Source organism: Cibotium barometz, chromosome 25 (genome assembly GCF_041138505.1).
Source record: "Cibotium barometz isolate CiBa-2024 chromosome 25, ASM4113850v1, whole genome shotgun sequence".
NCBI lineage: Eukaryota > Viridiplantae > Streptophyta > Polypodiopsida > Cyatheales > Cibotiaceae > Cibotium > Cibotium barometz.
This window is the reverse complement of record NC_141070.1, coordinates 31,673,479-31,961,836: the sequence shown is the minus strand read 5'-3', so window position 1 is coordinate 31,961,836 and position 288,358 is coordinate 31,673,479. Positions and strand designations below refer to the sequence as shown.

The window sequence follows — 288,358 nt, the reverse complement described above, 5'->3', positions numbered from 1 at the left end:
TCAATATTGATTTTTATGCATAAGATGATGCATAAAAGAATTTTCTTTAATTATAAAAGTGTTACTTTCACCAATATTGATTTTTATGCATAAAATGATGCATAAAAGAATTTTTTTAGTTATAAAAGTGTTACTTTCACCAATATTGATTTTTATGCATGAAATGATGCATAAAAGAATTTTTTTATTATAAAAGTGTTACTTTCATCAAAATTGATTTTTTCTGCATAAAAGGATTTTCTTTTATATAAAAGTGTTATTTTCATAGAAGTTGGATTTTATTCATAAATAGATGTATACAAAATTTTTATATCAAAATAAGAGTTCTCTTTAATCCTATGTTTAAATCCCATGAATATTGGTAAATGAATAAGTAAATACTCTGTGAGAGAAAATTCTATCGTTTCATATTCTCTAGGATGGTAATGAGAAAATTCAGAAAAACTATCGAAGTCAAAATTTTAGATAAATGATTAATTTATTCCTCATAGGAATTCGAGATTAGTTTTGAATTCAGTTAAGCAAAATACTCAATGAATGAAATTCAGTAAAATTCAGTAAAGTAGTAATTGAAATATTATCCTTCGAGAAAGATAGTTCAGGGAGAACCTTTCCAAACTCAAACCTTGAATCAAACTATGACCAAGACATAACTCCTTCGTCAGTTTCTCCTTCGTCAGTTTCAAGAAAAGACCATGTGACCAGTTCAGGAAAATTCACTCAAATCACCACCGAATCTGAAATCAAGTTAAGACCCTTGATTCTGATCTGAGGATCAAGGTTACACAATTCAGGGAATTCTGTTGGAATTTTAGACCTCCGATTTAGAAGTATTGGGATACGGATTTAAGATATACCCATTGTATTCAAAAGAAAATCAAAACTGAAAACTTGCATAGAAACCCTGTTTTCTTAAAGGACTGTCTTACGCCAGGCTAGAATGCTAGAGGGAGCATTTGGTATATGTGTTTTTCTAAGGGAAGTTCGGTTGCAATAGCTAGCGAGGAGTGTTCAAAGAACGGCTCACACGGTAAAACCTACCCAGGTCTTGACCAGCCTGGGTATGGTGAAAAATGGTGTGCTTCTGGTACAATGGGCGAGGGCCAACGAAGCGGTCCCTGAGTGAAGTGCCAGGACACCTAAAGAGGATCCTGGAGGGTTCTGACCAGGCGATGCACGGGCTCGCGGTGCTAAGGACACCCATGCGTATGTCGTGGAAGATATATATATGTATGATAACGAGAAAATTATTGTAATTTGTTACTGGATCTTGTTGCTAACCTGCTGGTCTCAACGAAGAGTCCAGAGTGATACTGTTTTGTGAGAAACAAGGACTGAATGGAAATTTTAAGTTTAAAGAGGAGTGTGTGCGTATTTGTATTCTACAAAAGCAAAAGTTAAGAAAGGCATTCAATTATAGGTGGGTGAGTACTTGTCTGGTTCTACCAATTCCAGTGGTTGGGCGGTGGATAACGGATGGGGTTAGGCTGGAATCAGTAGAGTTTTAATAATAAAATTGATTAATAGGAATACGCTTAGAACTCGAGTAGTTAAATAAAAGCTTGAAGACTTCTCTAATGAATAGATCAATGGCTGTGCCTGATTCAATTAGGAAAAAAGCATTGATTCTTTCAAGTTAAGTTTGTAATAGTTTCCCTTCTATCTGATTTAATCAGATGAAGGTTAGTTCAGTATCTTGACCTCGTTTGAGAATTTCGTTAAGAAAATAAAAATGGTGGAATCGTCTCCGTTTTTCGGGCATGGGAAATTTTCTCGGATCAAGAAGTGTATCTTGCTAGGGTATAATTAAGAGTCTTATCAACTCTAGGATCCAGAGGTGAAGAAGATAATCATGAAGTCTTTATGCATACGGCTTAAGCATAAAGCCTCTATGCATAAGGCCTCTATGTATTATGCATAAAGGCTTCATGCAATAAGCCCTTATGAATAAAGCCCTTATGATAAACCCTTTATGCATAAAGGCTTCATGAAAAGAGCCATAATTCATAAAGGCTTCATGAAAAGAGCCATAATTCATAAAGGCTTCATGAATGTATGTATAAAAACAAATGCTCCCAAGCACCCGGGAGTTTACCATGAAGAAGTAAAGAAAGGGTTTGTGGAAAATAAGTGCTCTCACCTTAATTTAGAGGAGCTAAGTGTTTATTGATAAGTACAATACTCACTAGCTAGTTACATCTTGTGGTACATTTGGTTGATGAAGTGGCACTTTGTGGTGTTATTCATGTTTGATGGTGGATGTTTTTCCTTGTAAGGTTCATGAAAACCTTAAAGGACTTTGTGAGACAAAGAACAAGTCCAGAAGTAAGCATAGCGGAGGGATTGTTGATGCAAGAGTCTCTTGTGTATCTCAGAATATCTCTCTCAAATAGATCCTTCCATGCCACGATTGTGGAGTAATGAGGAGGATGATTGTGACTTATCACTAACGTGCCACAAGGAAAAGGAAGACAACAAATAATGAATGAATCATTACACCAAAAGGTGAATACATTATGCATTCTAAATATTTCTTTCATGGAGAAGTGGATTAAGAGATACAAGGATGCAATCAATAGATTGAAGGATGAGAGAAGAGATTTTAGAAGAGAAAATAGATTCTTGCCATTTCCACCCAGCTTAGAACCTCTCCCAAGTGTGATTATAGAATGGCTTCATAAGGTAATATTAAAGGCATAAAAAAAAAGAAGAGATAGTCATAAGAGAAGAGCAAGAGTATGTATGAGGATGTGATCCTCAACTAAGTATATCCTTGATCTCTTTCTCATGCTTCGATTGTTATATACCTTATTTAATGCACTATATTGAATACCATGATTTTGCTTAATATTAGTACAAATTATATAATGAAATATAGTCAGAGGAAAGGTACTTTGATGGAGCATGTGGATTCTAAAAGAAACACATTTGATTGTGGTGTCATCATGGCAACTTTTGAGCAAGAAAGTCGAGCTAGTAGACATGATACCAATGTTGTAGAGGGAAATCTTGAGTATTATGGAACTATTCAAGATATCCTTGAGGTTGGGATTAGAGTATTCAATCTATTTATCTCTGATGTTAAATGGTTCAAGGTGATATATAGAGGTACTTAAGCAACTTTGAAAAAACATCCAAATGGCTTTTTCTAAATTGGTTCCACCAAGTTTTGGAATGATGAAAAAGATACTTTTGTATTACCTCAACATTGTCAAACAGGTTGGTACCCAAACCAATCACTTTTAACCCACTCCAATCACAAGGGAAGGAACCAGAATTTGTTAAGGGAAGAAGTGAGGGAGAAATTCCAAACTTGGAACCCTTAAACGAGGAATCCAGAGCGGAGTTGACTCTCTATTGAGACCAGTAGGTCAACAACGAGATCTAGTAACAGATTACAATAAGTTTCTTGTTAACCCATGGCGGACGCACTATGTTTTACGTCATTAATTTAAATATTCTGAGTCATGGGCCGGGCTTGTCGGCACCATATGTTAAGGATAAAGGGATTGGGTGATCGCCGATGAGAGGCGCACCTTGGATATCAGTAGGATAAGGGTTAGGGTCGGCCGGCCATGTATGGGCGCCCAAGTGTGAACGGCCAAGTCACCTATAAGAGTCAAATGTAACCCTAAAATCCTCATTCTCATGTGTTGTGAATACAAGAGTGCTCTTGCCTTATCTCTTTGGTTTCCTTCTCCTGCGAGTGTGAGAGAGAGAGAGAGAGTGAGAGAGCGATCGAGCACTGTGTAGCGGCACAGCGGCGGAGAGGCGATAGAGCGGCGACGGCGGCTCCTCCTTCACGGCTGCGACGCGGGAATCCTTCAAGGCAGCGGTTGAGCGGTGAGTGACACACCCTTTGGCATTCTGTTTGAGCTTCCTTCCCTGGTTGTATGCTTGCAGCCACTCGTGGCTCGCATACGGTGTCCGGCAAGTCCCCAACTACGACCTGTGCAGCAAAAGCGCACATTTTTGGCGCCGCCGGGGAGTTGCCCTGCACCAAGCTCCAGTTTACAGCTCGGCTGTTGCGTGAAGTTTAATCTGCACTGTAGGAAAGCGACTGTGTGTTTGTTGTTGAGGTGTTTCTGTGTTTTGCAATCCCTGTTTCTGCAATTTGTCTTCTGCATTTCTGTTTCTTTTGTTATATTTTCGCTCCGCGTGTGGGCGTGCGTTCTGTTATCTGGTTTCTGCGTGTGAGAGGGATTTCTGAATCCCCAGATCTGCGTTGTGTGTGCGAACTGCACCGCGGCCAAGGCCGAACCCTAAGGAAACCCTAGAAAACTTATCTCACAAAAAAAAACAGAAAATAAAAAATAAAAAAATTATAAAAAAGAAAAAAGAAAAAATTAAATTTTATTTTCAAAGAAAGAACCAAACATGTGGAGAGGAAAGATTTTCTAATTGGAGAAAAAATTTTTGAAAAGAAAGAACCCCAATCGACCCACGACCCACGACCCCGACCCCGGCCCCGGTCTCGGTCTTTTGATATATATATATAGGAGAGTGAGCCTCCATAGCTTTCTCTCAAGTGAGAGCTTATGGGAAGTCGTGCCCTATATGTAGCCCACTCCCCAAGGAGTAAAGTGAGCATGTGGGATAAAGCCCTCACCCTTTCCTCCACAAGCAAATAGGCTTTTGCCCCTTCCCCCCAAAGGAAACGGACTATTTTGAGGACTACAGGAGCTCTAGATAGGCGAACACGGTGCTGTAAAGCACACTAGGACCCTTTAAACGATACGCTCGTTTCGAGCTATCACACGCCCTAGTCCAAGTTCGACCGTAAGTAAGGGGGTCAAAAACGAGTTAAAAACAATCTAAAAACAAGTAAAAACGAGGTGCAAAATACCCAAGAAACCACTTGTGTGGGCTTCAAGGGTAGTTACCAACGCACGTAGGGTACCCACGTCACATGCATCTACGTTCTGGTCGGGTGCTAGAGCCTGAACCACTAGAAAGCGTTTCAGTCTACGCAGGCTCACACCATCCCTCCACGTTGGCATCTTGGCCTTCGGCTGGAACCCAAGGGAGTGCAACCCAAGATCCACGAATAGTGGATAGTGACTCGTCCTCTGACTCAGAAGCCATGGAAGGACACCCTACCAAGAACCCTGAGGAGACAAGCCAAAACATGCCAGTGTGGGCCCCACAACCCGGATCTAGCATGTTTAGTCGTCTAATAGAGACTTTAGTAGAGCTACACGCTCTGAACATGCGACAAGCGAAGTAAATGAGGAAGGAGGGGTAGTAGATTCGCCATTCACATCTTATGTAGACCCTACCCTCCCAAAGAGTGTCCATGTGGATATTCTACCCACTTCGTTTAATGAGGGCCCTACTGAGCTACCACATTCCGATGCTCTTCCTAAAGTAGAGGTCCCTAGAAGCCAATCCATAAGAAGTGACATTGCGTCCACTTCAAGAGAACCGTTTGGCACACCAAGTCTAGATGGGATATTTCTCAATGAAAATTGGGAATATGATCTACACACAAAGACTCTAACGGACCTATACACGGGTTACACATACCATGTAGGTTGGTTAGAAGTCCTACGATCTACATCTAGCGCCACTAATCTAGAGGAGCAACAACACATGATATGTGAGGTGATTCATAGAATTATCCAAATTGAGAGGCAAAATAGGGGAGTGGACCTAGTTTCCACTGGCCCTATGAGGTTTTTGGATACGGGCAAGGCCAAACAACCAACCCTATCACAATTGGAGACTCCCTCGGTGAGTCCCATAGACCCTTCGTATGTTGTTTCGCCTGGAGTCTCAATGCAGGTTGAGCCCACGAGCAGTAACTTTAGTTTTCCAACCTTGGCTCAACTTTCCATTAAGGAATCCGCAATGCCTACCCCAATGATGAGCATAGCTGAAAGTGCACCTGTTACCGCTGTAGTTAGTACGACACCGCTACCTAGTGGAACAGTACCTACAACAGTGCGTGCCAGTGCCTATCGACCCTATGTACCTATCGCTACTCATGCTCATGTAGCTCCTACGCCTCTTAGTATGCCAATGGCGTATGCTCCACGACCGCCTTATCATAACCATTATCCAAGGGGAGCTAGGCCTAGTCACATATCATATCCTACGTCATTTGCCAACTTACTCAGACCAACGCCAACTCCTATCAGCCAGGCTATCCCAGAAGTGCCTCCACCAACTATGCCTGCTCACTTAGGTGATCTCGCAGCATTTGCTCAGACGATCGGACGATCCATTGCAGAAAACATGCGGGGTATGCCTGAGAGAGAACCTAGAAGCAAGGCAGTACAAGTGGCTAAGCTCACTCAAAACTTCAGTGGTAACGAGGATGTTAGGAAGCACATTGAAGTCTTTGAACACGTGTGTGATTCCTTGGAAGAGCACAATGAGCTGCACAAGTGTAAAGCCTTAGGCTTAACCTTGAGTGGGAAGGCCGGAGATTGGTATCGAACCTTAAGGGTTGAAGAGCGCACTCACTACCCCACTCTCAAGAGATTGTTCTTGAAAGAATACATACGCGAGGGTGTGCTTTGGGGGGTAGCATCTCAACTCCAAAAAGCTGAACGCGAGGAAGGGGAGTCAGTGAGAGACTTTATAAGTCGATTGAAGCATCTAAATTCTCGCTGCACTCCCGATGAACGCTTCAATAACAACCAACTCCTCGATAGATTCATCCGAGGATTGCGCCACGAGGACATTTACAATGGCCTAGTCATTAGAGGTCTTACAACGTGGGAAGCAGTCACTACCAATGCAATCCAGTTAGAAGACAACTTGATGATTGCAGGTAAAAAGGTGTCTTCAGAAACAAAATCCGTTAGTTCGCAAGTATCTGGGCACGAGCCAATGACGGTAAAACCAATTGCCAAGGAGCCCAAGATATCTGAAATGTCTGTGACCGACCTTACTAAGGCTCTCCAAGAATACTTTAGGGGTAATCGAGCTCCTCAGAATAGCCATATGTACCCAAGAAGAGAGCAACAATGGTGTTCGGTGTGCTTAGGACCACATAGCACGAGTGAATGTCCCACATTTAGAGTCAAATTCAATGGGAATTGCAGTGCATGTGGTAAGTATGGCCATCAATCTAAAGATTGCCTAACACTTAAGCGAATGTTGGCAAACCAGGCACCACTAGCTTGGTCAAACACACCTCAAGTACCCGCGCTAATGCCTGCACAACCTATCGAGCAACCGTCACAGCACATAGTTCCAAGGAATCCGAATGTAGTCCAGTCTGTGCCGTTACCACCGCCAGTGCTAGGACCACAACCTCCACATCCAAGGATTACCCCAATAAACCAGATGGGTTGTGAGTCACATAGTGCATGTGGGGATTATGAAGAGGAGATAGACCCTACTGCTCCATACGGGATTGATACGTTTGAAATGATTCCCCAGTACTACATGGAGGATCATTTCGGGCAAGTTAAGCCTGTATATCAAGCGGCTGCTCTCGCCACAAGAGGGCAAAACCTTAATACCTTGGCGAGGAGACCACCTCTTCAATGCTATGAGTGTGGTGGACCGCATCGTGTAGCGGAGTGCCCTAATAGGCTACAGAAGATCGCTACTCAAATGCAACCAAATCAAGGGAGCACATCGAGAATGCCGGTACTTACATGTAATCGTTGTGGCATAGATCATTTGATCGCTCAATGTCCACATAATCCTAATGCACCCAAGATTATGCCATTGAATTTGGTTGAGGTCACCAACCAAGCACGAGGAACCACACCCATTGTACCCACGAATGTAGTTACACGGTCAATGCTTCAAAATCAAAACTACATTCTTGAAGAGAGGGATACTGCATCAATCGCTCAGGCAAAGAAAAAGAAAACACGACGAAAGAGATCGCTTAATGCCACGAGCTCCAAGCCCAGTTCAAAGACCAACATAGGGACAGGAGACGACCCCGTGTATATGAATGATCCTGAAGATGATTCTGATTCAATAGAAACCATGGGGACCAAAGCCACTACCTTAAGGGAGGAACCCACTCGGGAGCTCAATGAAGGAGAATCAAGCGAGTACAAAAATAAGGGAAAACAGAAGGAAACTTCCTCGGCCCCACAACCAAGTCAGTTAATGCCCTCTCGACCACCCAAACTGACTGAGACTCCCCAAGACAAGCCACGTGGGCCAAAAACCCTCAAGAAAAAGATTGGAACTTACCCAAACCCAGTTGAGGAGATTGAACAAGTGCAACACTTAAGGGGTTTGGTGGAAGAAACACAAAGGGAACTGGAGCCCAACCCGAGAAAAATCAAAATTCCAGACACAGTGTTTCCTACGCAAGTTCAGCCTCACCGGAACCATAAACCGTTAGCTATACCTAGTATCATTCGGGAAGAAAGTGAGGATAGGACATCCGGAAGTGGGCAAACACCCTTCTTGCTGGAAAGAATGTTTAGTGAGGGAATGCCTGACCCCATCGAAGAGGAAGTGATTCCATCTTCACCAGTCCCTAGTCAAGGGGCGATGTCTCGAAAAGTACCGTTGAATGTGTCTAAGCTAATGGATTTCATGTCCTCTGAGATCAGAACCACGATCATATCCAAATTATACGGAGATCCTGAGCTATTCTTAGCTCTTCGGGCATTTCTCAATGGAGAACTAAAGGCGGGGCTACCACAATTTGCAAATATGGATAGACCCGACACGCTTCAAGATGAAGGGGAGCATTGGGATCTACAACCCAACTTTGATGAAGATTCGGTCGTGGAAATACCTGTGAACAAGTTGGGACAGTACTTTGAAGGTGACGAATCTAATGCCACCCTCCCCATTACTACCAAGGGATTAACTCTAAAGGGAATCCTTGATGGTGGTGCTGGAGTGAGCATTGTGAGAACCACCACAGGGGAACGTAAAGTAGTCTACACAAAAGCCCAACGAACGCCTACCAATGGGAGTAGCGGTGTCTACGATGGCCCTGCGGTAGTTAAGGAGATAGACTTAGCAGATCCAGGTGAGGAGTCTAAACCAGTTTATATTGCTCAAGACCTCACCAAGGCGGAAGAAGCTGCACTTACGAAGCTTCTTAAAGAATTCAAGGACATATTTGCTTGGACATATCATGATATGAAGGGTGTTCCACCCTCGGTGGTGCAACACACGATTCCAATGATTAGCACTGCTAAACCAGTCCAGCAACGTCCCTACCCAATGAATCCTAAGTACGCAAAGATTGTACAAGAGGAAATTGAAAAGCTGGTAAAATGTGGATTCATATACCCAATTGAGCACTCAGAATGGGTTTCTCCGATAGTCATCGTGCCAAAGAAGAATGGGAAACTCAGAGTGTGCGTTGATCTCAAAAAGGTTAATGCAGCCACCAGAAGGGATCATTACCCCTTGCCATATTCTGAACATGTGCTTGAAAGAGTGGCAGGCAAGGAGGCATATAGCTTTTTAGATGGGTACTCGGGTTACAATTAGATCACAATTGCAGACGAGGACCAAGCTAAAACAGCATTTATCACGGAGTTTGGAGTGTTTGCCTTTCGCGTCATGGCTTTTGGCCTGACCAATGCACCTGCAACATTCCAACGATTGATAAACACGGCCTTTAAGGAATATCTAAGGGACTTCTGTGAAGCTTTCTTAGATGATCTTTGTGTTCATTCCTCTTGGGACGAGCACTTGATGTGTTTACGAAAAATATTTGAAAGGTGTAGATTATATCGCATCTCCTTGAATCCTTTCAAATGCCAATTCTGGGTTAAACACGGAGTTATCTTAGGGCATATAGTGTCCAAAAATGGGATTTCCACTGACGAGAGTAAAATCAAGGTCATTCTGGAATTACCCCCACCCACCAACTACAAGGGAGTCCAACGCTTTATGGGCCACGTTGGTTATTATCGAAGGTTTATTCTATTCTTCGCCGAGATAGCTCGACCATTGTATAAGCTTCTCATTGAGTTTATTTGGACCGAAGAATGTGACCGTGCCTATGAGCTATTAAAGAAGGCCTTGGCGAGTGCTCCAATCTTGAGAATGCCTAACTGGGATTTACTCTTCCATGTGCATATTGATGCATCAAACTTTGCTATTGGGTGTGTGTTAACTCAACCTGGAGAACATAAGCTAGACTACCCCATTAGCTTTGCTAGTCGCCAGTTGAACGATGCTGAGATGAACTACACCACTACGGAGCGAGAAGGGTTGGCAATGATATATGCAGTAAGGAAATTTCGTTATTACCTCCTTGCCACCAAGTTTGTTTTCTATGTGGATCATCAAGCATTATTGTATCTGGTAAACAAACCATGCTCCACAGGAAGAATCACACGATGGCTATTGATTCTCCTTGAGTTTGATTTCACGGTTGTTGTGAGACCTGGCAAGAAACATGTTATGGCTGATCATTTGTCTCGCATACCTAATGGTGAGGCTCCTACGGGGGTTGATGATGACTTACCTGACACTTCCCTGTTCATGGTGGAGACAATGCCTGAATGGAGTGAGAAAATTGTTAACTTTTTGGTTAATGGCTTTCCACCCAAGGAGCTTCGTAAAGATCTAGCTTGGAAGCTGATCAAAGAATGCGAACCCTATTGCCTGATAGCCGGGACTCTTTATAAAAGAGGAAAGGATGACGTTCTTAGGCGTTGTGCCCGAGAGGATGAGTATCTATACATTTTGCAAGAGGCACATATGGGCGTAGCCGGTGGTCACTTCTCTGGAGACATAACTGCGCGAAAGATCTTACAATCAGGGTATTGGTGGCCCACTATGTTCCAAGATGCATCACTCTTTGTGAAGGGTTGCGATGAATGCCAACGATACAAGAAACCCCAGAGGAAAGACCAGATGCCCCTACATCCGATCAAAGTAAACCAACCATTTGAAAAGTGGGGTTTAGACTTTGTAGGTCCAATTAGTCCAGCGGCCCGAAACACACAATCTCGCTATATTATTGTGGCCACTGACTATATGACCAAATGGGCTGAAGCGAAAGCGACACGTAAGGCAGATGCAAGGACAACAGCCAAGTTCCTCTTTGAAAATATAATCACACGATTCGGTTGTCCTTTTGAACTTGTGAGCGACAATGGTACGCATTTTATAAATGAAGTGATTAAGGAGCTCACAACAAATTTCATGATATCCCATCATAAATCTACTCCTTACTATCCGCAAGCGAATGGCCAAGCCGAGAGTACCAACAAGACTTTAATCTCTGTTTTGACAAAGACAGTTGAAGCTCATCGCACGGATTGGGATCTAAAGCTTACGACAGCTTTATGGGCCTATCGTACTGCGTACAAAGTGGCTATTAATTGTACACCATTCAAAATGGTATATGGCCAAGAAGCAGTCATGCCGTGGGAATTTTTCATTCCAAGTCTTCGTGTTGCTACTCAAGAGGGTTGGGATGGTAATCCCTTAGCAGAACGTCTGTATATCCTTGAGCGGCTAAATGAAGAAAGACAATTGGCTGTATACAATGCCCTTGTGGAGAAGGATAGGAGGAAAAAATGGTTTGATCGCCATCTAAAGGACAAGGACATCAAGGTTGGGGATAAAGTCCTGATGTATGGAGTGCGAAACGAAAAGAAGAAGCTCAAATATGCTGGTAAGGGACCATATAGAGTATGTGAAATTACCCCGCAAGGTACCATTAGAGTAGAGACTCTCGACGGAGTTGAAACCATTGGATTCCTTAATGGGAGTAAATTCAAAAGATACTATGACCCCCTGGGCCAGGAGGAGTTACATGCAATCCATCAAAAGAAGGCAGCTAAAGAACAAGCTGAGCTTAGAAAGATACAAGCGAGAGTTGAAGCCAAAGAACGTCAACAGCGTGCTAGGCGACAACGAGAAGCCAACTTGGGAATTACGCAAGTATTTTTCGAGGAAGCAGAGGAGGATGCATTGGAATCTGACCCACCTCTAAGATACCCAATTGAGTTACAGAGTCCTTACGGGGAGGTGCTGTATAATGCATTATTGGATACAGGAGCTCAACACAATTTGCTATCATATGGCGTGTGGTGTCAACTGGGAAAACCACCTTTATCCAAGAGTTCTATCCAAGTTCAAGGAATCAACAAGAAGAAAACCCAGGCTGTCTCAGGAATTCTGCACACTCCGGTTGCTTATGACAAGGGAACCATAATTCAAAGCTTTTTGGTTATGCCTGCTGGTACCATGGAAGGGACTGTAATCTTAGGGCGCAAATGGATGATGGCCACCAAGTGCAATATCGATTGGGCAACCAGACAAGTCACAACGCAAGAACCAACACTAGGTCTGACCGCTCAAAATCCCGCACCTAAGTCATCCACTCAAATATTAGATAACGAAAAATCACAAAGTCCAGTGGCAAAACCATCTTCGATTGTTGGCCACCCCTCTAACGCTTCAACGCCAAGAGTGGAAACAGGCAAGGTGGTCCCTAAAGCTTTGCTTACTATGCCAAAGAGTACATACAAATGGGTCCCCAAAGCTTCGTTAACAGCTACTTCCCTTGCTCAATCTCGTTCAGCCACCAAGAAGCCTCGTAAAAGGAAAGTAGCTACCCACCCGAGAAAGGGCAATGTAACATCGCGATGGATCCCTAAAAAATTATTAGTAGCCCAAGGGTACTACGAGGGGAATGACCAGATTTGGGTCCCTAAACATAAGGTGAATCCCTCTACATCACCTATAAAACCTTGCAAACCAATTGTTGCCACCCCAATGACAATTCAAGACCGTGGTAAGGGAAAGGTAACAGAGTGCTCCGCACCACTTCCAGAGTTAGTTTGGATTCCCAAACGATATCGATCATTACCACCTAGCTCAGGAAGGGGGGAGCCACATGAAGCTTCTAGCTCCTCATGCCAGGTACACAATCATATAGAAGTTTCTACATGCTCTACACCTACTCTTGTCAACACCCAACAAAAAACCGATGAGTCTACGTCTCCCCTTGTAATAGTATCGTCGGAAACCATTTCTTTCATTCGTCAATGGGAACGTACACTACCATCTCTACAATTGGATGTGGCCACAAGGGTCATAAAAAGCTATCTGCCCACATCACAACCTATGACCCGCTGGACAAATTGGTTCCAAGAGGCTGCAACATCATTGCAAATAATATGATCTACCCAAGGAAAGGGGGAGCATGTACTCACGCTCGACATTCTAATGCTTCCTCCTTAACCTTCTCCCCTGACCATGTAATTGCCAAATTCAAGGGGATGTATATATATAGCTTCATACATAAACAAAACAAAGAAAACAAAATTAAAAAAATAGTAAAAAGAGCAAGAGCACGTTAAGAGCAGAGATATCCGTATACAATCAAGAACTAGATTGACCTGTCACAAACCTACTGATGCTATATCTGTGTTTGCAGATATGGCAGATGCACGATCATCATACACTTCATCCACTCCTACCTTTGGTGAGAGGTATCATCTGTACCTTTCTCAGATATTCCACATGTGCTATCCTGTAATTGAAACTGAATGGGATCATATAGATGTACTAGCCAATGAGGAAAATGTTGAGGAATTAGAATGGCTAATTCGCCTATTGACCATGACTGACCCCTACTCTGTAGAGGACATATCCCCGATAGCCCAATGCTTTCCTTTTCCACAAGACGACTATCCTCGCATGGTTACATTCTTGATGAGTCTATGTGGATGGGAAAATGAAAAGGAAATATCTGACAATGATGAATGGACGGATGAAACTCATGGCACTACTGAGGTTGATTTTATTTATTTGGATGATGCGGATAGAGGCTTAGCCTTAGGGCTAGAGCCAGATCCTCTTACCGTATCCTCAGTAGTAGTGTGGTGACTGGTAGGTAGGTTAGTGTTTTCAAGTTTTTTCTAGTTTAGATTCCTTAAACGAGTCTTGAAATTTTCCACACTGATGTGCCTCTCGAGGTATAGTGCTTGTTAGTTGATTGTACAGGTTAAAAGGTTTGAGGTGGGTTCGCTTTCAAGTCCTGAGACTGCCGCAACGTTCATCAAAATATATCTACATCAAATTGCAAGCTGTCTCGTCAAATCAAGGAGATCTCCAATAACAGGTGTAATTCTTCCATACCCACTCTCTTTCGTTTTTACTGTTCAATTAATTTCATAAACTATAAGGCATGACCACATGGAAATTGTCAATGTACTACTTAGTTTTTGAAGTTGCTTGCATGCTAGTGTAAATCATTAATGAGCTTAACTTTATTGGAAATATTCCTAGGCAGCATGACGTCTTTAGTTAACCTTGGAATACGATTGTCTTAGGTCTAAGGTCAAACCATCTTAATGTTTGAACACCTGGCTGTGTGTGTGTTGAAATCTAGGACATAGCTTTTACCCCTTGTCCAAAGGATGTAAGAACACATTTTAGTTCAGGAGCGAAGATCAAAAGAAACTTTATAAAATAAAAAAAAAACAAGCCTACAATAAATGGCAATACAAGTCTATGATGTGCTTTAATGTTGGCCTATCGCCTTATTGATACTTGGTAGGCGAGGAGTATTCTACTCCAGACGGATGCCTTGGTTGTTAGGGGGTAGCCTTGCCTAAAGTGAGCTAATAGATTCCTGGATAATGCCTTGTGTTAAACATGGTACCAGGATCGATGTTAGTTTTGCCTTAGGAAGGTCGCCATTGTGTATAAAAATTGTCACGTGCGTGAAGAAATAAAGGCAAAAGGCTCCTGTAACTCTAATGTTTCTTGTGTCCCTAGGCTCGTAGTATAAACTTGTTCTTAGAGTAAACACAGTGTGGTCATCTGTTTATTTATTAAGCTTGGTTCTTTTCCTTGACTTAGGCCAGTTATAAACCTTGATTAACCTTTGACACCTTGCTAACTCTTGATTTACTTTCAATAATTTTAAACTCCTGTTAATTTACTACACTAGCTCATTCATGTAACCCTTAAACTAAGTTCTCATCATCCATTGTGGTCTAGCATGCTTGAATTTCTACACTTTATATCTTTTGAATTCTAGCATACTTTCACTCTACTTCCCTATTTTGCAGACGGTCTACCACAACAACCCTCTCGAGCTTACCATACCATAGCTTCCGAGGACGGAATCTACATCAGGAAGGGGGGCATGTGGCGGACGCACTATGTTTTACGTCATTAATTTAAATATTCTGAGTCATGGGCCGGGCTTGTCGGCACCATATGTTAAGGATAAAGGGATTGGGTGATCGCCGATGAGAGGCGCACCTTGGATATCAGTAGGATAAGGGTTAGGGTCGGCCGGCCATGTATGGGCGCCCAAGTGTGAACGGCCAAGTCACCTATAAGAGTCAAATGTAACCCTAAAATCCTCATTCTCATGTGTTGTGAATACAAGAGTGCTCTTGCCTTATCTCTTTGGTTTCCTTCTCCTGCGAGTGTGAGAGAGAGAGAGAGAGTGAGAGAGAGCGATCGAGCACTGTGTAGCGGCACAGCGGCGGAGAGGCGGTAGAGCGGCGACGGCGGCTCCTCCTTCACGGCTGCGACGTGGGAATCCTTCAAGGCAGCGGTTGAGCGGTGAGTGACACACCCTTTGGCATTCTGTTTGAGCTTCCTTCCCTGGTTGTATGCTTGCAGCCATTCGTGGCTCGCATACGGTGTCCGGCAAGTCCCCAGCTACCTGTGCGGCAAAAGCGCACATTTCTCATCATCATACATATTGTCCTGGCACTTCACTCAGGGACCGCTTTGTCGGCCCTCGTCCATCGTACCGAAAGCACACCATTTTAACCATACCAAGGCTGGTCAGGCTTTGCCGTCGCCGCAGGCTTTGCCGCGTGAGCCGTCCTTTGAACACTCCCCGCCAGCTGTTGCAACCGAACCTCCCTTAGAACACACATATACCAAATGCTCCCTCCATCATTCTGGCATAAGACAATCCTTTAAGAAAATAGGGTTTCTATGCAAGTTTTCAGTTTTGATTTTCTTTTGAATACAATGAGTATATCTTAATTCCGTATCCCAAGACTTCTAGATCACAGGTCTGGATTCCCAAGTAGAATTCCTTGAATTCTGAATTCTTGATCCTCCTCAGATCAAAATCAAAGGTCTCAACTTAGTTTCAAATTCGGTCGGTGATTTGAGTGTAGATTACTGAACTGGTCACATTGTCATTTCTTGAAATTGACGAAGGAGTTACGTCTTGGTCATAGTCTGATTCAGGGTTTGAGTCTGGAAAGGTTCTCTCTGAACTATCTTTCTCAAAGGTAATATTTCAATTACTACTTTGCTGAATTCAAAACTAAACATGAATTCCTATGAGGAATAAATTAATCATTTATCTAAATTCTGACTTTGATAGTTTTTTTTAATTTTATCATAACCATCCTAGAGAATATAAAACGGTATAATTTTCCTTCACTGAATATTTACTTATTCATTTTTCCAATATTCATGGGATTTAAACATAGGATTAAAGTGAACTCTTATTTTGATTAAAAAAATTCTTTTACGCATCATTTTATGTATAAAAATCAATATTGGTGAAAGCAACACTTTTGTAATAAAAAAAATTCTTTTATGCATCATTTTATGCATAAAAATCAATATTAGTGAAAGTAACACTTTTACAAAAAAAAAGTCTTTTATACATCTATTTATGCATAAAAATCCATTTTAATGAAAGTAACACTTTTCTAATAAAAATATTCTTTTATACATCTATCTATGCATAAAAATCCATTTTGATGGAAGTAACACTTTTATAATTTAAAAAAATATTCTTTTATGCATCTATCTATGCATAAAAATCCATTTTGATGAAAGTAACACTTTTATACTAAAAAAATATTCTTTTTTGCATCTATTTATGCATAAAATCCATTTTGATGAAAATAACAATTTTATAATTAAAAATTATTCTTTTATGCATCTATTTATGCATAAAATCTATTTTGATAAAAATAACACTTTTATAATTAAAAAATATTCTTTTATGCATCTATTTATGCATAAAATCCATTTTGATGAAAATAACACTTTTATAATTAAAGAAAATCTTTTATGCATCTATTTATGCATAAAATCCATTTTGATGAAAATAACACTTTTATAATAAAAAATTTATTCTTTTATGCATCTATCTATACATAAAAATCCATTTTGATGAAAGTAACACTTTTATAATAAAAATAATAATCAATATGCATCTTTCTGTGCATAGAATTTAATTCTATTAAAAATCACTCTTTTATAATTAAAAAAATAATCAATATGCATCTTTCTATGCATAGAATTTAATTCTATTGAAAATCATTCTTTTATAAAAAAATAATAATCAATATGCATCTTTCTATACATAGAATTTAATTCTATTAAAAATCACTCTTTTATAAGAAAAAAATAATCAATATGCATCTTTCTATGCATAGAATTTAATTCTATTAAAAATCACTCTTTTATAATAAAAATAATAATAATCAATATGCATCTTTCTATGCATAGAACTTAATCTATTGAAAATCACTCTTTTATAATAAAAATAATCAATATGCATCTTTCTATGCATAGAACTTAATTCTATTGAAAATCACTCTTTTATAATAAAAATAATCAATATGCATCTTTCCATGCATGAATGAAAATGACACTTTTAGAATACACAACGATGGGGATTACTCTTTTTTATTAATAAAAGATGAAATTTATTTCACAAATTTGTAGAAAATTTGTCATAGCCTCCTTTGTATGGCTGACCATTTTTCAATTTTCTAACCTTAATCTACTTAGAAATTATCCCCAATTGGTTTAAAGCATTCTAAACTAATCAATTTTCATTTTAAGAGAGAAACAATATGAAAAGTTTAATTCCAACAATTAGATCACTTAACTAGGATAAAGAAGGGATGATTTTAAGAATCGATGACATCGAAGTATTCTTCCATTGATTTGATCCACTTCTCCACAGCCTCGCCCAAGTTTATCCCTTCTCCCTTGGAAGGTCCACGCTGCGAACTATGAAGAGTTTTACGATGAACATCGAGGTGGTCAAGCTCTTCTTCATCGATTTGGGGGTTATTTAGAAAACCATTAAAAGAATAAAGAAAAATATAAGATTTCTAACTTACATGAATTCTGGGAGCTTTCCTTTGGCTTGTTGGTTTGAGGGTTCTACTCTTGTTTGCAACAAGAGTGGCCACCAATTCTTTAGAAGAGGGAATGGTGAAAAACTAGTGAATTATTAAGAAATTCACAGTTCTTGGCTCTTGGGAGGAGTAGAGTAACAATGCATAAAACACTATTAAGCTTCAACAAAGGGGGAGGCTTGTATTTGTAGGAAAAAGTGAGCTCCTAACCAAGCAAACTGATTCTAGAATTTTCTAGATCAGTTTGGTTAATTTTTGACCATTTTTAGGTCACTTTAGCTTACTTTTTAGAACTAGACTTGAATTAGGAGAGAGGAGAGATGAAATATCTCAATTTTTGATGATTTAAAACTCCACCACACATGTGAAGTAGGCGTCTCATTCATGAGAGGGGAATCCCTATTGTGAGGTGTCAAAATTCTATTTTTTTAGTAATTCCTTTGGTCCTTAGTCCACTCTTCATCTTATGTGAGTATTTACTCATTTTTGGGGGGAATTTCTTTATTTCTTCTATTTATCTTCTCCACACATTTGGATGAATCTGATTGGCCTCTCAAAACCTTAATTTAAAATTTTTCGAAAATCTGGACCACTAGGGTAAGGTCTCTTGAACAGATTATACTTGATTTCTAATGCACCTTCTGAAAATCTTTTTGAACTTCTATTTTAGGGGAACTTATTTTAATAAGAAGAGATATTTTTCCATCCAAAAATATTCAAAATCTGAATAATCTCTCTCTAGAATATTTTCTCTCTCTAGGCCAAAACAGGTAGAAACAAGATCTTTTATATTTTTGAAGTGGAATTTGATTACAAGGGAAGATGCTGGACATCTTGAGAGGCTGGGGAGGAATCTTACATTCTCTCCCACTTGAAAAATGCAAGATGTCCTCATCTCACAAACTGGGGGTAGTCCCGCAACAGTTCGGCTTCTTTCTCCCAGGTGGTATCTTCAAAAGGATAGAACTTTTGTTTGACCAATAATTCTCTCTGAATTTTGTTCTTGAGAACCTTTTCTCGAACATCAAGGATTTCTTCAGGTTGGAGTTCCATCTGCCCTTGGGTTGAAGAAGTTAAGATTTCATCATCAAGCACATGATTCGAGCTTGGTACATACTTTTTAAGAAGGCTGACATGAAATACATTATGTACTTTGAGATGAGGAGGCAGAAGAAGCTTGTAGGCTAAGTCACCTACTTTCTTTGTAATCAGATATGGCCCACAATATCTGGGGGATAACTTCTTGTACTTCCCAAGAGATAGAGAACTTCTTTTGGGCCGTACTGAATGAAGACTATATCTGCTTCTTCGAATTCTCTATCTATCCTCTTCTTATCTGCATATTGCTTCTGTCTATCCTGGGCAGCTTTTATATCTTTGTGAATTGATTGCATCTGCTGCTCCATGTCATCAAACATCTATCTGGACATCTTGACCCTAATCAATGGATCGGACCAAGTTAATGGAGTTAGGCAATCTTGTCCATACAAAGCTTTGAAAGGGCTCATCCTAATACTTCGGGAGAAGAAGCATTGTAGGAAAACTCGACTAGCTGCTGCAGATAGCTTAGCCACTTCTTGGGTTCCCTGCCACACAGCATGACCGAAGTATATCTTCAATTACTTGGTTCACCCTTTCCGTTTGACCATCGGTCTCAGGGTGGTAAGCTGTGCTGAGATCCAAGAAAGTTCCTACTGCTTCAAAAAATGCAGTCCAGAATCTTGACGTGAATTTGGGATCTTGATTACTTACTATTCTTCTGGGTAGGCCATGCAGTCCGAAGATTTCCTTGAGGAACACTCTGGCCACATCCACCACTGCAGTTTCTTTTATTGGAATCAGATGGGCAACTTTGGTTAGTCTATCAACTACCACGAAGATGAAGTTGTAACCTGATTACACTGAAGGTAATCCAGTAATAAAATCTATACTGATGCATTCCCACTTCATCTGGGGGATGTCTAATGGATGTAATTTCCCAGGATTCTTACTCTCTTGGCCTTGACTTTCTGAGAGGTCAGACATTGATGTACATGATTAAGCACATCCATTTTTAGACCAGGCCAAAAGAAGCTTTTCTTCACAGACATGTAGGTTTTAATGAAATTTGGATGTCCTGCAATAAGGCTGTCATGGGGTGCTTCATTCAGAATTTGACCCTTAGTTCCCTCATCATTGTTGGGAATGCATAGCCTGCGACGATTATAATACATAATTCCATCATCCAGGCTGTACCAACTCCTCTAGAGTTTTGCTTTCCTGCATAAGTAGAAATAGGGCCAAAGAATCTATCCTGCATGATCTTCTCTCTTGCTTCAATAATCAAAGGATTTGACACTACAGTAATTGCAAGCGAGGAGGCTTTTCTGCTGAGGGCATCTGCTACCACATTTTCTTTGCCTGGGTGGTACTTGATTTTAAAATCAAATTCCTGCAGGGTCTGCATCCACCTCTCTCGTGCATGTTGAGATCCTTCTGAGTGAAGATCCACTTTAAGCTCTAATGATCTGTCATCAAAGTGAATCTTTGACCCAGTAGGGAATGCCTCCACAACTTTAGGGCATATACTACTGAAAGTAGTTCCAGGTCATGGACAACATAATTCCTCTCATGCGTTCTGAGTTTTCGGGATTCATAGGCCACTGCATGACCTTCTTGCATGAGTGTATCTCCTAGGGCAAAACCACTGGCATCAGTTATTACTACCTCAAAGGGTAGAGAGAAATCTGGCAGCTTAAGAACGGGATTGGTTACCAAGACGGTCTTCAGCTTATCAAAAGCACTCTGGCACTTGGCAGACCATTGAAACGGGATATTCTTCTTGAGAAGATTAGTCAGGGGGGAAGCTATGAGAGCATACTTTGGTATAAAAATTCTATACCAACCAGTCAATTCCAAGAATCCTCTGACTTCTTTCACTGTCTTTGGTTCAGGCCAATCTATGACTGCTTGGACTTTTGCAAAGTCTGGAGAAATTCCATCTTTGGATACCAGAAAGCCCAAGTATTCAACATGGTCAGCAGAGAAAGTGCGTTTACTCTTTTTTTGTAAAGAGTTGGTGTTTCCTTAGAATCTCAAGAACTTTTCTGACATGAGCTTCATGGTTAGCTGCATTCTTTGAGTAGATCAGAATATCATCAAAGAAAACAAGAACGAAATCATCCAAGTATTCTCTGAGAATGTCTTGCATTAAGTGATTAAATGTAGCTGGGGCATTTGTCAATCCAAACGGCATGACAGTGAATTCATAATGCCCATACCGAGTATTGATGGCTGTTTTTGGGATATCTTGCTCATTAATCCTAATCTGATAATACCCTGATTTGAGATCTATCTTTGTGAAGATCTGGGCTTCACTGAGCTTGTTCAGAAGCTCATCAATTCCGGGGCTAGGATACTTATTCTTAACTCTCAGCTGATTGAGACCTCTGTAGTCCACACAGAGTCTTAGCGTTCCATCTTTCTTTTTCTGAAAGAGAACTGGCACACCCTAAGGTGAAACACTGGGTCTTACAAACCCTTATTCCAACAATTGTCTAAGCTGTTCCTTGAGTTTGATGGCTTCAAGAACTGGCATTTTGTACGTGCACAAGGCTATTGGAGCTCTAGGGGTCAATTCTATGACATGATCTACTTCCCAAATTGGGGGCATCTCTGTTAATTCTACTAGGAATAAATCATCATATTCACTTAACCATTCAGGTTCTTTAGCTTTTAACTTTGAGTCTATCGGATTCATTTTGACAAGATAAATGTGCTGCTTCTTTCTAAGTCCTTTTAGTAACTTAGAAGCTTTTACTTATTACAGACTAGGGGATCCTGAAATTTTGGTTCCTTGAACTTTGTTTCCGTGAAGGTCACGGAAGGAGATGGTTCCATTATGACAGTGAATGTCAGCTTGATTTTTGTGGAGCCAATCCATTCCAAGGATCCCGTTAAAAACTCCCAAAGGTATAACTCTGAACTGACAGCCAGTTAAATTCCCACGATCTGTCTCAAGGTGAGTGAAAAGAATCTTCCCACTTGCCAATTCAACTTGCATAGGTTTCCCTGATTTCTGATCTAAGACTAGCTTACGCAAGCATCTAGGGGAAAAGAAAGAATGAGTACTGCCTGAATCAATCAAAAGCTTAAAAGACTTACCCTGATACTCAGCTGGAGTATGAATGACAGAGAATTGACGGTTTGGCCCTTGGTTTTCAATTGTAGCATAAATCTGTCCTCTTTCCTCTTCCACTACTTCTGCAATTGTGCTGCTCTAGAGCTGCTGCAGTCTGAGGTTGAACTCTTTCTCTTTGGTTGCCCCGGTTCTGGGAAGGAGTTCTGAGGCTACTCTGGACATAGAGGCAAACGGCTAAGCTGGAGTTCTTTTGGGATTTCCCCGATTTGGGCGAGATGGACCTTGATTTGGCTGATAGGAAGGGGTTGGTCTTTGCATTCTCAGTCCTTGACTTCCCTGTCCCCTTGACATGGCAGGAGTCGGGCAGTCTTTCAGCTAGTGACCAAAACCCTAGCATCCAAAACACCGGTTCTCACTTCTTTTGAGCTCATCCCTCTGAATCCTTGAAATAGGTGTGGCTCCTGAGAAAGTGTTCTAGGGGGGGAAGGGTCTTCCTTCACTTCTGAATCTTCCCACATTCTGATTTTGAATTGGGCCTTGCTGCCTCTTTGGGGGAGGAAAGTTTGAAGTACTTCCCAGGGTTTGGAATCTTTTAAAGTTAGAGGGTGTAGGCTTTGATGGGACCTTAACAACAAAGGATTTGGCAAAGTCCTTTGCCATTCTTATTGCTTCGGCCATTGAGACGACAGGTTTGGCATTCTTTACTAAGGTGTCCAATGGCTCGTTCATTCCTTTGCCATTCTTATTGCTTCGGCCATTGAGACGATAGGTTTGGCATGCTTTACTAAGGTGTCCAATGGCTTGTTCATTCCTCGAATGAACCTGGCCATCAGCTACTCTTCATCCAACTGAGGGGAATATTTGAGAAGAAGGGCAAAAGCTTGATGGTACTCTTTAATTGTCCGGCTATCCTACTTTAATTCCAAGAATTCATTCATTTTAGTTTCAAGGAAGCCCGGAGCACAAAACCTCTTTCTGAGGTAAGCTTTAAGATCGGTCCAGGTCTGGGTATTCCAGTCGCGATGGTTAGTCTTGCAGTGATTCCTCCAAGCGACCCTGGCCGTTTCCATAATCTTTAACTTGGCGAGAGCCATCTTGCTTCTCTCATTGTAGCCAGTTACATCAAAGTTTTCCTCCATTGCCTCAATCCACTTTTCCACTACTTCACCTAACTGTTCCCCTTCACCCTTGAAGGGACCAGGTTGGGATCTGTGCAAGGCTTTTCGAACATCCGGATCTAACTCTTCATCTCATCGGTTAGAGGATCCGGCTGCCTTACACGGGCCGTGCGCCTCATGATTCTGACAAAACGAGATTTTTGTCAACTTAACTATGACAACAGATTTATGATTATTTATTTTTTACGAGTTATTATTTAAACAGATAATTATTTCATCATACTTCATGAAACAAGATTAACCACATTCACAATCATGAAAACAATTTGGAATTTTTTTACAAAACATCATTTATTATCAAAAGTTTTCGATATATACATAGCATCACGGCTCCCAAAAATCACTGCCTCAATCGTATTCGCATAAAGAAGCGAAACTGCGAAGGAGACATACCATGGTACACACAATTCATTACAGAAAGAGGTGCTGTAATTCTATCTCTAGGGATAAAGCGGCTAAGAATCCTAAAAACTCGGCATGAAGTTGTGAAGTTCCTGGGTGAATGATCAAAGAGTTGCACATGCTGAACAAGCCCTAGCCTTATCAGAATCATGGCTAAGGAAATATTTTGCCTGAGCCTCTGACGCTGACTCGTACTGACATTAATACATCATCCTCCACACAGAACCACATATACCGACGTCACTCAAGAGGATCAGGAAAGTAAAGACTCTCAAAATGACGTGCGAGTCTCACTCTGCTTACTCGGGTCGTAGCAGAGTTAATGAGGTGCTCGAATGCAAAGGCTATCATATCCTGACTCTGGGAGAGTTCAGGAATGCCAGAAAGATTCGGGGTATCCATCTATAAATTCCAATTCAATTTATGAGTTTTCAATTTTTGAAGTTCCTTCAACATAATATTAACAAGCGAAAACATTAATTTCCAGATTTACTTTAAAAATTTTAAGCAATTTCTGCTGCCTGTTACGTAAATTTACAATAGCGCTCTAATACCAACTGTGAGATCCCACTGCCCCCTCCGTGCACCAGATTCCCGATTGCTAGCAGAAGCAACTTGCTCTTGCATGAGGTAGGGTTTCCCACTCGAGGCCTCGCCCTCGAATGTTTGCGCACGAGACTAAGCTAGTGGTCATTCCGAAAACGGAAACCGAGAAAATTTCCCATGCCCAAAAAATGGAGACGATTCCACCATTTATATTTTCTTAACAAATTTTCTAACGAGGTCAAGATACTGAACTAACCTTCATCTGAATAAACCAGATAGAAGGGAAACTATTATAGACTTAACTTGAAGGGATCAACGCATTTTTCCTAATTGAATCAGGCACAGCCGTTGATCTATTCATTTGAGAAGTCTTCAAGCTTTTAATTAACTACTCGAGTTCTAAGCGTAATCCTATGAATCAATTCATTTGAGAAGTCTTCAAGCTTTTAATTAACTACTCGAGTTCTAAGCGTAATCCTATGAATCAATTTATTATTAAAACTCTACTGATTCCAGCCACCGCCCAACCACCACTGGAATAGTAGAACCAAACAAGTACTCACCCACCCATAATTGAAAGCCTTTCTTAACTTTTGCTTTAGAATACAGATACTCACACACTCCTCTTTAAACTTTAATTTATAAAACAATCCATTGACAAACAATTACTGGGTATAGATGTCACAACTCAAAATTTCCATTCAATCCTTGTTTCTTACAAAACAGTATCACTTTGGACTCTCCATTGAGACCAGAGGTCAACAACGAGATCCAATAATTAACAGATTACAATAAGTTTCTCGTCATATGTATATCTTCCACAACATACGCATGGGTGTCCTCGGCACCGCGAGCCCGTGCATCGCCTGCTCAGAACCCTCCAGGATCCTCCTTAGGTGTCCTGGCACTTCACTTAGGGACCGCTTCGTCGGCCCTCGTCCATCGTACCGAAAGCGCACCATTTTAACCATACCAAGGCTGGTCAACAAGACCTAGGCAGGCTTTGCTACGTGAGCACTGTTGCAACAACCGAACTTCCCTTAGAACACACATATACTAAATGCTCCCTCTCTAGCATTCTGGCGTAAGACAATCCTTTAAGAAAACAGGGTTTCTATGCAAGTTTTTAGTTTTGATTTTCTTTTGAATACAATGAGTATATCTTAATTCCGTATCCCAAGACTTCTAGATCACAGGTCTGGATTCCCAAGTAGAATTCCTTGAATTCTAAATTCTTGATCCTCAGATCAAAATCAAAGGTCTCAACTTAGTTTCAAATTCGATGGGGGTGATTTGAGTGTAGATTACTGAACTGGTCACATCGTCATTACTTGAAACTGACGAAGGAGTTACGTCTTGGTCTTATTCAGGGTTTGAGTCTAGAAAGATTCTCCCTGAACTATCTTTCTTGAAGGTAATATTTCAATTACTACTTTACTGAATTCAAAACTAAACACGAATTCCTATGAGGAATAAATTAGTCATTTATCTAAATTTGGACTTCGATAGTTTTTTTGAATTTTCTCATTACCATCCTAGAGAATATAAAATGGTATAATTTTCCTTCACTGAATATTTACTTATTCATTTTTCCAATATTCATGGGATTTAAACATAAGATTAAAGTGAACTCTTATTTTGATTAAAAAAATTTCTTTTATTTATAAAAATCAATATTGGTGAAAGCAACACTTTTGTAATAAAAAATATCTTTTATGCATAAAAATCAATATTAGTGAAAGTAACACTTTTACAAAAAAGAAAAATTCTTTTATACATCTATTTATGGATAAAAATCCATTTTAATGAAAGTAACACTTTTATAATAAAAATATTCTTTTATACATCTATCTATGCATAAAAATCCATTTTGATTAAAGTGACACTTTTATAATTTAAAAAAATATTCTTTTATGCATAAATATCCATTTTGATGAAAGTAACACTTTTATAATAAAAAAATATTCTTTTATGCATCTATTTATGCATAAAATCCATTTTGATGAAAATAACACTTTTATAATAAAAAATATTCTTTTATGCATCTATTTATACATAGAATTTAATTCTATTGAAAATCATTCTTTTATAATTAAAAATAATAATCAATATGCATCTTTTTATGCATAGAATTTAATTCTATTAAAAACCACTCTTTTATAATAATAAAAATAATCAATATGCATCTTTCTATGCATAGAATTTGATTCTATTAAAAATCACTCTTTTATAATAAAATAATAATAATCAATATGCATCTTTCTATGCATAGAACTTAATTCTATTGAAAATCATTCTTTTATAATAAAAATAATCAATTTGCATCTTTCTATGCATAGAATTTAATTCTATTGAAAATCACTCTTTTATAATATAAACTATATCCATGCACATATGTAGATGGAGGACCATACATATAGCTCGGAAATTACCCCTAGCATTACCTCCCAACCAATTGTCCCACCTTACTCCATGTGTCATCAGCCCTGACCAATTTTTTACTTTCATTGCACAAGCCACTCTCAACAAGAAAGCAGCCATGGCTAAAGCCTATTTTACCCATGGCGATCTGAAGCATGCCCATTCTCAACCACCACCATGGTCACACCTACACCCATATCATCCCCTACTCAAACCCCCCCACCCTTGGGTCATTCCTCCAACCACAGTTGCGGTACGCGTCGTAGGGGTGGTGGTGGTTGTTGTGGTAGTGGTAGTTCCACAGATGCATTTACCCCTCCATGAGAGCATCCACCCATACAAAGTGTGGCTGACACCCCCATCTCATCGTGTCAATCTAGTGGACATTTTGGTAGTATCCCCACCCTAATGCAGATCAGCATCTTTACATGGCATCTTTACACGGTGCAGGAAGGGAAGGTCATTCTTGATGATGTTGGTCAAGAGATGCACAATCGTTGAGGGAACTATGTAAAATGGTATTTTCCCATGACACTTTAACCAAATTCCTCCACCTTCCATCAGAGAAGAAAACAAGGATTTGCAATCAACTCAAGAGCCAGTTCAAGCCTGCCCCAAGTAGCGAGGAAGTACCTAACAAGTGGAGATCTACAATCTCTCATGAGATTGTATGAAACACAAAAGGTCCGATGTCACCCAAGTGGGGGAGAAAAGCCTTGGTTCATTGAGATGGGATGAGAAGGTGAGGAAGCATGCCGAAAATCCTCAACGATACTCACAGCAAGAGGGAGCAACAACAAAGCCACTAGAGAGTGTGGGGAGCTCGCACCTGGGGAGCGGTGGATGGGACTCATTTTACGAGTATCTTGTAAGTATCCATGCTTTTTGTAGCCTCTCGTTTGTATGTCAACTAGTGTATAGTAGATTGTTTTTATTTATGTTTTGTTTTCATGTATGCAGGAGAGGGTGGTTAGACGCCAGGCTACTGAGCTGGAGGAGCGTTATGCATTCAAGCATGGCACTTATGCCTTGCTTAAACGCATTGAGCATGATGATGAAAATATAGATTGGACAGCTAAGGTTTCGGTAAGTACATCATACCATATGCCAATTTGAGGTTTTTGGTAAGTTTGTATATACTAATTTGTGGGTATTGCATTGTTTTTACAAAGAGCAATACTTGAGCCTCCCCATTAACACTAGCTCGCAGATTGGACACCTTTTAGCTAGCTTAGTTTTAGAATTGTATAGACCTTTTTGGTTTTGGAATTGTACAAATCTTTTTTGCACCCCTTTTGGGCATGTATAGGTCGCTCGCATATGTAGTGATTTTTTTGTATAAACATTTATCATATAAGTATGCATATCATACAATTGGTATCAATGTCTCATTGTGGTTTGACACCAAGTAATGCATTTAGATGCTCAACTTGATTTTGTACATCAATGTATCTTTGTTTGTGGTGATAACTTAAGTGTAAAATTTCAGTTGAATCTAGCATTTTCTTCAAATCTTTACCATAATGGTGTATTCAGGTGTATCCAAGTATAAAATTGTATCTGCATGCACCATAATACTAAATTTTTTTTGCATGCATCTATCAGTAAAAGCGTCAATATCAATGTCGAAAAATGTCTACGTTCATCGGTATAAGCATCAAAAAATGCCTGTGTCTGTTGGTATTTGTGTGGGTATAAGCATCGGAATAAACATGGAAACAGTTTTTTTTTTGGGATGGAGGTAGCTACGCATATATTGATGATAGGGATATCATCGTATGTATAGACTAAGATTTAGACATGGATATCGACGCTTATAAAGACATTTTTTGAGACGACGTTATCGATGTTTTTGTAGTGATGTTTTTTTCGACACGAGTATAGACGCATGTGGGTTTTATAATGCAATTGTTTTACGTCTATATTTTATTGTCTTGCAATAGTGTGGGATGAAAATATATGAAATTTCAAATGAGATGAGGTTGGAATTTGAACCCATGACCCATCCTTTAAAATTTTAGGTCCCATGACATAAATCACTCTACTCAAATGTCTATGTGGCATGTTGGGATCTTCTAAAACTTTTTTAATATAAAACACCCTTTTGTATATTAAATTTTGGGCCTTAATTTACTTCCTTATGTATATACAAGTCTATAACTAATGGAATTAATAAAAACCCATATGTTGAACTCACGTGATAGGGTTACATATTGATGACCGACCCCCCGAGAAACACGCTCTAAAAGTGCATTAATGAGAGCACATTTATCTATAGATACATATTGCGCCTTTATTCCTTCAATATTTATTATGCACCCATAGGATGATGGTATATTCTTGAGTATTTAAGAAGGTCTAGACCACTGTGTTGATTATCTCTCTCTACAAAAATACACAAAAGGGTCAAAAATCCTTCCTTTTTTTAATTTTTATCGCATAAAAATAGGGTGACATGGATTATCTTACAGGGCCCCAAAATGAGTCCCGATTTCCCCTAATGTCATTTCATCCACACACATATAGACTAATAAAGTCTACGATTGTTTTGTTTTCCTTCAAGACACATAGCCTACATTTCCATACACACTCATGCAAGCTCAAACTGAATTAAGTTTGAGTCCCATGTAACTTTCCAACCATGAGTTGCAATAATGAAAATAGCCCTAAAGAGGCTAAAAGTCATAGTCATTTCATCCACACACATATAGACTAATGAAGTCTCCAATTTTTTTGTTTTCCTTCAAGACACATAACCTACACTTTCATACACATCCATGCTGGCTCAAACAGAGAGCACCATGCCACTTTTTCTTTATCCAAACCATGAGTAGAAATAACTCAAATAGCCCTAAAGAGGCTAGAAGTCATAGTCATTTCATCGACGAAAAGGGAGCCAAACTGATCCAAATCTTGTCTGAATTCCAAATCTTCTCTGAATTGGGTCAAACTGAAGCTGAAAGGCTCTAGAACCTAGTTGGACTTGGTTAGTGGCCTCCCTCACCTATAAATAGACCCTCATTCCTTTGTATTTTCATATGGGAGCAATACCATGCCAATATTATCTCTAAATTAACATATTTCTATTATTCCTCTAAATTGCCTCTTCTCTTGAGAGCTTTGGAGCTTCTCTCTTCTCCAACCTCTCTTGGAGATTACCCTCTCTCTCTCTTGGTGGCCAAGGACTTGCTTGGGGGCTTCACTTCTAGCCAAAGAATCAAGCCCAAATCAAAGGTAAACCTTATTTTAATGGTTTTTTTTCAATTCTCTCAATGATTTCCTTCTTCTCAACCGCTCTAAAGCTTGAGAAGCCTTCTAAGCAATGGTTTTTCTTCAAATCAAGCTCTCCCAAAGATTCATAATTTCTATTTAGATTAATGTTAATTTTTATGCTTAATCTTAATGTTTTTCTTTAAGAAAATCTCTCTCTTGAAAAGATTAGTCATTCCTATGGCTAAATCCTTGGTAGAAGGATGATTCTTATTCATAATCTCTTTATCTTAAGCCAAACTCTATGCTTGACAAGCTAGAGAAAGAGATTAGTTATTTTCATGATTTTTAATCTAGGAAAAAGAAAGATTAATTCTTTTAATCTTGTTTATGGTATGGAAAAATCATATAAATTCATCCTAAATTGAAAGGAGGTTATGCTAAATTTTTTTGAAATAAGGAATGATTATTTTAGTCTAATCTAGAGAGAATTAATCATAATTATAATTATGCTATGTATGCATAAATCTAATTTTAGTTTAAAAGAGAAGTTTCTATCATATTTTCATTACAAGTTTTCAATTCAATTTAGAAAATTGAACATTTCCAGTAATTATAGCAAAGCTTTCGCAAAATTTTCCAAAAAAGAGATAAATCTTATGCATAATTTTAATAAAGTAAAAAGAGGAATTCCTATCATATTCTAGGCATAGATATTTTTATGCTAAAAGTGGAGTTTTGAGCATTATTCAATAGTCAAAAAAATAAAGAAGGTTATGCATAAATTTTATAGAATCATTGAATGGATGTGAAATGATGTGAATGGATGTGATGGATGTGAAATGATGTGAATGGATGTGAAATGATGTGAAAGGATGTGAATGGATGTGAATGGATATGAAAGGATGTGAATGGATGTGAATGGATGTGAAATGATGTGAATGGATGTGAATGGATGTGAATGGATGTGAATGGACGTGAAATGATGTGAATGGATGTGAAATGATGTGAATGGATGTGAATTGATATGGGATGATGTGATTGGATGTGAGCTGATGTGGGAATGATGTGATTGGATGTGAGTTGATGTGGAAATAATGTGATTGGATGTGAGTTGATGTGGAAATAATGTGATTGGATGTTAGTTGATGTGGGAATGATGTGATGTGATATGGATTGATGTAGAAAACTGTGGGAAGATAAGAAATGATGAGGAATAATGTGAAAAGATGTGAAAAGATGTGGGAATGATGTGATGTGATATGGATTGATGTAGAAAACTGTGGGAAGATAAGAAATGATGAGGAATAATGTGAAAAGATGTGGAATGATGAGAAAAGATGAGGAATAATGTGAAAGGATGTGGAGTGAGGAAAGATGGGAATTTTGTTTGGAACTGTATTTGTATGTAAAACCTATTTTTTAAAGATTGTTTTATGTCGTCAAGAATGCTGGGGAAGCATTTTGACCATCTTGTGAATGAGGTCGTGAGGACCTAAGTGAAAAAGTTGCAACAGCTGACAGAGAGTCAATGAAGGACATCTCGCATGGCAAGGTCGACCGAGGTCTTGACCAGCCTCGGTTCGATTAAAATGGTGAGCTTCCGATATGGTGGATGAGGAAACAAGGCAACGGCCTATGAATGAAGCACTAGGTCACCTGCTAAGGAACCTAGAGGGTGCTGACCATACGGTGCCCCGGTTCTAAGTCGCCGCGGAAGATACCCATGCGTGCGTCGGGGAAGAAAATGAGTTGGAGTTTGTTTTCTAAACACGAGCATGGATCTGGTTGATTGACCTTGTTGGTCTTCAACGGATGAGTTCATGGCTCTTTTACATGGATCTTGTTGGTTGATCTTGCTAATCTTCAACTGAGAGTCCATATGATTTTTATGTGATAATATTCCTAGGTACTATGGGCAAGGAACTATTGAAAAGGCCTCTGAGTGAGTAGGAGGTGAAGCATTCTGGTTGCTAATGATGCCATAGGTACGCTGAGGAAGGGATGAATGGAATACTTGATTATATTCATGGGTAGTATGGGCTAGGAACTATAGAAAAGGCCCCTGAGTGAGCAGAGGGTGACCGTTCTGGTTGTTGCCAATGATGCCATAGGTACGTCAAGGAAGGAATGACCGAAATTGGATTTTTTTGATTGGAAAGTGAAAAAATTGGAAATTGGATTTGGATATTTTGGAGGATTATGATCAGTAATACTATGGTTTCATTTCAAGTTTGCTTTAAAGACACCTGAATCTGTAAAAGGCAATTTCATATTGGGTGCGTAAGTGGTGTGTCTAAATTGTATTTTGCATGAGTGCCAGCTAGGGGGCTTGGGAACTCTTTTCCCTGGTACCCGGGACAAATAATAACCAAATTTCTAAATGGATCCTATCAATACAGTCATTGGGCGGTTGACTAACCCATGGGACTGGATGGGGTTAGGCTGGACTGATGGATCCCTATAATTAAAATTCAATTCTGTTCACGTTACGATAGTTGAAGTAAATCACGGATAATCCTTGTTCTATAGAAAAGAATCAATGGCTGTGCCTCTTTAAAGAGGAAAAAAGCATTGGTCTCTATGATCCAAGTGCAAATTCCTCCCTTGATTCGGCCATGTGACTGTAGGTTCGGTCGAAATGAAAAAGGGTAAGTTAAGGCCTTTGACTACATTAGAATAATTCTCCTGGAGGAATCGCATATGCTTTCTGGGCGAGGGAAGTTTTTTTGGGTTCTCGGTTTTGGGAGAACCAAGGGATTAGTCTCTTGTCTGGACATTCGTGGTGGGCGGCAAGACCCCGAGGGGGAAACCTTGCCCCGCACGTGAGGTTGCTACTTCCGCTACTAGCTTTCGGATTCCGGTGCACGGAGGGAGCAAGGGTCTCATAGGATGGGTGGACCCGATGAGTTGGGTAACTTTCCAACATAATTATTATTTACGATCCGTAATAGAATAGCACCCAAAGAAGTCGATTTTAGGAGAACGAGCTGGCCATGCCTCATAAAGAAAAGAGGGAAAAGGTGTTAGCTTCCTTGAACCAAGTGTGAACTTGTTGCATTCTCGATCACTCACATTGATCGGAGGAATAGATTCCTATTAGAATAATTACATTTTCCCTATGAGATAGAGTTAGGTCCCTTTGTTTGCTCATATCCTCGTATTTCCAAGAGGTCGAGGTGTCATCAATCGAAGGCAAAGGGGACTTAGCCACCTATCAAAAGGTTCCCCTTGAGCCAGCTAGTGTAGGGACCTTACATCCACACACGTATAGACTAATGAAGTCTCCAAGTTTTTGTTTTCCTTCGAGACACATAGCCTACACTTTTATACACACTCATGCAGGCTCAAACTCAAGTCTGAGGCCCATGTCACTTTCCCTTTATCCAAACCATGAGTAGAAATAAATCAAATAGCCCTAAACAGGCTAGAAGTCATATTCATTTAATCCATACACATATAGACGAGTGAAGTCTCCAATGTTTTGTTTTCGTTCTCAAGGCACATAACCTACACTTCCATACACACTCATGTAGGCTCAAACAGAATTTTGAGCCCATGCCACTTTCCATTTATCCAAACCATGAATGGAAATAACTCAAATAGCCCTAAAGACCCTAGAAATATAGTGATTTCATCCACACACATATAGACTAATGAAGTCTCCAATGTTTTGTTTTCCTTCAAGACACATAGCTTGCACTTCCATACACACTCATCCAAGCTCAAACTGAAGTTTTCCCCATGCCTTTTTCCCTTTATCCAAACCATGAGTAGCAATAACTCAGATAGCCCTAAAGAGGCTAGAAGTCATAGTCATTTCATCCACACACATATAGACTAATGAAGTCTACAATTGTTTTGTTTGCCTTCAAGACACATAGCCTACAATTCCACACACTCATGCAGGCTCAAATTGAGGTTTGAGCCCCACTTTCCAACCATGAGTTGGAATAACTCAAATAGCGCTAAAGAGGCTAAAAGACATAGTCATTTCATCCACACACATATAGACTAATTAAGTCTCCAATTTTGATTTTCCTTCAAGACATATAACCTACACCTTCATACAAACCCATGCAGGCTCAAATTGAATTTTAAGCCCCATGCCACTTTCCATTCATCCAAACCATGAGTAGTAATAACTCAAGTAGCCCTAAGGAGGCTAGAAGGCATAGTCATTTCATCCACACACAGATGAAGTCTCCAATGTTTTGTTTTCCTACAAGACACATAGCCTACACTTCCATACACGCTCATGGAGGCTCAAAAAAAAGTTTAAGCCCCATGTCACTTTCCCTTTATCCCAACCTTTAGTAGCAATAAATCAAATATCCCTAAAGAGGCTAGAAGTCATAGTCATTTCATCCACATGCATATAGACTAATGAAGCCCCATGTCACTTTCCCTTTATCCCAACCTTTAGTAGCAATAAATCAAATATCCCTAAAGAGGCTAGAAGTCATAGTCATTTCATCCACACACATATAGACTAATGAAGTCTCCAATTTTTTGTTTCCCTTCAAGACACATTGCCTACACTAATATACACACTCATGCAATCTCACACTGAAGTTTGAGCCTCATGCCACTTTCCCTTTATCCAAACCATGCGTAGCAATAACTCAAATAGCCCTAAAGAGGCTAGAAGTCATAGTCATTTCATCCACACACAGTCATTTCATCCATTCACATATAGACTAATCAAGTCTCCAATTTTTTGTTTTCCTTCAAGACACATAACCTACACTTCCATACACACTCATGTAGGCTCAAACTAAAGTTTGAGACCCATTCCACTTTTCATTTATCCAAACCATGAGTAGCACTAACTCAAATATCCCTAACGAGGATAGAAGTCATAGAGTCATTTCATCCACACATATATAGAGTATTGAAGTCTCCAATTATTTCTTTTCCTTCAAGACACATAGCCTGCACTTCCATACACACTCATGCAAGTTCAAACAACTGAACTTTGAGCACCATGCCATGTTCCCTTTATCCAAACCATGAGAAGCAATAACTCAAATAGACCTAAAGAGGCTAGAAGTCATAGTCATTTCATCCACACACATATAGACTAATGAAGTCTAATAACTCAAATAGACCTAAAGAGGCTAGAAGTCATAGTCATTTCATCCACACACATATAGACTAATGAAGTCATAGTCATTTCATCCACACACATATAGACTAATGAAGTCTACAATGTCTTTGTTTTCCTTCCTAACACAGAGCCTACACTTCCATACATACTCATGCAGACTCAAACTAAAGTTTGAGCCCCATGCCACTTTTCCTTTACCTGAAGCATGAGTAGCCATAACACAAATAGCCCTAAAGAGGCTAGAAGTCATAGTCATTTCATCCACACACATATAAACTGATGAAGTTTACAATTATTTTGTTTTCCTTCAAGATACATTGCCTACAATTTTGCACACACTCATGCAGGCTCAAATTGAATTTAGTTAGAGCCGCATGGCACTTTCCAAACATGAGTAGAAGTAACACAAATAGCCCTAAAGAGGCTAGAAATCATAGTCATTTCATCCACACACATATAGACTAATGAAGTCTCCAATTTTTTGTTTTCCTTCAAGACACATTACCTACACTTCCATACACACTCATGTAGGCTCAAATTGAAGTTTGAGCTCCATGCCATTTTCCTTTTATCCAAACTATGAGTATCAATAACTAAAATAGCCCTAAAGAGCCTAGAAGTCATAGTCATTTCATCCACACACATATAGACTTATGAAGTCTCCAATTAATTTGTTTTCCTTCAAGACACATAGCGTACCCTTCATGCACACGCATGCATGCTCAAACTCAACTTTGAGCCCCATGCCAATTTCCCTTTATCCCAACCATGACTAGCAATAACTCAAATACCCTAAAGAGGCTAGAAGTCATAGTAATTTCATCCACACATATATAGACTAATGAAGTCTCCAATTTTTTGTTTTCCTTCAAGACACATAGCCTATGCTTTTATACACACTCATGCAAGCTCAAGCTAAAGTTTGAGCCTCATGCAACTCTCCCTTTATCCAAACCATGAGTAGAACTAACTCAAATAGTCCTAAAAAGGCTCAAAGTCATAGTCATTTCATCCACACACATATAGACTAACAAAGTCTCCAATTTTTTGTTTTCCTTCGAGACACATAACCTACACTTCCATACACATTCATGTAGGCTCAAACTGAAGTTTCAGCCCCATGCCACTTTCCCTTTATCTAAACCATGAGTAGCAATAACTCAAATATCCCTAAAGAGGCTAGAAGTCATAGTCATTTCATCCACACACATATAGACTAATTAAGTCTACAATTTCTTTGTTTTCCTTCAAGACACATGACCTACACTTCCATACACACTCATGCAGACTCAAATTAAAGTTTGAGCCCCATGCCACTTTCCCATTATCCCAACCATGAGTTGCAATAACTCAAATATCCCTAAAGAGGCTAAAAGTCATAGTCATTTCATCCCCACACATATAGACTAATGAAGTCTTCAATTTTTTATTTTCCTTCAAGACACATAGCCTACAATTCTATACACATAGCCTACAATTCTATACACAAACTAAAGTTTGAGCCCCATGCCACTTTTCCTTTATCCAAACCTTGAGTAGAAATAACTCAGATAATCCTAAAGAGGCTAGAAGTCATAGTCATTTCATCCACACACATATAGACTAATGAAGTCTCCAATTTTTTGTGTTCCTTCAAGACACATAGCCTACACTTCCATACACACACCTGTAGGCTCAAACGTAATTTTGATCCCCATGCCACTTTCTAATTATCCCAACCATGAGTAGCAAAATCTCAAATAGCCCTAAAGAGACTAGAAGTCATAGTCATTTCATCCACACACATATAGACTAATGAAGTCTACAATTGTTTTGTTTCCCTTCAAGACACATAGCCTACACTTTGATACAGACTGATGTAGGCACAGACTGAAGTTTGAGTCCTATGCCACTTTCCAACCATGAGTTGGAATAACTCAAATAGCCCTAAAGAGGCTAAGTTATTTCAGCCACACACATATAGACTAATGAAGTCTCCAATTTTTTTTTCTTTCAAGACACATAGCCTACGCTTCTATACACACTCATGCAGGCTCAAACTAAAGTTTGAGCCTCTTTCCAAATTCCCTTTATCCAAACCATGAGTAGCAATAACGCAAATAGCCCTAAAGAGGCTAAATGTCATAGTCATTTCTTCCACACACACACACATATAGACTAATGAAGTCTCCAATTTTTTGTTTTCCTTCAAGACACATAGCCTACACTTCCATACACACTCATGCAGGATCAAACTAAAGTTTGAGGTTCATGCCACTTTCTTTTTATCCAAACCATGAGTAGGAATAACTCGAATATCCCTAAAGAGGCTAGAAGTCATAGTCATTTCATCCACACACATATAGACTAATGAAGTCTACAATTGTTTTCCTTTAAGAAACATAGCCTACACTTCCATACACACTCATATAGGCTCTCAAAACTGAATTCTTTTTTAGCCCCATGCCACTTCCCAACCATGAGTTGAAATAACTCAAATAGCCCTAAGAGGATAAAAGTCATATTCATTTCATCCACACACAAATAGACTAATGAAGTCTCCAATTGGGTGTTTTCCTTCAAGACACATCGCCTACACTTCCATACACACCCATGGAGGCCCAAACTGAATTTTGAGCCTCATGCCATTTTCCCTTTATCCCAACCATGCATAGCAATAACTCAAATAACCCTAAAGAGGCTAGAATAGTCATTTCATCCACAAACATATAGACTAATGAAGTCTCTAATTTTTTGTTTTCCTTCAAGACACATAGCCTACACTTCTATACACACTCATGCAGGCTCAAACTGAAGTTTAAGCCCCATGCCACTTCCCTTTATCCAAACCATGAGTAGAAACAACTTAAATAGCCCTAAAGAGGCTAGAAGTCAGTCATTTCATCCACACACACATAGACTAATGAAGTCTCCAATAGTTTGTTTTCCTTCAAGACACATTACCTACACTTCCAAACACACTCATGTAGGCTCAAACTGAAGTTTGAGCCCCATGCCACTTTCCATTTATCCAAACCACGAGTAGAAATAACTAAAATAGCCCTAAAGAGGCTAGAAGTCATAGTTATTTCATCCACACACATATAGACTAATGAAGTCTCCAATTTGTTATTTTCCTTCAAGACACATAGCCTGCACTCCCATACACACACATGCAGGCTCAAACTCAAGCTTGATCCCCATTCCACTTTTCCTTTATTCAAACCATGAGTAGGAATAACGCAAATAATCCTAAAGAGACTAGAAGTCATAGTCATTTCATCCACACACACATATAGACTAATGAAGTCTCCAATTTTTTGTTTTCCTTCAAGACACATAGCGTACACTTTCATACACACTCATGTACGCTCAAACTGAAGTTTGAGCCCAATGCCACTTTCCATTTATCCCAATGATGTGTAGCAATGGCTCAAATATCCCTAAAGAGGCTAGAAGTCATAGTCATTTCATCCACACACATATAAACTAATGAATTCTCCATTTTTTTGTTTTTGTTCAAGACACGTAGCCTACACTTCTATGGACACTCGTGGAGGCTCAAACTGATGTTTGAGCGCCATACCACTTTCCCTTTACCCAAACATGAGAACAAACATCTGAGATAGCCTTAGAGAGAGTCAAAACCAAATTAGAGCCTCCATAGCCATTTCACCCACACACATATCGACAAATCAAGCTCCAAATTCCTTCTTTTTTCAAGTCACATAGCCTACATCTCCATACACATTCATGTAGACTCAAACTTGAGTTTGAGGCCCATGTCACTTCTCCTCCATTTTAACCATAACCACCTACAAACTCAAATAGCCCTACATACACTTAAAATCAAGTTTGAGCCTCCATGGTAATCTTTTCTTTGAAACTCATAGCCTACACTTCCATACATAGTCATGATTCTTTTCTTAGACTTGGGTCTAGCATAATTCTTGTAATTGATGACAAATATACATAAAGTTCAAGTTCATACATGCTCTATTTTCATAAGGTTATTTTCTTTTCAATTAAACATTCACTATTCATGGTTTTTACATCCTTGTTTTATTTGATTTTAAAAAAAATTATATAGGCCCACGTGGAGCCACCAAAGATGACCTTCTACTCAGAGAGTACTCCACTTATAAACAAGCCCAAATACAATCCTCCAAACTTGAAGATAACAAAGAGGTATGACATGGTGGAAAATCAAGAAGGTCTCAAGTGGTTCTTTAATACATACAATCATGCGGCAATATAAAAAGGTGACATTCATCTATATTTAACAAAAAAAAAACATGAAGAATATGGAGACATGGGGATTGTTATAAATGTAGTGAATGCTAGTGAGATGAAGGTGTCCCTTATTTCACCTTCACTGAGATTCCAAATGCTACAAAGAAGATAGCGAATGAGATCTTTCTTCCATTCAATGGATTGCATCTTTCTGATATAAAAGGTAGCAAAGATGGATTAGAGAATAGTATTGGGAAGATTGCCCTCAAAATCAGTTTTGCTATGAGGATCTTGATTCATCACAACTTGAGAATTTCACACCCAGTGAAAGGCTTCATAAAGGCAAAGGCTCACTTATTATCATGCACTCCATCAATAGCCACTACTAAGAGGGGAATTGGGAAGACTCGTTAAGGATCAGAATGTGTCCACTACATCACATCAACCTACCAAGAAAGGCACACAATATTCAAAATCAGTTCAAGATACTACTATAGAGAAGTCACTCACCCAAAGCATGAGCAAGTCTTGGCCATTTTGATGCCATGTGATCCAAATACAAACAAGCCACTGCAAGATTTGACCCTCAAAGATGTCTATAATTCTTGTTACTAGATCATCTGAGGTCAACATTCAATTAGTGTAGCAAAGGGATTACAAAAGCCAGACAATCAAAAGCTAGAGGTTGTGAAGCTAAAGTTTCAGCATAGAAAGGCAAACATCATAGTTAATTGCCCCCCAAAAATAACAACTTTAATCTCCAAGGATGCCAACATTTTGCCAAGTCCATGAAAAAGGAGCCATTCTTAGATCAACTCACTCAAGAAAGGGGCCAATGGTTAGCATGTGGTCGACCACAAAGGCCTAAACCTAGTGTAAATGTTACGAAGATAGACCACCATGATTGGATTGTAAGTATTTCTCACAATATTCCAAAAAATTTCTAGTCTTTCAATAATTTTTAGTCTCAAAATTATCTTGCTAACCACATTTTTATATTATTGATGCAGAATTTTGTGGAGACAATCAAGCACACACTTCAAAATGGTTGTTACAAGACAGATGGTCACCTTCTTTTATTGTGAGGATGATATTTTCAAACATTGGCAATTTATTTTGGATGAATATGCACACGCGAATCTCCTAAACACAAAGGGAGAACTTAGGGCTACTATCTCTATGATAGAGATAGTATCTCTATCAATATGCACACGCGAATCTCCTAAACACAAAGGGAGAACTTAGGGCTACTATCTCTATTGATAGAGTAAAGAGAGAGAGTAGTCTCAAGGAGGGTGACCAACTTAAGCAAGCTCCAGGCACTACGACACTAGGACCAACCTTATTTAGATGTATTTTAGGCCTTTTTCCAGATGAGACCATTTGACTCCAAGATGATATAATGAAAGGAAAAGTTCTATTAAAAAAAGGAAAAAATATGAGTGACTTCAAAGACATGGAGGAAGTTGCAAAGAAAATGAAAATAGATCGTGTCCTCTGGGAGGAAATCATAGCATTCTCCCATGACCTTACAACAACGCAGAAAGGTTGGGATGAAATTTGCAACACATACGAGATAGGGGAGAAGGAGTGTAATAAATTATGCTCTTGGTCTATGGATTAGGTAAAAGATAGGCTCAATTGTACAAAAGTCACCCCATCCCTGCCAAAGACAGTAATATCTTACTTGCTTTACTTGTTCAAAAAAGCAGCTAGCCAAGTTTGTAAAGAGCAAGCACTTCCATGGAGAATTACAACAATTGGAATGGACATCCAGAAGATCAAAGAGGTGAACAAAAAAATCCATCCTGTTGCTTTTGGTCTAGTAGTACTGGATGTCCACATTCGAAGCAAGGGACCAACTTTGTGGACTATGGATTGTTTTAAAGTTCTCATTGAAGGTTTGAATGACCTCAACACAAAACTTGAATATGTTATTGTTGTGTTTATAGACTTTACAAATATTGGAACAGTTTTAGTCTCAAAGTTCCATTATGAGATAGGAAGCTATGACATGGGTGGCTCCAAAAGTTGGACAAGTGGCACCCTCGGAGTTGCAGTTGTGGTTCTTTTCATAAGTAAGGTGGACGTGTTTGAGACCATCGATAAGGTTTGTAACCAATCCCAAAAGGTGCACATTTCATGGAGTTTATCTTTAAGCCAGGAAGAGGAAAAGAAGGTCAAATTTAGTTCTCATACCAAAAATTGTGAGTTTATTAGATCTCTCATATCATGGGATTTTGCACAAAGCTTAAATATGTCATTGATGTATTGACTGGAGGGGTTGCACTTATGGAATGCCTCCTTAACAAAAGAAAATGTATTGCCATGACTATGGATAATGCTGAGGTAGGATCATTGGAGGTCACATGCTCCAACCTGGTGGAGCAAGATGCATCTCTGACTAAGTGGTGTGAAAAAGTTAGAAAAATTTAGGAGAGAATAGAGGCTCCTAACCTTAATGACGACGATATTGCAAACATAGATGCACTAGAAGATGATGATGCAATGTCAAATGAGCAACAAAAATATGTGGATGAGGGTGATAATGAATTCCAAGATGAATATAAAGCCGAATTATTACAAAGAGTAGATGTTAAAACCAAAGGTAGAGCTAGTCATATGTGCATTTTTAACAAGGTTTTTTATCTATATTGGTACCCAAGTTAAAGTCTTTTTTATTGCCTTGCACGTGGAGATCAAGAGATAGATTAGGTACATTCAACTCTCAAATCTAAGAAGCAAGTGGATCAAAGAAGTCATAATCACCAAGAAGGCAAAGAAAATGATGAAACAACATCAACACCAATAGGTATTGAGCCTATTCTGCATGCAATGTGTTTTTATGAAGGGCACATCTATGGAGGGAAGAATCAAAAACTATTTAAATTAAACTAAATGTTGAATCAGATTTCTTGAGGGATTTGTATTGTAATCAAGCTCATTTTGCTAAGTGTCGTCATAGTCAATAGAAAAATTGATGTGTGCAAACTCAATCATGTTTCTTTGTGAAGTTTTACTATTGATTGACCTTGGTGCCTTAATAGTATAAATTTTGCTTTTATTTTTGTGAGCAAAGTATGTATTCTAGTTTTAATGAGGATGACTATCTTTTAGTCACCTAGTTGAATTCTTTGTAGGATGATTGAATTATAGTTTTTAGAATGTATCTTATATCATATTTATCAACACTAAGTGGTAGTGACTTTGTAAATAAACAACTTGCTCTCTTTGCCAGATGATGGAATTGAAGTATCTCAATTGAAAAGTGTTGATATGGAGAGAGATAAAATGCCTAAACTACAAGTTTTGCAAGGTATGTTTTTGTTCTTATCCTCCATCAATTTCAAGAAATCTATAGAGAATGATTGATGGGATCTAGTAAATAAATATTTGCAGATGTACCAGCAACTCACCCCTTATTACAAATAGAAGGAATTTGCAATCCAAAGGATGGTGGAGGAGAGCAAAGTGAAGAACAAGGTTTGCATATTCGAGCCTTGCTTTGTGAAGCTATAGACAATGCAAACCATTAGGAAGCATATATTATTTTGAAAGAGCTGTTAGGGGGGATTTTTTTGGCGAGCAATTATGGACAAGCATAAAACCAAATATGGCGAGCAGGTTTTTAATTATGGGAGGCTCTCAGTCTATAGCTCTATCTCTCTCTCTTTCAACATTTATTTATATATCTACATCTCTTTCTCTTTCTCTCTCTCTCTCTCTCTCTCTCTCTCTCTCTCTCTTATCTATCTCTCTTAATAGAAAAATAAGATTTGTCTAATAAAATGATACAAGCTTAAATAAAATTACTACATGGAAATTGTTCCAATAAAATGATACCCCCAAACATTTTTGCACATCTCATACATTTCTAAAGTTAAATTAGGAACATGAGTTGTCCACTAAACCAATTCAAGGTAGGTTTGTTCTCTATGTAGACATTCAATTACCTCCCTTTTGTCAAAATTGGTTGGTGAATAAACATATTTTCATTTTGGCTCGATCCCATGACTCTCAAGTACACAAAGTACAAGTGCTTACATGCTAAGTAGGGTTTTTGCTTACTGACCCTTCCCAAAAAATATGGACATGAGCATGATGGATGCATTTTGATATGCACATCATAACTTCCCACATGAGAACCTTCTCCAAATGTCTCAATGGTGAAAGCCTCATGTTTGGAGGATTGAAACACCTACACATGTGTAACTTGTGCATTTATATCTAGTGCTTTCTTGATCCTTTTTGCAGCTTCTTCTTGCAGCTTCTTCTGAAATGCATGTTCTGTATCTTGTGCGATGACCATCTCGTGACATATCATTTTTTAATGTGTTTGTCTCTCCTCTTAGCACTTCCATTTGATTTGAGCTCAAATCAATGGAGTTTCTTGCTCCCTTCCCAATGACTTGCTATGTAAGTTGTAGCTTGCAAAAGCACTAATGCGTCTACCTCCTCAACTATTAGATTTGTGCCTTTAGCCCGTTGGCAATATAGTAGGCACATTGTGTGGGGGATGGTCAATGTTCTTGTCCATAGCCCATGTATGCATGATGTCATTATTGCAAAACCACATCATTTGACTAGTCTTCCCAACGGCATGGGACCTTGTTGAAAAAAATGATGGTGCAAGTACTCCTTTTGCACATCCTACAATTATGCGACCACACTTACTACTACCTATATAACCCAAACACTTATATGTTTCCCTTTGGAGTTCTCCTAATTTTCCATAATGTCTTGTGTATGGGTGCTTCCATTATGATTTTGTCACTTGATTCATTTCTTATGTCCACATCTTCATCCATGAATTGTATTTTCCTGTGACGTCCAATAGACTTCCTATCTCTCACATGCACGTTGTACTCAGGTCTATGACCGGGATCATCATTCACATCAATTACATTACATTGTCGTTTCTTGTGTCGGGCTAATTCCTGATCACCCACCAAAGGAGTTGGGGCCTTGTACATGGGTGTAATTGAAGTGGTACTCTTTGTTGTCCTTAGAACCTATGTTGGGCTTGGAGTATGCACATTTGCCCTCTCAATTAGCTTTTCAAGACTTGGACCTTCTCCAATATGCATGCCCATCATGTATGAATTTTGCTTTGCACTCTGTAATAAAGCATTAGCCATGTCTGATACACATGCATTGTAGAGGGTTATTTTCTGTTTGAGACCCTCCACAGGTAACCAGCTTCCATGTTTAGACTTTGACAAGTTTGTTCATGGTGTACATGACTCATCACACCACTCTTCTCCACCTATGCAATAGTTATAGATATATTAGAAACATCATTAAAGACACTTTTTTTAAAGACAATTGTTCTTTTACATACCAAAATCATTACATTTCCCCAATGTGCAATGCACACTTCCCACCAGCTCAGCTAAAGGTCCATGGCAAGTATATCTTAATCTTTTACATTTCCACTACACCATCATTATCGGATAAGTCGCCCTTGAGCTAGTGTAGCCTTTTTTGTTGACTCCGTCTGCCACTTCTCGTACATGCTCTTATGCACACCTTGAAAGGCCTTTAAAACGTACTTTGTGGTATGTATATTTGTCTTTGTGCCCAATGAAATAAACATGAGCGTTCCCGACCTTTCATTTCTTGTCCTTCATTGTAGACTTCTCTAATGGCATTCCAATTTTCCTAGGCTTTATTTGCCATGAAACCAAATAAGTTTTTCCTTTCAAATCCATGTGTCACCATGGCATTATTTATGCACTCCCAAAACAATACTTGGGAGGTCTTGTCCTCCTCTTTCATCTCGCAAGTTGCAATAGTTAGAAGCTCCTGTAGGTTGCACCTAAAGGTCAATATGCGAAAAGAGGTAATAACAAAGAACTACATTTTTTCAATTATTACTTGCGACAAGCCATTGTTACTACCTTGGATCATAAACGTGATAAGCCATTGTTACCCAATCCATGATGCGTCTAGTGTGGTCAAATTGTTACCCAATCCATGATGCGTCTAGTGTGGTCAAATTGGATCCAAGCTCTTCTTAGATCACCGGTCCTTGAACGCCTCATTCTATTGACAATTTTGACACATGAGGCTGGTCCTTTAGTAGACATCTTGAAAACAAAACAATGTTCAGTTTCATTACCTTGACCTGGAAATCAACTTCTATGGAAAAAGTCATAATTGCAATCCCTCTTCAAATGTAGCAAGTCATCATAGCCAAATGATGACTTAGGTGGTCCTTGGCATGCATGAGCTAGTGACCTTCGAAACAAGAAAGAAAATTTTAATCACTTTGTATATATGGCCTTAATAAATGCTTCTCTAATTTAACTCACCACTTATTCTCAACTAGTGGGCCAAGATCTTCTAACATATTATCAAATTCTTTATCTCTAAGCTCATGTCCTTGATCTCCTTCTCGGACTAATGAAGTTAGCACTAACTCCTTGCCAATACACATCTGCACCTTCCTTGGACCAGCACCTGCATCAACTTTAATATCTCTTTTAACCATTGCTTTAGTCTTATCAAATCAATGCCTTCGATGCTTGGATACCATGTGAGTGAATTCCATTGTGTATTAGAAGCCATGTTAGTCTGTCATCACTAGGCATGACATAATACACATAACACGCACAAGATGCCTTGCAAGTAGTTGGCTTTTTTCAATACTGACAATTAAGCTTTCCATCATTAATGGCTAGGACCCCAATTGTACAAGTTTTCTTTATGCACCCTTTGAAACTAATGTCATTGTGTTTAAATACCAAGGGCATGTGGTGTGTAAACAATGCATTTCACCAATGTAATGGCTTATCCTACACATCCCTAGAAAGTTGACATTCGATGTGGCTTCCTTTGTCCACATGTGACCATCATAATTATGATCCATGTCATCCATTCCTGCTCCAGCACCCATGGTGGCAGGAAACTCAAATATTACATCCCCGTCATAGAATCTAGGAAGCTCATTCACGTGAAACACCCGTGGTATACATCTCACTAGCTTTGTCAAAGTGTTCTCCTTCCTCATGTTCAACAAGAACTCTATATTGCTTTTTGATTTCAAGGGTAAAAGTACTTCATGGTTGGGTAATTGGGTGTATAGAGGCACTACATTTAATATAGATGTCTTCTAGCAGACTCTCATCAGAATTGGTTGAACTTTCAATATTCACATAATTAGAGGTATAGCTCCAACAAGTTTCTAATATTAACTTGGATCCTAGGCATTACAATAGGCTGGCAAAGTTTGTTGGGGGCTTGAACAAGTCTGAAAATATTGGAAGAATGGTGTGGGTAGATTTTCCAACAGGGTTGCCTATAGATAAGGACACTCCGCTAGTCCCTCGTTGGAACATTTGGAAGAAAGAGTTTGTCGTGGGTGGCTGCATGTGTTTTTGCCAAGAGAGGATGGAACCTTTGTAACCACTTGCATTGGTGATCATTTTGGTGACGTAGTGGAGACCCTCAGAGCGCATAATCTTGCTCTACAACGCACTTTATTTCTTGAGTTGCAAGAGAGCTCCCATCACTTTGACAATATAGATTTTGAAGAGGTATGAACCACCACTTTCTTTTCTTCTAGTATTGGGAAATTAAAAGAGAACTCTAAATCATTATTCAAAAAAATGAGGTGTATGTCATGAGGTGTGTAGGTAATAACGTTGATTGTTGGGGTGTTTGTTTGACACCCAACAATTCTAACCTCCAACATATATGAGCGTGAATGGTAAGGATGCATCTACTATGACCTTTGGGTTTACACACTACACTGACCTTTTGAGTGAGTCACTTTGCCGAAAAGGAATGCGTGCCACTTATATTAGGGGGACAAATAATCAACCACTACGACGTTCAGGTGAGCGACCCATTGAGACTGCAAGGTATAGAATACACACCGCGCTTTTTATTGGTAATGATTCAATACAATGTAAGACATTGATATTAAGGTTTTCATGATTTTGGCAGGTGGCTCCTTGTTGGTACTTTCACAATGGAGGGGAAACTAGTACTTGTTTGCTTTGCAGGGATTGGTATCATGGCTAAGGCTTGTTAAGGAGCTTCGTCGACATTGTATAAGCATAGAAAATGATTGGATATGCTATAGTGAGGAGTTGGCTCATTTGCAAGATGTGCCCATAGAGCTGGGTTCCACGTGGTTTCAAGGCAAAGAATCCAAGAAAATTATTCAAGAAAGTACGTAACCTCAAATTTCATTAAAGGAACCTTGGAGTGGACAATCCCAATGGTTGCCAGGGCATGCTTCATATGTACCACATGGTGCTACTTCTACAGCTCAACAACTTTCTTACTATCCACCACCACCTAGAGCTACCAATATATCCCGACAACTTGTTTATTATCCACCACCACGAGGAGTAGAAATGACACCAGCAATGATGCCATACCCTTATGGTATACCACAACCTAACATGACCAACCCATTTCAGTATCCAAATTGGGGAGGGGACCTCCACGACCTAACACAAACTAGCAAATCATGCAACTTCAAGTAGTGTTGGTGCCTCACATGGAATATAATTCATGGAGATGACCATGTTATTGGTTTCCACACACATTTATTGTTGTTTTAAAAGGATTTTGTATTCACTATCTAATGTATGGAAGCGACTTTTATCAATATCTTGCAAAAGTGTGAAATATGTTGGTGTGTACATGTGTCAATATTGAGAGAGAGAGAGAGAGAGAGAGAGAGAGAGAGAGAGAGAGAGAGAGAGAGAGAGAGAGAGAGAGATGTCCCGTGTTACATGTGAAATATCTTGCAAAAGTGTTAAATGTGTTGGTGTGTACATGGGTCAATATCGAGAGAGAGAGAGAGTGAGATAAAATGTCATGTGTGCTACGATTTCAACCAAGCATACTTATTAGTGTTTTCCATGAATTGTGTGTGAGAGAGGGAGAGAGTGAAAGAGAGAGTGTTATGATTTCAACCGCTTGCCAGTTTTGCAAAACTGCTCGCCCGTAATTTCTCGCCAAAAAAAGCACCTATTAGTTAGTAGTTGAATCATATATGACAAACACAAAGATGAAATCCACATTGGGAAGCATAGCGATAGACGAGTATGGGTGTATGAAGACAAGAAAGGATGGCTAAATTATGTGGATCCTAATGAACATCATTTTGTGTCAAAAGTAGAGATTCTAACTTCACAACATATCTTTGCATATGTGGTTCAATGATATATAACACCTTTAGCTTCATGTATGAAAACCTCTTTTATGTATCATCCTTAATGTGTCTATTGAGGTTTTAAATGTCTATTGACTTTTCAAAATATAGTTTTACTTATGTCCAATGAACTTGATTACCTTGAATGTAAATTTGTATCATATCATATGGCAATCAATACACATATTGAGCCTTCAAATATCCTTTTTTTTTCATAATCTAGATTTATTTATGTCCATGAACTTGATTACATTGAATGTAAATTTGTATCATTATAATGAAAGCTTCCAAATAATTATCTTGTATTCTTTGCCTACCTTTAATAGATATTAAAGATGTCATAGTAGGATGAGACTCAAACTTAAGTTTGGGAATATCTCTTAGTATGAGATTCAGATCAATTCATAGTAGGATGAGACTCAAACTTAATTTTGAGCATGTTTCTTGTTTTAAATCAGTAATTCAAATAATTTCATGGTGGGACACAAACTATTCCTTCATATACAAAGGCTAGCTCAAATTTTAGTTTAGTGCAAGAAGACACATCTAGAAAAGCTCAAATACCTTGGTTTGAGTAATTCAAATCAATTCATAGTAGGATGAGGCCCAAACTTAAGTTTGAGCATATTTCTTGGTTTGAGTATTTAGATTATTTCATGGTAAGACACAAACCAATTTCTTGATATTCAAAGGTTAGCTCAAATTTTAGTTCAGTTTAATGAGATACATCTAGAAAAGCATAACACAAGTTCAAGCACAAGTTTGTGACCTCCCTACATATAAAACGTTGTAACAAAGCCTCGAGAAAAAGTTTGAGTCCTAAGATAAAGATTTATAGTAACATTGTCATAAATAATTTCCCCAATAATAATGTCTTTTTTTATGATTGGTCTTGCTATGATTGTTTTAAGTTCTCATGTCATGGTTTGTATGCATGAGCTATCACCCTTTGTTATATTCATTGAGTGATATCAACCTTAACTTTAAGCTTCATTATGATTGTAATCAAATTTATTTTTGTAGGTCACAAAGATTATGTCTTAGAAAGTTTTTAAGAACATAAAATGGAGGCTCTAAATTATGATGGAAGTGATTTGCAACAAACTCCACAAGGATTGTCTAAACTTAATGTCCAAGGAAAAATAACATGTGGAAATTAGCCAAAAATAGATATTTATATAACAAGGTCAGGATTTTAACTTATTGCCATGTTAATGTTGATTTTTTTAAAATAGGCGGAGACAATCTACACTCACCACATCATATTGATCTACAAGAAGATCAAACAGAATCGACTTGCAATTGAGTCGATTCAAATGTGGATGCATCTACTAGTTTTCTTGAAAAGTGTGAAGGCAAGGAGATGCAACAAGATGAAATTAATTATGATATTCAAGGAGACAATGACTTTCTTGAAAATTGCAAAGACAATATCATCCAAGGAGACAAAGAGACTGATGACGAAAGGTACTGGACATGCTCAAAACCATATGGATAGGAGATTTATGAATATAAATGAATATAAGAATTTTGATAATCAAGATCAATGAGGGTTATATAGTAGAGAGAGTGGCCTTGAGGCCATAACATATAGCACGTATGACCAACTTCTTGTCCTTTTGCTTTAAGTTACTAGTCTAGATCCATAGATACTAACATTTTTAGCAGGTAAATAGATTAATGTGAGTACCAAGAATTATATAAATGAATAAATTCATAAGTACTAGTAATAATAAGTAATAGAAATTGACAAAACATTCTTAATGTTTAATTGTACAGAATATAACAAAGAGTGCAAAGACGTGAATACAATAGCAAGCTTCATAAAAAATCCACCACTAGGCAATCAAAAGGAGTCAATTGCAAGCAATACCAATGATCTACTTTTTTGGTGTCTTTGGAGAAGCCCAAGTTAACAATAATATTGGGTTTAAATGGATTTTTCTTAAAGCGATGCATAAATACAAACATCACTCCAATGTGGAAATATGTTCATGGTTCTTTGACTAGGATGCATAGAATTTTTGAAGGCCTTGTTGGAGAGGTTCAATGTAGGCATTTGGTCAACTGCCATGCAACATAATGTATTGTCTATGGTGAAAGGTTTACAAAATTAGTAGGAGAAAGCCTCTCTTTCTTTGTGACTTGGAGTCAAGAGGGATGTTACACCTACAGAAAGAGAAAACTCTATCGACCAGATATTCCAGGTGTTGAGGCCATGTTTAAACCTTTGGCAAAAATTGCAAAGGTATTTGGATGTGATGCAAGAAGAACAGTTCTCATAAATAACTCACCATACAAGGGTTATGTTAGCCCATCATCAAATTGTATTTTCCCTGATTCATTTAACATTGACAATGGTGATGATATTCTAATGAATGAGTTGCTACCTTACTTTGCAACAGCTTGGTGAGGTCAGTGATGTACGCACAATGTGATAGACTCTAATCGGTATGGAAAATTACCAGTGTGTGAGGGTCATGATTTGTACCATTTTGTTGAGGAAGTGGTGTATGAATGGAAGGATAAAAATGAAAAATGGTCAAGTACGACATTTAACACAAGCACTCTTCCTATAGCAAGCCCCTTAATGGACATTAATGAAGCTGAGAGGAGGGAGGCACAAGGTGTGAGCTCTTACACAAGAAATGTCCATATGGTAGCATTGTCCTTCACAATAAAAGTGTTAAGGTTGAAATATCCATACATTGCTAAGATGAAGGGCATGGAAGCTATGCTACTTGCTCAAGAACTAGGATACAAAGGTACCACAATCAAGCCACATGTCGCTAAGGGCTTTCTAAAGCAACTTCAAAATACATATGGTTTCTTCTGATTTGATGAAGGTGCGAATACAAAGATATATTGATGTAAATGGTAGAAATGTTTTCATGTAATTTCACCTTTGTTAATTCAAGCCTAATATTTATTTTATATTTTCATGCAGATATGGAGAAGTACAAATCATTTCTTGAAACATGCTTGACTAGATACATGATGGAAGATGATCCTCTTTGTACTCCAAAGTTCCCTATCCCAATTCATCAACCTTTTGTGATTGGAAATGTGACTTTTGAAGTGAAGAAATCAACCATCCTATGAGTTGGCTAAGGACTATTTGTGCATAGTCATATATGGAGAAATGCAACTATCTTGCATTATGGAGGTAGCACAAGTACTCATACAAAGATTGGAAACAACTATATAGGTCTTCTCCACGACTGAAAAAGTACTCAATCCAAGAGGACCCAAAAGTGTCATGTAATGAAGATATGGTGTACATTGTGGGTGATGTACGAGATGGCAATGTGGCAGGATATATCAATAGCTCTAGAAAAACAAACATCAGACCAAATGTTTGCTACACTCTTGCCCCTGATTTACCTCCTTGGTCTAAAACAAGAGACATTATAAATAGTGCTGAATATGGCTACATATGTATTAAGACTATAGAAGATATTTGCATAGGTGATGAGTTGTTTACAGACTATGAGTTTGATTAAACACACTGTACTAGGGGATTTTATAGTGCAATATTATTTCAACTTGTATTGCCTATGTTTCATTGAGCTATGTTTGTTACAACTTGTAAAGTCCATTCGAGAGTTTGATTTGATAATGTTTAGTTCCTAACATTGTAGTATCATTCATGTAGTTGAATTAATCGTATAAGAAAGAACATTCAAATGCATACAACATGCAGATTCCAAGTATTTGGGTCATGGAAATTTATGTATTCATTAGCTTATCTAAGATACATTTGATTTGGTATTGTGTTTATACATACTTGCAATGCGTATTAGTTTTTAAGGCCCTCTTCAAATCCTTCTAGTCCATAGTTATAAATCTCGAGTCAATTGCTATACTATAACCCATATGTTATAAATTTATTATCATTGACCAAGGCGTGACCACAAGCTTATGTTATGTTGAGCACCTTGGAGACTACCTCTTGCCACACAAGCCATGCCTTGCTTCCTCTCTCACAAAGGTATGTCCGTGAATATAGGAATAATCTTCTTGGGAGGCTTGTCAGATTGTGTAATCAGCCTAGCATATGGGAATGGCAACAATTACTGCATGTGTCTATGAGGCTCAACATGAGGAAGAGAGACACTTCACCTTGAGCTTTAGAGGTGGTTGTGTTCTTGAAAAAGTGTATGCTTCAAGGTAGAGGATCATGTTTCTATGTTAGGGTGTTGTGCTTTTGATGTACCTTTCTTTTAATGAATTGTATGCTATAATGAACATAATTTATGAATGATAACTCATTAGTTGTGCCATGTATAGTGCTCAGGTTTTCTATGTCTTGGTTTACTTTTCTGTAATAACTTTCTCAATGCCTAATGAAAACTTATGAATCTCATTAGTTGTACCATGTATAATGCTCAGGTTTCCCGTGTCCTAGTTTACTTTTCTGTAATGACTTTCTCAATGCCTAATGAAAATTTACGAACTCATTAGCTATGCCATGTATAGAGCTCAGGTTTTGTGTGTCTTTCTTTACTTTTCTGTAATGACTTTCTTGGTGCCTCCTGAAAATTTATGAAAACTCATTAGCTATGCCATGTATAGTGCTCAAGTTTTCTGTGTCTTGATTTACTTTTTGTAATGACTTTCTCAGTGCCTAATGAAAATTTATAAACTCATTAGCTATGCCATTTATAGTGCTCAGGTTTTTGTGTCCTAGTTTACTTTTCTATAATGACTTTATAGTGCCTAATGAAAATTTAGGAAAACTCATTAGTTGTGCCATGTATAGTGCAGGTTTTCTGTGTCTTGGTTTACTTTTCTGTAAAGACTTTCTCAGTGCCTAGGTTATCAGTAATGTGGATTGATGACACTGAGGATTAACTAGCGTACGAGCCTTGCCTTATATAGGATTGATGACACTGAGGATTAACTAGCGTACGAGCCTTGCCTTATATAGGATTGATGAGAATATCTAAAGGTAACCACCCTTGCACATGTACCAACTTGACAATATTGTTTATATGCTTGTAGATATAAAGGATTTAATATATCTTTAAAGAAACAAAAGGATAGTTCCACACAAGATTGATTTCATTTGTCACATGTTCTGAATTTTAAACCTGACTTTATTGGCTATGTTGTACCATCACATGTTTTGAATTTTACCTTGCTTTGTGGCTATGTTGTACCATTAAGCGTGGACTTCAAAAACCATGTGCTCTGTCAATGTTACGTTGTATAGGACTGATGATAATACTGTATTTGCAAACCACCCCTTGTGCTTGCCAAGTATGACAATATCGTTTATTTTCTAGCCACTCCTTTAGATATCTTGATGTATCAATCACACATCATCGGATCTAAATATAGAGCTCTTCAACCTAGTTTACTTCATAGGAACCTTTAGTGTCCTAGTTAACTGGAATAGGCTTAGAGCATTTTTTTCAATATGATGGCTATAGATTTAAGCACTTCTAAGAGAACCTCATGTCAATATAAAGGTTATAATATACCTTGTAACCAAAGAGTGTCTCAACTCCAATGGCGTAAGGTTCGAGAATTAGTGCCCCCAGCTAGGGTACTCACTTTCCTCACCCATTAAAAGGTACGGGACCATGCTATTGCCACTTATAATTACTAGCAAATTGACAAATTGGGCAAAGGCATTTACCAATGAACCCCAGGCCTTTCTTTACCCACCAAAGGCTAGGGATTTTGTGCCTCTTATGATTTTAGCTACATATAGCAATGACAAATTAGGTAGAGGTATTTACCAGTGAGCCCCAAGGCTCATGATGCAAGGATCTCGCACGAGTGGGAAAGTCATAGCCACCACCTCTAGTGCCTCACCCCAGCATCAATCACCTCAAAAGTCTAGCCTCTCCAACAAACCCAACATTAATCTTCCCCTCAAGGACACAACCTACAACCATTCAAGGCCCTCACCTCAAGTAGCCATGGAAAAACCAACTTCATCCCAAATTGTGGCTCCAATTCAGATGGCTAAACAAGTATGGTTCCCCCACTATAACCAACTTAAAAAGGTGAGGATATGTTTGAGTATAGTTCCCCCACTATAACCCACTTAATAAGGTGACAATATGTTTGAGGAACATGAATTCTTCACACAAGAAGCACCACAAGGAGAACTTCATAAAGGTCAAGAACATGTTTCGGCATATGGAAGCTCTAGCCTTGAACAATGATACCACCCCACATTACATACAGTGTTAGATTATTCCAAGATAGCACTACAAAATAACTCTACTGAAAATCGGCTTCTTAGGTGAGGGGTACACCAAACTCCATGATGTACCCATGAAGACAATAATCGCTCACAACATAATGCTGAATAGTACACATACTCCTACATAGCACAAATAGTACTATGCTATATAAGCACACATATTGCTATATAGGCACAAATAATACTATTCTTAGATATAAGCACACATATTGCTATATAAGCACAAAATGGTATTGAGCAAATATGCTATATAACACATAAATTTGTATTGCACAAATACTTTGTGCTATATAGTATATTTGCACACTCTGCGTGTTGTATAGCAAACATTGTACCATGTGTGCTTTATAGTAGACACTGTGCTTTATACCATAGAGTACTTGTGCTATATAGACAAATTTCAGTGCTATATATTAGAGTATAATTTTTTCAATTTTATAACAATCTCTCTTGTGCTACATAGCAGAGCTTGTGCAATATGACCTCATATAGCACAAGCTCTACTCTTTGTGCTATATAGCAAAACTTGTGATATATATATGAGCTTATATAATATAGCACATATAGTAGAGCATGTGCTATATAGCACATATAACACATGCTATGTTGTATGGCATATATGGCACATGCTATGTATGGCATACACATATAATACAGACTGTGCTATATAACACAAACAACACAATCTGTGATCATCCCATATAGCAGAGCTTGTGCTATATAGAACATCACAGCCTATGTTTTATAGCACATATACATATGCTATAGCATAGGATGTGCTGTGTTTTATAGCACAAGCTGTGCTATATATGTGCTATAAAACATAGTCTATGCTATAAAACATAGGATGTGCTATGTTTTATAGCACAAGCTGTGCTATATAATGCATCACATCCTATGATATAGCACATGTTCTGCTATAAGTTTCATATAGCACATATAACACAACACTCATAACTTAAATGTCTAGTTGCAATTTCTGTTATGGAAATTTACAACGCCTGTTGTTGCAACTATTGTGCTGAGAGAGAGAGAGAGAGAGAGAGAGAGAGAGAGAGAGAGAGAGAGAGAGAGAGAGAGAGAGAGAGAGAGAGAGAGAGAGAGAGAGAGAGAGAGATGCACTTCTCATAACTGCCCCGATTCAAACCACCACCATTTTTTTAAGTTTCTTCAAGGTCCCACATTTACCAGTTTTAATTTTGGTTTTGAAAGTTCCACCTCCCACCAAAAGGGGGGTTTTATTGCTTTAAAGCACATTGTCTAGGACACTGCTATATTAGCCACTGCTTTCACATGTAGGAGGTTGGTGCGAGGAGGGAGGGGAAGTGAGCGGGAAGGGGCAAGAGAGATCTTGGAAGAAATGAAGGTGAAGCTATGGGTGAAAGGGATGAAGATCTAGCTTTGGCTATACAGATGGTGGTAACCTCTCGTGGATCTGGGGAGGGTGACTTGAGGTCTTTCCTTCATGTCTGTGGCTATGGGGGGAGGTGAAAATGAATTCCAAGTAAGTTAGGAATTATTGTGACCATAAGTGAAGAAAGCTCTTCTTTTTGAATCTCACAATTATGATAACTTATTAGGTCTTTGAAGTGGCCAGGCCAGGCCAAGCGATGGGCGCCCGACCTAGTATGAACCCATTTAAGGCGTGTGCAAATAACGTGAGAGATCAAGCATGCACGTCACACGTGTATAAAGCTCTCAAGTTGATGTGGGCTATTCTCTCTCTTTTTCTTTACTCCAACCAGCTTCTACTGCCTACTCATGGCATCCCGTCTTCCCACACGTGCTCTGGGCTCTCAAGGCCTGCAGGTAATTAAACTTTCTTCTCAAACCTCTCAAATGTACAACTTGAATTTCTGTGTCACAATTTATGGGTTTATCTCACACTTTGATCATATAACCCACAATCTTGAGTGTATCTGATAGCTTGGATTTATATCCCAATTTATCAACCCTAATAAACATGAATATATATTGGGTATTAACATGCATCTCCTATGAGTTAACCATCATCATGAGTATTATATAGCTTGAATTTCTACCATAATAGCTCACTTTATAGCTTGCAACTGTAAGGATTAGCAGATCCTTTTCTGGACTATGGATTAACTTAGTTTGTGGATTTTGTGAGTGTATTATTATTTTCTTTCAGTTGGGTTTTTCTTTTTAGTTTTGTGTCTGAATATGTCCAAATAATAGATGGCTCAAGAACTTGTATGGATTAGCTTAATGTATGCACATGGAAGCGTCAAATACATCCTGGATTAGCTTAGTTTGTGGATTTCATGCGTGTTATATCCTTGTCTCTCATTTGGGCGGCTAATTTTGTTTGTTTGTTATTTTTTTGTCTCTGAATATGTTAAAGGTTCCAGCTCTTGGCCTGGGATGCATGGGGCTATCGGCAATGTACGGCAAGCCAGTGCAAGAAGAAGAGGGGATTGACCTCATAAAGCATGCCATTGAGAGTGGAGTCACATTCCTCGACACAGCTGATGCGTACGGCCCATTCACAAATGAGATTCTAGTTGGAAAGGTGCTAAATTCTGATTGTGAAGATTGTTCATAATGACCCTTTTGCGCTCGATTCTGATTGTGAAAATTGTTAGGTTATCACAATGACCCAGTTGATGTGACTTTATGTGGAGAAGAGTGTGTCATTGCCTACTTGATACTTCTATGACCACTTTAAAAAGTGTTATTTGCATCATGAGGTGCTAAATTTTGAATCAGCAAGTTTAATTGTGAAAAATGAGAGCCTATAATCAGCTGTTTGATGTGAAAAAGGTGCTTACAGTTCCACAATTATATGAGGAGAAGAGTGCTTAGGATTGCTAAATTAATGTTGCTATGACCGCTCCAAGATTGTCAAAAGCATCAGCATTACTTGGGAAAGTGCTTACAATGTGCCCCAATCAGACCTTGTTTCGAAATGAGGGTTTCTATAATCCACACTTTAATCTTGCCAACACATCATGTAAAATGAAAGATGAGGGTTTCTATAATCCCCACTTTAGTCTTGCCAACACATCATGTAAAATGGAAGATAAGGGTTTTTATCATGTGTACAGGCCATCAAACTTTTTCCCAGAGAGAAAGTGCAAATTGCTACCAAGTTCGCACATACTTTGGAGAATGGGAAAGTGGTGGTGAAGGGAAACCCAGAGTATGTGCGGCAAGCCTGTGAGGACAGCTTGAAACGATTGGATGTGGAGTACATAGACCTCTACTACCAGCACAGAGTAGACCGGACGGTTCCAATTGAAAAAACAGTATGCAACATTTTCTCTTGTCAATGAAAGAGATGTTGAGTAATGTATTGACATATACATTTCCGGCATGATTGTCATATACAGTTTCCTGCGTAGACATCTTATGCCATTTGCAAGTGTAGGTTTGCGTTACATGTGCAGACGAGTGTATGCTTATGCTACATGTGCATGTGTTCATGGGAATGTGACTGAGTTCAATATGTTGTCTTTGAAATGTTAATACATTAATATACTTGTATTGGATCTATAAATAGATGGGAGAGTTGAAGAAACTGGTGGAGGAAGGAAAAATCAAGTATGTGGGTCTATCAGAAGCGAGTGTCAACACCATAAGAAGAGCTCATGCAGTTCATCCAGTAACTGCTGTGCAGATTGAATGGTCACTATGGACACGAGATGTTGAAGAGGACATCATTCCAGTATGCAGGTATAATCCAACAATGCACTTGTCAGATACATTGTGCTTCATATTTTCCCTGATATGTATGCGGATTGAAAAATTATACTTTTCACTGTGTGATCTTAGAGAGTTGGGCATTGGAGTTGTCGTCTACAGCCCTCTGGGACGGGGTTTCTTCTCTGGAAAAGCCATCTTGGAAAACCTCACGGAAAAAGACAGCCGGCTGGTAAACCCTCTCACTTGATTATTAATGCTCTGTTAATAATGCTATTAATGCTATTATGCCTATATGAATCAAGGCATGACAGCAATGCTGTCAATTTACACACAAAGAGGTTAATTTGTGATTTTTCAGAATCGTCCAAGATTTCAAGGAGAAAATCTACAAAAAAACAAGGTCTTTTATGAACGAATCGCCAGCCTTGCGAAAAAACATGGGTGCACACCTGGCCAACTGGCTTTGGCATGGGTTTTGCATCAAGGAGAGGACGTTGTACCCATTCCAGGTGATTAAGCTTAATCCATGTTCTCACTCTTAATCTGCACACTAACCATTGACTCTAATCACTCTCTTAAACGAACTGGGCTAATTGCATTTGTTCTTTGACACATTGTGCTCTTAAGAATGCAAACTTTAAGTACATTAAGTGCACAGACTCACACTCAAATCCTTTTCCATATTCACTTCACATGCACTTGGCTTGAAAAGAGTGCTTTACACTTTTGAACCTTTTTTGCAGAATATCATGGTTTTGAGTTAGCTTTGCAAGTCAATTTCACTTAAGGATTGGTGATTGGTGTGTGCCTGGTCATGTCCAATGTGCCAAGTTGGGTTGGGGTGTGTGTGTGTGTAAGCCCAGCGGGGCATGCCATGAACAGACTCAACCACGTGTCCCAAGAGAGAAAGATATGGAGAGAGGGGGTGTGTGTGTGTGTGTAAGCCCAGCGGGGCATGCCATGAACAGACTCAACCACGTGTCCAAGAGATAAAGATATGGAGAGAGGGGGGAGAGAAGGGAATAGAGATCTTGCACAATACACCACACTGAGTGGGGAACAAGCCCTGCTTCCTTTCTTGAATTTATTCAGGAACAATCCACAGGCATGCTGGCCAGGATCAATACAATCAATGAATACAAAACAAACAGATATGTCGATGTAGGATATCCAAGTCGATGTTGATGTCCAGGCACGAGATCTCTGATGCTGCTGAGCACACCATAAGGATGACCCACAAGTATCTCTCACCAGGCTAGTACCAGATCTAATATCTAAATCCAAATCCAATGAATCCAAGTCCAATGAATCCAAATTCAATGAATCCAAGTCCAAGTCCAAGTTCTAGTTCTAGTTCCAATCCAAGTTTTAGTTCAAATCCAAATCCAAGTCCAAGTTCCAATCCAAGTTCTCATCCAAGTTCCTTGCCCAAGTTCCATGTCCAAGTTCCAATCCAAATCCAAGTCCAAGTTCGAATCCAAGTTCTTGTTTCAATCCAAATCCAAGTCCAAGCTCCATGCCCAAGTTCCATGCCCCCAGGCTCCATGCTGCCCAAGTTCCATGCCCAAGCTCCATGTCCAAGTTCCCAAGGTCACATACGAGGAACACATGTGGAGTATGCGTAAAGGGCAAAGTTCTAAATGCCCGAAACAACGTTGTTTCGGTTGTCGAAGGCGGCGCACAAGTGGCGGTAGCGATCCAATGCTAGCGAGAGAAGCGGTGCCAGAAGCTGTAATAGTACAGTTGGCAATGATGGCAGCGCTTGCAGGAGGTGGCGGTGTTGTAGGAGGTAGCAAGTGGTGTAGCGCTCAGGGGCGGCAAGCGGCGTAGCACTCAGGAGAAGTAAGAGGGCAGAATAGATGTTGTTGGGCGGCTGAGGTGGGCGTAAGCGGCAATGTCTCAGAAGTGGTGGGAGGTGGCGGAGGGGGCGTTTCACCTGGCGGAGGCGGCGGCGGAAGTGGCATCTCAGCAAGTGGAGTTGAAGTGGCGGCACTGCCTCTCAAGCGGTGGTTGAATAGTGAAGGAGGAAGATGGTGGCCGCGTAGAGGCACAAGGTGGTGGAGAAGATAATGAAGATGATCATGATGCTCTCTTGCTCTTCCCAAGAGAGCTCTCCATGAGTTCTTCTCCCAATCTTCAAGACGATACAAGCTTCTTATATACTTGAAAGGGGTCCCTGCTTTTGTCTTTTCGCTTTGCTTTTTGCTTTTCCTCTTTTTAAGAGTCAAATATGGCCAAAGTTCTTGATTTATGCTTTTGTAGCTTTACGGCCTTGCTTTTTGGTCTTGGAGTTGCTTTTTGAAAAAGCGTCTTTTAGCTTTTTCGTTTTGCTAAGTCTCCTCTGGTGTCTGGGCATGGGTTTCATCATGTGAAATAGAGCTAGGAGGCCAAATAGTTACATTCCCTCTCTCTTATATCGCAGTTGTTCTCAATTGTGGACTTCAAGTGTTCCAATCACATCCATATTTTCCCAAGTACATCCATATGTTTCAAGTATATCCATATGTTCCAAGTATATACATATGTTCCTGGTACATCATGTACCTCCATATGTTTCAAGGTACTAGCCCCATCTGGTGAGCTTGTGCATCTGGTCTTTCTCCATATATGTGGTGTCATTTGCTCATCTGGCAACATCTCCGTGTCTTAAAAAAAAAAAACCGATGTCCTTGTTCTTGATGGTACATCTTCAGGGCCTGGGTATCCTAGGTACTAGCCAAGTTGTCATGTGCACAGTGTGTATCTACCGTGTGCTACACGCACGCAAGACTAGCTTCGAGGTTTGGGGAAGCTTGGAGCTAGGCAGGCTGGTTGGCGAGCTGAGTTACGGATAGACTAACGGGCAGGCACCCAAGTATGGACGGGCGGGCCCCCAAGTGTGGACGCCCGATGACCGGCCAAGAGCCTATAAAAGGGTGGCCAAGGTTAGTCATTAGTCATATTGAGTCTCGCATGTTTTGTGAGAGCTCTATGGTCTGGAGCCTGGATCTAGTGCAGACGTGCACACGCTTCATGCAATCGAGGCCGGCAACAGTCTCGAGGCCTGCGAGGGTAGCTTCGTGGCGGTATGAGACGTCGCGAGGTAGAGATTGGTCGGTACGTCCATCTAGTTAGCTCAGCTCGTGGCTCGGTGGGGACAGCCAAGTCTGTGGGCTTGCCTACGGCTGTCGTGGTTGGGAGGTGAGTCAGGCCTGCAACCCTCCTTTTTGTTTGTTTGTTTGTTTGTAGGTTTCGAGTCTCATACCAGGAGCGTTCTACAAGGAGATCCATTGGGGATTTGATAGTGGTATTAGAGCGTGCCTTGTGAACGAGCAAGTCGGTAGGTAGAGAAGATGAGGTCGAAGATAGGTATGTGTTCAAGAAGCTTGTTGTTTTGTTTATGTATACTGCTGTTTTTTCAGATTAGTATCTTGCTTTTTCATCAAAGAAACCCGTGATGAGGGAGTAGGTGGTTTAGCAGGGTTGTTTTGCTTAGCAAGAAGGTTGGATGCGTTCTTGCAGTCGCATGAACAGTTGAGAGAGAGAGAGAAAAAAAAGAATGTCAGCTTTTGTTCGTAAGAGAGAGAGAGAGAGACAGAGAGAGAGAGAGAGAAGGCCGCCGGCTATTTGTAGAGAGAGAGAGAAAAAAAAGCATGTCAGCTTTTGTTCGTAAGAGAGAGAGAGAGAGAGAGAGAGAGAGAGAGAGAGAGAGAAGGCCGCCGACTGCCAGTAGGGTGCTACAGGCAGTCGGGCTTGCACGCGTGTTGTAGCGTAGGTGTACAGGCGGCGCAAGCATATGGCTGTCGACGTGGACAGCGCAGGCGGGTGGCTTAGCGCTTGTCGTAGGCGCACACGGCTTGCAGCCTGGCTGTTTGCGAAGGCGCCGGTGTAGCACGTCGAATTAACCAGCAGCAGTCGGGCAAGCACGTCAGCGGCATGTTCACACAGGCGGGCGTTGATCGTAGGCGGTGTTCGCAAGCGAGCGCAAGGCTGTCCGTCAGGTGGCAGAAAATCGGGCGCAGCAGAAAAGCGAAAAGCAAACGTGTGGGGTGGATTTTTTTTTTTTTTTGTTAAAAAAAAAAAAACACCCACGCTTGACGTTGCTTTTGTTTTTCTTGAACCTTATTAAAGGGTTTAAAGACCCATTTTAAGCTTAAAGGTGCTTTTTTTAAAAGAAAACAGAATATATATATATATCCATATATATACATACATACATACATACATATATATAAACACAAAAGCAAAAGCTCAAGTTGCTTTTGGGAAAGATTATATAAACCCCTTAAGTGGGCTTCTTGCCACACATCTCTCAAGTTTTCAAGCTCTCAAGCTCTCTAGCTCTCAAGTTCTCTAGCGCTTTTCTTGTGCAAGATCGACTTTTCTCTCCACTTACCCTCTTCAAGATGTCGACCCAAGAATCCGAGTTGGAGCCCCTTGTTGAACGCGAAGGCTTGCCGGCTACGGAAGATACTGATGCCGATCTTTTTGACGATTATGTGTCCAAATTTGATTTCCAAGAGTTCAAGGTAGCTCTCGAAGCTTCTTCTTCGGAACGTCAGGCACAAATCGCAGCCCAAATGCAAGCTTTGTAGAACTCCATCTCTCTCTTGACCAACACAAAAGCAAAAGCTCAAGTTGCTTTTGGGGAAGATTATATAAACCCCTTAAGTGGGCTTCTTGCCACACATCTCTCAAGTTTTCAACCTCTCAAGCTCTCAAGCTCTCAAGTTCTCTAGCGCTTTTCTTGTGCAAGATCGACTTTTCTCTCCACTTACCCTCTTCAAGATGTCGACCCAAGAATCCGAGTTGGAGCCCCTTGTTGAACGCGAAGGCTTGCCGGCTACAGAAGATACTGATGCCGATCTTTTTGACGATTATGTGTCCAAATTTGATTTCCAAGAGTTCAAGGTAGCTCTCGAAGCTTCTTCTTCGGAACGTCAGGCACAAATCGCAGCCCAAATGCAAGCTTTGTAGAACTCCATCTCTCTCTTGACCACTACCCTATCTACCTTTTCGGGTATGGATACCTTGGCCTCTGCTTTACGCCCCAACATTACTCCGGAACAGTTTGGGGGCGAGCAAAAGCAGCGTACCAAGGAGATCGTGGACACTTGGCTACATAAGTGGCAAGTCCATTTTCCGTTTCATCCATATGATGATGGAAAAAAGATCCAGTTAGCAGTAGGTTTCCTCTCAGACAAAGCTTTGCTTTGGTGGAAGGAACTCAACCCTAAGCCAACGACTTGGGCACAATTTGAAGACGTCTTCAAGAAGGAATTCCTCAAGAAAGAGGATGATTATGATGTTGTTGCCCGGTTTGCAGCTTTGACCATGACCTTGCAGCACCTCACTTATGAGATCTACCTCCAGAAGTTTAGGGACTTGCAGATGAAACCTACAAAGATGGATCCCACTACTCTTTTGGGGTTCTTCGTAGCCAGTTTACCAGACTCATACCGTTTATAGGTTAAAAATAACAAATGCAAAACTTTGGACGAAGCCATTCATTCAGCTCGTATCTATGATGATACAATGGTCTCTTCCAAGTCTAAACCCGCTATCGAGCAGGGGAACAAGCACAAAAGAAAGTTCTCCGCACCAATGGCTAACACGTCTGACGGACCAACCTTCGAAGAATTCAAGTTCGACACCGCATCAGGCAATGCTCCATACCCATGTTCTGCTGAACCTGAATGAGCCGTAGCAAGAGTCGGCTCCAACTCAAAGGCATCAAGATAAAGCTGCAATACCTTGGGTGAATTTGCTAAGTCACCGTCCTCCAACCACTTTGCATCCATCGTTGAACTTCACAAGATAGCGACGGGAAACTTTACCTTGTACCTTTCTTTCCTTGTGTGCCAGTATCTGCTCGGGAATAAGAACCTCATCAAGTTCCTTTGCTTCTGTCTGAGCCTCATCTGATACATCCACAGGCATCCAAAACCTGCTTGCACTCCACCCAAGTGGTAAGCACAAGTCCCTGATGAAGCATAGTAGATCACCACTGCTAAACATAGAAAGAAGCTGCCTTCCGAACCCCATGAAGCCTCCGTGAAGATACCACCGGTTACAAAGTGTCCAAAGCCATAGCCTTCAACCCATGTTTTGCACCATAACACTTCAACTGCTTCTTGTTCCTGGCTGACTACTTCCTGTCCTTGGTGTCTTTTCTCCTGAGCTTCATCTTCAGCTTTTGCTCTTCACCTCATACAGGCAAAGACACATAATCCTGCACTGTCTCCTGTACTTCCTTTTCACTTTCCACATGTAGAAGCTTTTGATGTGACAACCACGGGCTCACCTCCTTGAGAAAGTCGACGATATCCCGGCGATGGAACCATGTGAACCGGCCCGTTGGCTTCGGACGAAACCAACGGGCGGTGCAAAAACAAACTTGCACACAAAACACTTCAACACCTTTGAGGACCAAGAAAAGGAAAACAAACAGGGGGAGCTAGAGTGCTCCTGCAAATAGTACAAGGACATAGATTGGTCCTAAAACGCAGTGGCGCCCCTTGCGGTATTTCTTTACTTGATCAAAATTTGAGTACAAAGTACAACTCGTTGAATCCTCTACCAATAGGATCCCTTATAGTTTCACCCAGGACTTCCAAATAAGAACTCTCGTTATCACAGCACAACATTCCATAGAGAAGGCACACTTGTACAACATTTCCCTGCTTGAAAAGGTCTTCTCCATCTCTATCATGGATCCCCCAAACCCTTTCCTAAACAGCAGTAGGGCTGTACCAAACCATATGTCCTTCCCTATAGTCACAGCTTGCATGTAACCTCGAGAAAACTTGACGGAGGTGTCGATGATTTGACAGACGGCGAGAGCGATCATGGAGGTCTTGTTGGTGCTGAACTGGGCTTGGACGATAACGTCATGGTTCTAGATGGTGGAACGGTTAGCACGCTACTGAATGGCCGAGGGCCTCTCGAAGCCGTAGGCGTAGATGCCCCACATGAGCTCATCCCGGACAGCCATCGCAGCAGAGCTGCTGTACGTCTTCACGCCCGGACTTGTCTCATAGGCCATGCCATCCTTGTCCACCTGCACCCTGCCTCTACCACCACCTGAGACCGTTGCTCCGCCTGCACCACCACCACAGACCATCGCCCTGCCTGGCTACTTTCACACAGGTAGCCGCCATGTGCATGTGGACTGCTCCACTCTGCCGAAGGTCGCACACCTGACTGCTTCCACATACGCAGCCCGCCTGGCTGTTTCCTTAGGTGCAGCCCCCTGGCGCCGGTTGCTGGCTGTAGCCCGCCTCGCACCGGTTGCTGGCTGTTTCGCTGCTGAGCCCTCATCTCTTGCACTGCCTTCCCCAACCCGTGGGCATCGCCTTCTTGAACGTGCTCCTTGGCAACTGGCTGCTGCCGTGCATCCTCACCCGCACTGCCTTGCCTACAGTGGTGCTTCAGATGCCGTGCGCCAACGACCAGCCAACCGAAGAGGAGAAGAAGCGCCTTACACCACCCACGATTTTGCAATCATGATCGCTAAGGTGATGCGCCGCGCACCACATGCCATACGATTATTTAAAATCTGCCACCCTTCGCCTTTTTATAACCAAAGATGCGATTCCAAACGCTTTTCTCCAAAACACCGAAAGCAAAATTAGCAAAACGCATCCTTAAAAATAATAATATTATTTTAAGCCTTCAAAGGTTTAAAAACCATATAAACTTTAAAATCCCTTTTGTCCCCTTTCACACTTGGGCTGGCCACATATGGGTTTTCTTTTCATATCCAAGCTGATGCCGTTCACACTGTCCATCATCCTGTGCCCGTGCCCGTGCCCACCTGCTTGTAGTCCAAAGAAAAACACAGGGTCGCAACAGAAGTAATGATCCACTCGTTTATGGATTGTCTTGTTTGGTTTCTTCGGAAATCGTATTGAGCCATCTGGTTCTCGAAGGAAACCGCTCAAACTGTTGCTCAAGGCCATCTGGTCACAAGAGATTTGGTCATGAGGACCGCCCAAGAATTCTTGCATAGTCATCTGGTCGCATTGACCGCCCGACTATGAAATCCAATACAGTTATCTGGGCCATCTGGTCGCAATGGCCGCCCAACTGCTAAATCCAATACAGTCATGTGGGCCATCTGGTCGCAATGATCTCCTGATTGCAGAGTCCAATACAGTCATGTGGGCCATCTGGTCGCAATGACCGCCCGATTGTGAAGTCCAATACAACCATCTGGGCCATCTGGTCGCAATGACTGCCCGATCGCGAAGTCCAATACAGTCATCTGGGCCATCTTGTCGCAATGACCGCCCGACTACGAAGTCCAAGATATCTGGCATCATTGCCATCAATGGGTCATTTGGCATCGTTGCCTCCCATATAGAAAAATTCTGGCATTTTTGCCATCCAATGGGTCATCTGGCATCGTTGCCACCTAAATACAAATCTTGTTCGGGCATCATTGCCATCCAATGGGTCATCTGCTTCCTTCTTGTCTTTGACATTTATAGGCCAGAACATGGCGTGCTTGGTTCAAGATTGCTCCAATGTAATCTCACCATGTTCAACCCCACAAAAGGTCTAGAATAACAACACCGGTTCTTTGCTAGCATAAAGTCTCAATGCTTCAAAAGAGTTTGTTTCAACTTTGGTCCTCAAAGATCCCACGGCTTTATTTTGTCAAAACTTGCAATGGTCTAGCATCCACTACAAACCACTTGATGAACTCCATGGCAGGATGTCAATCTAATGATCTTCCGGTCTCTTTGGAGATAGCTCTCTTGGAAGAGTATCTGCAAAACAATCTTTATACATTCGAGCCCTTCTTTGGCCATGTTCCTTCTTAGCTTTGCTAGCTAGGAATTCATCATCTTGGAGAAACTGTCTAAATTGCTGAAAATCTCGGTATTCTACTGATGTCATGGCCACAGTCTCATGAGAAATCGATTGACGGCCTTAGAAGTTTTGTATTGGCCTCATAGTTGTTCCCTTCATGAGGACTTTGGTCTCCCTTTGCTCTCGACATGGCTCTATCACCCCTTCAAGAGAAATCCTGCTCTAATACCACTGTAAGCCCAACGGGGCATGCCGTGATAGACTCAACCACGTGTCCAAGAGATAAAGATATGGAGAGAGAGGGGAGAGAGAGAAGGGAATAGGCATCTTCCACAACACACCACACTGAGTGGGGAACAGGCCCCGCTTCCTTTCAAGAATGTATTCAGGAACAATCCACGGGCACACTAGCTAGGATCAATACAATCAATGAACACAAAACAAACAGATATGCCGGTATAGGATATCTAAGTGTCGATGTTGAGGCACGAGATCTTTGATGCTGAGCACACCATGGGGATGACCCACAAGTATGTCTCATCGGGCTAGTGCCAAATCTAATATCCAAATCCAAATCCAATGAATCCAAATTCAAGTCCTAGTCCAAGTTCTAGTTCCAATCCAAATACAAGTCCAAGTTCCAATCCAAATCCAAGTCCAAGTTCCATGCCCAAGTTCCAATCCAAATCCAGGTCCAAGTTCCAATCCAAGTTCTATGCCCAAGTTCCAATCCAAATCCAAGTCCAAGTTCCATGTCCAAGCTCCATGCCCAAGCTCCATGTCAAAGTTCCCAAGGTCGCATACGAGGAACATAGGTGAAGTATGCGTAAAGGGAGAAGTTCTAAATGCCCAAAACAGCGATGTTCCGGTTATCAAAGGCGGCGCACAAGTGGTGGTGGCGATCTAATGCTAGTGATAGAAGCGGTGCCAGAAGCTGCAACAGTACAGCCGGCAATGATGGCGGCGCTTACAGAAGGCCGCGGTGCTGTAGGAGGCAGCAGGTGGTGCAGTGCTCAGGGGCAGCAAGCGGAGCAGTGCTTAGGAGCAGTAAGAGGGTGGAACAGATGTTGCTGGGCGGCTGAGGTGGGCGGAGGTGGCAGCAGCGGCAGTGTCTCAGAAGCGGTGGCAGAGGTGGCATTTCCGCCGGCGGAGGTGGCTTTGGGCGGTGGAGGTGGCGTCTCAGCCGGCGGAGCTGGCTCTAGGGCGGCGGAGGCGGCTCTGAAGCGGTGGCTGAACAGTGGAGGAGGAAGATGATGGCTGTGTAGAGGCACAAGGTGGTGGTGGAGAAGTTAATGAAGATGATCATGATGCTCTCTTGCTCTTCCCAAGAAGGCTCTCCACGAGTTCTCCCAATCTTCAAGAGGGTACAAGCTTCTTATAGACTTGAAAGGGGTCCCTACTTTATGCCATGCCTTGCTTTGCTTTTTGCTTTTTGCTTTTCTTCTTTTAAATAGTCAAATATGGCCAAAGTTCTTGATTTATGCTTTTGTAGCTTAAGGGCCTTGCTTTTTGGCCTTGGAGCTGCTTTTTGAAAAAGCGGCTTTTAGCTTTTTCGTTCGGCTCAGTCTCCTCTTGCCAGTGGTGCCCTCAGCCCGCGGTCAACACAGTTTGACTTTTTGCTTTTCTCTGCTTTTTGACCAAGACTGGCGCTTTTACATCTGAAAACTTCATGGTCCTTGTTCCCATGCTTTCTTCCACCTATTTGGTGTCCAGGCATGGGTTTCATCATGTGAAATAGAGCTAGGAGGGCCAAATAGTTACAATGTGTGTGTGTGTGTTGCTCTATCAACTCTGGTTAGTTGCAATACTCTAGAGTCTAATCATGCACTAATTGCAGCAGTTTGCACTAATCACTCTTTAACCACAAAATTAGTTGCAGATATATAGAGTCTAACCATACACTTTTAAGTAAAATGTAATGCAGCTGCACTTGAGGCATATTTTAAGCTGTCTGTGGGTATGCGTGTGCAGGTACAACCAAAGTGAAGAACTTCGAGGAAAATTTGGGCTCACTAAATGTGAAGCTCTCAAGTGCAGATTTGGAAGAAATTATTGCTGCAGTGCCCCTCCATGAAGTGGCAGGATTGCGCTATAATGAGAGCATGATGGCTTCCACCTATAAGTTTTCTGATACTCCACCCTTAAATGAATGAATTATTGATATGACTCCATGAATAAATTATTGATATGACTCCCAATCAAGTTCACAGATACTTCTTACCAGGGAAATTAGCTTGGATTCACTTTTATAACCAAGCAAAGGAGGATGGGAATTGCTATTCATGGACTTCTAAGTTTAATTATAACCATCCAATCTGTTGCAGGCTTATTATGTATAGTTGATAGATAGCTATATCAATAACATGTGTAGCAGCTTTTGTCGCAGGTCCTTGCCTGAGTGGCTATTGTACTACAGCTAGGGGCATGAGTTGGAACCCCAACACCTAACATAGATTTCCCATGGCCAAGTTAGTGGGCCAGGAATCTGTCAGCTAACTTGGCCACACACTTTTGGCACTGTGCCAAAATCACCACGGTTGGAAGTTTGTAAAGAGTCTTGTCTGGAAAGGTCTCTCTGGGCAAGACAAGTATCATGGAGTGTGAGAAAAGTGTGCATTTAATTCAATCAAGTCTCCACTGTCTAATGTTCTGGACTGCGAGAAAAGGGTTTGTTACCTGAGTTTGCACCCAAGGCATAATCTCTTTCAAAAAAAAGAACATATGTAGATGCTTTTATGACCACACACCTTGTTTTCCTTTTTCAGTTTTATGAAGAGGCAGCGAGAGGGCATTTTAAGGGTTGCCCCTTAAATAAACACTATAAACTAACACAATGCAGGCAATTCTCATTTGAAATGGAAATATATAATAAGTCCTAATCAAATAGGTAAAGTATGTCAAGAGACAACTGCTTAAAAGTTTAGGGCCGCCTTCAAAGATATCATGGTCTCTAGCCATATGCCAGGGAAACTTTTAGAGGGACTTATTCATCTAATTCCCAATGAGGGAGGTGATCGCTTGGAGGTATGCCAGTGGCACTCTGTCACCCTCCTCGGCGGCTCCCTTACCCCATCTTCTTGACTTAATCCATGGCATAGGCTGGGTTTACTGAAGATAGGAGCATCTTTACCTTTTGGGAGGCGATTGCCCAAAGCTCAAGCTCGCCTTCAATGTGGCAGTTTTGCTTCTGAAAAGCTTCAATGACATAGTAGATTAGGCTTTTCTTGAGGGCACCATGCTTTGGATAGGATTTTTAGCCAGTTCGATTAGAGGAGTCTTTGTGCTTCATTCCACAGCCACGATGAAGTCCTCATCCAAAGGGCCAAAGGGGACAGGTGTCCAATTTCCAGATGAGTTGGACAGGATGCCCCCTCACCCCTTTCCTCTTCCTCTTTGTCACGGAGGTGATGAGAAACTATCTATCTACTTAGGGATATTTGAGACCTCACGCAGAGATTGATATCTCACCAAAGCAACAACTTGCTCCTCTTCTTACGAGCATTCAGAAGAAGCTTTGTCCTCTTCTTATGAGCATTCAAGAGAAGCTCCTTTATTGAAGCATTGTGCGACTCTACCTCGCTAGCTTTGTGGTGGTGTCCAGTGAGGTGCTCATGACTATGATGTGGAACATTACTTCATGATGGGGGGCTCTTTGCACATGCCTTGAACAGGTCCAATAGGGCTGGTCTAGAATTTTCTTTGGACAGCTTGCCTCCAACCACGTGGAGAGACTTTGCCAGCCTTTGATTTGAAACCCCTTTTTTAAGATGCCACGTGGCCATCCCTTGGGCACTTGCTCTCACATTGCCTTGTGTCCCTTCAACATTGGTCCCACTAAATCTTTGGGAGAGTGGACAACATCGAGAGAGTTCCCCGGGGGATGCAAGAGAGTCGCTTTGTTGGGATTCGAAGTAAAGATCATATTACCTTCACCATCAACTAAGCCATCCTCCTCGATTAGCAAACCCCTCTACAGGATTCTTCCCCCCCACAGTGGCATAGCACCTTCACCCACCATGATATCCTCCTAGTAGTCCTCGGTCCATGTAATGAAAGAACGGAGTGGTTGGGCTCTCTAGGCTAAATGGGTCTTTCCACCCCCACTCATCTAGATGAGTCACAATATCCAGATGCATGTGATAGATGGCACCTCGAAATCAACTGATCATTGGGCCTCACATTGCATTTCTTCCTACTTTCTCAAAGATATTTGGAAGCATTACTGAGGCAGCTATCGGCCAAGGAAGGTCACACTCTTCCTTTGGTAGTTAGCCCACCACCACCTCATTGTCGGCACTTTGGAGTGTTGGAGCCATCACTTGGAGTCATAGAGACATTCCCTTGGGATTGTCCCAAAGCGCAACATGTATGGCAAAGCCTTCTTCACCTCTACACGGCGACGGAGTCCGTGCCATGTATTACCACTTGGGGTGCAATAGCGTGGGTGACCAAGGCTGGCCTCGCTCCTTTCTACAAGAAGCTAGTAGGAGGGCAAGCTCTACTCTTGCAAGATTGAACACCATACATAGTCGAGAAATTCATACTAAAAATGGGGTTATGTGAGCATTGAAATTTCAGCTTACAAATTTTCAAGTTCATCTTCTACAAGACCTATGGTTCCAAAAATATCTATCCCTTCCGCAAAACAAAGTTGTTTTAGCATTGTCATCATCTTCATCACCATTACCACCGTTGTCCACAAATTCATGATCATGATGTTGCTAATCTTGATCTTGGCGGTGTACTCTTGGGAAGACCTACATGCGTTCAAAGGGTATTAAAAAAGTCATTTTTGTGAATTTTGATTAATAAAATGATATTTTTTTTCTTTATAAGCTTACAAGTTTTTGTTCAAAATGCCATTTAAAACTCCCTTATGTAAGTAGATTTTTGTAAAATTTTCTCAAAATCTTTGTTTTTAAAAAATCTTTTCTAAATCATTGCACATAGTAGACTTACATATTTTTTAATGAACCCCTCGAGATCTTGATTTCCATGATTATTGTTGTGATCTTGTGCACCCTAGTTTCTATCTTCAGTGTGTAGGTTTGATGAACTTGTCGGAATTGAGCCATCTCCTAAGTCTTTGATCTCTTTTTTATTATACATTTGTTTTCTTCAAGGAGCGACCTGGATAACATACCACTAGATTCTATACGAAGGATCTGATTGGCATATAACCTTATAGTGAAAACACATAAAATGGTGTGTGAAAAACATAAATTGATTATTACAAAATATATGCATATTGTACCTTCTCACATTGTGTTGGTAGGATAAATGTGTAGGTAATATCTATCCATAATTTAGTGGAGTCAAACACTATAAACCCACGTCGATCTCTTTAATTGTGGCCCTAGGTCCATCCATCATCACCACTTTCAACCACTCCATGTTGAAAATGAACATGTTGAAGTCTCTAAAATCTACTCGAATAATCTCTTTAATTTTTCCATAATATTTCATTTAATCTTGAATCATGTTATTGTCACATTGTTGGAGTGCTACTTTGTTGCTTAAACATAGCCATTACTCTTGAATCACATGTCTATATGCTCCACATAAAAATGATAGCCTCTCGACCATAGAGCTCCAAGTGATCGATACTACAAAAGAGTTAAAAAAGGAAGGGTTAGAGTCACACATAATTAGGTATACATATGTTTAGGACAATTATATTACTTTCATCCCATGTCCTCTAGCTTCTCTTCGATAATCATTATCTCCTCCCCTTCCTCTCTTGCCCTAGTAATAGCCTCATCCAACCACCAAGAAGGCATGAAGGTGGGAAGTTCTTGAAGATTAGGTGGATATTGGGAGTCTTCTAGTTCTCCTTGTAGTCCTAAAAGCTTTGTGCGAGCATTTCTTCTCTCTATTTGAGCAAGATCATACCTTTGGATCCATTTGTCCATCTCGGAAGAATTGAGCGTACAAAATTTCATGATCTTTTGCCACAATGTATGATCCATAGTACACTCCCCACCCTTGCCATGTGGCACTTCCCCTAACAAGCATTGTTGAGATACGTGGTGCCAAAGAGCACAAGGAAAGTATGGAGTGAGTGTGAGAAGGTACATCACCAACTGAGAATTATTCCACATGCAAGAGAAAAGCTAAGTTGTAATCTCCTCGTATAAAACGAGGACTTTTCAAGCAGTGGAGTACAAGCACAACATCTCAAGTCTTTTTATGAGTACAAGTTTCCATCTTTGTAACCTAACTGAACTTGAGTCTAAACTTAAACGGCACACACTCATCACAATGAGTCTCCTTCATTTCTATCCACCTTAGATTATCAATATCATTAAAGTAGATTAGTATAAGATTAGTTTATCATTAGGTAGACGGTTTGTCATTAGGAGAGTTTGATCCATGTTTTCTTAGCTTAGTTATTTTCTCCACTTCATTAGGGTTCACTTAGTGAACAAGTTAGGGCAAATTAAGCTTCTCTTTTAGTGATTAGGGTTTTCTGATTTCTTGCATCAAGGATAAAAGAGAGTGAGAACACAAGGGGCGGCCTGTGAGGAGGGAGAGAAATAAAGAAATATAGCAACAGCTGATTAGCTTTGTCTATAGTGGAGGCAGCAGCAGCTCTTGTCTCAACTGTAACAAGGTAAGGGCCTGTAACAAGGTAAGGGCCAAGAGCAGCAAAGGCATCAGAAGGAAACGGAGAGAAGAAAGGCAAGCAGATGGCAAAGAACTAAGAAGACCCGCGTGCACTTGTGTGTCCATCATTGAAGTGAAGGGCCATTTTGACCTCCGCGCACAACAGGCAAACTCAACTCCTCCCAAAAGCTCGTCGGATCATGCTTTGGCTGTCTCTGCTACACGAGATAGACCACAGAGGCTGCGTGCCATTTTCCCAGCAATGCAGGTCGAGAAGCGGCCAGTGTCGAAAAGCTGAAGGTGAGCGTGGAGGCAACGTTGAGCATAGCAGAAGCGGGCAGATGTGGCCAGCTCCCATCGTGCGGAGGCAGACGTCAGTCTGATAAGGTGTAAAAAAACACCTTATCAGACGTCAGTCTGATAAGGTTGTTTTTTTAAAGAAAAAAAAATAGAATGGTAAAGGGTGTGTTCACACCAAAGGTGTTTTTCAAGCAAGTATAATTGGCCTATCTTTATGAGCTTATAAAAAATTTCCACCATGCGCATCTACACCCAAATTTCCACCAACAATGAGATCACCAAACGACATCATAAAATTATGTATTAACAAGGTTTTCAATCAACAAAGTTGGAAAAATATTGTAAGTGGCCAAATGAGCATGCAACAAAAAATCCTCTCACTACCCATCTCTTAAACAAAAATGTGTCGGTAAAAAATCCTACTTCCTACAAAAAGTGCTTGTAACTAGCCTCTGGGGCCAATGGTGTACCCAAGCTAGAAATTCATCCTTCACCTTAGAGTCAAAGTAGCATTAAGGGGGGGAATTGCCAAAGTAGCACTTGGGCCAAAGTTGCTCATAGCACATAGGGGAATGTAGAAAGGAAAAATGTTTGCTAGATGATGAATAGTTGCCTTGTTGCAACTTTCCACTTTTAATGTCATTCTGCTTTTTATAACAGTCCTTTGCCATGTGTCTTGGTTTGCTACAGTAATAGCACTCTATGCTATTTGCATTTTGATTTCTTTGCCAACCACCTCGGCCTCTTTGACTCCCTCTGCCTCTAGACTGGCCTCTTCCACACCTGTGTATGATTGTTGCTGTGAATCATTGGACTGTTGTTGTCCAGAATTCTAATTTCCTTGTCGGCCACCACCTTGGCCTCACCACGGCCTCTACCTCTCTCTACCTGAATTAGAGTAGAAGGCTTGTTCCGATGTGTTCTTGCTTTTTGTGAAGAAGAATCCTCACCTAAAGCCTTTTCTTCTATGATCAGCATAAATATAAAGTCTCGAAAGTTGGGATATTCTCCCTAATTGCAATGGAGGTCTTGAATGGCTTGTACTCTTTGCCAAGCCCATTTAGACAGACACGCTTTGCAACTTGCACCGCTAACCCCTCTCTCTCTATGGTACTATAATTGCATTCAACATCATTGAGTTTTTGACTAGCAAAGGCCATAGGGAAGTCCATGTTACACTCCGCTAGCTATGCTAACACACATCCAATAGCAGTGTTGTTGCATCAATATGCACATGGAAAAAAAATCCACTTAGGGTATGATTGCTAATGTCTTCTGCAATTATTTTATGCCCATTGGATTCCAGTCAAAAACAATGTCAAAGATAATTTTTAAGACAATTAGCCAGCATGTACAAAGGATTGAAATATATGGCATACAAGAAGATGAATCTCTATACCACTTGACATGTTCTGAATGGAAATCTATGCTTAGTGCTTAAGTTGGAGAAAAGCAATCCAAAATTATTACAAAGTCTCTGTCTGAAAAAATTATTGCAAAGTCTCTAAAATAATGTTTTATGAAAACATGATGCCCAAAGATTTGCTTAATATGCATGTGTTTGTTGCAGCTTGTTGTTTGCTGAGAAGACAAAGCCTTCTTTTAAGGTAAGAAATAGGCTTGCTTACTCAAACGGGCCACTATAGTCCAAAAATCATATTGTTATGATCGGATGTAGTAGGCAAACCCATAATAAAATCCATAGGTATCTATTCCCAAGTATCAGTAGGATTGGTAGAGGTGTGAGAACTGCTTGAGTCTTACCTTTATAGCTTTTTATTTACTGACAAATAGGACATTCAAACACAAACTTTGCTACATCTTTTGAAACTATGTGCAAGGTAGGAGAAACACCTCTATGACCCATGTATGACACTTGATGCATTTTCTCCAAAACAAACTGTTTGAAGGGATGAGTGACGTGTAACCTCTTTTGAAAGAAGAGGTAACCATCATGACATGAGTAATCACAAAATGGGTTCTAATAATTGTATTTAAGATTGATCCAAACTTTAGAGAAGTTAGGGTCTTGCTCATAAGACTCTCTCGTAAGGTTCAAAGGTTCACTCTCAATTATAGAGAGGTAACCAAATAAATTGTTTGAAGGATCAGTGACATGCAACCTCTTTTGAAAGAAGAGGTAACCATCATGACATGAGTAATCACCAATGGGGTTCCAATAATTGATCCAAACTTTTAAAAAGTTAGGGTCTTGCTCGTAAGACTCTCTCATAGGGTTCAAAGGTTCACTCTCAATTACAGAGAGGTAAAACCAAACAAACTATTTGAAGGGATAAGTGACATGCAACCTCTTTTGAAAGAAGAGGTAACCATCATAACATGAGTAATTATCAATGGGATTCTAATCATTGTACTCATGTTATGATGGTTTCCTCCAAAACAAACTGTTTGACAGGATGAGCGACATGCAACCTCTTTTGATGAAAGAAGAGGTAACCATCATGACATGAGTAAGCACTAATGGGGTTCCAATCATTATATTTAAGATTGATCCAAATTTTAGAGACGTTAGGGTCTTGCTCACAAGATTCTCTCATAGGGTTCAAAGGCTCACTCTCAATTGACATTGTGGACATAAGGATATCTACTTAAATCATGTGCAACAACATTTCCCTTCCCTGCTGGTTCATAGGGTTCAAAGGTTCACTCTCAATTACAAAGATGTTGTGTACATAAGGATGTCTACTTAAAGCATGCACCATAACATTTTCCTTCCCTGGTTAATGTTGGAGCAAGGCTTAGAAACTCTGGACAAACAAAGCCCATTCAATGTGTTAATCAAAAATCAATTGTTAGGTCAATAAATGTCTAATGCCCCGTTGGTCTATTTTGATTAAGAATTCAAATATCATCAAGTAATGTTTCCAAATTCTCAAATCATCTATAATAGTATATGTACTATAATTTCTCTATGTTGGTTTAAATGTATGACTCTCATAGGCAATGGTGTGAACATCCTACATGAGAACATCACTAAAACCTTGCCCACTTGCATCACAATAACTCTACCACAAAGAATGATTGTTGCTAAAAATATGGTAATCTAAGGACTAATGCATGAGTCAAGGCTTTTGTAAGTTCAGAAAAGTAATGGTCCTATCTACTAGTCTAGTCAAAGTGTCTAGCTTTCTTAAGAAGTTTGGTTAATGGATCTGCAATATATGTAAAGTTTCTAACAAACTTCTTATAGTAGCTACACAAGCCAAGAAAAGATCAAAGTTTGTGAATATCACCTGGTTTGGGCAAAGTAACAATGCTTTGGATATTTTTAGGGATACCATCACAGCAAATACAAGATGTTCTAAGTATTTAATTTCTTCTTGAAAGAAATTAAGTATTTAATTTCTTCTTGAAAGAAATGGCTCTTATCAGGCTTGACATAGAGTTAATTCTCTCAAAGAAATGAGAACACTTGTTCTAAATGATAGTTCTAAATGATGTTTGTGCTCACAATGTTTCTTACTAAAAACTAAGATAGTATCAAAAAACCCCATAATAAAATTTTGATACTTTAAGAACATTATATTCACCATTCTGATGAAAGTAGCCATATCATGAGTCAAACGAAATGGCATAATTAAAAACTAATAGTGGGACCAGTTTGGATTCTAAAGGCCGTCTTGAAAATGTATCCTTCATCCATATGGATCTAATTCAGATCAATTTTTCTAAAGACTTACGTTGGAGTGGAGATCAATGTAGCAACACACACATGGATGTAGCAAGCAAGGAGGGATATATGGAAGCACAACACTCAAAGTATATTAATGAGAAATGAGTTAAGTACAAGTGAAGTGACATGATGAGTTCACTTACACACACTCATAAGAGTGCATACATATTCTCGAGAGAAAAAACCTCCTAAAGAGGGAAAAAGGTCTCGGGCCCATTATTAGCCTACGTCCACACATCAATACCATATAAATGGCTACAAATGTCCCTTGTAATGATGATGAAAACATGTACATAGATCCTGAAAGATCCCTGCCCCCTTTGCGCAACGAATTCGGGGGTGCTAGCAACGGAAGTAACACTTCTTGCACAGGGCGCAGAGCCTCTCACTCGCGGCCTCGCCCATGAATATCTGGACAAGAGACCAATCCCTCGGTTCTTCCAAAACCGAACCCAGAAAAACTTCCCTCGCCCACAAAGCACGGGCGATTCCTCCAGGATATTTTTATTCTAACGTAGTCAAGAGCCTTAACTAACCAAACTGATCTGACCGAACCAGTAAGTCACATGGTTAGATCAAGGAAAAGACTTGCACTTGGATCATAGAGACCAACATTTTTTTCCTCATCGAGAGGCACAGCCGTTGATTCTTTTCCATAGAACAAGAACTATCCGGGATTTACTTCATTTATTGTACTATAACAGAATTGAGTCTCATTTTAGGAATCCATTAGTCCAGCCTAACCCCATCCAGTCCCATGGGTTAGCCAACCGCCCACCAACCACTGTAGTGATAGAATCCATTTAGGAATTTGGTTATGTTTTGTCTCGGGTACCAGGGAAAAGAGTTCCCAGGCCCCCTAGCCACCGACACTTCAACCAAACTTCAAGATATTCACACCACTTACACACCCAATATGAAATTGCGTGTTTCACGGATTCAGCTGACTTTAAAAATGAAACCATAGTATCACAGACCATAATCCTCCAAAATATTCGGTTGAATTCTAATTTCCAGTCATTCTTTCATCGGTGTACCTATGGCATCATTGGCAACCAAAATGCTCACCACCTGTCCACTCAGGGGTCTTTTCAATAGTTCCTAGCTCATAGTACCCGAAAATATATTCACTTATAAAAATGCAGATGGACTCTCTGTTGAAGATCAGCAAGATCAACCAACAGATCCATATAAAAGAGCCATGGACTCATCCGTTGTGAGGACCAACAAGGTCAATCAACCAGATCCATGCCCGAGTTCAGAAAACAACTCTGACACCTTGTTCCATTTTCTTCCTTCATGCACGCGTGGGTATCTTCGGCGACCCAGAGCCCGAGCACTGTATAGTCAGCACCCTCTAGGATCCTTCGCAAGTCACCTAGCACTTCACTCATAGGCCGCTTCCTTGGTCCCTCATCCACCGTACCGGAAGCTCACCATTTAAATCAAACCGAGGCTGGTCGGCCAACCTTGCTACTACACGAGACGTCCTCCGTTGACTCTTCGTCAGTTATTGCAACTTTATCACCCACTTAGGTCTTAACGACATCATTCACAAGATGGTCAAAATGCTTCCCCAACATTCTTGACATAAAACAATCATTTAAAAACAGGTCATAAATACAGTTTCTAACAAACTCTCATCTTTTCACATCGTTCCACATCATTTCCCGTTATTCCTCATTCTTCTAAATCAATTCACTTTGCTTTATCCACATCCAATCATATGTATTCCACATCTTTTCACATCGTTCCACATCATTTCTCGTTATTCCTCATTCTTCTAAATCAATTCACTTTGCTTAATCCACATCCAATCATATGTATTCCCATCGTCCTTCATCCATTATCATTTAATCGCATCATATTACATCTCATCACATCTCATCACATCTATCCTCATCATATTACAGCTCATCACATCTATCCACATCTATCCTCATCACATCTCATCCATTCTCATCTACCCATATCCACATCACATCACATCACATCCATTCATATCTACCCCGGTCCACATCACCACATCAAATCACATCCATTCACATCACATCTCATCCATTCACATCTATCCTGATTCACATCTATCTTGATTCACATCTATCCTGATTCACATCACATCACATTACATCCATTCACATCACATCTCATCTATTCACATCTATCCCGATTCACATCACATCCATTCTCATCACATCTCATCTATTCACATCTATCCAGAATCACATCACATCACATCACATCAAATCCATTCTCATCACATCTCATCTATTTACATCTATCCAGATTCACATCACATCCATTCTCATCACATCTCATCCATTCACATCTACCTTGATTTACATCACACCACATCACATTCACATCTATTTACATCACGTCAAATTGACATCCATTCACATCTCTGAAAAGATGCAGGGGAGAAGAGAGCTTGAGCTCTTGCAAGCACACACACACTCACAAAACCCTAATAGAGAACACACAAGGTGAGAGGCTAAAAATCTTCTCCTTCTTCACTCAACACTCAACACACCATATACAAGATAAGAGTACACACGATATGAAAGGTGCTCAACCAAATACATACAAGGGTTCTCTATAGTGTGAACCCAACTAAATGAGCTGGCGCTATAACTATGCCAGTCTCTAGAATGGCTGTCACACAGCCTGTCATCCCACTGGCCGCATATCAAACAAGACCTCACCAACCATGCTAGTGGTGTAAGTGTAGGGCCTATCCCCCACCACCTTACTAGATGAGCTCGATATCTCAACACTGCCCCTCGAGCTCAACTCCATCTCATGTACACCAAGCGAAGCCCTGAATCTGCGGAGCTTCTCTGTACCCAATGCTTTGGTGAAGATGTCAGTTACCTGATCCTGTGTGCTGACATAAACAAGGTCAAGGTCTCCTGCCAAGACCTTCTCTCTGACAAAATGGTAGTGGACCTCTATATGCTTCGTGCGAGCATGAAAAACTGGGTTCCTGGCCAACTGTATACGGCTAATGTTGTCACAAAAAATGACAACTTGTCTATCCACTGATAGACCCAAATCTGCAAGTAGCTTTCTCAACCAAGCTACCTGACATGCTGCCATAGCAGCTCCTCTGTACTCGGCCTGCGTACTGGATAGAGCAACCGTAGGTGCTTCTTCCTGCTCCAAGTCACAGCAGCACTCCCCAAAGAAAACATGAAGCCACTGGTAGATCTTCTATCTGAGATACTACCATCTCAATCAGCATCTGCGTATCCATGTACACATATCTCTATCCTAGTTTCATAAAACAGTCCACAATGCAAAGTAGACCTCACATACCTCAGTATGCGTCTCAATGCATCCAAAGGCGGTTTCCGTGGAACCTGCATAAACTGACTCACCAACAGCATAGCTCAAATCTGGTCTGGTGATCGTCATGTAGATCAAACTTCCTACTATGTGCCTATACATAGTAGGATCCTCCAAAATCTCTCCTGAATCTGCACTCAACTTGCCATTCTGATCCAATGGCACGGAAATAGGCTTACAGCCTGTCATACCATACTTGGACAACATGTCCAAGCCATACTGTCTCTGCAGTAATCCAATACCATGTGGTGACCTAATCACCTCAATGTCCAAGAAATATTTGAGCTCACCCAGATCCTTCATCTCAAACTTCTGTCTAAGCAAGATCTTTACATCAAAGATCTCTACATCATGATCCCCCGTAATGATCAAGTCATCTACATAGATGACAACAAGCACAACCGCTCTATCACCGTGTCTCACATACAGCGAGAAATCTACATTGGCTACATGAAAGCCAATAGTGACAAGATATTCTGAAATCTTGTCAGACCATGCTCTTGGTGCTTGTTTTAAGCCATACAAGGCTTTCTTTAACTTGCAAACATGCTCGGGGTGACTCACATCCTCATAACCAAGTGGCTGTTCTGTAACATATACACCTCTTCTTGCAAATCTCCATGCAAGAATGCATTCTTTACATCCATCTGATGTAAAGACCATTGCTTTAACGCGGCCACTGCTATCACAACTCTCACTATTGCCATCTTGGCAACTGGGCTGAAAGTTTCCTCATAATCAATGCCATATGTCTGCGCATATCCTTTGGGGCTACCAACCTAGCCTTATACCTGTTTATGCTTCCATCACTGTTATGTTTTACTTTGTACACCCACTTGCATCCCAATGGCTTTCTTGCCTTCAGGCAATTGCACTAAATCCCAAGTCTCATTTCCATATAGTGCATCCATCTCCTCATCCATAGCTTTCTCCCAACACACATTTCCAACAGCCTCATCAATGCATGTGGGCTCTACAACTTGCACAACCTTTGCCATATATGCATAGTGATGTGCCACATAACCATCATATGTAAATCTCTGCACAGGGTTTTTCACTCTCCCAGATCTTCGCAGCTTTTCATTCATGGCTTCCATAGCCTTCTTTACACCAGGTGTTCTCATAGCTGCTGGGATCCCAAGCTCCTCATCAAGGCTCATATCTGAGCCACTAGACTCTCCATCAACATGAGAATGCCCTGCAGAAATGTCAGGCATACCAAGGGGCTCAACCACTTTCTCTTTTCCTTTACGTGATGTACTAATCACATTTGTAGGACTGGTATTATGACGTAGCCTGCCACTCCATGGTCTATCAACAGACCCACTAGATGAGGACTCTCTTGGTCCACTCAAAGACTGTGATTGTTGACCTGCATTCTGTGCAACCACACTTCCACACATCAGCCCCAACAGCTTCTTTTTCAGCAGCATACCAGCTGCTCATCTCATCAAAGACAACATCCCTGCTTACCCTCAACTCACGTGTAGCAGGGTTATAACACCTGTATCCCTTTTGCTCAAGGGAATATCCAATAAGCACACATTTTTCAGCTTTTGGATCCAGCTTAGTTCTCAGCTCATCTGGCACATGCACATATTTCAGATGAGACAAATCAGGTTTTCTGCGAGTAAACCTCTCCTCTAGAGTTACATCATGTATGGCTGCATTTGGAGTCCTGTTCATGATGTATACTGCTATAGAAACAGCCTCAGCCCAATAGCTATGCGGCATATTCTTCTCTTCCATCATCAATGCTCGCGCAATCTCAGCAATGTGCCTATTTTTCCGCTCAGCAACTCCATTTTGCTGCGGAGTGTGTCTGCATGTAAACTGTCTCCGAATACCATTCTTCTTAAAAAATTCAGAGAACTCATTGGAGAAGTACTCTCCTCCTCCATCTGACCTTAGGCACTTTACATATTTCCCTGTTTGCTTTTTAACCAAAACTCTGAAATTCTGAAAGTGAGTGAACACCTCACTCTTCTCCTTCATGAAATATACCCACACTTTCCTTGTGTGGTCATCAATGAATGTCACATAATACCTGCATCCTCCCATAGACATGGTCTTCGTAGGACCCCATACATCTGAATGCCCAACATCTAGTGCATTTTTGCTCACATATGTGTTACGTGGAAATACATGCTTTGTTTGCTTTCCAAATTGGCATGCTTCACATATTCTCTACATACCTTCCACTTTAAACTTTGGTAGCCCTGTCACAATTCCTTTAGTCTGCACAGACTTCATTCTCTGCACATTCACATGTCCAATTCTTTTATGCCAAATGTCTGTGTTTGCAACAATTCCTGAACCATTTGCAAACATCGTAGCACTCATTTCAGGCATGTCTACATTCAACGTAAACATTCTGCCCACTTTGTTGCCTTTTGCAACCAACCCTTTGAAGTCTTCAACATAATAACCATCAGGGTTAAACCGAACCTGCAAACCCTGCTCAATCATCTGGCCAACTGAAACCAGATTCTTTGTTATGTTCGAAACGTGAAGTACATCTGCAAGGTACTTCACTTTGCCATCCTGCATAGACAATGGCACATCTCCAACATGGGCAATTGGATGAGCAGTGTCATCCCCTGTTTCCACAAAACCTGGTCTTTCAAGGTTTTTCATCTCCTTGAACCACTCCCTATGACTTGTCATGTGGTTCAAAGCACCTGAATCCACATACCATACATCATCTTTTTGTGCTGCTTCAACATTTTCAGACATGGCATTCACGACATGCTGCATAACAAACAACCTTTCATTATCCTCATTGTTCTTGCTTGAGGATGCATAGTTGTTCTACTGCACTTTCCCATTTTGTACGTCAGCCTGCTTCTTATAACATTCTGCTTGCACATGTCCAGGCTTACCACAATAAAAGCATTCACGTGCATCATTATATTGTCTTTGCCAATTTCCACGTCCTCTTTGACTCCCCCTGCCTCTGAATTTGCCTCTTCCACCTGTGTGTTGTTGATGTTGTTGTTGTGTATTCTGGGACTGTTGTTGTTGCTGCTGTTGGCCATAATTCTGATTACCTGTTCGGCCACCTCCTTGATCGCGTCCACGGCCTCCTCTACCTCGTCCTCTTCCTGAACTTGTGTAGAAGGCCTGTTGCTCTGAACTATTTTTGTTTTGTGAAGATTGTTGGTCTTCACCCAAGCTCCTCTCTTCTATAATCAGCATAGACACCAAATTTGTAAAGTTGGGAATGTTTTTCCGAGTCTGAATAGACGTCTTGAATGCCTTGTATTGTGGCCCTAGACCACGTAGACAGACTTCCACCTTATCATCATCATCTACTGACACCAATAGATGCAAGGGATTCCACAATACCCTTTATCTTCAATGCATAGTCATTCACAGACATGCTGTTTTTCTCCACAGTATGAAGTTCATTTTTTAATTGTATCTTACGTGCCTTGGTATTTGTTTCATAGAGTTTTACCAAGGTGTCCCACGCCTCCTTGGGGGACTTGGCATCCTGAATGTGCCCAATCATGGTGTCCTGTATACTAACGGAGAGCCAATACATAACTTTCCTGGCTCCTTGGTTCCAGTCTTTAAACTCTTTCACATTTGCAGTAGTCGGCGGATTTATGTCCGGTATCTCCGGTGCCTCTTCATGCTCACCTTCTATGCCAGTCCCCAATAGCCCTTTCCCATCAAGAAATTCGTCAACCTGAACCTCCAAGCATGGAAGTTGTTCTTATCAAGCTTCTCAGCCACAATCTGGGTTATGCCATCATTTGACATCTTGCTAGACACACAATTTTACCAAAAATAGCACTCTGGTTTGTCCTGCACAAACTACTATATTTTCTGCAGTAGCAGCGGTACTGTAGTACTCTCAAATGTCACAACCAGTGACTTCAATATGCATACATACACCCAATGGCAACTGTTGACCTCTTTGCAGCACACACTGTGTCTGCACAGCCAATCTGTCTTCCTGCAGTTCTTAAAACAGAGTTCTGCAAAGAATCGATGACTTACCCGCCCGCAGTGCTCGAAATTGCCTGCTTTCTAAAAAACGGAGGTCCAGACGCGCCCGAAACGCGTGTTTGGCCCGAAAAATGATGTCTGATAGGACAAGTTGCCCTATAGCTTTACTCCCGCGAAGAAAGCTCCTCAATTAGAGATCGTTTGTCGGTGCCTCTCGTAGAGCTCCCGACAAGGGTGTAGTCACCAACACAAATAGGGAAGAGTAGTTGAAGCTCTTACCCTCATACCGCTTCCTGTGGTTATCTTGCTTGCAGCTCAGCCCTTAGCACAAACCAGGCTCTGATACCATGAAAAGATGCAGGGGGAAGAGAGCTTGAGCTCTTGCAAGCACACACACACTCACAAAACCCTAATAGAGAACACACAAGGTGAGAGGCTGAAAATCTTCTCCTTCTTCACTCAACACTCAACACACCATATACAAGATAAGAGTACACACGATATGAAAGGTACTCAACCAAATACATACAAGGGTTCTCTATAGTGTGAACCCAACTAAATGAGCTGGCACTATAACTATGCCAGTCTCTAGAATGGCTGTCACACAGCCTTTCATCCCACTGGCCGCATATCACCCAAGATCTCACCAACCATGCCAGTGGTGTAAGTGTGGGGCTATCCCCCAGGCGGGTCATCAGTGTCCACCGCCTCACTAGATGAGCTCGATATCTCAACAATCTCATCGCATCTATTCACATCCATCACATTCATTGCATTCCCATCCCATCACATACATTCTATCCACATTACATCACATCCATATCCATCCATATCTCATCACATCCATACACATTCCATCTCATTTATCCACATCCATCCAGTCATCCACATACACGTCTATCCACATCCCTCCATACATTCACATTCACATTCACATCCACATATATTCACATCACATCACATTTCATCCTCATCTCATCACATTCACATCCACATCCACATCCCTTTACATCACATCACATCTCATCCACATCCATTTACATCACATCCTCATCCACATTCATTTACATCACACACATCCTTTTAAATTCACATCCACGTCCATTTACATCACATCACATCCTATCACATCCACATCACATCACATCACATCCTATCATATCCACATCCACATCCATTTACATCACATCACATCTTATCACACCCACATCCACATCCATTTACATCACATCACATCCTTTCACATCCACATCCACATCCATTTACATCACATCACATCCTATCACATCCACATCCACATCCACATCTATTTATATCACACCCTTTCACATATTCTCACATCTCATTCTCATCTCTTCATTCATATCCACATCCATTTATATCACATCCTTTCACATATCCTCACATCTCATTCTCATCTCTTCATTCACATCCACATTCATTCTCATCTCTTCATTCACATTTACATTCATTTATATCATATCCTTTCACCTCAAAATTCTACTTTTGATAAATATTCATAAATTGAATTATACTAAAAATTCATCTTTTTCCATTCAATTTCTTGGATCTCAAATATCATGGAAATTCCTCTTTTTGCATTTAATTAATTGCATTCCAAATGTCATGGGAATTTCTCTTTTATCATAAAATAAATTTATCTAAAATAAAATATCCATTAATTCCAATATGCTAAGAATTCCACTTTTTCCATTTAAATGATTTAATTCCAAATGTCATGGAAATTCCTCTTTTATCATTTAAATAAAATTACCATAATTTTCTCTTTTCTTAATTATTTAATCATGCATAAACCTTAAAAAATAGTTTTCCATCGAAACAACCAACATTTGAATTCATCCTCTGGATAGCATTTTTGCTTATAACTTCAAGGTCTTAGATTTACTCGTATATATTGTAAAGAGCTGCAGTTATACCCATGGTATATTCGGGTAGTCACGGTCCTTGGAATTATTAGGTAAATACCATCATATCTAGGCCTTAAGTCAGGGATTCCACACAATTGTGGTACTTCCATCTGAAGACCCAATTACCAATTTATGAATTTTTTTATTTTGAATATCAATTTGTATGAATTTCATCACACAATTACAATCTTTTACTGGTACATAAATTTTTGACATTTTTGGCTTCTCGGTTGTTCCACTTTAGCCAATTCGCTCTGATACCAGCTAAAAGATCCCTGCTCCCTTTGCACAACGAATTGGGGGGGGGGGGGCTAGCAACGGAAGTAGCACTTCTTGCGCAGGGCAGAGCCTCTCACTCGTGGCCTCGCCCATGGATATTTGAACAAGAGACTAGTCCCTCAGTTCTTCCAAAATCGACGAACCCGGAAAAACTTCCCTCACCCCCAGAAAGCACGGGCCTCCAAGATATTTTTATTTTAACATAGTCAAGAGCCTTAACTAACCAAACTGATCCGACCAAACCAATAAGTCATATGGTCAGATCAAGGGAAAGACTTGCACTTGGATCATAGAGACTAACGCTTTTTTTCCTCATCGAGAGGCACAGCCATTGATTCTTTTTCATAGAACAAGGACTATCTGGGATTTACTTCATCTATCGTACCATAACAGAATTGAGTCTCATTTTAGGGATCCATCAGTCCAGCCTAACCCATGGGTTAGCTAACCGCCCAACCAATGTAGTGATAGAATCCATTTAGGAATTTGGTTATGTTTTGTCCCGGGTACCAAGGAAAAGAGTTCCCAGGCCCCCTAGCTGGCGCTTCAAGCAAAAGATAGTCACACCACTTACACAGCCAATATGAAATTGCCTGTTTCACAGACTCGGCTGACTTTAAAACAATCTTTTAATGAAACCATAGTATCACTGATCATAATCCTCCAAAATATCCGGTTGAATTCTAATTTCCAATCATTCTTTCATCGGTGTACCTATGGCATCATTGGCAGAACGCTCACCACCTGTCCACTCAGGGGCATTTTCAATAGTTCTTAGCTCATAGTACTCAGAAATATACTCACTTATAAAAATGCAGATGGACTCTCCGTTGAAGATCAGAAAGATCAACCAACAGATCCATATAAAAGAGCCATAGACTCATCCGTTGAGGACCAGCAAGGTCAATCAACCAAATCCATGCCTCAGTTCACAAAACAACTCTAACACCTTTTTCCATTTTCTTCCTCGTCGCATGCGTGGGTATCTTTGGCGACCCAGAGCACGAGCACCGTATGGTCAGCACTCTCTAGTATCCTTTTTTGCAAGTCACCTAGCGCTCATAGGCCGCTTCCTTGGTCCCTCATCCACCGTACTAAAAGCTCACCATTTAAATCGAACTGAGGCTGTTCATCACAAGACCTCAGCCGACCTTGCTACGCGAGATGCTCTCCGTTGACTCTCCATTAGCCGTTGACGCGAGACGCCCTCCGTTTATCACTTAGGTCTTCATGACCTCATTCAGAAGATGGTCAAAATGCTTCCCCAGTATTCTAGACATAAAACAGTCATTTAAAAACAGGTCATAAATACAGTTTCTAACGAACTCTCATCATTTAAAAACAGGTCATAAATACACTTTCTAACGAACTCTCATCTTTTCACATCGTTCCACATCATTTCTAGTTATTCCTCATTCTTCTAAATCAATTCACTTTGCTTAATCCACATCCAATCATATGTATTCCCATCGTCCTTCATCCATTCTCATCCAATCGCATCATATTACATCTCATCACATCTATCCTCATCACATCTCATCCATTCTCATCTACCTATATCCATATCACATCACATCACATCCATTCACATCTCATCTCATCCATTCACATCTACCCCGATCCACATCACCACATCACATCACATCCATTCACATCACATCTCATCCATTCACATGTATCCCGATTCACATCACATCACATTATATCCACTCACATCACATCTCATCTATTCACATCTATCTCGATTCACATCACATCACATTATATCCACTCACATCACATCTCATCTATTCACATCTATCTCCACTCACATCACATCACATTATATCCACTCACATCACATCTCATCTATTCACATCTATCTCGATTCACATCACATCCATTCTCATCACATCTCATCTATTTACATCCATCCCGATTCACATCACATCCATTCTCATCACATCTCATCTATTCACTTCTATCCCGATTCACATCATATCCATTTTGATCATATCTCATCCATTCACATCTACCCTGATGCACATCACATCACATCACATCACATTCACATCTATTCACATCACGTCACATTGACATCCATTCACATCTCATCGCATCTATTCACATCCATCACATTTATTGCATTGCCATCCCATCACATACATTCTATCCTTATTACATCATATCCATATCCATCCATATCTCATCACATCCATACATATTCCATCTCATTCTTCCACATCCATCTCGTCATCCACATACACGTCTATCCACATCCCTCCATACATTCACATTCACATCCACATATATTCACATCATATCACATTTCATCCTCATCTCATCACATTCACATCCACATCCCTTTACATCACATCACATCTCATCAACATCCACATCCACATCCATTTACATCAGATCACATCCTCATCCACATTCATTTACATCATATCACATCCTTTCACATCCACATCCACATCCATTTACATCACATCACATCCTATCACATCCACATCCACATCCACATCCATTTACATTGCATCACATCCTATCACATCCACATCCATATCCATTTACATCACATCACATCCTTTCACATTCACATCCAAATCCACATCCATTTACATCACATCACATCCTATCACATCCACATCCACATCTATTTATATCACATCCTTTCACATATTTTCACATCTCATTCTCATCTCTTCATTCATATCCACATCCATTTATATCACATCCTTTCACATATCCTCACATCTCATTCTCATCTCTTCATTCACATCCACATTCATTTATATCACATCCTTTCACATATCCTCACATCTCATTCTCATTTCTTCATTCACATCCACATCCATTTCACATTTAGTAACATTTTCTTTTTTTGATATCAATGGGACTTTTCTAATATTTCTGCCAATTGCTTGGCCTAGGTAAAGGTTCTTTTTCTCAACAGATATTTTCATATTCTTTCTCAATTTTCTTAAGTGAAATATATTAAATATTTTTTTTAAATAAAAGATTCATGGGATTTACAAAAATCATATCTACCCATACTCCCCAATAATGCTCAAAATTCTACTTTTGATAAATATTCATAAATTGAATAATACTAAAAATTTCTCTTTTTGCATTTAATTTATTGGATCTCAAATATCATGGAAATTTCTCTTTTTGCATTTAATTAATTGCATTTCAAATGTCATGAGAATTTCTCTTTTATCATAAAATAAATTTATCTAAAATAAAATATCCATTAATTTCAATATACTAAGAATTTCACTTTTTCCATTTAAATGATTGAATTCCAAATGTCATGAGAATTCACCTTTTATCATTTAGTTAAAATTACCACAATTTTCTCTTTTCTTAATTATTTAATTATGCATAAACCTTAAAAATTAGTTTTCCATTGAATGTGATAAAAATCATTCTTTTAGCATAGGATGACCAATCCTAGAATATGGTAGGAAGTCCTCTTTTCACATTATGCATAAGAACGAATTATGTATCAATTTCTTAAAAATTTTGCCATAGCTCCGCTGCTATTACTAATAATTTTTAATATTTTTGAAAATAATAAACTTTGTAATACAATTATGATAGTATAACTATCTTCCAAACTTAAATCCAATTTATGGATTTAAATCATAAGATTATCATAATTTTAGAAGCATAAAAGTATAAAAAGCAACTTTCTTAGCCTCTAGTTTCACAAGCCTAGAGTTTGATTTGTGAATTGAGAATTTATCAATGAGAAGCATCATTTGAATAGAGAATTGGTTATACGAATGACCATTCTTTTGGGGAGAGAGAGATAAACATAAAAATCATCCTAATGAAGCATAAATGTAAAATTTTCTTAATTATTCATTACAACTCTTAAGAAAAGCTTGATTTTGATTATAAACACTTAATTTAGAAACTTCTCAAGCTTGAGAGGGGTTGAGAAGTGAAAACATTGAGAATAGTAGAGAAAAACCATGAAATTACACCTTACCTCTTGATTTTGCTTGCTTCTCTATCTTAGAAGAAGCCCCCAACCAATCAATTGGTTAGTGTGTTGAGAGGAAAGCTCCAAGGATGGTTGATGAGAGAGAGAAGCTCCCTTCTCTCCAAAAGTAGAGGATTTTTAAGGGATAATAAAAAATATCATTATTTTAATGTAATACTGACATGGTATAGCTCAAAGATGAGAATACAAAAGAATGAGGATCTATTTATAGGTGAGGGAGGCCACTAACTGAGTCCAACTAAGTTCTAGAATTTTCTAGCCTCAGTTTGGCTCCCTTTTTTATTTGGTTTGATCCAAGAGAGATAAAGATATCACAATTTTTTTGAGTTGAAAACTCATTCACATGTGTGAAAATAGGTGCCTACCTCAAAGTCTCCCCCCTCCTTACCAAGGTGTCAAAAATGTATCATTATTTCAAAATATCTCATTTTTTTAGTAATATCTCATAGTTTTTAACTAATAAACCTTATACTCAATCAACTCTTCATCTTATGTGAGAATTTACTCTTTTTTGGTATTTTCTTTTATTCTTTGGATTTATCTCATCATTAATCTTATTGGTCCATAGGAACCTTAATTGGACCATAGTCCAAAATTTTCAAAAAATCTTGACCCTTAGGCTAAGGTCCTTTATACATATTTTCATTTAATTCCAAATGCACATTGTAAAGTTATTTTTGAATTTCTATTTCAGGGGAAACCATTTTAAAAACTAGGAGGATTTTTATATCCAAAAATATCTCAATTTTGGATTACCTCTCTCTAGACATTTTCTCTCTCTAAGCCAAAACAGGGTAAAACAAGATCTTTCTTCTATTTCAAAGAGTGGAATAATTACAAGAACAAAAGGGGATGTTCTTACACCTTTACACCTTAAAAGCTGGAGGGAGGAATCTTACATCCTACCCCACTTAAAAACGCAAGATGTCAGAGGTGGAGTATAATCTCTTTCATCTTCTTCTTCTTCAATCACTTCCAGCGTTACTACTTTGGAAGTGGACGGCCGATTTGGAAACATCTCTCTTTGACTTTCCCTATTCTGAGGCAGAGGTCTTGCATTACTTTGGATTGAAACTGAGGGGTTGTTAGAGGGTCTACCTCTGGGATTTCCCTGATTTTGACAGAAAGGAACTTGATTACTCTAGAAGGAAGGAGCTGGAGTCTGGAATCTTGGTCCCTGATTTCCCCGCCCCGAAAAACTTGATCCAAAAGGAGTTGGTCAATTCATACTATGATGCCCAAATCCTTGACAGTTATAGCATTTCACTTCCTTGTTCAGGGGTAGAACTTCTGAAGTTGAATTCCAGTGGATTGAGTTCCGGGAAAAGGACCTTTCTTCCATTCTGGAACTTTCCATATTGTGAACTTGACCTTGTTGTCTCTTAGGCGGTGGAAGGTTGGAATCACCTTCTGGAGCTAGAAATCTTTTGAAAGATGATGGTGCTGGCTTTGGTAGGGCCTTAACATCAAAGGAGGGCTTGGCGAAATCCTTCACCATTCATACTGCTTTGGCCATGGAAACTGGCTTGGCATTCATTACTAGGATATTCAAAGGTTTGTTCAGTCCCCTGAATGAACCTGGCCATCAGTTGTTCTTCATCCAGTGGTGGCGAGTGTTTGAGGAGGAGAGCGAACGCTTTGTGAGACACTTCAATAGTTCTGCTCCCTTGGGTTAACTCTAAGAATTCGTTCATCTTGGTTTCCAAAAAGCCGAGAGGACAGAATCTCTTCCTTAGGTAAATTTTGAGATCATTCCATGTCTGGGTGTTCCGATCCAAACGGTTTGTCTCGCAGTGGTTTCTCATGCCACTCTGGCTGTTTCTACTATCTTTAGTCTTGCAAGAGACATTTTACTTTTCTCGTTGTACCTGGTGACATCGAAGTATTCTTCCATTGATTCGATCCATTTCTCCACAGCCTCGCCCAAGTTTTCCCCTTCACCCTTGAAAGGTCCACGCTGTGATCTATGAAGAGTTTTGCGAACATCCAAGTCGACGAGCTCTTCCTCATCGAGTTGGGGGTTATCATTCCTACCATGACGACCTTGATACATGATCCTATCAATACGAAAATTCTGCAGTATATATACCAGTAGTCACGATCCTTGGAATTATTAGGTAAATAGCATCATATTTAGGCCTTAAGCAAGTCAGGGATTCCACACAATTGTGGTACCAATTACCAATTTATGAATTGATAATTGGTATATAAGAGTAGTCACGATCCTTGGAATTATTAGGTAAATAGCATCATATCTAGGCCTTAAGCAAGTCAGGGATTCCACACAATTGTGGTACCAATTACCAATTTATGAATTTTTTTATTTTGAATATCAAATTGTATGAATTTCATCATATCTCATCTATTCACATCTATCCCGATTCACATCACATCCATTCTCATCACATCTCATCCATTCACATTTACCCTGATTCACATCACATCACATCACATTCACATCTATTTACATCATGTCACATTGACATCCATTCACATCTCATCGCATCTATTCACATCATCATATTCATTGCACTCCCATCCCATCACATAAATTCTATCCACATTACATCACATCCATATCCATCCATATCTCATCACATCCATACACATTCCATCGCATTCATCCACATATACGTCTATCCACATCCCTCCATACATTCACATTCACATCCACATATATTCACATCACATCACATTTCATCCTCATCTCATCACATTCACATCTACATCCCTTTATATCACATCACATCTCATCCACATCCACATCCACATCCATTTACATCACATCACATCCTCATCCACATTCATTTACATCACATCACATCCTTTCACATCCACATCCACATCCACATCCACATCCACATCCACATCCACATCCATTTACATTGCATCACATCCTATCACATCCACATCCACATCCATTTACATCATATCACATCACATCACATCCACATCCACATCCATTTACATCACATCACATCCTTTCACATCCACATCCATTTACATCACATCACATCCTATCACATCCACATCCACATCCACATCCATTTACATCACATCACATCCTTTCACATCCACATCCACATCCACATCCATTTACATCACATCACATCCAATCACATACATCCACATCCACATCTATTTATATCACATCCTTTCACATATTCCCACATCTCATTCTCATCTCTTCATTTATATCCACATCCATTTATATCACATCCTTTCACATATCCTCACATCTCATTCTCATCTCTTCATTCACATCCACATTCATTTATATCACATCCTTTCACATATCCTCACATCTCATTCTCATCTCTTCATTCACATCCACATCCATTTCACATTTAGTAATATTTTCTATTTTTGATATCGATGGGACTTTTCTAATATTTCTACCAATTGCTTGGCCTAAGTAAAGGTTCTTTTTCTCAACGGATATTTTCATATTCTTTCTCAATTTTTCTAAGTGAAATATATTCAATATGCTTTTTTTTAGTAAAAGATTCATGGGATTTACAAAAATCAATTCTACCCATATTTCCCAATAATGCTCAAAATTCTACTTTTGATAAATATTCATAAATTGAATTATACTGAAAATTCCACTTTTTCCATTTAATTTCTTGGATCTCAAATATCATGGGAATTCCTCTTTTTGTATTTAATTAATTGCATTCCAAATGTCATGGGAATTCCTCTTTTATAATAAAATAAATTTATCTAAAATAAAATATCTGTTATTTCCAATATGCTAAGAATTTTACTTTTTTCATTTAAATGATTGAATTCCAAATGTCATGGGAATTCCTCTTTTATCGTTTAAATAAATTTACCATAATTTTCTCTTTTTTAATTATTTAATTACGCATAAATCTTAAAAATTAGTTTTCCATTGAATGTGATAAAAATCATTCTTTTAGCATAGGATGACCAATCCTAGAATATGGTAGGAAGTCCTCTTTTCATGTTATGCATAAGAACGAATTATGTATCAATTTCTTAAAAATTTTGCCATATTTCTGCTGTTATTACTGATAATTTTTAATATTTTGAAAAGAATAAACTAAGTAATACAATTATGATAGTATAACTATCTTCTAAACTTAAATCTAATTTATGGATTTAAATCATAAGATTATCATAATTTTAGAAGCATAAAAGTATAAAAAGCCACTTTCTTAACCTCCTTCACAAGCCTAGAGTTTGATTTGTGAATTGAGAATTTAAGCATCATTTGAATAGAGAATTGGTCATAGGAATGACCATTATTTTGAGGAGAGAGAGATAAACATAAAAAGCATCCTAATTAAGCATAAATGTAAACTTTTCTTAATTATTCATTACAACTCTTCAAAAAAGCTTAATTTGCATTATAAACACTTAATTTAGAAACTTCTCAAGCTTGAGAGGGGTTGAGAAGTGAAAACATTGAGAATAGTAGAGAAAAACCATGAAATTATACCTTACCTCTTGATTTTGCTTGCTTCTCTATCTAAAAAGAAGCCCCCAACCAATCAATTGGTTAGTGTGTTGAGAGGAAAGCTCCAAGGATGGTTGAAGAGAGAGAGAAGCTCCACTCTCTCCAAAAGTAGATGATTTTTAAGGGATAATAAAAAATATCATTATTTTAATGTAATACTGGCATGGCATAGCTCAAAGATGAGAATACAAAAGAATGAGGATCTATTTATAGGTGAGGGAGGCCACTAACTGTGTCCAACTAAGTTCTAGAATTTTCCAGCTTTAGTTTGGATTTGGAGAAGATTTGGATCAGTTTGGCTCCCTTTTTGATTTGGCTTGATCCAGGAGAGAGGAGAGATTAAGATATCATAATATTTTTGAGTTAAAAACTCATTCACATGTGTGAAATAGGCACCTACCTCAGATCTCCCCCCTCCTTACCAAGGTGTCAAAAATGTATCATTATTCCAAAATATCTCATTTTTTTAGTAATATCTCATAGTTTTTAACTAATAAACCTTGTACTCAGTCAACTCTTCATCTTATGTGAGCATTTACTCTTTATTGGGTATTTTCTTTTATTCTTTGGATTTATCTCATCTCAAAACTTGGATTAATCCTATTGGTCCATAAGAACCTTAATTGGACCAAAAACTTGACCCTTAGGCTAAGGTCCTTTATACATATTTTCAATTAATTCCAAATGCACATTGGAAAGTTCTTTTTGAATTTCTATTTCAAGGGAAACCATTTTAGACACTAGGAGGATTTTTATATCCAAAAATATCTCAATTTTAGATTATCTCTCTCTAGACATTTTCTCTCTCTAGGCCAAAACAAGGTAAAACAAGATCTTTCTTCTATTTTAGAGAGGGAGATAATTACAAGAATAGAAGGGGAGGCTCTTACACCTTTACACCTTAAAAGCTGGAGGGAGGAATCTTACATCCTACCCCACTTAAAAAATGTGAGATGTCCTCATCTCGTAGGTGGAGTATAATCTCTTTCATCTTCTTCTTCTTCAATCACTTCCAGTGTTACTGCTTTGGAAGTGGACAGTCGATTTGGGAACATCTCTCTTTGACTTCCCCTATTTTGAGGCAAAGATCTTGCATTACTTTGGATTGAAACTGAGGGTTGGTTAGAGGGTCTACCTCTGGGATTTTCGTGATTTTGATGGAAAGGAACCTGATTACTCTAGAAGGAAGGAGCTAGAGTCTGGAATCTTGGTCCTTGATTTTCCCGCCCCGAAAACCTTGATCTAAAAGGAGTTGGGCAATCCATACTGCATGCCCAAATCCTTGACAGTTATAGCATTTCACTTCCTTGCTCAAGGGTAGAACTTCTGAAGTTGAATTCCAGGAGGGGATTGAGTTCCGAGAAAAGGACCTTTCTTCTATACTGGAACTTTCGATATTCTGAGCTTGACCTTGTTGTCTCTTAGACCGTGGAAGGTTGGAATCGCCCTTGAAAGATGATGGTGTTGGCTTCGGTGGGACCTTAACATCAAAGGCCTTGGCGAAATCCTTTGCCATCCGTACTGCTTCGGCCATGGAAACTGGCTTGGCATTCTTCACTATGATATTCAAAGGTTCATTCACTCCCCGCATGATCCTAGCCATCAACTATTCTTCATCCAGTGGTGGCGAGTATTTGAGGAGGAGAGCGAACGCTTGGTGATACACTTCAATAGTTCTACTTCCCTCGGTTAACTCTAAGAATTCGTTCATCTTGGTTTCCAAAAAGCTGGGAGGACAGAATCTCTTCATTAGGTAAATTTTGAGATCATTCCATGTCTGGGTGTTCCGATCCAGACGGTTTGTCTCGCAGTGGTTTCTCCATGCCACTCTGGCTGTTTCTACTATCTTCAGTCTTGCAAGAGCCATTTTACTTTTCTTGTTGTACCGGGTGACATCCAAGTATTCTTCCATTGCTTCGATCCATTTCTCCACAGCCTCGCTCAAGTTTTCCCCTTCACCCTTGAAAGGTCTAGGGCTACGATCTATGAAGAGTTTTATGAACATCCAAGTCGAGCTCTTCCGCATTGAGTTGGGGGTTATCATTCCTACCACGACGACCTCGATCCATGATCCTATCAATACAAAAATTCTTGTTAAGTCCCTTTATTTATAATTCAATCCAACTTTAGATCCAACTGTTTTTGGGGTTCTTTAGATTGGTCAGCCCCCCCACAGAATCATGGGATAAAGATCACTTCTATAACAGAAGAACATATAGAACTCATTATCAGAGAATAATTAATTCATATTCTTAACACAGTAATGGTCCATCAGACCGAAAATTCATATTCTTAACATAGTAATGGTCCATCAGACCGAAAATTCAATCTGAACATTCCTCCATGAGAATTTTAGTTATTCAGGTTCTCAATTTTTCATCCCTTAATTAGAGTCACTAGGTCAAGGTCAATAGTAGCAATCTGTCTCATCAGCACAATCCACTAATCTCATAGTGATTTGCTGAAGTCACAATCATCATTCCACTTACTATCATCATCACACTGGGATTCGTCCCATTCATCCTCATTGTGGCTTTGTTAAACTTATCTTCTTTCAACATCCATTTACATCACATCACATCCTATCACATCCACATCCACATCTATTTATATCACATCCTTTCACATATTTTCACATCTCATTCTCATCTGTTCATTCATATCCACATCTGTTTATATCCACATCTCATTCTCATCTCTTCATTCATATCCACATCTGTTTATATCACATCCTTTCACATATCCTTACATCTTATTCTCATTTCTTCATTCACATCCACATTCATGTATATCACATCCTTTCACATATCCTCATATCTCATTCTCATCTCTTCATTCACATCCACATCCATTTCGTATTTAGTAACATTTTCTATTTTTGATACCGATGGGACTTTTCTAATATTTCTGCCAATTGCTTGGCCTAGGTAAAGGTCCTTTTTCACAACAGATATTTTCATATTCTTTCTCAATTTTCTTGAGTAAAATATATTCAATATTCTTTTTTTAGTAAAAGATTCATGGGATTTACAAAAATCAATTCTACCCATATTTCCCAATAATGCTCAAAATTCTTCTTTTGATAAATATTCATAAATTGAATTATACTAAAAAATTTACTTTTTCCATTTAATTTCTTGGATCTTAAATATCATGGGAATTCCTCTTTTTGCATTTGCTTAATTGCGTTCCAAATGTCATGGGAATTCCTCTTTTATCATAAAATAAATTTATCTAAAATAAAATATCCATTAATTCCAATATGAATTCCACTTTTTCCATTTAAATGATTGAATTCCAAATGTCATAGAAATTCCTCTATTATCATTTAAATAAAATTATGATAATTTTCTTTTTTCTTAATTATTTAATTATGTATAAACCTTAAAAGTTAGTTTTCCATTCAATGTGATGAAAATCATTTTTTTAGCATAGGATGACTAATCCTAGAAAATGGTAGGAAGTCTTCTTTTAAGGTTATGCATAAGAACGAATTATGTATCAATTTCCTAAAAATTTTGCCATAGCTTTGCTGCTATTACTGATAATTTTTAATATTTTTGAAAAGAATAAACTTAGTAATACAATTATGATAGTATAACTATCTTCTAAACTTAAATCCAATTTATGGATTTAAATAATAAGATTATCATAATTTTAGAAGCATAAAAGTATAAAAAGCCACTTTCTTAACCTCTAGCTTCACAAGCTAAGAGTTTGATTTGTGAATTGAGAATTTATCAATGAGAAGCATCATTTAAATAGAGAATTGGTCATAGGAATGACCATTCTTTTGGGGGAGAGAGATAAGCATAAAAGCATTCTAATGAAGCATAAATGTAAAATTTTCTTAATTATTCATTACAACTCTTAAGAAAAGCTTGATTTAAATTATAAACACTTAATTTAGAAACTTCTCAAGCTTGAGAGGGGTTGAGAAGTGAAAACATTGAGAATAGTAGAGAAAAACCATGAAATTACACCTTACCTCTTGATTTTGCTTGCTTCTCTATCTTAGAAGAAGCCCCCAACCAATCAATTGGTTAGTGTGTTGAGAGGAAAGCTCCAAGGATGGTTGAGGAGAGAGAGAAGCTCCACTCTCTCCAAAAGTAGAGGATTTTTAAGGGATAGTAAAAAATATCATTATTTTAATGTAATATTGGCATGGTATAGCTCAAAGATGAGAATATAAAAGAATGAGGGTCTATTTATAGGTGAGGGAGGCCACTAACTGAGTCCAACTAAGTTCTAGAATTTTCCAGCTTTAGTTTGGCTGAATGTGGAGAAGATTTGGATCAGTTTGGCTCCCTTTTTGATTTGGTTTGATCCAGGAGAGAGGAGAGATAAAGATATCACAATTTTTTTGAGTTAAAAACTCATTCACATGTGTGAAATAGGCACCTACCTCAGATCTCCCCCCTCCTTACCAAGGTGTCAAAAACGTACCATTATTCCAAAATATCTCATTTTTTTAGTAATATCTCATAGTTTTTAACTAATAAACCTTGTACTCAGTCAACTCTTCATCTTATGTGAGAATTTACTGTTTTTTTTGGGTATTTTCTTTTATTCTTTGGATTTATCTCATCCCAAAACTTGGATTAATCCTATTGGTCCATAGGAACCTTAATTGGACCATAATCTAATTGGACCATAATTGGACCATAATCTAAAATTTTCAAAAAAACTTGACCCTTAGGCTAAGGTCCTTTATACGTATTTTCAATTAATTCCAAATGCACATTGGAAAGTTCTTTTTGAATTTTTGTTTTAGGGGAAACCATTTTAGACACTAGGAGGATTTTTATATCCAAAAATATCTCAATTTTGGATTACCTCTCTCTAGACATTTTCTCTCTCTAGGCCAAAACAAGGTAAAACAAGATCTTTCTTCTATTTTAGACAGGGGAATAATTACAAGAATAGAAGGGGAGGTTCTTACACCTTTACACCTTAAAAGCTGGAGGGAGGAATCTTACATCCTACCCCACTTTAAAAACGTGAGATGTCCACATCACGCAGGTGGAGTATAATCTCTTTCATCTTCTTCTTCTTCAATCACTTCCAGCGTTACTGCTTTGGAAGTGGATGACTGATTTGGGAACATCTCTCTTGGACTTCCCCTATTCTGAGGTGAAGGTCTTGCAAAACTTTGGATTGAAACTGAGGGTTGGTTAGAGGGTCTACCTCTGGGATTTCCCTGATTTTGATGGAAAGGAACCTGATTGATTACTCTAAAAGGAAGGAGCTGGAGTCTGGAATCTTGGTCCCTGATTTCCCTGCCCCGAAAACCTTGATCCAAAAGGAGTTGGGCAATCCATACTGTGATGCCCAAATCCTTGACAGTTATAGCATTTCACTTCCTTGTTCAAGGGTAGAACTTCTGAAGTTGAATTCCAGGGGATTGAGTTTCGGGAAAAGGACCTTTCTTCCATACTGGAACTTTCCATATTCTGAGCTTGACCTTGTTGTCTCTTAGGCGGTGGAAGGTTGGAATCGCCCTCTAGAGCTAGAAATCTTTTGAAAGATGATGGTGGTGGGACCTTGACATCAAAGGCCTTGGCGAAATCCTTCGCCATCCATACTGCTTCGGCCATGGAAACTAGCTTGGCATTCTTCACTAGGATATTCAAAGGTTCGTTCAGTCCCCGAATGAACCTGGCCATCAACTATTCTTCATCCAGCGGTGGCGAGTATTTGAGGAGGAGAGCGAACTCTTGGTGATATACTTCAATAGTTCTGCTCCCCTGGGTCAACTCTAAGATTTCGTTCATCTTGGTTTCCAAAAAACTGGGAGGACAGAATCTCTTCCTTAGGTAAATTTTGAGATCATTCTATGTCTGGGTGTTCCGATCCAGGTAGTTTGTCTCGCAGTGGTTTCTCCATGCCACTCTGGCTTTTTCTACTATCTTCAGTCTTGCAAGAGCCATTTTACTTTTCTCGTTGTACCCGGTGACATCCAAGTATTCTTCCATTGCTTCGATCCACTTCTCCACAGCCTCGCCCAAGTTTTTCCCTTCACCCTTGAACCAGGGCTACGATCTATGAAGAGTTTTACAAACATCCAAGTCGAGCTCTTCCTCATCGAGTTGGGGGTTATCATTCCTACCACGAGACGACCTCGATCCATGATCCTATCAACACAAAAATTCTTGTTAAGTCCCTTTATTTATAATTCAAATCCGACTTTAGATCCAACTGATTCTGGGGTTCTTTAGATTGGTCAGCCCCCCACAGAATCATGGGATAAAGATCCCTTCTATAACATAAGAATATACAAAACTCATTATCAGAGAATAATTAATTTATATTCTTAACACAATAATGGTCCATCAGACTGAAAATTCAATCTGAACATTCCTCCACGAGAATTTTAGTTATGCAGGTTCTCAATTTGTCATCCCTTAATTAGAGTCACTGGGTTAAGGTCAATAGTAGCAATCTGTCAGCACAATCCACTAATCTCATAGTGATTTGCTGAAGTCACAATCATCATTCCAGTTACTATCATCATCACACTAGGATTCGTCCCATTCATCCTCATTGTGGCTTTGTTAAACTTATCTTCTTCCATTTACATCACATCACATCCTATCACATCCACATCTACATCTATTTATATCACATCCTTTCACATATTCTCACATCTCATTCTCATCTCTTCATTCATATCTACATCTATTTATATCACATCCTTTCACATATCCTCACATCTTATTCTCATCTCTTCATTCACATCCACATTCATGTATATCACATCCTTTCACATATCCTCACATCTTATTCTCATCTCTTCATTCACATCCACATTCATGTATATCACATCATTTCACATATCCTCATATCTCATTCTCATCTCTTCATTCACATCCACATCCATTTTGCATTTAGTAACATTTTTTATTTTTGATACCAATGGGACTTTTCTAATATTTCTACCAATTGCTTGGCCTAGGTAAAGGTTCTTTTTCTCAACGGATATTTTCATATTCTTTCTCAATTTTCTTAAGTAAAATATATTCAATATTCTTTTTTTGAGTAAAAGATTCATGGGATTTACAAAAATCAATTCTACCCATATTTTCCAATAATGCTCAAAATTCTTCTTTTGATAAATATTCATAAATTGAATTATAGTAAAAAATTTACTTTTTTCATTTAATTTCTTGGATCTCAAATATCATGGGAATTCCTCTTTTTGCATTTTCTTAATTGCATTCCAAATGTAATGGGAATTTCTCTTTTATCATAAAATAAATTTATCTAAAATAAAATATTCATTAATTCCAATATGCTAAGAATTCTACTTTTTCCATTTAAATGATTGAATTCCAAATGTCATTGGAATTTCTCTTTTATCATTTAAAAAAAATTACCATAATTTTCTCTTTTTTTAATTATTTAATTATGTATAACCCTTAAAAATTAGTTTTCCATTGAATGCGATGAGAATCATTTTTTTAGCATAGGATGACCAATCCTAGAAAATGGTAGGAAGCCTTGTTTTCAGGTTATGCATAAGAATGAATTATGTATCAATTTCTTAAAAATTTTACCATAGCTCCGCTGCTATTACTGATAATTTTTAATATTTTTGAAAAGAATAAACTTAGTAATACAATTATGCTAGTATAACTATCTTCTAAACTTAAATCCAATTTATGGATTTAAATCATAAGATTATCATAATTTTAGAAGCATAAAAGTACAAAAAGCCACTTTCTTAACCTCTAGCTTCACAAACTTAGAGTTTGATGTGTGAATTGAGAATTTATCAATGAGAAGCATCATTTGAATAGAGAATTGGTCATAGGAATGACCATTCTTTTGGGGAGAGAGAGATAAACATAAAAAGCATCCATAAATGTAAACTTTTCTTAATTATTCATTACAACTCTTCAGAAAAGCTTGATTTGCATTATAAACACTTAATTTGGAAACTTCTCAAGCTTGAGAGGGGTTGAGAAGTGAAAACATTGAGAATAGTTGAGAAAAACCATGAAATTACACCTTACCTCTTGATTTTGCTTGCTTCTCTATCTTAGAAGAAGCCCCCAACCAATCAATTGGTTAGTATGTTGTTTGAGAGGAAAGCTCCAAGGATGGTTGAAGAGAGAGAGAAGCTCCACTCTCTCCAAAAGTAGAATATTTTTAAGGGATAATAAAAAATATCATTATTTTAATGTAATACTAGCATGGTATAGCTCAAAGATGAGAATACAAAAGAATAAGGGTCTATTTATAGGTGAGGGAGGCCACTAACTGAGTCCAACTAAGTTTAGAATTTTCCAGCTTCAGTTTGGCTGAATTTGGACAAGATTTGGATCAATTTGGCTCCCTTTTTTATTTGGTTTGATCCAAGAGAGAGGAGAGATAAAAACATCACAATTTTTTTGAGTTAAAAACTCATTCACATGTGTGAAATAGGCACCTACCTCAAAGTCTCCCCACTCCTTACCAAGGTGTCAAAAATGTATCATTATTCCAAAATATCTCATTTTTAGTAATATCTCATAGTTTTTAACTAGTAAACCTTGTACTCAGTCAACTCTTTATCTTATGTAAGGTTCCCCCCTTCCAAAATAGGGAAAACACTTAAGATAGTCCACTAAGTCTTATCTTGGAGAAATTTTCCTACTTATCAACACCTTGACCATGCAGAGATTCAAGGATATGATTCATAGGTAAGACCTAGTTCTATCCCGCAGCAGGGGGAGCGTGGTCTTCTAAAAATCAAATCACCCATAGGGTAATTGATCATAATTTGGACAACTACTAGTCTTGATTCCTAGAGACAACGTTTTTTTCCTCATCCATGCAAGGCACAGCTGCTGGCCTAGTCTTCTAGAATAGAATTACCCGAGAACCTATTTATCTAGCATAGGGTTTTCACTTAATCTGTTGGAAAGCTACCCGACTAATCGAGTCCACCCGTCCATAGGATGGTGCTGTCGAGGCATTCCATCCTCCCACTTTTCACCCTACTCACGCGTCAATTTGTTTTCTAATTAATCCTACCACACTGTTTGACATAAATAAACATGTTCCTTAATTAAGGCCCTTTTCATCACAAGGTTTGTTAAAATAGTCTTTTTCCACAATACAATAATGCCAAAGACGATGTATAAAAAAAGTTTATACTGAATCAACTCCATACAAGCCAAACCGGCTCTCTTATTCTTTTCCTTTATACTGCCAATGATCTAGAATTCGGCCTTCCAGCCTCTACATGCTGGCAAAACCCTATGGGACCATACACCTCATCGTCGGCCCCGCTGGCGAGAACTCAAGTCGGCCTGTCACCCTCTCAGGCTCCGTCGCTCGATCCTCCCGCCCCTCAGAGGGATGTCTACGCACTAGGGTGGGCGAATTCACCACACTAGCCTGGGCCCTTAGAACTAGGCAGCATCACAATCACTCGCCTTAATCGGCGAACCTCATTCTCCCAATGGTATGAGGGATACCATGGGCCAACTCCGGGCCTTACTAACCTCTCCGCCATTCGGCTACACAAGCACAAGAACGGGGCAGCGTCAAGGCAGGGAGAAGTTGTACTACCTGTATCTTAATTTAACCAAGATAACAATCCATTTACTCAACTAAGCCATAGGACTAGAATCCATGTTACCTTCTTAAGAAAACATGTTACCTTCTTACTCAACTAAGCCATAGGACTAGAATTCATGTTACCTTCTTACTCAACTAAGCCATAGGACTAGAATCCATTTACTCAACCAAGCCATAGGACTAGAATCCATGTTACCTTCTTAAGAAAACAATCCTTTTCACAAAGATTTTAGCATTTCAACTTAAGATTGCGATAAGACATTCTTTATTAAGGCATATACTGTTGTTTAAAAGAATACAAACTTTAACTAGTAAATTAATCAAATAGATCACTATTAACAATTAATAGAGAAGCCGGGGCCATACCTCGACCCCTAAGAATGATATATAATTGAAAAATAAAATATGTATATACCTTATAGAAATTTGTCGTTTATCGTTACCTTTGCTTGATAACAAGAGCTTTAGAACTTGACATATGAGAATAGAGTCTTCTAATACCTTCTCTTACGATTGAAATCATCCGATCATCCCCAAGCTTTATCTCCTCTTACTCGTACTGTGACTTTTCTTCTAATACCTTCTCTTACGATTGAAATCATCCGATCATCCCCAAGCTTTATCTCCTCGTACTCATATTGTGACTTTTCTCTCTTTTGAAGGTCTATGGCAAAATAGCCTTCTCTTGTAGGGCTACGGCATACTATTCTTTCTCTAAAAGAAAATCTATGGAGTCTTGGTCTCCTCCTTCGAAAGACCATAGCAATATAACCTTCTTTTCTAAGATATTAGATAAGAATGAAGGGATATATACATCTCAACACTTTTCTAATGTTTCTAGCCTTATTGTCTCACTCTTGTCTAAGTGCACTCTCTTTCTTTCTTGAAATCTATATTAAAAGAGACACATACATGGCTTGGGAGGGACCTTAAATCTTATGTGAGCATTTACTCTTTTTTGGGTATTTTCTTTTATTCTTTGGATTTATCGCATCCCAATACTTGGATTAATCCTATTGGTCCATAGGAACCTTAATTGGACCATAATCTAAAATTTTCAAAAAATCTTGACCCTTAGGCTAAGGTTCTTTATACATATTTTCAATTAATTCCAAATGCACATTGGAAAGTTCTTTTTGAATTTCTATTTCAAGGGAAACCATTTTAGACACTAGGAGGATTTTTATATCCAAAAATATCTCAATTTTGGATTATCTCCATCTAAATATTTTCTCTCTCTAGGCCAAAACAGGGTACAGTAAGATCTTTCTTCTATTTCAGAGAGGGGAATAATTGCAAGAACAGAAGGGGAGGTTCTTACACCTTTACACCTTAAAAGCTGGAGGGAGCAATCTTACATCCTATCCCACTTTAAAAACGCAAGATGTCCTTATCTTTCGCAGGTGGAGTATAATCTCTTTCATCTTCTTCTTCTTCTTCAATCACTTCCAGCGTTACTGCTTTGGAAGTGGACGGCCGATTTGGAACTATCTCTCTTTGACTTCCCCTATTCTAAAGTGGAGGTCTTGCATTACTTTGGATTGAAACTGAGGGTTGGTTACAGGGTCTACCTCTGGGATTTCCCTAATTTTGATGGAAAGGAACCTGATTACTTTGGAAGGAAGGAGCCAGAGTTTGGAATCTTGGTCCCTGATTTCCCCGCCCCAAAAACCTTGATCCAAAAAGAGTTGGGCAATCCATACTGTGATGCCCAAGTCCTTGATAGTTATAGCATTTTACTTCCTTGTTCAAGGGTAGAACTTCTGAAGTTGAATTCCAGGGGATTGAGTTCTAGGAAAAGGACCTTTCTTCCATTCTAGAACTTTCCATATTCTAAGCTTGACCTTGTTGTCTCTTAGGCGGTGGAAGGTTGGAATCACCTTTTGGAGCTAGAAATCTTTTGAGAGATGATGGTGTTGGCTTCGGCGGGACCTTGACATCAAAGGCCTTGGCGAAATCCTTCGCCATCCGTATTGCTTCAGCCATAGAAACCGGCTTGGCATTCTTCACTAGGATATTCACTGGTTCGTTCCTGGCCACCATCAGCTATTCTTCATCCACCCGGTGGCAAGTATTTGAGGAGGAGAGCAAACGCTTGGTGATACACTTCAATAGTTCTGCTCGACTGGGTTAACTCTAAGATTTCGTTCAGCTTGGTTTCCAAAAAACCAGAATGACAGAATCTCTTCCTTAGGTAAATTTTGAGATCATTCCATGTCTGGGTGTTCCAATCTAGATGGTTTATCTTGCAGTGGTTTCTCCATGCCACTCTGGCTGTTTCTATTATCTTCAGTCTTGCAAGAGCCATTTTACTTTTCTCGTTGTACCCGGTGACATCCAAGTATTCTTCCATTACTTCGATCCACTTCTCCACAGCCTCGCCCAAATTTTTCCCTTCACCCTTGAAAGGTCCAGGCTGCGATCTATGAAGAGTTTTACGAACATCCAAGTCGAAATCTTCCTCATCGAGTTGGGGGTTATCATTCCTACCACGACAACCTCGATTTATAATCCTATCTCAATATGAAAATTCTTGTTAAGTCCCTTTATTTATAATTCAAATCCAACTTTAGATCCAACTAATTTTGAGGTTCTTTAGATTGGTCAGTCCCCCCACAGAATGATGGGATAAAGATCCCTTCTAACAGAAGAACATACAGAACTCATTATCAGAGAATAATTATTTAAATTCTTAACACAGTAATGGTCCATCAGACTGAAAATTCCATCTGAACATTCCTCCACGAGAATTTTAGTTATGCAGGTTCTCAATTTTTCATCCCTTAATTAGAGTCACTGGGCCAAGGTCGACAGTAGCAATTTGTCAGCACAAATCACTAATCTCATAGTGATTTGCTGAAGTCACAATCATCATTCTAGTTACTATCATCGTCATTGGGATTCGTTCCATTCATCCTCATTGTGGCTTTGTTAAAATTATCTTCTTTCAGCTAGAATTCAGGAATCATTATCTTTCAATCAGAATCCAAATCAACTCATCATTCTCAACCAGGATTCTAAAATCATATGAACCAGCATTTGAATTTATCCTCTGGATAGCATTTTTGCTTATAGCTTCAAGGTCTTAGATTTACTCGTATATATTGTCAGTAAAGAGCTGCAGTTATACCCACGATATATACGGGTAGTCACGGTCCTTGGAATTATAAGGTAAATACCATCATATCTAGGCCTCAAGCAAGTCAGGGATTCCACACAATTGTGGTACTTCCATCTAAAGACCCAATTACCAATTTATAAATTTTTTTATTTTGAATATCAAATTGTATGAATTTCATCACATAATTACAATCCTTTACTGGTACTTCATAAATTTTTGACATTTCTGGCTTCTCGGTTGTTCCACTTTAGCCAATTTGCTTTGATACCAGCTAAAAGATCCCTGCCCCCTTCCCGCAATGAATTCAAGGGTGCTAGCAGCGGAAGTAGCACTTCTTGCTGCGTAGGGCAGAGCCTCTCACTCATGGCCTCACCCACGGATATCTGGACAAGAGACTAATCCCTCGGTTCTTTTAAAACCAAACCCTAAAAAACTTGCCTCACCTAGAAAGCACGGGTGATTCCTCCATGATATTTTTATTCTAACGTAATCAAGAGCCTTAACTAACCAAACTGATTTGACCGAACCAATAAGTCACATGGTCAAATCAAAGAAAAGACTTGCACTTGGATCATAGAAACCAATGCTTTTTTTTTCTCATCGAGAGGCACAGCTGTTGCATAAAACAAGGACTATCCGGGATTTACTTCATGTATCGTACCATAACAAAATTGAGTCTCATTCTAGGGATCCATCAGTCCAACCTAACCCATGGGTTAGCTAACCGCCCAACCATTGTAGTGATAGAATCCATTTAGGAATTTTGTTATGTTTTGTCCCGGGTACGAGGGAAAAGAGTTCCCAGGCCCCCTAGCTGCCGACGCTTCAAGCAAACTTAAAGATTGTCACACCACTTACATACCCAATATGAAATTGCCTGTTTCACAGACTCAGCTGACTTTAAAACAATCTTTTAATGAAACCATAGTATCACTGATCATAATCCTCCAAAATATCTGGTTGAATTCTAATTTTTTAATCTTTCTTTCATCAGTGTACCTATGGCATCATTGGCAACCAGAACGCTCACCACCTGTCCACTTAGGAGCATTTTCAGTAGTTCCTAGCTCATAGTACTTGAAAATATTCTCACTTATAAAAATGCAGATGGACTCTCCGTTGAAGATCAGAAAGATCAACCAACAGATCCATATAAAAGAGCCATAGACTCATCTGTTGAGGACCAGCAAGGTCAATCAACCAGATCCATGCCCGAGTTCACTCTAACACCTTGTTCCATTTTCTTCCTCGACGCATGCGTGGGTATCTTTGGCAACCCAGAACACGAGCACCGTATGGTCAGCACCCTCTAGGATCCTTCGCAGGTCACCTAGCGCTTCACTCATAGGCCGCTTCCTTGGTCCCTCATCCACCGTACCGATAGTTCACCATTGAAATCGAACCGAAGCTAGTCAAGACCTCGGTTGACCTTGCTACGTGAGACGTCCTCCTTTGACTCTCCGTCAGCTGTTGCAACTTTATTACTTAGGTCTTCATCCACGACCTCATTCACAAGATGGTCAAAATGCTTCCCCAGCATTCTTGACATAAAATAGTCATTTAAAAACAGGTCATAAATACAGTTTCTAACGAACTCTCACCTTTTCACATCATTTCTCGTTATTCCTCATTCTTCTAAATCAATTCACTTTGCTTAATCCACATCTAATCATATGTATTCCCATCGTCCTTCCTCCATTCTCATCCAATCGCATCATATTACATCTCATCACATCTATCCACATCTATCCTCATCACATCTCATCCATTATCATCTACCCATATCCACATTACATCACATCACATCCATTCACATCTCATCTCATCCATTCATATCTACCCCGATCCACATCTCATCCATTCACATCTACCCCAATCCACATCACCACATCACATCACATCTCATCCATTGACATCTATCCCGACTCACATCACATCACAATACATCCATTCACATGACATCTCATCTATTCACATCTATCCCCATTCACATCACATCACATCACATCCATTTTCATCACATCTCATCTATTCACATCTATCCCGATTCACATCACATCCATTCTCATCACATCTCATCTATTCACATCTCTCCCGATTCACATCATATCACATCACATCCATTCTCATCACATCTCATCTATTCGCATCTATCCCGATTCACATCACATCCATTCTCATCACATCTCATCCATTCACATCTAACCTGATTCACATCACATCACATCACATTCACATCTATTTACATCATGTCACATTGACATCCATTCACATCTCATCGCATCTATTCACATCCATCACATTCATTGCATTCCCATCCCATCACATACATTCTATCTGCATTACATCACATCCATATCCATCCATATCACATCACATCCATACACATTCCATTGCATTCATTCACATCCATCCAATCATCCACATACACGTCTATCCACATCCATCCATACATTCACATTCACATCCACATATATTCACATCACATCACATTTCATCCTCATCTCATCACATTCACATCCACATCCCTTTACATCACATCCACATCCCTTTACATCACATCACATCTCATCCACATCCACATCCATTTACCTCACCTCACATCCTCATCCACATTCATTTACGTCACATCACATCCTTTCACATCCACATCCACATCCATTTACATCACATCACATCCACATCATATCATATCCACATCCACATCCATTTACATCACATCACATCGCATCCTATCATATCCACATCCACATCTATTTATATCACATCCTTTCATATATTCTCACATCTCATTCTCATCTCTTCATTCATATCCACATCCATTTATATCACATTCTTTCACATATCCTCACATCTCATTCTCATCTCTTAATTCACATCCACATTCATTTATATCACATCCACCTTCATTTATATCACATCCTTTCACATATCCTCACATCTCATTCTCATCTCTTTATTCACATCCACATCCATTTCACATTTAGTAACATTTTCTATTTTTGATATATCGATGGGACTTTTCTAATATTTCTGCCAATTGCTTGGCCTAGGTAAAGGTTCTTTTTCTCAACAAACATTTTCATATTCTTTCTCAATTTTCTTAAGTGAAATATATTCAATATTTTGTTTTTTTTTGTAAAAGATTCATGGGATTTACAAAAGTCAATTCTGCCCATATTTCCCAATAATGCTCAAAATTCTACTTTTGATAAATATTCATAAATTGAATTATACTAAAAATTCCTCTTTTTGCATTTAATTTCTTGGATCTTAAATATCATGGCAATTCCTCTTTTTGCATTTAATTAATTACATTCCAAATGTCATGGGAATTCCTCTTTTATCATAAGATAAATTTATCTAAAATAAAATATCCATTAATTCCAATATGCTAAGAATCTCACTTTTTCCATTTAAATGATTGAATTCCAAAGTCATGGGAATTCACCTTTTATCATTTAAATAAAATTACCATAATTTTCTCTTTTCTTAGTTATTTAATTATGCATAAACCTTAAAAATTAGTTTTCCATTGAATGTGATGAAAATCATTGTTTTAGCATAGGATGACCAATCCTAGAATCATTCTTTTAGCATAGGAAGACCAATCCTAGAATATGGTAGGAAGCCCTCTTTATGTTTTAGCATAGGATGACCAATCCTAGAATCATTCTTTTAGCATAGGAAGACCAATCCTACAATATGGTAGGAAGCCCTCTTTTCACGTTATGCATAAGAACGAATTATGTATCAATTTGTTAAAATTTTTGCTATACCTCCGCTGCTATTACTAATAATTTTTAATATTTTTGAAAAGAATTAACTTAGTAATACAGTTATGATAGTATAACTATCTTCTAAGCTTAAATCCAATTTATGGATTTAAATCATAAGATTATCATAATTTTAGAAGCATAAAAGTATAAAATGCCACTTTCTTAACCTCTAGCTTCACAAGCCTAGAGTTTGATTTGTGAATTGAGAATTTATCAATGAGAAGCATCATTTGAATAGAGAATTGTCATAGGAATGACCATTCTTTTGGGGAGAGAGAGATAAACATAAAAAGCATCCTAATTAAGCATAAATGTAAACTTTTCTTAATTATTCTTTACAACTCTTAAGAAAAGCTTGATTTGCATTATAAACACTTAATTTAGAAACTTCTCAAGCTTGAGAGGGATTGATAAGTGAAAACATTGAGAATAGTTGAGAAAAACCATGAAATTACACCTTACCTCTTGATTTTGCTTGCTCTCTATCTTAGAAGAAACCCCCAACCAATCAAAAGGGATAATAAAAAATATCATTATTTTAATGTAATACTAGCATGGTATAGCTCAAAGATGAGAATACAAAAGAATGAGGGTTTATTTATAGGTGAGGGAGGCCACTAACTGAGTCCAACTAAGTTCTAGAATTTTCCAGCTTCAGTTTGGCTGAATTTGGACAAGATTTGGATCAGTTTGGCTCCCTTTTTGATTTGGTTTGATCCAGGAGAGAGGAGAAATAAAGATATCACAATTTTTTTGAGTTAAAAACTCATTCACATGTGTGAAATAGGCGCCTACCTCAAAGTCTCCCGCCTCGTTACCAAGGTGTCAAAAATGTATCATGATTGCAAATTATCTTATTTTTTTAGTAATATCTCATAGTTTTTAACTAATAAACCTTGTACTCAGTCAACTCTTCATCTTATGTGCGCATTTACTCTTTTTTGGGTATTTTCTTTTATTCTTTAGATTTATCTCATCCCAAAACTTGGATTGATCCTATTGGTCCCCATAGGAACCTTAATTGGACCATAATCTAAAATTTTCAGAAAAACTTGACCCTTAGGCTAAGGTCCTTTATACATATTTTCAATTAATTCCAAATGCACATTGGAAAGTTCTTTTTGAATTTCTGTTTCAGGGGAAACCATTTTAGACACTGAGAGGATTTTTATATCCAGAAATATCTTAATTTTGGATTCTCTCTAGACATTTTCTCTCTCTAGGCCAAAACAACGTAAAACAAGATCTTTCTTCTATTTCAGAGAGGGGAATGATTACAAGAACAGAAGGGGAGGTTCTTACACCTTTACACCTTAAAAGCTGGAGGGAGCAATCTTACATCCTACCCCACTTAAAAAACTCGAGATGTCCTTATCTTTCGCAGGTGGAGTATAATCTCTTTCATCTTCTTCTTCTTCAATCACTTCTAGCGTTACTTCTTTGGAAGTGGATAGTCAATTTGGGAACATCTCTCTTTGACTTCCCCTATTCTAAGGCGGAGGTCTTGCATTACTTTGGATTGAAATTGAGGGTTGGTTAGAGAGTCTACCTCTGGGATTTCCCTGATTTTGATGGAAAGGAACCTGATTACTCTGGAAGGAAGGAGCTAGAGTCTAGAATCTTGGTCCCTGATTTCTCCACCCGGAAAACCTTGATCCAAAAGGAGTTGGGCAATCCATACTGCGATGCCCAAATCCTTGACAGTTATAGCATTTCACTTCCTTGTTCAAGGGTATAACTTCTAAAGTTGAATTCCAGGGATTGAGTTATGGGAAAAGGACCTTTCTTCCATTCTGGAACTTCTTGACCTTGTTAAATTGGAATCACCTTCTGGAGCTAGAAATCTTTTGAAAGATGATGGTGCTGGCTTCGACAAGACCTTGACATTAAAGGCCTTGGCGAAATCCTTCGCCCATCCATACTGCTTCGGCCATAGATACTGGCTTGGCATTCTTTACTAGGATATTCAAAGGTTCGTTCAGTCCCCGAATAAACCTAGCCATCAACTGTTCTTTATCCAGTGGTGGCAAGTATTTGAGGAGGAGAGCGAATGCTTGGTGATACACTTCAATAGTTCTGCTCGACTGGATTAACTCTAAGATTTTGTTCATCTTGGTTTCCAAAAAGCTGAGAGGATAGAATCTCTTCCTTAGGTAAATTTTGAGATCATTCCATGTCTGGGTGTTCCGATCCAAATGGTTTGTCTCGCAATGGTTTCTCCATGCCACTGGCTTTTTCTACTATCTTTAGTCTTGCAAGAGCCATTTTACTTTTCTCGTTGTTCCTGGTGACATCCAAGTATTCTTCCATTGCTTCGATCCACTTCTCCACAGCCTCATCCAAGTTTTTCCCTTCACCCTTGAAAGGTCAAAGCTGCGATCTACGAAGAGTTTTATGAAGATCCAAGTTGAGCTCTTCCTCATCGAGTTGAGGATTGTCATTCCTACCACGACGACCTCGATCCATGATCCTATCAATACGAAAATTCTTGTTAAGTCCCTTTATTTATAATTCAAATCCAACTTTAGATCCAACTGATTCTGGGGTTCTTTAGATTGGTCAACCCCCCCACAAAATCATAGGATAAAGATCCCTTCTAACATAAGAACATACATAACTCATTATCAGAAAAATAATTAATTCATATTCTTAACACAGGAATGGTCCATCACACCAAAAATTCCATCTGAACATTCCTCCACCAGAATTTTAGTTATGCAGGTTCTCAATTTGTCATCCCTTAATTAGAGTCACTGGGGGCCGACAGTAGCAATCTATCAGCACAATCCACTAATCTCATAGTGATTTGCTGAAGTCACAACAATCATCATTCCAGTTACTATCATCATCACTGGGATTCGTCCCATTCATCCTCATTGTGGCTTTAATAAAATTATCTTCTTTCAACTAGAATTCAGGAATCATTATCTTTCAATCAGAATCCAAATCATTATCTTTCAATCATTATCTTCTTTCAACTAGAATTCAGGAATCATTAACTTTCAATCAGAATCCAAATCATTATCTTTCAATCATTATCTTCTTTCAACTAGAATTCAGGAATCATTATCTTTCAATCAGAATCCAAATCAACTCATCAATTCTCAACCAGGATTCTAAAATCATATCAACCAGCATTCAAATTCATCCTTTGGATAGCATTTTTGCTTATAACTTCAAGGTCTTAGATTAAGAAGTATATATTGTTAGTAAAAGAGTTGCAGTTATATCCACGGTATATACGGGTAGTCAGGGTCCTTGGAATTATAAGGTGAATACCATCATATCTAGGCCTCAAGCAAGTCAGGGATTCCACACAATTGCGGTACTTCCATCTGAAGACCCAATTACCAATTTAATGAGATTTTTTATTTTGAATATCAAATTGTATGAATTTTATCACATAATTACAATCTTTTACTGGTACTTCATAAATTTTTGACATTTCTGGCTTCCTGGTTGTTTCACTTTAGCCAATTCGCTCTGATACTAGCACAAAGATCCCTGTCCCCTCCACACAACGAATTTGGGGTTGCTAGCAGCGGAAGTAGCACTTCTTGCGCAGGTCAGAGCCTCTCACTTGCGGCCTCGCCCACACGGATATCCGGACAAGAGAATAGTCCCTCGGTTCCTCTTAGTAATACAATTATGATAGTATAACTATCTTCTAAACTTAAATCCAATTTATGGATTTAAATCATAAGATTATCAGAATTTCAGAAGCATAAAAGTATAAAAAGCCACTTTCTTAACCTCTTGCTTCACAAGCCTAGAGTTTGATTTGTGAATTGAGAATTTATCAATGAGAAGCATCATTTGAATAGAGAATTGGTCATAGGAATAAACATTCTTTTGGGGAGAGACAGATAAACATAAAAAGCATCTTAATTAAGCATAAATGTAAACTTTTCTTAATTATTCTTTACAACTCTTAAGAAAAGCTTGATTTGCATTATAAACACTTAATTTAGAAACTTCTCAAGCTTGAGAGGGGTTGAGAAGTGAAAACATTGAGAATAGTAGAGAAAAAGCATAAAATTACACCTTACCTCTTGATTTTTCTTGCTTCTCTATCTTAGAAGAAGCCCCCAACCAATCAATTGGTTAGTGTGTTGAGAGGAAAGCTCCAAGGATGGTTGAAGAGAGAGAGAAGCTCCACTCTCTCAAAAAGTAGAGGATTTTTAAGGGATAATAAAAAATATCATTATTTTAATGTAATACAGGCATGGTATAGCTCAAAGATGAGAATATAAAAGAATGAGGGTCTATTTATAGGTGAGGGAGGCCACTAATTGAGTCCAACTAAGTTCTAGAATTTTCCAACTTCAGTTTGGCTAAATTTGGACAAGATTTGGATCAGTTTGGCTCCCTTTTTTATTTGGTTTGATCTAGGAGAGAGGAGAGATAAAAATATCATAATTTTTTTAAGTTAAAAACTCATTCACATGTGTGAAATAGGTGCCTACCTCAAAGTCTCCCCCTTCCTTACCAAGGGGTCAAAAATGTATCATTATTCTAAAATATCTCAGTTTTTTAGTAATATCTCATAGTTTTTAACTAATAAACCTTGTACTCAATCAACTCTTCATCTTATGTGAGCATTTACTCTTTTTTGGGTATTTTCTATTATTCTTTGGATTTATCTAATCCCAACACTTGCATTAATCCTATTGGTCCATAGGAACCTTAATTGGACCATAATCCAAAATTTTCAGAAAATCTTGACCCTTAGGGTAAGGTCCTTTATACATATTTTCAATTAATTCCAAATGCACATTGGAAAGTTCTTTTTGAATTTCTATTTCAGGGAAACCATTTTAGACACTAGGAAGATTTTTATATCCAAAAATATCTCAATTTTGGATTATCTCTCTCTAGACATTTTCTCTCTCTAGGCCAAAACAGGGTAAAACAAGATGTTTCTTCTATTTCGGAGAGGGAAATAATTACAAGAATAGAAGGGAAGGTTCTTACATCTTTACACCTTAAAAGCTGGAGGGAGGAATCTTACAGATCCTATGGATGATTAATCCCCGAATGGATATAAGCCCAAAGCTTCAAACTTCTCTAATGAGAGAGCCTTCGAACATATCTACCACATTGTCATGTTTAGAGATATAAGCTAAGCTAATCTCTCCTATAATGAGCCTCTCCTTGACATAATGATAATGCTCCTCAATGTGCTTTGTGTGCGAGGAGCCTCTCCCTAACATAATGATAATGCACCTCAACGTTCTTTGTGTAAGCATAAAGTACTAGCAATGTCTAATACACTCTGGTTATTAGTGAAGATGGATGTAGGGGACTGCTATGTCCGATACCAAGATCTTGTAAAAGGTGTCTGAGCCATATACACTCCATAATTGTTGTAAAAGCTACCTTGTATTAGCTTCACCAACTCAAAGTGGCCCTCAGCCACCATGATATACATGAATCACCAAAGCCACTAGTGGATACTTGCATGTCATAACATCTAGCTCAATCGAAATCACTAAAAGAATGCAGTTAAACATCACCCCCCTTAGCATAAAATAAGCCAAAGGATTGAGTGCCTTATATCTGATCACTTTCTTAGCATCCTGCCAATGCATACTTCAAGGATTGTGCATAAACCTATTCAAGTGTTGGGAGAATGTTTGGACTTGTATTACATAGATAAATGAGTCATCCAACATCCTATAGATAAAGTGATGCATCAAATGGTTCACTTGCATCCTAGAGACTAAGCCTAGCACTGTCTCTACACTGGCATAGCAACATGCATACAATCTTCAAGACCAAACTATACGGCGTACGTATGTACTTTGAATACAACATCATCACAATACCATCATCACGCTACATAAACTATATACCCAAATAATACTACAACTTTCGTCGCAAATGAAACATATGATTCAACCTTAAAGGCTGAAATCTTCAAGACCAAACTATGCAGTGTATGTATGTACTTTTACTACAACATCACAATACCATCATCACGCTACATAAACTATATGCCCAAATAATACTGTAACTTTCATCGCAAATGAGACATATGATTCAACGTTAAAGGCTAAAATCTTCTCCTTATTAGGACTTGTGAGTAGCATGTCATCAACGTATAAAACCATGACCAAAAAATCAATCTTTACTCCTCTTTACATAGAGAGCACTCTTAGTTAGACTGTTGCACAAAAAGCATTTGCAACCAAGGATGTTTTTATCTTCTCCTAGAGCATGTAGATGCAAAACTCTAGTATGAATGCGATAGAGATGATTTTACCTTTGGCTGCCTTGAGAAAAGGCTCTGCCTTTATCTTTTCAAATGGCAGAGCAAATGCCTAATCTCCCATATGCATACTAGTTTGGTTTTGTCAAGATTGCTCTTTTTTGCAAGAGCACTGTAACCAACTCATCAAAAGTAAGGGCATTAGGGTTACCCTTCATTATGAGCCAAAGTGTAGATATAAAATCTTGTTATGAATGTGGTAGAGCTATGAGAACACTAGACACCAAAGAATTGTATGGATAAGCCTCATCAATACATGCTAGTTGTTCCCCCTAAGATCTTTAATCCTTGTGAGGAACTCATCCATTAAAACTCCCTCATTCATATGATCGGACTCTAACTTCTTACACAAGTAGGCCACTCGTGTCTTGTTACACCTGGTAAAGTGCAGCAAGCACATCCCAAGATGCTTCATAATTTTACATGAGTGAATACAGGGTATAACCCTCTTTTTCATTGAAAGTGCCACAAATGCATGTGCTTATGTATCCCTACCATCCCACCTTGATTCTTCCACTGTTGAAGGTGCAAAGGCAGATGCCATAGTTACATCAAAACTCGTATCACCACCTTTGTACTATGCTATTGTGCCGACAAGATAGGTTGTGCCTCAATGCCAATAACAACATTCCAAAGCTTGCATAGCACATCATATAGGACCACAATAAGTACCTAATCTCAATGCCAATAACAACATTTTAGATCCCTTTTTAGTGACCAATAACAACATTCCAAAGCCCTTTGGTGACCAATACATAGCGCATCATCATATAGGACCACAATGAGTAGTTAGTCTTGTCAAGCTTATCCTCAGCGAAAAGAATACCAAATACATCATTGCCTACCATTCAGCTTGTAAATAGCTAATCTCTAATATAGAATGTAAATATCCCAAATACCTACATGTATTGTTAATGTACACTAAAATGCAAAAAAACGATAATAATATTGACGATGTTGTTGAGCTCTTGAAGATGAGACATCGAAGAAAATAACGACTATGTTTGCACACCAAATGTTGAAGAATACCCGAAATCAAACAAAACAGTGTGAATTGACACTCCCTCAGGATACTTGGCATTAAAGTATGCACCCCAAAATGTGCCCAAAACGCTCTAAAATGTGCAAAAATGTTGTTAATATCAGTTTAACAATATTGTGTTATTAACATAGTTAATAGCACACTATAGGGTATACCTTCTCCACATACGAGGATATCTCAATCTGAGACAATCAAAAGAGAAACTCCAAGAGAAGATGACAAGGGGGTGAGAGCCAACAAAACAATAGTGTACTATTAACATAGTTAACAATTCACTATAGGGTATACCTTCTTCACCTAAGAGGATAGCTCAATCTGAGATAATCAAAAGAACAACTCCAGGAGAAGATGATAAGGGGGTGAGAGCCAACAAAACCTACTCTAATACCAATTGTTGGAGTGGAGATCAAAGATGCAGCAAATAAGGAGATATAGATGGAAGGACAACATTCAAAGTAGATTAATGAGAATGAATGAAGTACAAGTGAAATGACATGTTAAGGTCACTTACACACACTCATAAGAGCACGAACATACACTCAGAGAAAAACCCTCCTAAAGAGGAAAAAAGTGCCGCAGTCCATTATTAGCCTATGCCCACACACATTACCATATAAATGGCTACAACTTGTGCTCCCTTGAGTTTGTCTAGCATATCATCCACTTGACATATCTTATTTAAAGCATGATATTTGATACACATTTGATATGACCCATTATTCTTTTTAATGAGAAGAACTGAAGCGAACGAAGAACTATTGGATTTGATCAATTCTTTCTCTAGAAACTCCTCTAATCTCCATCTCAAGCATGTTAACTTGATAAGGAGATTTAGATAGCGAAGAGCTTCTAGGGATTATCTCAAATTTAAGTTCTAGATAAGCCAAGAGGTAGGCTGTCCATAAAGAACTTTGAAATAAAATTATCACAAGACAGATTTTGTTTAAAGTCAGCCTTAGTACTAAGTTGAATTGACAAGAGTAAAAAATGTTTTTATTTTGTGAGCTAGGGTATACATGGCATAAAAACATGTCCTGTAAACTCATAAGGAGAACACTTTTCATCCCTCTGCTCACACTAGGAAGACTATCTACTTCCTTCTAGGGCACCAAACCAAAAATGTATTCTCCTTCTTTCTTATAGCTTTCTTAGCTTGGGTATGAGTTAAAAGAGGACCTAGTTTGCCCTTTGACACTTAAGATATATTTCCTTATCATCTTTCATCAACCACATTATATGAGTGTCATAGTTAATTTGAGGGTTATGTTCATGTGTCCATGACATTCCTAAAATAATATCAACACTTTGCAAAGGAGCAACCAGAAGTGTTCTCTTTTCCCTTATGAATTCATTTCTAATTCTAGATCCTTAACCTCTTTTAGTGCAACTGTACCTAGTTCGTGGAATGCAGCCTTGACTTTATAACTAGATTGCAATGTATCAATGTATCTAGGTTAAGATGCCTTTTCGGAATGAAATCATGTGAACTACTATCATCATGAAAAATAGAGATTATTTACCTTTTATCTTTCCTTAAATTCTCAACAAAGTATGAATGAGGTACTTACCTTTATCTGAATAGTTAAGATTGGTGCTTCCCTCTTGTTTGAGTAAATCATTGTCACAACCATATTGAAACAAGATAAAGGTGCAAGGTTCTTCTCATTTTCTGGATAATTTGGTGCAATGTTCCCTTCCTTATAACATCTGAAATACTTGATAAGATTCTTGGGCTTACCATTTGAGGGTTTGTTGTTTACATTTTGACCATCTCCTTCAACCACTTCTTTACTTTTGTACATCCTAGATTTATCAAAATTTCTCGAAGGAAAAAAGGGTTTAATAAAAGATTTCGCATAAGTACTATCCTACATACTAAAATCTTTAGAAGTAGAATTTTTGCATTCAAAATTTAGAGCAAGATCCATAGCAAAGCTAAGATAACAAGATGAAACATAGTATTAACATCTGCCTAATGTAAGGCTTAAGATGGGCAATGAATTTCCTTCTATGTTCTTTGACTTTCTTGAGCACTTGAATCTACAATAAGTTATCCTAGAATTTATCGATGTATGCCTTCACATTTTCTTTATCCACTTGGTGTACAGAATCCAATCATTGATGAGCTTTAGCTAAAGAAAATGTTTCTTCAAAAGCTTCTAAAATTCTTTTCATGTACTAGATCAATGCTCTCCCTGCTTAATCGCATTCCACCATACCGCCATAAAGCTAGTGAGAAATGTGGTGTCATTGAGCATGTAGGGAGTGAGTTGAGTAAGCCAAAAAAGACATTGTCCCAGCAAGAAGCCACATGAGCAAAGCTGAATTATCCCACATGGACTAGCAAAACCAATGTTTTACTCACCCATAAAAAGGGGTCATTTCAAAAAATGGAAGCACACATGCATCTTAAGCTTCTACATGAGTGCACGTTAATCCATCTTGTAACCTAATTAGCTTAAGTCCAATTCTTAGTTAGTATACATACACACACACCATGTGTTCATCTAGGCATCACCCACCACCATAGAGTAGGTTAACTGTGTCATATTCATTGATGGACATGCTTTTCTTTTTCACAGTATGCAACTTTTGCTTTAACTGCGACTTCCTTGCCTTTGTGTTAGTCTGGAACATCTGAATCAGATTCTACCATGCAACTACTGGAGTGTTTGCATCCTGTACGTGTCCTATCATAGTGTCTGTGACACTAATTGAAAACCAGTACGTGACTTTTCTTGCACCTTGATTCCAATCCTTGAATGCCTTTATATCTGCAGGAGTAGCATTCTCCTCAGATAACTCTGGAGGCTCCTCATTGTCTCCTTCTACATATTCCCAAAGTCATTTACCCATTGGGTGAAAGCATGAATAGGTGGAATAGTATTTGAGTTATATAGCTCCATCTCATAGCATACCTGTGAGAATTGAAAAGAATCTTTTATTTTAAAATAATCTTTTAAGACTTAAAATGTATTCAAATTTGGGACTGGTAAATTATTTCTAGGAGTGGTGTCTTTTGCGCACGAATGACTATCCCCTTTCCCTTGCCAGAGTTTCCCTCTCTTTTGCCTCATTCTCCCTGTCTTCCATAGCCAAGCTTCCATTTCTCAACAGCATTATAATTCCCTATCTTGCTCGGCTTCACACTTAACGTCCATGGCTCCAAGTTGTCATGCATGTCCACAGAGGGCACTTTCATGGGCAGAGAGAGAGAGAGAGAGAGAGAGAGAGAGAGAGAGAGAGAGAGAGAGAGAGAGAGAGAGAGAGCCAAGCTGCCATTCCTTCTCAACAGTGTTGTAATTCCCTATCCTGCTTGGCTTCACGCTTGACGTCGAGGACTCCAAGTTGTCAGGTAACTTACATGCATGTCCACAGAGGGCACTTTCATGGGCAGAGAGAGAGAGAGAGAGAGAGAGAGAGAGAGAGAGAGAGAGAGAGAGAGAGAGAGAGCTTGAAACTGCTTCAATGTGGAGGTCATGGTTGCTTTGTGTAGGATGGTGAAAGCTTCTTCATCAAGGCTGGTGTCTAACAACTCCATCATCAAGAAAGTGGTAAACAAACAAAGTTTTGTCGCTATGCTGACGAGTTCCATCAGGAGCGCGGGCTGTCACTCAGCGGTATGCTGTGCTATATAGCACAGATGTGTGCTATATTGTAGTCCTGTCTAACAACCATGTCAAACATCTAAGTGATGACTACACCTATGTCGGCACTTGTGACAAAGACATGTGTGCCATAAAGCACCTGGTGTCCCAACACAAGAAGGCAAAATAGGGTAGAATGCCATACTAGCATATGTCCACAAGAGTCACAAGGAGTAGCAATACCATAAAAACCTGCAGGATCAAGTCAGTACATGGTAGAAAGGATAGGGAATTAAAAATTCAATTAACTCCATTCAATAGAAAAGAGACAACCAGACCTCTTACTTCAAAAAGAGATCAATGTAGTAAGGTACAACATCCAACAACATGCTGTACATCAGGGAGCAAATCCAAATAGACGATAGGGGTTCTATAAGACTAAGCAAAAATTTGCACACCACCACCACTATACTAATCCAGTTATAGAATGGATAATGAAAAGGTAACCAGTAACCAATGATGACCAACTTAACTTTATAATGAAAACTTTACAAAAACAAAACAAGTAAGCTGTAAAGATTAGTATTTTCAAAGATACCAAGCCTGCATACAACATTTGGCCTATACCTCATAAGGCATGGCATGGTATATAGTCTCATGGATTGATGGGGACAAGTAGTAAGTCTTAGAGATAGCATCCACCAAAGGCATGTCAAACTTGATCGCTCTAACAAGACGGGAGTACATGTGGCTGACACCCATGTTGGCAAGCAAGGTATAGTGTTGGGGATCGTCTTTGTTTATCTGTTTCCCCATGCATCTTTGAGAGATTTCTCAGTCAAATACCTTGTCTTAACACATTTAAGAATATAGAAGTCCACGCCTTCATCATTCTGCTCCTTTACATTCACAACAGCATAATTGTCTCCCTTAAGGATGAGTTGACTGAGCATATCCTGTCCTCCTTCGAACATAGCATAATCAGCCAAAGCTTCATCTGTTGGTATCTCATTTCCCAACTGTGGTTTAAGTGTAATGTGTTCCCATTTTTTAACATAGGCCTTGTTGTAGCAAGACCTCCACTTCCTTCTGATGCAAGCATTGAAAAAACATGACAACGGCCTGGTCTTCAATTGAGTAACATCATGACACGAAAACCCGCAAATGCTATGCAAGGATCGAGACCCATTAACAGTCTCACATCCCTACGCTTTTGACCTGTCTACATCTTCGAGCTTTATCAGCCAAAAAGTCCTATTTATATTAGGGCCTGCTTTTGTTGACTGAGCATAGGAGCTAGATGCACCATGTGACATTGTTTTTGTCAAAAAATCAACAACATATGTAGCTTGCCTAAGAATCACACCGTCTGTCTTAAGCTGCTTATGTGTTAGGGCCCTCTTCACCACCATAGCGCAGCGCCATCATGTTCCCCCTTTCCATGACTTAATCCAAAAAAGTTCCATGTCATCTCTATCCCTGTCAGATTGTAAAATTTGCCAACAAAGTAGAATGGCTTTGAAGCTTTGAATTGCGAAGCTGCACCATCAGACCACACCAGTGCTGCTCAAAAAACAAACCTTGATCTTTGAGCCACCTGTTGTGCATAAGGAAGCAATGTTGGACAAAGAGGGTATCATGCAGCTTGTCATCGGAAATGTAAAAGTGCATTTCCTTAATTATGTTGTCATCTTTGTCGCTTCGATGATAAGAAATGTGAACTAAGATTGTACATTGGTCTATGTGCCAATGCATTGTGACTGAATCTCATTCCGCTCTTGTAATGAGTAGTTCTCAGTGAAGTCCACCACAGAGACTATGGTATCTGCACATGAAACACCTTCAAGCACTCTCTATATTGATTAGCATGCCATCTGTATGTAAAGTTGAGCTTGATGAAGGACCTGGTTCTTTCTTGAAGAAGCTTTGTGAATTCTCCTGACAACAACCAGATGCTTGATGGACAACACCTTTCGTTTCCTTGTTTCACCATTCTTGTTTTGAACAAACCTAAACATCTTCAAAGACTTGAACTGCAACTGTTTTTGTTGTCTCTTGATGCTCACATGGACAAAAGGGAATATTCTTCACACTGCATTTATCACATTTGCCCATAAGACATTCATACCTGTCAAATGTTGAATCCTGATTCTTTGCACATACACATTATTCCCATAGTTTTGTTATCCCAGACAACGAGTGCTATGAAGCCGCACATTTGCCACCAAGCACAACTTTTTTGCAAATGTCACAGGTACATGAACATGACCTCCCATGAAAACCAACAGCATCGGCGGAACGTAGTTGATTGTATGCATCTTTCAAGAACAGCAGTTGTATGTGGTACACATAGCATCATGTGTTCTGATCTTTTAGCTTTCTTACAAACCATGGTTTGAGCTTATTCTCACAAGACCTCTACCCAATCTTCACTATTGGGTGGGTCTCTCTGAACTTTAGGAAATACTCTGTCTGTAAATAACACAAATGCATTAGTTGTCAATGTCCTAAAGTAACTCAAAACTATAAGCTATATAGCACACTAGCATATGATAATACTATGTGATATGCATTGTATAGCGCATAGCAGTAGCAAAGAAATGCTTTTGCTATGCATTATATAGCACATAGTAGAGACATGTGCAAGTGCTATGGGCTATGTATCACATACTAGCAGACAATAGTAGATATATTCTAGGCTACTATATAGCACACAATAGAAGACAATGACAAACATAGTGCATGGGAGTAGTGTAATACTTGACAATCATACAATACTTAACAATCAATCCCACATGGAATGTGTAATATAGCTCATAATAGCACATTTATGTCAATGCATCTTACACAAGTACAACAAGCATTCAATGTGCTATGCAGTATATAGCGCATAATAGGTAGCTGACCAAAAACACACATTCTAGTACAACAAGCACTCAATGTGCTATGCAATATATAGCACACAATAGCTGACCAAAAACACACATTCTAGTGCAATGCATTACATAGCACACGTATGAAGATAACAACACATGTGCAAGTGCTATGGCTTATGTAACACATACTAGTAGACAATAGCAGATGTATTCTTGGCTGCTATATAACACTTAATAGCAGTCAATGCCACACATGCTAGTACAAAAGTTGATAATAGCACATATGCTTTTGATTTCTATATAGCATAGAATAGCAAGCAATAGCACAGATGCAAGTGCTATGTATACTCTTGGATGCTATACAATAGCAGTCAATACCAAACATTCGAGTGCAATGCATTATATAGCACACAATAGTGGATAATAGCATAGATGCTCTTGGTTGCTACATAGCACATAATGCAAGCAATAGCATAGATGCAACTACTAATAACCTGGTATACACCATAGCACAGATGCATGTGGACTGCAGCAAAGAATAGCACCCCATAGCACCCCATAGCACACCATAGCACAGATGCATCACCTTGTGAATCTCCTGACTACTATATAGCACACAATAGCAATCAATAACACACATGCCAATGCACATCATTAGATAGCACATGCTAGTGGACAATAGAAAACATGCTTACTATGCTATATAGAATAGGATAGCACTTAATAGCACATACTAGTATGCTATGCAATAAATAGTATGATTTTCTATGCTATATAGCACCATAATAGCAGACAATAGCAAACATGCTAGTACAATGCTTGTGAATAATCTGTTATTATAGAATGCTGGTTCACACACAATAGCAGATAGTTACCCCATTCTACTAAAATGTCGTATATAGCACACATTAAGGACTAAAGCACACATACAAGCGCTATACATTAGTTAACACAAACAAGTAGAAAAAAGAAAATAGAAGCCTAGTGCTATATAGCACAAAATAGCACATATGCTTTTGATTGCAATTTTGCATGCAATAGCACATATGAAAGTGGGATGCATTACATAACACATAGTAACAGACAATAGTAACGGAAGTTAAGACTGTGACTCCTTATTACCTGAGATTCATCTAGCAAGTGTACTGGATGCTCAATGTATTGCTTGCGGCCAGTACGTCATCAAACGATGTCTTTTTGTTTGGAGAAACCCCGATCTGCTCTATCCAAAACTTGACAACTATCTCTTGCACCTCATACTCTAACTTGCCATTCATAGATTGTCTCTTACATAAGTCCAATGGTAGCATGTTTGAAGCACCAACATCATTATCAACTTTGGGCATAACAGCATAGAGGTTCCGTGGATGAATACCAAGTAGATTGGATACTTTGATAAGACTGATACCTTTGTTTTTGCTGTCATTAAGTTGCATTAACCCATTCACAAGCATGGTTAAAGCACTATGTTTCAAGAAAAGCTCATCATTAGACTTTGGATTCTTCAATGCCTGTAGGGAGATCCTAAATGCAGAGAGAATATCAAGGGAGTGATCATGAACTTTCTCTGTTTGTTATTTAGAACTAACTGGATTACTTCCTTCTGGTCTTCTCTTCCATAAACACTCAACTCGGAGATAATGTGGTGAACAATGGTCTCAAAAGACCTCCTTTGCTTGAATGTCCTCTTCAATAATAGGTTCCTCCCTATTTCTTGCACCTTCAGGCATCTTTTTCGATACTCCCTCTTCATCATGGCCTCATATTTCCATACTGAAATGATCTCAGCCTCACCAAGCTGTTGCACATGCATTTGGAATTCGTTTGTACCTTACGTACTGGTGCCTCCGAAACCTATGCTTTCAAAAGTGACTCCCCATCTAGCTCAGAATAACCCTGTAAAGTGATTACGCTCTGCACCTGTTCTGGGTAAAAATTACCCTCAGTAGTAGTACTTCCAAACACCTGTAATTCCTGGACAGTTGTAGCAAGCTCCATTTGACAAGTCTCAATTGCTTATTGTGGACCTTCCATAGAGAGAGAGAGAGAGAGAGAGAGAGAGAGAGAGAGAGATGGAAGCTTGTGCAGAGCTCTGTGCATGCTCAAGGTAGAGAGATAGAGAGAGATAGAGTTCTAAGTGTAAGATTCCTCCTTAGCCTGTATAATGAATAAGCTTTTACCTCAATCTCCTATAATCATTCCCTATTTCAGAATATAAGAAAATATTATTTTTTCTTGTTTTTGCCTAGAGAGAAGAAAAATTCTAAAGAGAGTCAGTTTGCTTAAGAAATATGTACCCAACCCGAGTCACGTCCTTGATGATGAACAATTGATTTCTGCAACTCAAGGCCAGATGGTACTCTAACACCTGAAGAAATCCTTGATGTTCGGGAGAAGGTTCTCAGGAGCAAAGTCCTCAGAGAGTTTTTAGTCAAGTGGAAGTTCTTCCCTCTAGAAGACGCCACCTGGGAGAAAGAAGAAGAGTTGGCAAAAGATTACCCCCACTTTGCGAGATGAGGACATCTCGCATTTTTCAAGTGGGAGAGGATGTAAGATTCCTCCTTAGCCTGTATAATGAATAAGATTTTACCTCAATCCCTTGTAATCATTCCCTATTCAAAATACAAGAAAATATTATTTTTCCTTGTTTTTGCCTAGAGAGAAGAAAAATTCTAGAGAGAGATAATTTAATATTAAGATAGTTTTGGATATAAAAATTCTCCTAATATCTAATATATATTTCCCTGAAACAGAAGTCCAAAATAAATTCTCCAATGTGCATTAGGAATCAATTAAAAATTATATAAGGGACCTTAGCCTAAGGGTCTAGATTTTCAGAAATTTCTAGATTATGGTCCAATTAAGGTTCCTATGGGCCAATAGGATTAATCCAAGTGTTGAGATGAGATAAATCTAAAGAATTAAAAAAAACCCAAAAATAAGTAAATGCTCACATAAGATGAAGAGTTGACTGAGTACAAGGTTTATTAGTTAAAAATTAAGAGATATTACTAAAACAATGAGATATTTTGGAGAAATGATGAATTTTTGACACCTTGGTAAGGAAGGGGAGACCTTTGAGGTAGGCGCCTCCTTCACATGTGTGGGAAGGTTTTTTAATTCAAAAAAAATATGATATTTTTATCTCTCCTCTCTCTTGGATCAAACTAGATCAAAAGCGGACCCAAACTGGTCCAAATCTTGTCCAAATTCAGTCTAACTGAAGCTGGAAAATTCTAGAACCCAGTTGGACTTAGTTGGTGGCCTCCCTCACCTATAAATAGACCTCATTCTTTTGTATTCTCATCTTTGAGCTATACCATGCGAGTATTACATTAAAATAATCATATTTTCTATTATCCCTTAAAAATCCTCTACTTTTGGGGAGCTTGGAGCTTCTCTCTCTCTTCAACAACTCTTGGAGCTCTCTTCTTCACTTGCTAAACCAATTGATTGGTTGGGGGCTTTACTTCTAGATAAAGAAGCAAGCTAATCCTTGAGGTAAGAATGAATTTTATGGTTTTTTGTTAATATTCTCAAATGACTCGTCTTCTCAACCCCTCTCAAGCTTGAGAAGTTTCTAATTGTTTGTTTTAAATTCAAATCAAGCTTTCCCTAAGAATTTTAATGTGTAATCAAGAAAAAGTTAATCTTTATGCTTATTTAGAATGCTTTCTTATGTATATCTCTCTCTCCAAAAAGAATAGTCATTCCTATGGCTAATTCTTTAGTAAAAGAATGCTTCTCATTGATAAATTCTTATTTCAATACCAAACTCTAAGCTTGTTAATCTAGAGGATAAGAAAATGGTATTTTGTGCTTTTATGTTAACAAAATAATGGTAAATTCTTTTAGAATATTTATAAGTAGTTAAAAACTACTTTTATTGATTCTAAATGGGAAAGTGATAATCCTATCAAATTGGAAAAAGAGAAATAATGAAAATAGCTTAGTTTATTAGAATAATCATAATTAAGTTTATGATTATGGTTAAAATTATGATTTAAATTCATAGTTTGGATTTAAGCTTAAGAATAGATCTTCTATCATAATTGCATTACAATGTTTTATTCTTTTAAAAAAATTACAAATTATCAGTAATAGCAACAAAGCTATGGCAGAATTTTTAAAAAATAATATATATCTTATTTTTATGCATAATGCTAAAAGAGGACTTCCTACCATATTCTAGGATTGGACATTCTATGCAAAAAGAATGATTTTCATCATATTCATGTGAAATAATTTTAGTATTTATGCATAAATATTTAATTAAAAGAAAAGAGAAATTTTTGGTAAATTTATTTTTATGCAAAAAGAGGAATTCCCATGATAATTGAGATCCAAGTAATTAAATAGTAAAAGAGAAATTTTTGTAATATTTAAAATAATGGATATTTTTATTTAATTTAAAAAAGAGAAATTTTAGATAAATTTATTTTATGCATAAGAAATTTTTAAATGATAAAAGAGGATTTCCCATGACATTTGGAATTCAATCATTTAAATAGAAAAAGAGGATTTTTTGGCATATTTGAAATAATGGGTATTTTATTTAATTAAAAAAGGAGAAATTTTAGATAAATTTATTTTATGTATAAGAATTTTTAAATGATAAAAGAGGAATTCCCATGACATTTGGAATTCAATCATTTAAATGCAAAAAGAGGAATTTTAAGCATATTTAAAAAAATGGAGATTTATATTTAAATAAAAGAAGAAATTTTATGGTATTTTAAGTAGAGAAAGGTTTAAATAAAATTTTGGTGACAAAATAGGAATTTTCAGCATAATTCCACCTAGAAAACTAGGGTTGATAATTACATTGGTAGAAAGAATATTCTTAGATATTTTATGTGGATAAATTACCAAATTGATATTTACCCAAAATTAGATTATGAAAGAAGAGTATTTTTATAAAAAAAATTGATATTCTCGTATAGAACCATTTCTTAATCTATTATGGTTTAGAAAGGAATGAAATTCATAAAGTTAGAATTTTCCTTTACGGTTAGAAGTTCAGTAGATGTTTATCTGAAGAAAATCCTTGGAATCAAATTTAGAAGTAAACTGAATAATTTTGGTTAGACCACGTCTTTAAGAATGGTGACCAGTAAATTACTTGCCCATCTCTCGATCTGAATCAAGCAAAAACTCCGTGACCAATTCCAATTCTTGACATAAATAATAGAATACCGTTGAATTAGCATAGTTTTCTATTAACGGAAATCACCAAGAATCTAGTTGGAAATTTAGTCAAATGATGGGTAGATTACCCTGATGAGAGATCATTGATTAAGGGAAAAGGGTTTTGAGGAACCAATCTTGAACTGAGAATTTTACTTGCATAGAACCTCTGTTTTCTTTTAAAGGTCTGTTTTACGCTAGAATGATCGAGGAAGCATTTGGTATGTGTTTAACTAAGGAGAGACTCATTGCAACAGCTGGCGGGGAGTCATCGCTTGCGGCAAAGCCTGCCGAGGTCTTGACCAGCCTCGGCATGGTTAAAATGGTGCACTTCCGGTACGATGGGCAAGGACCAACGAAGCGGTCCCTGAGTGAAGTGCTAGGACACTTAAGTAGGATCCTAGAGGGTTCTCACCAGGCGATGTACGGGCTTACGGTTGCTAGGACACCATGCATACATCAAGGAAGATACGGATGAATTGAAAAGAATGACTTTTGTGAACTGAATTTTGATATTGGATCTCGTTGGTTGACCAGCTGGTCTTCACGGGAGAGTCCGGATGATATATTTTGTAAAACAATGGACTCAATATTTTGGAGGATTATGATGAGTAATACTATGACTTCATTAAAAGATTGTTTTAAAGACAGCCGAATCTGTTAAAATGGTAATTTCATATTGGGTGTGTAAGTGGTATGACTACCTTGAATTTTGCTTGAAACGCCGGCTAGGGGGCCTGGGAACTCTTTTCCTTGGTACTCGGGCAAAACACAACCAAATTTTTATAAAAGAATCCCACCAATACAGTGATGGGCAGTTGGCTAACCCATGGGCTAGGCTGGATTGGGGGATTCTTGCAATACAAATAGTTATGAATCAGTTACGTTAGTTAGATTAAGTCCTAGGAAGACCCTTGTTCTGTGGGTGGGAGGGAATCAACGGCTGTGCCTCGCTCTAAAGGAGAAAAAAGCGGTGATTCTATGGACCAAGTGCAAGTCTCTTCCGTGATCTGACCATGTGACTTTTGGGTTTGGTCGGATCAGTTTAGTTAGTTAAGACTTTGACTCATTAGATCAATTCTCCCATTAGATGATTTTCCGTGCTCCGCGCGAGAGGCTGACGTTGCTTTTGCTGCCAGTGCCCTCGGAGGGGGCACCGCGGAGGGGGCGGGGGTCTCACACAGAGAGAGAGTATCTCACAAGACCACTACTCTCAGAGGAGTGGAGTCATGAGTGAAGACGTTTCAGTTGGCTTCACTTTTTAAAAAATGTTTCTTTAAAGTCTTTTTTTAAGATTGAGGCACCCTCTAAATTACCAGTATGAAGTGCCAAATAGCTCTATACCTGGGTGTCCATGGACACAAACTATTGATCCAGCTATTCATGCATGCTTCCCCATTAGGAAATTGGTCATTCTAAACTTCCAGGCATGGAAGTTATTCTTATCTAGCTTCTCACTAAAAATTTGATTAATTCCGTCAGACATGTTTTCCTACAGCAATCAAATAACCTGCAAACAGACAACTTCTGTATGCAACCTGTAACACAGTAGTTTCTCCTATATAATTGCTACAGCAGCGGTACTTTAGCACAGACTGTGTGTCACCAAATGTGACCAGAGTACATGTACATACACCCAGTATCAACAATACATGTGCAAACCCTGTCTGCAATTCCAAAATACACTGTTGCACTACAATAATCAGATTTTGAGCAGAAACAGTTCTCTACCAGAACTTCCAACCTTGCACGACTGATTCTTGAGTCTTTCTTAGAATTTTGAACATGCAATGTAGCTTTAATAGTGCATCTAACATGATCACTTTCCTCCTCATTTGATTCGGAAGAATTAGAAGCATCATGTTTGCATTTGGTACTCTTGACTTGACGCTCTAATTTGCGTTGGAGTTCTTGTTCATTAGCAATTTGTTCTTGAAGCCCTAAGATTTGTTCTTATACCATGGGCGGAATGGGTAAAGCAGCCATTGTAACTAAGTTAAGACGGAGAGTTCAACTTATCACATGAAATAATGGGTAAAGCAGCCATTGTAACTAAGTTAAGACGGAGAGTTCAACTTATCATGAAATAATGAGTTCAATTTTGTCATCGAAAAGATTGAGAATTTTTTTTTTGAATTGTCGCCTTTTGTGGGAAGTGATGAGTTCTCTCAAAAATTTCTCTTTTGAAGTGATGAGGACAGGCTTTATAAAATTTTAAAGCCTTTAGCAAGTTTGATAACAAAAACTTGCTTTAAAAGAAACTATGGAGTTTCTCTCTTCTTTAAGAGAAACTATGGAGTTTCTCTCTTGAATTTTGGTCACAAGGATGTGCTAAAAAGAGAGAGAGATATATGGGATAAAGTATAAAGATATATATTATATATATTTAAAGCTTGTTATATAAAGCTTATCGATATATATATTTAAAGCTTTATTATTAAAAGCTTAACAAGGATTTTGTTTGTTTAACCTAGTCAGCTTTATTATTAAAAGCTTAACAAAGCTTTCGTGGAGTAATCGGCACAAATCAGCCCACTCTTCCTCCCTAAATATGCATAGCGTCGCTCGTGGGGGTGATTAGAGAAAGCAATTTTTCCCTTGGAGGTAATAATCGGGTCGCCTTGGATAGGAAAGGGAAGAAAGAAAGAAAAAATTTCTAATTAATTAATTTCCTATTTTGTGAAAATTTTCCAGACTGTATATACTCTCATAAATTAACTCATGGAGATACACACACCGTTCATTATAGACTTCTATCTCCAGAAGTGGTTTAGCAACTTCTATCTCTAGAAGTGGTTTGACAATCCAAAAGCTAAGCCGGATTTGCTCTCAATTTTAGATTTCATCCATACAAACGGATCAAAATTAAGAATCTAGCAAAATCGCTTTTCTAATATAGAGTGGTTTCATGGTTTTCTAAAAGTGGTTTACCACTCTCCTCTTAACCTTTGGTTTTTCCCCTTCGGTTAATAGAAGAAATCCTTCAAAACCTTTGAATTTAGCTTTTTACCACTCAATTTTATCCCCTTCTCCCTAGGTCTATAGCTCTGATACCACCCACTGTCACACGGATCTAAATTTCTAGGGAGATAGAAATCAAATAAATTGCAAGAATTGATTTAAATTCAAACAATTCATCAAACATCACATGACCATGATCAACATATTCAAAAACAAAAAAAAATACTTAGCTCACAAAGCTTCGGCTCCAAGATTGGGTGCAATCATCCCCCCTCGTGTGTATGGCCAATTTCCCCCCACACATGAGTATTTTCGAGATACTTTATTCCAATTTAGGCCATAGCCTCCAAAAATACAAAAAGGGTGCTTTTCTTGCACGACACTCTCTTGTCTTCAAAAATAGAGTGCCCATAAATTGGGGCTTGGGTTTAAAGCATATCACACTTTACCAAATATTAAAGATCAAGTCTATGCTTAATAAACTATGGCTTTTACAAAATAAATCAAAATGTGCTCAAGCTAGCACATGTATATACAAATCTTGTTTACAAAATGGTGTGCCAAGTAATAAATTTGTGCGACTTCTCTTCAATCCTCGGAATCTTCTTCACCTATAAAACAACCAACAATAAATTGGTGAAATAAATATTCCATAAGCATACAAACCATTATCACACATGTTTGCCAAGCGTAAGTAACCCAAGAATCACCCCTACATACGAACCAACTGAAACAAACATTGGAGACCCCAAGCATACGTCAATATTCACCAAAAGTATTAATATTTATAATGGTATCACTCATGATATTAACATAATTTGGTATGGCACAAAGATAATACAAGCGTCCTCGAATTATCTAAGAGGGTAGAATAATATTTTTAAGAGGACTTAAAATATATTCCCATAACATTCCCTTTTGCTTGAGTTTGCAATTGCCCTCAATTGCCGGTTTGTTGAAAAGAACAGAGTATCTCAGGGAAAGCATGAAAATATTTCTTAAGCACCCATTTTGTATCTTCATGCGAGGATTATTTTTGAAAGTTATTAAATATTTTCTATATTGGTTTCCAGTATGAGTTGGTGTAATTTGATGGTCAATGATAGTATTTGGGAGTAAGATTTCTTGGTCTCCTTTAATAAGAGGTGGTTTTTCATATATTGGATGAGTGGGAAGTTGTTCTTTGAAAGGTTTTAATAAGCTAACATGAAATGAATTGTGAATGTTCCAATGAGAAGGTAATTCAAGTTTATATGCAACATCATTTATTTTGTGGATCACTTTAAAAGGTCCATAAAATCTTGCTGCAAACTTAACAGCTAGGAATTTTTCAACACTTTTAAGTCGACATTTTTTAATTTTCAAAAGTACATAGTCTCCAAGTTCAAAGGATATAGCTTTACGTTTATTATTTGCTTGCTTTTAACATACTTTTCTTGAGCATGAGCAATGGAATGTTTTACGTCATCCAAAATGGTCGTAAAATCAATAATGAATTGATCAGCAGCTTCGATTTTGTGAGAAAGTCCAGTTGTCGGAATAGGCGAAAGTTTCCATATACAGTTTCGAAAGGTGCTCAACCAGTATAGCTGAATGAGGAGTATTATTGTAAGCAAATTGGAGAAGATGAATGTACTTTTCCCATGAGTTAGGTTGTTGGGCAACATAGGCTCTGAGTATATCTAAGATAGTGTTGTTAGTAACCTCAATGTGTCCATTTGTTTTCGGAAGCTATTGAGAAATCTACTTTAGTGCCTAAGTTGGAGAATAATGTGATCCAAAAATTATTACAAAATTTTGAATCTTTGTGAGAAACAATGACTGTGTAAGTCGTGATGTACAAAGATTTGTTTGATAAATATATTTGTGGCTTGTTGAGAAGTCAAAGTTCTCTTACAAGATAAGAAGTGTGCTTGCTTACTCAAACGGTCAACTCGATGTAGTACGCAAACTTGTGATGAAGTCCATGGATATTTGTTTCCAAGTATCATTAGGAATTGGTAGGGAGGTAAGGAATCCTTGGATTTTACGTTTGTAGCTTTTAATCTTCTAACAAACAAAACATTCAGCCAAAAATTTTGCTATATCTTATTTGAGATGAGGCCAAAAGAATTCCCTAGATACTAGTTGTAGGGGTAGCTAAAACACCTTGATGACCCATGTATGGTGGTTGATGCATTTCCTCCAATATGAATTGTCTGAAAGGTTGTGTAACGCACAATCTTTTTTGGAAGAAAAGATAACCATCATGGGATGAGTAATCACCAATAGGGCTCCAAATATTATCTCTAAGCTTAGTCCAAATTTTAAAAAAAATTGGGTCTGTATCATAGGATTCTCTCATAGGACTTAATGGTTAACTTTAATTAACATAAATGTTGTGAATACTAGGCGTCTACTTAAAGCATCGGCCAACAACATTTTCTTTGCCTGGTTGATGTAGAATCATGGGTTGGAAACTTTGGATGAATAAATCTCATTTGATATATCGATCAAAAATCAGTGGTGGTTGAGTTAACCAATGACGAATTCTTTATTGATCTATCTTAATTAAGAACAAAAATGTTCCAAGGAGAAGGTTATTCAAGTTTATATGCAACATCATTAATTTTGTGGATCACTTCAAAAGGTCCATAAAATCTTGGTGCAAACTTAACAACTGGAAATTTTTCAACACTTTTAAGTCGTCGTTTTTCAATTTTCAAAAGTACATAGTCTCTAAGTTCAAAGGATATAGCTTTACATTTACGATTTGCTTGCTTAACATACTTTTCTTGAGCATAAGCAATGGGATGTTTTACGTCATTCAGAATGGTCGTAAAATCAATAGTGAATTGAGCAGCAGCTTCAATTTTGTGAGAAAGTCTAGTTGTTGAAATAGGCGAAAGTTTCCATATACAGTTTCGAAGGGTGCTCGACCACTAGTTGAATGAGAAGTATTATTGTAAGCAAATTGGAGAAGATGAATGTACTTATCCCATGAGTTAGGTTGTTGGGCAACATAGGCTCTGAGTAAGTCTAAGATAGTGTTGTTAGTCACATCAATTTGTCCATTTGTTTCGGGATGCAAAGCTATTGAGAAATCTACTTTAGTGCCTAAGTTTCAGAATAATGTGATCCAAAAATTACTACAAAATCTTGAATCTCTGTCAGAAACAATGACTTTGGATAAGCCCGTGATGTACAAACATTTTTTTGATAAACATATTTGCAGCTTGTTTAGAAGTCAAAGCTTTCTTACAAGATAAGAAGTATGCTTGCTTACTCAAATGGTCAATTATTGTGCAAATCATATAGTTATGACTCGATGTAGTAGTAGGCAAACCTGTGATGAAGTCCATGGATATTTGATCCCAAGTATCATTAGGCATTGATAGGGAGGTAAGGAGTCCTTGGGTTTTAAGTTTGTAGCTTTTAATCTTCTGACAAACAAAACATTCAGCCACAAGTTTTGCTATATCTTGTTTGAGATGAGGCCAAAAGAATTCCCTAGATACTAGTTTTAGGGTAGCTGAAACACCTCAAGGACCCATGTATGGTGGTTGATGCATTTCCTCCAATATGAATTGTCTAAAAGGTTGTGTAATACACAATCTCTTTGGGAAGAAAAGATAACCATTATGTGTTGAGTAATCACGAATAGGGTTCCAATTATTGTCTCTAAGCTTACTCCAAATTTTAGAAAAATTTGGGTCTATATCATAGGATTCTCTCATAGGACTTAATGGTTAACTTTGAATAACAGAAATGTTGTGAATACTAGGACGTCTACTTAAAGCATCGCAACATTTTCTTTGCCTGGTTGATATTGAATCATGGGTCGAAAACTTTGGATAAATGAATCCCATTTGATATGTTGATCAGAAATCAGTGGTGGTTGAGTCAACAAATGACGAATGCTTTGTTGATCTGTCTTAATTAAGAATTCAAATCCCATTAAATAATGTTTCCAAAGTCTTAAAGCATGGACAAATGCAACTAGTTCTTTGTCATATGTACTATAATTTCTTTCTAGTGGTTTAAGCTTACTACGTTCATAAGAAATTGGATGTCCATATTGCATAAGAACAGCACCAAAGCCTTGTCCACTAGAGTCAAAGAACTACAACGAAGAACGATCATTGAAAATATGGTAATGTAAGAATTGGTGCATGGGTCAATGCTTTCTTAAGCTCAGCGAAAGAATGATCCTGTCGACTAGTCCAATCAAAATGTCTAGCTTTCTTAACAAGTTCAGTCAAGAAGTTCAGTCAAAGGATGTGCAATATATGCAAGATTTCTAACGGACTTCCTGTAGTAGTAGCTACATAATCCAAGAAAAGATCGACGTTCGTGAATATCACGTGGTCTAGGCCAATTAGTAATACTTTTGATCTTTTTAGGATCTACTCTAATACCATCAACAGAGACAATGTGTCCTAGATATTCAATTTCTTCTTCAAAGAATTTGCTCTTTTCAGGATTGACATAGAGTTGATTTTCTTGAAGAAGTGAGAATACTTTCTCTAAATGTTGTTCATTTTCTACATGATTCCCACTGAAAACTAAGATATCATCGAAAAACACTACAACAAAGTTTTGATTTTTCAAGAATATCCTATTCATTAAAGGTAGTTGGAGCATTAGTCAAACCGAATGGCATGACTAAAAATTCATAATGGGCTAGTTTGGGTCCTGAAGGCAGTTTTGAAGATATCTCCATCGTCCATTCGAATCTGATGATAACCAGACTTTAGGTCAATCTTGCTAAAGACTCGGGATCCTTTAAGTTTACCTAGTAGTTCATCCAGTCAAGGTATTGGATATCGATTCTTAATAGTAATTTTGTTTAATGTATGATAATCGATATGTACCATTCGTCTTTTTAACAAGAAGAACTCGAGCACCAAATGGAGAACTACTGGGTCAAATCAATTACTTATCTAATAGTTCTTTGACTTGCCTTTGAATCTCCTTTTGTTCAAGCATGTTAACTCTATAAGGAGCTTTTCATGGCGCTGAGCTACCAGGAATTATTTCAATTTTCTGGTCTTCTGGAGACGAGGTCTTGGTAAGCCAGGTGGTAAGTTTTATGTGAAGCAATTAGAGAATTTAGAGATGAAAGGGTCATGAGACATATTTGATTTTGAGCCATCTTGGGCAATAAGCTAGTTGACAAAAATAAAAAATATCTTCTTCTTTTTCCGTACAGCTCTTTTTGCTTGAGTATGAGTAAAAAATGGACCTAATTCACCGTTGTTTTGGCATTGAAGGCCAAATTTCTTGGTCATCTTTATTAACCATATGGTATGGGTGCCATACTCAATATGGGGGTTATGGTCACGTCTCCATGGCATACCTAAGATGACATCCACACCTTGAAAGGTGCCACTAGGAATGTTCTCTTTTCTTTTAGTGAACCCATTTGTAATTCTAAATCTTTAACCTCCTTGGTGTAGTTGTACTTAGTACCTTGAAATGCAGCTTTTACTTTGTAACTAGAGTACGATGCATCTAGGTTAAGTGCTTTCAATTCTTTCTCAAAAATAAAATCATGCAAACTACCATCATTATGTAATATAGAAATTAATTTTTCTTTTATTTTTCCTTGAATTTTCAATAAAGCATGAATTGAAAACTTACCTTGATTTGAATAGTCGGGATCAGAGTTACCCTCTTGCTTGAAAGAATCTTCATCGTCTTCTTTAATAACATTGAGTCGAGCCATCGATGTGGAATTCTTCTTTTTGTGAGGACAAGCTTACGCAAGGTGTCCTTCCATATGACAATTGTAGCATTTGAAGATTCAATTCTTTGGTTGTCCATTTGAAGGTTTGTTGTTGTTGTCCTTTCGAATACCTCCTTTAGCCATATCTTTACCCTTTTGCATCTTGGATTTATTAGAAGTACTAGAAGGGAAAGAAGATTTTGTAAAAGATTTATCCTGAATCTTGTAATCTCTAGATATAGTTGTCTTACATTCAAAATTTAGGGCAAGGTCCATAGCAGTACTAAGGTCATGTGGATGAAACATGTTAACATCAGCCCTAATGGTAGACTTAAGTCCTGCAATGAATTTTTGCGTTGCTCTTTTTCCGTCACTTTTTCAATTACTTGAACCTGTAAAGACTATCCCAAAACTTGTCGATATAAGCTTGGACATTCTCTTTATCAATCTGGCGTAGAGTGTCCCATCGTTGACGTGCTTTAGCTTTGTACTGTGATGGTAGAAAGTGTTTCTTTAAAAGTTTTTGAAACTCTTTCTATGTTGAAGGTCGATGTTTACCTTGCTTAATCATGTTCCATCATAAAGCCGCACTTTTAATCAAATGATTACAAGCACATTTAATTTTATCTTTTTCGAAGAACTTCTCGCCAGAGAAATAGTCATCTAGCTGGCTAATCCAAGCAATGAGAACTCGTGCATCCTTCTTGCCATCATAATTTTGAAAAGTGAATGCCTTTTGACTGATTCGTGAGTCTTTCTTAGAATTTTGAGCACGTAATGTAGCTTTTACAGTGCGTCTAAAATGATAACTTTCCTCCTCATCTCAGTCGAAAGAATTAGAAGCATCGCGTTTGCATTTGGTACTCTTGACTTGATGCTCTAATTTTGTGGAGTTCTCGTTCATTAGTAATTAGTTCTTAAAGCGCTAAGATTTGTTCTTGTACCGCGGGCGGAATGGGTAAAGCAGCCATTGCAACTAAATTAAGACGGAGAGTTTAGCTTGTAAATCAGTCAAGAAATGATGGGTTCAATTCTGTTCTCGAAAAGATTTGAGATTTTTTAAAATTTTTTTTGAATTATCGCCTTTTGTGGGAAGTGATGAGTTCTCTCGAGAAGTTCTCTTTTGAAGTGATGAGGATAGGCTTTCTAAAATTTTTAAGCCTTTTAGCAAGTTTGATTGCAAAAACTTGCTTTAAAATATACTATGGAGTTTCTCTCTTGAATTTTGGTCACAAGGATGTGCTAAAAAGAGAGAGAGGTAGATCGGATAAAGTATATATATATAGCTTGTTATATAAAGATTATCAAAGCTTTATTAATAAAAGCTTAACAAAGCTTTTGTTTGTTTAACCCGGTGTACCTTTATTATTAAAAGCTTAACAAAGCTTTCGTGGAGTAATCGGCACAAATCAGCCCACTCTTCCTTCCTGAATACATGCAACACCGCCCGTCGAGTGATTAGATTGTATATATTCTCATACATTGACTCATGGAGATACACATATCATCCATTATAGATTTCTTCCTCCAGTAGTGGTTTAGCAAAGCAGGATTTGCTATTTTAGATTTTATCCATACATACGGATCAAAATGAGGTTAAGAATCTAGTAAAACCAATTTTCAAATATAGAGTGGTTTCATGGTTTTCTGAAAGTGATGTACCACCCTCCTCTTAACCTTTGGTTTTTGCCCTTTAGTTAATAGAAGCAATCCTTCAAAAACCTTCGAATCTAGCTTTTTACCACTCAATTTTATCCCCTTCTCCCTAGGTCTAGCTATGATACAACTGTCACGGATCTAAATTTCTAGGGAGATAGAAATCAAATAAATTGCAAGCATTGATTTAAATTCAAACAATTCATCAAACATCACATGACCATGATCAAAATATTCAAAAACAAATAAATATACTTAGCTCACAAAGCTTTGGCTCCAAGATTGGGTGCAATCATCCCCCCTCGTGTGTATGGCCGATTTTCCCCCCCATAGCCTGCAAAAATACAAAAAGGGTGCTTTTCTTGCACACGACACTCTTTTATCTTCAAAAATATAGTGCCCATAAATTGAGGCTTGGGTTTAAATCATATCACGCTTTACCAAATATTAAAGATCAAGTCTACGCTTGATAAACTATGGCTTTTACAAAATAAATCAAAGTGTGCATAAGCTAGCATGTGTATATACAAAGCTTGTTCACAAAATGGTGTGCCAAGTAATAAATTTGTGCAACTTCCTTCAATCCTTGAAATCCTCTTCACCTATAAAATAACCAACAATAAATCAGTGAAATATATATTCCATAAGCATACAAACCATCATCACACACATGTTTGCCAAGCGTAAGTAATCCGCGAATCACCCCTACATATGAACCAACTGAAACAAACATTGGAGACCCTAAGCATACGTCAATATCCACCAAACGTATTAATATTTATAATGGTATCACCCATGATATTAACATAATTTGGCATGACGCAAAGATAATCCAAGCGTCCCCAAATTATCTAAGAGGGTAGAATAATATTTTTAAGAGGGCTTAAAATATATTCCCATAACACTGATACCATATTGGATATTGCATGCAATCACACATGGAGCTATGGAGGATGAAATATCAGCATCATGGTAGAGTATGTGTGTAGGAGATAAAGCTTGAGGGGAAGGCGAGATGGCCTCGTGCCATGGTAATGAAGTACAAGGGTTAGAGAGAGAGAGAGAGAGAGAGAGAGAGAGAGAGAGAGAGAGAGAGAGAGAGAGAGAGAGAGAGAGAGAGAGAGAGAGAGAGAGAGACGTAGTAGAGCTCAAGTATGTGAGAGTTAGATTGCACCACACACAAGAATGATTATATTATTAGTAATACTTCCACCATGTATAATGCTTGTATAGGCACCAAGGCCTTATTTTTTGAGCCTAAATAAGAGGGCGCTCACACCTAGTGTGTGCACACCACTAAGGACACTTGAGTAGACTCCAGGCTAACTCCTGAATATCCAACACAGCCTCTTGACTTTATAGACCCACTTAGTACTAATGGCTTTCTTGCCAAGTGGTAGAACCACTAAATCCCAAGTATCATTTTTTTGAATGGCTTAAATTTAATACTAAATGGCTTTAACCTAATTTGGATCTTCTTGAGCCTCTTCAAAAGACTCAGGCTCATCTACATCATGCAGAGCACTAAGAAATGAAAACTCCGCTGTGAAGAGATGGTTTTAGCACGGATCTGGTTCTACTTTGTAAAGGAGTAGACAATTTGCTATCGTGCAAGGTGCTTCTAACCCATTTAGGCACAAGCCTAGACTCATTAATTGTTGATCTTTCAAAATTTAATGCATCGTCCAATTGATCAGAAGTTGGTGCATCAGCTTCTTGAGCATGCCCCCTTACAAAAAACAATGATCAATAGCAAAATCTTCTAAGAGTATCAACAAACACTAGCACTAGTAACAAACCATCAAATATGTCCAAGCAATTGGCATAGGTATCTTTATTGAATTCCATCATAGGATAGACAAAATCCTCACCAACAAAGAGAACATCCCTACTGCCAATGATTTTCTTGTTAAAAGGACTATAGAGATGATAACCTTTGGTTTTGAACTATAGCCAATATAAATGCATTTCACTGCCTTATCATCAAGCTTAGTCATGCTTTGTGTTGGCACATGGATATATGCCAAACAACTAAAAACACGCATGTGTTCAACCTTAGGTTTTTTTTTGAACCAAGCTTCATAAGAAGTGATGGTTTCAAAGCTTTAGTGGGACACTTGTTCAACACATAGAGAGTACAAAGAATTGTTTCCATTCAAAACTTGTGTGGAAGGCTACTGATCTTTAACCATGCATCTAACCATCTCCATTAGAGTAGTATTCCTTCTCTTAGTAGCAACACCTTGTTGTGGTGTATAAGGAGCCATGCATATTGGTGTTTAATACCTCATGTCAAAAATTCCTTGAAAGCATTAGACAAATACCCCCCCCTCTATTTGTACAAAGGGTTTGGACTTTTAAAGCAGTTTCATTCTCAACCAAAGTAAAAAAAGTGTTAAAAAATAGATATTTGCTTTCATGGGGTAAGACCAGGCGAATTTGTTATAATTATCAATGAAGGTAACAAAGTAAAGATTTCTTGCCAAAGACAGAGTCCGCATCAGACCACACACATCACTGTGTTTTTGGTCAGCTCTATCTGCTACATTCTTGGGGAAAGGTTAGCAGGAGAGTTTTCCAACTTCACAAACATATCTGGGCGGGGGATCAAGTTGAGGTAGGTCCTCTAACATCCCATGTTTCTATAAAAGCATTAAAATCCACCAATATATGGATAAACCTGGCATGCCACAAGTGGGCATCTTTCATTGCTTTTGAAGTGTGTGCCACATGTCCAATTTGTACAAACCATGGCCGAGAGTTCTAGTAAGCACAATTTGCCTGTCTTGTTTTATATCACGGACAATGTATTTATCATTTACAAATTCAACATTAAGATTCTCCCTTACTAGAGTGGGCACTAAAAGCATATTCTTCTTTATAGCTAGAACAAAAAGTACATTTTGAAGACAAAGATCCTCACCACTAGTAGTGGTAAGTAAAATCTCATCGATTCCTTTAACTGGATAGAAGCCATTGTTGGCACATATAGCAGTGTGACCATCCTACCCAAATTCCATATTATTGACCAAATTTCTTTGAGAAGTTATGTGCTTGGAAGCACCACTGTCAAGATACCAAATGTCTGAAGCAGTTGCACTGAGACGTGAATCTTGGTCAGGATTAAAGTTGCAAATATTCATAAGTGAGAAGTCTTCAAGGATATCATCAAAGAGTTCTCTTTCTTGGCACTCTGGTTGTCTAGGGTAGAATTGGGAGAACCTTTGTTACATTCCTTTTTCTTCTTTTCTTTGCATGTAATTTATAGCAGTGTTTAAGTACGTAGCAAGGCTTCTTGCAATACCGACAATCTGTTTTGGCTTACTAGAATCATCCTTAGCCTCAAAAGATTGGTTTGAATTAAAGTTGTTCTTTTAAGTCCTGCAACTTAGTTAAGTGTTCATTCATGAACCCCTTCTCCTACATTTTCTCATTATCAAATTGCCTTTTGAGAAAAGCAACTCGTGCATCGTTTTTATAGTCTCTAAAGTGTCCCCAAGAAAGTTTAGATGTTTTGCAAGAACGATTGTGCGGAATAATTTCTCTTTTGACAGACAAAGCAATAAATGCTAAAACTTGTGCATCATTAGAATCCCATCTTCTTCGGAGCATGTGTCTGGATCTTCTTAGGAGCATGTGCCAGAGTAGGACTCATCACCCCACTGACAACACCCCATAAAGCCTTGGCAATAAGAAAATCTATGACCATGAAACTCCAAATGAAGTAATTTAACCCATCCTGCAACTTGGTTAAATGTTCATTCATGAACCCCTTCTCCTACATTTTCTCATTATCAAATTGCCTTTTGAGAAAAGCAACTTGTGCATCGTTTTAGCTTGATATATAGTCTCTAAAGTGTCCCAAGCAAGTTTAGATGTTTTGCAAGAACGATTGTGTAGAATAATTGCTCTTTTGACAGACAAAGCAATAAATGCCAAAACTTGAGTATCATTAGAATCCCATCTTCTTACGAGCATGTGCCAAAGCAAGGCTCATCACCCCACTGACAAGACTCCAAAAACCCTTGGCAATAAGGACATTTTTTACCATGAAATTCCAGATGAAGTAATTTAACCCATCTAACTTGTCTTCTTTTGAAAGATTACGAAACAAATCCAGATAAGTTGGTGGAGCCATGCATGATTGCTATTGAATGTCATAAAGAGAGATGCTGAAAATAGCTTGAAATGAAGCCACCAAATGCTAATGGCCGATCTATCAATCTACAAAAAATCTACAGTTGAATCGGACGATTGAAGTCCTGGATTGAATGATTGTTAAAAGTGTAGTTGAATCGAATGATTGGTTTAGAGAGCAATCAAGAATCCTAGGTCACGAAAAAAGATCGGAGTGTATGTGTGTACAACATATAACATCATGGAGAATTGATAGTTAGTGAGCCAACATTGTAGTCGTGCACACACATTCGTGCATACTTGCACAATGCCCACAACACAAATGAATAAGAAAGATCTTTGGTGTGGATTTATGAAGCTGCCCGTAATCCTTCATACCTTAATGGTATTGTTTCTTGCAAGTCCAATTTCTTTGCTTTGCAACCCAAAAAAGCTTATTTATCTTCATTTCTATGAATAATTTTACAACATATGTTGTATCTTTTCATCATAGCTATATTAGCACAAAGTTTGTCATGCCCTTATTTGTTTGCAAAAATAAAATAAAATTTTGAAGTAATGCATCTGTGTATGAGACGTCCTAAACTAGACAGATACTTTTGATCACATCTCTCATGCACTCTTTTTCTTCTCTGATCTCTCTCCAATGTAATCCTAAACCTACAAGAGTTTTTTGATCAAACATAATTCAAGCAATTTGAAACTCTTGGCTCTTTGAACTTATTATACTTATGCTTACATTAACGAGAGTAGATTTTCACTTCTTTTTATCAAAACTATACTCCAACATTCCAATTTCCTCCTAGTTTGCTTGGTTGTTCAAATCTCACTTGCATAATGCACTAATTTTCTTTTCCAAAGGGAAAATATGATGGCATGTTTATGTTGGTGCAAGTGAATTGGCATTTCACGAGCTTAAAGACTTCTTTTGAGTGGTATTACTTGCAACTTGTACCTCTTAAAATTTCCAAATGTCTTAAGAAATTGAATATATAGCTCTTTTGAAGTGAAAAAGAATAAGAGTGTCCTCTCCTTCCGCTCAGGCAAAGCGTGTTGTATTTATGCGAGAGTGGGACCATGGCATTTTCTTTTCCTCTAGTCCCACAAGTCTTTCATGGCACCATGATGCTCCTTAGTGGTTGAGATCACCTCAAATATTGGGGTGATTCTATTCTATTCCGACTTATAGCCGTGATTTTTGTATGCCTTTTTTCATACTTAATAGAAGTCTCTTTCGAGAGAGAAAAAAAAGAATAGGAGTGTCAATGGGCCCTTGCCTGAGAGCCACTTAGCTCAACCCAACCAAAATCCTACTACCCAAGAAGTTCGGAGTTCAAACCCTGGCACCTCGTGAAAAACAAAGGAAAAGAAAGAAAAAAACAAACACGACTTCCTTTCATGCGATTTGTGTTTAATTCCACTAACACTGATTTTAGCATGCAATGATATCAATGAGAGATCTGAATAAGGAATCAAATCGTAATAAATGTGGTAATTACTCTTAAGAGGATCCCACCACAGCCAACCATTCATGGAGTTGTACAACATATTCATGTCAGCTTACATTTAATAGTTACATCACCACCTCATGGTAGGAAAAAATATAGTTTTCAAACACCCAAGTCAAATGTAAGGAAACATCCTTGCAAAGCCATCTTGGCTGAGTCTCAAAGAGTCTCTTAACTGTGTTGTATACAAGAAGCAAGTTTTTTGTTTCTTGATACTCGTGGGTTTTTAAAGACACATTTGGTTTATCACACACTATTATCAGCCTGCAGGTTGAAAGTGCCAAAGCCCCAACCTTGAGAGGGAGGCAATAGACTCGCGAGACTGCCCACTACAGCTCTCATGTAGGGCCTCTTGGTTGGATCTGAATTTGTACATTTAGCTGCTAATTGGGTCATCTGGCAATCACCATAATTGTACATCATTCAGTAACATTGTTGAAAGTAGATGTGTATCCTTCAAGATTATTCAATACTTTAGGTAACATCATGCATTTGGTTAGGAGATTACTTTACATAAACATTAATTAAGGGTGAAAAATAGTGGTAGCATCAATGGTTTAGTTTAAAGCTTATGCACTATGAAAAGCAATTCATTGGAGCTGAACAAACTCACCTTCCACACTGAATTCAATGTGTGACTATCGTTGAGGACAATGTCCTTCAACGTGGGATCAACGAAACTGCTAAGCTTCTCTTTGGCTTCTGAGTCTTTTAAAAAGCCTTCTAACTGCAGTCATTGAAAATGCTGTTAAAATACAATTATTGAACAATTGAAACTCCTGTATTCTAAATTGAGGGCTTCCTCTGAAAAGTTAGTTGTCAATACCAAACTAGGCAGTGATCTTTTGTTTGACATGGAATCTTCCTCCAAGATTACAATGGCGTCTTTAGCCGAAATGAGTTGCATCAACACGACTCCAAATGAGAATACGTCAACCTTAGGTGATATCTCTCCACATGTAGCATATCTATCAAGTAAACAATGGCATCAAATAATGAAAACAATGTCAGTTAAAGCTGCACATGTATGCGCATGGGTACATGGATGACAGTGTGTATCCACATGTATGTGAACAGGTACATAGATGACTATTTAGTGTATGATAAGAAGAGATAAGAGAGAATCTTGTGGATGTGTCTAATAAGTATGGGTGATACTACGATGCACGCTATCCATCCTCATTAGCATAGTACAGAATCATAAATACAAGATGTAGCCTCAATGAATGTTCTCACTCGGGAGCCATATATCCTGGTGTCCCACCCAAGGTTAATGTTCCAATAGCCTCACTTAGTTTAGCCAAGCCAAAGTCAGCAACCTGCAGTGTGCATCATAAACTCAATAAACCCATCCCAACCATGACTGTTGCAGCATCCTGAATGTATAAAAGCATGAAAAACTGACCTTTGCCCGAAGGTTGTTGTCAAGGAGTATATTTTCTGGTTTTATGTCAAGGTGTACATATGATGGAACGGTATGCTCGTGAATGTACTCCAAAGCCCTTGCTGCATCAAGTGCTACTTGAATCCTAGAAGCCCATGTCAAAGGTGTACCTCCTTCACAAAGGCAGACATATAATTAGAAAGAACCCTTTGATTATATAATATTTACGAGTTACGAGAGTTACGCTTTCCCAAGATTTGGTAAAACAAAACCCATTTATGGACAATCATGCCTTTGGATTGTTGTTTATGTGGGGGATTAAATAAGAAGGCTGAGACCAGGGCTGCAACTTTTGGTCCTTTTCCATTCATGACCTAAATTTTTAAATGGGAACTAGGATCTCTTCTTATGAATGTGAGCTACTTGGTAGGACAAGCTACTTAGCAAAGAATAGAGAAGAGTTGCCAACATGATACACGCTAGTTTGCAGCAACAGTGCCTGCTCAAATGAAGAGAGAGGGCTCCAATTTATAGATTTGGGGCTCTCATGACCTAGAATGGCAAGTAAAAGCTATAATGACAAGTGTAGAGCTGAGGTGACAAGTGTGAGGCCACTTGTCTCTCTTTGATCCATTGTCATGCCACATCTCATAGTCTACCCCATTCTCTCTCTCTCTCTCTCTCTCTCTCTCTCTTTGTTTGCTTACTTTCGAGGTCAACGACTTTCTCTCTCTCTCTTTCTCTTTCTACGAAATCAACTCAAACTAGCTGAGTCAATTGCGCTCTTTCTCCAGCTCACGGAGTCTCTCTCTCTCTCTCTCTCTCTCTCTCTCTCTCTCTCTCGCTTGCCATGCTTTTAGCTTTCCTTCTCTCTTTTCATACAAAATATACAATTTATCAACAAATGCTCTCTACAAAATATACACTTGCCAACTTAGTCAACGTGTGTGTGCGCGGGTGTAGCTCAGCAATATACAGTACAAAAAGTTTCTCTACATGGGCACTTCTCCATCGAGGACATGGCCACACATCTGCACTAAGACCATGCACAGCCATCCGCATTGAGGTGTTAGATCACAAGGCATTTCTGTAAAATTTTCCCATGAGCATGAGCAAACACAGCTCGGCTAGAAGGCCTGTGGTGGCCATAAGAAATCTAAACAGCAATGCCAAATCCCAGGGGGAGGACAAGCTTGTGCCAGGGGACATTGTAGAGCAGGTTCATGTCGGCAGTGTGACCCTGACTGCCCCCTTTGCAGGGAGGGCTCCAACTCGAGCTCTGCTGGCTTTACAAGGTTGGGGACACCCATGCCCAGGCAAAGGTCAGACGGCTCAACAACAACCATGTCAAGATGCAGGTCTCCATTGTCCCCCATGACTCTGTCATGATAAGAAAGCAGAAGCAAGCAATGATGCCAATCACGTGGTCACCTTCATTGATTCCACTGAGGCTGAGAGTCTCTAGATCCAAGGTACGCATGTTTTCCCTCTCCAAAAGAGCGTTTTAGGGTAAGCATGCATAGTTATATACATTCATACCTACCTGCATGCATTCATATATGCACATACATGAGGCTAAGGGTCGCTTGATCCAATTGTTTCAGGTGTAGGTGTAAACCGGCCTCGGTTTTCAGACAAAACCTAAGGGCGGTGCAAAAACATACTTGCACACAAAACACTTCAACACCATCGAGGACCTAGAAAAGAAAAACAAATAGGGGGAGCTAGAGTGCTCCTACAAGCAGTACACGGACACCGATTGGCCCCAAAACGCAGTGGCGCCCCTTGCGGTATTTCTTTAATTGTTTATAAGAGAGCTTTGATTACAATAAGGCTAGAAACTCAGCTGTCACAGTAGAACTCTTGAAGCCTGCAAAGACCTTGCATCATGGCTTCATATCCACTCGGCATCCACAAACAAGTCCAGCCATTGTTCACATCAAAAGACTCTCACACATTGAGTCTGCATATAGAAGCTTTCTCCCATGATCAGGGCTGCCACAACCATCCATAGCCTCTCACCCTACGAACAGCATCACACCCTGACATATCCAGTACAACACAGACTCCCAAAAGAGAACTCGCATCACAGCACAGCACAGCATACCATACAGTCGACACACCTGTACCAACCCTCTCTACCTTCCAAGGGAACTATCCATCTCTGTCATGGATTCCCTGTCCCCGTCCAATCAGTAGCAAGGCTGTACCAAACATGTGTCCATTCCTATACCTTCTGCGTGCATGTGACCTATCTCCTGAAGAACCATAAACATGCTTCCTCAAGAAACCTACGACCTGTTTCCACATGAAACCCTTGGGCCTGTTTCCCTTTGAAACCTTTGTCCTGTTTCCATACAGAACCTTCACAGCACCATTCAACAACAATGCCAACAACGGCATACATCTAGTTACCTGTTCCCTCATGAAACATCTGGAAACATAGAGATGCCCATAACTGTAAGTCCCTCTGTTCCTTTCCAACAGGAAGAAAACAATCTGCTCCATGAGAATGCAGCCATGCGAGCTTGTGTTGCTCCCATGCCAAGGAACACATTCAATTGACCTGTACTTGCAGTCGGAAACCCAAGCACATCGCTGAATTTGCTGCCAAACAAAAAAAAACAGCCCATAAACTCTTGTTTTGCAGCCGAGAGAGAGAACACATGTGGGTGAACCTGATGTCCAGCCCTGCACTTCCTCTTTCAGTCCACACTTCTATGTCCGGCACTGTATGTATAAACAATAGTTCAGCCCGACAGACAACCTCTTGCCAAAAGCCAAGGAGAGCAAAATTCAGTAGGCACCTGTATACACTGCAGCACAGCAACCAGCCAGCCCTCCAAAAGCCAAAGGGAGAGAGAAAGGTTCAGCACCTGTGTCTTAGTTCTGTAGTACGGCAGCCAACTGACCTTTTTTCCCCAAAAAGCAAGCATAAGAAGATATTCAGCTGCGCCTGTATTCTCTGTAGAGCAGCCCACTAGCAGAACCTTCCAAAAAGCATGAGAGAGAGAGAGAGAGAGAGAGAGAGAGAGAGAGAGAGAAAGAAAGATTTTATTAACGTCTTCCAAAAGACCGAACTCGGCCTATGAGACAAATCGGAGTACCTGTATGGGGTATCCTCTGTCATCCCAACAAAATGAAAAAGTACTGAACAAAAAAGCTGAATCTGGGTGTGCAGGGGATGGAGCTCTACTACTAGGAGAATGCAAAGCTATATGCATGGAGTATACAATCATGATATGCAACCTAGCTAGCTCCATCCTGTACCATACCGGGGGTATAAAATGGTATATATTAGTGAAGGGGGTGTCCACAGCTCCCTGAAGAACATGCCTGGGTGTGCTCTGAAGCGAGCCAGTCGTCGCTCCGCACCCTCTCTGTGAAACTGAGCTCTGATCTCTGTCATCTCGCTCTGGTATAGGCATGGTGTCCGAAAGCCAGGTGTCCTCTGTCTCCTGCGGGCTCTAAGTGTCTCTGCTCTCTGGAGAGTAATTCCCTGCCGTGTAGGAGCTGGGAGGGGGATGGATCTCTGAAAAAATGTAGTAATCTGTGTCTGTCGTCCCCTCTCTGGAGCTGTCTGAGCCTGTAATAATGTCTCTCTGTGGCACTGTATGTCTAGAATGTATCTCCCCAGTATGCGCTGGTCTGCTGCCTCAAAGATCTGGCCTAGGGAATGTGGCTCTCTGAATAAAGTGGGATATCTCTCTCTGATGGCTGTATATGCTCTGCATCTGCATACATAATGCTCCTCACTCTCCACCTCCTCTCTACACAATCTGCATACCCTCTCCTCTCAGGGGATCCGTGCTGCTCTGCTAGTCTCAATCTCCAATCAGTGTGATGAAACTCTGAGCTGACCAATAGCCACTCGGGAGCCGTGTGGTAAAAAGCCCTCCATGTATCTAGGCCTCTCTATAAATCCATCATCAGTGATACTCATGAAGTGATCTCTGTGGTATAGCATCTTCGGTGGAAGAGGCTGTGTAGGCGATATCCATGTCTCTCGTGTATAGAGCTGCCATAGATCCTGTCTCAATACTCTGTTCCTCTCACTATGAGAGAGACGGATATGTGGTGCATCCCTGTCATACTGGAATGGTGGTAGATGATCCATGTCTAGGCCATGCTGTGAGAACCAATGTGTGACCTGTGCATACCATGATCCTCTGTCTCCTGCCTCAGCCAGCTGTCTAGATGCCTCAAAAGCTCTATATGACAATCTGTCCTGTGGCATCTCTCTGAATCTGTCTAGCAGGCATATAGTCTGAAATATGGCCTCTACCATCATAGGAGGCGCAGCAAACTCTGCTCGGATAATGTCATGAGGTACTGACGGTTTGCTGCGTATCATGCGTGCCATCATGAGGGCCTGTGGTCTCTCTATCTGTGTCCACCAATGGGTAGCAAGGCCTGGCGCCCATACCGCTGCTCCATACATCAATGCCGGTGTGACTAATGTGTCAAATAGCCACCCCTTCGTCCGGTGTTGGGGTAAAGGCATAATGCCCACCCTTATAGTGTGTACAAGCCCATAAGTTATAGTACATAGTACACTTAGTACTTTTAATGTACTAAGTGCACTATGTGTACTAGTGCAATATACATGTGTGATAGGGGAGTCACACACACTCATTCCCATGAGTTGACTTATCCCCACAACTCTCTCTCTCCCTTGTTCTTCTCTGTGTATGTCTCCCACACATGAATTACTCTAACCCTAATTCTCCCATACAACTGGTATCAGAGCGTGTAGAAGAGCTTGACCGATGCAGGGAGAGGGGTGGCAATGCCTTTTTCAACCCAAGCCTCAAATGAGGTGTCATTGAAGGCTTCAGCTCCGAAACTGTGCTGGGCGTAATAGGCGACAGTGGAGAGGTTGGTGTCGTCGATATCAAAGACCCAAATGTATTTGCCACCATCGCTCGTCTTGTTGTAGGCTTTGGCGTAAGCTATGGCCTGCTGTGTGGCACCTTCAGAGTCGTCAAGGTAGGCGGAGCCCGTCATGTAGGCTGGCGCTGGGTGTAGACTGGCGCTAGGCGAGCGAAGAAGTTGACGGGCGATAGCCAATGGTACGCACAGCAGCTAGGCGCTAGGCGAAACAGGCGGACACGTAGGAGTCGGGCGCCGTGAGGATACAGCCATCACTATCGACGGTTCGCTAACGGACGAGGAGCAACATTCAACGGGTAGCCTCGCGAATATCTGGGAACACGTAGGAGTCGGGCGCCGTGAGGATACAGCCATCGCTATCACCAACTTCCCTGTGTCTGGTCATTCGCCTGCCCAAACAAGGCCACGTCTGTGACCAGCCCAAAATGCTGGCCCTCGTCGCACAGGTGGTTTTTGGCCGTCTTGGCAACTCTCTCTGATGCTGACTTTGTTGGGTTGGGGGGGGGGGGGGGTAGGGGCTTGAGCACCTGCCCCAAGGTACATCTGTTGATGGTATAAGCACTCCTTGGGGAGCCCAGAAAAGCAAACGGTGACAGTGAAGTTGGTGACTCCTGCCAAAGGGTTTGCATCTGGAGAGAAAATGCGGCTTCATCTGGCGAAGAAAGCATGTGCCTCCCAAATCAATATTGGGCTCTGCAACAAGGTGCTTTCTTCCAAGTCTGCCAAGTCGAACTTGATCCTGGTGTAGCCGCTACCCAAGAACTGGGGGTGTGTGTGTGGTTTGGGGGACTGGGCCAGCAGAGCAGCACCATCTTAAGCACGCCTGAAGAGCCCAGCCATCCGTACAGCACTGCAGGCACATCAGGAAGAAGCGCCCCCCCCCCCTTTTTTTTTTCTGCAACAGCATCAACAAAAATTCAGCCTGCAAATCTCAGAGAAATTCAAAAATTACGAGGTATTTGCCTTCAATTTTGAGAATTTCTTATCAATTCAATCAATTGAGCAGGTACAGGTGCCAAATTGCTCAATTTTTGAGCAAAATTGGCAAAATTGGGTGACATTGGTCACAATCAGGATCAATTTGCAGGAAATTGGTCAAAATCAGGATAAATTTGCACGAAATTGGTCACAATCAAGATCAATTTGCAGGAAATTGGTCACAATCAGGATCAATTTGCAAGAAATTGGATGTCGAAATTTGGGGCTTTTGATGTAATTGTGCAATTAAGCACTCATACATGCTGTATGAAGCAGCAGGCAAGACATTTATGCCTTGAATCCTCAAAAATCAGCTTGCAGTCAAGGGGCTTTTGCCCAATTTCTGTTCGGGACTGTTGTATGCAGTGTTCGGGACTGTAAAAGTTTGATTTTCACTCATTTATACAGCCAGGAGAGCATTTATAGCTACTGTACCCACTGGTACAGATTTGGTACAGCTTTGTACAAGTTTTGCCATGGCTGCACATTGATTTGAGTGAGGAAAAGGTTCAATTTCAGCTGCTGTACTTGTCGGTACAGGTTTGGTACATCATTGGTGAGCACTTGGTACTGCTGTACAGTACTTTGGAAGGGCAACAGAGCACATTTAAGGTGCTGTCCAAAATCTGCAGCAACCAGATTTTGGTGATTTCATCACAAATAGTGGGAGAAAAGTTGCATTCTTGCTTCCGCAGTGGGAGATAAAGCTTAGGAGAACAACTGTGAGCACTTTGTGTGCTTTTGGTGCAGTGTTTGCACATTTTGCAAGGAGTCAGGCATTGACAGGTTGCATATTGCTATGGCAACCACAGGTGAGAGCTCTTCATTGCTTCACATCAAGAAGCTTGAAGGCTCACATAACTATGATATTTGGCAAACCCAGTGCTACAATGTGTTGCTCCAGAAAAAGCAACACAAGCCTATCAAAGAAAGGGGTGTAATGCCCGCTTCTCTTACTGCTGAAGAGTGGGAAGATATGGATGAGCTGGCAAGATCTACTATCATGTTGTCTCTGTCAGACTCATTACTTTTCAGCATTCGTGAAGAGAAGACAGCTTGGGGAATGTGGCAGAGATTGCAGGACTTGTATGCCCAACAAAGTGCCTCAAGCAAAGTGTATTGGTTGAAGAAACTCATAGGTCTTCAGATGAAGGAAGGGGCGTCTATGACAACCCATCTAAATGAGTTTAATGGTATTGTCAGCCAGGTCATTAATCAAAAATTGGCAATGGACGATGAGTTCAAAGCCACTTTTCTGTTATGCACTTTGCCAGAGAGTTGGGACACATTCAGGACAGCCACTAGCAATTCGCATGCTATGTTGTCATATGCAGATGTTGAGGGTGCTCTTCTTCAAGAAGAGATGAACAGGAAAAACAACTCTGTTGGAAAGTCCAATGCAATTTATGCACGTGGGAGATCCCAACAAAGAGGAAAAAGCCAAGAACGGGGAAGGAGCAAGTCTCGCTCCAAAAAGGATTTGGAATGCCATTATTGTGGCAAGAAGGGACACATTAAAAAGCAATGCTACAAATGGAAAAATGATCAAAAGGAAAAGGGAAAAGGCAAAGACAAAGAGAAAGATGAAGCCAAAGATGTAAAGCCAAAGGGCAAAAGTGGAGTCAAGATTGAAGAAATCAATGTGTCACATGCAGGTGGCAGTGAGGATGAGGTCCTATTTACGTCTTCACTTCATGCCCATTCACTTCTTACAGGTGGTCATGGTATGCACTCATGGATCATTGATTCAGGTGCCTCCTTTCATGTCACAGGTTGCAGAGACTTGTTTGTTAGGTATACTGCTGGCAATGAAGGAGTGGTTTATTTGGGTGATAACCATGCATGCAAGATTCTTGGCAGAGGTGATGTGAGGCTTGTGTTTTCAGATGGCTCACAGCTTATGCTCCATGATGTCAGGCATGTGCCTGAGATCAAGAAGAATCTGCTTTCTACTGGACAGCTTGATGATCCTACATTTGGTCGTGGAAAGTGGAAAATTAGTAAGGGCTCACTGGTTGTTGCCAGAGGCTCTAAGGTGGACACTCTTTACTTCATGCATGCAGGTGTTTGTCACCATGCTAATGTAAATGCAACCGAGCTGCCGGAAATTTCTATGTGGCATAGCCGGTTGGGACACATGAGTGTCAAGGGAATGGAGCAATTGTCTCGTTTGGGTTACTTGCCTTCTCTAAAGTTTTCAAGTTTTCAGTTTTGTGAGCATTGTATATATGGTAGGCAACTACAGTGCCCCCACAAGAAAGCTCTTGGACAGAAAGATGCTCAGTTAGAGCTTGTGCATACAGATGTATGTGAGATGCCTCAGCTTTCTTTGGGAGGGGCAAAATATTTTGTCTTTTATTGATGATGCCACACGTAAGGTGTGGGTTTATCCTCTTCGTTTGAAGAGTGATACATTCTCAGTGTTAGAGAAGTTTGTTGCTCTTGTTGAGAATCAAACTGGCAAAACACTGAAGGCTTTGCGTTCCGACAATGGTGGAGAGTATATGTCCAAACAGTTTCAGGACTTTTGTGATGCTAAAGGCATCAAGAGGGAGCTCTCTACTCCTTATGATCCTCCACAAAACGGGACAGCAGAGAGGATGAACAGGACCATTCAGGAGAAGGTCCGTTCTATGTTGTCACATGCTGCGTTACCTCATGGTTTTTAGGCTGAAGCTGTTATGACAACCGTTCACCTTATAAACAGGTCACCTAACACGAGGCTTGGTGGGAAAGTGCCAGAGGAAGTATGGACAGGGAAGCCTCCGTCATACTCACAAATGCATATTCCTAGGATATGGTGACAGAGGTGAAATGGGGTATAGACTTTGGGATCCCGTGAATAGAAAGATTATACGCAGCAATGATGTCATTTTTGATGAAACATGCATGTATAAGGAGCCTGCAAGGCAACAGGAGCCTGGCAAAGTCATCTTTGATGATGATGGACATCATGGACAACAACAAAGGGCTGTAAATCAGCCATTACAGCAGGAAAACCAGCCCTTAAATGGTGCTGAAAATGGTCCAAATGGATAGCCAAAGATGGCAGAAGATATCCCTATGGATATACCACAGTTAGAGGAAATACCGGGCATGATTTTTCAGCCTTATGGCATGGAACAGGAGCCACCAATGGGTGATATGCAGGCTGGACAGCAACCTGCAAATGATGGTCATTGGGTACGGAGGTCCACTAGACCCTCCAGAGCCCCTGACAGGTTTGTTCCAGGGGTTGACTACTTGATGCTTACTGACTGTGGGGAGCCCTCATGTTATAAGGAGGCTTTACAGAGGGCAGACAAGGCTCTTTGGGAGCGTGCCATGAAGTCAGAGATGGATTCTCTGCATAAAAATGGAACATGGAAGTTGGTGCATTTGCCTGCAGGCAAGAAAGTTTTGCCATGCAAATGGGTATACAGGCTCAAAGTTGCACCTGATGCAAAGCCAAGGTACAAAGCCAGGTTAGTGGCTAAGGGCTTCAAGCAGGAATATGGTGTGGACTTTGAGGAGATCTTCTCTCCAGTGGTCAAAATGACCACACTTAGAGCTGTGTTAGCTTTGGTTGCGCATGATGATCTGGACTTGATTCAGATGGATGTGAAGACTGCTTTTCTTCACGGTGATCTCCATGAGGAGATATATATGCAGCAGCCAGAGGGTTATGCAGTGAGTGGAAAGGAGAAGCTTGTATGCAAGCTGAAAAAGAGTCTTTATGGGCTCAAACAGGCACCAAGAGAATGGTATCATAAATTTGATACATTCATGAAATCCCAGAAATTCAGGAGAAGTGACATAGATCACTGCTTGTATAGCAAGAAAGCCTTGGATGGCAGTCTATTGATCCTCATCTTGTATGTTGATGATATGTTGATTGCCGGGAAATCTCGTAAAGAGATGGATGCCTTGAAGAAGAGGCTGCATGAAACCTTTGATATGAAGGATTTGGGTGATGCAAATCACATTTTGGGTATGCGGATACTTCGGGACAGAAATCAGCATGTGTTGTATTTGTCTCAGAAGGAATACATTGGCAAAGTCTTGCAGAGGTTCAATATGGACGGGGGAAAGAAGACTAGTACTCCGTTGCCTCCATATGTGAAACTCAGTGCTATGGACAGCCCACAGTCGGATAGAGACAGGGCTGATATGGCCAAGGTTCCGTATGCTTCAGCTTGTGGCAGTCTCATGTATGCCATGGTTGCTACTAGGCCGGACATTGCATTTGCAGTGGGAGTGGTTTCTAGATACATGGCCAACCCTGGCAAGAAGCATTGGGAAGCAGTGAAAGGTGTCATGAGATACCTGAAGGGCACACAGGATATGTGCATTTGCTTTGGCAAACAGGATGCATTAGTGCATGGTTACACGGATTCGGATTATGCCGGTCATCCAGATAACCGGAAGTCTACTACCGGTTATGTATTTACATTCACAGGAGGTGCTGTGTCATGGATATCCAGGATGCAGAAGTGCACTGCCTTATCTACTACAGAGGCCGAGTATAATGCAGCCACAGAGGCTTGCAAGGAGGCATTATGGCTATCTCGGTTAGTGGTTGATTTGGGTTATACAGGGGATATTCCATTGTTGCATTGTGATAGTCAAAGTGCCATTCAGTTGGCAAAGAACCCTGTTTTTCATGCAAAGACGAAGCATGTGGATGTGAAGTATCACTTCATCAGAGAGGTGATAGAGAACAAGCAAATTCAGCTTGTTAAGATTCATACGGATGACAACCCGGCTGATCTGTTGACAAAGAGTTTGCCTCCGGAGCGGTTTGCTCATTGCAGACACTTGATGGGTATTGGATGAGGCCAGTTTCAGCCTTGATATGGCCTTGTATATTATCATGTACATGCTGTTTTTTCTTTTCCTTCATTTAAGGGCACTTTGCCTTTAAGTGGGAGGTTGTTGGGGTAAAGGCATAATGCCCACCCTTATAGTGTGTACAAGCCCATAAGTTATAGTACATAGTACACTTAGTACTTTTAATGTACTAAGTGCACTATGTGTACTAGTGCAATATACATGTGTGATAGGGGAGTCACACACACTCATTCCCATGAGTTGACTTATCCCCACAACTCTCTCTCTCCCTTGTTCTTCTCTGTGTATGTCTCCCACACATGAATTACTCTAACCCTAATTCTCCCACACATCCGGGGCTCCTGAAAATGCGCCTCGTGGCACTATCTCTCTAGCATGGCCAATGCTGCATATCCCTATGTCAATCTAGCTCTGGCTGCTGAACCCTTGGTGAAGCGTGTGGCTGCTGCAAAGAAGGTAACCCCTAGGTACACGTATGATGTCACCACCTCCACCTGGCATCCTGCGAGAGTGAATGTCAGCTGACTCCTGCCCTGTCTGTATTAAAAGACCATAACCTTGGTTTTCCCAAGGTTCACAATAAGACCCCTCTGTGTGCAAAAATCATCGAGTGCATGTAGATGCTGCTGTAGACCACCTGGAGACTCGGACACTAATACAATATCATCAGCATAGAGCATAATATGTACTGAGGTACCTGCTAAATCAACTCCATCTCCGCCTCCCCGTGTAATGAAGTCAGCCACCTCATCAATGTATAACCCAAATAGCATGGGGGAAAGTGGGCATCCTTGCTTCACACCAATGGTGCTAGCAATAGTCTCAAACATACCTCCTGGACATCTGACTCGCCCAAAAACCTGCTCATATAATGCATAGATGCCCCATGTCATATCTGCTGGTATGCCAAGAGACTGCAGGCGCTGAAAGAGCCTCTCTCGTGGTACTGTGTCAAATGCCTTGCGGAAATCCACAAAGCAGCAATAGAGCTTTCTCTTCCTCACTCTGGCCTGATCAATCATACATCTCAAAGTGAATACATGGTCAGTGGTAGAGAAAGCTCTCCTGAAGCCTGCCTGCCCTGATGAGCGTAAACCTGCTCGCTCAGCATATAAGCTAAGCTCTTGCTCCAGCACTGCACATAGAGTTTGGCCAGCACGTGGCCAACCATAACCGTCCTGTAGTTGCTCGGATCGAGCATATCCCCTGTTTTGTGAATCGGCACAATGGTGTGCATCGTCCACTCCGCAGGCAAACCCTCTGCTAGTGCCCTGTAAACAGGTGTGCGAGAAAAGGAGCTAAAGAATCTACTGCATATATGAGACGCTCACCCTGCAGGCCCATATGGTCGGCGGCCCGTCCATGCTGTAGGCGGCGGATAGCTTCCTGTACCATCGAGTGGGTAAAGAAGCTAGCTGTGGTAGGTCGAGGCTGTTGTGGTGGCTGAGGTATAGGTGGCTGCTGTGGGGCATGGTACAGTCCCACTGTACCATGTGCAGTCCCATTGTTTTTCCACCAGTAGTAGAGAGGCGCATCCAGCTATCTGCTTTCTGCTGTTCAGCCACTATGTGCCCCTGCAAAACTGCCTACCAGTCTTCCAAAAACCTGTATCAGCCCTCAGCATGCAGCCGACAGTCACTGGAGAGAGAGAGAGAGAGAGAGAGAGAGAGAGAGAGAGAGAGAGAGAGATGGGGGGCATGCGCCGCAGCTCCAGCCCGCCGCCTCCTGCTCTTCAACCCTCCGCCTTTCCACCAAGCAAAAAAGGGAGAGACAGAACATGTGCCGCAGCTTCATTCCGTCAGCCCGCCGCCTCCTGCTCTTCAACCCTCCGCCTTTCCACCAAGCGAAAAAGGGAGAGACAAAACATGTGCCGCAGCTTCATTCCGTCAGCCCCTCCAAGAGAAAAACGTGCACACCCACAGATCCAGCAGGTGCCTCCCAAAAAAACATGAGATAGAAAGAGGCGCATCCTCCAAAAGTGGAGTAGCCTCCCAAATTAGCCTTTTGGGCCACCAAAGGTTATAAAACCTTTTAAATTAAAGTCTCTTTGTCCCCTTCACACTTGGGGTTGTCCACACATGGGTTTCCTTTTTTAACTCCAAACTCATGCCATTCACACTATCCACCATGTCCCCATGCACACCTGCATACTGTCCAGAGAAAAACACAGGGTCGTGACAGTAGGCATACATAACTACACAAGTGCATTAATACATACACAATACATAAGGCTGAGAGTCTCATGTATGTACATACACATATGTACAAGCATTAGTTTGAGAGTCTCAAGTATGTATATACACATTCGTTATAAACACTAGGTTGAGAGGTCTATACGCAATTTTTATATGATTCCTCTCACTAGAAATGTTGAAAGGTTGAATTTAAGGTAAGCATCACGCATGCATTAAGTATGTAAGTGTGCGCGCGCATGTGTAGATTCATACACACGTTGTCGTGCCATGGCACGTCTATGGTGTGAAACCATGCATGTGAGGCCATTAAATGCAAATCCAGATGCATGGGATTAAGTGCCACAGTGTACATGATATTCCGAGGGCTAGCAGAAGTCCCTGTGCCTGTGTACATATGGAATGCGTGAAGTGTGGAGAGTTTTGCTTGGGGATGCCTTGGCAGATGTACAGGGTGATCGGTTTTGCTGTGAGCATGTGCAGGCCTGTCCGGAAGTGGTCTACTGGAGGTTCGCTGGGATGATATCAACTGCTCGGTCTTTGAAGTGTGTGCGCGTCCCAAGTACACTGGGTTGTGTTTGAAGAGTATGTGAAGGCATGGGCAATTAGGAAAGAAAGGATTAGTGTAGCCTTGGGCATTTGGTGTGAAATGAAAATCATAAGGGTGATAGTGGCCATCTTTTAGGCAAAATTTAAAAAAAATGATAATTAATGTGGCCATAAAAAAGAAAAGCCACTTGGAGGCTTATAGGGCTGCCAGCGCATCTTCTGGAAAGATGGCGAAGCTGGCGAAGGCGCAAAAGGTGGCGAGGAGAGGAAAAAACAGTGGGAGCCGGGCGGTGCTGTGGAAGCCAAAAAAAGGAGTGTATGCCGCCTGGCAGATGACCTTGTGTCAAGGGCTCTGATTGGTTTGCAGAGAGGAGGTGGGGAAAAGTCGCCAGGCTGCAGCCAGGTTGAGGGGGGTCGTCTACAAGCGCAGAGTGCAGAGGTTCAGTGAGCTTTGGTGCTGACGGTGACTGAAGCTAAGGGGTAAGAGGTTTGCTGCCTGGTGGGGGTGGCGAGCTGGCGCAGAAAGCACGAAAAAAGACGGCCGCCGGGTAGAGAAAAAGGGTTCGAATCTGTGTGTGGAGGAAAACCCTTCTTTGCATCAAGCTCAGTTGCTCTTTATGTTTTTCTATACGTTGTCAACTGTTTGGTGTTCGATCTGCGTAGCCTTTTTGTGGTGGTGCTGGAGCTACTTGTGATAGTCTGTGCTGAGGCTTTGGCGTGATCGTGGGGTGTGAAGAAGGCTGGGTGTGAGGTGGAAGACAGTGAAAGAGTGGGGACCGCCCTGGGAAAGAGCTGCTGGGGGCTCTGAGGCGCAGCTGGTGTGGGCAAAGCCGGCTGGGATTCGACGGGACCAGAGGCGCAGCGCTGGACTTGGAGGGAAAGTGGTGATGGTCCAGATGTCACTATTGCTTTACTTCCGAAGATAGACAAAGTTACTCTTTGCAAATGGATGCAAAATTGCCTATGGAAATGTTTGAAAGGGTTTTCGAGCTGGGGGCCAAAGGGTGCACAACAGTCGACAACTACATGCGAGAAGTATTATTGAAAACACCAAAGAGCTGGCCTTCGCAAGAGGTGTGGTGAAGGTTTGATGCTGGAGAAGTTATTATAAACCTTGGATTTTGGTTTGAACCCATGATGCTTATGATGGTTTCTAGAACAACTCATATGTCTTGCTGAGATTTGGTATGTAAATATTATGGTTCCAGCTTCTGCTGGTGGTTTCCCTTGAAGAGTTATATTTATGTTTCCTTGCTGGGATTTGAAACAACTCTCACAACCAGAAGTCTCGCACTTGCCCAACGATACCGCCCACGTCACGACAACATACATACACAAACAACCAATATATAAGTATCTTTTTGTAGATCGTGTCCATGCAGATGAAGTGTGAGAAGATTTGAGGAGTGTGCATGCATGCATACGGATACTCGCATCCAGTGGAGAGTAGCATGTGGACAGAGAGACATATTATGATATTTGGACTTATGGGACTATTTGTCTCACCCAGCACTTATGGGATTGTCTTGTCTAGCCCATTTATTTGGAACATGGAGTCTTTTAGTCATATTGGATTTTTGAGACTGTTTAGTTTCATCCACTTGATGGGACGTGATTATATCCTGATATATAATTTGAAGCTATAAAGTTGAGGACAACTTCTAAGAAGTTGAGGGAAATGTCACCATTTTGGGCATCTCTAGAATTCATGTGTGGATGGGCTTTGGATGCCCAAAAGATCAAGAATGTACAAGCTTTGGGAATGGGGGATTATCCAATACAGAGGACCAAGTGTTCGTAGCAGAGTCCATGCACTCGAGACGGTTTCTTGGACACAGGAATGGGTTTTGGAGCTCAAGTGTCAAGTGGAAAGTATGTATGGCAAACTCTTGAGGATTTGGGAGAGAGAGAGCAATGAAACACGTTTCTACATGGTGCTTACATGTATTTCTCATGTGGTGGAACACAAAGAGATCATCTCCTAAATTTAAGGGAAAGTAGCTATTTTTGGCAATCTCCGATGGAATTTCCATTCGCGTCATTACCTCCGGAATTCAATAGAGATCGAGTATTGCCAAAGCGCCGTTGTGAAATTAGCTATCATCTCGGATATTTTTAGAGCTGAAGATTGTGGAATTTTTGGTCTTTGGATTTGAGACAATGATGCCAATCACATGGTCACCTTCATTTCTGTGATACCTCTCATTGAAAATGTTGAAAGGTTGAATTTAAGGTAAGCATCACGCATGCATTAAGTATGTAAGTGCATGCACGCGTGTGTAGATTCGTACACATGTACATACACAAAAAAGCAATATACAAGTAGCTTTTTGTAGACCGTGCCCATCCATGCAGAAGTGTAAGAAGATTTGAGAAGTGTGCATGCATGCATACGGATACTCGCATCCATACACACAATGAGAATGTTCTTAGCAAGCAATATATGTATACCATAGTCACAGGGGATGGAGGGGACAGACCCTTGGAACGGGGGGATGCCGTCCCGGGAACACTGGGGGACGGGGACGGACGGACGTCCCCAGCTGGGCGTCCCTCACAAGGGACGGCGTTCCGGGGTCGACAGAGATAGAGTATTGCCAAAGCGCCATTGTGAAATTAGCTATCATCTAGGATATTTTTAGAGCTGAAGATTGTGGAATTTGTGGCCTTTGGATATGGGACATGTGGTAGATAAGAGGATAAAAGTGAGACAAGTGTCCTCACAGTTGTCAATTCAGCTCTACACATGGCATTGTAGCATTTTCTTGCTTATTTGAACAAGAGAGAGTTATCTCTTAGGCAATTTTGAGCTTCAAGCAAGTTTTTGGGGGCTAAAAGCTCCAATTTTTCTCCATTCCACTTCATGCCTAAGCCCACCATAGCCATATCCAGCTTGCGGAAGATGATTTTCACTACTCTACACCATCTTGCACACCCTAGCTGGCTGTTTTTCAGCAAAACAGTCCTAAATCTTGCTAAAATTTCTGGTTTTATGCATTATACAGGCTGTTTTTACAAGTTTTGTCACTCATGGATGTGACATACACGCTATTTTTTGGTATTGGCGCTCATGGATGCGAGCTATAGGCTGTTATACAAGTTTATGAGCTCATGAATGAGCCACATGGGCTGGTTTACAGGTTTATGAGTTCATGGATGAGCCACATGGGCTGGTTTACAGGTTTATGTGCTCGTGGAAGAGCCATATGGACTGTCGTACAAGTTTATGTGCGTATGGAAGAGCCATGTGGGCTGTTATACATGTTTGTACGCCTATGGAAGGACATGTTGGATAGCCATATTGGGTGAAGGACAGGTTTGTGGTTGTATATGGATAATCCAACATCTCCCATGGGGAGAGTAAGGCCCTCAAAGCTTGTACATGTTATATTTCTCCTTGGATAATGAAATACTCCAAAGGGGGGGGTGGGGTCAACCCATTCCGGCCTCTATGCGGTGTTATATGTGCAACTTTTATTTTCAGCTTTGTGGATTGTTTAATGGCTGCGATTAAATGCCAAAATGTTTAATTGTGCTCATGGTCAAAGCGATGCACACCCACTCCCACGCTTCCCGAGCGAGTTACAGAAAGATTGAATGCAATATACGTCTATCATCTACAACATATTCCCATGCAGCAAGTGTTGAGAGAAGCTCTAATCTCTTGCTTGTTCTATTTACTAGAGAAAAGGTATTCTGAAGTACTAGCACAACTCATCAACACTCACCTGCAACATGGGTATGTGCCATATCCCTGGGAAAAGAAAATGAAGCAGCAACAAGGTCGTCCACAACGACTTAACTCTTATCTTCTCGCTCCTCATCATACCGGCTGCTAGCGACAAGTCTGTACAGTCATACACTGATATTGAAGATACAATGTCTAAGGTTATGGCATGGCTTACAGCAGCCCAAGCTGCAGGAACTCCTCTAAGTTTCCTCAGCATGCAAACAGAGCCGATACTACCCTTGTCCACACTGTTGGATGTATCTTGTGGATAGTTTTAGGGCATTTCATTAGCTTGGTAACATCTCAAAAGGCTTTCATGCCATGCATGTCAAGAATTTGATTGGCATGCACCATGAATGGCCAACGTCTTGTGCATATATTCATCTTAAGGATTGAATGGTATACAGATTTCTCGACAAGAAGCTTCGAGATCAGCTTGGGGTGCGGATTCATGGGAGGCAGGTGTCATGGACCAAGGTGTTTATGGGTATGAAGACTATCATTGAATAGACATAGGGATGATTGCAGTATGTTCCTGCTGCTGTTGAGGTGGCCATTCATCTCGATTTACGGAAGGGCGGGCAAAATTGGGGATGAGGTGAAATCTCTCTCTCTCTCTCTCTCTCTCTCTCTCTCTCTCTCATGATGTAGCCTGCCTCTGTCCGCCTCTCTGCTCTGCTCTGTGCGCACCCAACTGCACACCTTGCCGCTCTGGCCTGTGCGTAGGGAGTCCCCCCTATTCTGTTCTGTGCGCGCCTCTCTGCTTGCTTTGTGCGCCTCTAGCTGCTCTGCCTACGCTGCCCACCTGCGCTTCAGCATGTAGCCTCCATGCCTCTATCTACGCTACCCACCTGCGTTGTGCGCCTTTGGCTACGCTGCCCACCTGCGCGCCTCTGCCTGCTCTGTGCATAGGGCTTTTCCCACCGACCCCTGCTCAAGCCCCCAAGGCAGCAACTAGGGTAAAACATGTCTCAATCCCAAGAGGGAGAACAAGATGGAGAGACAGCCTTTCACACCCCCACGAAGGCACCAAATGCCTACTGCACAAGACTAAGGGAAGGGATCATGTCCCCTAGCTCACCAAGGCTTGTGAAGATGGCCGACGAGATGAGGCCCTTTATGAGGAGATACAACTGCACATAAGGACAGAGATGAACACCATGCGATAGGAGCTTGAAAAGGAATGGCCCAAGCAGGTGCATGCCCAAAGGAAAGTGATATACGAAACGCTGAAGGAAGAGATATATGGCCAATTGAAGGGAGAAATGCAAGCCCAAGTACGGGTTGAGATGGAATTAGCCTAAGCCTTGATGCACACGGAAATGAAAAAAGAGATGCAGAAATGGAAGGATGACATGCTTCGGGAGATTGGCACAACAGTTGCATCGTACAAAGGCACTTTGAAGACAACTGACCGCGAAAAAGACATCACAGAAATGCAAAACACTTTGGAATCATGTAAGGCGAAAGTGGCTGCAAGTGAGAAGGAAATGCATTCATGGGTTGAAATTGCTACCTCGCTTCTACGACCTCTCCATTCTAGACAGCCCCATGGCGGAGATCTTTGATCTAAGGAGAGGGCAACACTTCAACTGATCAGCATACATGGATCTACCTGATATACATTTTCCAGTATTTTCTACTTAGTATCATCTCGGAGTTTTACAATTCTGTTCTTATAACTGTAAGACAATCAGTTTATTGTACTTTTTAGTCTCATTTAGTTGTTCTCTTTGATGAGACACCAACTTCAGATGTACTCTCGGTTTTGGTCTCATAGGCCATTATGGCCTCTTAGAGACATTAATATATCATTTCATTTTCATCTCTCTCTCTCTCTCTCTCTCTCTCACTCTCTCTCTCATCATCAGGCTCCTAATTGAGAGATCATGGTTCGAATCCCAGCAAGGGCACTTTGGTGCCACCATAGGGATCAACAATGCCCATTTGGCTATCACCATATGGGACATATGGGGTCTGCTTACTTGCCCATGACAACCTCTCTCTCTCTCTCTCTCTCTCTCTCTCTCTCTCTCTCTCTCTCTCTACCTGCTCCTCCTTCGCGTTCTCTGCAAACTGTGCCAACCTCCCCCCCTCGCCTTCTCTCTCTCTCTCTCTCTCTCTCTCTCTCTCTCTCTCTCTCTCTCCCTTCGAGAGGGTCGGGGGGAGTAGCAGTCCTATTCAGACGGCCCATTTTGACTAGTAGCATTAGCTTCCCACTCTCCCTAGTTGCTGCTTCCGGATGCTCCCTCCTGATGTATTGTAGGGCTAGATACTTACCTTTAGTCCTTTCTTTTCTTTTCCAGATAGTGTATCAGATGTCACATGGTTGTAACTTTGGTCTCATAGGTCACTTTGGCCTTTTCAAGACGTTAATATTTCATTTCATTTCATTTCTCTCTCTTCACCCCTGCTCGCGCCCTCTCTCTGTTCGCTTCCGCCGCCCTCTCCCTGTTCGTTGTTTTGCCCCCGCTTCGCCGCTTCTGTTCCCTGTTCGCCATGATGTGCCGGTGTAGTTTGTTCCCCACCCACCCTTGCTCAAGCTCCCAAGGCAGCAACATAGCTCTCTCTCTCTCTCTCTCTCTCTCTCTCTCTCTCCTCCCTGCCTGTGGGAAGGGCTGCAGAGTAATCTCGAGGAATGGCCCCGAGTCTCCAAGAGAAACTCAAGGCCCTCGAGAGGGCAATGAAGGCACTAATCAAGGAGCACAAGAAGACATCCAATTCCAACCTCATGCTTCCCACATGGGAGTCATACATGGACCGGAGGCACAGTGGCAGACTACATTATGGGGTCTTTGGAGGCATCACAGCTTGTCACCTCATTCTAGATCCCACCTCGTCCTATTGGGGCAGATCATACATACTTCGCATTTTCACTAGCCGGATCACCGGTATCACCAGCCCCTCACATACCGACGCCACACACTACCATCTACTTCACACATGACATGGCAGACATATACACTGGCAGAGTAGAGGATGGGCTCCTACTCATGGATCCCCTGGCACCTATGGATACTATTACAGCCCAACTGGCATCACTCCTACACACGGCTGCATTACAGAGCTTCCCACATCGTGTCCACTCAGGAGAGCCTGCGAGATATAGGACTATGCCCCAGAACAGATGGTATGATGATGAGTGCAGAGCCCTATAATCACGGCTCTGCATACAAAGAGCCTTCGGAGCCATCACAGAGCAGGAGTCGAGGAGAGAGATGAGGAGACTTACTCGCCGCAAAAGGCGGGCCTTCGCAGAGATACAGGAGCTAGAGATCTTCCATTTCTTCATGAGTAGAGATAGCCCTATCTCATGGCGGCACTTCAGAGAGCCCCGGACACCGACACCCATTGTAGACCCATAGACATGGCACACATATGCAGAGGGCCTATACCACGCCCCACAGCAGCCACCTATACCTCAGCCACAGGAGCCTCGACCTACCACAGCTAGCTTCTTTACCCACTCGATGGTAAAGGAAGCTATCCGCCGCCTCCAGATGGACGGGCCGCCGATCGTATGGGCCTACAAGGCGAGCATCATCGCACTAGCAGAGGTTTTGCCTGCGGAGTGGACAATGCACACCATTGTGCCGATCCACAAAACAGGGGATATGCTCGATCCGAGCAACTACAGGACGGTTATGGTTGGCCACGTGTTGGCCAAACTCTATGGTGCAGTGTTGGAGCAAAAGCTTAGCTTCTATGCTGAGCGAGCAGGTTTACGCTCATTAAGGCAGGCAGGCTTCAGGAGAGCTTTCTCTACCACTGACCATGTATTCACTTTGAGATGTATGATTGATCAGGCCAGAGTGAGGAAGAGAAAGCTCTATTGCTACTTTGTGGATTTCCGCAAGGCATTTGACACAGTACCACGAGAGAGGCTATTTCAGCGCCTGCAGTCTCTTGGCATACCAACAGATATGACATGGGGCATCTATGCATTATATGAGCAGGTTTTTGGGAAAGTCAGATGCCCAGGAGGTATGTTCGAGACTATTGCTAGCACCATTGGTGTGAAGCAAGGATGCCCACTTTCCCCCACGCTATTTGGGTTATACATTGATGAAGTGGCTGACTTCATTACACGGGGAGGCGGAGATGGAGTTGATCTAGCAGGTACCTCAGTACATGTTATGCTTTATGCTGATGATATTGTATTAGTGTCTGAGTCTCCAGGAGGTCTACAGTAGCATCTACATGCACTCAATGATTTCTGCACACAGAAGGGTCTTACTGTGAACCTTGGGAAAACCAAGCTTATGGTCTTTCATGCATCGAGACAGGGCAGGAGTAAGCTGACATTCACTCTTGCAGGACGCCAGGTGGAGGTGGTGACATCATACGTGTACCTAGGGGTTACCTTCTCTGCAGCAACCACGCACTTCACCATGGGTTCAGCAGCCAGAGCTAGATTGACACGGGGATATATGCAGCATTGGCTATGCTAGAGAGACAGTGCCACCAGGCGCATTTTCAGGAGCCCTGGACGAAGGGGTGGCTATTTGACACATTATTCACACCGGCACTGATGTATGGAGCAGCGGTATGGGCGCTAGGCCTTGCTACCCATTGGTGGACACAGATAGAGAGACCACAGGCCCTCATGATGGCACGCATGATACGCAGCAAACCGTCAATACCTCATGACATTATCCGAGCAGAGTTTGCTGCGCCTCTTATGATGGTAGAGGCCATATTTCCGACTATATGCCTGCTAGACAAATTCAGAGAGATGCCACAGGACAGATTGTCATATAGAGCTTTTGAGGCATCTAGACAGCTGGCTGAGGCAGGAGAGAGAGGATCATGGTATGCACAAGTCACACATTAGTTCTCACAGCATGGCCTAGACATGGATCATCTACCACCATTCTAGTATGACAAGGATGCACCACATATCCGTCTCTCTCATAGTGAGAGGAACAGAGTATTGAGACAGGACCTTTGGCAGCTCTATACACGAGAGACATGGATATCGCCTACACAGCCTCTTCCACCAAAGATGCTATACTACAGAGATCACTTCATGAGTATCACTGATGATGGATTTATAGAGAGGCCTAGATACATTTCCTCGAAATAGAGAGTAACTGATTTGACTCGCCTGCGAGCTCCACTCCTCCCCCCCCCCCGCTGCTTCTCGCCATCGCGCCTCACTCTCCCCCCCACCAGTCCTCCGCTGTCTCCTCCGCCCTCTCCCCCGTCTTCTTCATCGCACCCTTTTACGCCATCTCTCCACCGCCTTCTGCCTCGCGTACTCCCCCGCCTTCACTCCCCCCCGCTGCTTCTCGTCATCGCGCCTCACTCTCCCCCCCGCCAGTCCTCCGCTGTCTCATCCGCCCTCTCCCCCGCCTTCTTCATCGCACCCTTTTACGCCATCTCTCCACCGCCTTCTGCCTCGCGTACTCCCCCGCCTTCACTCCCCCGCCTCCCTCCTCTTTTCCGCTTTCTTCCCCCCCGCCTTCTCTTCCTTCGCCACCTTCCTCGCTGCCTTCCCCGCCTCTCCCCCCGCCGTTTGCTTCCTTCCCCCATCCTTTTTCCTCCGCCTCTCTAACCACCTTCGCCTCCCTCTCTCTTCTCTCCCCCGCCACCTCTCCCCCCTCCGCCTTCTCTCTCCTCCCTTCCGTCTCGCCCCTCCGCCCACCGCTAACTCCTCCCCGCCTCAGCTCCCCCCCCCCCCCCCCCCGCCCCGCCCCCGCTATCCTGTAGCCCTCGGCTTCTCTTTTTTCCTCGCAGGGCTGTGTCCCTCCCGTTGGTGACCCCGGTTTCTGGCTTTTTCCCTCTGGAGGACTCCATGGAAGCCGCTCCGACTAACCCTGCCGATTCCGGTCTCCGTCTGGAGTTCACAGCTGAAGATCTTCAGTTGTTTGTTTCCACAGTTTCCGCTCTTGAGGCCTCCTCCTTGGTCTGCAAGATAGTGGGTAGCCGTCCGATGCGGAGAGAGCTTCGCGACCTTCTGCAAGGCAGCCTTGTTGCCGTGCCCGCCAAGATCGTCAGCGTAGATTTTTTGGGACGTGGCTACTATCAGGTGGATTTCGAGTCCCCACAGGCAGCTCAGATGGTGCTGGCTCGGAGCCCCATTGCCCTCCGCTCTTCCCGGGCGTTCCTGGCGCGATGGACTCATGGTTTCGACCCCGCTTCTGACCCGCTAGCAGGCGCGACAGGTTTCCCCGTCACTGTCTGTTTTCCTGGACTCCGTAGGGAGTACTTGCCCCTCTTGTCATCCATTGGCAAGGCGTTCGGGCAGGTGGTGGAGATGCCTCAGACAGCGGCTTCAGTGATTGCTCGGGCGACAGGACTCCCGGCCATTCGAGTTGTGGTTCCGTCACCGGAGTCCCTCCCGAAGACGATCCTTCTCCCTTGTCTTTCTGGAGGACATATGATACAGCGCGTGGAGTATTCGGGCCTCCCCGGCCAGTGTTACATATGTCGGGAGATGGGCCATCTCGCACGCGCCTGTCCCCGCAAGGGGGCTCATCCTTCACGCTATGCCGCCTCCGGACCCCCTGTAGGAGACCCGAGGGGTGGCCATCCACTTCAGAGACCGGACATCCCTGGCTCGTCACAGAGCAGGCACCATCATCTGACGAGCAGGCCCCGGCGGAGGATGCCGCGCAGTCCCAGGAGGCTGGCGGATGGCAGGAGGTTCGCCGGCGGAAACGCCCGGCCCGCAGGGACCGTCGTCGCAGACGCCAGCAGGCAGCACAGGCTGGCGGACAGGCTGGCGGACAGGCGACTCCGGCTGGCGTACAGGCACCTATCCGCACTTATGCTCCTGTCAGGGATAGGCGGCCAGCAGGTCCCACCCCGATGGACGAGGATTCAGACTCAGTGCCCGTTGAGGCCGCTGGTGGAGCCTCCCACGTGGAGACCCCGCTCCCGCCTCCCCCCGCGGGGGGCCCCCCCCCTCCTTGGAGCAGATTCCTGAGGATCCTGGGCCGCACTCTTCGACCCCCGGCTCCCCTTCCCCTCACCCGGAGAGCACTCCTTCCACCCTCCCTTCTCCCCCCCCCAGCCCCCCCCCTCCCGCCTCCCCCGGCGGCCCCCCCTGACACCTATCCTCTGGCAGATGCCTCTCCATCCTCTCCTCGCTCTCCCCCCTCCTCGCCACGAGCCCCCACCCCTCCCTCGGCCTCTCCAAGATACTTCGCCAGACCACCCACTGCCCCGGGGCAGCGCAGCTGGGTAGGCCAGAGCTCAGTCCAGCGGCTGTTCCACCGCCACTCCGGGCCGGTGGAGATGGCGATCCTCGCCTCGCCCGCCACAGAGTTCTCTCCAGCCTCCCCTGGGGGGCCCCCGCGAGTGATGGGGCTACCAGTGGATTACGGTTTTTTCAGGTGCCTCCAGCTGGACGCTGGCCCGTTCGAGACACTGGTCGCGCCCTTGCGAGTTTGCGTGGTGTGCCATCCCTCTCGTTCTCCCTCTGTGGTGAGCAGCATGGTGGCTTTCTCCTTTCCTCTCAGTGTTGCCCCAGACACAGCATGGGATTGCAACTCTGTAGAGGAAGTTTTGCGTGATCAGATACTGGAGTTTTCTCACCACTTCAGTGACTTGGGGCTCACGGACCTATTGCAGACCTGATTACACTCAGCCCGCATGAGCTTGTTTGGTATAGGAGACTGGCGGGCGGATCCGGTCCACACCTCAGTTGAGGCGGTGCTTCTGATTCTCCTCCATGCCGCCCCGAGGGTGCAGCCTACCTTTAGATACATATATGCAGAGGATTGGTCTCACGCCTATGCCCTGGACAGGGCGAAGGCGGAGTGGGGCTGGACACAGAGACAGGTCACCCTCTTTTTGGAGAGACTCCGCACCCGGACAGACAGTGATTATTCTCCCTCCAAGCCGGCGCCCAAGACTCACAGAGTGGAGGGCAGATCATCCGGGCCGGCTGAGAGGGGTGAGCCAGTGGAGGCTGCTTCACTTGCCATAGCTCATCCATGAGGATCCTCTCATGGAACATCTAGGGTCTCGGTGGACATCGCTGCTACATTGGCCGGGGCAGACTTCGCCAGGAGATCCAGAGGGCTCTCGTTGGAGGACCCATAGATATCCTTTTCATCCAGGAGCACCACCTTTCTGCCGGGCGTACCCGCACCTGCGGGAAGATCTTGCCAGGCAGGAGTCACACTTTTTGGTCACCGGCATATGGCTCCCAGGGGAACCAGGGTGGAGTATGCATCTCAGTCAGCGAGCAGCTTCTATCCGAGGTTGTGGACTCTGGCATTCTGGTCCAGGGTCGTGCGCAGTGGATCATCCTTCGGGTTGGGGAAGACCGCATTGGCTTCCTCAACTTCTACGCCCCTAATGGGGCGACCGGGAGAGCCGAGTTCTGGAGCACCATTAGGCAGTCCCTCCCCTTGGCAGACCACTGGTGCCTCGGAGGGGATTGCAACATGCTGGAGGATGCAGAGGACAGGATGGGGGGCAGCCAAGAGACCATTCATGGGCCGGAGCTCGCTGCCTGGGAGGAACTAGTGCTTCAGGTGAGAGGCCAGGATCCGTGGACTCTCCCGGAGTTTGGCAGGTTGCAGGGGAGTCTATCTTTCTCGCGCTCGGATAGACGGGCCACAGGAGTTAACCTATCCCGCATCGACAGGTTTTACATTGATGAGTGGGCCTGTGATAGAGGTGGCACAGTGGGCATACTTGCAGGCTCCTCGTTTTCAGACCACTATCCAGTGCTTCTCCAGATCGAGGACCCCACGAGAGGAGAGCAGGGCCAGAGCGTCCGGATTCCAGATTGTCTCATAGAGGAGCCCGAGATTGCGATCAGAGTTGAGCAAGTCTGGCAGGAGCTGCAGTTCAGGAGAGGATCGGCAGCCAGCGATCTTGCCAGTGGCTTGCAGGAGATCAGCCAGATGCTCAGACAGGCTGCCTTGGACCGGCTGGAGGCCTTCAGAGAGCAGGAGAGGAGCCTACGGAGGAGCCTAGCGTCCCTCCAGAGACTCCAGGAGAGGGATCCTACGAGCCCTTGGATCTCAGAGCAGATGGAGTCAGCTCGCACGGAGATCAGATCCATTGAGGAGAGGAGGGTGGAGTTCCGATTCCACGCTCGGGCTTCCTTTTGGACACAGGCTGGAGACAGAGTGACTCGAGATTTCTTTGAGGCGACAGGGCCTCGCTTCAGACGAGAGGGTCTCAGGCGTCTCTGGCAGGCTGATGGCCAGGTTGTGGTGGATCCCCCTAGGGTTCGGGCTATAGCCACAGATTTTTACAGGGACCTTCTCTCTGCTGAGCCAGCAGATGACAGGGTGAGAGAGGCTCGGGAGGCAGTCTGGAGCTTCACGAGACCGGTTGTGCCGGCCCATTTACAGCACTCCCTTCTCTCCCCCTTCTCGGATACGGAACTGGAGGAGGCTCTTCAGGCATTACCTCGGGGCAAATGCCCAGGAGAGGACGGTCTTTCGGTGGCTTTCTTCCAGAGGTACTGGGGCCTCTTACACAGGGGCTTCAGATTGGCATTCCAGGAGATTACGGAGTCAGGAGTCATGCCGGACAGCATGGCTGAGGGGTTGATCCACTTGATCCCCAAAGAGGGAGGAGACAGACTGGAGATTAGACAGTGGAGACCGATCACCTTGCTAGGCACAGCCTACAAGGTCCTAGCTAAGGTGATCAGCAGGCGGCTTCAGCCTCACCTTCCGGACATCATCCACTCCACGCAGACTGGCTTCATCCAGGATAGGAGCATTCTGGATAACATTTTCTCTTTCTGGGAGGCTACGGCTCTGGCTAGATTTCGACAGGAGGATCTGGCAGTGCTCCTTCTCGACTTCGAGAAGGCATATGATCGGGTGGACTGGGCCTTCTTGGAAGGCACTATGGAGAGGATGGGCTTCCCCCCTCAGTGGATCCGTGGGGTCTCTGCACTCTACTCATCGGCTCATAGCCAGGTGCTGATACAGGGCGTGCGCGGAGAGAGGTTCCAGCTCTCGCGCTCGGTGCGGCAAGGGTGCCCCTTGGCGCCCTTTCTTTTTCTTTTTGTGGCGGAGGCCATGAGCACTTTTTTGACGGCACAGGATACAGGTTTGCGGGGCCTCCAGCTTCCCATCCGCACCTCGGAGGAGCTCCTAGACTCGGAGTTTGCGGATGACACTACTGTCTATCTTCAGGGAGGTGAGGAGAACCTCCGCCGCTTCGCCTTAGCCATGGACAGGTTTTGCAGAGCTTCGGGCGCTTTGATCAACTGGCACAAGTCGTGTGGGCTGTGGGTCAGCTCTATGCCCCCCCCCCGACTTGGAGGCCAGTTGACGGTTTTCAGTGGCTGCCCCCCGGCACTACAGTGCGTTATTTGGGATGTTATGTGGGCATTGACATATCTCCGGAGCAGCAGATAGCCCCCTTTCTTCTGAGCATTCGGAAGAAGCTTCTGTATTGGAGTACCGCTCGTTTATCTCTGGCTGGCCGAGTAGTTGTGGCCAACCAGGTTCTGCTTGCTACTATGTGGTACATCACTTCTTGCTGGGCCTTCTCTCGGGCATGCATTGGCCAGGTGCAGAGGCTCATCAGGAACTTTCTTTGGTCCGGTGGTGACGGGCGGCCCGCCAGGGCCAAGGTGGCATGGGCGGTGATCACTCAGCCGAGGGAGAGAGGCGGCCTGGGCATTGTTGATCCTATTTGCCAAAGCCGAGCATTGCTTGGCAAGTTGGTAGTTCGTGGCCTCCTGCCAGGCGCTGAGCCGTGGAAGGAGTTTCTTGTTTCCAGGATGCTCAGCCGCACCCCTTCTCTTAGCGGCCCCTGGACCCCCAGCATCAGGTGGATCTTTACAGAGCAGCGATCCAGAGGAGTGGGCCTTGGCTTCGAGGAGCGTTTTGCAGCTAGCCTTCTGAGGGCCTGGTCGCATCTGAGGCCGTCACTCTTCCAGACTCCTCCGGGCACCGATGAGGAGCGCCTGAGGCAGCCTTTGATTTGGAACCCCTTGATTCGTCTCCCCAGTGGCCATATGGTTGGATCGCGGTCTCACGTGTCGTGGGGCCTGCAGAGCTCAGGCCCAGCCCAGTCCCTAGACGACTGGATAGGTTTTCAGCAGCTGCCTCTAGAGGCTCAGGAGAGGAGACTCATTGGGATGAGGGGCAGAGAGTTGATGAGACAGGACATTGAGGCGGCCATCCCCAGGGAGTGGCGGACCCCAGTACAGGACCCTCCACCTCCACAGTGGATGGGTGTCTTTACTCGGCATGAGATCCTTCTAGCGGTTTGCGGCACTGCGGAGAGAGTCGCCCCACTCACTTTCGAGGTGGGAGAGGGTGGCCAGCTTCAGAGGACGCGACTAGATTTGGATGGGCTCCAGGGATGTATTCTTCAGAGGGTGCGGGTGGTCGGCTTTCATCAGAGACAGTGGCATGTAGACCCCTCACCGGCCTCGATAGGGGAGGACTGTTCTTGGAGATTATGGGCTTGGGACAGCAGGCCTCTTATTCGCCTTCAGTGGGATCCAGGTGAGTGGTTTTGGCGAGATCCCTACTTGGCCCACACCAGCCGAGGCATCCCCTTTTTTCAGTACACAGCGAGGCTGGGGCGGCGGATTCAGAGACACAGGATAGCGAGCACCCCGGCGGCGGCCGAGCATTGGCGGCGACAGGGGCTCTCCCCTGCCTTTCTTCGGGACTTCTGGCAGCGCCTTTGGGCCAGCTTCCGGCCCCGGAAGGTGACGCTGTTTCTCTGGCTCACAGCGCATAGAGGACTGGCTGTGGGGGCTTGGCTAGCTTTCGGCAATCACCCAGCGTCCTGCCCTCGGTGCGGCCACGCACAGGAGTCGCAGCGGCACTGCTTATGGGATTGCCCACAGGCACAGCAGGTCTGGCAGCGCGCTCTCAGGATGGTTTTTGCAGGCTCACCAGGTGAGATGCTGGTGACGTGGGGTGCGGTGGCTTGGGCCACGGACAGCGGCCCGGCCCTTGGATATGAGGACGTCCCTGGCAGTGCGACCATCCAGGTCTCTGACAGGGTGATGGCGGTGGTTCCGACGCCGGACTTCTCTTCGGCAGCCCCTCAGGAGGGGGTCGGGCACAGATGGGAGTTGATCAGCTGCATGACGGCTTGGCACATTTGGAGAGCCCGATGCAGGGAGGCCATTGACCGCCAGGCGACTCCACCGGCGGAGGTCATACAGGCCCTCTGGGTGGACATCATTCACACCTTGAGAGGACACTGGGGGAAACTCCAGGGCAACTCGGATCGCATGAGAGGGCGCCGCAAGGCTTTCCTCCGCACTTGGCAGCCTGGCCCTTTCCTCACCGCGAGGGGCGAGGATGTCACTTGGCACTAAGGCCTCCAGTCTGGCTTTTCTCACCTCCCATATGTACTACTAGGTAGCCCCCCCCAGAGAGCGGCCAGCCACGGGGGTGGAGCTCAGGAGTTCACTGTGTTTTTATCCCTCCTTGCGAGGTAGCTTTGTAGCCTTATGGCGTTTTCTCATTAACTAATAGAAGGATCTTTTTCCCGGAAAAAAAAAAAAAAAAAAAGAGAGGCCTAGATACATGGAGGGCTTTTTACCACACGGCTCCCGAGTGGCTATTGGTCAGCTTAGAGTTTCATCACATCGATTGGAGATCGAGACTAGTAGAGCAGCACGGATCCCCCGAGAGGACAGGGTATGCAAATTGTGCAGAGAGAAGGTGGAGAGTGAGGAGCATTATGTATGCAAATGCAGAGCATATACAGCCATGAGAGAGAGAGATCCCATTTTATTCAGAGAGCCACATTCCCTACGCCAGATCTTTGAGGCAGCAGACCAGCACATACTGGGGAGATTCATTCTAGACATACAGCGTCACAGAGAGACATCATTACAAGCTCAGACAGCTCCAGAGGGGAGACGACAGACACAGATTACTACATTTTTTCAGAGATCCATCCCACTCCCAGCCCCTACACAGCAGGGAATTACTCTCCAGAGAGCAGAGACACTTAGAGCCCACAGGAGACAGAGGACACCTGGCTTTCGGACACCACGCCTATACCATAGAGAGATGACAGAGATCAGAGCTCAGTTTCACAGAGAGGGTGCGGAGCGACTAGCTCGCTTCAGAGCAGACCCAGGCATGTTTTTCAGGGAGTTGTGGACACCCCCTTCATTGATGTATACCATTTTATACCCCCAGTATGGTACAGGATGGAGCTAGCTAGGTTGCATATCATGATTGTATACTCCATGCATATAGCTTTGCATTCTCCTAGTAGTAGAGCTCCATCCCCTCCCCCCCACTCATTGTACTTATTGCACACCCAAATTCAGCTTTTTTTTTAGTTCAGTACTTTTTCATTTTGTTGGGATGACGGAGGATACCCCACACAGGTACACTGATTTGTCTCATAGGCCGAGTTCGGTCTTTTGGAAGACGTTAATAAATCTCTCTCTCTCTCTCTCTCTCTCTCTCTCTCTCTCTCTCTCTCTCTCTCGTGTTTTCGTTTGGATAATAAGTCGTCCACTGACTTGGGTACGATGTTAAAAAATTCATCATTATCATCATCTCTCTTTTTCTTTCTATGGGATTGGCTATGATCTTAATAGATGCATCATCATCAGCATCTGTGTGTGCGCACGTGCATGCACGTGGGTTCTGCATAAGTTTTAAAGCTTTGAAATGCTTGGCACTCACTGTGTCTATTGCAAGAGACGAAGATTGAAACCTAATTTCTTTACGTTATTCTATTCAGATCTTTTGTTATGTCTCCTTTGTTGAAGATGGCACAGTTGTGGAACAAGCTGGCCTTAAGATGATACACCTTGGTGCTCAAATAGCTGGGAAGTTTCTAGTCATATCTAGAATAGGAGAAGAGAAGATCACACCTACAATGGTGTCATCATCGGGCTCCATCCGATGCCATGACACAGTATCCATAAGCCAGAAGCTCTCCATGAACAGACAGGCAGGGCAGCCATTGACTTTTTGTGTGCTTGTATGGGAAGGGGCTGTGGATATAGCTACTACTGCTGCAACAGGAGCAGCACAAGCCTTGTCGGCTTCAAGTGGAAGCTCAAGTGTCAGTACAGCTGAGGAAGAATCGAGGCCGTCCATAAGCAGAAAATCAGTGGTACTGGAGATTTTTCCTGAGCCTGAGTCAGCTAGAAGCTCCAATGCTTCCATGGTGGCTGTGGCTGCTGCTGCTGCTACAGGTCTCCATTTTTGTCAGCAGAGCGAGGCTGACTTTTCGTTCCAAAGGTGAAGATTTTTGTGTGGAGGAACCAAGAATGAGGCTGATGAAGCCCTTGTTGGAAAAGAGGACGAAGAAACACACTCCTTGCATTTACTAGCCCTACTCATTGGTGCATACTAGCTACTTCAGGATGTGATGGGCTTGTTTGGCTTTTAGGGAGGTTCACATGTGGCCAATGTCGCATCGACTGTAATGACCATCCTGATAAGATGGATGATCTTGTGTATGTATGTTATCATACCTCTTATGTACATACCTCTATATTTGACACTTTCCTACTAGCTTCAGAAAATGATGCTTGTCATACCTCTTATGTACAAACCTCTATATTTGACACTTTCCTACTAGACTTTGGAAAATGATGCTTGCCTAAATTTTAATAATTGTCAACAACCTTACATTCAGCTCTAGGTTTGAACAAAAAAAGGGTCTACACATGGTTTGGGTTTCATGGAAGTTGCTATATGGAGGCCCCATCTTGTTTGTGTGGTTTGAGATGATTGCAACGAGCCCCAAAGGGCAAATCTACCATTGTAGAGATATAGTTGGTACTGCTATGAACTGTGATGTGGATCCTTGTGCGACTGCTCATGGTGTACTTGGTGCTGGTGTGAACCATGTTAGTATGAACTGGACTGTTGAGGTACATGTAGCCCCGAAATTGGGTATCCCCTCTGTATTCCTGAACCACATGGCTTGTTAATGATGACCTAGAGGGACACAGAGCTTCTCACACATGAATGTGGCTGGGAGTTTGAAGCCCCCATCTTAGGGGTTTTGCTTCGGGTGCCCTCATTTCTTGGCAAAAAGTCAAAGCTCGTGGATGGGGAGTTACCACTACTGACACGGACCTATCCCACTACAAGCTCACAAATTTATTTTTTTTATTTTATTTTTTTCAGAAAGAGACTTCTATTAAGTATGAGAAAAACATACAACAATCACAAGTATAAGCCGGAAAAGAATAGAATCACCCCAATATGTAAGGTGATTTCAACCACTGAGGAGCATCATGATGCCATGTAAGACCTGTGGTACTAGAGGAAAAGAAGATGCCATGGTCCCATTTCCGCATAAATATCACACGCTTCGCCTACGCAGAACGAGAGGGCCCCTGAATGCGAGCCCAAGTAGCCATAAGAGTGTGGATGATATCACCCCATATAGTACTAATGCACTGAGACCCAAAAATCTGGACACCCTCAATAGCCTCCGTGCATCTAGCTCTCCAGATCTACCATGCTGTAATACAGGCAATAATCTCCCAACTGGTGTCAATCCTCTGTCTAGGGGTGTATAATCAGAGTGAGGAACATCGTGCAATAAACCATGCTGGGCAATGTACCACTGCCCTCATAAAAAAGCTGCAGACCGGACTGGGAGAGCCAAGCAACTGTCCCCCAAGTCACATGCATGGCTCGGACACTCAATTTGCCCATAAGTTGGGCTACAGGACCCCAAATCTGCTGTGCAATGCTGCATCCCCATAGACAATGTTGTACGGAGACTCAGAATCTTTCGCACATCTAGGACAGGAAGGTGCTACACCGAAAACTAATCTCCACTGATTGGTGGGGAGACCACCATGTAAGAATAACCAAAAGAGATGAGAGATCTGGCTCCTTCTGTATGAGTGCCAAAGTCTATGCTAATATCTGACTATATCACTGGAGAAATATCATAGCTCTACCAATGAGGCCGGAGAGTAGGGATCCTATGCATCTGTCGAGTGAGGAGAAGCCTGGCATTCCGAACAGTGAAACTGAAAAAAGAAGGCTTTTCAAAGGATCGAAGGCATCAATCCACTCCCACTCTCCTGGATCCCATTGAAGATATCTAATAGGACTGCCACCATAAAGCCACAAACACCAAGAGCCATGAGTCACTATCTGAGGAGAAGGGTCAATGAACCAATGCTTCCCCGAGCGACCAACAATCCTCACTGGATTAAGCCTAGTATTTGCGATGATCTCCTCCATACTACATCTCCTCAATCTCCCACCAGGTATGATAGAGTAAATGAGGCAATCTGTATCCTCTTGGCCCGGGAGAGCAATGACCTGCAAAGGTATGCTTATCCTCGAAAAAACTCCCAGCCAACTCGGATGATAGTCTCCGTGAAAGGTCCCAGAAAGCCACTCATGCGGAATAGCTGCATCAATATGATCAATACGAATGCGAGAGCCCCTAAGATGCTGAGTGGATGCAACTCTCCGATCCTCCGGAAGACTCTTAAAGGTCTTCCGAGCAAGAACTGTGTATGCGCATCTCTCCCATCTTGACCATTGCATATAACGAGATGCACCAAGTGGCCGACCAGCCTCATCCCTAATGAACTCGTTGTTGGTGTTACACACACACTCACACACACACAAACCTGCACATTAGGGTTAGGTGCAGGATGGAGAAGCTCAACCAGAAATGAGAGAGAAAGAAAGAAAGAAAGAAAGAAAGATTTTATTAACGTCTTTCAAAAGACCGAACTCGGCCTATGAGACAAATCGGTGTACCACCTGTATGGGGTATCCTCAATCATCCCAACAAAATGAAAAAGTACTGAACTAAAAAGCTGAATCTGGGTGTGCGATAAGTACAATGAGCGGGGGAGGGGATGGAGCTCAACTACTAGGAGAATGCAAAGCTATATGCATGCAGTATACAATCATGATATGCAACCTAGCTAGCTACATCCTGTACCATACTGGGGGTATAAAATGGTATACATCAATGAAAGGGGTGTCCACAGCTCCCTGAAGAACATGCCTGGGTGTGCTCTGAAGCGAGCCAGTCGCTCCGCACCCTCTCTGTGAAACTGAGCTCTGATCTCTGTCATCTCTCTCTGGTATAGGCGTGGTGTCCGAAAGCCAAGTGTCCTCTATCTCCTGCGGGCTTTGAGTGTCTCTGCTCTCTAGAGAGTAATTCCCTGCCGTGTAGGGGCTGGGAGTGGGATGGATCTCTGAAAAAATGTAGTAATCTGTGTCTGTCGTCTCCCCTCTGGAGCTGTCTGAGCCTGTAATGATGTCTCTCTGTGGCGCTATATGTCTAGATTGAATCTCCCCAGTATGCGCTGGTCTGCTGCCTCAAAGATCTGGCGTAGGGAACGTGGCTCTCTGAATAAAATGGGATATCTCTCACTGATGGCTGTATATGCTCTGCATCTGCATCATACATAATGCTCCTCACTCTCCACCTCCTCTCTGCACAATCTGCATACCCTCTCCTCTCGGGGGATCCGTGCTGCTTTGCCAGTCTCAATCTCCAATCGGTGTGATGAAATTCTAAGCTGACCAATAGCCACTCGGGAGCCATGTGGTAAAAAGCCCTCCATGTATCTAGGCCTCTCTATAAATCCATCATCAATGATACTCATGAAGTGATCTCTGTAGTATAGCATCTTCGGTGGAAGAGGCAGTGTAGGCGATATTCATGTCTCTCGTATATAGAGCTGCCATAGGTCCTATCTCAATACTCTGTTCCTCTCACTATGAGAGAGACGGATATGTGGTGCATCCCTATCATATTGGAATGGTGGTAGATGATCCATGTCTAGGCCATGCTGTGAGAACCAATGTGTGACCTGTGCATACCATGATCCTCTGTCTCCAACCTCAGCCAGCTGTCTAGATGCCTCAAAAGCTCTGTATGACAAACTGTCCTGTGGCATCTCTCTGAATCTGTCTAGCAGGCATAGAGTCTGAAATATGGCCTCTACCATCATAGGAGGCGCAGCACAAACTCTGCTCGGATAATGTCATGAGGTGCTGACGGTTTGCTACGTATCATGCGTGCCATCATGAGGACATGTGGTCTCTCTATCTGTGTCCACCAATGGGTAGCAAGGCCTAGCGCCCATACCGCTGCTCCATACATCAATGCCGGTGTGACTAATGTGTCAAATAGCCACCCCTTCGTCCAGGGCTCCTGAAAATGCGCCTCGTGGCACTGTCTCTCTAGCATAGCCAATGCTGCATATCCCCGTGTCAACCTAGCTCTGGCTGCTGAACCCATGGTGAAGCGTGTGGCTGCTACAGAGAAGGTAACCCCTAGGTACACGTATGATGTCACCACCTCCACCTGGCGTCCTGCGAGAGTGAATGTCAGCTGACTCCTGCCCTGTCTCGATGTATTAAAGACCATAACCTTGGTTTTCCCAAGGTTCACAGTAAGACCCCTCTGTGTGCAGAAATCATCGAGTGCATGTAGATGCTGCTATAGACCACCTGGGGACTCAGACACTAATACAATATCATCAGCATAAAGCATAATATGTACTGAGGTACGTGCTAAATCAACTCCATCTCCGCCTCCCCGTGTAATGAAGTCAGCCACCTCATCAATGTATAACCCAAATAGCGTGGGGGAAAGTGGGCATCCTTGCTTCACACCAATGGTGCTAGCAATAGTCTCGGACATACCTCCTGGACATCTGACTCGCCCAAAAACCTGCTCATATAATGCATAGATGCCCCATGTCATATCTGCTGGTATGCCAAGAGACTGCAGACGCTGAAAGAGTCTCTCTCGTGGTACTGTGTCAAATGCCTTGCGGAAATCCACAAAGCAGCAATAGAGCTTTCTCTTCCTCACTCTGGCCTGATCAATCATACATCTCAAAGTGAATACATGGTCAGTGGTAGAGAAAGCTCTCCTGAAGCTTGCCTGCCCTGATGAGCGTAAACCTGTTCGCTCACCATATAAGCTAAGCTCTTGCTCCAACACCGCACCATAGAGTTTGGCCAACACGTGACAAACCATAACGGTCCTGTAGTTGCTTGGATCGAGCATATCCCCTGTTTTGTGAATCGGCACAATGGTGTGCATCGTCCACTCCGCAGGCAAACCCTCGGCTAGTGCCCTGTTAAACAGGTGCGGAGTGTTTGGCACACATATTTTCAGCCATTGCTACAAAATATCGAAAGCATGCAAACACCTCTGCTTTCGCTTTCAAAGGGTAAACCCAAGCAAACCTGGAGTAGTCATCAATGAATGTGACGAAGTAAAGATGCCCCCCTATGGATGGTGTCCGCATTGGACCACATACATCACTATGTATGAGCTGTAATTTACTTTCAGCTCTAACACCTCCATCTTTGGGGAATGGTTTTCGTTGCATCTTTCCCAAAATACACCCCTCACATACATGTCTTGGTTGAGACTCAAGTTGCAGCATATTATCAACCATATGATGCTTCTGCAAAAGCATCAAACTCTGAAAATTTACATGCCCAAAAGGAGCATCCCATAGCTCTGCATCATGCATAGCAGGAGTGTGGGCAGCCACACTGTATTTGCATCATAAGTACGCTTGTCATAGCTGTCTAGCTTATACAAGCCTTTGTATCGTGTTCCAAAAGTGAATATTTCATAACCCTTTGATGGGTCTTTTACGAAACACTTCCCATCTTCAAATTCAACCTTTAAATCTTGGTCGTTTATGGCTGAGACGGAGAGCAGATTTTTCTTTATGCCTGGAACATACAATACATTTTTCATACATATATTGGCACCATTGACTGCAATAAGTATGACATTGCCAATTCCCTTTACTAGATATGTGGTATGATCTGCACATGATACAGTGCGGCCATTTGAAGCATAAACCAAGTGCTGAAATACATCTTTGCATGAAGTGATGTGGCTCGAAGCACCACTATCAAAATACCATGATACATCCTGTCTGTCAGATGCAATGCAAGACATATCATTGTCTAAAGCACTTGGTGTGTCACTAGTGCATGTGACCAAAAAAGTGTACTCTTCCTGAATTACATTAGCTGATTGCTGTGCTTTGTCATCAGAAGAGTCTGCTACTGCATTGCCTACTTCTTTTCTTTTCTCTTTTGCAATCCGCTTCCTACATTCACTGATGTAGTGTCCTGGCTTATGGCAGTAGTGACATTTGCCCTTCTTTTTGGGCTTGTTTGCATCCCCTTTGTCAGACTTTTCACCACCAGAAGAGGGCTGTCCATGACAAGCCTTGCTAGACTGTTGTCCCCCATGCTTAAAGCTCTTTGCTTTACCCTTATCTTTGGCTGTAAATGCCTTGTCTCCACCACTCGCTAAGTTTGCTGTTCCTGCAAGAGTAAACCCACCAGCTCTTCAAAAGTGACGGGATCACCACCTCCTCTCATAGAGAGGTTGAGAGAGGTGTGAAAGCCCAAGTAGGAAGGTGGTAAAGAATGAAGAGTGTTGGTGACTAGCTGTCTGTCTAGGATAACCTCATCAATGTTGAGTAATTGTTCCTGCAAATCTTCCACTTTGGTGAGATGATCTGCCATGGAATCACCCTCATCCATAGAAAGAAGATCCAATTGCCTCTTCAAGTAGGCACCTCTTGCCTCGTTGCGTACCTGATACATTGCTTCGAATGTGTCCCATGCAAGCTTTGATGTCTTGCAAGAACGAATGTGCGGAATAATAGTCCTTTTCACTGAAAGGGCTATCAATGACATGGCCTGTGCATCCCTAGAGTCCCATCTCTTCTGCTCTTGTGTGGGAGCAAGTTCTACTTCAGGAGCTCTTTGAGTACCTTCCCTTTGAGGCGTGGCTGGCTGTATGGTAAGTGGGCGTGTGTCATCACCACACACGATGCCCCAAAGCCCTTTGGCTACCAGCAAATTACGGATCATGAAACTCCAGAGGGAGTAGTTAGATCCATCCAACTTGTCCTCCTGGGTGAGCACACCAAATACATCTGTAGCATTCTGAGCCATGTCAACAAAATATACCTGCAAGCAAACCAAGCACCAATGTGCACTGCCAAGCAACCAAATGTCCTGTGCAAATGTTTGCCTGCAAATTGAAGCAAGTATAAACTTGCACTAAATTGTCCAATTACACAAAATGTGTATACATATGCAACAAATCACAGCTGTAATGCCCAATTACATGCTCCAATCTGAAAAGCCCCAATTTTTATGCACTCCAATCGCTTCAATGTGAAGTTAATTGGCCAATTTTCACAAAAGCCCCAAATTTCTACAATTGAAAGAGACTCAATTTGCTAATTTTGACCTCAATTTGAAAAACCCCCAAATTGCAAGCAAAGCAACATGTCCAATTTTTCAATTTGGCCTCAAATTGAGAAATGCCCCAAATTGCCTGAACCCTGGACCATCTGCAACTTGCAAATTTTCCTGGCGAGAATCTAGAGTAGAGTGCCTGCAAAGCTTTTCCCCCTTTTATTTGTTTACTTAATTTGAATATTTAAGTTTCTTGGAGCACAAGTACCTGCACGTGGAGGGGCAGTACCGATGTGCAGGGCATTGGAGGCGAAAACGGACGGGAGTTGTCTGCTGTGAGCTGTGGTGGCGGACAGAGGCTCTGGGCGCGGAGCAGTGGTGGCTGGAATGGTACAGGGACGGACGACGGCGGACGGGAGGTGCTTCTGGGCGGCGGCGGCCCTGCTGGCTGGAGTAGTGCCGCTAGCCGGGAGGGGCGGCGGCGGTGCTGGCTGCACTAGTGCCGCCGGCCGGGAGGTGCTAAGCGGCGGTGCTAGCTACACTAGTGCCGCCAGCCGGGCTGGGCGGAAGGGGCGGACAGTTCTGTCGACGGACGGACTAGCTCCGTCGACGGATTTCTGCAGGTGACGGACAGAATTTCGCAGGCAACGGAAATTCGCAGTTTTGGACGGCATAATTTCAAGGATAGAACTCCACAGGCAGCTCCCAGCTCTTATATACCAATTGTTGGTGTTGGACTCACACTCACACACACACAAACCTGCACATTAGGGTTAGGTGCAGGATGGAGAAGCTTACACAGAAATGAGAGAGAGACAGAGAGAGAGCCAAAAGTGTGGTAGCCACAAAATGCAAGTCAACGCTTGCATGTGTGTCACATCCATATAATATAGAAGTACAAAATATTATATGTAGAGTGTCCTTTCACACTTGATATCCAAGGGGAAAAACCACATGGGAAAAAGTGCCCTTGGTTAAACCCTGTTCACACATAGCACTACCATAAGTGAGCATATGCCTACACTCGTTCCACATAATAGGTTGTCGGTCAGCCTCGTCCAAAGACATAGGAAGCCTTTGTCGCAAAAAATATATCATGCTTCTCCATGCTCTGACAATGGCTGCAATAAGAGGGAAAGATGGTGCCCTAATATTAGCCTCTGTGAACAAAAAACATGTGCTCGGCATCCAGTCTCTCCCGACCCTGGGTGTACATCTGGAAATCTGAGACAAGCACTGCCGTTGTACAAGTTTCCATTTTTGTTAGCAGAGCAAGGCCCACTTTTCATTCCGGAGTGAAGGTGAGGCTACCTTGTTGGATAGAGAGGAGAAAGAAAAACATTCCTTGCATGTGCTAGCCCCGGCCCATTGGTACATACTAGCTACCCCAAGATGTGATGGGCTTGTTTGCCTTGTAGGGCAGTAACCGGTTCCCATATGCGGTCAATGTTGAATTGACTTTGATGACTAGCCTAAATTTATACTAAATGCCAATTAAGAAGTCTTAAAGAGGAAGATGATAAGCTTGCAAACTATAGCCTTGGGGCCTTTAGAAGGAGAACCTACACTTCCAGAAAGAAGCCTGATAGATACCTATTTAAGTTAACAGAGGATAAACGAGGTAGGAAATTGGTAGGGCTTGTTAAAGATGAAAATGGGCAGGAGGTGGGAGAGATTGAACACATGTCCCAATTTAAGAGATGGTTCCCACCCATAAACTTCATCTCGAAAAATATCTCAACTCGTAGACATTGTTGAGATATCGAGCTCAACTAGTGCTATGGCGGACATTGATGACCCGCCCGGGTGATAGCTTCCGTATCTACACTACTCGCATGGTTGGTGAGATTATGGGTGATATGCGGCCAGTGGGATGACAGGCTGTGTGACAGCCATTTTGGATTACTAGAGACTAGCATAGTTATAACGCCCACTTATTTAGTCGGGTTCACATTATGGACCGACCCTTGTATGTTGTAGTAGTTGAGTACTAACCCATATAGTGTGTACTCTTATCTTTATGTTATGTTGTTTGAGTAGAGAGGAAGAAGATAGAAGAAAATTCAGCTATCCATCTCTCTCTTGTGTCTTGCTCTCTCTTGTGTGTGTGTGTTTGCTTGCTAGGGTTTGAAGCTCTCTCTCTCCCCCACATTCTCTTTTATAGTATGATGTACCAGAATCTGGTTCGTGTGAGAGCTAAGAAGGCAAGCAAGAGGCAAGAACAAGCACGGAAGGAAGCGGTACTACACGGGTAAGAGCACCATCATCTCTTTCCCCTTCTTGGTTTAGGTACAACACCCCCTCGGTAGCTCTGGGAGCCGATTGAGGAGCTGTATTCGCGGGAGCGGAGCTATAGGGCAGATATAAAGTCCTACTGGATAGAAATTTTCCAGCCAGATTCACATTTCGGGTGCGTTACAGGCCCCGTTTCGTCACTGCAGAGTATTTTCGGCAATTTTCCAAGAAGTTCTAGTAGAGAACTGTTTGTGCTCGAAATCTGGTTTACACATGTATTGTTGATACTGGGTGTATGTACATGTACTCTGGTCACATTTGGTGACACACAGGCTGTGCTGAAGTACCGCTGCTGCTACAGCAGTTACAGGAGATACTGCTGTATTACAAGTTGCATACAGAAGTTGTCTATTTGTAGGTTATTTGATTGCTGCAGGAAAACATGTCTGACGGAATTAATCAGATTGTTAGTGAAAAGCTGGATAAGAATAACTTCCATGCCTGGAATTTCAAAATGACCAATTTCCTAATGGATAAAGGATTTTGGTATTATGTAGAAGGAGACAATGAGGAGCCTCCAGAGCTATCTGAGGAGAATGCCACTCTTGCAGATATAAAGGCATTCAAGGATTGGAATCAAGGTGCAATAAAAGTCATGTATTGGCTTTCAATTAGTGTCACAGACACTATGATAGGACACATACAAGATGCAAACACTCTAGTAGTTGCATGGCAGAATCTGGTTCAGATATTCTAGACTAACACAAAGGCAAGGAAGTTGCAGTTAAAGCAAGAGTTGCATACTGTGGAAAAGAAAAGCATATCCATCAATGAATATGCCTTAAAGATCAAGGGCATTGTTGAATCCCTTGGGTCTATCAATGTATCAGTGGAGGATGATGATTTGGTGAGTGTCTGTCTGAATGGGCTTGGCAAAGAGTACAAGCCATTCAAGACCTCCATTGCAGTTAGGGAGAATATTCCCAACTTTCGGGACTTGATATCTATGCTGATCATAGAAGAAAAGGCTTTAGGTGAGGATTCTTCTTCACAAAGCAAGAACACATCGGAATAGGCCTTCTACTCTAATTCAGGTAGAGGCAGAGGTAGAGGCTGTGATCGAGGCCAAGATGGTGGCCGACAAAGAAATTAGAATTCTGGACAACAACAGTTCAATGATTCACAGCAGCAATCATACACAAGTGAAAGAGGCCAGTCTAGAGGCAGGGGGAGCCAAAGAGGCCGAGGTGGTTGGCAAAGAAATCAAAATGTAAATAGCATAGAGTGCTATTACTATGGCAAACTACGACACATGGCAAAGGACTTCTACAGAAAGCAGAATGATGTTAAAAGTGGGAAGTTACAGCAAGGCAACTATGCATCATCTAGCAAACATGGAGGTGATGACAGAAGTGAGCAGTTGTTTGTGATGCAGCATATGCTTAGTTCCATAACAGGGGATGTGTCAAGATCTCAAGATATATGGTATGCGGATTCTGGCGCCTCTAACCCATGACCAGTCATGCTGAGTGGTTTAGAGATATGCAGAAAATGGAAAAACTAGGTATGTAGAAACAGGTGATGATACTGCGCATCCCATTGTGCATGTTGGTAAAGTGCCATTGTCTATGCAGGATGGCAAAATGAAGTACTTGGCTGATGTACTTCGTGTTCCGAATATAACAAAGAACCTGGTTTCTGTTGAGCAGGTCTGCAAGTGAGATTTAATCCTCAAGGATGTTTTGTGGAAGACTTCAAAAATAAGTGTCGCTTGGTTGCAAAGGGTAACAGAAATGGCAGGATGTTTACTTTGGATGTAAACATGCCTGAGATAAAGACAGCCATTTTGCGCATGGAACAGGTGTCATTGCAGATATTGACATATGGCACAAGCGCATTGGTCATGTGAACGTACAGCGACTGAAGTCTATGCAAGCCCAAAATATTGTTGTAGGTTTGCCAAAGTTTAAGGTTGACAGTATGCATAAGATATGTGAAGCATGCCAACTTGGTAAGCAGGCCAAACATGCTTTCCCACATGAAAAGCATATTAATGCAAGGCCATTGGATGTCATACATTCAGATGTATGGGGACCGACTAAGACTGCAACAATTGCAGGTTGCAGGTACTATGTTACATTCATTGATAACCACACTAGGAAAGTGTGGGTTTATTTCATGAAGGAGAAAAATAAGGTGTTTACTCACTTTCAGAAATTTAAAGCCTTAGTCGAGAAGAGAAAAGGCATGCAAATAAAATGCCTAAGATCAGATGGTGGGGGAGAATATTTCTCCAATGAGTTAAGTGATTTCCTGAGAAAGCAGGGAATCAAGAGACAGTTTACGTGCAGGTACACTCCGCAACCAGAATGGTGTTGCAGAAAGGAAAAACAGGAACATTGAAGAAGTGGCACATGCCTTGATGGTTGAAAAGAATATGCCACATTACTTTTCGGCAGAAGAAGTAGCAACTGCTGTGTACATTATGAACAGGACACTCACTGCAGCTGTTCATGGTATGACTCGGTATGACTCCTGAACAGAAGTTTACAAGCATAAGACAGGATGTGTCTCACTTGAAAGTGTTTGGGTGTATTGTATATGTACATGTTCCTGATGAAGTGAGAATAAAGTTGGATCCAAAGGCAGAGAAATGCATCTTCATTGGTTATGCTATGGAGCAAAAAGGTTAAAAGCACCTGATTTGTCACCACCACCCTCCTAGCCAAGGAAAGCCGAGCTGTACTCCAATATAAAAGCATCTTCCAAATGCTCAGAAGAAGCGGGGCGATCTGCTGCTCAGGTGACAAATCAAGTCCAATCTGGCATCCCAGATACCGCACTGCTGTGCCAGGAGGAATCCATCTAAAACCCGGGTCTGGGCTCCATGCCGGAGTGGGGACGCTACTGATCCAAAAAGCCACTGTCTTGCGCCAATTGATCAATGCTCCCGAAGCCACACCAAAAACCTGTAGAGATTGCTCTGCCCTCTGTAGATTGGCCTCCTGGCCATGCAAAAACAATCCTGTGTCATCAGCAAACTCAGAATCAAGCAAGTCCTCACTCCGGACTGGAAGCTGGAGTCCTCTCAAACCAACCTCCTCTGCTGTCAGATACATGCTCATAGCCTCTGCAAAGAAAAGAAAAAGGAACGGAGCGAGAGGGCATCCCTGAGGACGGACTGATTTGGTCAGCTCAAAACTCGACCCCCGTCCTTCTGCCATCAACACCTGGCTACAAGCTGTGGAATATAGAGCCACCACCCCTCGAATCCAATCTGGCTCAAAACCCAAGCGAAGCATAGTGCCCTCCAGAAAAACCCAGTCAACTCTATCGTATGCCTTCTCAAAATCAAGAAGCATAACGACCAAGTACTTGCCGAGAAATCTAGCTCGGGTCGTCGCCTCCCAGAAGGTGAAAATGTTGTCAAGGATACTGCGCTCCTTGACAAATCCTGTCTAAGTAGCATGAGTCAAATCCCCAAGGAAGGGCTGGATCCTCAAACTCAAGGCCTTTGCTAGGACCTTGTAGACAGTATTGAGGATCGTAATAGGCCTCCACTACCGAATATCATCTGACACTCCCTCCCCCTTGGGGATAAGAAAGATCAAGCCCTCTGAAAAACTCTGTGGCATCACCCCAGTGTCCAAAACATGCTGAAAACCCATGCGGAGGCCCGGCCCCAAAAGGTCCCAACAGCGCATAAAAAAGGCAGGCATCAATCCATCCTCCCCAGGGCAACTATAACGCGGGAGGGCCCTCAAAGCCTCACCAAGCTCATCCTCTGAAAGGGGCTCACCCAAAGCTGTGCGCATACGATCTGTGACCCTCCTCTCTACACATGGGCCCACACAGTCTGTCTGCAAGCATCACGTGCCTCCATGGCTGGCTCCGCTGAAAGCAGGTCTCTGTAGAACTCAGTGGCAATAGCTCTAATCTCCTCGAGCTCCGTGTGGCTAACGATCCGTCCTGCCTCCTGAGCTGGTGTACTCCTGCTCGAGCATGGCGGGGTCCGGTGATCTCAAAAAACCCCCCAGTCACTCTATCACCAAGCTGAGTCCACTGAGAGGCCTGGCGATGATAGTAAAACTCGTGTCTCTGCTCCTCTGCCTCTCTAACCTCCTGGCGTGCCTGGCTCAGCTGGGACGCCACCCACTCACATGTAGGCTGCTGCTCCTGAAGGCGCTGGAGCGAAGCAAGGCTACGTCTCAAGCGACGCTCCCGCTCTCGTGTCTGTCCCAGCCGTGTCAAGGCTGTAGCGTGCAAAAAAGAGCTGAGCTTGATGAGCCCCTGGGCACACTGGCCTGCTGCATCCAGGTCAGAGCTCTGGCTATCCTGCCATATCCTCTCAGAGTCCTCAAAAAGACTAGGGTCTGTAAGTATCCTCTCTGGGATCTTCAACTGCAAGCTGGTCTCCCGTGTCCTCTCCTCAAGAGTCAAAATAACTGGCGCATGGTTTGAGAAAGAGGTGCCAGCGAGAATGCCAACGGAGCCACCACGCTCCCCGAACTTGTCGCCCACATAGAAGCGATCAATCCGTGATAGATTAGTCCCTGCACAGAGGATCAGGTGGCTGACATCTTCACAAAGACATTAGACACAGAGAAGCTCCACAGGTTCAGGAGCTTACTTGGAGTGCAGTGTGTGGAGTTGAGCTCGAGGAGGAGTGTTGAGATATCGAGCTCAACTAGTGCTACGACGGACATTGATGACCCACCTCGGTGATAGCTTCTACATCTACACCACTGGCATGGTTGGTGAGATTATGGGTGATATGCGACCAGTGGGATGACAGGCTATGTGACAACCATTTTGGATTACTAGAGACTAGCATAGTTATAGCGCCAGCTCATTTAGTCGGGTTCACATTATGGACCGACCCTTGTATGCTGTAGTAGTTGAGTATTAACTTATGTAGTGTGTACTCTTATCTTTATGTTATGTTATTTGAGTAGAGAAGAAGAAGATAGAAGAAAATTCAGCTATCCATCTCTCTTGTGTCCTGCTCTCTCTTGTGTGTGTGTGTTTGCTTGCTAGGGTTTGAAGCTCTCCCTGTCCCCCACATTCTCTTTACACATTCTGTCAAAGGTAGTCATTATAACTCCCATTGGGTCTCTTTTCTGTATTCTTTCGAGAGGTTGAGGAGAAAGTCTCCCATTTGCTTAAGCTTATGTCACATGCACTCTGCACTGTAGGGCATGGTGACAAACTGGCTCATTATCATCAACATTGTATCAATACTAGTATCTTTCAGAATGATATTTGTCGTACGCCGTGACCCCATTGTAATCCTCAGTCCAGGATAAGTCAGGCACGAGCTACGTAGGTCATTCTCAGCCATAGCAAGTCAGTCAATCAATCCAAGTCCCTTAACCCACTTGAAGAGACGCATTCATGCATGATGTAGAGTCAGCAAAAACCTAAGGGTTTGCATTAGAAAGCACTCTGCATATTGCATAGCATTCATTCATTGCATCTAGATCATTGCAGAACTCCCAAATATCATCTAGTATTTATCAGAATATTTACTATGAATTTTTTGGTAATTTTTCCGTCATTTTCAGCATTTTATACATCTTTTATGCATTTATTATGGACATGAGCAGTCGGCCAGCTCTGTAGCCAACCGACTGGCTCCTTTGGTCCATATAAATAGATCAACATCATATTCATTCATTCATTCATCATATTCAGCAGTAGAGCATTCAAGTGCTTGGCATCTTCAGCACAAGGAGAATAAGCGATGGCAGTTTCCAGCCCTCATACCTCAGCGTTTTCCTCCTACAGCCCTAGGCGCAAGATAAAACAATCCCATAAGTCTAGATATCATAACCATGTCCCAAATAAATGGGCAAGACAAAACAGTCCCATAAGTCCAGATATCATTATCATGTCCCAAATAATGGGCAAGACAAAATAGTCCCATAAGTCCACATTCCAATCTACTAACACTTGGCGTAGACATAATCCCCTGCCCACTAGATGGCAGTCTACATGACCCTTGGTGTAGACACAAGTCCCTTGCCAACCAGGCGTCAGTCCACATGACCCTTGGCAAAGACATAAGTTCTTGCCAAAACAAAGCATCATATCCATTCTACCACTTGCACTCCATGTTGGTACTCTGACCACACACCTTGGAGGAGAGGTGGTCTCAAGTCCACTCTACCACTTACACTCCATGTTGGTACCCTAACCACACACCTTGAAGGAGAGGTGGACTCAAGTTCACTCTACCACTCACACTCCGTGTTGGTTCTCTGACCACACACCTTGGAGAAGAGGTGGGCTCACTCAAAGTCCATTCTACCGCTTACACTCCGTGTTGGTACTTTGACCACACACCTTGGAGGAGAGGTGGGCTCAAGTTCAGTGTACCACTTACACTCCCTGTGTTGGTACTCTGACCACACACCTTGGAGAAGAGGTGGCTCAAGTGTGTAACATAAGATAAGAATCACTCACAAGCATAGTCCTGGTAATCCATAAACATTTTACTACAAATAGTTTATAGGCATTTCCGCCACCAATAGTTTTACAAGCATTTCGGCTGTTAATAGAAATCCATAGAAAAATTCCTCGATCCATGAGTTGTCATGTGCTCCATGAATCCAATACATCCAAGTGAAGGGAGCCATAAATCCATATGATAGTCATGTATACCATAGATACCACACTTTTCAACCATTGAAAATGTTTCCCTGAAAACAACTCCACGCAAACAATTCACCCTTCTCCTTGTATACACATACAAGGATAAGCACTCATCGAAAATACATGAGAACAAACAATCATGGATTATCTCTTGTTTGTCAAGTTCATCGTGAGTCCGAAAGAGATTGCTATGGGCTCCGATAGAATAACCCAAATACCAATAAATAGGTCCATGCACAAAAGCGAAGTCTGTGCTTCCAAAATAGATTTCACGAACTCATATATCTATGAGCCGTGCACACTGCAAACGGGGCTCGGTTGCATACTCTGTCCGATGTCTCGACCTAGTAGTATCCACACCCCAAAGGATGAATATCATTGATCTTTTCAAGCTCGCGGATAAGGCTTGCCTACAAAAGATCCCTGAGCTGTCCGTGCGCCAGGCGGCTACCCACAATCTTGTAGACCAAGGTGGAGGCCTCCAAGGAGGTGACTGTTCAAGCGAGGAGCTCGAGGTACGCTTTTGAGAAGGAAAGGCAAGAGACAGAAGCCTCGGTCAAGAATGACGGAGCAGCTGCCGTGGAGTCCTCCCGGAGATGTGAAGACCAAAAGATGCCGAAACTCGAGAGAAAAACAACCCGAAAGCTAAAAACACATGACGAAGGAAGGATAGGGCAGAGGGGTGGAGGCAAGCGAAGGTGGCTGGCGGGCTGAAGCGCAGAGTAGGAACGGGGATAAGGTGTAGGCTCAACAAGGCGGAGGAGGAGGAAGGCAAAGGACGGGAGCACAAGAGAGAGGGAGTTGGGTGATGGCGAAGGCAACAGGTGCACAGATGGGGAAGCTCCAGCGCTCGCTTCACGACTTTGATGTGGTCAAATTTTGCAGCATGAATCGTCCCCATCTGCCCACAACTTGGCCCACAACTCGTGTGAACGGACAGTTTTAGGTTGCAACCGTCCAGCAAGGGAGCCTCAGATGCTATGCGGTTATACCCAAAAATTACACAATGTGGGTCTGCAATCTCAAGCAATGTATCCTTTGGAAGCACTCTTGATTTTGAGGCAACTCCGACATTGTGAGCATGCTGTTTGTCAAAACCTAGACCACATACTAGTAGGGCCTACCAAGAAAAATGCTTTCTTGAGACGATGCAAAATTGACACTAACTGTCACCAAACTAGAGGCCTCGCCTCAATCATAGCTCACCGTGAGCTATGGGAGTCAGGGCAAACAGCTCCTGTGAAACCCAAATAATGCTTCTCACAAAATCTTCTACACATAGCTCATCACACAGAAGGGCTGGGAACACCTGCACTCATGTTAACCCATAAAATTTCTCAAACTTTGGAATTTGAACCTACCTCTTCTTTGAAATGCCTCTAGATGATATCTCAATGTGCCGTTCTCCACAAACTCATAAACAAGAAAAAGTGCATTTGCTTTACAATAGCCCACAAGTTGCACCTGCAGAAGTTGGCATGACAAATCAATCAATCATCAAAAAAAAGGTGTGCTATTGTCTCTCAAATTAACATGCAAATCCACTCCTTTACCATTTGAAATTTTGGAAATTTTGAAATGCAAGGAGACGTGACTTGACCAATGAAGTCTACAAATTGTTTATTGAAATACAAGCTACTCCAATAATTAGGCCCACTGTTTATCAAACCAGAACTCTCAATTTGTGCTAAATATAAGACACCACGGAGCAGGAGAGATCTACATTAGAAAGAGCTTCAACAGCATTGACTAGACCTGTCAGTCAGGTGAGCACTGGGGATAGATGTGTTATTTCATTACAACTAGTGTTTGCATAAATGATATCTTCTAGCCAAACTTAATAGACCGTAGATATGGTGCCAGAACGTACAATTACAAAAAATCATGAACCAGCGTACACACGCACATGCACACCCACACCCATGTCTGTATTTATTTAGTTATTTAATTTCATGTGAAATAACTTCATGTGTTCCATTTTCTTGTCCTTGTAGAATGTTTTTCCTTTGCTGTGACCATATTTTTTGTTCTTTAGCTACAAGCTAGCTCATTGATCCCAAAACAACACACCAGTTCTCAACCTCACTCACTCGCCCCCATTAAAATAAGTTTCTTTTGGAGTCCCATGGCAGAGGTTCCAGGTTTGACCCTCACTTGAAAGGACCCAGAGTATCATGTGATATTGGGGATTGGGGGGGGGGGGGGGGGAGGGGAGTTTGGGGGTGGTGGGGTGTTTTGAGGTTATGGGTGCGGTGCGAAAATTTCTTCCAAAAAAAGAGAGTTTTCTTGGTCCCTTACATTGTTGGATCCAAATGTAGTAAATTCAGTCCATTCGGTAAATATCTTCAAAGAAAGCAAGTCTATGATTGTGCGTTACCTACCAAGGAACACGTCCTAAACTACTGCTCTGTATTATGTACAAGAAAGAAGTGTTACAATTGGAATTCAAGAACAAGAGATGACTGAGAATGAAGATGTCAATTCTAACAATCTGCTCTGCTTTGGATCCCCTTGGCCGGTCCATGCCTGTAGAGGAACACTCTGTAGACACCTAGCATTGAAGTATGCAGATGATTTTGCCCATCTTCCTAGACACGTGTATATATACACAATTAATGATGGTCAACCAGTATATTTGTTGTCGACTTGTTGTCCAATGGGTGATTGCCACGTGGCACTTGCACTAGCTAGAAACATGCCCGACTGCCTATGCACACATCCCTCCTAGCCGTTTCGTTCGCCGTTTCGTTCGCCGTTTATGGCTATTGACTTGGCCGTTTGGGGATGGCTTGGTCCTTGGGCCTTGGCCCTTGAGGCTTGGCCCTCTCTCTCTCTTGCCCTTGAGGCTTGCCTCTCTCTCTTGCCTATCTATATAAGAACAAGCCTCTACAAGGCTACAAGCACACACAACTTTCAAGCTTTCAAGCTTCTTATAGCTTCCAACTTCCAAGTTCCAAGTTCCAAGCCTCTCACACAAGGCCCGCCGCCCTACTCTCTACTATCTAGACTCTCTTTTCCCACCCACCCTTACCGCTCTAGCCTACTGCACACCTTGCCGCTGTGGCCTATGCGTAGGCAGTCCCCCCTATTCTGTTCTGTGCGTGCCTCGCTGCCTGCTTTGTGCGCCTCTAGCTGCTCTGCCTGCGCTGCCCACCTACGCTTCAGCATGTAGCATGCATGCCTCTGTCTATGCTACCCACCTGCGTTGTGCGCCTTTGGCTACCCTGCCCACCTGCGTGCCTCTGCCTGCTCTGTGCATACTTCTCGCTTTTCCAACCGACCCCTGTTCAAGCCCCCAAGGCAGCAACTAGCGTAAAACATGTCTCAATCCCAAGAGGGAGAACAAGATGGAGACAAGATGGAGAGACAGCCTTTCACACCCCCACGAAGGCACCAAATGCCTACTGCACAAGACTAAGGGAAGGGATCATGTCCCGTAGCTCACCAAGGCTTGTGAAGATGGCCAACGAGATGAGGCCCTTTATGAGGAGATACAACTGCACATAAGGACAGAGATGAACACCATGCGATAGGAGCTTGAAAAGGAATGGACCAAGCAGGTTTATGCCCAAAGGAAAGTGATATACGAAACGCTGAAGGAAGAGATATATGCCCAATTGAAGGGAGAAATGCAAGCCCAAGTACGGGTTGAGATGGAATCAGCCTAAGCCTTAAAGTACACGGAAATGAAAAAAGAGATGCAGAAATGGAAGGATGACATGCTCCGAGAGATTGGCACAACAGTTGCATCGTACAAAGGCACTTTGAAGACATGTATGGCTGACCGCGAAAAAGACATCACAGAAATGCAAAACACTTTGGAATCATGAAAGGCAAAAGTGGCTGCAGGTGAGAAGGAAATGCATTCATGGGCTGAAATTGCCAGTGCCACAAAGAAACAAATTGAGGAAGTCAACCCATGGATTGTAGTAAAAAAGCAAAAGGATACACCAATCAATAAAGTAGAGGTGATGAATGCTACATTGGAAGAGGAAGCCAAGAGATGGGCACGTGCCTTACATGTACGCGTAGTTGGGTGGGAAGATAAGGGAAATCCCCAAGAGGATGCAAAAGCTCTTGCAACAAAAATTGGAGCCACTAATGTACCCATTACTAGAGCATGGCGAGTAGGCAGAGATGAAACCAGGGCGAAGATATTGATCATCAGGTTTGGTGACTTGGAGAAGAAGAAGGCCTTCCTCTCCAAAAGGATGGCCCTTAAGGGGGAAAAGATTTATTTGGATGAGGACCTTACACCGGCACAGATAGCACACCGGAAGGAACACATGCCGCGTGTGCTTGAGGCAAGGAAAGAGGGGAAATGGGCGGTATATAGAGATGGCCGAGTCATCATTACGGAGAGGAGGCCCGCTTGATGGTGCGCGGCCTATGAGACCTTGCGATTCACGGTGTGGAATTGCAACGGAGCCCTTAGAACAGATGCAGGATACTCTGAGGATACTTTCAGACACAGTGATAATGCTATGTATACGGAGACCCATCAGTGCACAAACAAGAGGCTTCCTAACGTCCGGGGTTATAGATGAGAATCAGTTTTCCGCCCTCAGCCACGCACAGTGGGAGGTACCGGCAATACTTTACAAGCAGGAGCTTCGTGACAAAATACATGTGGTACATAGAGATGCAGATGCAAGGTACATGTGGGTCCGAATATGGAGAGGGGCTCCGCGAGCTATATGTGGCGGTATGCTACTTTCCCCCAGCCCACTCCAGGTTTGCACCATCAGGAGAGTCGCCCTATATACCACTATATGATGATATCATGAGGTTTTCGAGCATGGGACACATATTACTATTGGGAGACTTTAACGCACGTACAGGCACAGAGCAAACAGAGTTGAATGATACTCAAGAGGCTATGTACCGGGAGATCATGGCAGAGGATGTCTACCTTGGATCACATACTGACACTTCGGGCACTTATTGAAGAGGGCAAGACACAGAAGAGAAGGATATACTGCTGCTTTGTGGACCTCCGCAAAGCCTTCGATACCGTACCACGTGCCAAGCTTATGCACACATTGCATGACATTGAGGTACCCGAGGACATGCAGTGCGGGATATATGCTTTGTATGAGTCTGCGCGACAGGCAGAGTCTGAGCTCCAGCCGGACTATCTGATAGGGTGACCAGCACGATAGGGGTGAAGCAGGGATGCCCGCTATCGCCCACCCTCTTTGGACTGTACATTGATGCGGTCTCTGATTATGTAGACAGATTGGGAGGCCCAGGGGCATGCCTCGCAGGGGTGCTAATACCCATCTTGTTATATGCTGATGATATTGTTCTAATCTCAGACTCTCCGGAGGGATTACAAAGACACCTGGATGCATTACAGGCTTTCTGTGCGGATAGAGATCTGACAGTGAACCTTGGGAAAACCAAGGTTATGGTGTTTAACACCACACAGGCATGGGTGACGAGATCAGAGCCTCAGTTCACTTTCCGAGGGGAGCCGGTAGAGTACGTCAGGTCATATGTCTACTTGGGAGTTACTTTCACAGGACCGGGTTTAGCTCGAGGGCATGCAGCCTTGGGGGCACTTGAGAGGCAGTGTGCACACATACGGTTTCAGGAGCCACGCACCAAATTGTGGCTATTTGATACGCTTGTCACACCGACCCTCCTATACGGAGCTCCAATTTAGGAGCCCAGTATACATCACAGATCTCAGAGGCAAGATGAGGGATGGAGGCAAATGGAGAGACCACAGATTATGATGATTGCCTGCATGATTCGGTCAGTACCACATGAGATTGTTCAGGCTGAGCTAGGTGCCCCACCAGTAGTAACCGAGGCCCTATTCCAGGCAGTTACCTTTTTACAGCGGCTATGGGAGCTCCCTCAGCAAAGGTACTCCCGATTGGCATTGACCTCATCCATACAGTTGGTAGAGGATGGAGATACTCATTGTTGGTACGCTTAGATGAGATCATAGTTTGACCTACATGGTTTGCGGATAGAGGCACTACCACCCTTTCAGTACAGTCTGGATTGTCCATTTTTGGATCTCACCCGCTCAGAGCAAAACCGCGTGATCAGGATGGATATCATCAGAGTGGACACAGAGAGGACATGGACTAGTCCCCTTGAGCCCTTGGGCACGAAAACGGCTCATTACAAGAGCCATTTTCTACACCACCGGATGATTTTATCACCCGCCCGACGTACATGGATGTACACCTATCACATGGGATACGTTGTGCCATTGGACAGATCCGGACCCCATCACACCAGCTGCGGATTGAGACAGAGCGATATGTGCATCAGATCTTGGATGACCGCATTTGTCAGCTATGCTACCAGGAGGTAGAGACAGAGGAACACTACATTTGCCGATGTACAGTCTATTATGAGATCCGAGGGAGATATCACTGCCTCTTCCGAGAGGGTTTTGGGCCATTACGCAGGGTCATGGAGTTTGAGGATCAGAGATGCCTGGGATTGTTTCTACTTGAGCTCAGGAGAGACAGAGAGAGACCCTCTTGGCAGACAGGAGGCCGAGCCATGATGTACCTAGACAGAGGACCGTGACAGATTTCTTCAGCACCAGCACTAGCAACCCAGCCCACACAGCTCCTGAAGGCTGATACCTCCTCCATTGGGCCATCAGGGCACCGACCACGCTCCTAGGGAATCACCACTGTTAGAGTAGTTATCTTATGTCGTGCTCGTCGGCCACGCCCACCAGGATCCCGACCTTGGCATTCTCACCATCACCAGATCAGAGCCATTATTGCTCGGCATCGGAGGCGCCTACCTCGCTTCTACGACCTCTCCATTCTAGATAGCCCCATGGCGGAGATACTTGATCTAAGGAGAGGGCAACACTTCAACTGATCAGCATACATGGATCTACCTGATATACATTTTTCAGTATTTTCCAGTATTTTCTACTCAGTATCATCTCGGAGTCTTACATATGTTCTTATAACTGTAGGACAATCAGTTTATTGTACTTTTTAGTCTCATTTAGTTGTTCTCTTTGATGAGACACCAACTTCAGATGTACTCTCAGTTTTGGTCTCATAGGCCACTATGGCCTCTTAGAGACGTTAATATATCATTTCATTTCATTTCTCTCTCTCTCTCTCTCAGATATATATGATGCTTACCTTTGTTGCTGGAGTTTTCCTCCCATATGTTATCCATTAGGAGCTCCTAGTACCTTACTTTTCCTCATACTTGTTTCAGTTTCAGTTAGTTGTTTAGTTGTTTTTAGCTTTTCTTACACAGACATTGTATCAGATCCACCAATTGTTGTAACCTTTTTGGTCTCATAGGTCATTTTGGCCTTCTGAAGACGTTAATATATCATTTCATTTCTCTCTCTCAGGCCTCAAGCCTCTTGAGTCTTCCAACTTCCAACCCTCTAGGCTCTAGGCCTCTCTCTCTCTCTCTCTCTCTCTCTCTCTCTCTCTCTCTCTCTCTCTCTCTCTCTCATTCCTCAAGGCTCAAGAGTCAAGCCATCTTCAACCATGGCATCCTCCTCACGTGCCGGGCTTCCCGTAGAAGGACAACGAGATGGACATGGTGGGAGGAGGTTAACTACACCCCATCCGCTCATGGAGGCGGTTCTCGGCCATAGGCATGCAAGCTTTGCCCGTACCGGTGAACGGGTGGCACCGACAAAGTGCGAGCCCACCTCTTGCATGAGAGTGAGGGGGCCAAGCGGCAAAAGGACACCACGAGTGGCCGTGGATCCCGCGACGATGGAGAGAGGAACTGAAGCCTCTACAATGGAGTCGTGGTGGATCAAGATCATGCACACCATCACCTTCACCATCAAGTCGGAATGTTACTCCATCCACGACGCCGGCACCCTCCATCTCCATGGCCTCTCAACCATTACGTGGCCCACGACGACAATCTACACTTGGGGAGAATTGGAACCCCAAGTTGAAGGAGGAGGTGGATATGGCGGTGGCCCGCTTCTTCTTCCACGACCACATTGTCTTTCAAGCGGCTAGGTAAGTGCAATTGATCATTGCCAATTCATCATTCATGTTTTCATCATCCTAGTCCCCTTCTCATTAGTAAGGTGGAATTCCTACTACTTGCATGCAGCAACTTATGTGGTGGACCCGGAATTCCAAGGCAACAAGCAGGAGAGCGACCGGGAGATGAGTGCTCCATGGAGGATCATCTTGGATCGTCTTGTGCCTGATGCATCGGTTAGGCGCAAGATCAGGGACCAGCTTTCGATGTACAGGTCATTTCATGGCTCCTATGGCTGTCATGCTGCACAGGTTGACCGCTCCAAAGTTGGTGTTGCTCTATGGTGGGAGGACTTTGGTTCGGATGGACCAGAGCTACAACAGCTTGCCATCCGCATACTTAGCCAAGCCGTCAGCTCCTCTTGCTTGGAGCAACTTTGGAGTACCTACAACCACATTGCCTCTAGGAAGAGGAACTGACTTGGGGTAAAGTGTGCCAATAACCTTGTCTTCGTCAGCGCGAACTTGCGAATGCTTTGCAAGAGCGTGACCAAGAAGGCAGATCCCTTCACCGAGTGGGAGATGAGTCAAAAAGAAAAGCAACAAGAGGATGAGGTGCAAGAGCAGCATGTTAGTGAGGATGAGACTGAGGATGAGCTTGATGCTTCTTTGGCACAAGCTACCCATGACCATGAGGCGAGCACTTCACGTGGATGATCATTCATGGATCATGATTCATGGCCTTACTACTTAGCTCTAGCCTCTAGCCTCTAGACTTTAGCACTTTTTTGTCATTGACTCATTTGAGTCCGTCCATGTATTCTGCCTACGTAAGGCTTAGTCCTGACTCTTGAGTCAGGACTCATTTTGTATCTACTTAATTATTAATACAATCAACCGTGAACGCCTTCACTCTTTGATTGGCATATTTTGTTAATATGACTCAAAAGCTTACCATTTTAGTGTAAATTTGTGCTCATTTTGATGTACTTCCAAAGTAGAATAAGTGTAGAGTAGAAAAACTTTTAAAAAAAGTATTTTTTGAGTGTCGTTTTCTCCCCTGTCCCCATTCCCTACTTATGGCCGTCCCCGTCCTCGTCCCCCGTCCCTTGTGACTATGCCTCCAAGGCTGGCCAAGACCTGTGCACTTGCTGCTTGACTTCCCTATAGGTTGTCCACATGTCCTTATAGATGTACTCCCACCACTTGCATTGCAACTATCCTCATCTGCACGTTGTCCACATAAAGTTCCCTTTCATAAAAGGAAAAGATCCAAGCAAAGCACATCGAAGGTACCCAAGATCCCTAACACTACGAGACCACTTTGCATTCAGTGCGAAGGCTCACACTCCACCTTCACCACATCAACACAAAGACTTGCAAAGAAACTACGGATGACCAATTGCTCCCTCATCAAGCACTTCCCATTTGTCCAACTGTTCCTGAAGAAACAATGCAAGCCTTTGAGTGCTGTCACCATGTGGCCACCCAATTGGTCCACCCATGCTTTCTAATGTATGTACATTGGATTGGCATCCACGGCAATTACATATGCGGGAATTAATGTACCTCATGTGATACTGGGGACTTGGCTTTCTGCTGGGACTTGTGCCTGTGTGTACAAGCCCAGAAATGCTTGGAGGATTGGTGTTCCATTGGGTCTGGTGCCTCGTATACTTGCCTGGAGCACGTCTATCTTTGATATAGTTTCATGAACAGGGATTGTCTATACTTGAGCCTCATGTGTTTTCATGCATGCCTAACCGATGTGTAGTTCCGAGTAAGGGAATGCCTGCCCGTGAACCGTGCATGTGAAACTGTCTGCTGACACGGTTATATGGCATGTGACAGGTGGTAAGTATTGGTCATAAACCTAGCCTTAAGAATTAGCACTAATTTATAAATGAGCGTGTCACACTTTATTAAGTTTTAGGCAACCAAAACGCCCTATGTTCGTACACACTGATGTCCCAAGGTGGAAAAACCAAATGCCCACCACCCAAACCTTATTCCCTTTGTACAAAGGGAGCAACCAGCCATGTGTCTACTCTAGCTTACACCACAAGGCACTTGTCCTCTCTGCTTGACACCTAGCATGGACATCTCACCTGTAATATGCGAAAGCTTCGGAGAAGGATCGGTACTTCAAAACTCAGAAATCAGCACTCTTTTCGCTACGGAATTAACGCACAAACTGAAAAGAGATGTGCAGAAAATAGAGAGAGAAGGGGGAGATGGAGAGGACACAGTATTGGGTCCCAATTACCCTCTGTAGGGCCCCCATCACGGATGGTGTATTTGCTTTATTAGAATGATGTAAATCTGAAAACAAATACAAAAAACTTGACCTTTTCTTGGCTGGAAAATCCTGCCCTTGACCTTCAGAAGTCCACCCCTTTGCTTGGCATTCTCCTTGGCTTGACTGGCCCTTGATTGGCTTGAGCACTTGGTGAAAACTGAGATGAATGATGGGATTATGGCCTCCACTATTTATACTCCTCCTCAGGAGCAGTCGGCCAGCTGAAAATCAGGCTATGTCCCGCGACTGGTGGAAATTCAGCAATAAATGCTGAATTAAATCTCAAAAAATACTGCCTTTTTTTCCTAACAGGCTGAAAGTGATGCGCCTGCTTCTGATTGGCTGGACACCACTTTTGTCCACAATTCCAAGGCTGGGCAGCCTGTATGGGCTGCCCAATACATGCCCTACAACCATCTAAAGGCTGTATGCTCCTGAAAATAGCTTTATCTTTGCCCTAGGGCTGTCCCACAGCCCTTCCATGGCTGGTGGGTCCAGCCTGGGCCTTCCTGGCCCTCATGGGGATGGTTTCACACCATTCCCATGCCCATACTAATCTCCGGGGTAGCCCTATGGGCTGGCCCCTTGTCCTAAACATAATCTACTCAGTGATCTGGCATCCGGTACCATACCAGATACACAGAACCACTCACATCATTCTAGAGGGAGACTCACAGCGCGGACTGGCACTGTTTCATGTGCAAGACAGTGCACACCTGACCTTAGACTCCTGTGCAGGACAATGCACACCTGACCTCGGACATCTGAGATGGATCCCTAGCTGACTCGTCCCGGACTGGGCTCACATGGGACCAGTTCACCATCCCAGGTCCTGCACCTTCTGTACAAAAATGTCTACGTGGCATCCAAGTGCGGGATGCACGTGACATCCCCTTCTGCTTAACTTGACGGAAGCTGCATAGCCTCCAAATAATCCGTCAATAATGCCAGATAGTCTTTGAAAAATTCTTTGTCGAGCCATATCACTTCATGAGTTCCTCGGTCCTGAAACTTCGTGAGGAACTGTCCTAGTCTTCGGCCTGAGCCATGCTTGAAACGGTGCAGAAGGATCTGTTCTGGAATCATTACTTCTGCTTCATCAACAATGTCTGCTTCGTCTTTGACCTCTGAAGGGGATGGACCTGCATATGGCTTTAACCAACTGACATGAAATACATCGTGCATAGTCCAACTCGGAGGTAGCTTTAACTGCATAGACACCTCATTAATCTTTTTCCGGATGGGAAATGGTCCGAAGCTCCTGAAAGACAACTTTGGGCATCGCTTGCCCACCTGCTTCAATCTTTGCTTCATAATCCGAAGATACACCCAATCCCCTTCCGAAAACTTCATGTCCCTTCGGTCTTTATTGGCCTGTCGAGTGTAGGCCTCTTGCGCTTTAGCCAATCTGTCTTTAACGGACTCTAGGATCTCCTGGTAAGACTCCGTCACTCTGTTCGCCTCCAGTACTGAAGACGAAGTCCTGGTTAACAACGACTGGAAAGGCCTTCCAAACGCTGCCTCATATGGAGTCCTACCAATAGCTGAAGAAAAAGAGTCATTCAAAACAGCTTGAACTAAAGGCAAAAATGATTCCCACTTACCTTGCTGATCGTGGACATAACACTTCAGCACATCAAAGGCCAACTGGTTGTATATCTCTGTCTGGCCATCTATCTGTGGGTGGAATGCACTCGAAAAATTCAACTTAGCACCAAAATTATCAAACAATGCCCTCCAAAAATGACTGGTAAACTTGGCATCTCGATCTGACACTATGGTTCTAGGAATCCCGCCAATCGGGTACCAATGCCGAATGAATAGCTGGGCAACATCCTCGGCGGTCACATTGGCCCTGCAAGGAATAAGCATAACAAATTTGCTGAACCTATCAACAATAGTTAAACACTGCGTATTACGCTTACTCGGACTGGGAGGCAGATTTGTGACAAAGTCCATCGAAATGTCCTGGAAAGGACCCTCAGGAATTGGCAAAGGCTGTAACAACCCTATCTTCTTTCCACGAGGAGCTTTCACCTTTTGACAAATGTCACAGCGTTGTACATATGTAAACACATCACGGCTCATCTTTGGCCAATAGTATTGCCGTTCTAATTTCTCCATAGTCGAATTCATGCCCCTATGACCACCTGTAATGGCGTCATAGGCATCATGGAGAAGAGCTGCCCGAAATGATTTCGTGACACATAGTCGGTCTTTGTAGAAAAACCAACCATCGCGTATCAGAAAATGGCATGGTCCTGAGGCATCCAATGCCTGTTCCCATTGAGTACCGAATTCCTCGGAATCCGCGTACGTGTGCTTCATGTTTTCTAGTCCTGTACCAACAAGGTCAAGTCTAGTGGTCTGAATCGCAGATACTTGTCCCTTCCTGCTCAAAGCATCGGCCACTGGATTGGCCTTTCCTGGAAGGTACTCAATCATACCACCGAACTGCTGGAATATCTGACTCCAGCGGTGTTGTCGATCACTCCACTGTGCACTTGGCATCGTCCTTATCCAGCGCAATGCCTGATTGCCAGTGCGAACCTCGAAGTCACGGCCATACAGGAAATGTTTCCAATGTTTCAAGGCCTGTATAACTGCTAGGAGTTCACGATCATAGACTGAGTAGTTCTTTTCGGCGGGCAGTAACTTACGAGACATGTAAGCTACCGGATGACCATGTTGTTGTAATACACCTCCAATTGCGATGTTACTCGCATCGGTGATCACTTGAAATGGTTCGTCCCACGAGGCAAGGGCTAAACAAGGCACTTCTGACAAAGCCACCTTGAGGTTCTGGAATGCCTCCAATGCTCGTGGAGTCATTCGAATCTTTTGCCTTCTTGTTTTCACTCCCTTTAGCAGATCGGTGAGGTCTGCCGAGAGGTCGGAAAACTTGTCAATGTGGGTGGAATATGCCTGGCATATACCCACAAATGATCTAATGTCATAAGCTGTCTGTGGTACTTCCCAGTTAACAATCTCGGCCACTTTAGCCGGATCCAGTCGAATGCCTTCAGCACTAATTATATATCCCAAGTAATGTACCTAGAACAGATAAAATTCTGACTTCTTTTCATTGACGTAGAGCTCGTTGCTTTCCAACAACTTAAGGACTTTCTCCACATCAATGTCATGCTGCTCAACTGTAGCTGAAAATATGAGTATGTCGTCCAAAAATATGAACACACACTCTCCAATCAACTCCCGGAAAACACGCATCATCATGCGGTTAAATGTAGCTGGGGCATTCATCAAACCAAATGGCATGACCACAAATTCATAGTGGGCCCGTTCTATACGGAAGGCTGTTTTGGGGATGTCCCCCTCTACAATCCGTACCTAGTGGTACCCACTCTTTAAATCCAATTTAGAGAACAACTTAGCTCCATTCAGCCTCTCGAGAATATAGTCAATTCGAGGCATCGGCAATCTGCTCTTGATAGTCAGCTTGTTGAGTGCACGATAATCGACACACAACCGAGAAGACCCATCTTTCTTCTTGACAAACAAGATCGGCGCTGCAAATGGCGACACGCTGGGGCGGATAAAGCCAGCTTGCAACAATTCTTGGAGTTGGCGGTCCAACTCCGATTCCATTGCCTTAGAAAGGCAATACGAAAACTTGCTCGGGGGTTCCGAGCCTGGAGGAGGTCAATCTTGTGATCCTCCGGTTTGGACAGGGGGGAACTGGGGAGGGAGACTGTCCCGAAGAAAAATCTTCTAGAACTTTTCATGGAGAACCGAGTACTTCTCGGAAGCACTGGCCACCGTCTGGGCTGTCTGGATGTAAATCATCGCACACTGTGCGCCTTTCCTGACTGCTCGCTTAGCCTGCAAGTGGCTTATGAGCGGAAAGTTTGGAATACCTGGCTCACACTTAATGGTCACCGGGGTGTTTGACACATTCCGATCGATCTGGAACGTGTGCTTGTCCCACTTGACATCAGGAAGAAACTTGTGAAACCACTCGATACCCAAAATTATGTCTGCTCCTACAAGAGGGGCAACCATAAAGTCACGCACAAACTCTATGCCCTGAATCACTAACTTAGCACCTAGAGCTTCATACTTGACGCTCGTTGTCATACCTGTGCTAAAACCCTCAACCTGTTTGTCCACCGGAGTCAGCTCGAAACGGGCACGCCTAGCGGCCTGTTCCGTGACCACATCCTCCATGCTGCCGCTGTCAAACAAGACAACGACTCTCTGGCCACCTATGTAGCCAAAGGACTTGAGCAATACGTTGCGCTCATACTCCTGGTAATGGGCGCCCTTCTGCTTATCTTCGAGCTCCCGGCTAATAATTGCTCCAACTAAAGTACCAGGGGTTGAAGAACTAGGGGTAGCCGCTGGGGTCTGTGTAGGAGTTATGCTCACCACGGAAGCTGTGGAGGCGGCGGCGGCCTTTGGAGGCTTCTTCGGACAATCCCGAGAAGTATGTCCTTTTGTGTGACAAAAGAAACATCTACCCTCCTTCTTGTACTGAGAAAGCTCCTCAGCACTCAACTTGCCACCTATCTTGCCTGCCTCCGCTTTCTGGTCTGGAGTAAGCTTAGACGCATTGTTCGAGTTCTTGGAGCCAGAGGCTCCCGGGCTCTGTCTTGGGGAAGACCCCGTCTGGTTTTGGCTTTTGCCCCCCGAGGCGTTAGCCTTGGGAGAAGCCGGCTGGGAAGTCTTCGGCTTGCCACCATTGTGTTTCATTTCTGCACTCTGCGCAAGCGAGAGTGCGTCCTATAAGGTGGCTGGCCTAAACATACGCACCTCCCATTGGATTTGCGTGTCCAGGCCATACAAAAACTGCCCTTTCTTGTCCGAATCAGATAAGCCTAATTGTAGACACAAGGTCGAAATTTTATTGGTAAACTGAAGGACTGGTTGCGCATTCTGACGCGCTCCCCTGAACTCTTCTTTGAGTCGCTCAAGGTAGTGGGGTGGTAGAAACTGCTGCTTAAGGTCGCGGACGAACTCGTCCCACACATAAGCTGCCATACCTGCTCTGGTGTGGGCATGAGCCCACTGAGTCCACCAAGGAATGGCCTCACCTTCCAAGTACCAACTAGCTAAGATCACTTTGTCAGTATCTATTTTCCTAACTGCGGCAAAGTAAGCTTCAAATTGATGTAACCATGAATAAAGAGTTGTGGGATCGAGTTTACCATTATACTTACTGAAATTCATTTTCTCGCGAAAATGATTCGAGGGCGCCGCCGGTGTCAATCTGGTGTCCAAAGCTTTGAGGTAACGCTCGTGTTCCATGCGTCGCATGGCGTCGTCTTCTCGTTGTCGGATCTCCAATGCACACATCTGCATCTCAAGCAAGGAGCTTGGTTGCGGCTGTGACCTAGCGAGAGGGTCCCTGTGACGAGGATCTGGTATCTGGGATACGGAAGGAGAGGGAGGAGAGGAAGGAGGAGATGGAAAACGCGACGCTGGAGAGTGAGAACGCTCCTCCAGAGCCAAGATCCGCGCCTTCTGCTCATCCAACTTGGCTGTCTGGTCTGCGATTGCTCGCATCATCTGCTGGAACATGTCTGTGACACTCAAGCCGGGTGCCCTAGCTAGGTTGCCTGGTGCACTCTGGTCCCATGGTTCTGGTTCTCTCTCGTCGCCGAAACTCGCCATAGCGGGAAAATGCAATTCCTTTCCGGAACGCAACCTGACCATCCACTATCTGTGTGGGAGACTTCCGGAGGCTTTCGGAGGCTAAAAACCAACCGTCCTTCGAGGGACAGGAGTCACTCCGAAAGGAGTGGTCCACCGGTGTCTAAAAACCAACCCCACGAGCGAAAAAAATTTCTGGTTTTCTTTGCTGAATCTTTGTCCTTGTAGTAGGGTCTGATACCACTGTAATATGCGGAAGCTTCGGAGAAGGATCGGTACTCAAAAATCAGAAATCAGAAATCAGCACTCTTTTCGCGACGGAATTAATGCACAAACTGAAAAGAGATGTGCAGAAAATAGAGAGAGAAGGGGGAGATGGAGAGGACACAGTATTGGGTCCCAATTACCCTCTGTAGGGCCCCCACCACGGATGGTGTATTTGCTTTATTAGAATGATGTAAATCTGAAAACAAATACAGAAGAAAACTTGACCTTTTCTTGGCTGGAAAATCCTGCCCTTGACCTTCAGAAGTCCACCCCTTTGCTTGGCAATCTCCGTGGCTTGACTGGCCCCTGATTGGCTTGAGCACTTGGTGAAAACTGAGATGAATGATGGGATTATGGCCTCCACTATTTATACTCCTCCTCAGGAGCAGTCGGCCAGCTGAAAATCAGGCTATGTCCCACGACTGGTGGAAATTCAGCAATAAATGCTGAATTAAATCTCAAAAAATACTGCCTTTTTTTCCTAACAGGCTGAAAGTGATGCGACTGCTTTTGATTGGCTGGACACCACTTTTGTCCACAATCCCAAGGCTGGGCAGCCTGTATGGGCTGCCCAATACATGCCCTACAGCCATCTAAAGGCTGTATGCTCCTGAAAATAGCTTTATCTTTGCCCTAGGGCTGTCCCACAGCCCTTCCATGGCTGGTGGGTCCAGCCTGGGCCTTCCTGGCCCTCATGGGGATGGTTTCACACCATTCCCATGCCCATACTAATCTCCGGGGTAGCCCTATGGGCTGGCCCCTTGTTCTAAACATAATCTACTCAGTGATCTGGCATCCGGTACCATACCAGATACACAGAACCACTGACATCATTCTAGAGGGAGACTCACAGCGCGGACTGGCACTGTTTCATGTGCAGGACATTGCACACTTGACCTTAGACTCCTGTGCAGGACAATGCACACCTGACCTTGGACATCTGAGATGGATCCCTGGCTGACTCGTCCCGGACTGGGCTCACATGGGACCAGTTCACCATCCCAGGTCCTGCACCTTCTGTACAGAAATGTCTACGCGGCATCCAAGTGCGGGATGCACGTGACATCACCATATCTCTCTTCCCTCTCTCTCTAGAAGTAGGCGCCCCCTTCATGAGGCCTATTTGGCTGTATTTTCTACACTTTCTCCTTCCCAACTCCATATCCAAGCTTGCTAGTGTGCTTTCCAAGCTCCAAGAGTGTTTCCAGGTGGTGTTCACTCTCCCACACACTCCCAATGACTGAAATTCAGCAAAATAACTCTTATTTTTGTTGTCATTTCTGGTCTTTTTGCTGAAAACCCTAATTCCAGCCCTCCTTTTTCAAGTTGAACCGACAAATCGAAGATTTCAACACTCCAAGCACTTCCATCGCGAAGACTTCCGCTGTTATCGACTCTACTTGCAATTGGTAAGCTTTGATGCTTAAATATGGATGCAAGTGGCTAGAGGAAGGAACCGGACTCCATGGTCACATATCCTGTGTAGTGTTCTCTTGTCCTACGTGCTCTCTTGTAGATTGTTGTTACCATGTGTTGCTGGAACAATAGAGAGCAGATGGTAGGGAACATGGGCACTTGAGAGGGTAGTGTTAGTTGCAAGTCTACACCGACAACCACATTGTTTGCAATATTGTATTTATATGCATTGGTATGGAAATCTGGTCAAAAATGCCCATGACACTATGTACTTGATTCTCCCAAGATCAATGTACTTTATTTGAGGGAGAGGTCGGCCATTCCGGCTCATTGTGCGTCTCTTGTTAATTCAACAAATTACTTCTTTTATTGAGCATGTTGTCCATTAAATCTTGGTGTATTTAAGTGTATTGACTAGCATTGTGTTCAACCTAGTTACAAGTGCCCATGGGAAGAACACTCCAAAGAATGGCCTAGCAAAACTCCACTATCCAAACTTCAATCACTAATGCATCGGCTCATATGGATCACAAGAACTGCTTGCACTAACTCCAATGCACCCTAAAGGAAGAAAGTAGATCAAAGAACAATACTCCCTAGAAGAGCTGCACCAAATTAGTATCCATCAGTATTGCTCGACAACTATATGTCTAGACCGCCGATGACCTGTGAAACATACTCCAAGTATAATACATCTACTAATACACCGAAGCAAAAACTCTGGTTGTTGTCAATACAGTCTCCAATAAATATGTGCACTATGTAGAAGTCATCCATACAGTCTCCAATAAATATGTGCACTATTTCTTTTTGGAAAAAAAAAAAGTGCACTATGTAGACTCGTCGACTCGCATATCTTCCCGAGATTAGGACAAATCCGGTGACATGTCCTCCTATGGTGCCTCCATAACAGAAGATACTCCTCCCAACACAAACGGCAGGTGAGAAGAGTCCTATGCTAGCTCAGAAACTGAAACAACTTCCACTAAAGCCGAAGATTATTCACCTAGTGCAAACGGCAACTATGAAGCCTACCCCTTAGAAACCTGGTTGTTCTCTATTGTAGTCTGATGCAATGAAGCACCCAAGGTGTGTGCTAAACCCAAGAAATTTAAAAAGACAAAACATGCATTCATGCATCTCCTTCACACTCATTTTCTGGTTCTAAAGAAGTCTTTCCCTCAAACTGCTACCCCAACTAGAATATCCTATTGTCCAAGATCTGGCTCTGCTACCTCCTATAGAGAAAACTCCTAATCTAAACTCCAACCACTGAAACTCTGCATATGGACCATCATCCTTGGCTTCTTGAAGCCCCACATATGCATGCCAATGAAGGAATCAAACACAATCCCACAACTTCCCAAAACTCTTGCATCAACGTTGTAACCGCCAGCACCTCTAGGCACTAGTATGTTCACACCAACATTTCCCTGCATGCTAGGGGCAAATGCTTGGTCCTCCCTATGGACACCTCCCTGTGGAACATAATCCAAATAATACACCCTGTGATATAACAAAAGAAACATTCCATCCTCTGTGTCTCTCATGAAACCTCATCATCTTCTGGCAGGACCTCCAGTGCAGTAACATGGCCTATTGTGGTGCCATCTGTGAAGACTCTTCAACCAACCCTTTCGATCGCTTTGAAGAATCCTCTTAGGAAGCTTGTTTCTTAGCCAACTACTTCATGATAGAAATCCTGCAATTCCTTGAACCAATCTTCATACCCTTACTTGTACTTTTGGGCTATGGCTACCCACTCCTCGGAAATTGGCAAGGTCTACCTCGCTCGCCCACTAGAAGGGGCATTACCTGTAGTGGTCAAAAACGTTTCTCATGTATGACCATTCATACCTTTATATGGATGATGATGACGGTCTCGAGAGCTTCGACGCCTGCTCTCTTCATGCTCTTCCATGTTGTAGCCATGGCCATGATGCCTCTCTTCGTCGCCTGCTCTCTTCACGCTCTTCCATGTTGTAGCCATGGCGATGATGCCTCTCTAGACTATAATCATTGCACCACCTACCCTCACAACGTCACTCTGGATTGTCTTGCATGACAATATGGAGAAGAATCCTCACGATGATGAGCATGGAGATCTTGCGAGCGTCCCTCATTTGGCAACTTTGGTGTTGACTTTTTGTATCCATGTGAACAACTAGTAACCAGTGATCACAGACTGATGGCAAGGGCTGCAGCCCTTCGTGACACTAAGGAAGGGCGGGTGGGACTAGAAGCGTCCTTTTTTCCCAAACCGGAGAAAGAGAACTCAAATAGTGAAACTAGTCTACCCTAACCATGCAGCCAACACATGGGTTTGAGAGTAGAGAGCAGTGGAATCAACTTTGTGTTATGTACAAGAAAGAAGTGTTACAACTAGAATTAAGTACAAGAGATGACTAAGAATGAAGACGTCAGTTCTCAGCTTGTGCTCTGCTGTACATCCCCTTGGTCAGAGAAACGCCCTGTAGACACCTAGCGCAAAGAAGTATACATATGATTTTTCCCATTTTCCCAAGCATCTAATATTATATATATATATATATATATATATATATATATATATATATATATATATATATATATATATATATATATATATATATAGCCAATTGAACTACAATCCCAAGAAGTAATTAGATTTTATATAGCGGCTGCTTCAAAGTCAACGATCTTTTTTTAGGTTTTTTTTTTTTAAAATTGATGAGAAGATGAAATAAATGTAGCAAAAATTCAAACCTAATCTTTAGGCATCTATCTAACTTATCTAAATCATAGATACAATGGTGGGGGGCGAGACTATCTCAATCCCATGAAACATAGGACATCGATGGAGATCCTTGCGCTATAACCACCCAGTGCTTGTTTCTATTACATATGAGGATTTGATCAAGACGATATTCTTTGAATATCTGCTTAACAAATCAATAAGTTAACCCAATAATTGGTTATATATATATATATATATACACACCATTAATGCTGGTCGGTCTGTTGACTACTGCCATGTGGCACCTGCGCTCACCAGAAATCTGCCTGACTGCCTGCACACACATCCCCACTGCTCCTTTTGGCTGTGCATACTGTCTGACTGCCCTCCAAGGCTGGCCACCCTGTGCGCCTGCTGCTCGACTGTGCCCGAAAGGCTGTCCACATGTGCCATAGGTGAGGTGTGCGCATACTGCCTGACTGCCCTCCAAGGCTGGCCAACCTGTGTGCCTGCTGCTCAACTGTGCCCGAAAGGCTGTCCATCTGTGCCATAGGTGAGGTGTGTCACAGTAATACACAAACTAAGAACCAGTAACGCTAAGGACCATGAGGACTTAACAAACTAGGCATTTTCTCATGCATGTGATACTCTAGCCCCCCTCCTTGCAGATATGCTTAACATGACTCTTTGCCAAAGATTCCCCCTTCTTGGTTTAGTAACACCAATGCCCCAATCCACACGACCAGGGACCCGTTGGACCCTAACAACTACCACCCCATCATGATAGGCCATCCATTGCCCAGAATATACAGATCAATATTGGAATCCAAAATCGGTTCTCTAGCAGAGAGGCAGAGCTACAAGGCCAGGGGCAAGCACTCTTTCGGAGGACCAACTCTATAGTGGATCATATCTTCACATTGAGAGGCATCATTGAGGAAGCTAGGTTGAGCAAGCGGCAAGGTTGTTGTTGCTTTGTGAACTTCTGCAAAGCATTTGTTGATACTGTCCCACTGACACATCTCTTTGGAAGTCTTTAGGAATTGGCCCTCCCATTGGAGATGTTATGGGGAGTCATGGCACTATAAATCGGTCACATGGAAAGTCCGAGCACCACAAGACATGTCTGCAAAGACTACCAGCACAATTGAGGTAAAACAGGGATGTCCTCTCTCTCTCACACTCTTTGGCCTATACATAGACAAAATCTCTAACTTTATCGACTGATTTTGCGGCCGAAGCTCCCCACTAGCGGACGCATTGGTCAATTTCTGCTATATGCAGAGAACACAGTGCTGATATCAAATTTAGCAGAGGGACTACAGAGACACATGGCAGCACGACAGATTTTTTGTGACCTGCAGGGCTTCACAGTGAACTTTGGCAAGATCAACGCCATGATCATTGACACCTTACAACAGGGGCATTCAGACAACACATCACAAATGCAGGAGATGATGTAGAGATCTTGGCCACAACAGCTATGGTTCGTTGTGTGTCTATGGAGGCCTTTTCTCCATCTCGGAGGGGGGGAGAGAAAGAAAGATATATTAAGCGTCTACTAAAGACCCAATGGGCCTATGAGACCAAAGTGGTACAATAATGTCCATGGCGTATCTCATCATGGAATGGAAAATAAAACAGAATGAAAACATAAATATAGCTATCTCACTGGGGTGATACAAAACTGTCCATGGAAACTCGTCATGGAATACTAAGAACATAAAAACATGGGAGCAATATCAGCTCCAAGTAGATGGTATACCACTCTCCAAAATGTCAAGCATGGGGTTGACGAGTATGGCCGAGAGCTCTCCCTCAGCTATGTCACGTGGAAAGGTAGCTCGATGGCAGTGGAGCATGTCCTGGATCTGGAGCTGATGAGGTGATCGTGGCTGACGGGGGGGTCGAGGGCATCAGGCATGCTGGAGTGCAGAGGCTTGGTCCGAGGTAACTCATCTAGGGCGAGGTAGGTCCAGAGCAGCTCGTGGAGGGTCCACAAGATCCACTATGTCGGTGTCCTCCACCTCCTGGGTCCGGAAGAAACTAGTGATGGTTGGTTGCCGAGGGAGGGGGCAGGGTGGCTGGGACCTGTGTCTCAAGAAGGTGTCCCTGTGTCTGCGGAGCTCAAGCAAGAAGAGGCCTAGGCAACGCTGGTCTTGGAAGTCAATGATCCTAGAGAGTGGACTGAACCCCTCACGAAATAGACAGTGAAACCTCCCACGGATCTCGTAGTATACTGGGCAACGGCATATGTAATGCTCCTCCGTCTCAACCTCTGTGTGGCATAGTCCGCAGATCCTCTCCTCTATGGGTGTCCGTACGAGCTTCCCGGCTCTGAAGATGCGCTCAGCTCTACCTGTCTCCACTCTGAGGCGGTGGGAAGAAACCCGTATCTGGCCAATCGCAATCCGCATGGCATGCGACATGTGAACACTCCAGTAGCCCGGCCGCTGGATGAATCCATCCTTACTGAGTGTGAGGAAGTGGTCTCTATAAAAGTGCATCTTCGTGGGGAGCTCCAGGGGTGTGATCCATGTGCAATGTGTGTAGAGGCTAAGAAGATCTGACCGGATAACCCGGTTGGTATCCTCGTGAGACATCCGGAAAAAAGGGGAGTCCAAACTGTATTGAAGGGGGGGTAGGCGGTCCATGGAGAGCCCCTATACTGAGAACCAAGTGGAAATTAGTGCATACCATACTACAGATTGCCCCTCAAGTGCTAACTGTCTGGAGGACTCCAGAGCAACCATCGCGTACCTGTGGGGATCCATGTGACTGATGCGATGAAGGTACGTGATTGTCTGGAAGAGTGCCTCCACTACCATCGGGGCTGCAGCAGACTCTGCCTGGATAATCTGGTGTGGGATTGATGGTTTGCTGCAGATCATACGGGAGAACATCATGACCTGGGGCCTCTAAACTCGCTGCCAATCCTCATTAGATAAATCTGGCCCCCAGAAAGCTGCTCCATACATCAAGGCTGGTGTGACGAGGGTGTCAAAAAGCCAGCCCTTCATCCTGGGCTCCTGAAAATGTGCCTGGAAGCACTGCCGCTCAAGTAAGTTCAAGGCTGCATATCCCCGCGTCACTCTAGCATATGCTGCGGGAAGCATGGTAAAGCGTGGGCCATTGAAAGTGACACCAAGGTAGACATAGGATGAGACAATCTCCACAGAATCCCCTCTATATGTGAAGCTCAATCTGGATGTGACGGGGCGAGAGGTATTGAAGACCATTACCTTGCTTTTACCAAGGTTAACAGAGAGGTCCCACTGAGTACAAAAGTCATGTAAGGCATCCAACTGTCTCTGAAGCCCTTCGGCTGAGTTTGAGAGGAGGACGATGTCATCTGCATAAAGTAGTATGGGGATCAATATACCTGCCAGTGTGGGACCAGCCCCGCCTAATCCATCAATGAAGCTCGAGATCTCCTCAATGTAGAGGCCGAAAAGAGTGGGTGATAGAGGGCAGCCCTATTTCACCCCAATGGTGCTGGAAATCTCCTGTGATGTACCTCCCGGGGCTCTCACTCGTCCGGTGACGGACTCATACAGGGCGATGTGTAACTTGATTGAACACAATGCTAATCAATACACTTAAATACATTAAGATTTGATGGACACTTGCTCAAATACAAGAAGTAAATTGCTGAATTGACAAGAGACACACAATGAGCCGGAACGGCCGAGAGAATCAAGTACATAGTGTCATGGGCATTTCTGACCAGATTTCCATACCAATGCATATGAATACAGTATTGCAAACAAGTCGTTGTCGATGTAGACTTGCAACCCACACTACCCTCTCAAGTGCCCATGTTCCCTACCATCCGCTCTCTATTGTTTCACCAACACGTGGTAGCAACAATCTGCAAGAGAGCACGTAGGACAAGAGAACACTACACAGAGTATGTGATCTTGTAATCCGGTTCCTCCCTCCTACTACTTGCTCCCATATTTAAGCATAAAAGCTTACCAATAGCAAATAGAGTCAATGACAGCGGAAGTCTTCGCGATGGAAGTGTTGAGATCTTTGATTTGTCGCCTTTAAGTCTTCAAGAGGATGAAGGGAACCTTGGGAAAGCGTCCCCTATGGTTCAACTTGAGAAAGGAAGGCTGAAAATAGGGTTTTCAGCAAAAAGACCAGAAATTACAGCAAAAATGAGAGCTGTTTTGTTGAATTTCAGTCATTGGGAGTGAGTAGGAGAGTGATTAGCATTTGGAAACACTCTTGGAAGCTTGGAAAACACCCTAGCAAGTTAAATATGGCTATGGAGAGCTTGGAAATGGAGAGAAATGGTGGAAAAACAGAGTTTTCAGCCTCCAAAAATCTTCATGAAGAGAAAACACGAATTTTCTCTTAATAAGTAAGTGAATTGGGGTCCAATCAGGTGAAGGGACATGGGGAGATGCCCATTTATGAGTAAAAGGGGAGGATCAGGTCTTGGACATTGAGTCTTGTCCGCCTCGGGTCTTCAGTGAGTGTGAACTTGGAAGCGGTCATAATTTAAAAGTGACTTTTGAACGCCCAAACATTAATGAACTGAAAACGCACTCACTTATAAATATTGGCTAAGTCCTAAAGGCTATTTGAGCCTAGATTGGGTAATACTTACCACCTGTTCACATGCCACACAACCATGTCAGCAGACAATTTCACACGCACGGTTCACGGGCGGACATCTCGTCATCATACCAATAGTTCTAGGGCATGGAACCGCAAGGTGGCTTGGCAGTAGACCGCCGCGTGCATATGAAAGAAGCTGTGGCGGATGTGTGGAGTATGGTGGTGAGTTGTGTTGTGAGGGTGGATACGGGGAAAGCAGGTTCCACATCCTGGTGTTGGCGATAAATGTGGTTGGAGTAAATAAGCTCAAGCTCGTGATCAAAGAGGACCTAAGTGTAATGTGAGATGGGGGGAAGGTGGTGGAGGGACGGGTGGTGTGCAGGTGAGAGTGAAAGAGAGGTAGGCATGGTCAGCTTCAAAAGGGGGTGGTAGAATGGAGAAGTCGGGGATAAGGTGTGCCAAAGCCAGAGATCCCATAAGGTAGTCCACAGTGCTAAGTGAGGGAAGGAGGTGAGGGCGCCGGAGGAGGGCCATCGGGACATCCCGTTATAGATAACGAGACCATGTGCAACTCCCAGCTCTAAGAAATATCTCCCGGACACCGTGACCTCCTCACAGTCCTGTGATGATCGCTGCAGCCCTGTGTCAGTGATGTCCAGCTCCTATAATCTGATAGGGTCGTCTAGATCGAGTAGTGGGACCTGCCGACTTCCCGTCCTGGCGTTGAAATCCCCAAGTGGGAGAACAAATACTTGTTCCTCCTGCACAAATCCACACACTACAGGTGAACAAAAGACAGTTTGTGCAACACACTAGTCCACGGGTGCAATCCAAGCGTCCCCCGATCCATGGGCCCCACATGCGATGAAATTCAGGCATTGTCAAAGCATAGAAAATAGTACACACAAATTAAAATAAATCATGCACACGATGTATGCATCTTAATACATATTTTGGAAGAAACCCCATCTAGTCGACTACATGTACTTGAAATCCTTACAGACTATGGCATTTGGCTCTGCCCATAGCCTCTTTCACATGCACCTTTCTCCAAGATGCAACTAGCACTCACTCAAGTGGCCATGTTCACATGCTCCTTCATGGTCAGGGTGTCCAAGATGCAATTGGCACTCTCTAGGGAAGCATGGCCAAGACATGTCCATGCATGTTAAAAACTTTAGTGATAATCCTTAAAAAATAGGAGGCAGTTACAGAACAACTGTAGAGAAAGAGGGAGAAAAAGAGAGTGTTGCACAACTCAAAGCAGGTTTGATTGATGAGTACAATGCATTTTTGTAGGTATAAAACCTTATCCTATCATACACACACAATAACACATATAAGAGCTGTATCACATGGATGAAGCTCCGAATATCCCAACAAACCCCCTCGGAGCAAAGATGGTGAGACCCAATATGAAAGAAAGACACTGCCTTCTAACCCCATCACATGTGTCGAAGCCAACTCATCATGCACACCTCCCATGTCATGATAGCCCTCCAATCACATAATGCAACTGAGGTAGCAAGGCCAGCACTTCAATCACCGCCTAGCTCCTAACTGGGATAAATGAGAAAAAGGATCCCTTTATAGTATCAAGGCCTTTGTTACACATAGGAAAGGAAAACACACACAACCATAGATACATTCAGATTTTCGGAAGACTACCCAGGGCAGAGAACTCTTATTAACTCACACATGCATATAGGCAGTTAGAATGCCCACTCATCGTCTACCTCATCGAGGGAGACTTGGGCTGTTGCTTCTGCAACTATCTCCTCCTCTTCAGCAAGTTCTTCTTCATCTTCACCAGGCAGATTTGCTCTTTATCCAGCTTTTTGAAGAAGCAGTAAGCCTCCTTATGCCCCATCCTCTTGCAGTACCTGCACTTTTATGCTCCTACAAAAGCTGTCATTGTCCAGGCTGCTGCTTGCTTGACTCTCTTTGTTTCTTCTATGTTTTTCAAGCAACAAGGCCACCATGTCTTCAAATGATATTGAATCTATGTGCATGACTTCAATGGTTTGCAGAAACCGGGTAACATCTTGCATACTTTTTGTGAGAACTGTCACCTTGTCCTCATCTTCAGGCTCACACTTAAGACTAGTGAGCTGTTGAACTAATGAGTAGAACTTGGCAAGGTGATCACTTAATTCTTCATTATCAAGCATTTTCAAATCATAGAGCTTCAACTTCAAGAAAACCCCAAAGGGTCCCCTGGCATAGGGTCTATGCCCTTGACAGATCCCCTAACCTTGTGGCATTGTGGATTTGGACCATTTGTGGACTTCTCAAATAAGAGATGTTTGGGACTCTTCAGACAAAGGGGAATTACAACTATGCGAGAGATCGGATGAGTGCATGTACCCTGGCTGTGCTCAGAGAGCTGAACGACGTGTTGTGCATCCCTTGTTCATGCCTAGGACAAAAGGTGGTATGTCTTCTTCCTCATATATCAAAGTTCTATAATTGTTTAGGGTTTAGGGTTTAGGGAGTTTATCCATTTGACCATAGAATTAGATTGAGGCTCGAATGATCAGATTAAAGAGAGAGCTGAGAGAAAAGAGAAGGGACACTTGAGGAAATGTGAGGGTGAAGAGACAATGAAAAAGAGAAGGCTGGGTGGAGATGATGCAAGCCAGGGATCAGGATTCACATAAGCTTCAAAGGCATGCCCTGCAAGCCAGAAGTGCATGGGATGCAGATGGAAGCGAGTGGAAAAGAAAACCTAGTGGCCACACTCAAAACAAAAACAGCCACTTTACCCTATTGCTAGCATATTGAACGCTGGTTACTATACGTTTCAAACTGTATTTTATGACATACATGCAAGTGGAACCAACTTCAAAGCTGCCAAAGAAGCTCATAGGTATAGTAGCTACACAGAGATTCTCCATCCCCCCCCCCCCCCACAACAAGAACACGCGCACATATGCACATGCTTACCAGATTTGTATGATGAACACGAGCAAGCACCTGTAGCTCAGCCATAAATTGCTTTGTTTCCTTGATATCCATCATTTTGATTGCCACTTTCTACATACATACATATGGGCACCCCACATTCATAACTTTAGTCCTAAAGAGGTCAAAGATAATGAAACCATGTTTTGCAGAAAGTATATGTAAAAGGTTTAGCAGCTATACTTTCTTGTTGATTTCACCATAGTAAACAGCACCGAATGCTCCAGCACCAATTTTCTTTGAAATATTAAAATTGTCAGTGATTTCTGCAAGTTTCTCATAAGTGAACTCAATGGGCTTGTCTGCAGAATATGTGAATGAAGTTGATACTGGACCTTCTGAGTAGAAGCTAACTTGTGATTGCCCTGGATTACAAGCAAAAACAGAATATCAACAATTTTCTCAACCCATGGTTCATTTTCCCCCACACAACACAGAATCCTACCATATCTATAGAGTGGAGAGGGTGGATAGACTCCAAAATATGGCACTGTCCTGTCTCATCCACATCAAGCCCTCCATCTCACATTGCATTATTACAGCTCAATTTGCAGTTCACCTTTTACATACAGAAGCTTTATTTCAGCTGATGACATATTTAAACAGAATACACACGAATGGCCTCATTCTCCTCCATGCAACTTGCTTTCTAGGATAAGCCATCTGTGCCACATGAGATCGTGCTAGCAGAGTTTGGAGCTGCCCCTTTGGTCATAGATGCCCTCTTTCAAACCATTACTTATATTCATCATGTATACAAACTTGACAGTGAGCAACTCCCAAGATTGGCCCTTGGGTCGTAGATGCAGTTACATCAGGAAGGACATAGAAAATCATGGTACTCTCACGTGGTTGAATTGTTTGATGGGCATGGCCTCCAGACGAGACGTACGTATATGCAGAGTATGCACCACTGGTGAGGTGGAGAACGAGGAGCACCATTGGTTTCGATGCCTACCCTACTATGTGTCAACGAGGCACCTCTCAGATTTCCATCCTAGATTTCTCAGTCAAAACCACCAATTATCATGGCCTGAGAGGAGAAACTGCAGGACCAGCCACGGCCAGGGAAGATATTATGGTTGCTTTGTGTTCTATTCTGGAGGAGGATGTCACCGTATGATCACATTGTCACCATCTAGCATCACATGAATACTTCTGCCTAAGCAGCTAGTTTTGCACAGTTTTTTCATTTCCATGCTCTAGTATTCATCATGGATACTGTCACGTGCACCATTGTCCTAGAGTGCCATGTGGTGGACATTCTCCAGCTTCTAGGACAGTTTGTCACCTTTTCTGATGGGCCAAGAGCATGTTGTAAGCCCTAGTCCAAGGGACAAGTCACCAGGCACCATCAAGGTTTAGTTTAGGGTCAGTGTCCGTCGTGCCTGTGGCACAAGTCTATGTAACCCTCTTTGCAAGTTGTATAATGTTGTACTAGACACCCGGACACTTATTAGACTATTTGGTTGGATGCTTGGGGAAGCCCAAGTGTGTGTCAAGTCCTTGTCCAAGTCCCGGGCAAATGTGTCATGTCAAAGTGTCAAAAGGCAGCCATTTATATGATTTAAAGCCTTAGTGTTTGGGGGGCCATGGGCCAACCAATGGGCACCCTTGGGTGTTGTAGCATACATCAAGCTAGAACCATGTGAATCAACGGGGCCTTCTTTATACCTGAGTTTAGTGAGTTTTTAGCAATCCTTTAAACAGAATACATGAACTGAAAGAGTAATCAAGGCAACACTAGATGGAGTCCCAATTACCTAGTGAACCCCCCCCCCCCCCCGCCCCCCCGCGAAGATTCTCCAGAAAACCTACTTTTTCCCTTCTTCCTCTTCCCGAAAATAAAGAGCGGAAGTTGGATTCTTTCCCTCCGCACGCATATGTGAATCTCCTGCATTAACCGGTTTGGATTAAACTGAAAACAAACTTTCTCGTCTCGAATAATTATTCGTACAATGCCACACGATACACCATAATTCATCGCGTTGAAAACCAGGCTGGCTGGCTAAAGTCACCTTCTATGTACCATTGGGTACCCACCCACACCCCCCCCCGGTGGGCGGCCCGCACGCCCTGCACAAGCATGCAAGCACGAGTATTTGCGTTATTTCTTCTGAAGAACTGAATACAAGCTGAACAAACTAACTGACTGTCTGCCAAAGGCAAAGTGACCAAACACTAGGCAAAACTGTGCATATGCTGTAGGCGATTGTGAAGCTATCTTCGGAGAGAATACACCGGCCCGAGACCGAGGGATGTTGCTCTAAGAGAACTCTGGCAAGAGGCGGAGCTTCGGATGCCTTGGGCTTGAGAGCACAAAGGATGCTGAAGTATGCAAAAGCAGGCTGCCTAAGCACACATGCTTGACTAAGGATGACTAAGGATGAACACTTCAGTTTTTATTGGATGATTTTGGACCATGGTAGAATCCACCTTTTTATATGTCCACGGAAGGCTGGTCGGCTGGCTTTACTGCTGTCGGCCTGTTTTGTCTGCCACGACTAAGATAAAATAAGTATTAAAATATTTAATGCTATCATGGGGTGTCTAGTTGTGGCCGACTGCTGCCCATGCCCCTATAAAGGCTGCCGACTGGGTCTAGTTGTTGGTTGATGGTGAGATTCACCCATAGCAAGGCTTGCCCTTCATGATTTGGCCTTGAGGCTAGCCTTAGGGGTGGCCCCTACTATATGGGATGTAACTAATATGCTTCTAATGCCCGAAGGCTGACATCTACATGTACCTACATGAGGACTACTTGCTGAATTCTCCAAAGTGGGTTAAGAGGACTGACTTGACAGAACTATATGGCTGGAACACTAATCTACGTAGCTCATGCCTGACATGTCCCAGACTAGGGCTCACAATGGGGTCACAGCATACGACAAAATATCCTATCAAGATACTAATTCTATACATGTTTCTTGCACTGTAGATGAGCCAGTGTGTCGCCGTGTACCACACCACAGTGCATGGGTGCACGTGACATTCCCTCCTGCTTAGCTTGGCAGGCAGGTTCATGGCTTCGAGGTAGTCCGCCAATAACTGTGGATACTCGAGAAAGAATTCTTCATCTAGCCAAACGGCTTCATGGGCCTCTCGATCTTTGAATTTGGTATAAAATTGGCGGAGCCATCGTTCGGAACCGTGCTTCCAACAATGTAGAAGGATTTGCTCGGGCTCTATCAATTCTGCTTCTTCAACCATTTCTGGTTGTTGCTCTTTTGGAACAGTCTACAATGAAGGTCCGATATAAGGCTTTAACCAAGAGAAATGGAAGACGACGTGCATCGTCCAACTGTCTAGCAATCTGAGTTGTATGCAGACATCACTTAACTTCTTGGTGATGGAAAAAGGAGCAAAACTCCTGAATGATAACTTTGGAAAGCGCTTGCTCACTTGCTTGAGTCTTTGCTTCATGATCCTTAAGTATACCCAATCTCCCTCCTTGAAGTTGACATCTCTCCTTGACTTATTTGCCTGTCTGGTGCAAGCCTCCTGAGCTTTGGTAAGGCGCTCTTTGACTGACTCAATGATAGCTAAAAATGTTTCTGATGTCTTGTTGGCTTCCAAAGAGGGAGATATCATCCGAGTGAGAAGGGATGAAAATCTTCGACCAAAGGCTGCCTCATAAGGAGTTCTATCAACACTTGATAAGTGTGTCATTGAGAATCGCCTGCACCAAGGCGTGATGAAGTTCCCACTTCGACTGTTGGTCATGACAGTACGCTTTAAGCACATCGAAAGCCAACTGGTTGTAAATCTCTGTTTGGCCATCGGTCTAAGGATGGAATGCACTGGACAATTGCAATTTGGTACCAAAGTTGTCGAACGGAGCTCGCCAAAAGTGAGGTGTAAACTTCAAATTCCGATCTGAAGTAATGGTCTGCAGCAAACCACATACTAGATACCAATGTCGAAGAAAGAGCCGGGCTATATCTTCTGTTGTGACCGTCTGTTTGCATGGTATAAGAATACAAAATTTATTGAATCTGTCAACTATCATCATACATCGAGTATTCCGAGATCCAGTAGATGCGAGGAGTGGTCCAACGAAATACATCGAAATGCTAAAGCAACCATGCCTGTTTGGTGTGAGGTATTTTCACTTTCTAATGAATAGGACATGCGGAAACATAGTTGTATACATCCCTACGTACCTTTGGCCAATAAAATGATCTTTCTAACTTCTCCAAAGTACTATTGATCACGCAGTGACCACCAACGCGTGAATCATGGGCATCATGGAGGAGTGCCGGTCTCTTCTCCCTGAGAACACATAGTCGACTCTTGTAAAGGAGCCAAGCATTCTAAATGGTATAATGACCCGATTCTGAATAAAGAGCCTTCTTGTAAGAAGTCCCGAATTCTAGGCAATCTGCATACTCTGTCTTCATACTATCTAAGTCGTTTCCTTGTATCTCCAACACAGTGGACTCATGTACTTACCTAGTACATACTCAATCATTACGCCAAACTATTGGAACAACTCACTCCACCGAGCTTGTCTATCCCTCCACTGGGCACTTGGCATAGTCTGTAACCATTACAAGGCCTCATGATCTGTCTTCAAAGTAAATTCCCTTCCATAAAGAAAAGGCTTTCACTATTTCAAGGTTGTGATAACCCCTAGTCATAGTTGTCAGGTACGAAAAGTTCGATTCGGTACCGTATGTTCAAATACGGTCTCGGAACGCATCGCTAAATTTTAAAAATAAAAATACGGTGGAGGTACGGTCCATTAAAAAATACTTAAAAATATAAATATAGATGCAAAACTTAGACAAGTTACAAGTTACAACTTACAACTTATAACTTACCCAAAACATAAAAATTTAGAATGTTGCAACTTGCAAGTTGCATAGAAAATGAAAGTAGACAAATGTACATGTGACATGTCAAAGAGTCATGAATATATATAAAGCCGCAAAAGTCGGCATGCCGCATGGGCAAGTACAAAAATGCAAAAAGCCCATAGAGGACTATAGAGGCTAAAAGCCTATGTCACCATCTATGTGAGGAGTCAGGACTCAGAGCTATCCCTAGGCTCTTCAATATCCTCACTAGAGGAGGACACCTCAGAGCTCCCACCAAAATCCCCATCGCTAAGAACGTTGCCCTCATCATCATATTCAGGCTCCCTAATATCACCATGAACTGCCGAAGAAGACTCCGCAATGGAAGCATCCTCAACTCTAATCGCTGCGGAGGTAGAGCTCCGAGAGCCACGTCTTACATAGGTATCAACTGGGCGATCAGAGCCTTGAGAGCCAAAGGTAAGAATAGGCCGAACCTGTACTCCACCTCTAGCTCGACGGCCACGACGAGTGCGAGAGACTCGTCTATCAATCTCCTCTAGCTCTTTGTAGAGCTCTGCATATATGGCCTCCTCCTCTCCATTACGCTCCTTGTGGACACTTTTAAGAGTGTCCGGCGTCAACTTGATTTCGTCGACGTTTACCTACAAGTTTTATAATTGATTAGGGGCTAAATAATAAAACATTGAAAGTTATGTAAGTCTAACATGTTACAAAACAATATATACCTATCTAGCTTGTCTCATATCGTGCATTGCACGCACCATGCGCAAGTTATTGCGGCAATAGACCAGCCGCTCTAACTGTCTTGTGCTCAGTCAATTGCGTAACTTCGTGTGTTTAAGTAAGTAGGAACTCCAATTCTTCTCACATGCACCTGAAGAGCAATCCTAATCCACAATAAAATAAACAATGTTCAGGATTCTAGTATCTACACATAATTTAGTAACTTGGTGCCAAGTGGTTAGTGGTTACCTTGGTGCCAAGTGGTTAGTGGTTACTTGCGCTAGAATCCTCAAAGCCACTCTTTGTAGGTGAGGTTGTTGGTAAGTAAATGGCTCCCACCAAAAGAGAGGCTTTACCATAGAATCCCTCCTCCAACATACCGCATTGGCGAATGCTGGGCCCCTCTGATCATTATAGTTGATGAGCTCCTGTAGTAAGAACTGAAATTGCCCATTCTCATCATCAGGTAATGATTTCGGTAAGAAAGCACCCCTAGCTGAAAGCTGTTAGAAGTCATCTCCTGTCTATTTGTATACACCAGGGCCTCTGTTGTGGGTGTGCCCGCCCGTATATCATTTTTCCACACTCCTCGTATTTTTTTTCCCTATTTTTCCCATTTTTTTTCTAGTGGCTGGAGGGCTGCCAGTTGATGCCAGGAGCACTCTGAAGCTGGCCCACTGCATCTGTAGCAGTCGTGGGCTGTCTGAGTGCTGGCCGACTTGTTCTGTGCAGACGTGGGGCACCAGATGCTGGCCGACTGCTGTTTTTCAGCAGTCGTGGACATTTACCTAGTCGTGGGCATTTTTTAGTGCTGGCCGACTGCCCTCATGGGCTTGTATATATTGCCCCCCATCCTCCTCCACTTTCTCATTCAGTTATCTCCGGGATCTTGTGTATAGAGAAGAGTTTACACACATCTCTCTGTGTTTCTTGTGCTGATTATTTTCTGCAGTCTACTTGCTCTTGTCTACCCAAGTTTGGATATCATTTCCGCTGCATATTCTGACATGGTATCAGAGCCCTAGGCTCTAGCAGATCTTGGGCGTTTTTCTGAGCAAGAGGGGGAGCAACAGGTTGCTGATCGGTGGACTGTTTCGGGCTGAACGGGAAGTGAAGGTGCAAGAGGAAGGCGGGCAGAGGGGCTGGACAGCCACTTGCATATATTCTGATTTTCAGATTTTTTCCCACCCACCCACCCTTTCAGGTTACTCTCCGAGATGGCGGATTTACTCGAGATGGCAGAGAAGCACGTGAAGATTCCGACTCTTCCCACGTTCCCAGTGGATCGGCAGTTGGACGGGTCCAATTATGGCATCTGGAAGGTCATGATGGAGTCAGTTCTGGAGTCTCATGATCTTGCTGATTTTATTATCAAAGGGGTGCCAAGGCCGGAAGCTGAGGAAGGGGAGGTTTTATCCGCGAGGAAGGACCGAGAGGCACAGGCACAAATGTGGGACCGTGTCAACGCCAGGGTCCGGTCATTTATATTCCTCAATTGCACACCACAGGTGATCAACCATGTGAATTTCAGCACATGACGCTGGCGAGAGGCATATGGGAGCACTTGGCTTCTTTGTACAACAGGGTGTCACCCATGAAGCGGATATCCTTGGAAGTGCAGATGCGGGTTATGAATCCTGCAAAGTCTTCAACGATGCGGGAACACATTAACAAGCTGCAGGCCCTTCAGCAGGAAGTCCTTCAAGTTGGGAAAGAGATATCGTCCGAAGATATGGCCATCACGTTACTTTCTCACTTGCCTGGTCAGTATTCCGCTTTCTATTCCTCGTTGATCATGAGTGGCAGGCTCAGCACCATTACTTGGGAGGAGCTTGTGCCAATGGTCTTGGACTAGGAGGAACGTTTTACGAACCCTCCTCACGGCGGAGGTTCGGAGGCCTTAACTGGCCAACGGTCGAAAGGCCGTAATACCAACAAGGGCAAAGGGAAGGCTTCACCAGATAAGTCTTCCGAGAAGAAGCCTGATCCAGAACGAGAGAAGCTGAAGGCCGAAAGATCTTGCAATGATTGTGGCGAGAAAGGCCACTACTGGAGGAAGTGCCCTAAGCGGACAGGGAAGAGTGCTGAGTCCTCAGTCTCAGCTGCGAAGACTCCGGCATTTGTGCACTTGGAGATGGTGGACTCCGATGATTCATCGTCTTCGAGCGAGGAGGCAGTTGGCTTCACCGCAAAGGATACTCGGGAATGGATTCTCGACAGTGGTGCTTCCAGGCACATGACTCCATCCCGTGACTTCTTCCTGGATCTGAAGCGGCAGTCAGGTCGTATCTTTATTGGTGATAACTCCACTATTCCGATTCATAGTGAGGGCCGGATGGAGATCATTCCCGACGGCAAGGGGGGCAAGCATGCTTCCCGTGTTCTTTATGTCCCTGCTCTGGGCTTTCATCTTTTGTCAGTGCATGAGGTATGCAAGACTGGCTTTCGGGTGGAATTTGAGGAGCATTCAGTTGCTCTAAGGGACCGTGAGACAGGCAAAGTTGTTTGGGAAGGCGGTGTGGAGAACAGTATCTACAAACTCTCTGCACTCTCCTCACTGACAGGCTCTCAGGTCGGAGACTTGTGGCACTTTCGTTTTGGCCACTTAAATGTGGATGCTTTGCGGCGCGCCTTCCGGGACCAGATGGTGGTTGGCTTGCCAGATGTTGGTAGTAGGCAAGGACGCTGCAGTTCTTGCATACGTGGTAAGCAGCACAGGGAATCCTTTCCGAAGCAGGCTTCCAGGCGGGCTTCGAAACCTTTGGAGTTGATTCACACTGACTTGTGTGGACCACACCAGATACCATCCTTGGGAGGATCTCTCTACTTCATGCTGCTTGTTGATGATTGTACCAGATTCACGTGGGTCTACTTTCTTTCACAGAAGGACCAGGCTTTTGCTCGGTTCAAGGATTGGCACGTGATGGTGGAGAAAGAGTCTGGATTTCACGTCAAGACTCTCAGGGCTGACAAAGGAGGGGAATTCTCCTCGACTGTATTCTTTCGGTTTTGTGCAGATCATGGCATCAAGAGGGAATTGGCCAATACCGGATCGCCTTCGGAGAATGGAGTTGTTGAACGTAAGAACAGGACTGTGGTGGAGATGGCGAGGACCATGCTGGAGCATCGAGATCTTCCTCGTCCACTTTGGGGTGAGGCTGTGGCGACAGCTGTCCATACCATTAACCGCTCTCCGACGACTTTTGTACCCCATATGACTCCATTTGAGGCATATTTTGGCAGGAAACCCGATGTCTCGCACTTCCGTGTCTTTGGGAGTGACGCGTATGTACATATTCCGAAGAAGCAGAGGGGGAAGCTTGACTCCAAGTCCCGCAAGCTGGTATTTGTGGGGTATAACCATCTTTCCAAGGGATACAGGTTGTATGATCCAGAGAGGAACGAGATTGTTGTCAGCCGGGATGTGGTCTTTGACGAGCATGTTCCAGCATCCACTGTCGAGGAGCCGCCACTTCTTGGAGATCCAAAGTCTGATGATGATTCCCAGTCTACCACTCCAGTTGATCCACCTCAGTCATCACAGGAGGTTGAGCCCGCAGCTGGAGTTGAGCCCCCGCGACCACAGGAGGCTCCACGATCTGTTCGAGTACCTAGGTGGTTGATGGACACCCTTCGGGAGTCAGGTGTCACGGAGCTACCCTCCGAGTGGACCACAGAGGACGGCCCTCGAAAATCACATCGAGTTCAAGATAAAAGCAACACGGCGGAGCTTCTTCAGGTGAACTATGCTCTTATGTCTCGTATCATGCGGGATAAAGAGCCCACTTCCGTAAAGGAAGCCCTTTCACAGGATACTTGGAGGGAAGCCATGCAGGTGGAACTTGAGGCCATCGAGAAGAACAACACTTGGGAGTTGGTACCGAGGCCGTCGAAGCGGTCAGTCATTGGTGTCAAATGGGTCTTTAAGACCAAGTACGCGGCTGATGGGTCGGTGGACAAACACAAAGCCAGGCTCGTGGCTAAGGGTTATGCTCAGCGGCCAGGCATCGACTACGAGGATACCTTTGCACCGACGGCGCGGATGACCACGATTCGGACCGTTCTTGCCCTTGCTTCTTCTCAGAGGTGGCCCGTGTACCAGATGGATGTAAAATCGGCGTTCCTTAATGGTGACCTGCAGGAGGAGGTGTACGTTGAGCAGCCTCCAGGCTTCATTGTTCCAGGATCGGAAGGGATGGTTTACAGGTTACGTAAGGCCTTGTATGGTCTTAAGCAGGCTCCGCGGGCTTGGAATCAGAAGATTGATTCCTTCTTTATTCGGACTGGATTCCAGAGATCGGTTGCAGATCCGAACCTGTATCTCTTTCCAGAACGCGGCATGGTCACACTCATCATCCTTTATGTGGATGATCTCATTCTCACCGGCGGTCATGTGGAGCACATTGGAGTGACGAAGGCTGCCTTGTCAAAGGAGTTTGAGATGACCGACTTAGGCTTACTCCACTTCTTCTTGGGATTGGAGATCTGGCAGACCCAGAGGGGGTTTTTCGTCTCTCAGCAGCGGTATGTTCATGAGTTGCTTGAGGCCTTTGGGATGGAGAACTGCAAGCCTATTACTTCGCCGATGGACCCGAACACAAAGTTAACCGTTACAGATCCTTGTGAGCCAGTTGATGCCTCGCAGTACCGGAAGTTGGTTGGTTCATTGATCTGGTTGCTGAACACCAGATTGGACTTGAGCTTCTCCGTGGGGCTGTTGAGCTCTTTTATGCAGACGCCATTGAAGACTCATTGGGACGCAGGATTGCGGATCTTGCGGTATCTACAGAGTACGAAGGATCTGGGACTCTTTTACACAGGAGGGAATGGAGTCAAGCTCCAAGGTTGGAGTGACTCAGATTGGGGAGGAGATCCAGACACGAGGAGATCTACTTCAGGATACACTTTTACCCTCGGCTCAGGAGCGGTTTCTTGGAGCAGCAAGAAGCAGCCGACTATTGCCCTTTCTTCGACAGAGGCAGAGTATCGGGCTGCTTGTGGTGCTGCTTGTGAGGTTGTATGGCTGCGGAGGCTGCTTGGCGAGATGGGGTTTCCACAGAGGGAGCCCACAGTCATCCAGTGTGATAACCAGAGTTGTATAGCTATTGCTCGGAACCCGGTTTTCCATGCCCGGACCAAGCATATAGAGATACAGTATCACTTTGTTCGTGAGAAGATCTTGGCGGGTGACATCTTGCTACTTTATTGTTCGACGGAGGACAATGCGGCGGACCTCTTCACGAAGTCTCTACCTCAGGCTACGCTCAGGCGGCACTCCAGCTCCCTGGGGTTGGTTACACAGCCAGGAGCTGAGAGGGGGTGTTATAAGTCATCTCCTGTCTATTTGTATACACCAGGGCCTCTGTTGTGGGTGTGCCCGCCCGTATATCATTTTTCCACACTCCCCGTATTTTTTTTCCCTATTTTTCCCATTTTTTTTCTAGTGGCTGGAGGGCTGCCAGTTGATGCCAGGAGCACTCTGAAGCTGGCCGACTGCATCTGTAGCAGTCGTGGGCTGTCTGAGTGCTGGCCGACTTGTTCTGTGCAGACGTGGGGCACCAGATGCTGGCTGACTGCTGTTTTTCAGCAGTCGTGGACATTTACCTAGTCGTGGGCATTTTTTAGTGCTGGCCGACTGCCCTCATGGGCTTGTATATATTGCCCCCCATCCTCCTCCACTTTCTCATTCAGTTATCTCCGGGATCTTGTGTATAGAGAAGAGTTTACACACATCTCTCTGTGTTTCTTGTGCTGATTATTTTCTGCAGTCTACTTGCTCTTGTCTACCCAAGTTTGGATATCATTTCCGCTACATATTCTGACAAAAGCAACTCTTGATCAGTGAAAAGTGGAAGTGCTTTGTAGGCAAGATGCAACAAAGCAGCAAGGCCATGGATAGGCCTCTTCATCCACTTCCATCTCTTCTCCACGAGTGCCAAGATAGCATCGCGTCGAGGAGTAGCCTCAAGGGGATCACTATGAATTTTAAAATAAAGGGGAGAATATCTTATATGAGAAAGACGAAAGAACAAGTATTTAGATTCAACATTCTATTTTAGTTTATTACTTGTTCTTGAAAAGTTGAATCTTATTTACCTTGTTAGCATATACTCTAGATCAAACTCATCGAGAACTATGGTGCGGGTAATCTTGACAATGGCCTCTCTCATAAAGTGAGTGAGGAGCCCCATAGTAGCCCTCTCCATGTCTATCATGCGTAAAACCCTATACAAGGGAGTAACCGCAATGACTAGGGCGCGGACCTGGCGCCAGAACTCCTCTCTCAAGCATAGCCGTTGAATGGCTCTTGCCTCATCGACACACGAAGGTATCTCACCTTCTATCCATTCCTGCCACTCCGGTGAAACCACTGTTACTTGGAGCTTAGACATGACATCATAAAGGCGCTCTAGAAGAAGCCACATGTAGGCAAAACACGTCGAGGATGGCTTCTTCATCTACAAGTCACTGTGATGGCAAAAGATAGCAAGGGCCTTGACTTTTTGACTGAAAAAAGTGACAATTTGAGTGGCTTGTGTCACCACACTCTTCACCCACTCTAACTTGCCTATGTCCTCCATAAGCAAGTCAAGGCAGTGAGAGGCACAAGGAGTCCATACTATGGACTTAAACTCCTCCTCAAGCAAGCGGCCCATCTTGCGGCAATTGGATGCATTGTCTGTAACCACTTGAACCACAATTTCGGGGCCAACCTACAAGGATGATGGATCATGGATGCATGAAAAAGGAACATAAATAAGACCTGAAAGTTGAGTAAAAGGCAAAGGCTAAACTTTCAAGCTTCAAACTCAAAAAAGTTGAGTAAAAGACAAAGGCTAAACTTTCAAGCTTCAAACTCAAAAATTAAAATTGTATCTCACCTCGATTATGGCTTATCCAATGTGGTGATAGATGACCTTGCCCGAGGTTTTCTTCCCCACCTTTCTGGCATCCACGGTCCGCAAGAAGTACGTGCTAAGAGGGCAAGACACTAGAATGTTGAGAATGCTCCTCTTCTTTCTATCGGTCCATCCGTCGGAGAGGATGAAACACCCATACTTCACCCATCCCGCTCAGACGGGCTCGAGGGTCTTGTTGATTCTCTCCTTTTCTTCATCAAGTGCCTTCGTGTGCATATCGCTGTAGGTGATACCATGCCAAGGGCCATGGCATGGTCCTACTTCGGCAATGGCCCTCACCATCCTTTGCCATTGAGGAGTTTTGAGGACACGAAATGCGAGATTGCACTCAATGATCGTGCGTGCAATCTCCACATTTGCGTCTTGTTGCTTTGCTCGGACCTAAGAGAGAGAGGCCACATTTTCTCCAATGGAGCCTCCAAGAGTGGCTTGCCTCTTGTGTGGAACCTCAAACTCACTTGACCTCTTTGATGAGGGGTTGGAGTTGGTGAAGGGGGAGAAGGATGCAGAGAATGATGAAGAGGATGTATCCCTTGCCGGTGGGATGACTTCATTTTGTGAGCGGCGGCAACACCGGGGGGGACTCTGAAAGAGTGCACAGAGCGGAAGCACAGTGGCACTAGAATGTGCTGAACAGAGAGTGCAAGAGAGAGAGAGATATGGAGCAAACTATGTTGAATATACTGAAGCAAAACAGTCCCAAGCAAGAGACACACATAGTCTCATAAGTGAGGGAGCAAAATATGTACAAGACTGAATGAGAAATGAGAGGCCAGCACCCACTATTTATAGTGGGGAAGTGCTGGCCGACTGGAGCTGTTGGACATGGCCGACTGGAAAAATGCCAGAATGGCTAGGAAAAATCCCAGAAAAATAGTAAAAAAGGGGTGGCCAGCCCACAAGCAAGGGCCATACAAAAGGGGACCAAATGGACACCAGAAATGGGCAGAAACTGGGGATGAATGTGTTAACACCCCCTCTCAGCACCAGATACTGAACATATCTCCGAGAAGCCGAAGAAGGCGTCCTCTGTCAAAGACAAAAGAAAGCAGCAACAACAGGTACCAGGAAAGCGCCACAAGCAATCTCCACAGCAACTCAACTACAAAAGTAACAGAACAAGTTGCGAGGTACACTGTTCTTCTAGAAGAAATCAACCATGAAGGTTGCATCGTGCTGCTCCAAATATCGGTGCCAAACCCAAATATAAACAAAGTGTCACAGGAATCCCTAGAAGCCTGTAGCTCCAAGAAGATAATACCCTGAAAAGAAATAGAGTCCATCTGCTCCAACTCTGTACCAAGAGTAGCCAAATGCTGTATAATAGCACCCTCCTCGAAGGTCGGCATCGCCAGATGTAAGAACTCAACTGCCCCCTCTGAAAACTGATGTCGGGACTCCATAGGCCCAACCAAATCCAAATCCCAATCCTTCAATCCCTGGAAGTACCACTGTGCCCCAGAACGGTCACGGACACACTTGACCACAATCCAAAATCCTCACACAGAGTAAGGGAGTAGAAACATTCACTGTAGTGGTAACTGAAGTAGTAGTAGCCTCCTCAATAGCATAACACAACGTAGAAGCAGTCTCCTCCATAGAAGGCAAAGGGACCAGCAACACATCCTGGTCACTGGTTGACAAAGAAAGAATCGGAGACGAAGCAATAGGAGAAAAATCCCCCTCAGAAATTGTGAGCAAAGATAGCCCACTGTCTTCCTCAAAAACATTACCAGAGATATCGGCCCAATATCCTTCGCTGTAGGAACATCTCCAAAAGAAGTATCCACAAAATCACTGGCTGCACAACACCCAGAAGCAGAAAGCATCTGCCGATCACCATACAAGTCACAAAGCAACTGCCACACATAGAAGTTAGAAGCATCATCATCATCAGGCTCATAGATGAAGTGTCGAGGAACCGAATCCTGACAATTAATCTGTCCGTCAGTCTTCCTCCACCGACACACATCCTCCACAAAGGCAAGGTCCGGCAAGCACCGATTCTTGTACGAGAGAAACTCTATCAAACCATACTCCCTGAGAATAGAAGTAACCTGCAACTTCCATGAGTGAAAGTTACCACCATCCAACTTGTCTGCCTCATCAAGGAAATAACAAGAGAGTGGTATGGGAGCCAAATCTGAAGTTGTCATCATTGATCCAATCAAGAGAACCAACCCTCATAAGATAAAACTGTCCAAATCAGAAAACGCTGATATAGGGTCTTTCCTCCCACCAAAACGCAGCCCTAAGAGGCCGGACAGCACCCGAGAATCCTCCTGTAGCAAAAAACGCAGAAGCTTCTGTCGACTGTACCTCCAACCTTGAGGTCACTAGAAGAGGGAAGCAAAAAATGTGGATTTGATATAGAGAGAAAAGGTAGCCACACGGGGCCAGGGAATATGCTGTAAGAGGGTGCAAGAGGGAAAGGCAACAACAAAGACAGTAGCTTGGGCTCTCCTCAAGAAAATGCACAATCTCTGAAGAAGAGGTGTCCTCCGCAGGTACCAAGAGTGCCACCAAAGCCTGCAACACCACAAGCCCCCTCTGCAAAGGGAAAGGGAGAGGAAAACGCAGCAGAGAAAAGGTGCTGTCCTGTAGAAAACAGGCCGCCTGCAGTCCAATCTCCAAGTGGGCGATGAAACGCTGATCAACAAGAGCTAGATGGCTGAATTGGTGAAGCCAATCTGAAGGAAAAGCGACCAGCAGGGTGCTGTCCAGAAAACACAGCAGCAAAAGCTATGAATCTGGAAGAAAACGCAGAGGAGTAGGTGCTGAAAATAGGGCTGAATCTGGGGCAGCAGAAAGGTTGCTAAACCGGGAGCTCTGATACCATGAAAGAGTGCACAGATCGGAAGCAGAGTGGCACTAGAATGTGCTGAACAGAGAGAGAGAGAGAGAGAGAGAGAGAGAGAGAGAGAGAGAGAGAGAGAGAGATGGAGCAAACTATGCTGAATATACTGACGCAAAACAGTCCCAAGCAAGAGACAGAGATAGTCTCATAAGTGAGGGAGCAAAATATGTACAAGACTGAATGAGAAATGAGAGGCCAGCACCCACTATTTATAGTGGGGAAGTGCTGGCCGACTGGAGCTCATAAACAAGCCGACTGGAAAAATGCCAGAATGGCTGAGAAAAATCCCAGAAAAATAGTGAAAAAGGGGTGGCCAGCCCACAAGCAAGGGCCATACAAAAGGGGACCAAATGGACACCAGAAATGGGCAGAAACTGGGGATGAATGTGTTAACAGACTCTTCCACTATCACTTGCTTTGCCAAGCAAGGAGTACTTCTTCACAATGCCATCGGAAATGTCTTGAGGGATCATCTTGCAAGGTGCAATTTACCCCCCCCATCTTGGAGAGATGTGCAAGAATCCTAGTGGCACTACTAGTGTAGTGCCTTGCCACAATACTTGCAAGTCCACTTCCACCTCGTTCTTCTCATGGGTAATGGCATGCAAAGTAAATGCTTCATGCTTTTCTCTCACGGTGAAAGAGGAGAAAAGGGTCCTGGGAGAAGGAAAGGGAGACGTAGGGAGAGGCTTGACGAAGAGGGAGAGATAGGGAGAAGGAGGGAGAGGCTTGAGGAAGAGGGGGAGGGGGAGGGGGAGGGGGAGAGGGAGGGGGAGGCTCGAGGAAGACTCAAGACACAAGAGGTAGAGCCTAGAGACCTGAAAGTTGAGGAAGAGGGAGAGGCTTGAGCCTTGGCCCTTGAGGAAGAGAGAGAGAGCGTAGAGGGGACTCAAGGGAGAGGATAGACTTGAGCACTTGTGAGGGGAGGGTTGAGCAATGAGAACTTGTGAGGATGGGGTTGGGGGAGGGCCTATTATATAGATAATAGGGAGAGCCTAGAGGCTCAAGGCTCAATATTCAAGCCTCAAGCAAAGGCAAGTTGGCAACCAAAGGTCCAACTTGCCAAGCCTCAAGCCTCAAGGCAAGCAAGCAAGAGCTCCCAAAAACGCCCATCAAACGGCTCTCCAAATGGCCAGCAAACGGTAAAAAAAACAAGCAAAAAATGACGAAAAAAATGGTCCTTCCAGGTTCGATTCGCACCGCACCGTACTGTACCAAACCGCCTCGAACCGTACTGTTTGAATCGAACTGAATCAGCGGTGCGCGAACCGGATGCAACTATGCCCCTAGTAACTCTATGTCATAGTCTGAATAGTTCTTTTCTACATCATTCAACTTCCTGCTGAAATATGCCATGGGTCTTCCTTCTTGTTGTAATACTGCTCCGATGGCGAGATTATTGGCATCGGTGATCACCTCGAAGGGATCATCCCATGATGCGAGTTTAAGGATTGGTGCTTCAGAAGCCGCCTTTTGCAAAGCAAAGAACACCTCTAAAGCCTTACCTGTGATGACTGAAATCTTATATCTTCTAGTCTTCACTCCCTTAAGCAAATCTGTCAATTATGCTGCAAGGTTAGAAAAGCGACCATATGCGAGCTATATACGCTTAGCAAAGGCCCACGAAGGATCGTATCTCTTGGGCTGTCTTCGGAACATCCCAATCGAGGATTGCCTTGATCTTCTCAAGGTCAAGGCGAATTCCATCAGAACCAATAACGTAGCCCAGGTATTGTACTTCTTGAACTCCAAATATGCTCTTCTTCGCATTGATGTAGAGTTCGTTATCTCGCAAAATCTGCAAGACCTACTGCACATCCTTCTCGTGCTGTTCTGCATCATCAGTGGCAAAAAAAATAAGAATGTCATCCAAAAAAATGAATAGACATTTACCAATGAGTACAGCGAAGACTCAAGACATCATGTTGTTGAAGGTAGCCAATGCATTGGTTAAGCCAAAAGGCATGACCAAGAACTCGTAATGATCTTGTTCTGTTCGAAAGGCCGTCCTCGGGATATCGGCTTCGAAGATTCTGACTTGATGATAGTCACTTTTGAGATTAATCTTTATGAAGTACTTAGCACCGTTGAGTCTTTTGAGGAAACTTATTCTTCATTTTGTCAATTTGTTCAAGGCTCAATAATCCACACAGAGACTTGCGGTCTTATCTTTCTTCTGCACAAAAGGAATCAGTGCAGCAAATGGAGACGATGACAGCCGGATGAATCCAGACCTAAGCAACTACGCGAGTCGCATCTCCAACTCATCTTCCAACGCATTGGAAAGATGATACGAAAACTTACTGGGTGGCTCAACTTCTATTAGTTACATCAAACAGCCATAAGCATGTATACATGCTCAGAACCCTCAAAAGAGGTGCAGATAATCTAGGAGAGGGTATTCCTTCCATGGTTGGCTGCTCTTGGAGGGGATTACCTCATACAACACAGTAGGGGGGCCAAACAGGCGGCGTGTGGTTCCAAATGAACTCGCCATCCCAATCAGAAGGAAGGGTCCCTGGCACCATGTGTGTAAGAAAGCCTCTCGTCGTTGCGCATGCAACCTGAATCTCCCTGGAGCTTTTCCCACACTGGCCGCGGAGGATGTGAATGATGTCGATCCAAATAGTGCTGATGGACTCAGTTGGGGGAGGAGTTGGGTAATTTTCTTTTAAGTGTTTCTTTCTAATGGGCGCCCTTTTATACACGATAGTAGCCTGTACTTTATTACCCTTGGAGTAGGGCTCCCAAATATGTAAGTCGTGGGTAACTTCCACATGGACTCCTCTCTCCACTGACTTTGAAGGTCATCTGTTGGCATGTAAAGTGGCTTCAAACCAAGATGGATGGATGCACGGGAAGAGGCAAGAATAAGGACAAGGCTGTCTCAAACCTGCAAAAAGGTGGACAGCCACCTAGAAAGGAGTTGAAACAGTTCAAACAAGCTGAAAATGCCTTGGAAAAGAAGTTCAAACAAGCTGAAAATGCCTCGGCCCACAACATTTTTTACGGCCTCCATTCGGAACTTATACTTACCACCATTAACCACAAACTCGATCCACTCTGAATGCTAAAGTTCACCCAATCTCTTCCTAAGGCTGCCCAACAACCCTTTCCTTATACCATCAAATCCACCAAGAAAACTCTTGTACACTCAATTCTGCAAAAATGGGTATGAGTGCAAGATAATGCATAGATGTCGCAATGAGCAAGTCTGCACTTGATTCGACACAAGAAGTGTGCATTTCTAGAAGCCAATGAGCAATAATTGCTTAGAATACTGTATAACAATAACTCTTGAGGATTTTTTAACAATATTTATGAAATGAAAATCAATATGTCCCCCTTACAGACCAGATATTTTGAAAAGCCCACACTGTGACCATCTACAACATATCAAACCAGACCATTCCTGATCTTTCTGGCATCCTACGCCCTACTAGTTCATCTTTGTATTCCATCACATCAGTCATCAAAGCCATTCATAATCTAAAAAATGAAAGAGCCAAGGACCATGAAGAGCTTCAATCTGGGCTCTTTTCTCATGGCTGAAAAACTCAGGCTCCGGTCTTAGAGAAGCTCTTTAATAAGGCTGCTTTTTTTAATTCAGACTACTTAAGGCCTACACATTTCAATCTCTAAAATCATCATAGACAAAGAAAATGGACAAATAATCTTTCTATGTTATAGGAGGAAAGACATTAAGGTGAAATTCTGACAGCCAAGAACCTGAGAATTCAGAAGGGTTGTTAACTGTCAAAAAAACTGGCTCTTGCTTCTGTATCTCTTCCCTCTTCCTCGTGCGTGAGAACAGCATCCAAAATAAGAAAAGACCAAGCACTATCACAAGTAAAATGGCTCCACCAACTGAAGCCCCAATAGTTGCCGACTTATTTGACCTACCAGCCCCTGTTTTCAATCACTTACAAAAATTGTTAGCCTAGAAAATACAAGATACACAAAAGTATTGAAGTTAAAAAAGGTCTGACCAGGAGGAAACTTTACAAACTTGAGGCCTATGTATATCCTAAACACGCACACACACACACACGCATGCATGCATATATGTATATATAGCTAAACACACACACACACACACACACACACACAAACATATGTATCTATTTATATACATATGTGGGTGTTATACATACATATATATATTGTGCATGTGTTTGCATGAGCAAGTATACACACATTATAATATATCCCTCCATACACACATACAAACATGTATATATGTATATGTACACAGCACATACATTTATACACACACTTAGACGTACATATATGTGTGTACACACACACACATACGTACATACATCCATACATATATATGTATATGTGTGTATATGCATACATACATATATATGTATATGTGCATGTATGCATACATGCACATATGTGTATATTTGTGTGTACATATATACAGATATATGTGCATATATATGTATGTGTATGTCTTTGTATATATATGTGTGTATTATGTATGTGTATGTGTATGTGTATGTAATTGTGTGTGTATATGTATATGTATGTGTTTGTATCTGTATATACACACATATAAATAAATACACACACAAATATATGTGTGTATATGTATATGTATATGTATATGTATATGTATATATGCATATGCATACATAAATATATGTATATGTATATGTATATGTATATATGTACATGTACATGTGTATATGTATGTGTGTACATGTATATGTGTGTGTGTGTGTGTGTGTGTATACACACACACACACACACACACACACACGCACGCACACATAATACGTGTGTGTGTGTGTGTGTGTGTGTGTGTGTAATGCCATCCTACTCACATTTCTGTAACCACAAGCAGGTGCAGCGTTACACATGCAAAAGACATCTTCCTGATTTCATAGATATACGCAGGTTGATAAATCTATATCACCAGCCACGTACATCTTACCAGGATTACCACGACAAAAGAGAGCTGTAGGGGCTACTCTTGAAGAATAGCATCCTCACCATTTGCACTGAAAAATGGACAGAAACGAGCACATAATGGAAGAATCAAAAAGAGTATCCAATCCCAAATCAGCTACTTAAGATTAACTGGAATTGAGCATATTAAGCTGGTTAAAGAGCAAATTGAGCCAATACCTTGAATTGAATGGTGGATAAACTCCATTGCCATCTAGAGCCAAACAAGTTCCAGTATCAGTGCCAGACTTTATAAACATACTGATATGAGAGCATGAAGCAGTGCTCTTCAATCATTTTTGTCAAGGGTGCTAAGACCTCAAGGGAGAGAAGATATTGCCCTATAACATGGAGGTTTAAAAAAAAGCATCCAGAATCTTGTTTGCAAAATAGTTGTCTATAGCCTATTCTGATACCAAGCTTCATGGGAACTGTTAGTGTAAGCAAAAATGATACACCTGACCTTGTTTTAGACAACTTAAAAAGTATCCAGAAACTTGTTTGCAAAAAAGTTGTCTATAGCCTATTCTGATACCAAGCTTCATGGAACTATTAGTGCAAGCAAACAATGATACACCTGACCTTGTCTATAGCCTATTCTGATACCACGCTTCATGGGAACTATTAGTGTAAGCACCCAATGATCACCTGACCTTGTTTTAGACAACTTAATCTACTTGCAAGAAATGAAGAAAAGAAAAGAAAGCATTCACATGACATTCTTGCACAGAATCCCGACATTAGGAAGGGCCCCTCTCCTCCTTGGCTGACTGCTCTTGCAGAAAATACATATCAGGAAAAAAAGAAGGGGGGAGGGGGGGGGACTCTCTGAGGGCCAGAAACAAAAGATGTCGCCGGCCCCCAAGCGGGATAGGTGCCCAGGGGGTTGCTGAGGCTACAAGTGCCAACCACGGAGTGAAAGGTCCACGGGTGGAGCTGCATGCCTAGGGGAAGAGTTTGCAGGCTCTACTAGAGTCCCCCACAATTTAAGAGGTTTTCGGGGCTGGTTTGGACGGGGAAGTAGTGGCAATCTGTTCGTACACACAGCCATTCCAGAGGGAGAGCAGATGAATGACTGCAAGTAAGACCACTCAGCACTGCCCCAACTCCGGCTGACCATAGGATGGTCATCTGCACAATGTAGGTAGTCCCCTACACACTGCTTCAAAGCTGATGTGGAAGAAGACAAAGCAGTGGGCCACCAACGCCTCCATACCTGCGATCTAGCTCTCTGTAGCTGGGGCAATCAAGCTCCATCCTCGTTGCTGGCTAGACCTGGCTGATGGCATCTTGGGGCATAGGTAGCCATCTGACTCTTTGTCGCTGGAGCAAACAGGCTCCATCCTTGTTGCTTGCTAGACCTGTCTGATGGTGTCGTGGGGCATAGTTAGCCAATAGACAGGGAAAAACCAATGACTGTTTGTTTACATGGTAGCATGGTGAGAGAGAAAGAGTGAGAGATGACAAGGCTGTAGAGTGAGAGCTAGATTGCACGACTCAATGATGATTTGATTGATGTTTTGAACCTTCACCAAGTACATGCTTTTGTAGACTTGAAGTCTTATCTTTTGACCCATAGAAATCACACACACGCACACACACTAAATTGATGACACATGGCACCTTCTCCTATCCATATAAATAGGGGGTGTTCCCACGTAAGAGGGTGTTCACACCTATTGAGCCCCGAATTCCACCCTCCTCGGTGTTGTCTGAGAAACCTTCAATAGCCATGGTGTATCATGTGCTGAAAAGAGACAATGACACCAACACCTAAACTCTCATGCCAAACCTGATATAAGAGCTTAACCACTCATGACAGCCTACATCAGTTAAGCCAAAAACAACCAACCCCCCCCCCCCCCCCCGGTGCGGCGTTCTACGCAAGGGTATGAAGAGAATGATGGAGCCTTTTATAACAATAAAGCATTACAAAGTGAAAAACACACGCAAGGATTATTAAATTCAGTTTTTGGGGACATCCCGAGCAAAGAACCCTTGATTCACACACATTGGATAAATCAAAAGACCCAATCATAAAGTTCCTCATTGAGAGGAAGATTTTCCACTGTTGTGAATGCTTTGTCTTCTGCTATTGTGGTGAATGCTTCTACTTCCTCTTCATCTTCTTCTTTTACAAGGCTGGCATGTATCTTCTCCTGCTCTTTGGCCATCCTTTTAAAGCACACGTCTTCAGTGTGTCCAAGCTTCTTGCAGAAGTTGCACCTGAGTGTCATGCCTTCCTTCTTACCTTTGAACTTTGAGAGCATGGCTCTATCTGATTCAAGTGCAGCTTCAACTTGCTCTTTGGTGCAACAATCTTCATCTGAGGACTACAACCATCTCATCATAGGACATTTCTCGGGACACCTGAAGTACACTTAAAGTTTCAAAAAATTTTGAAACCCCTTCTATACTAGATAGAAGAACTGCCTTCATGTCAACTTCATCAATGTTTGCTTTTAGGCTGGTAAGTTGCTGAAGGATAGAACCTATGTTGCTAAAATGTTCTCCCAAGGTATTACTCTCATTCATTTTTATATTAAAGAATTGTTGCTTGAGAAATACCTTTAAATTGTTAATCTTGTTGCCAAACACATTCCCTAGCTTGTCCAGTACCTTGGCTAATCGGCCCTAGTCCACATGATGTTGTCAGAATACGCAGCGGAGATGATGACCAAATCTGGGAACACGAGCGAACACAGTGCAAAAAAACAGCACAAGAGAAGGAGAGAGATAGAGGCATGTAACTCTGCTCTATATACACAAAGAAGATCCCGAATGATGATACAACAATGGCAAGGGGCTGTGGGGCCTTTTATATGGCCCCAATGATGCAGCCGGCCTGTAGAAGGGCAGCCGACAGGCCCTGAACCTCCACGACCAGCCAAGACAACCAGTCAGCCAGCTGTCAACAGTCGGCTAGCACATGTGAGAGGTCGTGGACCTGACCCATCAGTCGGCCAGCTCATGGCCCCTCCTACCAACACTGGGCATCCACCCAAGCCAAGAAAAATAGGGAAAAATGGCGAAAAAATAAGGGGAGTGAGAAAAAATGAGAAAACACCTACAAAGGGCGGGCACACCCAGAACAGAGGCCCTAGTGTCTGGTAAAGACAGGAGATGACTTCTAACACCCCCTCTCAGCTCCTAGATGTGAAACCAACCACAGGGAGCTCGAGTGCCGCCTAAGCAAAGCCTGAGATAGCGACTTCGTGAAGAGGCCCACCGTACTGTCCTCCGTCGAAAGAACTCTAGCAAGATCATCAGCAACGATCTGTTCACGAACAAAGTGCCTCTGGATGACCATGGGTTCCTCCAGTGCAAACCCAATCCTGCCATGCAACCTCTACAACCTCACCACCTCACAAGCAGCAGCACAAGGAGCCCGGTACTCTACCTATGTCGACGACAAGGCAAAAGATGACTGCCTCTTATTGCTCCTGGGCCTGATGTAGATCTCCTCGTGTCTGGATCTCCTCCCCAATCTGAGTCACTCCAACCGTGGAGTAGAACTCCATCCATCAATCCCCCTCCTGTGTAAAAGAGTCCATGATCCTTCACATGCTGTAGAAACCACAAGATACGAAATCCTGCCTCCCAAAGAGTCATCTGCAACCATGAGCTCAACCGCCTCATCAGGAAGCTCCCGTCCAATCTGGTATCCATCAACCAAATCAATGAACCATTCTGCTTCCGAGTCAAAGAGGCATCACACTGCTCACAAGGATCAATGGGCACAAGCTCCTCCCACGTGATGGTGCTGAGCCTGCCACCACTGGAAATCAAAGACGAGTAAAATGCTGAGTACTGAGAGGCAAATGTGACAGCAACGTTATGGCCATGTCCTCTGACGATATCTCCTTCCCAGCCTGGAGAACTTCCTGCTGAAGAGCCTGCAGCTTGTTAATATGTTCCCCCATCGTCGACGACTTTGCAGGGCTCATAACCTGCATCTGTACTTCCAAGGAAATCCTCTTCATGGGGCGATACCCTATTGTAAAGAGAAGCCAAATGTTGCCATACACCTCTGGCCAGCGTCATATGCTTTACATGATTGATTACCTACGGTGTGCAGTTGAGAAAGATAAATGAACGGACCCTGGCATTGACACGATCCCACAATTGTGCCTGTGCCTCCCGGTCCTTACGAATCGACGGTAACTCCCCTTTCTCTACTTCCGACCGTGGAACCCCAACAACGATGAAATCAACAAGGTCGTAAGACTCCAGAACAGATTCCATCATAACCTTCCATATGCCGTAGTTGTTCCTGTCCAACTGACAGTCCACCGGGAACGTGGGGAGTGTAGGGATCTTCACATGCCTCTCAGCCATCTCTAACAAATCTGCCATTGCGGGGATGTAATCTGAAAAAGGGTGGGTCGGTGGGAACAACGAAGAACTTACACCTGCAAACTGGTTGTCCAACAAATCAACCCGCCATCCTCTTGCTTCTCCTCTTCTCGAACAGTCCACCAATCAGCAACACAACAGTCCCCCTCTTGCTCACACAAATCCCAAGAACTATCAAGAGCCTAGGGCTCTGATACCATGTCAGAATACGCAGCGGAGATGATGACCAAATCTGGGAACACGAGAGCAAACACAGTGCAAAAAAACAGCACAAGAGAAGGAGAGAGATAGAGGCGTGTAACTCTGCTCTATATACACAAAAGAAGATCCCCAATGATGATACAACTATGGCAAGGGACTGTGGGGCCATTTTATATGGCCCCAATGATGCAGTCAGCCTGTAGAAGGACAGCCAACAAGCCTTGAACCTCCACGACCAGCCAAGACAACCAATCAACCAGCTGTCAACAGTCGGCCAGCACATGTGAGAGGTCGTGGACCTGACACATCAGTCCGCCAACTCATGGGCCCTCCTGCCAACACTGGGCATCCACCCATGCCAAGAAAAATAGAGAAAAATGGGAAAAAAATACGAGGAGTGAGGAAAAATAAGAAAACACCTACAAAGGGCGGGCACACCCACAACAGAGGCCCTGGTATTTGGTAAAGGCAGGCGATGAAGATCAGGTGCAATTGCAATAAATTGAAATCAAGTAAAAAGGAACTTAGCCTAAGGGTCCAGATTTTGTCAAAAAGAAATTTTCAATATGCAATTGGAATAAATTAAAATCAAGTAAAAAGGACCTTAGCCTAAGGGTCCAGATTTTATGAAATTTTTGAATTAAGGTTCCTATGGACCAATTAGATTAATCCAAATGTAGGGAGGAGGAGATAAATGGAAGAATAAAAGAAAATCTCTCAAAAACGAGTAAATGCTCACATAAGATGAAGAGTTGACTAAGAACAAGGTTATTAGTTAAAAAAGAAGAGATATTTAGAAGAAATGATGCATTTTTGACACCTCAGTGTGGGGAATTCCCCTCATGAAGGAGGCGCCTATTTCACATGTCTGTAATGAGATATTTTCATCTCTCCTCTCTCCTGCTTCAACTAGATCCAAAAAGTAAGTTAAACTGACCTAAAAATGGTCAAAAAATAGAAAAAAATGAGAAAAAAATACGAGGAGTGAGGAAAAATAAGAAAACACCTACAAAGGACGGGCACACCCACAACAGAGGCCCTGGTGTCTGGTAAAGACAGGCGATGAAGATCAGGTAGTAAAAAAGACCTTAGCCTAAGGATTCAGATTTTGTGAAATTTTTGAATTAAGGTTTCTATGGACCAATTAGATTAATCCAAATGTAGAGAGGAGATAAATGGAAGAATAAAAGAAAATCCCTAAAAAAATGAGTAAATGCTCACATAAGATGAAGAGTTGACTAAGGACAAGATTATTAGTTAAAAAAGAAGAGATATTTAGAAGAAATGATGCATAAATAGATGCATAAAAGATTTTTTTATTATAAAAGTGTTACTTTCATTAAAATTAAATTTATGCATGAATAGATGCATAAAAGAATTTTTTTTATTATAAAAGCGTTACTTTCATCAATTTTAATTTTATGCATAGAAAGATGCATTCAAAAATTTATTTTTATTTCAAAAGAGTTACTCTCATGAATTTTAATTTTATGCATAGAAAGATGCATAAAGAAATTTATTTTTATTTCAAAAGAGTTACTCTCATCAATTTTGATTTATTTTTATTTCAAAAGCGTTACTTTTATCAAATTTTGATTTTATGCATAGAAGGATGCATTTAAAAATTTATTTTTATTTCAAAAGAGTTACTCTCATGAATTTTAATTTTATGCATAGAAAGATGCATAAAGAAATTTATTTTTATTTCAAAAGAGTTACTCTCATCAATTTTGATTTCATGTATAGAAAGATGCATAAAGAAATTTATTTTTTATTTCAAAAGAGTTACTGTCATCAATTTTGATTTTATGCATAGAAAGATGCATAAAGAAATTTATTTTTATTCCAAAAGAGTTATTCTCATCAATTTTGATTTTATGCATAGAAAGATGCATAAAGAAATTTATTTTTATTTCAAAAGAATCTTTATATCAAAAATAAGAATTCTCTTACATTCTATAAATAGATGTGATAAGATGTGATATGAATCAGATAGATGAGAATAAATAGAGAATGCATGTGATGAGAATAGAAGTGATGAGAATGCGAGGTAAATAAATGTGATGAGATGTGATGTGAATCAGATAAATGTGAATGAATAGATGAGATGTGATGTCATGTGAATCAAGATGTAAATGAATGATATAGGATGTGAATGAATGTGTTAGCATGTAAATCGGGATGTGAATGAATGATATAGGATGTGAATGAATGTGATAGCATGTGAATCGGGATGTGAATGAATGATAAGGGATGTGAATGGATGTGATGTGATGTGAATCGGGATGTGAATGAACAATAAGGGACGTGAATGAATGTGTTAGCATGTGAATCGAGATGTGAATGAATGAGATGCGAATGAATGAGATGTGATGTGAAATGGATGTGATAAGATGTGAAATGAATGAGATGTAATGTGAAATGGATGTGATAAGATGCGATGTAAACTGGATAGATGTTAATGTATGTGAAGTGATGAGATATATGGGTAGATGCAAGTGGATGAGATTTGATGAGGATAAATGAGGAAATAAGTGATGAGATAGAAAAAGATGTGATTAGATGAGAATGGGAATACTTATGAAATGAATGTGGATTGATGTGGATTGATGTGTGGATAATCTGGATTGATGTGGATGGATGTATGGATGATGTGGATTGATGTGTGGGTAATGTGAATTGACGTGAGGGTAATGTGGATTGACGTGAATGGATGTATGTATGATGTGGGTTGATGTGTGGATAATGTGGATTGACGTGAATGGATGTATGGATGATGTGGATTGATGTGTCGATAATGTGGATTGATGTGGATGGATGAATGGATGATGTGGATTGATATGGATGGATGTATGGAAGATGTGGATGGATGTGTGGATAATGTGCATGGAAGTATGGATGATGTGCATTGATGTGGGTGATGTGGATGGATGTATGGATGATGTGGGTTGATGTGTGGATAATGTGGATTGACGTGAATGGATGTATGGATGATGTGGATTGATGTGTGGATAATGTGGATTGATGTGGATGGATGTATGGATGATGTGAATTGACGTGTGGATTGATGTGGATGGATGTATGGAAGATGTGGATGGATGTGTGGATAATGTGGATTGACGTGAATGGATGTATGGATGACATGGATTGATGTGTGGATAATGTGGATTGATGTGGATAGATATATGGATGATGTGGATTGACGTGTGGATTGATGTGGATGGATGTATGGAAGATGTGGATGGATGTGTGGATAATGTGGATTGATGCGGATAGATGTATAGATGATGTGGATTGATGTGGATGATGTGGATGGATGTATGGATGATGTGGATTGATGTGTGGATGATGCGATTGGATGTGATTTGATGTGGGAATGATGTGATGTGATAGGGATCGATAAAGAAAAAAATTTATGAGAAGATGAGAAAAGATGGGGACTAATGTGAAAGGTTGTGAAGTGATGAGAAAAGATGGAAATATTGTTGGAACTGTATTTGTATGTGAAATCTGTTTTTAAATGACTGTTTTATGTCAAGAATGCTGGGGAACCATTTTGACCGTCTTGTGAATGAGATCGTGGAGACCTATCTATTAACGTTGCAACTGCTGACGGAGACTCAACGGAGGACGTCTCGCGTAACAAGGTCAACCGAGGTCTTGACCAGCCTCGGTTTAATTTAAATGGTGAGCTTCCGGTACAGTGAATAAGGGACCAAGGAAACGGCCTTTGAGTGAAGCGCTAGGTGACCTGCGAAGGATCCTAGAGGGTGCTGACCATACGGTGCTCGGGCTCTGGGTCACCGAAGATACCCACACGTACGTGGATCTGTTGGTTGATCTTGCTGATCTTCAATGGAGACTCCATTTTTGTTAAAGTGAATACTTGCCGGTTACTATGAGCTAAGAACTATCGAAAAGACCCTAGACTGGACAGGGGGTGAGCGTTCTGGTTGCCAATGATGCCATAGGTACACCGATGAAGGAATGTTTGGAAATAAGGATTCAACTGGATAATTAGAGGATTATGATCAGTGACACTATGGTTTCATTAAGTGATTGTTTTAAAGACAGTTGAATCTGTAAAAAAGGCAATTTCATACTGGGTGTGTAAGTGGTATGACTAGTTTTAAGTTTACATGAATATCCGGCTAGGGGACCTGGGAACTCTTTTCCCTGGTAAACGAGACAACCTAACCAAATTTTTAATTGGATCCCATCACTACAGTGGTTGGGCGGTTGGCTAACCCATGGGACTGGATGGGGTTAGGCTGGACTGATGGGTCCCTAAATTGAGACTCAATTCTGTTCTGGTTCGATAGATGAAGTAAATCCCGGACAAAAATTGTTCTATGGAAAAGAATCAACGGCTGTGCCTCTCAATGAGGAAAAAAGCGTTGGTCTCTATGATCCAAGTACAATCTTTTCCCTAATCTGACTATGAGACTTACGGGTTCGGTCAGATCAGTTCAGTTAGTTAAGGCTTTTGACTACGTTAGAGAAAAGTTATCCCGGAGGAATCGCCCATGCTTTCCGGGCAAGGGAAGTTTTTCCGGATTTGGTTTTGGAAGAACCAATGGATTAGTCTCTTGTCCGGATATCCGTGGGCGAGACCCCGAGTGTGGGACCCTGCCCCGCGCAAGAAGTGCTACTTCCGCTACTAGCACCCCTGAATTCGTTGCGCGGTGCGGATAGGGACCTCACAGCTGGTATCAGAGCGAATTGGCTAATGAGGATCAACCGAGAAGCCAAAAATGTCAAAAATTTATGAAGAAGCAGTAAAAGGTTGTAATTGTGTGATAAATTTCATACAATTTGATATTTAAACTGAAATTCGTAAATTGGTAATTGGGTCTTCAGATGGAAGTACTGCAATTGTATGGAATCCCTGACTTGCTTGAGGCCTAGACATGATGGTATTTACCTTATAGTTCCAAGGACCGTGACTACCCGTATATACCGAGAGTATAATTGCAGCTCTTTACTAGCAGTATATACGAGTAAATCTAAGAATTGAAATTATAAGCATTAATACTATCCAGACGATGAATTCGAATATAGTTGATATGATTTTAAATTCTGGTTGAGAACTGATGAGTTGATTTGGATTCTGATTGAAAAATGAAGATTCCTGAATTTTGGTTGAAATGTAATAAACTAAGAAAAACCACAATGAGGATGAATGGGATGAGTCCCTGTGATGATGATCGTAGCTGGAATGACGTTAATGACTTCAGCAAATCACTATGAGATTAGTGGATTGTGCTGGCAGATTGCTGCTGTTAACACTTGACCCAGTGAATCAAGTTAAGGGATGTCAAATTAAAAATCTGTATAATTGAAAATTTCCATGAAGGACTGTTCAGATAGAAATTTCGGTCTAATGGACAATTATTATGATAAGGATCGAACGTTATGATCTGAGTGAATTATTATCTGATGATAAGTTTTATAAAAAGGATCTTTATCCCAGAATTCTGTTGGATTCACCAGACTATAAGGAACCCCATAATCAAGCAGTCGGCCAGTCACATGTCTGCTGATGGGCCAGTTGGCCAGCCACTCAGTGCTCCTGCCAACCTCTGGCATTCCTCCACACCACTGGAAAATGGAAAAAAATAGGGAAAAAATACAGGGAGTGAGGAAAAATGATAAAACACCTCATAAGGGCGGGCACACCCACAACAAAGGCCCTGGTGTATAAAAGTAGACAAGAGATGACTTCTAACATCCCCTCTCAGCTCCTGGCTGTGAAACCAACCACTGGGAGCTGGGGTGCCGCCTGAGCAAATCCTGAGATAGCGACTTCGTGAAGAGGTCCACGGTACTGTCCTCCGTCGAACAGAACTCTAGCAAGATGTCATCAGCCAACGATCTGTTCACGAACAAAGTGCCTTTGGATGACCATGGGTTCCTCCAGTGGAAGCCCAAACCTGCTATGTAACCTCTGCATCCTCACCACCTCGCAAGCAGCATCACAAGCAGCCCGGTACTCTGCCTCTGTGCTCGACAAGGCAAAAGATGACTGCTTCTTACTGCTCCATAAAACTGCTCCTGGGCCTGAAGTAGATCTCCTCGTGTCCGGATCTCCTCCCCAAACCGAGTCACTCCATCCGTGGAGTCGGACTCCATCCAACAATCCCCCTCCTGTGTACAAGAGTCCATGATCCTTCGCATGCCGCAGAAACCACAGGAAACGCAATCCTGCCTCCCAAAGAGTCATCTGCAACCATGAGCTCAACTGCCTCATCAGGAAGCTCCCGTCCAATCTGATGTCCTTCAACCAGATCAATGAACCATTCTGCTTCTGAGTCAAAGAGGCATCACACTGCTCACAAGGATCAACACCTGTTACAGTGCAAAAACAAGTCCTGGAAACCTGATGAAGACCACGCAAGGCCTTCTGAAACCTGTCAACCACCCCCTCGGAATCCGGAACCACAAAGCCTGGAGAAAACACCTCCTTCTGCAAGTAATCACCTGCCACCTGCCTGGCTTTCCGAAAGGTCCCTGTGGAAAGAACATCCTCATCTACTGGAGGTTCTTTGTCCCGAATACTACGAGACATCAGAGCATAAGTTACCTGTTCAGTTTCCTCTGACTGATGAACACAAGAACCACCAACATCAGTACTGGAGAGTTCCTGCCAACTGCTGCCATCTACTGGCAAGCTATCCACCATCTGGTCCCGGAAAGCCTGCACCTGCAGCGTATCCACACTTGAGTGGCCATTACCAGACTGCCACTCATCACAAACCTGAGGACCTGGGAGAGAGTGCTGAAAGCTTGTAAACTCCATTCTCCAATCCGCCTTCCCAAACCACCTGGCTTGTTGCTTTGTCCTGGAGAGCAACAAAATGCTCATCAAACTCCACCCGTACGCCAGTCTTGCAAACCTGATGCACTGACAACAGATGAAAACCAAGTGCCGGAACATACAACACCTGGGAGGAATGCTTCCCCCCTCTGCCATCGGAAACTATCTCCATCGTGCCCTCACTGTGAACTGGGATAGTGGACGTATCCCCAGTAAGAATGTGACTAGAAAGCCTGCAGAGATCCTGTAAACCGGAATGGGAAGGAGTCATGTGCCTAGAAGCACCACTATCGAGAATCCACTCCCGAGTATCCGTTGCGGAGAGTCCTCCAATCTCCTCCCTGCCTGAAGAAAATGAAACATCGGTGTCCACCACCTCCAGGTGCACAAAAGCCGGAGTCTTCATGATTGCTGCTGATAAATCTTCACCCTTCTCGGTCTTCCGCTTGGAACACTGTCCCCAATAGTGGCCTTTCTCGCCACAATCATTACAGGTCCTCTCTGCCTTTAGTTTCTCGCGGTCAGTAACGGACATCTTCTCAGAAGACTTCTCCGACGAAGCCTTCCCTTTGCCCGTGTTACGGCCTTTCGACCCTTGGCTAGTTAAGGCCTCCGAACCTCCAGCCTGAGGAGGGTTCATGAATCGTTCCTCCTGGTCCAGGACCATGGGCATAAGCTCCTCCCACATGATGGTGCTGAGCCTGCCACTGGTAATCAAAGACGAGTAAAATGCTGAGTACGAAGAGGGCAAATGTGACAGCAATGTTATGGCCATGTCCTCTGACGATATCTCCTTCCCAGCCTGAAGAACTTCCTGCTGAAGAGCCTGTAGCTTATTAATATGCTCTCGCATCGTCGACAACTTTGCAGGGTTCATAACCCGCATCTGTACTTCCAAGGAAATCCTCTTCATGGGCGATACCCTCTTGTAAAGAGAAGCCAAATGCTGCCATATGCCTCTGGCCAGCGTCATGTGCTTTACATGATTGATTACCTATGGTGTGTAGTTGAGAAAGATAAACGAACGAACCCTGGCATTGACACGATCCCACATCTGTGTCTGAGCCTCCCGGTCCTTTCGGGTCGACAGTAACTCCCCTTTCTCTACTTCCGGTCGTGGAACACCAACAACGACGAAATCAACGAGGTCGTAAGACTCCAGAACAGATTCCATCATAACCTTCCATATGTCGTAGTTGCTCCCGTCCAACTGACGGTCCACTGGGAACGTGGGGAGTGTCGGGATCTTCACGTGTCTCTCGGCCATCTCAAACAGATCTGCCATTGCGGGGATGTACTTTGAATAGGGTGGGTGGGTGGGAACAAAGAAGAACTAAAACCTGCAAGTGGCTGTCCAGCAAATCAGCCCAAAACAGTCCACCAATCAGCAACACAGCAGTCCCCCTCTTGCTCACACAAATCCCAAGAACTATCTAGAGCCTAGGCTCTGATACCATGTTAGAATACGTAGCGGAGATGATGACCAGATCTGGGAACACAAGAGCAAAACGCATGCAAAAAAAAATATAGCACAAGAGAGAGAGAGATATAGACGTGTAACTCTGCTCTATATACACAAGAAGATCCCGGGTATGATACACAAATGGTATGGGGACTGGGGGTCTATTTATATGCCCCCATATGAGCAGTCGGCCTGCTGAAAAAGGTACTCCACGACTGCAGCATCAGTCAGCCAGCAATAAATGAGACCTACGACTGCATACATCCAGTCGGCCAGCAGTACAGAGGTCCACGACTGCTGTTGGGCAGTCGGCCAGTCACATGTCTGCTGATGGGCCAGTCGGCCAGCCACTCAGTGCTCCTGCCAACCTCTGGCATCCCTCCACACCACTGAAAAATGAAAAAAAATAGGAAAAAAATACGGGAAGTGAGGAAAAATGATAAAACACCTCATAAGGGCGGGCACACCCACAACAAAGGCCCTGGTGTATAAAAGTAGACAGGAGATGACTTCTAACATTCCCCTCATGAAGGAGGCGCCTATTTCACATGTGTGGTTGCGTTTTAAACTCACAAATAATGATATATTTTAATCTCTTCTCTCTCTTGCTTCAACTAGATCCAAAAAGTAAGCTGAACTGACCTAAAAATGGTCAAAAATTGACCAAACTGATCTGAAAAATTCTACAATCAGTTTGCTTGGTTAGAGGCTCACTTTTTTCCTATAAATGAAGCCTCCCCCTTTGTAAATGGTTAATAGTGTTTTATGCACTGTTACTCTACTCCTCCCCAGAGCCAAAAACAATGAATTCATTGATAATTCATTTGTTTTTGACCATTTTCTCTTCAAAAGAATTGGTGGCCACTCTTGTTGCAAACAAGAGTAGATCCCTCAAACCATCAAGTCAAAGGAAAGCTCACAAAACTCCTAGTAAAGTAGAAATTCTACTTTTTCTTATTCAATTTTATGGTTTTCTAATTTTTGCTTTCTTTAAAATAAAAATGGATGTTATGCCTTGCTGGAAAGACTTTTCCACTTCTCTTCATTATTGAATTCAGCCATTCTTTATCCTAGATGTGTAATCGAATTGATGGAATTAAACTTTTCATATTGTTTACTCTTAATAAAGTGAAAATTGATTAGATTAGAATGATTTAAATCATCTTGGATAATTTCTAGTAAATTTTAGAGTGAAAAAAAATTAAAAAATGATCAACCATACAAAGGAGGTTATGGTAAAATTATCTTAAGTTTAGTAAAGTAAGTTTTATCTTTTTATTATTCAAAAAGAGTAATCCCCACCGCTTGTGTATTCTAAAAGTGTTATTTTTATTCTATGCATAGAAAAATGCATATTAGAAATATTTTTATTATAAAAGTGTTATCTTCATTAGAATTAATTTCTATGCATAGAAAGATGCATATTGAGAATATTTTGATTATAAAAGTGTTTTACTCATCAAAATTAATTTTTATGCATAAATAGATGCATAAAAAATTTATTTATTATAAAAGTGTTATTTTTATTAAAATTAAATTTATGCATAAATAGACACATTAAAAAAAATTATTATAAAAGCATTATTTTCATTAAATTTTGATTTTATGCATAGAAAGATGCATAAAGAAATTTATTTTTATTTCAAAAGAGTTACTGTCATCAATTTTGATTTTATGCATAGAAAAATACATAAAGAAATTTATTTTTATTTCAAAAGTGTTACTCTCATCAATTTTAATTTTATGCATAGAAAGATGCATAAAGCAATTTATTTTTATTTCAAAAGAGTTATTCTCATTAATTTTGATTTTATGCATAGAAAGATGCATAAAGAAATTTATTTTTATTTCAAAAGAGTTACTCTCATTAATTTTGATTTTATGTATAGAAAGATGCATAAAGAAAAAAAAATTATTTCAAAAGAGTTATTCTCATTAAAATTCAATTTATGCATAGAAAGATGCATAAAAGATTTATTTTTATTTTGAAAGTGTTATTCTCCTTAAAATTGAATTTATGCATAAATAGATGTATAAGCGGATTTTTATAAAAGTGTTATTCCCACTGAAGTTGTTCTTATGCATAAATAGATGCGTAAAGAATCTTTATATCAAAAATAAGAATTCTCTTACATTCTATAAATAGATGTGATAAGATGTGATATGAATCAGATAGATGAGTTAAATGGACTCTTATTGAGCTGCTACTTAAAGTAACCACTTGTTCGTGAGGCATGAAAGAATTATGGCAACTTGTGAGGATAATATAGACATCTTCACAAAGGATTAGAGACCAATGTGTTGTGAAGACTTAGCTTCGTTTGGAGAGGTTCTCAATTTGAAGGAAAATTCTAGGCGATGGGTTGTACCATTGACCAGGTTTTTGCCCACCGTGGTCCCCCCATCCAGAGATATACCAGGAAAGTTGTTGATGATGATGAGGATCCAATGCAAATGTCCTCTAGTGTATAAGCATGAATATTTACTCATGGAGCAGCTACTACATTAACCTAGCCAAAAGAATAGTAAGCTATAAGCTTAACAAAAAATGTATTAGCTATTGAAGATTGTTGGGAGGTTCTTGTGATATTCTACCATTTTAAGGTAGGCAATACTGTGACTCCCTTGTATTTTTATCTTATTTCTCTCTCTCTCTCTCTCTCTCTCTCTCTCTCTCTCTCTCTCTCTCTTTTTTATTTTTTTACTACCATCTTGTGAGGAACAGGTTCTTGTGGCTACTCTCCTTTTTGAGAGGATAGGTTCTTATGTATGTCACGTACCTTCTGCACTCATGCTTCTCATCCAAAGGGGTGAAAAGAGCATTGTGAGTTTTTGCTTGATGTGCTCATAAGTATCCGTTGAAGACATGGGTTGATGAGAATAGAAGTGATGAGAATGAGAGATAAATAGATGTGATGAGATGTGATATGAATCAGATAAATGTGAATGAATAGATGAGATGTGATGTCATGTGAATCAAGATGTAAATGAATGATATAGAATGTGAATGAATGTATTAGCATGTGAATCGGGATATGAATGAATGATATAGGATGTGAATGAATGTGATAGCATGTAAATCGGGATGTGAATGAATGATATAAGAGATATGAATGGATGTGATGTGATCTGAATGAATGAATGATATAAGAGATAGCATGTAAATCGGGATGTGAATGAATGATATAAGAGATAGCATGTAAATCGGGATGTGAATGAATGTGATAGCATGTAAATCGGGATGTGAATGAATGTGATAGCATGTGAATCGGGATGTGAATGAATGATAAGAGATATGAATGGATGTGATGTGATCTGATGTGAATCGGGATGTGAATGAACGATAAGGGACGTGAATGAATGTGTTAGCATGTGAATCGGGATGTGAATGAACGAGATGTGATGTGAAATAGATGTAATAAGATACGATGTAAACTGGATAGATATTAATGTATGTGAAGTGAGGAGATGTATGGGTAGATGCAAGTGGATGAGATCTGATGAGGATAAATGAGAAAATAAGTGATGAGATAGAAAAAGATGTGATTAGATGAGAATGGGAATACTTATGAAATGAATGTGGATTGATGTAAGTTGATGTGTAGATAATGTGGATTGATGTGGATGGATGTATGGATGATGTGGATTGATGTGTGGATAATGTGGATTGACATGAATGGATGTATGGATGCTGTGGGTTGATGTATGGATAATGTGGATTGACGTGAATGGATGTATGGATGATGTGGATTAATGTGTGGATAATGTGGATTGATGTGGATGGATGTATGGATGATGTGGATTGACGTGTGGATTGATGTGGATGGATGTATGGAAGATGTGGATGGATGTGTGGATAATGTGGATGGATGTATGGATGATGTGGATTGATGTGGATGATGTGGATGGATGTATGGATGATGTGGGTTGATGTGTGGATAATGTGGATTGACGTGAATGGATGTATGGATGATGTGGATTGATGTATGGATTGATGTCGATGAATGTATGGATGATGTGGATTGACGTGTGGATTAATCTAGATGGATGTATGGAAGATATGGATAGATGTGTGGATAATGTGGATTGACGTGAATGGATGTATGGATGATGTGGATTGATGTGTAGATAATGTGGATTGATGTGGATGGATGTATGGATGATGTGGATTGACGTGTGGATTGATGTGGATGGATGTATGGATGATGTGGATTGACGTGTGGATTGATGTGAATGGATGTATGGAAGATGTGGATGGATGTATGGAAGATGTGGATGGATGTGTGGATAATGTGGATTGATGTGGATGGATGTATGGATGATGTGGATTGATGTGGATTGATGTGGATGATGTGGATGGATGTATGGATGATGTGGATTGATGTGTGGATGATGCGATTGGATGTGATTTAATGTGGGAATGATGTGATGTGATAGGGATCGATGAAGAAAACAATTTGTGGGAAGATGAGAAAAGATGGGGACTAATGTGAAAGGATGTGGAGTGATGAGAAAAGATGGAAATATTATTGGAACTGTATTTGTATGTGCTGACATTCCAAAAACAGCTTTTCGGACAGAGCGTGGTCACTATGAGTTCGTAGTCATGCCTTTTGGGCTTAGAAATGCACCCGCAACCTTCAATAAGATGATGTCTAGAATTTTCACTGTGCAAAGTGCCCAGTGGAGTGATCGACAGGCCAGGTGGAGTCAAATCTTCCAACAGTTTGAAGGTATGATTGAATACATCCCTGGTAAGCATAACCCAGTAGCAGATGCTCTTATTCGATAGTCCAGCATCCAGGCAGTTACCATTCTCGAAATCACGGGGAAGAACTTAGATAGTATGAAAGACCAATATGTCGACTCCCCTGAGTTTGGTACTTAGTACAGTTTGGCCCTCAATTCTGAGCTGGCCATTATTCAGTACAGAACGATTGGTTGTTCTACAAGAACCGGTTTGCCTAGCACCATAACATCAGATAGAGATTCCAAGTTTACCTCACATTTCTGGAGAGCATTAGCATTCCATCCGCCGCAGACAGATGGCCAAATAGAAATTTATAACCAATTGGCCTTTGATGTTCTCAAGTCATACTGTCATGACCAGCAATCCAGATGGGAACATTATCTTCCATTGGTCCAAGCTATCTTGAATGACACTCATTCATCTAGTGTCGGACGGACTCCATATGAAACAGCCTTTGGTCGCCGTTTTTCTTCTCTTTTGACGAGAATGGTGTCTCCATCTTTAGAGACTAATAAAACCACGGAAGCATTTTTCGAGATCATTGAGTCAGTCAAGAACCGCTTGACCAAAGCTTAGGAAGCATATAGCAGACAGGCAAATAAGTCTAGACGAGATGTCCACTTCAAGGAAGGGGATTGGGTCTATTTGCGTATCATGAAACAGAGATTAAAACAAGTGGGTAAACGTTGTCCCAAGCTTTCATTCCGTAGTTTTGGCCCTTTTCCAATAGTTAAGAAGTTAAGTGATGTCTCCATGAAGTTAAAGTTACCTACCAGTTGGACAATGCATGATGTTTTCCATGTTTCTTGGCTAAAACCATATGTTGGTCCAGAAGTGTTTGATGTTTCAGATGAACAGCAGCCAGACGTGGTAGACGAAGCAAAAGTTATTGAGCCTGAGCAGATCCTTCTTCATCGATGGAAGCATGGTTCCGATCGATGGATACATCAATTCTATACGAAATTCCGAGATCGAGGCACCCACGAAGCCGCATGACTAGACGAGGAGTTCTTCCAGGAGTACCCCCAGTTGTTGGTGGACTACTTGGAAGCCATGAACCTGCCGCCAAGCTAAGCAGGAGGGAATGTCACATGCACTCTGCACTCAGTGTATGGTGACCAACTGGCTCATCATCAGCAATGCAACATTTGTACATTATTAGAACCCAGTAGGATGATAATTGTCGTACGCCATGACCCCATTGTATATCCTCAGTCCAGGATAAGTCAAGCACGAGCTACGTAGGTCATTCCTCAGCCTTAGCGGGTCAGTCAATCAGTCAAGTCCCTTAACCCACTTGGAGAGAATCATTCATGCATGTAGAGTCAGTAGAAGCCTTAGGGTTTGCATCAGAAAGCACTCTCCATCCTGCATAATATGCATTTATATGCATGTACATCATTTAGAACATCCCAGAAGCCTTAGGAAATTTACTAGGATTTATCTGGTATTTTTTCCATATTTTATGGTATTTATTTAGCATTTAATATCATTTATAAACATAAAGTTTATTAAATTATGACCAGCCAACTTACTTGACCAACCCCTATCTAGTATAAATAGGCTTGCATAGGGCTTAGTTTCCCATTCAGTCTTCAGTGTGCTAAGAGCTTTCCTCCTAAGCCCTAGGAGTACCCTTGCCTTCAGCCCTAGACTAGTCTCATCCAGCCGTTGGAGTACTTGAGTTTTGCTTCAGCCAGCCCTGGTTCTCCACCAACGCAGCAGTTCAGCAGTCCCTACAGCCATAGGCGCAGCCATACAGCACATCCATAGGTCCAAAACAGCAAGCACCTCTACGCTTCTGCATAGAACACAGCCGCCTGCAGTTCAGTCATCTACAGCCCTGCGTTTACAGTTCTACAGCAGCCCAGCCCTGCGTTTACAGTCCCACAGCAGCCCTACAGTCTGCGTTTCAGTCCAGCATCAGTCCTACACCAGTATTCAGCCCTACAGACCTGCGTTTGCAGATTTCCAGCAGTTTCAACCTTGATTCATCACTCTACATCAGTATCCAGCATTCAGTGCATCATCCAGGCATACACAAGTCATCTGGTAAAGGTATTCTATCATTCATAAGCATTTTCAGCATTCTAACATAGCTTAGAACAGTCCACCGCCTTCTTTCTCAGCCTCAGGTGTGCAGCCCTTCCTCGTGCCATTGGGAAGAGTGCATAGGCTCAAGATCAGTTCATTGAGGTGTTTCTACAGTCGTGTACAGTTCAGCCAGGCTTCAGATCTTCCGAGATCTTGCGTTTGGCTTATCTACAGTCCACAATCATTCTCTCTAAAGTAATAAAGCAAATACTATCTCGTTATCGGGATAGGGGGGCCTTCAGTGGGTAATTCGGGACCCAATCTGGTGTTCAGTTCTCATATCTCTTTAAAGTTTGAAGTATTAAAGTGGATTGCTAAACTCACGAAAGTCAAGATACACAAGACAGTGTGAGCATTTGTGTGACAGGATCTTCCAATACAAAGACTTCCGCTGCATATCACAGTGTCTCTCCCAGTTGTATCCAAAAAAGAGCCTGCATGGGTAATGCTATGCCAAAGGTCTCCCAATGTAGTGTTTATGACTAAGGGACCGACCTTGCACAGATACGGGCAGTGCATCTAGGGTGATAGGTTTAGGGACTCCTCTACACATCAAAATGGCCCTGTCCAAATCTTCTCCCTCATACATAACTTGAGGATCTGACTGTTTAGCCTACCTGTACCAAGGATCTCCAAGTGATGTAGCAAGATTCTCTCCTAATCGTACCAATCAAGTGCACCCTACCAATCTACCTTGCCAGATTTTTTGGGTCTCTCAGCAACCCCATATGGAATGTTGAGTGGACACAAAAGTTGCAAAGTATTGCGGGCATTTGGGATCTTCAGTCTTTAATTGTTACGCAAGATTTCTATTTTTGTTGAGCATTTGGAATCCATTTCTAATCTAGGCTCCCAAATGGGCCTCCCGATCCCTTCACATAGTATCCAAGGTGGAACACGGGTCCAACAATGTATGCCACCTACCTCACGGTAAACAAGACCTTTACAAAGTATCCAAGGTTTGGCCCCCTCTAGTCCTCAAAGTGGAACACGGGTCCAACAATGTATGTCACCTACCTCACGGTAAACAAGACCTTCACAAAGTTGTCATGACCATGGTCACCCATAGTCACCATCTGGTGTCGAAACCATTCCCGGCTGCATCTACATGGTTGCTCCTCATAAAGAAGACCTTGCAAACTAGAAAGACTGGGAACCTTAGTACAACAAATGAGGAGGTTGGAGCATTGATTTCTAATGTTGACCTGCAAGCATGCTAGTCAGCAGAAAACATGAAGCAAGTAAAGTTAAAGTTTGTATTACCAACGCTCATTATGTCTTCTATGATCCTTGTAGGAATAGCATTGACATGCGAGGAAGATGTAATTGCCTCGTAGAACAAATGATTGAGGCCAAGTTATCTAAGAGAGCTGGCTAATGAGACAATTACAAAACAGCATTATGTGTGTGAAAAAGGCAATCCAGACCAACAAAAATATAACACTGTTCTGCATGTGATAAGGAAGTGAAAACTTAAAAAAAATACCTTTTGCCGGCGCAAAAATGATGTCCGTGTATGCAATAAGGCTGTTCATATTGACATTTTGATTGTACTCTGTCAAAAGCTCTGCTTGAACATCAAATTGCTGGCTCAATGTTGTGAGGGTGTCCCCGGGTTGGATGACATATGTCGAAAACATGCCATAGGCTGTGCTGACATCGGGGTTCCCACATGAACAGTTCAAGGGTATGTTGAGAAAGGAGCCAGGGGTCAAGCTGGTGGGGTTCACATCTTTGTTGGCGGTTAGGACCCATTCAGTTTGTGACAAATTGCTAAACTTTGTATGTACGACGTTGTCCACAGAATCTCCTGCCACGATGGCATAAGGTACGGTGTGGCCGAGTTGGGTATCAGAGCAATCACATGGGAAGGGGATAAGAAGGGGCTGATCTGTTGGAGGAGAATGACTCAAACACAAGAGCTTTAGCCAAGGAAGTGCAGAGGAGATAGAGAAGAGTGAGAGTGAGAGAGAGAGAGAGAACTCACACAATGCTCAAGAATATCTTGAATGTCTTGATGAGGCTCAAGGGAGACCTCGTATTTATAGTAATACAAGGGTATGGGCGGGCGCCCAACTTATGGGGCGCCCGGCGGACCAAATACAAAGAATGCCGTTACAAGGCCCAAATGGGGGCCAAATGTACAAGTAAATATATGGCCGCGAAGCTCTCGAAAAGAGCTACGCGATGATCAAGGTCCGGAGGCGAAACTGGGACTTTATACCCAACAACCTCCCACTTAAAGGGCCAGTGAAGCTCCTCTAAGCTATGTAACTCCCACCCGCTGTAGACACATATCAAGCTGTGCTTTTGGCAAACTTTTGGTGAGAGCATCTGCAGGGTTCTCATGAGTGCCAATCTTGACCAAACTGACCAAACCATCATCTAGCACCTGTCTGATGAAGTGGTACCGTACATCAATGTGTTTGGTACGAGCATGAAACATGGCATTCTTAGCCAGGTATATGGCACTCTGGCTATCACAACCAAGGACCGGAGCCCTCTCTGGCAATCCAAACTCTGTGACAAGGCGTGCTAACCAAATGGCCTCCTTAGAAGCCTCTGTGACGGAGATGTACTCGGCCTCAGTAGTAGAAAGTGCTACTATCCTCTGGAGTCTAGAGCACCAAGAAACAGCACCACCTGCAAGAGTATAGATGTACCCACTAGTAGACTTGCGGGTATCAGAATCACCTGCCATGTCTGAATCACAATAACCCTGCACCTCAAGTGGACCTTTACCATACATAAGGCATTTCTTCTGTGTCCCCTTCAAGTACCTCAAAATAGACTTTATAGCATCCCAATGTGCTTTGCCCGGGTTGGACATAAAACGACTGACTACTCCCACTGAATGAGCAATGTCTGGCCGTGTAGCAACCATAGCATACATAAGAGATCCACAAGCAGAAGCATAAGGAATCCCACGCATAGTACTGGCTGCATCATCATCTTTTGGACAATCATCCTTGGATAGTTTAACATAGGGCTGCAATGGAGCACCCAAAGGCTTAGAATCAGCCATGTTAAATCTATCAAGGACTTTCTGGATATACTTCTCCTGTGAGAGGAAAAGCAACTTCTGTGCTCTGTCCCGTCTAATCCGAAGACCCAAAATATGTTCAGCTGAACCCAAGTCCTTCATAGCAAAAGCTGACTTCAGCTGGTCCTTAAGAGCTTCCAAAATGCTCTTATTCTTCCCTGCAAGAAGCATGTCATCAACATACAGCACAAGTATCACTGGGCTGCCATCTGCATCAGTTTTAGTATACAAGCAATGATCTGCATGGCTACGATTAAACTTTTGGTTAAGCATGAAAGCATCAAACTTTTTGTACCACTGCCTCGGGGCTTGTTTCAGCCCATAGAGACTACGCTTCAGCTTACAAACCAGATGTTCTTTGCCAGGAATGACAAAGCCTTCAGGCTGCTTCATATACAGCTCTTCATCTAAATCACCATGTAAGAAAGCTGTCTTTACATCCATCTGATACAGTTCTAAATCCAAAACAGCAGTGAGAGCAAACAAAACACGAAGGGTGGTCATTTTGACCACAGGAGAGAAGACCTCCTGAAAATCAATCCCTTCCTTCTGAGCATAGCCCTTAGCAACAAGGCGGGCTTTATACTTAGGCTGGCCGTCAACTGTCTTGACTTTGTACACCCACTTGTTAGGAATAGCCTTCCTTCCTTTGGGCAACTCAACCAAGTCCCAAGTGTCATTTGCATGTAGAGACTTAATCTCCTCCTGCATAGCATGCTCCCACTTGTTTCGGAGTTCACAAGACTTAGCCTCTTTGAAAGTAAGAGGCTCACCCTCATCTGTAAGCAAAACATGTTGCAAAGAGGGATCAAAACGCTGAGGTTCCCTCCGAAAGCGAGTAGACCTCCGTACCCAATGATCATTGGCTGGTTGGGGGTCAATATCGGGAGGAATCATAATTTCAGCATCAAAAGGCTGCGGGTTTTCACGAACAGCCTGATTTTCAGCATATAGGGGTTGCTGCCCTACACCTCCAGGAGCATGAAGCGGCTGTTCAACCTCTTCTGGCTCAAATATCACGGACTCATTATCTTCAGCCCTTTGTGAAGCATCCTGGGGCTCATTTTCAGCATCAATGGGTGGCTGCCCTTGCTGAAATTTGACCTTTTTCTGATCACCATGAGAGGCACAAACATTACGGAGCAGCTTTGCCTCATAAAATACAACATCCCGGCTGCGAACCACTTTGTTGGTTGATGGCAACCACACACGGTAGCCCATCTCACCTTCATCACCGTAGCCAACGAAGGTGCCCTTCTCGGACTTAGCATCAAGCTTGTTCCGGTCTTCCTTGCGGATATGCACATATGCATCACAACCAAAGATGCGTAAGTGGTCATATGAGGACGGTTTGCCAGACCAAACCTCCTCAGGGATTCCACCTTTCAAAGCTGTGTGTGGAGATCGATTGCAAACATGAACTGCAGTTTTCAAGGCTTCTCCCCAAAAATCCTGAGAGAGATTAGCTGTGGACAGCATGCATCGAATTCTTTCACACAGTGTACGATTATACCTTTCAGCCACACCATTTGAAGAGGGGCTATAGGGGGGTGTAAGTTCCCTCTTAATGCCATTATCATCACAAAATTTCTGAAATTTAGTACTAACAAACTCACCCCCATTGTCAGTGCGTAAGCATTTAATCTTCACTCCTGTTTGAGTATGAACAAATGCATAAAACTTTTGAAATGCAGCAAAAGCATCATCCTTAGATTTCAACAAAGTGATCCATACTTTTCGTGAGTGATCATCCACAAAAGACACAAAGTACTTTGAACCACCTTTAGATTTAATGGGCATGCTGCACACATCAGAGTGGACCAAGTCCAACTTTTCAGCCTTGCGAGAGGCACGAGAGGAGTAAGAACTCCTATTCTGTTTCCCATACAAGCAATCATTACAAAAATCAAGCTTGCTTCCTTTTGCATCAAATTTGTTCAAAGAGGACAAAATGGAGAGACCCTTTTGGCTCATGTGGCCAAGTCTCTTATGCCAAAGCTCCATGTGGGAGCGTACCTCTGCAAAAGCAATAAACTTACCAGACAAAGCCTGACCATGAAGGCTATATAATGTTCCTTTCTTGCATCCTTTTGAAATCAGCCTTGTGCCTTTGGTCAATTTCCATGTGCCATTTCCAAATATGGCCGTGTATCCCAAGGCATCAAGCTGGCCCACAGACAGGAGACTGGTTTTCAAACCAGGCACATACCTCACATTTGGCAGCACAAACTCACTACCATCCTGCAAAGTCAAATTCACGGTGCCCATACCTTCAATATTGCAAGCATGATCATTCCCCAAGAACACCTTTCCTCGGGAGCCTGCAGTGAAAGTTGCAAAACACTCCTTGATAGGAGTTACATGAAAAGAGGCACCCGTGTCAATAATCCAAGTCTGTGAAAGCACATCAGATTCATACATCAAGGCATGAATAACATCTGGTTCTGTGACATGCAAGTTATGAACATCAAGTGCATTAGCAGAAAAAACACATAGCACATCATCTGAGTCAGACAGTTCCTCTATGACAACACCAGAGGCCACATTGGCCTTGCTCTTGTCCTTTTCGAACTCTTCTGCTTTGCTGGAATTACTCTCTTTTTCCTTCTTTTTGTCATTTGAATGACTGGATTTCTTCTTCCGGTCTTGCTCCATCTTGTAAAACTTGCAATCTGGCTTCTTGTGGCCTTTACGACCACACTGGTAGCATGTAACATCAGATTGCTGGCCCTTGCTCTTGCTTCTACCCTTTGAATTGGTAGTAGTATTTCCCCGCTTGGTCGTCCTCCCTCGTGAGACATTTGCAGAACCGCTAGTCTCTGAGGTCTTCCTCCGGATATCTTCATTGAGAATAGCACCCCTGACTCCATCAAAAGTTAGGTTGGGATTTGTCCCAAGTGACACCACAAGTGTTTCCCAAGAGTCAGGCAAAGTAGTGAGCAAAAAGATAGCTTTCAACTTATCATCAAAAGCAGGCAATCCAGAATCCTGCATCTGATTAAGCACCCCTGTGAAAGTAGTAATATGCTCTACTGCATTCTTAGAATCATCAAGTTGCATATTCATGAGTTTCCTGATGAGATGTACCTGGTTCACTGGCGTGGTGATCTCATAGGTGCTTCTCAGCTTCTCCCAAACGGCATAGGCTGTTGTCAGCCCTTTGAGGTCTACAAGAACCTCATCAGCAACAGCCATCTGGAGATAGGCAACGGCCTTTCTGTTCAGGATTCCCCATTCATCATCTGTCATAGCAGCGGGTTTGAACTGCTCAAGTGCAGTATCACATTCCCGCAGATAGAGGATATTCTGAATCCTCACCTTCCAAAGATCAAACCCAGTGCCTGCAAACTTCTTAATCTCTAGTAGACCCTTAAGATCACTTGTAGACGCCATGACTTATCAAACTGACACTTCAGAAAGTAAGCAATAGCAAGATGTTATGTACCAGATATGGGTTGAATGTAGGATGCTCGTAGATTGATGAAACAACTTCAAGTGAAGGAGACGGCGGAAGAGTATCACCGAATGTCGATGTAAACCCGAGGGGCAGTATGTTGCTGTCTTTTGAGGGTTGCTCGAAGATCCTGGCTGCTGGAGGCGACGACGGCTGCTGCTAGTGGCCGTGGGGCTGCTGGCTGCAGCCCGGACTGCTTGTTGGTGGCCTTGGGGCTGCTGGCTGCAGCGTTGGCTGCTGCTGGTGGTCGTGGGGCTGCTGGCTGCAGCCCTAGCTGCTGCTGGTGGTCGTGGGGCTGCTGGCAGCAGTGTTGGCTGCTGCTGATGGCAGCCGTATAGCAAGGAGAGGACAGAACAGCAAACGCAGCAAAGAGGGGCAGCAGAAACGCAGCAAAGGGGGGAAGCAAGGGAGAGGAAAAACGCAGCAGAAGGGCAGCAGGGGTGGAGCAGAAAACGCAGGAGAGGGAAGAGCAAGAAAAAACAGCAAAAACAGTCTCCTGCGTTAAAAAAAAAGAAGAGCAGCACTCAAAAAAAAACGCACCATCTTGATGATAGAAGGGAGGTGTTTGACGATCCCGTAGTCAAGTGGTGGAAGACACCTCTAACTCCATAGCTTCTGCATACAGCTTCCCTCCATAGCTCTGATACCAGTTGTTGGAGGAGAATGACTCAAACACAAGAGCTTTAGCCAAGGAAGTGCAGAGGAGATAGAGAAGAGTGAGAGTGAGAGAGAGAGAGAGAACTCACACAATGCTCAAGAATATCTTGAATGTCTTGATGAGGCTCAAGGGAGACCTCGTATTTATAGTAATACAAGGGTATGGGCGGGCGCCCAACTTATGGGGCGCCCGGCGGACCAAATACAAAGAATGCCGTTACAAGGCCCAAATGGGGGCCAAATGTACAAGTAAATATATGGCCGCGAAGCTCTCGAAAAGAGCTACGCGATGATCAAGGTCCGGAGGCGAAACTGGGACTTTATACCCAACATGATCTGCCATGATAGTGTTGATATCTGGCAAGTTGTTGTACTGCTGTATGGCGGTGATGGTGGTTTGGAACTTGGACGCGATTATTGCCACCGTATCGTTGAGGGATACGGTGTAGTTGGCCAGAGCGACGCTACATCCGGTGGAAGGAATGCAGTCTGCATTTGATCCTGTGATTTGCAACAACAGAAGCAAAACAGCGGTAAGGCGAGGCAACACCGGGAGGCGTTGTTCCTTTTGCTGTTGCTGCTGCTGCTGCTGCTGCTGCTGCCCAAGCGTCCTCATGGGAAGAAAAACTGCGGTTAGGCGAGGCGACACCGGGAGGCGTTGTTGCTGCTGCTGCCCAAGCGTCCTCATGGGTTGCGAACTTGCGTAAAGTAGAAGCCTTCGGCCACTAGCCGCCACGGCGCTACTGCCCACTTTGTCATAAGCGAAACTGCGGGTAGGCGAGGCCAAACTGCCCACTTGGTCAGAAGCAAAACTAAGCGTCCTCGTATTGGCGTAAAGTAGAAGCAGCCGCCGCGGCGCTACTTTGTCACTGAGATTCTGAAAACGCGGCCTCGCGGACGGTGATTGTTTGCGTCTGAATGCAACCTCGGTCAACGTCGTGAGGCTGTTCACACGTGGGCGGCCGTATAGCATCTCAACTGCTAGAAATTATCTAGTTGTGCATAGGCTAGTTGCCAATTTTCGGGTGTGTGGAAATGGGCCCTTTCACTCCACATGCTAGCAACGCCTATTGACATTCCAACTCTTGTTTTCTTTATTTTTTAAAAAATATATCATTGGGTGGCATGACACCAAAGACAAGGTCAAGAACCTTATGAACTGATGGTCAAGAAATTGGAATTTTAAAAAAAAAAATTGGGTGGCATGACATTAAAGACAAGGTCAAGAACCTTATGAACTGATGACCGAGAAATTGTTCAGTCTAGTTGCCTAAGTGATTGAAAAGACAAACAATTGGCCGCCATAGGTGGTGGACCGATGGTTGTATGCCATTCTTATCATGAAAATGGTCCCCTTTTAAAGCAAGGACTTGGCCCTCACAGCTACCATACTTATCACTAGTGGGCAGACCCGTGCTTCGCACGTCTTTTGAGACCTCCAAATTCAAATTCTACCCAAACCTCCTCCTCCTCTTCCCGAACCTCCAAATTCTTGCCATGTGGCAGCTTTGAAACTCTTCCTTTTTATAATATAGAGATGAGAATGGTCTCCTTTTAAAGCAAGTACTTGGCCCCACAATTCGGCACAACACTTCCTTCGAAGGCCCGCAATTAGAAACCAAGAATATTTTTCCAAGAGTGTGTTCCATCCCTTCAACCTCTTCAAGAAATGAAACCATACAAATAGAGCTCTCCTCGACTATCAATAAGGATGCAAGACTTCTAAAGATTTCAGTCCTCAATAATCTAAGCATTCTACCCTTATCCATATTATAGCTAAAATCACCCTTCATCTTTCAACGTAAATAAATATTGGGATATTATATCACTAGCTTCATATAAGATGATATAGATCAAACCATCTTAACATCTAAAAGTGTGCACACTTGCTGGCTTGTTGATTACTTAGCATGGTGGCTACATTGCTTCTTTAACTTCCTTGTAGCCAAAAATTGAAAACATGTAAAATTCTGACATTTTCACCCCTAAGTTAATACATAAGAGGATACATAAGTAATACATGCATGAATGGCTTCATTTTAGAAGTCATGATACAAAAAGGAAAATGACCATAGACTCTTTACATAGTCAAAGCATAGTGTCTTATACATAAGACTATGCAATAGACTCTTATGCATAATATTATACATACATTCTTAAGCATAAGACTATGCAATGGAATCTATGCACAATACTATGCAAAAGACCTTTATGCATAATACTATGCAAAAGACTCTTATGCGCATAAGACTATGCAGAGTCTTATGCATAAGACGATGCAATAGACTCTATGCATAGTACTATTTTGAAAACGTTTTTGAAACAAAGTTTTCCCAAGCACCCAAGGGTGCAATAGCAAAGATCATGGTGGTGTAAGTCTCTTACCAGAATGAAGAGAGCTTGAGAACGATTGTAAAAACCTGAAAAAATAAAATACATAAGAGGATACATAGGCAATACATGTATACATGGCTTCATTTTAGAACTAATGGATACACAAAGGAAAATGATCATAGATTTGGAGCGTAGAGTCATATGCATAAGGATTATCACATAGACTCTATGCATATAGTGTTATGTCCTATGTTATGTGGGCATAGTGTGGCTAGTGTTAGAGGTTGAGACTGGATAGTTCTTATAACAATGTGAACTAGTCAAGTGGCTATATAGTTAGGATTGTGGCTCATTTGTGAGCAATTCTATTGTGAAGTGCTACCTTAGGATTCTGGGCATCCCAAGGGTCCCAACTAATGAGGTTAGTCCCACTAGTTGGACAGTGCCAGTGACAACCGAGATGGCTAGGGGTGTGTGGTATGTGATGTGCATGCTTTGTGGGCATGTGCTTGCATAAGACTAGGCATAGAATCTTATGCATAAGACTCTTTGCATAATATGTTTTACTTAGGATTATGTTTTACATAAGACTCTTTGCATAATATGTTTTACTTAGTATTATGCATAATACTATGCAAAAGAAAGACTTATGCATAAGACTATGCATAGAGTTTATACTCTATGTACAAAAGAAAGACTCTATGCATACAATCTATTGACCATAATGGTCTTTATTGAGGGTGGCATGTTAGACTCTATGAGGGAAAACCTTATGCATAAGACTATGTAATAGAGTTTATGCATAAGACTGTGCAATAGACTCTATGCATAATACTATATAAAATACTCTTATACACAAGGGTTATTGCATATAATACTATGTAAAAACTCTTATACATCAAGGTTATCACATAGAGTTTTGTGCATAAGACTATGCAATAGACTCTATGCATAGTACTATGCAAAATGTTGAAATATACAAGTGAATAGGGTGTGTGCGGGAACAAGCCCTTGGCAAGAGGTTGTAAAAAAAAATCTATAAATGTGAGAGAACCTCTGAAAAGGTGAGAAGTATCTACTGGGAGAGAATAAAGGGTAGCATGAGGAGATTTAGGAGGTGTGGAGATATTTTGGGAGAGGTGGAGAGAATCAAGCAAAAGAGGTGGAGTGAATCAAGCAAAAGAGGTGGAGTGAATCAAGGAGAAATCAGCGGGATTGGATGCTTGGATATAAACCCTATAAATTGAGGCATTGGCCTAATGAGAATTTGCTGGTTTTTGATTATCCATGCCTACATTAAGCTATCAATTAATTGCTCACTAATCACATCTTAATTATCATCTAATCTCTTTGTTAATGATATTGATTCTAGCATTTGATCCACCATAGCTCATCACATTGCTGCAAATTTAACATGGTATCAGAGCCTAGCCTAGAATCCATCAAGTTTATGAGCCCATTATCTTGCTAATCATTTAGCTAATTTAGGATTAGTAGATAATTAGATTTTTTTACCACTTTTTTAAGTAGTTTATGCACCCCCGGTCAGTGGAGGGGCTTGATCTCCCTCTAGGAGAAACATTAGGGCAAAAGCTCTTAGCCACACATAGCCATACCCATTGGGCTCCATCCCATTCAAGAAACTCATCAAACCGCCGGTGCAAGCAAGAGAAAATCGTGATTTTTCCAGCGCATCTTTTTCTAAAGAAATTGGAGATCTTGTCTTCCACAGCTGCAATGGCCCTAATTCCTCTTGGCCCTAGGGGTTTTCAATGGTGCTCTACAAGCCGGTGAAGATAAATTTTGATTTGATCAAGTCTATAGTGAGATCCAAACTCTTTATCAAATCTGCAGGTGACTTTAGTAAAACAGAGATTAAGCATTCAATGTTTGGTCAAATCTTATGTTTCTTGGCTTAATCCTCTACTAGACTAATTGCTATTGATGGCCTTGAAAGGATTTGAGCTCATTTGAACTCTAAGGCCTCAGATCTGGACTCCCCGTATACTCTGTTTTTTGCACATAAAGTAGAGGATTAATTTGCTAAGCAGTGAATTAATCAATACTAATCACTGTATTTTGGTGCAATTGAGGGTTCAAATTAACCATTAGGTATCTGATACAGATCCCTGTAACTTCAGATTGCAATTCAGAGATGGTTTGATACTCCAACCATTCCATACAGATTTGTTACCCTTGATTTAATGTAATTTCTGGTAAAATTATGCTAATAAATCTGTTGTAATCATCACCTAAATACCAGATTGAGTTGTAAAAGAGTAGACACTGCCCTTGAATCTTGAAGTTGGATCAAGAGGTAAGACCCCCTTCACATCATCATCATGAGTACGGCACGAGAGCCAAATTTAATGGGGAGCAGTTTTACACATGGCAAACAAAAACCATGTATTTGCTCATGAGGAAAAATCTATGGGGGCTAGTTGAAGGAAGAGATGAAAGCCCAGAGGTGAGAGGGAAAATAGCAACACTAAAGAATGTACCTGAATTGAAGCTACACGAGATGGGAGGAGCTCTACTAGAGCAAGAGATAGAAGGAGCTCTACACGAGATAGAAGGAGCTCTACTAGAGCAAGAGACCAGAGACAAAGAGAAGAAATGGCTGGACTCAACAGCAGGAGAAGAAAAAGCATTCTTCATCCGAGGAGGATTCTCTCGAGGAAGAGGCAGAGTAGGAGGAAGGACCTTCACTTGCCACAACAATTGTGGAAAGCCAAGACACATGGCAAGAGACTGCTATAGCAAACCCAGTGGAGAAGGAACGACATCGGCAAACTTCATGGAGGCTCCTCAGGAAGTGGAGTCAGATCATCTTTTCTGAGAGAGAGAGAGAGAGAGAGAGAGAAACCCCACAATCTAATGTAACCTGCCCCAACAGAGTAAAACCACTTCATGGAGGCTCCTTAGGAAGTGGAGTCAGATCATCTTTTCTGAGAGAGAGAGAGAGAGAGAGAGAGAGAGAGAGAGAGAGAGAGAGAGAGAGAGAGAGAGAAACCCCACAATCTAATGTAACCTGCCCCAACAGAGTAAAACCACCTCTGAGCCACCGATGATGTAGGCCATGTGGTAGATGTATTTTGAGACCTCCAAATTCAAATTCTACCCAAACCTCCTCCTCCTCTTCCCGAACCTCCAAATTCTTGCCATGTGGCAGCTTTGAAACTCTTCCTTTTTATAATATAGAGATGAGAATGGTCTCCTTTTAAAGCAAGTACTTGGCCCCACAATTCGGCACAACACTTCCTTCGCGAAGGCCCGCAATTAGAAACCAAGAATATTTTTCCAAGAGTGTGTTCCATCCCTTCAACCTCTTCAAGAAATGAAACCATACAAATAGAGCTCTCCTCGACTATCAATAAGGATGCATGACTTCTAAAGATTTCAGTCCTCAATAATCTAAGCATTCTACCCTTATCCATATTATAGCTAAAATCACCCTTCATCTTTCAACGTAAATAAATATTGGGATATTATATCACTAGCTTCATATAAGATGATATAGATCAAACCATCTTAACATCTAAAAGTGTGCACACTTGCTGGCTTGTTGATTACTTAGCATGGTGGCTACATTGCTTCTTTAACTTCCTTGTAGCCAAAAATTGAAAACATGTAAAATTCTGACATTTTCACCCCTAAGTTAATACATAAGAGGATACATAAGTAATACATGCATGAATGGCTTCATTTTAGAAGTCATGATACAAAAAGGAAAATGACCATAGACTCTTTACATAGTCAAAGCATAGTGTCTTATACATAAGACTATGCAATAGACTCTTATGCATAATATTATACATACATTCTTAAGCATAAGACTATGCAATGGAATCTATGCACAATACTATGTGCATAGTACTATTTTGAAAACGTTTTTGAAACAAAGTTTTCCCAAGCACCCAAGGGTGCAATAACAAAGATCATGGTGGTGTAAGTCTCTTACCAGAATGCAGAGAGCTCGAGAATGATTGTAAAAACCTGAAAAAATAAAATACATAAGAGGATACATAGGCAATACATGTATACATGGCTTCATTTTAGAAATAATGGATACACAAAGGAAAATGATCATAGATTTGGAGCGTAGAGTCATATGCATAAGGATTATCACATAGACTCTATGCATATAGTGTTATGTCCCATGTTATGTGGGCATAGTGTTATGTCCCATGTTATGTGGGCATAGTGTGGCTAGTGTTAGAGGTTGAGACTGGATAGTTCTTATAACAATGTGAACTAGTCAAGTGGCTATATAGTTAGGATTGTGGCTCATTTGTGAGCAATTCTATTGTGAAGTGCTACCTTAGGATTCTGGGCATCCCAAGGGTCCCAACTAATGGGGTTAGTCCCACTAGTTGGACAGTGCCAGTGACAACCGAGATGGCTAGGGGTGTGTGGTATGTGATGTGCATGCTTTGTGGGCATGTGCTTGCATAAGACTAGGCATAGAATCTTATGCATAAGACTCTTTGCATAATATGTTTTACTTAGGATTATGTTTTACATAAGACTCTTTACATAATATGTTTTTCTTAGTATTATGCATAATACTATGCAAAAGAACGACTTATGCATAAGACTATGCATAGAGTTTATACTCTATGTGCAAAAGAAAGACTCTATGCATACAATCTATTGACCATAATGGTCTTTATTGAGGGTGGCATGTTAGACTCTATGAGGGAAAACCTTATGCATAAGACTATGTAATAGAGTTTATGCATAAGTGTGCAATAGACTCTATGCATAATACTATATAAAATACTCTTATACACAAGGGTTATTGCCTATAATACTATGTAAAAACTCTTATACATCAAGGTTATCACATAGAGTCTTGTGCATAAGACTATGCAATAGACTCTATGCATAGTACTATGCAAAATGTTGAAATATACAAGTGAATAGGGTGTGTGCGGAAACAAGCCCTTGGCAAGAGGTTATAAAAAAGAATCTATAAATGTGAGAGAACCTCTGAAAAGGTGAGAAGTATCTACTGGGAGAGAATAAAGGGTAGCATGAGGAGATTTAGGAGGTGTGGAGATATTTTGGGAGAGGTGGAGAGAATCAAGCAAAAGAGGTGGAGTGAATCAAGCAAAAGAGGTGGAGTGAATCAAGGAGAAATCAGCGGGATTGGATGCTTGGATATAAACCCTATAAATTGAGGCATTGGCCTAATGAGAATTTGCTAGTTTTTTATTATCCATGCCTACATTAAGCTATCAATTAATTGCTCACTAATCACATCTTAATTGCTCACTAATCACATCTTAATTATCATCTAATCTCTTTGTTAATGATGTTGATTCTAGCATTTGATCCACCATAGCTCATCACATTGCTGCAAATTTAACATGGTATCAGAGCCTAGAATCCATCAAGTTTATGAGCCCATTATCTTGTTAATCATTTAGCTAATTTAGGATTAGTAGATAATTAGATTTTTTAACCTCTTTTTTAAGTAGTCTATGCACCCCCGGTCAGTGGAGGGGCTTGATCTCCCTCTAGGAGAAACATTAGGACAAAAGCTCTTAGCCACACATAGCCATACCCATTGGGCTCCATCCCATTCAAGAAACTCATGAAACCGTTGGCGCAAGCAAGAGAAAATCGTGATTTTTCCAGTGCATCTTTTTCTAAAGAAATTGGAGATCTTGTCTTCCACAGCTGCAATGGCTCTAATTCCTCTTGGCCCTAGGGGTTTTCAATGTGAAGACAAATTTTGATTTGATCAAGTTTACAGTGAGATCCAAACTCTTTATCAAATTTGCAGGTGACTTTAGTAAAACAGAGATTAAGCATTCAATGTTTGGTCAAATCTTATGTTTCTTGGCTTAATCCTCTACTAGACTGATTGCTATTGATGGCCTTAAAAAGATTTGAGCTCATTTGAACTCTAAGGCCTCAGATCTGGACTCCCCGTATACTCTGTTTTTTGCACATAAAATAGAGGATTAATTTGCTAATCAATGAATTAATCAATACTAATCACTGTATTTTGGTGCAATTGAGGGTTCAAATTAACCATTAGGTATCTGATACAGATCCCTGTAACTTCAGATTGCAATTCAGAGATGGTTTGATACTCCAACCATTCCATACAGATTTGTTATCCTTGATTTAATGTAATTTTTGGTAAAATTATGCTAATAAATCTATTGTAATCATCACCTAAATACCAGATTGAGTTGTAAAAGAGTAGACACTGCCCTTGAATCTTGAAGTTGGATCAAGAGGTAAGACCCCCTTCACATCATCATCATGAGTACGGCACGAGAGCCAAATTTAATGGGGAGCAGTTTTACACATGGCAAACAAAAACCATGTATTTGCTCATGAGGAAAAATCTATGGGGGCTAGTTGAAGGAAGAGATGAATGCCCAGAGGTGAGAGGGAAAAATGAGTGGGAGAGTAGGAATGAGAAAGCATTAGGACTTATCGCACTCAGTTTAAATGATGAAATCATTCATCACATCACAGAGATACAATGGGCAAAAGATGCATGGGATGAACTCAATAAATTATTTGGCACACAAGCTAAAAATTCAAAGATAAATCTGTTAATGCAATTCTACAAATTGGATATGAAAGAAAGTGAACCCGCGTACAGCACGCCAGACCTGTGTAAAAGATGGATCATGCTCACATAAACCACGTAGTGACTCCAAGAAATCATTCTTGAAGACTGTGAAACTAAGTTCATTAATCTGTGGCATGCGACTAAGTGCATCTGCCACCACGTTATACTTACCTTTCTGGTAACGTATCTGAAGGTCAAACTCCTGTAGAATTTCCGTCCACCGAGCTTTTCTACCCTTGAGTTCATTTTGACTTGAAAGCCATTTCAGACTTTTGTCCGGACCTCAAAAGTAGCACCATATAAATAGTGTCTCCACTTTTTTAGTGCATGAACTATCGCTAGTAACTCTCGCTCATAAGCCGAGTAGTTACGCTGCGCACGATCTAACTTTTTACTCTCAAATGCAATTGGGCGTCCTCTTTGCATAAATACGGACCCAATGGCCTCATTACTAGCGTCTGTTTCCAAAACAAACGGCTCATTTGGATTGACAATAGTCAAAATAGGTGCAGCTGCTACGGTCAGCTTGAGCTTATCAAAGCTGTTCTGTTGGGCTTCCCCCCAACTAATGTTTTTTGTTTTTGACTGTAACTAGTCAGTCAACGGGACTGCAATCTTCGCTAGTCCTTCACATACTGTCGGTAGAACCCCGACATGCCAAGAAAAATTTGCAGTTCCTCGAGATTCTGGTACATAGTGGATGCTTGGTGTCACTGATATATATAATGGATCAGTGGTGGTTAAACATGGTATGCCAAGCTAGGTTTATTTTTGCTGTTGAGTTGTTCTTCTTCTCTCTCACATTTTTTGCATGAGGCTTGAATTAGAGATCTAGAGCTTCTTGCATGGAAGCCTGGCATTTGGTAGGGATTTGTTCTTGGCTATGGGGGAAGGTTTGGAGTTTGCAAAGGAAAGGAGAAGCGTGGAGATTCTTGCTACAGCCGTCTGTTTTTTTTTCATCCATCGACCATGGATTTCCGTTGATGCTGTCAGATTTCTGTCGTACTACCATCTGTTTGTTGTTACTGCGTTGGCTGTGATAGTTGCTGGCTATCGCTACCACACCAAGGTGGTGGCTAAGCAGCGCATGAGTCGCCCATGCAACATCGTCGAGAAGAAAAAAGAAAACTCATGATTTATTTTACAAAAAAAAAAAGCTTATTCCTACAAACAAAATCAAAGCCCTAAGGTTTCTAGAGGGAGTTCACGTGTGGTGTATCTCGACAATAATCTTTCTTTCCGCCGATGGACTATTTCTTGAAGCACTCGGTATAATCTTTGAAGTTGTAGCTCTACACGACTTTCGTCTTCATCTGCTTTGACAACCATACGACGAGGGGGTCTCACTTATCCCTTCTTTTTTTATTTTTCGCCATTTGGTTCTTCTTGTATAATATTGGTTAAAAATGGAATCCGATCACTCTACCCCACAATCACCAAAATCTATCTCTCTTCATCACCAACAAATGCATGATTTGCAAGAGCAAATGAATTTATTAATGAATGATATTTGCACTATGATAATACCTATAGTACCTCAACCCATTGACTTCGGATATCCATCCCTTGGGTAATTGTGAGGGTACTCTGAAAAAGGGATTAAAGCCAAAACTTGCACTAAAGGATTTGAAACAACCGAAGTACACTGGTACCTTACCTTCCTACATGGCTGATGCAGTAGATCAACGGCTTTCTAAGTGGGAACAATGATTTACTTTATGTGATATCATAAATGAGTACATTAGAATCCAACATGCTACATACAATTTATAGGATGCTGCTCATCATTGGTGGAGGAAAATTCAAAAGGACAAGTCAATCTCGAATACTTGGGAGTAATTTAAGGATATGTTTATTCAAATTTTGTGCCACTACCTGAGCATAGTAGAGCCCTTGATACTTGGGTTTTAATCTCTCAAAAGAATCTTACACTTCAGGAGTGTGTAGATAAGTATTGAGAGGTGTAGATAAGTATTGAGAGGTGCTTATGAAAATACCCCAAATTTTACTAGATTTCTCACTAGATTTCTCACAGGTTCATAAATTTGCCTTGAGGTTAAATGATAAACTTCGACCATTAGTGTACTGTGAGAGGTGTTAAACCTTATTTAGAGCTAGAAGTGGCTTTAGTTTAAGAAATGGTTGAAAGGGTCAAAGTCAGGTAGTAGGTCAAGTTTCCAAGTCTCATTTTATGCGACCTACTTATGAAGCTTCGAGGTACACTAGTGGGCAAAAGGGAAAGACATCTGTCTAGTGTACATTCCTCTACAAAGACTCTTGTAGGAGTTAAGAGAAATTTGTCAATGAAGAATGACCACTGATCTTCTCTCACTCCAGAGTAGTTTGAGAAAGAAAAGATTGAAGGCTTGTGCTATGCTTATATGGGCAAGCATCAAAGGCGTGATTGTTATTTTGAAGAAGCAGTGCATAGGTGAAAATATGACCATTAAACCTATATATTCAGGTCATGGGGATGATATAGAGTAAGATTTATTGGATGATACTCTAGAGCAGACACCAGGATACTCTTAGTGTCAACTGAGAAATGGGTAACCATGGTTGCAAATATAGTCTTATCTTTAGAGGCTAGTCATGATTACCTGTTTCTAATTATAGAACTTATAATCATCATGAAGGGTTCGATTGAAGGGAAACCAATGAAGGTACTCTTCGATATGGGCTCAAGCCATAATGTGGTTAGTTTTCAACTTGTCAAGAAGTTAAAGTTGAAAGCTCAACCATCTCCATATTAGTACATATAGTTGAGCTAATAGATGGCAAATGAAAAGAGGTTTGGGATCAATAGGTTGTAGGCCTTGGTCTCACCATTCAATCCTGCTTTGAGGAGCTCAAATCCATGCATCCTTTTTTGGGGCAGCAATATCAATTTTCCCGCCACCTCCATGTAGTTGCCAGCTAGTTGCTCGCTCTCTATGCACATTGAGATCATATTTGCAGAGGCAGTTTCTATTTTTAGATTTTGTACTTTTTCATTTTCACTCTCTCCAAAATCTCGTCCCACTTCTAATTCGTGATCCTGATTGGACTCACATTCTACTTCTTGGAGATTCTTTGAATCTGGGTGCGCTTCTCCTTCTTGGGTCCCTTCCTGTTCTAGCGTCCTTCCATGATAAGGCTTTAGCCTATATCCGTTCACTAGTTTCTTTAGCCTTTCACCATCCACACTTGCCACTGGTTCTCATTCCCATTTTCTTGACAATTCTGAATGGGCATGTCCATCTCATCTTCAGCTTTTTTGGGTTAGGTCCCATTCTTGATGAGAATAGCAAGATTGCATCTCCTTCCTCAAAGATTTTGAACTTTGTGTTTCTTTCCACCTAGAGCTTTTTTTTTGGGTACAATTTCGGCTATCCACTCACTATGCAGTCTCTTTTCATCAATTTCATCAAGGAGTTGCTCGATTCTGTGCACTTCTAACTCTTTCGGAGAGAGGCTTTTTGCCACGACTATGCTGAGGCTTTGTGTGAGGAGATCCATGAGCACTATTGCTTCTAGTCCATACACCATGCTGAATGGTGTAAGTCATGTTGCATTTTTGTAAGTTGTTCTAAATGCCCATAATGCTAAATGTAGCTTTGTTTCCTAGTCTGTCCTATTTTCATTTACCGTCTTTACCATAATTCCTTTCAAGATTCTATTGGTGGATTCTGCTGTATCATTCGCTTGTGGGTATAGTAGACTATTGCTTTCTTATATATGATCATGTGTTGCTCTGTCAACTTCTTAATCACTTCATTGAGGAAATGGCTCCCTTAACTACTAACTATCTCTATCAGGCATCTGAATCTTGTCATGATAGTTTTGTACATAAACTTTTCTACTGATAATGCCTTACAATCTTTCAAAGCCTTAGCTTCTACCCACTTTGTGCAATAATCTATAGCCACTAGTATGTATCTATTCCCTATTCTTTGTGTTGTTATCTTGAATGGGCCTACAAAGTATGGACCCCATTTCTGGAATGGCTTAAGTGGCAGTATCCGGGCGTGAGGCATTCTGCCTACATCATTTGGCTGCCCTAGCCTTTGGCACATATCACACTCCTTTACGAACTTGTGGTCATCTTTCAATGTTATTGGCCACCATAGTCCTACTTGAAACACTTTTTGTCCCATGACTTCTCCGAGAAAGTGTCCTCCTCTACTTATCCTTTGATGTGCCTCTGTGCAAGCACAACCTGTTGTTCATACTTTGAATTTTCTCATTACCATCCTAGAGAATAAGAAATAGTAGAATTTTCCTTCAGAGAGTATTTACTTATTCATTTACACATATTCATGGGATTTGAACAATGATTAAAGAGAACACTCGTTTTGATATAAAAAAAATTCTATATGCATCTATTTATGCATAAAATCTAACTTCTATGGAAATAACACTTTTATATAAAATTCTATATGCATCTATTTATGCATAAAATCCAACTTCTATGGAAATAACATTTTTATATAAAAGAAAATCCTTTTATGCATAAAAATCAATTTTGATGAAACTAACACTTTTATAATAAAAAAATTCCTTTTATGAATCTATTTATGCATAAAAATCCATTTTGATGAAAGTAACACTTTTAAAATTAAAAAAAATTCTTTTATGCATCTATTTATGCATAAAAATCAATATTGATGAAAGTAACACTTTTATAATAAAAAAATTCTTTTATGCATCTATTTATGCATAAAAATCAATATTGATTAAAGTAACACTTTTATAATAAAAAAATCTTTTATGCATCATTTTATGCATAAAAATCAATATTACTACCTCAGAGGGTAGAGAGAAATCTGGCAGCTTCAGAACGTGATTGGTTACCAAGGAGATCTTTAGCTTATCAAAAGCACTCTGGCACGTGGCAGACCATTGAAACGGAATATTCTTCTTGAGAAGATTAGTCAGGGGGGAAGCTATGAGAGCATACTTTGGTATAAAAATTCTATACCAACCAGTCAATCTCAAGAATCCTCTGACTTCTTTCACTGTCTTTGGTTCAGGCCAATCTATGACTGCCTGGACTTTAGCAGAATTTAGAGAAATTCCATCTTTGGATACCAGAAAGCCCAAGTATTCAACATGGTTGGCAGAGAAAGTGCATTTGCTCTTTTTTGCAAAAAGTTGGTGCTTCCTTAGGATCTCAAGATCTTTTCTCACATGAGCTTCATGGTCAGCTGCATTCTTTGAGTAAATCAGAATATCATCAAAGAAAACAAGAACAAAATCATCCAAATAATGTAGCTGGGGCATTTGTCAATCCAAATAGCATGACAGTTAATTCATAATGCCCATACCGAGTATTGATGGCAGTGTAGGTTTCTTTTACTGGAATTAGATGGGCAACTTTGGTTAGTCTATCAACTACCACACGAAGATGGAGTTGTAACCTGATTGCATTGAAGGTAATCCAGTAATAAAATCCATACTGATACATTCCCACTTCATCTAGGGGATGTCTAATGGATGTAACTTCCCAGGCACTTTTACTCTCTCGGCCTTAACTTTTTGACAGGTCAGACATTGACGTACATGATTAAGCACATCCTTTTTTTAACCAGGCCAAAAGAAGCTTTTCTCACAGACATGTAGGTTTTGATGAAACCTAGATGTCTTGCAACAATAAGGCTTGTCATGGGCTTCATTCAGAATTTGACCCTTAGTTCCCTCATCATTGGGAATGCATAGCCTGCGATTATAATACATAATTCCATCATCCAGGTTGTACCCTTGAACTCGAATCAACTCTTGTGGAGTTTTGCTTTCCTGCATAAGTAGGGTAGCAATAGGGCCAAAGAATCTATCCTGCATGATCTTCTCTCTTGCTTCAATAACCAAAGGATTTGAAACTACAGTAATTGCAAGCAAGGAGGCTTTTCTACTAAGGGCATCTGCTACCACATTTTCTTTGCCTGGGCGGTACTTGATTTCAAAATCAAATTCCTGCAGGGTCTGCATCCACTGTCTTTGGTGCATGTTGAGATCCTTATGAGTGAAGATCCACTATAAGCTCTGATGATCTGTCATCATCTTTGACCCAATAGGTAATGTCTCCACAACTTCAGGGCATATACTACTAAAAAAAGTTCCAGGGCATGGACAGTATAATTCCTCTCATGCGTTCTCAGTTTTTGGGATTCATAGGCCACTGCATGACCTTCCTGCATGAGTGCACCTCCCAAGGCAAAACCACTGGCAGCATCAGTTATTACTACCTCAAAGGGTATAGAGAAATCTGGCAGCTTTAGAACGGGATTGGTTACCAAGGTCAAAAGCACTCTGGCACCTGGCAGACCATTGAAACGGAATATTCTTCTTGAGAAGATTAGTCAAGGGGAAAGCTATGAGAGCATACTTTGGTATAAAAATTCTATACCAACCAGTCAATCCCAAGAATCCTCTGACTTCTTTCACTGTCTTTGGTTCAGGCCAATCTATGACTGCTTTGGATACCAGAAAGCCCAAGTATTCAACATGGTCGGCAGAGAAAGTGCATTTGCTCCTTTTTGCAAAAAGTTGGTGCTTCCTTAGGATCTCAAGAACTTTTCTGACATGAGCTTCATGGTCAGCTGCATTCTTTGAGTAAATCAGAATATCATCAAAGAAAACAAGGACAAAATCATCCAAATATTCTCTGAGAATGTCCTGCATTAATCGATTGAATATAGCTGGGGCATTTGTCAATCCAAACGGCATGACAGTGAATTCATAATACCCATACTGAGTATTGATGGCTGTCTTTGGGATAAGTTGCTCATTAATCCTGATCTGATAATACCCTGATCTGATAATACCTTGATTTGAGATCTATTTTTGTGAAGATTTGGGCTCCACAGCCTGTCCAGAAGCTCATCAATTCTGGGGATAGGATACTTCTTCTTAACTGTCCAGCTGATTGAGACCTCTGTAGTCCACACAGAGTCTTAGCGTTCCATCTTTCTTTTTCTGAAAGAGAACTAGCGCACCCCAAGGTGAAACACTGGGTCTTACAAACCCTTGTTCTAACAACTGTCTAAGCAGTTCCTTGAGTTCAATGGCTTCAGGAACTCGCATTTTGTACGTGCGCAAGGCTACTATGGCTGAGCTCCGGGGGTTAATTCTATCACATGATCTACTTCTCGAATCGGAGGCATCTCTGTTAATTCTACTGGGAATAAATCATCATAATCACTTAACCATTCAGGTTCTTTAGCTTTCAACTTTGAGTCTACTGGATTCATTTTGACAACATAAATGAGCTGCTTCTTTCTAAGTCCTTTCAGTAACTTAGAAGCTCAAAGCCTACACTATCTAACTTTAAAAGATTCCAAACCCCGGGAAGTACTTCAAACTTTCCTCCCCCAGAGAGGAATTATGCTGTCCACAACCTGGAACTACTTTCAGTAGTATATGCCAAGTTGTGGAGACATTACCTACTGGGTCAAAGATTCACTTTGATGACAGATCATCAGAGCTTAAAGTGGATCTTCACTCAGAAGGATCTCAACATGCACCAAAGTTGTGGAGACATTACCTACTGGGTCAAAGATTCACTTTGATGACAGATCATCAGAGCTTAAAGTGGATCTTCACTCAGAAGGATCTCAACATGCGCCAAAGAAGGTGGATGCAGACCCTGCAGGAATTTGATTTTGAAATCAAGTACTGCCCAGGCAAAGAAAATGTGGTAGTAGATACCCTCAGCAGAAAAGCCTCCTTGCTTGCAATTACTGTAGTGTCAAATCCTTTGATTATTGAAGCAAGAGAGAAGATCATGCAGGATAGATTCTTTGGTCCTCTCGCTACCCTACTTATGCAGGAAAGCAAAACTCCATAGGAGTTGATTCGAGTTCAAGGGTACAGCCTGGATGATGGAATTATGTATTATAATCGTAGGTTATGCATTCCCAATATAATGAGGGAACTAAGGGTCAAATTCTGAATGAAGCCCATGACAGCCTTATTACAGGACATCCAGGTTTCATCAAGACCTACATGTCTGTGAAGAAAAGCTTCTTTTGGCGAGGACTAAAAAAGGATGTACTTAATCATGTACGTCAATGTCTGACATGTCAGAAAGTCAAGGCCGAGAGAGTAAAAATGCCTGGGAAGTTACATCCATTAGACATCCCCCAGATGAAGTGGGAATGTATCAGTATGGATTTTATTACTGGATTACTATTGCCATATATATAGGCAGTGATGTGTGTGAACACATTTAGGACCGTCGGGGCACTTTTTCCCTCTTTAGGAGGTTTTTTCCCCCGGCTTGTATATATGCCCATTAGTCTAGGGCTAACTTATCTTTTGTACATTGACACATGGCAGCGCTTTCACACTTTCAGATGCATTGTATGTGCCAGGGATAAAGAAGAATCTATTGTCTGTCTCTGCGCGCTTGCTAGACTTGGACTTGTAGTCAAATTTGTGGATGACAGATATACTGTTCACGATTTGACTTATGGTGATATGATTATTGTATCTGGCACCTTGTTTCGTGGGCTGTATAGGCTCAATTCTTATGACAAGTGTGTGGATGATTCAGCAAATGTAGTTTTTTATGAAAAGGCAGTTTCAGATGCAAAACTATGGCATGCTCGTTTTGGTCATCTGAACTTTGCTAGTTTGCTGCGTTTGCAGAAATTTGATATGGTTGCTTCATTGCCCCCTCTTGAGGCACCATTGAAACATGTTTGTGAAGGTTGTATTTTGGGGAAAATGCAGCGTTCTGCGTTTCCAAAGGATGGTTCTGTGTGGGCCAATCGCAAATTGCAACTTGTACATAGTGATGTATGTGGGCCTATGCAAACTCTGTCATTTGGTAAACACTTGTACTTCGTGACT

General features: G+C 42.0%; 2 protein-coding genes and 1 pseudogene across 2 annotated transcripts; 1 reads left to right on the top strand and 2 right to left on the bottom strand.

The window, feature by feature from the left end:
- The first annotated feature begins 56,306 nt into the window (after positions 1 to 56,306).
- LOC147624476 (putative aldo-keto reductase 1) lies at positions 56,307 to 69,741 on the top strand. Its single transcript, XM_086819476.1, has 7 exons — positions 56,307 to 56,462; positions 57,019 to 57,186; positions 57,722 to 57,922; positions 58,177 to 58,349; positions 58,449 to 58,548; positions 58,678 to 58,828; positions 69,087 to 69,741. Exons 1-7 carry the CDS (start codon positions 56,415 to 56,417, stop codon positions 69,266 to 69,268), a joined length of 1,023 nt encoding a protein of 340 aa, XP_086675602.1. The 5' UTR covers positions 56,307 to 56,414; the 3' UTR covers positions 69,269 to 69,741.
- A 77,322-nt stretch (positions 69,742 to 147,063) lies between these two features.
- On the bottom strand, positions 147,064 to 271,481 carry LOC147624474 (chitin elicitor receptor kinase 1-like). The gene is made up of 11 exons (XM_086819475.1): positions 270,926 to 271,481; positions 264,927 to 265,326; positions 242,531 to 242,710; positions 223,662 to 223,843; positions 223,461 to 223,550; positions 197,041 to 197,143; positions 148,512 to 148,663; positions 148,343 to 148,425; positions 147,933 to 148,074; positions 147,720 to 147,833; positions 147,064 to 147,502 (listed from the first exon to the last, which is right to left on the bottom strand). The coding sequence occupies exons 1-11, from the start codon at positions 271,280 to 271,282 to the stop codon at positions 147,353 to 147,355; spliced, it is 1,953 nt and encodes a 650-aa protein (XP_086675601.1). The 5' UTR covers positions 271,283 to 271,481; the 3' UTR covers positions 147,064 to 147,352.
- On the bottom strand, positions 228,505 to 235,713 carry LOC147624475 (uncharacterized; annotated as a pseudogene).
- Positions 271,482 to 288,358: the final 16,877 nt, after the last annotated feature.

Bases quoted from the DNA above. Each gene is read 5' to 3' on its own strand.
- LOC147624476 (XM_086819476.1), top strand. From the start codon at position 56,415: ATGGCATCCCGTCTTCCCACACGTGCTCTGGGCTCTCAAGGCCTGCAG. The intron at 58,549-58,677 runs GTAAACCCTCTC...GTGATTTTTCAG, and splicing joins CGGAAAAAGACAGCCGGCTG to AATCGTCCAAGATTTCAAGG. The intron at 58,829-69,086 runs GTGATTAAGCTT...ATGCGTGTGCAG, and splicing joins GGACGTTGTACCCATTCCAG to GTACAACCAAAGTGAAGAAC.
- LOC147624474 (XM_086819475.1), bottom strand. From the start codon at position 271,282: ATGAGGACGCTTGGGCAGCAGCAGCAACAACGCCTCCCGGTGTCGCCT. The intron at 242,711-264,926 runs GTATTTTTTTTA...GATTGAAAACAG, and splicing joins CATTTTTGCGCCGGCAAAAG to GGGCTGGTAGGTCAAATAAG. The intron at 223,551-223,661 runs GTATAGCTGCTA...GTATGTATGTAG, and splicing joins ATGGTGAAATCAACAAGAAA to AAAGTGGCAATCAAAATGAT.